This window comes from Paralichthys olivaceus, chromosome 19, assembly GCF_024713975.1.
Source record: "Paralichthys olivaceus isolate ysfri-2021 chromosome 19, ASM2471397v2, whole genome shotgun sequence".
In the NCBI taxonomy this organism is placed as follows: domain Eukaryota; kingdom Metazoa; phylum Chordata; class Actinopteri; order Pleuronectiformes; family Paralichthyidae; genus Paralichthys; species Paralichthys olivaceus.
In genome coordinates, this window is record NC_091111.1 from 19,645,100 (window position 1) to 19,929,710 (window position 284,611).

General features: G+C 45.4%; 10 protein-coding genes and 2 long non-coding RNA genes across 31 annotated transcripts in view; 4 read left to right on the top strand and 8 right to left on the bottom strand.

The window, feature by feature from the left end:
• Positions 1-3,449: 3,449 nt before the first annotated feature.
• col12a1b (collagen, type XII, alpha 1b) lies at positions 3,450-87,416 on the bottom strand. Of its 3 annotated transcripts, none has more exons than XM_069515390.1 (79): positions 87,093-87,416; positions 86,319-86,448; positions 83,187-83,303; positions 81,863-82,006; positions 80,455-80,508; positions 79,164-79,427; positions 78,551-78,715; positions 77,132-77,305; positions 76,750-77,040; positions 75,506-76,108; positions 72,953-73,231; positions 72,595-72,870; positions 65,579-65,848; positions 64,028-64,294; positions 63,120-63,312; positions 62,520-62,644; positions 60,521-60,670; positions 60,233-60,352; positions 59,957-60,121; positions 59,640-59,786; positions 58,606-58,748; positions 55,893-56,022; positions 54,588-54,733; positions 53,687-53,816; positions 52,259-52,395; positions 51,115-51,244; positions 50,831-50,970; positions 49,666-49,798; positions 49,519-49,536; positions 48,169-48,308; positions 45,197-45,326; positions 44,742-44,881; positions 44,462-44,591; positions 43,721-43,860; positions 43,441-43,570; positions 43,072-43,211; positions 42,845-42,974; positions 42,605-42,744; positions 41,282-41,411; positions 40,769-40,908; positions 39,465-39,594; positions 38,983-39,122; positions 38,766-38,895; positions 36,766-36,905; positions 36,523-36,652; positions 36,222-36,361; positions 35,929-36,058; positions 32,975-33,117; positions 30,141-30,270; positions 29,699-29,841; positions 28,041-28,170; positions 27,304-27,423; positions 26,932-27,078; positions 26,614-26,730; positions 24,335-24,487; positions 24,125-24,199; positions 23,092-23,231; positions 22,762-22,885; positions 22,532-22,675; positions 22,169-22,333; positions 22,051-22,089; positions 21,778-21,916; positions 20,624-20,766; positions 19,654-19,763; positions 14,739-14,897; positions 13,885-13,962; positions 12,137-12,223; positions 11,197-11,250; positions 10,750-10,845; positions 10,157-10,210; positions 8,938-8,991; positions 8,801-8,854; positions 8,565-8,636; positions 8,443-8,478; positions 8,198-8,264; positions 7,937-8,122; positions 7,611-7,679; positions 6,111-6,281; positions 3,450-4,321 (listed from the first exon to the last, which is right to left on the bottom strand). In XM_069515390.1, exons 2-79 carry the CDS (start codon positions 86,410-86,412, stop codon positions 4,200-4,202), a joined length of 10,956 nt encoding a protein of 3,651 aa, XP_069371491.1. In that variant the 5' UTR covers positions 86,413-86,448; positions 87,093-87,416; the 3' UTR covers positions 3,450-4,199. The 3 variants fall into 3 exon arrangements, with proteins under 3 accessions (XP_069371491.1, XP_069371493.1, XP_069371492.1); XM_069515392.1 differs by having other exon boundaries at positions 3,450-5,685; positions 87,093-87,415; XM_069515391.1 differs by lacking the exon at positions 49,519-49,536.
• Positions 87,417-90,857: 3,441 nt separating this feature from the next.
• cox7a2b (cytochrome c oxidase subunit 7A2b) lies at positions 90,858-92,873 on the bottom strand. Its single transcript, XM_069515414.1, has 4 exons — positions 92,720-92,873; positions 92,352-92,441; positions 91,381-91,465; positions 90,858-91,127 (listed from the first exon to the last, which is right to left on the bottom strand). Exons 1-4 carry the CDS (start codon positions 92,735-92,737, stop codon positions 91,072-91,074), a joined length of 249 nt encoding a protein of 82 aa, XP_069371515.1. The 5' UTR covers positions 92,738-92,873; the 3' UTR covers positions 90,858-91,071.
• A 401-nt stretch (positions 92,874-93,274) lies between these two features.
• LOC109647005 (cell cycle control protein 50A-like) lies at positions 93,275-98,255 on the bottom strand. The gene is made up of 7 exons (XM_020112778.2): positions 97,279-98,255; positions 96,582-96,701; positions 96,384-96,491; positions 96,174-96,261; positions 95,946-96,089; positions 95,154-95,360; positions 93,275-94,900 (listed from the first exon to the last, which is right to left on the bottom strand). Exons 1-7 carry the CDS (start codon positions 97,516-97,518, stop codon positions 94,707-94,709), a joined length of 1,101 nt encoding a protein of 366 aa, XP_019968337.2. The 5' UTR covers positions 97,519-98,255; the 3' UTR covers positions 93,275-94,706.
• An 814-nt stretch (positions 98,256-99,069) lies between these two features.
• filip1b (filamin A interacting protein 1b) lies at positions 99,070-108,652 on the bottom strand. Of its 2 annotated transcripts, XM_069515408.1 has the most exons (6): positions 108,386-108,652; positions 107,373-107,546; positions 106,390-106,568; positions 100,445-103,196; positions 99,936-100,000; positions 99,402-99,601 (listed from the first exon to the last, which is right to left on the bottom strand). In XM_069515408.1, exons 1-6 carry the CDS (start codon positions 108,650-108,652, stop codon positions 99,538-99,540), a joined length of 3,501 nt encoding a protein of 1,166 aa, XP_069371509.1. In that variant the 3' UTR covers positions 99,402-99,537. The 2 variants fall into 2 exon arrangements, with proteins under 2 accessions (XP_069371508.1, XP_069371509.1); XM_069515407.1 differs by lacking the exon at positions 99,936-100,000 and having other exon boundaries at positions 99,070-99,601.
• Positions 106,576-108,551, top strand: LOC138405626 (uncharacterized). The gene is made up of 5 exons (XR_011239424.1): positions 106,576-106,905; positions 107,378-107,616; positions 107,721-107,846; positions 108,024-108,301; positions 108,413-108,551. It is a non-coding gene; the product is annotated as an uncharacterized lncRNA (long non-coding RNA).
• A 9,464-nt stretch (positions 108,653-118,116) lies between the features above and the next one.
• On the top strand, positions 118,117-130,744 carry senp6a (SUMO specific peptidase 6a). 4 transcript variants are annotated; one of them, XR_011239422.1, is made up of 24 exons: positions 118,117-118,270; positions 121,110-121,203; positions 121,885-121,948; positions 122,415-122,521; positions 122,622-122,774; positions 122,971-122,991; positions 123,623-123,693; positions 124,202-124,296; positions 124,413-124,797; positions 125,041-125,279; positions 125,396-125,536; positions 125,852-125,885; positions 126,344-126,532; positions 126,627-126,820; positions 126,980-127,158; positions 127,582-127,698; positions 127,787-127,909; positions 128,002-128,094; positions 128,193-128,536; positions 128,649-128,895; positions 129,010-129,098; positions 129,419-129,487; positions 129,590-129,740; positions 130,309-130,744. XR_011239422.1 is itself a non-coding variant. In XM_069515409.1 (24 exons), the coding sequence occupies exons 1-24, from the start codon at positions 118,240-118,242 to the stop codon at positions 130,543-130,545; spliced, it is 3,309 nt and encodes a 1,102-aa protein (XP_069371510.1). In that variant the 5' UTR covers positions 118,118-118,239; the 3' UTR covers positions 130,546-130,744. The 4 variants fall into 4 exon arrangements, 2 of the variants coding, with proteins under 2 accessions (XP_069371510.1, XP_069371511.1); XM_069515409.1 differs by having other exon boundaries at positions 118,118-118,270; positions 128,807-128,895; XR_011239423.1 differs by lacking the exon at positions 122,971-122,991 and having other exon boundaries at positions 118,118-118,270.
• Positions 130,745-132,928: 2,184 nt separating this feature from the next.
• Positions 132,929-203,602, top strand: myo6a (myosin VIa). 9 transcript variants are annotated; one of them, XM_069515398.1, is made up of 36 exons: positions 132,936-133,114; positions 143,065-143,199; positions 146,618-146,687; positions 146,851-146,924; positions 147,574-147,703; positions 148,003-148,108; positions 148,392-148,447; positions 148,730-148,827; positions 149,135-149,299; positions 152,424-152,504; positions 157,322-157,502; positions 160,201-160,345; positions 171,548-171,705; positions 172,857-172,948; positions 173,899-173,971; positions 176,000-176,127; positions 176,756-176,851; positions 177,357-177,527; positions 179,249-179,287; positions 179,433-179,526; positions 181,876-182,006; positions 182,099-182,176; positions 183,204-183,333; positions 185,106-185,196; positions 186,049-186,199; positions 187,043-187,251; positions 189,078-189,156; positions 191,868-192,028; positions 193,119-193,157; positions 193,498-193,533; positions 194,423-194,461; positions 195,804-195,907; positions 197,382-197,513; positions 197,842-197,868; positions 200,619-200,837; positions 201,301-203,602. In XM_069515398.1, the coding sequence occupies exons 2-36, from the start codon at positions 143,083-143,085 to the stop codon at positions 201,498-201,500; spliced, it is 3,900 nt and encodes a 1,299-aa protein (XP_069371499.1). In that variant the 5' UTR covers positions 132,936-133,114; positions 143,065-143,082; the 3' UTR covers positions 201,501-203,602. The 9 variants fall into 9 exon arrangements, with proteins under 9 accessions (XP_069371500.1, XP_069371499.1, XP_069371501.1 ...); XM_069515399.1 differs by lacking the exon at positions 197,842-197,868 and having other exon boundaries at positions 132,929-133,114; XM_069515400.1 differs by lacking the exon at positions 194,423-194,461.
• LOC138405627 (uncharacterized) lies at positions 162,222-163,214 on the bottom strand. The gene is made up of 2 exons (XR_011239425.1): positions 162,610-163,214; positions 162,222-162,558 (listed from the first exon to the last, which is right to left on the bottom strand). It is a non-coding gene; the product is annotated as an uncharacterized lncRNA (long non-coding RNA).
• Positions 164,741-167,567, bottom strand: LOC138405625 (calponin homology domain-containing protein DDB_G0272472-like). 2 transcript variants are annotated; one of them, XM_069515413.1, is made up of 3 exons: positions 167,156-167,567; positions 165,937-166,820; positions 164,741-165,828 (listed from the first exon to the last, which is right to left on the bottom strand). In XM_069515413.1, the coding sequence occupies exons 1-3, from the start codon at positions 167,327-167,329 to the stop codon at positions 165,066-165,068; spliced, it is 1,821 nt and encodes a 606-aa protein (XP_069371514.1). In that variant the 5' UTR covers positions 167,330-167,567; the 3' UTR covers positions 164,741-165,065. The 2 variants fall into 2 exon arrangements, with proteins under 2 accessions (XP_069371514.1, XP_069371513.1); XM_069515412.1 differs by having other exon boundaries at positions 164,741-166,820.
• Positions 203,603-203,686: 84 nt separating the features above from the next.
• LOC138405624 (proteoglycan 4) lies at positions 203,687-225,017 on the bottom strand. Of its 4 annotated transcripts, none has more exons than XM_069515394.1 (18): positions 224,586-225,017; positions 222,975-223,190; positions 221,557-221,723; positions 220,968-221,005; positions 220,629-220,669; positions 220,417-220,538; positions 220,288-220,353; positions 218,917-219,066; positions 218,295-218,353; positions 217,115-217,135; positions 215,239-215,432; positions 215,063-215,118; positions 212,140-214,909; positions 211,235-211,866; positions 209,126-209,345; positions 207,968-208,178; positions 206,422-206,504; positions 203,687-205,356 (listed from the first exon to the last, which is right to left on the bottom strand). In XM_069515394.1, exons 1-17 carry the CDS (start codon positions 224,647-224,649, stop codon positions 206,465-206,467), a joined length of 5,067 nt encoding a protein of 1,688 aa, XP_069371495.1. In that variant the 5' UTR covers positions 224,650-225,017; the 3' UTR covers positions 203,687-205,356; positions 206,422-206,464. The 4 variants fall into 4 exon arrangements, with proteins under 4 accessions (XP_069371495.1, XP_069371494.1, XP_069371497.1 ...); XM_069515393.1 differs by lacking the exon at positions 220,288-220,353 and adding an exon at positions 220,105-220,212 and having other exon boundaries at positions 220,399-220,538; XM_069515396.1 differs by having other exon boundaries at positions 220,288-220,338; positions 224,586-225,016.
• A 20,809-nt stretch (positions 225,018-245,826) lies between these two features.
• On the bottom strand, positions 245,827-247,313 carry LOC109647543 (5-hydroxytryptamine receptor 1B-like). The gene has a single exon (XM_020113353.2). The coding sequence runs from the start codon at positions 247,173-247,175 to the stop codon at positions 245,967-245,969; it is 1,209 nt and encodes a 402-aa protein (XP_019968912.1). The 5' UTR covers positions 247,176-247,313; the 3' UTR covers positions 245,827-245,966.
• Positions 247,314-249,690: 2,377 nt separating this feature from the next.
• Positions 249,691-284,611, top strand: part of mei4 (meiosis-specific, MEI4 homolog (S. cerevisiae)) — a 42,075-nt gene continuing 7,154 nt past the window's right edge. The window contains exons 1-5 of one of the 2 annotated variants that reach the window (XM_069515586.1): positions 249,691-249,843; positions 250,914-251,159; positions 252,935-253,428; positions 258,651-258,782; positions 272,104-272,202. In XM_069515586.1, coding sequence (XP_069371687.1) covers positions 249,816-249,843; positions 250,914-251,159; positions 252,935-253,428; positions 258,651-258,782; positions 272,104-272,202 — 999 coding nt within the window. In that variant the 5' untranslated portion in view covers positions 249,691-249,815. Of the gene's footprint in view, positions 249,844-250,913; positions 251,160-252,934; positions 253,429-258,650; positions 258,783-272,103; positions 272,573-284,611 lie in introns of those variants that run through there. The other variant, XM_069515585.1, reaches the window with a different exon arrangement.

Here is a 284,611-nt window from a genome sequence, read left to right on the forward strand (position 1 = left end):
TTGTGTCTCAGTGGTTGATGGATCCTCTCGTCTGGATCTGTGCTGGTTCATTCTTCACCTGACGACAAATCTTCTCTTCAAAGACGGAGGAGAGGAGCGTCTCATGTGGGAATCGTTAGAGGATCTTTGGTTTTCTTCGTCTCTTCAGCTGCAGGAGACGTTGAAGTGAAGTGACCACGAGTTTGTTGCTCCAGGAAGTAGTCAGAGCCGTGATGAGATATAAATCCACGATCAATAAACCAGAAAACATGTTGTTTAAAATCTGAACTTCTGAAAATAAAGGATCTGGAAGAGTTCGTGTTTAAGTATAAATAGTTTTAAAGTAAATCCAGTTCTTCATGGTTTTTATTTCCTCTTTGGATCGTCTGACTTTTCTCTGGACGAGCAGCTGATGTGATAATTCACATGACACTCGGTGTGTTTGTGGTTTATATATGTTTCATATTCACTGACGAGCTTCAACTGATCAGAATTCCCCTGAAATCTCATTAAGTTATTTTTTTCCAGAAACAACTTTGACTTCAAACCAGATGACAAAGTGTGAATTGGATGTTTCCAGCTGTTCCATTGTTTTGCTGCAGCGTCACGTTGTTCACACTCGCTCACAGATGCAGACGATGAAGTCAGGACCGAGAGCTGAGATATTTCAAAACGAGTCGGAGCGGGACGTTCACAGAGACAGACGGACCCTGGTGAGGTCACCGAGGTGAGAACACGGATCTGATCTTCAAACCACGATTAGTTCAACCGGCTGCTTCTGAATGTGACTCACTGACGTGTGACATTTCCTCATGTTCGAAACGAGTAGAGGGAATTCAGTGCAGAGACGAAACACGGACGTGAAACATGGACGAGAGTGAAACATGGACGTGACACATGGACGTGAAACATGGACGAGGGTGAAACACGGACGAGGGTGAAACATGGACGTGAAACATGGTCGTGAAACATGGACGAGGGTGAAACATGGACGAGGGTGAAACATGGACGTGAAACATGGACGAGGGTGAAACATGGACGAGGGTGAAACATGGACGTGAAACATGGACGAGGGTGAAACATGGACGTGAAACATGGACGAGGGTGAAACATGGACGAGGGTGAAACATGGACGAGGGTGAAACATGGACGTGAAACATGGACGAGGGTGAAACATGGACGTGAAACATGGACGAGGGTGAAACATGGACGAGGGTGAAACACGGACGTGAAACACGGACGAGGGTGAAACATGGACGAAGGTGAAACATGGACGAGGGTGAAACATGGACGAGGGTGAAACATGGACGTGAAACATGGACGAGGGTGAAACACGGACGTGAAACACGGACGAGGGTGAAACATGGACGAAGGTGAAACATGGACGAGGGTGAAACATGGACGTGAAACACGGACGAGGGTGAAACATGGACGTGAAACACGGACGAGGTTGAAACATGGACGAGGGTGAAACATGGACGAGGGTGAAACACGGACGAGGGTGAAACACGGACGAGGGTGAAACACGGACGAGGGTGTCAGAGAACAAACTGAGTGGAAACCACAAACTGTATAAAGGTGGAAACGTGAGCAGATTAATCACAGGAACAATTGTTGAATTCTTAATGAGGATTATTATTATTATTTAAAGCTTCACGCTCCTGTTTGTCTTTTTGAAGATGTCACTCCAACATTACACTTTTCTCTGGGGACGAATGTTTCGTTCAAAGATTCATGATTCCCCCCCCCCCCCCCCCCCCCCCCCAGCTGCTGGGACACCTCGAGCTGCTGACGGAGTTTCCATGAGCTCATCTCCTCTGAGTTTATAGATCTTAGAAGTTTTACTGAATTTAACAGTGACGTATAAACATGGAGTCACCCCCCCCCCCCCCCCCCCCCCCCCCCGGATGAAGAGAATCCTCGTGTTTGTTCAGAGACGATTTAAAAATGATTTCATTTTTCAAATGTCGATGAAATCTGAAGAAGTTTCATGTTCAAACAAACAAACTGCAAAAGTTTCCAGTGAAGAAGCTTCAACCACGAACGTTTGAAACAATGAACAGATTTTTAGAATAGTTTTATAAAATCTGAATTAGTTTGTGGATTTGAATCCTCTGACTGGGTCTCTGTGTTTCGCTGTTTCCAGACGACCTCCTTCTCTGTGGAAAAACCCCGAGATGATGCAGAAGCCTACGACTCTTCAAGCCTTTTGATCATGGTCATAACTTTGGTCTCGTTTGAAAGGAAACTGTTTACGTTTTAAAAAACCAAAAGTCTGAATTAGTACGAGGAACAAACACTGAAGGAAATCTGAGCTTTCATGTGGAAAACACTGAATCTGAAGCCTGGAGTCAGAAGCGTTTCTGTGTCAGCAGCTGTTGAAGTGATTTCAGGACCTTTAGATCTAATTTGTCTCGATGGTTGAGGACGGAGTCGACTAACGAGGTCTGACTTGGTTAACGATGAAGAGCTGATATCTTTTATAAGCTTCAGCTGTGGACTCGAAGGTTTCTACAGTTTCACCTGATGAAGCAACAGCTCAGATCTGATGTCCTGCCCTCTTCATTTTTCCTCTGATAATCTGAAATGTGATAAAAGCGTCCGTGGCTTCAGATGAGTCACAGTCGAGTGCAGATGAACTCACGCCGATGATGAGGTGTTTCCATGGTCTGGTGTTTACAGCTTATTCCTGGTTGCTGCGCCTCGCTCATGTCCGCGGCTTATTAAGCTTTATGTTTGTGGCGATGATTCAGAGGGAAAGTATCTGAAGAGAAAATAGCCATGAGCGAATCAGCCCGAGGAAGTTCTCTAATCCTCGACAGCTCCTGGACTCAGGGTCATTTTTTAAAAAAATGTGAGCGCTCAGAGAAGTTTAGGAGAAAAGCACTTTGAGAAACTTTCCCCAGTTTCCTGACGGTTGTAGATAAGCCCAAGTTTCCACCAGGTCTTTAAGTCAGGGTTACGTTTTTGGAAAGAGTTGATGATCCAGGTCTGACGGATGAAAACCCGTAAACCTTTATTAAACCACGTCTGAGCCCTTTGACACTTCATCAGCTTTCAGAATATATATATATATATATATATATATATATATATATATATATATATATATATATATCACGAGGCTCAGGTCCAGTTAAAGTGCTGCTCTAGTTAGCTGGTGTACGTCTATGGTCCGTTCATGTGTCCCACTGATGCTTCAAGTGTCCAAGTGTCTGTCCAGTCGACCAAAGTGTCAGTGCTGCACCTGTAGTTACCCATATGTCCGTCTGTCCAATGGAGATACTCCAGTTGTGTGTGTGTGATCGGCTCAAATGTCCTACACGTCCTACACATCACGTCCTCATTGGAAACTTGTCCCCCTCAATCTGTCAAACATCAAACTCGTTCTAGTTAAAGTTCTGCTGGTCACTGAAGCAGCCCCCCCCCCCAAGTGTCTGATGAACAAAAGACCAAAAACCACGTGGATGTAAATTTTCAGTAGTTTTATTGAAAAATGCCTCTTCTGTTTTCAGAAATAAATAAGAAAATAAGGCTGTGGAATTCACAATCTGCAGTTTAAACATGAAGCAGCAACACCATGTCCATAGTCTTGCACGCAGGTTTGAACTGAATTCGATACTGAGAGAATGACAAGAATGAGAACAACTATATTCTGCTTAAAACAAAAAGAAATGTAAAAAAACAAAACATACTTAATACACACCACAGACATGCAATTCCACCTTTGGTAAAATTCGCTGTGAGGGAATAAAGGAAAACTGATAAATATCAAGTCTAGAGATACAAAATGAAAGCTGTGTTTAACTGACATCATGAAACCAAACCTCGGTGATGACGCTGAATGAAGGATTATATTTAACATACTATGAACCGTGACAGAAAACAAATCAACTGCTACGTGACGTCCCGACACTGAACAAACTTGTTTGTGAAGCGTTCGTCACTTCGGACAAACTCGATGCAAATATGTTACAAGCTAAAGACACAAGTGGAAAAAGACGGTCACAGGTTTTTCTTTTCTTTTGACTCAAACTTCGTTCAAACCTTCACCTGCCACAAAAATATTCACATACGTTTTTTAGGCACTTTGGTATTTTCCAATTAAGTTGAGGTGTAGTGTAGTGTAGTGTGTGTGTGTGTGTGTGTGTGTGTGTGTGTGTGTGTGTGAGTGTGTGATGTGCATGATTCCAGACACAAACAAAAGGACGTGACTTGTCTTATGATGTTAGGCTGTCGGAGGCTTTTCTTGATAGCGATCTCTTTCGACGGCGGTTAAACGACTCGTCTTCCTCCTCGGGTTCCGGGACTACTCGGGTTTCGGAGTCAGGAGGGTATTGGCCTGCTCGGAGATAGTGTTTGGGTCGATAATTGTTTCTGGTCAGTTTTTCTCAGCATGCACAAGAAGAAGTGTTTGAAATGTTTTACTGCCGCACTGATGACGCACTGGTGCAGATAGTTGGTCAGCAGAGGGGCGTGTCCACAGCGTCGCACAAATCTGCCCTCGTGATTCTTCTGCTACGAGCTACGTAAGAGGCTAGCTACCAAAGCTAACAGCGTTCTAACACGAGGAACTGGAACATGTGAGTCAATATTATATTATAATATAAAAAGTGAGTCAGTTACAAATGTGAGAATTCTGTGACTTGTTTAAATCGTTTTAACTTTCTCATATTAAACTATTAAAGTTTGGACTTCACGCTGCTCTCGCAGGAGGCTGCTGGTTCCGTTCACCTCAGGGTGGTTGACCCCTCCCCCCCCCCACTGTGGACACTCCCCTGGTGCTGGAATCGTTCTCATTGGCTGTGGATGTTGAAGTTCAGGTGTTTCTCCACATCTCGTTCATTTGACGATAGAAAACAACAAAACACGTCCACATTCAAATCTGGTTCCTCTGGAGAACAGAGGCAGCTTTGGGACCATTGTTAGTATTTCATGACACACACACACACACACACACACACACACACAGCTCGGCTGGTTCGGGGGGGACAGATCAAAACAAAAAGGAAAAGCTGGATTTGTTGTTGGTTTTGTTCGTGAAGTGGATTCTGAGCCTCCAGGGTCACATGTGCAGAAATGATTCAGTTTGACCCTGAGCAGTTTCAAACACATGGAGGAAAGAGTTGTTGGCATTCAGCAAGCAGCAGGTTGTTGTTTGCAAGGCACAAGCTTTAAAACTACAGATGTCAAAACTAAATGTCGTGGACTTGATTCAAACGTCATTTACAAAGCACACATTAGTTTATTTACACGGCACCTGGAGAGAAATGCTGTTAACAGGGTTGATGCTGCAGTTGTTGCCCGTGATGCTGCAGAGGATGCAGACGTTGCTCTGATACAAATCCACCTTTGTTAGTATTTGTGTGGGTTGTTTGTTGCTGCTGTTGTTTCATGCTCCTCCACTGAACACAAGGTTCCTTTGTTTGGTCTTCGAGATTCAAACAGGCCGTTAAGCAGCTCGGTGTCTTCACCGCCGCTGCTGCTGTTTGTCTAGTGGCTGTGAGTCGTTGTTAGTACTGGTTCCCTCTTTGTTGTTGTGATGTTTCTCAGCACAGTTTGTTAATGGTTTCCGTTGGCCGTTATCCCTTAAAACAGCTCTAGAGCGAGCAAGCGAGCGTTCAGTTACAGGACGTTTTGAGTTTTGGGTTTTTTCAGGAAGTCAGCGAAAGCAGCACAGGTGACAGAAAGTTTACTATGCTGAACCTGAAACAGGCCAGAGGATGGAAGGTGTCAGGTCAAAGCAGGAAACAGCAAATCAACAACTTCTACGTTTCTCTGGAATGATTAGTCGTCTAGTTTCCACACATGCATTTAGTCCTCGTGAAAAAGTACCAGGAAATTCTCCTGCTGAGCGTCGGACCCGAGTCGGACGATGATTAACGGATTTATTCACACAGAACAAAAACACTCGTCTCTATTTGAACTGTTGTTTTCACAAAGTTGTGTTTTTATCTCATCTGACTTCAGGTTGTGACGGAGAACAAGAGAATTTCCCAAAATGTTAAAGTTTGAATAGTTTCATCCCAGATTGAACTGTCCTCCAGCAGAATGAAAGAGTTCTCTACATCAACAGTGACTGTTTGACACATCACATCAGGACCTAAGTCCTCGTGGCTCCTGATACCTACCTACGTATCCTTGCCCGTTGTAAGGAATACCGACACACTGAGAGGAGTCGCAGTATCCAGGAGATCCAGGAGGACCGCGGACTCCAGCGTGCCCTGGACGTCCAGGGGGACCGCGGGGTCCAGTGGAGCCTGCGGGGCCTGGAGACCCTGTCCTGCCTTCTCCTGGTGGACCTGTGGGGGAGGGGAGGTTCATCATTTATTATCTGATCAACTGAGCCACGTTTTTTAATCTGTTTTCAAATCTTCTAACTTCAAGAATCGATCAGTGACTTAATATACAAGAAGTCAAATAAATTCAACTTTATATTATGAGATTTAACTTTTACAAAACCAGATCCAGTGAAACATTTCTCAGACTTTAACGTTTGTTCATTTAATGATTCGTTTATCGAACGTTCTCAACCTTCTGCTTTTTAATGACGACGCAGGATGTTATCGTAACATTTTTGTGTTTTTATAGAACAATAGAAAACCAAACTGTTCTATTCTTATATTTAACAGTCGACGTTTGTGTTAAGAAACTGGAACTTTTGTCCACGTTTGGTAAATTGTGGACAAAAGATTAATCAGAGATTTTATGAAAAACGTTTAATGTGGAAAATGTTGATTCTGAGAAACTCTTGAGTTTCGCAGCAACTTTTCTTCATGTATTTGTTTTTATGATCGAACTTCAGCTTTGAAAAGTTTTTAATGATTGATTTGTGATGATTCTGAGTTTATTGTTCTCTTGTTAAACTGCCTCAGCGTCCTGGCAGCGCGTCGCGATCTCTGAAGCAAACAGATAATTATGGCTCAGTGTCATCGCTGCGTTTTCCAGCTGGAAACAGAATCTGTTAAGAAAAGCTGCAGTAACTGCTGCTGACAGAAAAATAAGTGTGGGGGGGGGGGGGGGCAGGATTTGCTGACCCCCCCCTCTGCGTTATGTCTAGACGTGGACAAAGCCCACTTGGAAAGTTTCCCTGCTGGTCCGTCTCCTCCTCGACGCCGTTTGCATGTGTTGTGAATGAACCTCGTCTGCCGTGACTCACTGCCGTCCACTTCCTGACTCCTGTTTCCACAACTCGACCTGGTTTGCTTTAGAAAACAGATTTTTTTCCAGCTGACTGACTGGACGCTCTGGAGGTTGCGAGGCTGAAGTTTGGCCGCAGATCCGCGGACGCAGGACGGAGCGGACGGTGATCGGCGGAGGCGCTGGTCGGATGACATCATGATTCGGTGGTTGATGTTTGAGTTTTGCAGAAGAAGCTTCAGAGTCGTGTGATGAAGATTTTAAAGTTTCCCTGAACGACCGTGTGATTCACAAAAGATTCTTTATTGATCCCGACTGGTTTCATGTGTCCGACATGTTCTCTTGGACTCGTGGGCTTCACGTCAGCCACAGTGAAAAAAGGTCCGGTTGTCTTGAACTAATCGTTTCATCATCTGCATAGAGTTAAAGTTCTCCTGCGAGCTAACGTTAGCTGCTGCAGGCTAACAGACAGAGAATAACTGGGGGCGTACCTGCAGGTCCTCTCGATCCTTTCTGTCCGACTCCCGACAGTCCTCGTTCACCTTTCTCTCCTGCGGGACCTGAAGCAAACGCAGAGAATCAGTGTCACGTTGTTTTATCGTCAGAAAAAAAGCAGAAATTGAAATTTCCGATTTTGGAGCCGGAGGATGTGACTCAACAGTGGAAAATCAGAGGAGCTGATTCCTGTTAACATGTAATGTGATGGTTTTGTGATTTTTAAATAAACCTCTCGCTCTGTAAATAATCTCTGGTGTTCATTCGAAGCTGAGGTTTGTTTTTCTAACTCCTGCTGTGTGGTAGATTCACAGGCTCTTACCTCTCTCTCCCTGCTGTCCGGGCTGACCTGGACTTCCAGGGAAACCGTTCCTTCCTGCGGTGCCCGGCTCTCCGCGGGGTCCCTGCCTGCCGGGAGTTCCGGGAGGTCCTGGAGGTCCGGGGTTATTGCTGCGCTGTATGCCGTTGGGGATCTGGTTCAGTAACGTGTTGACTCGAGACATTTGCGCTGCAGAAAAGAAGGAGACTTAAACTCAGTCCAGAGACTTTGACAAACGGAATCAAGACGATTAAAACCACTTACAGTTCACAAGCTGCTCACAAACTTGTCTGGCGATGGATCGCATCATGTTCTGAGGAGCGAAATCACCCTGAGCACAGAGAGGAAGGGTTTTAATTTTTCTTCCTGATGGTTGTGTGATGTGTTGTCTTTATTCTGATTCCCTGTTTTTATTATAAATTGTATTTGTGGGAATCTCAGTCTGATGTGGATGATTGACTTCAGTCAAACATTTGTCCTGACAAAGGTTTAAAACTAGATCCACTCACTCTCTCTCCTCTGTCTCCTTTGGGGCCGATGGCGCCCTGAAAACACAGAACACATTAAAACATTGAAACTCTGATGACGCCGGGCGATCGCACAAAGTGTTCACGACAGCGAGGACACTCACAGGGGGACCAGAGTCTCCGTTCTTTCCTGGCTGTCCTGCGGCACCTGATGTTCCAGGAGCTCCTGGGGGTCCCTGCGAGGACACGGAGAGAAAAAGATGAAAACGACTCAAACATAAAGAAATCGCTTTCGTGGCAACTATCCTGCAGTGAATTAAAGAGAAGTGAACATCATCACAGGTTTAATCTTGACACCAGCTCGTCACTTAAACGCTCAGCTGGGTTTACTCTTCCTCACCATGGGCCCTGTGGGGCCTCTGGGTCCAGCCGGCCCTTCCTTTCCTTGAGGACCCTGGAATGAAAAGATCAGGACTTAAACCCCGAGCAGGATTCAGATCAGAGAGTCGTCATTAACAGCAGCTCGTCTGAACTCACCCTCACTCCTGCCGGTCCGATCGGGCCGGGAGCCCCCGAGGGACCAGGTGAACCCTGAAAACACACAAATCAGACCGTGAACAAAAAGCCACCTCTGCTCAAACTGTCTGTCTCAGAACCGGATCAGTGCGTGTCCAACTGCGCTCATTTACTCAGAAACCCTGCGCAGTATTTTTACTGTCGGTCCTCTCCGCTCTTTGATGCATAAGATTTACAGGGAACATAATATATTCCAGATCCATTTTATTGGCCATTATAAACCGGGGTCTGTAAGTCATTAAGTGCACGTTGCCATGGCAGCTGCTCCAACATGGTCACCTGCAGCATCAACACAGATTCACCCAGTGAGGCCGTTTTATTGACGAGCTGATTGGTCACGAGGGAAGAGGACGACTGCAGCTGTTGGAGCCGATCAGTGAAACAATGTGTTGCTATCAATGGAAAGTTGAATCATGGCAGTGAGGAGGGTGGACACAGAGCGGACCCAGCTCAAACCACGAACACAAAGAAGGAAGTGATTATTAGTTATCACGATAACTGTCGGACAGTTTTATGTTGTTATATGTCCCCCGGTTCTAAACAGCTGCTGTGTCACAGGTTTGATTTCCACTCGTATCAGAATCCCTGAATGTTCCGCGTCCGTCGTTCATCGAGGAAGAGACTCAGCGATCAGTATTATTTCTCGCGGTTTCACCGACTGCAGCTTTAAATCAGTTCAAACCTCGAATCAAACCGACTCTGAATTTAATTGTTCCAGTTCCATGAATCTCTTTGTGTTCGGGTCTAACGCCTCCTCCTCTGAACGATTCTGCACTTTTCATGAAAACAGTTGAAGAAAGAAGAATCAAACTTGAACTTCCATCTCGTACCACTTCATAAAACGTCGTGTAGAGGAATCGCAGCGTAAGTCGATGAATCAGAGCTTCGGCGCCGCCAACACTTTCTTTATGAGCGTAGGTGTGATTTTCTCTGCCAAATATCTCAGGTTGGACGGCAGCTCTTCGTAAATTCTCAGATAAATAACTTACATCAGGGGGAGGACGCAGCAGCTGTTGGCTCGTCCACCGCTGAAGTTTAATTTAAAAGTAATATTCAGAGAAACAAACTCCCTCTTTTCTCTCTGAATCCTCCACAGCTGGGAAAGCATTCGCCTGCAGCCACGTGGCTTCAACTCTTCAACATCCCTGAGCCCAAACGTTCTTATTTCAGCTGCACTTACCTTCTGTCCAGGTAAACCCGAGTCACCCTGCTCTCCCTTCGGTCCAGGGCGGCCCTGAGGAGACAGAACACTTCTGTCAGGAACAACTAGAAGAAAATGTTCTGTCTGACTTTCAACACATTGACATGAAGCTGCTGCTGTGATATATGTTTCACACGTGCTGGTGGAGAAGCAGCTGACTGAAGCTGTTCGCGACCTGGATGGAGATGAAGCTCCTTCAGGAGAAGAACACAGATCAACATCATGTGCTGGATGTTTAAAATCTCACAGTGTCTGTGAAGATTCTGGAAACACTTGAGATCCGTTCACATTCTTGAGGACAGGACCTGAACTAATGTTCTGAGTAATGTCACCGTCTCTGATCTTCTGGAAACGAAACCAGGGAACGTTTCTGTTTGATTTGGGAACATTTTCATTCCCGAGATCCAAACTCTGATTTATCAGCATTTTCTGGTTTCACTTCTTCTTCTGAGTCATGTCTCCGCCTCAGGTTTCCCCCCCCAGCTTATAAATAACTCTCTGAATAATCTGGCCGACCTGTGTGGCTCAAAGTGTGTGTGTGTGTGTGTGTGTGTGTGTGTGTGTGGACTCACAGCCTCTCCTGGAATCGACATCCCGCTGGGTCCTTGAGGGCCGGGGAGACCCATGGGCCCTGGTGGTCCGTTATCCCCCCGCGGGCCGACCGGTCCCTGTCAAACACAAGAAGATAAGAAACATCAAAGTGCTGCTGACGTCTCGTCATAGTTCAGGTATGCTACTGTTGTAATCTGTGGAAAAGGGCGACAGGAGATGAGGAATGCTGAGCGTGGATTGAACAGAGCCCCCCCCCCCTTCATATCAGAGGGAAAAACACTCATTGGATAAGTGGAATCAGATGTTCTCGCTCGCTTCAAAGCGCTCGTACTTTAAACAATCTTTTGTTTTCATGGAGGCAGATAACTCAGGAGTCTGATCCACAGTGTGGGTTTCTCCTCTGCAGGTTTTAAAGACGAGGACGAACGAGACACATGGAAAGAAGACGATGTTTTAAAGATACTTACAGCAGAACCTGCTTCTCCTCTTTCACCTCGGGGGCCTTTGCTTCCAGGGGCTCCCTGAGGAGGAGGAAGAGGAGGAGGAAGAGGAGGAGGAAGAGGAGCATTCGTCAAGTTATCACAACAGACACGAGAGCGGAGAACAAAATGAAAACCTTGAAAACTCTGCTTGATTTTATTGAATTACCTGAATGTGTTTTATTGAGCGTTTAAGGGAAAATGTCAGTAAATAAACTTCTCACCAACTTGTGAAATGACCAGAAGTGTTTAAAAATCCTGTTTGTGTTCTGTGTCCTATAATTTGGTGACATACACAGTGAAAGAAGTATTTGGTTCAGAGCCTGAATTATTGAACAGTAAAGTTTTGAATGATTTCTACTTGTTGAAATACTTGTACTGTTGAAATGGAGCTGAGTGCAGTGAGGGTGGAGGATCATCCCTCCACTGTCAGACGGGTCGACTCAACGCTCGCAGCAGCGTTTACCTTCTCCCCTCTTAAAACCTTTTATGAGGCGTCGCACAGAAGGTTCCCGAGGTTACTGCACCTCAGGGCTCAATATTCTGCCTCGTACAACACGCAGAATATAAATAACCATAAATAAGAGAGAAGCTGATGTCTGAGCTGTAACATCACCTCTGAGCTCTCACTTTCAAAATAAAAGCCCTGCATTTACATGCAAACAGGTTTGTTCGTTACATCACCCTGTTTAATGTTTAATGGATCTGATCCTGGGACTGAACATTACCCAGCAACCATCATGTTTCCAACAAATGAAGCTGGAAAAGTCCTTTCCTGCGAGACAGAGCTGAGCTGTCACATCAGTTTATAAAAGTGTCCGAAGTGGAAACACTCAAGTACAGAAGCAGGATTTCTCCCTCGACTCCAGGAAATGTTCATCTCACTTCTGTCAGTAACATGTTATAGAAACGGGCCGGAGGTTCTTACCACTGGACCCTGAGTCCCCGGGAGCCCGGAGCCCTCTGAGGTGCAGGTACAGGAGTTAGGAAGAGACGGACACTTCAGATCGTCTCTCTGAAAAACAAACAGAATGTACAGATGAAGAAGTCGGATCCAGGTTTAATGGATCTCTCCCTGTGATTGGCTGCATTATCGATCTTAGCTTTCCAAGTACTGACAATGAGCCCGACCCGGTTTCCCCGGTGATCGTCTCGTCAGGTTGGGGACAGACGAGGTTCACATATGGAGAGTTCCATTAACAGGATTAGTTTCTCAGGTCTGTGACGTCCAAAGTGGAAACACTCATGGTGTCGGAGGATCATTTTACTCATTGTATGTATAATATTTAAAAAACACCATATGGACACGTTAACCAGGTTAAAAATTAGATTTTCCTTGCAGGAGGTTTTTAAATCAAACACACACTGGATTTGTTTTGTGGACTTTTCCGTCCATGTGTGGACGTCAGCCTCCTGCTCTGTTTCCACCGGGTCCCTGCTGATCGCCTACATTTGGATCATTTAACAGAATGTTGTATAAAACAGTCCAATCAGGCAGCTGTCCCTGCTCTGCAGCAAATTGAGATAATAATCCAGAGTTGAATCCTTTTCAGGAGGTTTTGGATGTTTAAGTGCAGACGTGCTGCTCTGAGACAAAGCTCTGTTTGTTGCAGCGTCTCTGGAGATCTCTGCTGGGACTGAGGAGAGAAGCCTTCATGTTGAGAGAGTCCAGAGTCCAAACGCCGAGCAACAGGCTGAGCTGCTTTTACATCTTCATCCTGCTGCTGCTGCTGATCAACAAATGTTTAACAGCTTGTGTGTGTGTGTGTGTGTGTGTGGAGGATAAAGAAAGAACTTCTCTATAGACACGATTGTAAATATGAAGTTCATGTGTATGTGCTCCTCGCTGCCTTCAGATTTATTCCAGAATAATCAACCCTTCTCTTCCCATGCTGCAGAACATCAGCGCTCCACATCTGTTTCTGTTATCGTCATGCTATGCATTGCAGAGGGACTTTATCTGATTTCATTTGGACCTTGTGTTCTGCAGAGTCACTCTCACATGTGACCGTTGAAGTTATTAAAATGCAAAACAGGCAGAGTTGAGAAAATAAGTACAAGGCCGTGAGAAAATGAGACTCGGGATAAACTAAAAGAACACAATGCTGTTAAATGCATAAATCTGAAGCTGTGTGAGTGCTGAGCTTATATCTGAGTAAAAAACTCAAACTCCTGATAAATGTATTTCTCTCTGGAGGCCGTGTCTCCAAAAACAAATCCTGAGCCGTCCCTGTGTCTGGATACTTTCTTTGAAAATCTGTTTCAAGAAAAACCAGGTGGTTTTCTGTGAGAGGAAAATCAATCAGCGCTCGGCAAAGATGAACTGCAGACGTGACAACAAACAACAACACACAAAGACAACAAACAGACACACACACACAGGGAACGAGAACTAACAGTGTGTCATGTTGAAAAGTGTTTTTTCCATTTAGCCTCGACGAGTTCTCTCAAAATGAAAAAGGTGATTCAGAGAAGTTGCTCCAGTCGATGAGGGAGAGAATTTAAAACAAGAGGTGACTTTGATATTTCACAGTTTGATTATAAACTTCAGAATAAATGACGCAGCGTAACATTAAGAACTTGAGTTTCTGTGGGTGTGTGTGTGTGAGCGGGGGTGCTGCTGGAGCTCGTAGAGGCAGAGTGGTCAGTGTTAGATGGAGGCGGGGCTTCTCTCACCATAGACGGGAGGTCACAGCATCTGTCCCTGCTGGTCCAGCCCAACCTGCAGACGATGTCAAACATCTGGAGCTGGAACTGTGGAGCAGAGAAACAAAACATGGGAACCGATGTTGTGCTACATGTCTGCGGAACAACCCCTCACCTCCCTGAAGACAAACGGAAGACGAAGAAAGAACGAGGAGCAGTTACGTCCCATCAGCCCCGAAGTGAGAGAGGAAACGTCTCGTGTTGCAGCCGTGTTGACAGATTTACATGCAGATAAATGATCGTCTCATGTTATCGTCCATTTTAATAAAGATCAACCCCTGATTCTCACAACAGAGCATCTGAGACTTCAAGAGTAAAGTCTGAGTTTTAGTCAGAAGCTCGGTGTGATCACCAGAATCAGTAGAAAATATTTTTTATTGGAGAACCACACAGACTTGGATGAAAATGTCTCGTTAGTGGAGGAGGAAATGTTTGGTCGACTGTGACGCTATCGTTGGCGACTTTATTCTCTTAAAGTCTTTTGTCTTGTAAAATTACTACTTAATTATCATAATATTGTGACTTGACTCTCAGAATATTCCAACTTTAATATGACCCTAATGCTCCATCGTGGATTCTTCCAGTTGCTAATGTTAAGTTAAGTGAAGTCGGCTGTGCTTCATGTCTCAAATCACTACATATCGTCCCGACAGTCAAAGTTCATGTCTTACTGCTGTGATGAATTTGATTTAAAGTCTCTATGAATGAAGTTCGTCTCTACAGCTGATGTTAAAGCCTGAATTCATCACATCTCACTGTTCCAGTCAAACGTAAACATGGAGTAAGAGACATTTCAAATCCTTGTCTGTCCTCAGTCCACTCACAGTTGCAGATTCTCCCTTGGAGCCGATGGACTTGGACATCTTGCCAAGGACCTGGTAGCCGTCGCTGGACGTGTTTCCAGCAGCCTTGATCTCCTTCTCGGCCACTTCTTGGCAGTCCACGTTGAGCTTGACGCTGGTGGATGAAACCAGGACATGGAGCTTCAGAGAGAAAGAGAAAGGAAGAGGAAAAAAAAAAGAGAAGAGCAGATTTTATTGGCACATTCTTTGTTCCACGACCAAGTCTTGTGTCTGGTTTTTATCCCGATGGCCTGCAAATTATTAGGTTATGCAGAGTCTGGCGGTGGAGCCCGAGCGGAGGGAGGATGTGCTCCATCGTCTCCGCCGTAGTTCTGTTTATTGAAACACCTCTGGAATGTAAGAGAGCTCGCACAGAGGAAAACCAGCTCTCCTTTAATTTCCATTCATTCAGAAAGAAGAAACTCACTGCTGCACAAAGACGGAGGTTAGAGTTTCGTCTTATAGAAAACTCACACGAGCCACTTCCTCGTGTTGTTAAAGTTTAAAATAGCAATAATTTAAAAAAAGAAGCAGCTCAAGCTTTGGTTTTTCTCATAAAACCTCAAAACCGAGTTACGTACGGAACCATGAGCTCAAAACTAAGAGTCGAACCAAACTGTGACCTCGAAACTGAGGAACGAGCTATAGCAACCTGTTTGCCCGTTTTATCAGCTCGCTCTTGTCAGACTCTTTCGTTTTTACAGAAAGAAAGCGATGAAGTGTGAAATGGTCGATGCCCGAGCTGTGTAGTAAATGACGTCGACACGCGTCTCTAACATTCCAGCTGCTGGAACAATGTCTTTGTTCATTTCAGCCATGATTCAAAGATTTCCACCACAAAGATTCGTCTTTGATCCTGAATAAAGCAGAGGAATCGTCTCCTCGCTCAGATCTTCCTCATGATGTCATTCTGTGGTCGAGCTCGGGGGCCCCTCTGAAAACCAGCGGAGGGATTCCGGCTGTACGGAGGGAAAACATCGCTTTTGTAAAAGCCACGAGGCGGCTCGCTGCCTGCGGCCAGCCGGCGTCTGCGGAAATGCAGGGGCATGTTTAACAGACCACAGAGACGCAGAGACGTCCAAGAACGACTGAGTTTCCATTAACGCTTCTGATCTCAGACAGGCCGTCATCTGATGCTCCGCAGCTTTCATGAAGTCAGCAGGTTCTGTCAAAGCTTCAGAGCGTCGCTCTCAACACTTCGCTCGTCTGTGGACACTGTGTTCACAGGATATTGACTTTAAAAGCCAGAAATAACAGCGACATGATGAAAGTGAAGCTGCTGATGTAGATTATACATTTAAACATGATCCAAAGTGTTTCACTCCGACATTCAGAGGAACCCGATTCTCTGAGGATGAGATCAGCTGTGATCTGCCAAAGTTAATTCACTTACAGTTCTGGTTTTATCAAGTATCACTTATCAATTAAAACTTTACGACCACTGAGAATCAAAACATTGATACTGGTGACATTTAACAAGTCTGGTGATATTCAACATCTTATTATCATCAAATCCAGTTTAAAGACTAAAATCAAACTCTGTGTGTGTGTGTGTGTGTGTGTGTCTAAATCCTGACAGCATTAAACTTTACTCTTCCACTTGCTCGACCTGATTCTTCTCACACTTCTCACAGTCGCCAAAGTTACAACCTCTGTTTAATCAGGCAGCTGGTTAAAGTTTCCAAAGAGTGTTCAGACGCTCTGTCGCTGAGTGTGAACGTATCAGAATTGAAATATTTCAATATGTTTGGTCCAATGAGTTTTAATTTTCTTTCAGATTTAGTCAATGTGCAGACGAACGCATCGTATCAGTAAACGGCCAAAGACAAAGATCTCAGAGACTCTGTGTTTCTGATGGAGCTGATGACAACATGTGTTTTACAGACTCTTCAGGAACTTTGGGAAAGTACCTGTGACCATTCATACTGATGCTGGAAGCAGCGTGTCGGTTACTCACCGCAGAGGTTTCCTCTGACCTCGGCTCAGTTGGTTTCACGCTCTGCATGAATTTATTTGAGTCCAGTGACTCTAAAACTGAGCTGAGAGTTTATTTGTTCATGTGACAGAAGCAGGTCTGGAGGGAGATTTCACAAAGCAGCAATTAAACACCAAAGACTTTCACGTTCTGCCCCGAGGAACAAATTAACAGTATTAATAAGAATTCAGGGGACCAGCACTGTGGAGCGGTCAGTGGGGGCGGGGCAGTGTGCCGTCAGTCCTAGGACCGAGCCGAACACGTCTTCTTCTGTGTCCCCAGATAAACTGTCCCACCAGCAATAAGATCTGTCCTACCAGAAGTCAGATTCATTTATAGAATCATTTCCTCTTGTCCACAAAGTAAAAGCACAACATCTGCTTGATTGCTGCAGAATTACATGTGGGGCAGAATTACAGAGCTTTTATTTTGAAACGTTTGCGTAGCAGATGTTTCTGACGAGCAGAACCGACCCTGACTTAAATTTAGCATCACATTTGTTTTCTATCTGACAGAGATGTGACTGAAGTGTTTATGACAGCGATCAGAAGAGGGTGACGTTAACTAACTCGAGTGAAACTGACTCTAATTATCTCTTCGACCTCTGCGTGACACCGACGGTCTGGCCCGGAGTCGTTTTTTTCGAGTTCATCCGTCTGATTTTTTATCCATCTGACGTTACTGGCAGGTCTGTTAATGTGTTTCTCTGTGATGGCTGATGGGTAACGCAGAGCTCGCAGAGAGGATCTTCACTCCCTCACGTAATCCTTGTTTGGTCCCGTCGGGCCACAGAGACGCTCGGAAACCAACCAGGTATCCGCATCAGATGCAACCTTCCTGCGCTGAGCGAGCTGTGTGGTGAAGCGCCGCGAGGGGAAAGAGGATTAGTGAAGTCAGACGTGGTGATGTGGCAGATGCTGACTTCTCCTGAATCTGGCACTTAACAGAGACGTCAGCTGCACTCGGGCTCAAGCTGACTTTATAAATCAAGGCTGTTTCTGCGAAGCTCTGACGATTTCAAAATGTCCCAGTGAGCTGTGAGGTCTGGCAGCTCTTCACTCTGACATTAATTCAAATCTTTTCAGTTTATTTATCTTCATCATTTGGTGGTTGGAAAAAAACATCCAGAGTAAACACGTCAAAGGTTCGAACCCACTGATGTGCATGTGTCTGCAGCAGTGCCCTTCAGCAACACACTGAAACCCAGGCAGCAACTGGGGTTTACTGCCCAACTCCGATGGAGGGAGGAGGAAGAATTTCACCCGAGGGAACAGTTTTCCAATAACTTTCTCTTTCTCTCTGAAGCGACGAATCATTTTATCACATCTGGGACGTCTTTCAAAAACACCAGCGACAAGAATTTTTAACTTTTGGCCTGACTGAGCGGATCTTAATCCAGAACAATCCAGTGTCTTCTGTGAGAGAAAAACTAGAAGAATAACCTAAAATTAAAGTCTCCACGTTTCTGCCAGCGGGAAGAAAGAAGTAACATAATAAAAGACAAGCGAGAAGAGGAGAAACTATTATTATCAGAGGGCAGCTGTCAGCAGGTAATCTGCAGACGGGTCTCAATCACTGAGGGGCTCTGCTATTATTACAAATTGCTCACAGAGACGCCTCCCTGCAGACGCAGTGCACAGAGGCATGCTGGGAGGTAAAACCACAGTCCTGTGGTCGGCTACTAGAGGTCGAGTGACTGCGTCCCAAACCCGGAGCCGAGAGGAGAGAGGGATGGAGGTGAGGGAGGACCCCCCCCCCCCTCAGAGGAGCTCAAAGATCAATTACATGTTTGTGCACGTTTGTCCACACGACTTCCCCTCAGCGTTACGTCTGTTAAATAAATGGTGCAATCAGCATCGAACCTCTGACCAAGTTTCTCTCTCCCACATTAGGCCGAAGATATTTTGTTTTTGAGACCGGAGGGAGAGAAGCTTTGAGCTTCTGACATCAGTTTTCTTTTCCTGCTTCATTAAAACGGTTGAAATGAGCGATGATTGGTTCAGGCTGCAGGACACGAGTCACTGCTGCTCTTAAAAATACGTTTGCCGTTCAGCTGACGTTCGTTCATACAAACCAAGACATCGTCAACATATCGACGGAACAATAGGAACAACAAACCACATCCTCACTTTTACCTCATGAAGGAGGCATCACTGCACATGTTTCTAATTAATACAGAGAACTGAGTGTCATCATGAATTTGACCATTCACTTCTGGGACTCTGAAGATTTTGAGGGTTTTATTTTGGTAAAACAAAAGTTGATTTTGAAAGTTTGTCTAAGAGGTGACTGGTGTTTCAGATGACTTCAGAAGTCAGAGTTACTGCCAAACAACATTGTGGCTTTTCTGTTTCTGTTACTTGAATGAAATTGTTTACCGACTGAAAAACAGTGACTGAGGAGTCACTCATGCACACGATGTTTGATTTTCAAAGAGTTTTCTCGAACCTCACATTTCATCTTTCATCATTTCTCCAGTTCAAGTGGAAAAAACGCGACAGAATCAGCGGCGTCGACCTGCGGCCGAGCGTTTAAAGCGAGCGTCTATCGGTGGTTTTATAACATCCAGACGCCACAGATGGCCACCCCATCAATTAGAGGTTTGAACTGTACACAGTCAAAAACAAGAATAATAAAACGTAGCCGCGGCTTGTAGAGCTGCAGTATCATGTGTTTTACAACCTGCCGAGGACCATCTGTTTGCACGAGCTGACATAACTCTACTGAAACACGTCTGTAGTTGCATGTGAGGTGCTCTGCCTGTAATATACAACATATTAGGAATCTCAGGCATCTGTAAGATCCTTGGACGTCCAGCGAGAACAAAGCCTCCTGACTCTCTGTTTGATTCCGTTCACGTTAAACTGACTCTGTAATAATCCACGATGAGCGACATGGCCTCTGCTCTCCTGCTTCGTTTACCTTGTGGTAGCTTCCGTGGAAGATTTTCTTCACTTGACCGTTGTCGAACGTGACCCTCTGGATCTCGCCACGCTCGTCTTTGTTGTAGAAGGACACGGTCTGGCTGGAGGCTGAGAACAGAGAGAAGAGACATTTAAAGAAATGTTGCTTTGCTTAGTTCTTGTTTGTACGTCAGAGCTGCAGCTCTCAAAGTTCAACAACTTGTTTTTATTTCCATATTTTCCCCTCGCTGACATTAATAACACTTCAGTGAGTTTCCCTGCACTCTATCAAAGATGAAGCTGTGGCCATGAGGTGATTAGATTATCTCAGCTCCAGTGAGCAAAGCAACAAGTTGTCTTTTTCTTTCTTCACTGCTAAAGGCTCATTTCTTCTGCCTTGACCTTTCAGACGAAGAGAGATGTGAGAGTTTCCAACCATAGAGGTGGAGCAGTAATGATAATGTTCCTCCGAAGAAAGAGGCAAAAGTGGCCACTTAGAAAAGTCTATCTTCAAAAAGTTGTTGAACTTGAAGTGCTGGCGACACTGCCACTCTTTCAGAAGTCCTGTTCAAACGGGTCGAGCAGAAATGAGCCTTGACTCTTCTGAAAAATGTTAAAATATTCTTTTAATAACAGTTGAGGATCTGAACCTCGTGTCGTCCAAGGGTCAACGACCAGAACAACGATCCGCAGCGGAGCGTTTCGGTCGGAGCTCGGCAGAGGGTCCTGCTGACAGACTGAAATCGAGACTTTACTCGAGCCAGCTGAGCGCGGCCGATGACAAAGACTCGGCTCAGTTCTCGACTGAGAGCGAAGCAGCCGGAGGGCACAGCCGGCTCATTACACGCCACTCAGCTGGTTTCAAGATCAGACGCGACTCAATGAGACCCAGCTGCTCCACATCCCTTCATACACTTCCACACTGTGTTTTCATGCCAGTGCCCTCTTCTCACCTCACACACATCAGAGGAGCGGAGTCGGACACTTACGGTCGATGGTGACGCCGGTCTCTGGCTTGTGGTCCTTGTTTGACACCTGCCAGATGTCGAAGGCCTCGCTGGGCGAGTCGGGGAGCAGGCGGAACAGGAGGATGATGGTGTAGGCGTGGGGGAGTCCGTCAGGGTGGACCTCTCTGTTCAGGAGACAAAAACAGACGACGTGTTGGACCGATCAGGAAAGTGGAGGTGATAGAACATGAGGAAGCATAAAGAGAAGTTTTAGAGGACAAGAGGAAGAAAAGACAGGAGACAAACTGAGAATCATGTTCTAAAATTTAAACATCAGCATTCAGAACAGATTAATAACTGTTGTTAAATTATTGACTAATTAACTAACAAATGTTTGGAGCTTCAACCAGCTGCTCCTTCACTTTGACGTCATTCACTCACAAACTGTGTTTGGATCTGTAGCTTCACGTCTGAGTCATGTGAAGCAGGAGTTGAGCAAACCTCAGTTTTACAAGACTGACGCTGAAGCTCAGGAGGATGACTTGGACGTTCCACGGCGCCGTCATCCGGACTGACTGTACACGACGTCCACCCTTCGTATCCAGATCGTTACTTGCAGCCAGTAGTCACGTTCTTTTGCACTGAAGTGTTCTGAACTATCTATATTCAATCTGAAATCTAGTCTCTGAGGTTCAGCCACGTCTGTTTGAGTTCTGGAGTCCGAACATGTTCTCCATGTGTGGCTCTGATGTCACTACACACTCTGGAGAGTCAACGTCACAACTCAAGCTGTTTTCCACCCCTCTGGGATTCTGTGGTGTGGGCGGAGTCAGGCGTTAACAGGGGAGTTCGGAGCTGTTTTTGTTTTTTGGATGCTGCCGTAAACCCACTGACCCACTTCGTGAACGCAGCTGTGGACGACATGTTTCTCAAACTGACGACTCGGACGTGTTTAAAAGATTAACGACGACAGCAGATCTGCACCAAGCTCCAGGCAGGAAGTGCTGGTTGTGCTCAGCCGTGAAAGTTTCACGCTGCGATTTATATCACAAGTGTTTTGATGTTTAAGTTGTGAGAAGTTCATGCGATTGTATCACACAAAAGCAATTAAGACATAATTAATCGATTACTGGATCATTTAAAAGGGTTTTCTGAATGAATGACTGTAAATCACAGTGATTTCATGAGGAACTCACGTCGTGGGCTGACTCAGGAAGGCGTTCTTGTGGAGTCTGTACGCCGTGTGGCTGTTGAAGGAGCCCGGCTCCATGGAAACGCCTTTCACGGAACTGTAGGTCTTCTCCGTCAGGTTGAACGCCTCGAGCATCCTGAAGCCTGAAACACAACACGTCGGGAGATTAGTGTTTACATGAGACGACGTGGGAGTCATCGAACCTTTTACTGCACAGAGGGACATTTTAAAAGCGCAGCAGGTGATTTGAGTTCTTGATGAATGAATCATTTCTCACCCGGTGAAGTGAATCCATTCAGGAAAATCAGGGGACACGCTGAGGAACGAGAAACCAAGACATTTAGATTTTCTGAAACAGCTTCTGTTGTGGGTCAGTAAAGTTTGTGTGAACTCACAGGACGTTGCAGTTTCACAGATGAAGGTGATCAGGTTTTCTTTGATGGTGTCAAAAGCATCAAAGTCGTCTACGACAAAGACGTGCCTGTCGCTGGGTTTGCTGCCGATCTCCTGCAACTCCACAAAGTCCACGTCGGCGACGCCGATGGCGAAGACGCTGTAACCTGAGGAACGCACATTCACAGGCAGACTGATTACAAACCAGCAGAATGAAACTAGAGATACAAATATCATTTCAAACTTTTAGCGGAGCAGTTCCAGTAAAATGCATCCGTCAGGTTTAATCTGTTTCTGTTCTCACAGTGAAGGGAAACGGCTCTGATGTCGACTGAGGTCGTTCCAGCGACCTTGATGTGCAGTACCTGAATGCTGAAGCTTGGCGGCGCTCTTCTTCACCTCGTCCTGAGATCGTCCGTCTGTGATGGAGACGACAATCTTGGGGACGTTTCTCCTCATTCCGTTCTCCATTGAAAAGGCCTTCTCGTAGGTGTGTTTCAGGGCCATTCCTGCTCCACAGAGACGAGAGAAGCTACAGAACAATCCACCAGAGACACTGGAGCGGGTTAGACGTGTGTGAGGCGTGTGAGCGAACCTGTCTTTGTGTTTCCTCCTCTGTAGCGAATGTGATTAAGTGACGCCATGGCCACACCTTTGTCTTGGTAAGCTTTCAGCATGAACTCCGTCTTCGCGCTGTCGCTGTACTGGACAAACGACACCTGTTGGGAAAGTCACATCGACACGACATTAGTGAGACGTCACGTTCACAGAGCGAGATTCTGCACAAGGAGAAGTGCAACAGGTCCTGGCTCCTTCCTCCCCAGCACATTTCAGCTTCACTACTTTATTAACTTTCACATAAACGTGTGCAGCGTGATGCAGAGGTGCACATTTGATTGTTGGATCAACATTTTAAAATCCAAACCTGCATTCCGGAGGGTCCGATGACATCGAAGGCTCCGATCATGTCGGAGACGAAGTGTCGGACCTTGGTGAAGCTCTCCTCGCCGATGCTCCAGGAGCCGTCGATGAGGAACACCACATCTGCTTTGGCACCTTTGCAAACTGAGGCAAGAAAAACAAGTCGTTATGGTTGTTGAACGTCCAGCGGTCAGACCCTCGGCAGCATCACAAGGAACCAGCAGAGAAAACTGCATCATCCTGCTGCATAATTGTTGTTTGTGAGCCTGGAAGCATTAAAAATAAATCAGCTGAGAACGTGAAACAAAACAAAACCATCGGGAGAAGCGATGCTCCGGTTTCATCTGATAATAAAAAAAAACATTTGGTCACCAGAAGAGTGAAATCCAGCTCTCGTTAATGGATTCCTCTCAGACGAACACGAGTCGGATAAAAAGCTTTGAATAATCTTTCCCTTATGTGACGCAGCGTATTTTCCAATCTTCTCCATCTTTACTTTTCATAAATAATGATTTACACAACATGGAGGATAGAAAAATATCATTTGGACTGGAGCGTCTCCCAGTGGAACATGTGTTGGCTGTTAATTCAGTGTTAGCGTGACACAGACGCAGCAGGAGTCAAAACCAGTCTGAATGAAAAGTCTCGATGGGTTCGGTCCTGAAGGATCCATGTTTCCATCGGAGGGTTTTAATGAAACATGGTCTTTGTTGAACCGGCTGTTGTGTGTGGTTCTGTCGAGTTCATGCTTCTGTTAACTTTAGAAAACTCTCCGCTGTGTTGTGAAACCTGCACTGAGTGAAATACAGACAGATGTGAGAACTGATCTGAGTTCAATTGAACATTTTGTTCCATTCCGAGGAGAGAAAGTTTAAGAAAATATAAATCTTTGGTGATATTTCAGAAACGCTTCTTCTTTCCTCTCTGAGTCTGAAGCTTCGTGCGTTTGTTCATGTTTCATTTGACCTGTTTTAGTTTCACATTGTAATTTAGAGACTAAAGAATTCTGTCGGACAGACGTCCTGTCACATGCTTACCTGCCCATGCGGGGGGGATGGTGGGCGGAGGTGTTGGGGTTGGTGGGAGAGTTGGAGCTGGAGTTGGCTTCACCACTGCAGAACAACAGAGTCATCGTCATATCGGGAATAAATACAGAAGAGCAAACAAGTTGGATGAAGGATCAGGATCAGATCGGATGAGGTCACTTTTGTTTTGTGAATCTGAGGCGACAGGATGTGGACACTCACGTGTTCTCTCTTTGGCGCTGACGCCCGGTCCCTCCAGGTTTGGCGTCTGAACGAACACGGTGGCGGTGTACAGGGCGTCGGGTGAGAGTCCGTCGAAGCAGTACTGAGGCAGGCCGGCGGGGATGGTGATCTCATGCTGTCCTTTACTGGAGGCTGCAGAGGAAGTACACGTGTTTACTTCACCAGTCGTCAGCGTTAGATTTGAAATCTGAACAAAAACATGTTCGTTATTATCCTGAACAAAAAAAACTATTATTTGAAACCACATGATTGGATCGAAGACGGTAAATAAAGACGTGACTTCTTCAGTCTTTGAAGACGTTTCTGGTTCTTTGGGATATTTTTCAGTAACACTGGTGTTTAGGTGAAGAGTCGTGAAGCTAAATCGAAACCTCCTGATCAATTTATTGGTTTAATATCGATATGGAACGAGTCAGTTGGAGCGATCAGAGGGAAACACTGACGCGTCTTCTGTGACTGGAGCCACGGACTGACATCAGGACAACACTGACGTCTGGAAACTCTTGGCCCTGTCGACCACACCCTGAACATTTCTTTGTTTTAAAATCTGAATCACCATCAAAGATTAATGGAAGTGATGAAAACAGATATTTACTTGTTTCGTGTTTCTTCTGGAGTTTGATACGATTGTTGATCTCTAACAGTGACTCAGAGATTACTTCCCCAGGTGTTTACACATCTGGCCTGTGATCTGAGAAAACCTCTGCCTGCGCCTCAACGAGAAATACATCTCCAAAAAAACCAGAAGACAGAGAAACTTTTGTGAACGTCCCCGATACCGGACGACGGTTTGATGTGTCCGAAAAATAAAGTGCACGAGCTGCGGACGGAAGCATCGTGATTTCTTCAACGCAGGAGTAGTGGAAGATATTTACTTATATACTTCACAGACTTTTCTCTGAGATCGACATCGTTGCTGAATAACTGATAGAACTGTTGCGTGAATCTCAAAACTCTTTGTCAACATGTCTGCGATGGAGGAACCTAACATGTGACCCTTCCAGGGAAGTGTTTACGTCTCTGCGTGGCTGGGCAGTGATATATTCATAATAAGGTTTCCTATTTACACTGAGCGCTCCGGTCAGCACAAACAAACAAAGCCTGTTTATTGCAGAGACAGCTGCCACGCACGAGGAAGAGACGTATCAGCGCGGACGACTTTAAACAAGACGGGTGTCGTCATTTTCTTTCAAACGACAGAGTCCAGCAGCTCTGATGATCCAACACGTTCAGACTGAGCTCTGTAATATCAACACGTTACGCTGGAGGTGACTTCATGTGAACTGTTCCGAGAAACACACAGAGTCAGATGGACTCCAGAACAGTGGCCCTCATTCATCAACATATTAGATACACACAGATTTCAACAGTGAGTGATGTTGACAAGAAACAATCCCGGAGACGTGTCAGAGGGATATTAGATGGTTCTGCGTCTTAAAAACCTGGCAGCCTCACGTTCTCCTCTAACAGTGTTCTACAGTAAGATGGAAACATCAGTGTCCATGTTTTTCTGCTCTCCCTCTTTCTCTCTGTTTGCATTTCCACCTCGGAGCAAACAGTTCGGGGACCTGAGAGCATCGTGGAGTGTTTCTGCTCCTCTGCTCGTGGTTAAACCCGTCGTCTGTCTCACGCTAAAAGACCCACGTTCGTTCTGACATCTTGTCTTAATGACTTCCATACAGATGTTTAAACATCCATGCTTGTTTCCTGGGCTTTCCTGTTGTCTAACCGCTAATCCGTGTCCAGGTGTGAATCTGAACCAGATGGGAATCAAAGACCAGAGCAATCGAAAAAGAATGTTATCTTCTGGTGGTCGGCCGCTTTCAATCCAGGCCAAACCCTCGGCCCTGCCTTGAGTAACGATCACGAGGAGGAGGCCTGGACACAAACAGACTCTGAGAGGGGGAAAGAAAAACGCCCAGACGTGATCTGACGTCACCGACACGCTCTGCTCAACGCCTGAAATCACGAGAAGCGTCCACATCCGCAGAGATGAGCTCATCTGGAGATTCACACATGTGCTGGGAGTCTTATCGCAAACATCACGTCAGCTTCCGTCAGGAATCGACTGCGATGGAGGACCACAATCTGACGTGCTAGCAGGGAATCCTCCGATCGACTGCGACTGATGAGAGATCTACTCCAGGTTCAATCAATTAGTCGTTCCTTGCAGTTTTAACATCATCAGAGCTGAATCAACAACTTTTCTCATTCTGCATTGATTCATGTCAGATCATTAAAAGATGAAGGAGACTCACGGTCGGCTGGGTTGAGTTTGATGCGGTACGACGTGGCCGACCTGTGAGGAGTCCACTTGATGCAGAACTTGTCGTGATCGACGTTGTAGGTCTCGATGTTGGTGACGTTCAGGTAAACTGGAGAGGACAGAGACTCAAAGTTATTTTCTGGGGTTTACAGTGACGGTGAGCGAATGAATCTTCTCAGTCATCAACCAGAAAAAGTCCCACAGAGATGTCAGGTCTCAGACCATCATGGATTAATAACCTTCACTTAATTAGTTAATGTGGCTCATGTTTCTTGACAGACAGACTCGTTCACACAGGTGCTGTACGTACGTGTGGTTCCCAGTCCAACGAGCGGTGCGCTCAGACCGCCGGTGTACTGAGCGATGACTTTGACGTCGTAGGGGGTTCCAGGCTGCAGGTTGTGCAGCGTGTAAGAGGAGACGTCGCCCACAAACATATCCACCCACTGGTTCGTGCCTGTGAACACGACAGAGTTAAATCACTGCAGTTGTTCAACCAAAGACAAATCCAAAAAATTGTAACGAGCAAATAATGTTAATACACATTTTCGTAAACATGTAGGTTTTGTTGAGTTTGACTAAAACTACCATCCCTCAGGACTAACTTTTCATTTTGACCTTAATCAAGACATTGGTTTTCTTTGAGCTCAGACGTGAGCAGCACCAGCGTTCGTCCGCTCACCTTGAGGAGAGTAGATCAGCTTGTAACCCTGGACAGGCGCCGCCACCGGGTCCCAGGACACTCTGAAGCGGGTGTACCACTCATCCGAGACGCGAAGGTTCCTGGGGCTCAGGAGGCCGACTGAGAGAAGACACGTCCACACAAAGAGTTTGTCTCGGAAACAAAACACCACAACTCTCCTGATCCTGGGACTCTTTGTAACGTGTCTGAACGTTGTTAAATTAACTATATAAATAAAAAGTTTCATATCAGAGATGTAATCAGATTCCTCGTTTCCATGTGTGCGCAGCAGAACGACGAACCTGGTTTTTGTCTGTCTTGTATAAAATGACTCACTGATTCAGAACCAAACAGTAAAACTAAACTAAAACCACTTCTGAATGAACATCTCCTGCCTCGTCAGTAACGACTCATGTGTTTCCTTCACATCTGTTCATTAAATCCATTTTATTTATATATAATTCTCTAGAATGTGGCTCTTTTCCACGCCACACTTTCTTAGTGTCCATAATGTTTGTATAACTAAAGCTGCCTCTAACCAGCCGAGCTCCCGGGGCTCACACCTCGTCACACAAACACGCGTTGGCACGTTAATGTTCGTCTACTGGATTTATTTTCCCTCCTGAGCGGCTGACTCACGCTGCAGTGACTCAGATACTGATGAGAGTGAAGTGTGAGAGGCCTCTCTTCTTCTCTTCAGTCTGATAGGAACACTTCGACCGTGACCAGCTCCTCACCTGTGCGTCCGGGTCCGTTGAGCGACCCTCCGGGCCCCTCGGCGTAGATGGCCTCCACGGTGATGTTGTACGGGGTGTCTGGTTGCAGATTCTGCAGCATGGCGTTGTTTCTGTTTCCAGGAACCACAGTCTGAGGGTGAAAACACCGCAGCGTCAGACGTCTCCACACACTGGAGGATCATTTCATACCATAATGACCCTATTTACATTCAGAGGTTATCCACAGAAACACAAGCTCCAGATGTATGTTGTGACAGCACTTTGACTTCCTGCTCTGCTCTTACACATGCTAATAATCAGCTGGGGGGGGGGGGGGGCTTCCTCCATGTGTTGTCACGTATGTGCGTTCACACACGTCCGCTCACTGACACATCTGATGCTCCACACATCCACATCTCATCTCAGCTAAATTATGTTTCCGTGCATTAATCAGTTTCTTTCAACCTCCTGACATGTGACTGAATCAAACACGTCTGTGTTGATCTGATCTGGGACCTTCACGGGGCCACAGTGGTTTAGTGTTTAATGTCATCGTGTTCCACTTCTCAGATGATGTGAGTCAGATTTCTTTGGAAACACCAAGTCCTTTGATTCTTAAGCATCTACTTCCTCCTCTCAAAGTTCGATCAGTGCAGGAGGAGACGCACACAGAAACCAGTTGTGGACTGTTTGTGGTTGTTGGATTAGCTGTGTTTGTGTTGCGACCGGTTGTTGTTGGATCAGCTGGTTAGACGCAGCTAGTTTCAGGGTCTCCTCCATCTTGGCTCACGATGAAAAGTACAACCAACCAGAGCCAAGTGGGGTCAACTTGTTTTTGCTGTTGATTGAGGCTGCGATGTTGAAATCTGCAGATTTCCTTCGGGACGCCTCCTCGCTCGCACAGGCTGAAGGTGAACAGAAGGTGAAGGCTCTCTACTTGTACATTCACGTGTTTGTGTCTGCAAAATCAGGAAAGTAGTGAAATAGTTTCCCCTCAGAGAATCAGGACTTCATGGTTTCCATTCCTTCAGCAGAATAATCTCTAATAGACAGGAAGGAATTCTTTTCCACAAAATGTCACTTCATCTGGATTATCGACTCAAACCTTCTCCATTACTCACAGATGCTCTTTTTTTAATAATTATCTGTATTTAAAATGCTTATTGGTTCTCAAGTCATTTCCCACTTTGGAGAAATCCTTTCATCGCCTTCCCTCCGCTGCTGACAGCTGACTCATAGTGAACAGGTGCTTCGCTAACAAGCGGGGGGGAAGCGCAGCTGGGCCGTCTCCGCCCTCCACCTCGGCTCCAGCTTGTTATTTAGGACCATTAATAACGTTATTATGGCCCAAATTGCACTGTTTGTTTAACTGAGCCTGTAATTATTCTCACTAATCTGTGATTTGTAACCTGAACGAGCCAAAGGAATCCAGAGATGTGACTTCACTGCATAGTTTGAGGTGAACGCAGCCCGGAGAGAGTGTATCGAGAGTTTATCTGAAACGTTTATCCAAAACAAAAAAGAACAATTACCTGAAAACTACCTCTCACGACGAGAAAAAGGCTCGAGGTCCACATTTAGAGCTACTGAAGCCGGTAATTGTCGTTAAACAAGATTAGACAGAGTTTCTTTCAGAAGAATCTCAGCTGAATATAAATGTTCCGTCTTAGAAGACTTACAAACTCAGTGATGGGGTCTCCGGTCATGGGAGCGTAGGCGATCCTGTACTGCCTCACCGGGCCCTCGGCGTGGTCCCAGCCGATGGTGAGGGTGCTGGTGGTGGCATCAAACACACGCATGTTCCTGGGACCGGCACGTGGCACTAAAAAGAAAACATGCCAGATTAGGTTGTTTACTTTTTCAGTTAAAAAGACTTAAATGAATAAAAACCAGAGTTTATCTCAAATATTCAGCAGGAAACTTTTAAAACGTGAAGAATTCTAAACTTTTGTTACAGCAGCAGCTCCTCTGGTTCAGGAAGCAGAGGATCATGGGTAACATATTGGTTGCTGTTGCTCAGTAAAACATAGCGTTGCTTTATGATTGGCACTTCCACTTCTTGTAGAAAGCTGTTCAGGCATTCAAGTAAACCTCAACATATGAGCTCGTCGGTGAACTTACGTGTTTTGCCGTTGCCGTTCACCGGTGATCCCTCTCCGTCGGCGTACATGGCTGAGACGCTGACGGAGTAGGGAGTGTCTGGGATCAGGTTGTCCAGGAAGCCGTTGTTAATATTTCCTGGAACCAGAACCTTTCACAGAGAAACAAAAAAAAACCACAAAGGGTCAAAAAAATATATGGACCCCATCGTCATGGCAGCCGCAGTGTGGAGGCGTCTCCGATTCGAATGTGCCTCCTCATGCATCACACAGAGATCTGGCTTTGATAATGTACATAATGACCTCACTGCTCATCCCATATCCAGTTGTCTCCTGCTGCCAAAGTTTCCCTCAAACACTAACAAAGGCACGGGAGGTTGGATGCCAAACAAATCCTTCATTCAGTAAGTGGACTGACGGATAAACAGTTTCTGCTGAGACGCGGCTGGAGAGTGCGGAGCTCTGTCATCGGCTGAGACACGGAGATGACTGTGGAGCGTCTCCAGTCACTGGGATTATCACAGCGTTGCTCACCACGGTTTGTGGGCCATGGAAATCAGGGTTATGACATCATTGGGATGAAATCCACTGGTTTAACTCGGTGCTCATCAAGAGAATTTGATTCGGTTTGAAAGAAAACATCTGAGACCAGATCTCACAAATGACAGAGCACGCTCACCTGCTGGAGGTTAAAGCCCCCCACTGAACTCAGGTCTGACCACAGGACGGATGATTCACTCATTGGTTACGGTGAATTTAAGTGGGAGGAGCCAAATGATGCCAGCTCTTCAGAGTAATCAAATCAAAATACTTCGTGAATCTGACGACGATCTTTTCAGATCATTGCCCCAAAAAACACTTGAAACTAGAGATTGAGACATAAACTCAGGAAAATGTTTATGACGTTACAAAGTGAGAAGTAGATTTTCTATAGACTTATATAGGAACTACCATTGGAGTCGCCCCCTGCTGGTCAGAGAGAGAACGCAGGACACTGACGCAGTAGCTTCACTTTTCAGACCTGGAGTCTGCATCCTCGTAATTTGAAGGCGCCATGCTTCTTTAATAACTTCTTTAAAACATTATCTTCCCACGCTGACGAATGAAAGCAAGTCGAGGAACGTGTGGCAGCGGAAACACGTCTCCTTTGTCTTCTCTTGTTATGAACTATGACTGATGTTAAGGGTTGTGGTGGCTGTGAAACTTGTGCTGTTGTGACTGAATGGGTGTGAATCCCTGCAGCCAGGCTCCAAATTCATGTGGTCATAGCTGCAGACTCACGAGGGTGGTCTGGAGATGAGAGGCTTAACGATCACGATCAGTGAGGTTGAACCGAACCAATGGAAGCACTGCGTCTGAGGAACATCAGCTGAGTTCGTCTTGTTACGTCTCTGTTTATCTTTGTGTCTCTGCTCAACTTCCTCCAGACCAAAGCAAAATCAAAGAAAGTTGAAATGAATGAAAAGAGAAACTGACAAAGAACGACAGAAAGTGTGAGACACTGTTGGAAGCTCACAAGCGTCACGACAGCCTGAGCAGATTCAAGCGTCGTGACCCCAGACAACCTCAAACCTCAGGCTCTCCCTGATGTCAGTCACAGATGTGTATCAGTCAGAGTTGAAAATCTTTGTCGGGATAATAAAACCCTCTCTTCTCTCTCTGCATTCCAGACATTTGCACTGGAGCATGAAATCAGAGCTGATGGAGAGATACAAAAAAACTGACAAGTCATGATTTCCATATTACCACAATTACTGCTGCGCAAACATCTGTGCAGCATCAAAACCAACACTGAGGGAAACAAATAGTTCCAACCAACAGGGACCACCTGTTGTTTTCATGGAATAAACTGAGTGAAACCAGTCAAAGCTCCGACCCCCACTTTGATTTCATTTGATTTATGCCATATTGTATAATATGTTTAGTCTACAATCAGTTGATACAGATGTATTTCACAATTTCAAAGTGCCATCAAGAAAGTCTCAAAGTCCTGGTTATGGAATCAAGCACCAAGTGTAGGACAACAAGTTTAAAGTGTTAAGACTGGAACCAAGTCAAGAACCAGGTTAAGATCCAAAGTCAGGACCAACGAGGTCTAAGTCAGACACTGAGACTCCCAGGTCAGGATCTAGTCTAGAGTCTAGAACCAGGACACAAGGACTGAGATAAAGTCCCATCTCAAGAGTTAAGTCAAGACTTTAAAGACTTGAGTAAAGTCTTAATCAAACAGTTTCATGTCTTTAACGACCTTTCACCACTTCAATCATCGGTTGTCTGAAGTGAAGAGTTTATTTTAAATCGGGCGTCAGTGGAGTTGATGTCAAAGTCGAGTTACAAGTCTTTTCATGATCAGTCTTTTCAAGTCTGACTTAACTTTACTTTGAATTGAGTAGATTTCACAACTTGCTGTATTTCTTTCTGATGAGCTGACGTCTGCTGATTGACAGTCAATCGTAAACCTTGGATTCTGTGTTTTGGACATTTTAAAGACAAAACAAGCAGTAGATTACCAGGAGAAACAATCAGTGGATTACTCAGATATCTGCTCTGATATCGTCTTATCTTAAAACAAGCAGAACAAGCAGCTGGAGGGCTTAAAGTTTATTCCAACCTAATTTCACTTATCTCAAGAATTTCCTGGAGGCACGAAACATCCGACAAGTTGAATCACAACGAAAATATTCATTATAAGATCCCACAAGCAGATTGAAAAAAAAAACAACATGTCAGAGTTTGTTATTTTTGTCTCTACAGTCTTTGCTCTGATCCTTTCTCCTTGTGAGCACAGACGCCCCTGAGGCCGATTCCGCAGCTAATGACAGTTTGAGTTTTAAGAGCCTGGAGAGAGTTACTCACCGACCCCGTGGATCTGGTTCCGCTGAGGGAGGAATACACCACGCGGTACTGCTGAACCTGGCCTGTGGCGGGCTCCCAGCGCACGTTCAGGCTGTTGGGGGTGGGGTTGTACACCTGGATGTTCCTGGGTGGCGTGCGTGGAACTGCAAAGGTCACAGAGGTTAAGAGAAAGTGAGGAAGACTCTCATCGCTCGGCAGCAGTCGCCACATATATTTAAATTTTTAGACATTGTCAGCGATTTTCCAAAGAATTTCTGGATCTGGATGAAAACAAAAGAGAAGTCTGTGTGGATCCAAATAAGAATCTAAAATTCAAATTAAATCCAGATCTAGTGGATTTGAATGAGGACTGTTGATCCCTAAGTGCTTTTCTACTTGTGTCTGAGTCTAAAATAAATACGGGCTGATTTCTGTTGGAATATTTGTCAGAAAATGAACTAATATCTCTGGTTTTTATGTAGAAATAAAAACATTTGATAGAGAATTGAATCGTCATTTCTGTTTTACAGAATCTATCAAACCGGAGGTTGAGTTTAAACGCTGAGCGCAGCAGAAACCTCCTGCAGGGACGGGTCATTTTATTTGTGTCTATGTGCAGAGAGAAGTAGCAGAGTTTTGAGTTTATGCAAAAGCCCTTAACTTCCCTTTTAAACCAAACCAGATGTGCACGTCCCCCTGGAGCTCTACTCGATTAAAAAACACTCGATGCAATAAAAAGACGTAAAAGGTAGCCTCGTCCTCAGGAGGAAAAAAACCTCCAGAGCAGAAACCGTCCTCCAAATGTTGTGTAACCACTTAAAAACATCATCATTCAAACGCGTCAGAGCGCAGAGGACAGCGTCCGTCAGGATGTTTGATGTTTTCATCCAGGAACAGAATGAGCTGCTATCCTGCAGAGGGATGATGTCATCCTGCTCTAATTTTCTGTTATTAATCGTTTTACAGCAGCGACTGAAATTATTCCTCAGTTTGGACTGAAGTGTTGTTTTCGTCCAAACTAAATGTGACAAATTTCCCCAGGGAAGAGAACAGTAAAACTGGCCTGAGCTGGTGATAATAAAAGATGATTAACGTCGCACAGAGACTCATATTCACTGACAGACGGAGGCGCACAGAGCAGCAGATGGTTACATGTCCATGTCTCGCCGCAGCTCACACGTGTGACTCCGAACACACACACCCTTCTGCTACACAACCATTTCAAACCTATGTCTGTTTTGGTTTTCACTTTATAAAATCACATTTCTGCTGCTGAACAAAAAAGACTCTGAGACACTGAGTTGGAGAAAAGCTCAGTTTCCTCAGTAACTGTTGAGATGATGAAATATTTCCCCCCCCCCCCAAACCACAACCACCACCTCCGCAGCTCTAACCACTGGGCCGACGTCCTGGAAACACCAGTTTGACCAATTCAGCTGAGTTTTAAACTATGAAAGACCAAGGAAGAGCTCCGCAGCAGCAGGTTGTTATCTGACTGGATGACGCCAGGTCACGTTGAGCCAAGTTGAGCCAGATTCAACTTTTTCTTCCAAGACGACCTTGTGCTTTTCTTTTTTCGCTCTGCGTCAGCATTTTGCTGTTTTCTGGATGAGGAGGATTAGAGGGCTGTGTTTTTCCATGCAGTTGTAAAGTCAGTCTAAACATGGCCGCACATCGGTAACAGCGCCGACAGCGTCTGGTGTGTAAAGCTACAAACTCGGCTCGTGTTCGGTTGCTTTCAAATGATTCATCAGAATCTCTCTGACTCCAGTCACGTGCTCCGTGTTGTTGAGCCGATTGTGAGCAGAGAGGGAAAGTGTTGCAGTAACATGCACGAGCTAAAGACCAGGAGGGAAGAAAACTACCACCTTGAGTCGAGGATGTTGAAGAACCAGGCCTTTGCTGTGTCTATGAATAACCTCTGGTTCTCATGCATCTCTGAAAGATTCCTGGATCTGCCGCAAAATGCAATAACTTTCTTAACCCGTCGTTCCAACAAGTCTCGTGGAATCCTGCTGTCGACCAAACAAACCAGCAGACGGGTGAAAACACGACATCCTTGGCAAAGGTATTAACTTCTAGTTCGGGCATTAACTGTCCACAAACATCACGTCACATCTGGATCACAGCAGCCTCCGAACTGTCGTGACAAGAAGTCAAAATGTTCAGTGTGTGTTTGACCGCTGGAGGTTTTGTGCCTCACTCAGAGTTTTCCAATTAAAAAAAAACCAGCAGGAATCATTTCTGCTGACTGAGCGTGGCGGAGCGGGCAGAGACAAAACCAACACGCACACAGAAGCAACCAGAGACTGAACAGTTCTCCAGACGTAACTGATCCCGTCTCCTCATCCAAACTCTTCCTCGGCCAACAGTAGTTTTAAAGTTCGACATTATCTGTCTTTTTGTTCAGCGTCATCAATCACTTCTCCTTTGTTCCGTGGAGGGTTTCAGAGCTTTTTAAAGATTTAGGGGTTTTGGCTGATTACAGTAGTTTTTCCACTCGTTCACCTGGGAGCTGGTGTTAGTCTGCTGAGATGTTTCTGATTTCTGAGTGATTCAGGTTCACGTCAGGACGGCAGGGAACATTTGTCTTGGTTACATTAGTGCGGACAGATTAACACGCTGGTATTTCCCTCTGTTTATCTCAGCGGAGGAACGACGGCTCTGTTTCTCATCATCCTGAGCTGCTGGCCGCTGGCAGAAGCTCAGTGACCTTTGACCCTCTCCAGCTGTAGGAGGTGGTAAAAAGTCTTGGACGAGGCTCACAGAGGTCATCTCTTGTCCTCTCTCACCTTAAATATGTCTAATACCTGTCGAAGGCCTCTGCTGCAGCTGCATGTACACGAGTGTGGGTTTCATTTTAACTGTCACTGTTGTGTCAAAGAGGATTTCTGTGATTCGTCACTCTGATCAGAAACTAAACCCTGAGCCGGGGTCTTCAGCTGCTGTGTGCGGAATGCGAGCGTCAGACTCACGAGTCTTTCCGTTGTCGGACTGACGCAGACCTTCTCCCTCTGGGTAAACTGGAACCACGGTCACGGTGTAGGGAGTGTCTGACAGCAGGTTCCTCAGGACGGTGTTGGTGGTGCCGCCCGACACCTGCTCCTGCTCGCACACAAAAACACAACTTTAAAACACGTTCTGTGGAAACGGACGGAAACACAAGTCGAGAGTGTGCGTCCACACGTTAGTTACAGATACGTCTGATCCCCCCTTTCTTGTCTTCATGAGGGGGGGTGAAGCACAGGAAGTCAGTCTGACATCTCACCATGTCCTCGGCGCCGCCGGACGCAGGGACGTAGAAGATGCGGTACTGGCGGACGTTGCCCTCCGCCGGCTCCCAGCGCACCTTGAGGGAGCTGGTGGTGGGATCAGTGACCTGCAGATTCTTCACTCCGCCCAGAGGCTCTGTCAACACAACAGAGGGGCGTGAAACTGCTGTCACCTTCACACCTGAGGTATTATTATTATATATACATATATATACATATCTATGTATATATATACATCAAGTGCCAGGAGAGTTTTCATGAATGAGATGTGGTCACAGCTGCTCTGTCCAAACTCACTTGTCTTTCCGTTCTCCGTTGAGCGTTTCCCCTCCACGTCGGAGTAAATGGGCACCAGCGTCACTTTGTACTCGGTGTCCGGCTGCAGCTCTCTGAGAACAGTGTTGGTCGACATCCCGGACACCTGAGTCTGCAACAACGAGACAAACGCGACGGGAGGTCAACATGCAATTATAAAGAATATATGATTTACTTTACTTCCATTTGTTAAAGGCTGGAGGAACTGAACAATGTACATCATACCATGCTGTCGGTTCCTCCGGCCGCGGGGACGTAGATGATTTGGTACTGCCTGACGTCGCCCTCGGCTGCGTCCCAGCGAACCCTCAGCGAGTTGGTGGTGGGGTCAGTCACCTTCAGATTCTTCACTCCGCCCAGAGGCTCTGAAAGACACGTGACAAATCATCGTCTGGAACGAGGGCTCGCACACGATCCTGCACCTCGTCGGACCAGATGTCTCAGAGTCCTGGAGGATGTCAATCACACGCAAGCGTCTTTGTCGTTTCCTGTGACCGTCTAAACTTTGTGGTCTTCTATGAAACACAAACATCCTCATTAAAAAGTCTCTCAGACTTGAAAGAATTCCCCCAAGGTTGAAGTAACTGCTGCAAATAATTCGGAGCATTTGTTTCGTCCTGCAGGGTGCACCAGATGGGCGGGGGTACCACATGAGGAGTGTCCAGATGTATCCAGGAAGTTGACTAAACTTTCTGGCATTTATTCTTTTCTGTTGTGAGCCACAAATGTTCGTGTGCACACGCTCTGTGTTCGTGGTCTTAAAGGACCACTCAGTTTATTTGTTTTCATCTCAGCATGTCGTCGTGTTTTCATTTTCAAACCTGCGCTCAATGAACGACCAGACGAACAGTCTAATAGCGTGATTCTCGTTTTTCTATTTTTATCTTTTGATTCTTTCTAGATTCTGTTGTGTTCATTTTCATTGACTGGGCTTTATCGGAGGAGGAGGAGGAGCTTAAACTGAGTGTTTGAGACAGAGGCTGAAGAGAGGAGCTGCAGCGATGGACAGTCTGAGAACGGAGACGTTTTCTGAACTTTAGATCATGAAAACCAACTTTTAAAGCTGAGGCATCAGAGCTGGCTCGAGATTAGTGTGAGTGACATCTCTGGCTGAGCTCCATCCACATCTTGTACAAACAAGAGAAACTTGGTTAAATGAAAGCAGAATTAACTGTGATACACGAAGCGTGACGCCATTTACCAGTTTACCATCAACACAGTTTCTTGGTGGAACGTGGGAACCTCGTCCTTCCCTCTCACTTACATTTCTCTCTAATAAAGATTTAAAATACATTGTACTGGAGAACAGAAACATGTAAAGGAGGGACGGGCTCCACTCTCAAAGGCTTGGTTAGAGCTTTGTCCTGTCATTTCCATTGTTTGCTTCTTATTACTTTTTTATTGTTTTCATGCTCAGTAAAAAAAATGTCTCCTCTGCTCCCTCAGTTCTTCTGTTGTGCATCAAGTTCTAATAAAACCAACTTCCAGTAAAAATAAAGATCCACCACGTGAATAAATCAATGGGAGCTTTACAGCAGCATTGTTTTGGAGTAAAACGTTTGTTGTTCCGATGCGAGTGAGACGTTCCTGGATCACTTTAAAACCTGTGGATTAAACTGCTCGATGTCTCTGAGACAGAAATAACGTACAGGCTCGTGACGCTGCCTCTCGACTCTCCGCTGACTGATGATGCTACGGGTAAATCTTTACCCGTTCATCAAGTCGTTACCAGCTGCGACATCCATCTTCATGGTGCAGCCCAGCTTCTCTAAATCTTTAAAACCAGCTACAGACGAACAAACTGAAGGATTTACAAACTGCTGGAAAACGGTGAATCTCAAACTCATGATATCCAACAAATAAAGACATTTTAAAGTACTCCTGCCTTTTCTCTGCCAAATGTTGGATTTCAGTTTGGAATCATTTTCTCTGTTAGTTTCAAAACTAAATTTATATCATAATAGAAACAAAGATACTGTGTCATGGCGAAGATTTGTGCCAGAGGAACAAGACGTTAAATTAAATGAGTGAAGTCAGAAATAATCGACAGTGTCTGTTTAAGTCCTGCAGCTTAACAGCGAAATGGTAAAGTTCAGACGTGTCAGAGTAGAAAAGGTTGACAGGAAACAGCCGAGTGTGGAGGATGGTAGACAATATGTATATTATGTACACAACATACATATTGTCTCCAGTGTTTGTGTGTCTGTGTGGAAGGATTCACTCACTTGTCTTTCCCTTCTCCGCCTGTCGTATTCCCTCCACGTCCGGGTAAACAGGAACCACAGCCACGTTATAGAGCGTGTCGGTGTCCAGGTTCCTCAGGACGGTGGTGGTGGTGCCACCGGACACCTCCTCCTGTTCCACACGAAAACATCCGTCAGCAACGAGTCGATGATTGAGACTGACTGAGTCCAGCCCGTGAAGGAATCAAACTGTTTTTACCATTTGTTCTTCTCCTCCTGGTTCAGCAGCGTAGAAGACTTTGTAGGTCCGCACGTTGCCGACAGCTGGATCCCAGCGGACCGTCAGAGTGCTGATGGTCGGGTCGATCACCTGCAGGTTCTTCACGCCACCCAAAGGATCTGAGGAGGAGGAGGAGCATCAGTGACTGAGTGTGTGATTGACAGACTGAATTAGTTTTGTAGCTGTGAGACGAGGACGTCTCCTGTCTGAGAGTCTGGAGCCTCGTGTTTGTTTCATCTGATCTAAACACTTTAACGAGAGGCCAAAATAAATCTTTTGATACGTTATAATTTAACAAATGGACTTTAGACTCTGTGGATCCATCGTCTTTGTGTTTTCTTCGTTCTTTGAATGAGCTTTAGTTTTTTGAACACATTTAGTGAAAATGACTTTTGGCTCAGCTGTGTCGTTCCTCTCGGAGCTCGGGTCATGCCCATCAATCAAAAGACTCAAACACTCACTGGTCTTCCCGTTCTCAGACAGCGGTTTGCCCTCCATCTCGTGGTAGACGGGCACCAGCGTGACCGTGTACTCGGTGTTGGGCTCCAGGTTCTTCAGGACGGTGGAGGTGGTGGTTCCAGACACCTGGTCCTGGTCGGGGGAGAAGAGAAACGATTTTGAACGAAGGATTTGGAGAACGGTTCGAAACTCCATATCCAGGAAATGAGGGGTTTGGCGGACGCAGAGAGATTCTCTGCAGGATGACTAAACGATGTCACAGCTTAATGTCTCCTGAGATCCGATTTCTTGGACGCGGCTTCGGTCAGGAATTGTCTTTGTGAAACTCAGTTACGGCAGAAGCTCGGAGACTTTAACAAACCGTCCAGGGACAATCTGAACCTTCCAGCAGCAAACTGGCAGGAAGGAGAGAAAGTCTTCCTACATTTGTTCTTTGTCCTAAAATCTGCCTGTGGGCTTTTTCTATTGTTTCTCGATCAGATCCTCTTATTTCAGGACATGTCCTCAACCGAGTGACACAATCTGGTAGGTAATGAAATGGACCCTTCAAGACGTTGTCATCATTTTACAGAAAACACATCAAAAAGTCCTGGAGACGAGTCAAACTCTCCCACATCCCTGTCAAACGTTTCCAGTTGGTTGTGAGAAAATGTAGATTTTAAGGGAAACAACATGATCCAGCTGCTTTCATCTTTTAATAACTTCATATTCTGACACGAGAGAAGAGAGTTCCTGCATGAAACTGCTTTGGACACGAGAGCAGTGCTCTTATGCTGCTGCCATTTCTCCACAAGTGATGAGGGAACTTGAATTTGAGGCCAGAACTGAATCTGCTCACACAGTTTTATTTTACATAAAGGAATACAGAGAGACTGAGAACGTTTTTTTTTTTTAAAGTGACATTATAGAGAAAATTGTGAGAGATTAAAAAAAAAAAAAGACTCTCGCTTGATCATTCTGACGTCACTGTGGCTAAAGTGGTTTGAGTTAAAACAAACAAGTATCTCGTTTCAGTCGTGACCGGCCGAGACGCTAATGGAGCGTGGATGAAGGTTTCGGCCTCTGTTGAAAATCCAACATCTGGAACCGACTGTTACGTAAGACTGGACGGATTTCTGCCGCTCAGCTTCTCTCGGTTTTCACAAAAGATCAACTCAAGAAAAGTGTTGAATCAGTGGAGGGGGAGGGGCGATAGAAATGGAAGATTTTACTGTCGTTACTGAAAAAATAAGTTCAAACTCCAACAAAAGACACAAAACTAAATAATAATAAGAGTGTTTGTTATTTATGAATCGAGCGATCTTACCACTTCCTGATCTCCTCCGGCGACCGGCACCCAGATCACGATGTATTCCCGTACGTTGCCCTCGGCCGGCTCCCAGCGGACGTTCAGAGTGCTGGTGGTCGGATCAGTAACCTGCAGGTTCCTCACAAGACCCAGAGGCTCTGAGAGCAGAAACCAAACAGGAAGAGAAATTTAGAGTTTGCAGGGAAGACGGGGTTTGCCAGGAAACGTCACTTTAGGTTTATTCAGTTTTAATGTGCTTTTGAGTGCAACGACCTCAACTTAAGACGTTTTTAAAACCACCTGAAATCCAACTTATGAACAAACTTGCAATCCAAAATAACTCAAACGTGAAAATATCTACATTAAACTAGAAAATGGAGAATTTATAGTTTTTATATGAACGTTTACGTGTTTTGCTGCCGAACTTTATCACCAACAGATCAGTTTAACCACTGAGTCCATTCCTGGCAGAGCTCGTACGTCTCGGACAGAGGAAGTGTTTGATTGGGTTTTCAGGACACGCTCACTCACTTGTCCTGCCGCTGTCGGACAGACTGGGTCCGTCTCCCTCGGCGTAAACGGGCACCACGGTGACGGTGTAGCGGGTGTCGGGCAGAAGCTTCTCCAGGACGGTGGTGGTGGTGCTCTCCGACACTTGCTCCTGCAAGGAAACATGCGGTGAACTGTCAGATACTTTGTGGAGCTGCACCAAGAGGCTGAATTCCTCCCAGCTCAAAGAGCCGTGACCTCTGACCTCCAGCAGGTGAAAGTTCAAATGTTTCCCTGAGGAAACAGCTGGTTTCTCAGGCTGCTGCACATTGTACAGACATTAACACTTTACATGTTTGGGCTTAAGTTCCAATCATCTTTATCTGTTATATCAAAAACTTTTTTGTACCTTCTTAACATTTTCCACTGAAACCAGCTGAAAGAAACGACGATACATTAAAGTGAACTGACAATATACAGTAAATAAAACATTCCCCAACGTAAATAAAAGTTTATTTGTCATTAAAAGATATTTTTTAATGGTTAACTTGTTCTTCTCTAGTTTCATTTGCTCAGGAATTAACTTCTTAAGTTGCGTTAAACTGAGTCGACTCCAGGATGAGTAATGTTTACTGTTAAACCTTCGGAAGCTTTTAACTTCCTCCGGAGCAGGTGTTGAAAACTCCTCTGCACAGTTTACTCCAGACAAACACCAGGTAGAAGTTACGACATCGATGGAGACAAATGAGGCGTTTCAAACAAAGGTGGATCTGTTATTTCACAGCTCTTTACATTCTGAGTCTTATCGAGTGTGTGGACGGCAGGCGTGTGATTAGCAGGATTTCCATGTTGTAAGATTTGGGTCTACACGTGCACGCTGCGCCTCGTAAGCATGCCGCGCAGCGACGAGGGATCCAAGCTGCCAGAGAGGATTTAGGTCTTATTGTGAGGCAACTGCTCGACGGTATTAACACGTCAGAAAGACTGACACGACTAAATCCCTGCTGAGGGCTTTGATCGTTTGGACAACTCAAACTCAGACTGAAAGTCTTTTGATTAACTTCTCCTTTAATCCTGAGTGACTGTCTGACGAGCGTCTGTTGAATTTATGTTGTTTTTTTTTTACTGCAAACACAAAGAGCCAGAAACATTTCAACCAAGTAACACGGCAACAGTGACAACAACAGACGAGCCGAACAGTGTTCACTCATTTGATTGTTTTTATAAATTTAACTTCATTTGACTCAAGTTGAGCTAATTTGGTTCAACCCATTTTTACTCCGCTCAAGTTAACTGACTTAAGTTGAGTTAACTTGATTTAACTTAAGTTGATTTCAGGTTAAATCAGCCTGACTCGAATCTTACCACGATCTCCAGTCCTCCGTCTGCAGGAGTGTAGATGACTTTGTAGCCCTGAACGTTCCCGTCAGCAGGGTTCCACGTCACCGTCAGCGTGGTGATGGTTGGCTTGGTCACTTTCATGTTGTCCACTCCGCCCAAAGGCACTGGGAATATGGACATGACGTCAGAACACGGTGTGGTCACATGACGTCGTTCAAAGCATCCTGGAAGGTTTTTGAGATTTAAAGTTCTGAAGTGACTCACGTGTCTTTCCGTTCTCTGACTGGCGTTTCCCCTCCCTGGCCGGATAGACCGGTAACACCGACACCGTGTACGGCGTGTCGGGAAACAAGTTCCTGAGGATGATGGAGGTGGTGCCTGCGGGAACTTGCTCCTGTTCACAAAGACAAATGTAAATGTCTCTGTTGTTTCCTGACCTGATGATGAGTCTTTATTTGTCCTGAGAGGTGAGACAGGTGCAGCGGACTCACCATCTCCTCTTTGCCTCCGGCGACGGGCACGTAGAAGACCTTGTAGAGGCGAACAGCGCCATCTGCAGGCTCCCAGTCCACGGTCAGAGAGGTCATGGTGGGGTTGGTGACCCTCAGGTTCTTCACACCTCCCAGGGCCCCTGGACGACGGGACGAGTCGTAAACACTCGATTACTATTTATCTTTTTACTGGAGAAGTGTGGAAATCTTTTTCTCAAATATCTGATGAAACCAAACGTTTCTGGAGGAAACTGTGACGTTAATGAGACTGAGCTCAGAAACATGAAACTTCTCATTCACACTTTCAACTTTATTATCTGCAGTGACTTTTACTACATGTGTTTATAGAACACATATTAAAGGACTTACTTGTCTTTCCATTTTCAGACATGGTCTTTCCGTCTCCCTCGGCGTACACCGGCACCAGAGAGACGGTGTAGAGGGTGTCGGGCTGCAGGCTTCGCAGGGTCGTGGTGGTCGTACCTGCCGACACTGTTTCCTGAGATCAACAACGGACAACACACGTCATTAACAGACACAGAATCAAACCTTTAATCTGTGTTTCTTTAATAAACTGAGACGCTGCAGGAAATCTTCGAGCAGCATCAGTTTGAGGCAGGTGAACATTTCGACAGGAAGCAGTTCCCACCGTGCTCTCAGCTCCTCCGGCGGCAGGAACGTAGACCACTCTGTATTCCTTCACTCGGCCCTCGGCCGGCTCCCAGCGCACGTTCAGGGTGGTCATGGTCGGGTTCAGCACCTGCAGGCTCTTCACTCCGCCCAGAGGCTCTGAGGAGACACAGGTGAGACAGTTTCACACTTTACTACAGTTCCTGTACTTTACATATTTAACATCATTGATATGTAAGATGTTTAATTTATATTTAATTTGTGAAGTGAAAGTTTTTAAATCCCTTATTATCCACCTCTGTCTTTCTTTTCTTCCCTCAGATGTTTCTTTGCTGATTTTATTCTCTCTATCTCTCTCTATCATTTTCTCAAATATCTGATGAAACAAAACTTTGGATTTCTGGAGGAAACTGTGACGTTAAGGAGACTGAGCTCAGAAACATTAACGACCTTATGTTTGTTCAAATCATTCAAACTTTCAAAATACTTTCTGCTTCAGTTTGAAAAGTGTTTAATGGATGAAAAATACAACTTTATAATCTACAGTACCTTTTACTACATGTGTTTATAGAACACATATTAAAGGACTTATTAATGGACACAAGAATTGGCCTCATTACATTTGTTGAATATAATATTAACGTTCCCCTCTCAGTGAAATCTTAGTACATTTTAACCTTCACAAAGATTTAAAACTTCACCCACAGAATATGTTCTAACTTTTGTACGAGTCTAGATGTGATTCCCTCCTCGGTCTTACTTGTCTTTCCATTTTCAGACATGGTCTTTCCGTCTCCCTCGGCGTACACCGGCACCAGAGAGACGGTGTAGAGGGTGTCGGGCTGCAGGCTTCGCAGGATCGTGGTGGTCGTACCTGCCGACACTGTTTCCTGAGATCAACAACGGACAACACACGTCATTAACAGACACAGAATCAAACCTTTAATCTGTGTTTCTTTAATAAACTGAGACGCTGCAGGAAATCTTTGAGCAGCTTCAGTTTGAGGCAGGTGAACATTTCGACAGGAAGCAGTTCCCACCGTGCTCTCAGCTCCTCCGGCGGCAGGAACGTAGACCACTCTGTATTCCTTCACTCGGCCCTCGGCCGGCTCCCAGCGCACGTTCAGGGTGGTCATGGTCGGGTTCAGCACCTGCAGGTTCTTCACTCCGCCCAGAGGCTCTGAGGAGACACAGGTGAGACAGTTTCACACTTTACTACAGTTCCTGTACTTTACATATTTAACATCATTGATATGTAAGATGTTTAATTTATATTTAATTTGTGAAGTGAAAGTTTATTTTATTATCCACCTCTGTCCTTTTATTCTCTCTATCTGCCCCCCCCCCCCCCCCCACCCTCTTTCTTACAAGGTCTTTCTTTCTTTGATTGTGATTATGAGACAGTAATAGTAATTACTTTTCCACCCCTACTTAAAAATCTGAGTACTCCCCCCACTCTGAATGTTTTAAACTTCCTGTCCCGTCAGACTCTTACTGGTTCGTCCGTCTCCGGAGATGTCTTTGCTGACGCCAGTGGGATAAACCGCCGCCACAGAGATGGAGTAAGGAGTGTCCGGCCCCAGCTTCTGCAGGATGACGCTGGTCTTCTTCCCTCCGACCTGCGTCTGTTGACAGGAAACAGGTCAGCAGTTATTATTAAGTTAGACTTCAGTATTTATTCATCAACGTTGTCTAAATTAAATGTTTGTAGTCTTTTAAAAGGGCTGAAATTGAGCCTGGGGCCTAAAAATGTGTTTAAACATTCTAATGTTCCTGCTCTCGCCAAAAAACCAAACTGAAACTCAAATGCACCACAGTTGCTTCATGTTTTGGAGACTGATCCGTTCTTTCCGAGGACAATGTCCGCAAACTATTTACATTATTTAAACGCGAAGTGAAGTAAAGTATTTCTGTGAGAGAGGAATTCAAGCGGGCGCTGGGGAAATCCTGAGCAAACAAACTGAGCAGTATATCATGAAATGAATACGACAGCGTAAACACATTTGTGAAAAGGCATAAACAGTTTTCCTGGTAGCTAAGAGATGAATAACAGAGCATCGCTCCACGTTTACATCAGTATGTCTGGCATTCAGTTGTTTTTGTTGTGAGAACCATGAAAGAATCTGTGTGTTTGTTCCCAGCAGCTGTTAAACTCACTGCCCGTCCGTCAGCGGCTCCTGTCGAGATCAAGTCAGGAGATTTATAACGATGCGTTCATTTTCGTTTAAAGATTTAACGAAATACCCTTTGAATATTATTCAACTCAGATTGTTGTGAACCTGAAACAAATAGGAGGAAACTGTGGATTTGTTGGGGACTACGTTTGCAGTCCTGTCGGGACACAGTGGATCTCTGTGGCTCGGAGGAATTGAGACGTATCAGAGTTTGGATACAAACACGATAATCTGTCAAATAATAGTTGCTCAAATAGAAAGTATGATCGGATGAATCCCTCAGTTCAGCTGCAGATTCTTTTATTTTATTTTCCGTCTCTGTGGGTGATGAGTTTGATTTGTTCCACAGAGAGACACTATAATAACTCAGTGTGTTTAATGATATCTCATAAAGCATCAGCTCCGAGCACAGCCTGAAAAAACACTCCTCACTTTTATACTTAATTCCCAAATCAGACATCGCAGCTTCTCCACATTTTCCAGAGCGGTGACTGATGTTAACAACAACAAACGTGACAACGTGACACCGGCTGCTCTCACTCCTGATGTGCACACGTGTGACTCGGTGAACGAACCATGAGACGCATTTGTTCTGCTGACATCATGATCCGACCGTGACACTTTGTTTGGGGGAACGCTGTCATAACATCTCATACGCTCTCCTCTCAGGTCGTTTCCAATCACTGGAGTCATCCTGCAGGAACGACAGTTTAGCAGCCGAGCGCAGGAGCGAGAGGAGACGCTGTCACACACCAGACGTCAAATATGAAGAAGCAGCAGCTCAGAACGACGAGACGTTTCTCTGCCAGAGAGCCGAGCTCCTTCAGGACGTCTCTAAGGTTTGAGAGGAAAATCAGGTGGTACTCAGGTTGTTGTGTCCGTGTTGTTGTTTTATTAACACAGAACTCTATAAAACCTCCGAGACGTCACTTCCTGGTCAAACACGTGTGTCACGGTGCAGACGTGTCTTTAAAACTCCAGACACCCCCCCCTCTACATCTGTCCAGTTATTTCTATCTTCATCCACCATCATCCATCTGTTGAGCTCATTGTCTGTCCTCTAATGTCCTCAACAATCAGTGCTGTGAAGTAAAAGTACATTTTACTGCTGATGATGTATCAGTAGTACATGAGTAGTACATGAGTAACTGGCTGTACTTCCACAGCTGCTGGTGACCTGTGTGATGACTGTGCACAGGAAACATCCACATGTTGACGGATTTAGTTCGTCTTTGTTTTCAGACGCCTCATTCTAAAGATGTAACAGAAAGACAAACGTCTCTTAAGGGGATTCCCTGTGAGGGAGAGAAACCTTCCCATCATGTCCAGCAGCTGATAATGGACTTCTGTTTCTGGTTCTGTTTTGGGAATTGTGCTAAGTGAACACACTGACACATTTGACCCAGACTGGAGGAGTCCGCAGCGGTCAAAGAGCAGCACAGCTGGGAGACGCCGCACCCCGACAACAGCAGAACAAAACCTGCGTCTGTAGGAACACGGAGGGGAAATACACCCCGATAAGGAATTCGGTTCATTGTTCCTCTCGTTCACAGCCGGGCGGTGACAGCAGAGGGTTCATGGTTTTCTGGTAAAGCTCAACAATCCAAGAACTGAGGCCAGTTTGGGTGTAAAAGCTAAAATCAACATTTCCGAGATCTCTGAAGTCAGAACTCTATTGTTCAGTGTGACGCAGCTCGACGCACCGATGAGCCAAGTTATTCTCTGTGTGTCTCTTCAGAAAAGTATTTCATGCTGATTCAACCTCTTGAGACACATTTATCGTATTTACTTTAACAGCTGAGGAATTCATTACACTGAAAAATGTCCCATTGGGGCGGAATAAATATAAAGCAGTTTTATTTTCCAGGAGACTGAGCTGACGGAGAATAAATCTACTGAGGTCTAAAATTAGGAATGCACTAATCCGAAAAATGTCTTTTGACTCAAACACAAGATTGATTAGTTAACCTTACCTGTACTTTACCCTCTTTATTTATCGATTACTACAACCCAACTGAATCTTTTTTACTTTGTATTGTTTAATTAATTTATCTCCAAATGATTTAATCTCTATTTCTGTCATCTGTTATGTGTCTGCAGCGATTCCTTCATGGCTCGATATACAAACTGTGCTTTTTCTGACGTAGATTCAAACAAACTAACATTTTAACTACGTGTAGAATAGAAAATAATGATTCTATCTTTTTCACAAGCTGATGACACCTTTGTATTTGTATCTCAACATTTCTCCCGGTGTTCTTTTTTAAAACTGCGATGTCTGTAATAGACTCACCACGAGAGCCTCGCCTCCAGCGGTGGGTCTGTAGGTGATCTTGTAGTTCTGGACGTTGCCGGGGGCGTGGTCCCACTTCACCGTCAGCGAGGAGACGGTGGCGTTTAAAACCCTCATATTGCGAGGGGGCTCCGGAGGCACTGGCAGCACAGAGAGACATGCAGTGAGATGGACAGTAACAATCACCAGTGATGAGGATGAGGATGATGAGGATGATGATGAGGATGATGAGGATGATGATGATGCTCTCACAGTCTCAACGGGTCATGGAGCTGGAAGGATGAATTTTAGGATGAAACATGGGAGGTGATGAGGTTTGATCAATGAAGCTGTTCAGAGCAGAACTGCACTTTAATGACTTCTGATTCAAGTAATTCAGCTTCTCAGTCAGTTCACATCAGTAAACACTGAACGTGTGATCACTGGACAAACAAGAGAATAAAGCTGATAAAATACATTTTGAGGGAACAAATTCAAATGTGTCCCTTTGACGGAACGTATTGTTGATGACATCAGAGTCATTCGTATAGGAATATTTAATAAACTGCAGCTTCTCACAAATAACAGCCGCACTATGAAAAGTTAACTTGGGGGATTATTATACTTATTTGAAAGTTGAACGAGGGGAGTAAAGTTCTGCTCTGATAAACTCCTTTAATTTGAAGTAGAAGTGCAGAGAACTTCAACCGCTGCTCAGAGATGCAACACAACATGCAACACCATGGATTTGATGTTTGAGGTGATGAAGGGTGACGTTACGATGCGATGGATGAACTGCGCCGTGACACGACACAAATGTTATGATGACAACACGGTGCAAGATGGAACAAACACAAAACGGTTCACAGTGATAGTCACAACCCTGGAGGTCTGTGGAGGACGACGTGTTGGTCACTCTTCACTCTTTTCTGCATTTGAAGCTCCAGATCCACGTTCACACCACAATCTACTCTAATGTGAGCAGACATTTCAAAACGAAGTTACGTATCAACTCGTCCGTCCTCTCGGCTCTGATGTGTTGAACTTTGTGGGGTTGAGGTCAAATTAGACGAATCCCTTTTCTCGCCGATCTCTACTGGAGCAGATGTTGGGATAACTAGAAAAAAGGTTTGCTCCACAAAAGCTGAGCTTCAGTTAACTTGAAGCAGCAGAATGATCTCTGGTTGCTGAGGTTCACGCCTCACGATGGTTGTGGTGTGAACGCAGAGTGAGTCACTGAGATACACGCACATGCAGTTAAGAAAGAAAGTGAGCTCCCGTCAACACTGTCGTTATCGTCCACGTCACCGTTCCACACAAACTCATGAACATTGCAATGAAAAGGAAACTCCTCCCTCTCATATCACGTACCCTCCGCAGCCTTCAACACTAGAAAGAGATGTTGAGAAAACATCAGTGTGATTACTACAGTGTTCTGAACCAGACAAACATATGTAAAACACGCTGGTTGTTTTTTTGGGATCTCGGACAGCGAGAGATTTGCACGAGACGACTCACGTGTGCGTTCGCTTCCCATCAGGTCCTCGCTCTCTGACTCGTCTGGGTAGATGGCTGTGACGGTGACATCGTACTTGGTGTCGATGTCCAGGTCCTCCATGACGTGGGACGTCTCGTCGTTGTTCAGGATGGCCTGGAAACACACGGACACACGTGTTGGAGAACATGTCTTTTCCCTTTTTGGTTGAATCTGCTTCTTCAGGTGTTTCAGCTCAACCGAGCTTCACCATTACTGTCTAAATAAATAAATTAAAGAGGTGACACACACGCAGAGCGGTTCAGAAAATGAAGATAAGATGTCTTCATGCTCTAAAGAGATCATCTGGGTACTGTTGTCAAGTAATAATGTGATAAACTAAGACTGGAATGAATTTGTGTTTTAATGTATGTCGTGTGGGGAGAAGAGAATAAGATCCAAAACATCAGCCGGGTCAAAGCATCGCAGAAGTGAAAACAAAGAGCATTATTGTTGCCTCGGCTAAGATGGATGTTTGTACTTAAGTCTTGGCGAACACAATAACAACGTTTTGTGAGGCATGGCAGTTTTAAGGGATCTGTGAAACCACAGTGGATAATTCTTGAAATCTTCTTATTTTTTTGTTTTGGTAAGAAGAAGTATTTTTAATGACGGCCCCCGGAGTACGAGCGTCTTATTTCACATGCAAACAACATCTTCCGTTTCACGGTCGTGACTTAAGCGAGCCTCGTTCTCAGATTTTAGACGGTTACAGAAGGTTGATGGTTTAAATCTGAGAGTCGGTATCTGCAGGTGTGTTTCTTTCAATGATCTGAACCTGAACTCAGAGTTTTACTGAATATATTTGAGTTCTGGCTCCAGTTTTAATCACAGGAAGGAAACACCATCATGCTGGAGGCAACACTTCCACTGGTTTGATTCCGAGCAGATGAAACGAAACCAGATGTTCACGCTGCTTTCCAAACAACACTCATTTGCATATTTTTAGAGAAGCAACTTATCTGAATCAATGATCTGCTCAAGATCAACATCCAGATACAATCAACCATCACAACACCTTTGTATAATTATCATATTTGAAGAAGTCGTTAATCTTCCCTGATAAGTGAACAAGGCTGAAACAACACTCAAACTCCTGCCGCTCTGTCTCCATGTGGGAATCTTTGCGTTTGACTGTAGCTCACTCACAAACTGACGGTTGGTGTCCCCCGCCTTGTTCCAGCTGATGCGGTAGAGGGCCACATCCGGGGCCCCGTGCTCCCAGGTGGCTCTGAACGAGGTGTGGGTCACCTCAGAGAAGCGCAGGTTCTTGGGGGCGGGAACAACGTCTGTTTACGAGGAAAGAAACAAGAGGACGGACACGAAGCAACGTCATGTGAAGAGCTGAGTGTCACTGAGCAGTGTGTGTGTGTGTGTGTGTGTGTGTGTGTGTGTTCACCAGTGATGAATCCAAGTGCACAAAACATTCAGACCTGTGATAGCGGATCCGATCATCGTGGTTCCAGGTCCTTCGTCGTACATCGGGGTGACGGCCACGTCGTACTCGGTCTGGGAGATGAGGCTGGTCAGGTCCAGGGTGGTGATGTCACCGTTGACTTCAGCCTGGAGGGGATGGATTTAAGAATCAGTAATTACAAACCTACACGTCTGTGTGTTCTACCTTCGTCAAATCAAACAGTTGATGATTATTGCGTTGAATAATTTGGCCACAGATAAAGAAACTCTCAGTTCTGATTGGCTGGCGGATGTTACAGTAGTTTATAGAATAGCTAGCTGAGGAACTTGGTTGTTTAAAACTGCTGAAACGCGTCATCAGTGGATTTTTCCATTTCGGGGGAGAGCTGAATAGAGGAGAATAAACGTCGCTCTCAATTCAGGAGGCTCGAATCCAACGAGTTCCTCTGCAGAGATAAGACGTGCTCAGTATTAATCCTTAAGAGGAGCTGAGCTGCTGCACTGGAAGCGTCTCGCAGGCCGTCCACCTACGACACCTTCGGCTGCCGATACGTCGCGGACTGTTTGTCCTTCGCTGACATCCAAGTGAGAAATTATGAGGACGGGTTGGTGCCTCGATGATCCAGCGAGGCTGAGCCAGCGCTCGTCTGCCAACACGTTGCTTTTCTCATGAAGATCAGCCAACAGAGAGGAGCTGGGCGGCCAGAGAGCGGTAACTCTCCACTTTCCCAGAACGAAGACATCAGTGTGGAGTTAAACTTCACCCAGCGTACGAAGCCACCTCTGAATGACCTCACAGACGTTTTCTAACACGTCCCTCAGCCATGCAGTGTTTTCTTAAGACAGGGGAGTAAGAACTGATGCCTGCCAGTGGAAAAGGTCGAAGCTGTCCATCTTCTCTAAACACAAGACTGATTTAGACGTTACACTTTGTAGGTTGGAGAATTTGAGCAACACAAAGTTTTGCCAACGATGCTCTTAAGGTCTAATTCTTAAGAAAACTGACTCCTTTAAAAGCGGTGACTGCATCATGACCAACGTCAGCCTGAGAGATAAATATTTTAAATTGACGCCATCGGTTGGACCCACAGGTTGTAAAGCAACAGACCTTCAGATCAGATTCATTTGTCAACAGGTGAAACAGTCAAACCTCAGTCTCACCTCCTTCAGATCTCCTTCATCAGGTTTGTAGGTGATCAGGTATTTGCGGACGGCTCCAGGAGCAGCGTCCCAGTTGAGCCTCATGGTGCTGTGAGTCACGTCTGTGATCCTCAGGGCTCCAGCAGGAGGCATGGGCACTGGAGGGGGGGGGGGGGGGGGTCAGGAGGAGATCCGTTAAAAACCATGTGAACTCATCACTGTTAGTATTTCTGCTGGAGGCTTTTTAAATGTTCAGTGTGTTGGTTTAACCCTTGTGGTGTTCGGGTCAATTCTTTCAACCACAGACTCATTGGTCTTGGCTCATTCTCTGTGATGAAGATAAGAGAATGTGTGGAACGTGTGGAGGTGCTTTGTACTGTGATTCTCTCTCACTCTCCCAGCTGCCAGTTGGGGGCGGGGATATACAGTCTACGTGCCGGATACAACAAATACATAACTCTGACCATGTGGCTCCGTATCACAATCGAGGGTCTCGTTACCAATGTTTTAATGATGCAACCAGGGCCGACACGGATGGCGGTCACTCGTGTGCAGGACATCAAGTCTTCTCTTGAACTTTTTATCCCAGACTCCATCTAGAAAATCACTCTGGATTGCACTAATCTGGAGTGTTTTCGGAGAGAGGTGTAATGAGATGGACCAAACCCGTTTGTTTACATATTTTGGGGTTTGCTGGAGTTTTTCAAATCCTAAGGGGAATCCACAGAATCCCTGTGGGATGCAGAAACTGGCAGAGAACTTTTCCGTGCAACACTGTCTCTGGAAAACTTCCAGATTATTTTTCAGAATTATCTGCTTTGATCACAGAGATGACAGATCAGCTCGGCGGCCGGAAGACAAGCTAGCAGCCATCACCGCCTCCCCCCATTTTACAACCCTGGGCCTAACGTCCCTGGACTCAAGATCTGAGCTCTGTGACGCTGCTTCATCATATGCATGGAACTTGCAAGTGTTTACAGGAAAGCCAGATGGAGCGGCCCCTGAGAAGAACCGTCCTGGACGTGACACAAGGACTCAGTGGACTCAGTAAAACTGCCCCTCAGGTGTTGTACAGGCTGGCATGAATAGGCTACGTGTTCAATGGGGCTGATGTGTGTTCGATTTCTAAGTTCCAAGAAACAAACATCAATACTGATGAAAAACCTTGTTTTATATTTGTTTTTTCCACCGTATGTTGAGTGTAATTGATGTTTCTTTTTTTTAATTGCGTTTTATCACAAGAAATGAATAGCACTTTTATTCATAAATGTGATTTAACAGGGGTGAATGACAAGTATTAACCATTTATACTGTGTATATTTGTTATAATGAGGATAGAGTAAACATCTGTTAAGAATGTTTCTTATGTTGTTATAGCTGTAGTGGTTTAAAGACTGAATAATGCAGAGACCAAAACATGAACACCACACAAGGCTTAAAGAGACGTACAGGTGACTCCCGTCCCCTCCAGGGGGGCGCTGACAGCTTCACCGTGCAGAGCGAACACGTTGATGGAGTACGCAGTGTTGGGGATCAACTGCACCAGCTGCTGGCTCGACACATCTGCTCCAACACGGACCTGCAGGACGATGGAAAGACAAGAGGAGACACCTGATGGACACAGTCATAATAATAATAATGACTTCTAGTTCTCACACAAACATGTAATAGAACATACAATTATAATTAAGTTGAAATGTCATTAAAAGCTTCTCATTTGACCTGTGGCTGCACGTTGTGAGGTCTTATTCTTGCTCTAGTGTCCACACACTTTTGGCCATGTAGTATACACTGTACTGCACTGTCAAAGTCACTCCATTCATGATTCCATGTCGTGTGATGACTGTTGATGAAGTTCTGGTTCACACTTCAGGAGCAGACGCTCCAGCTCGACCACGTCACTGTGCGCTGGAACTGCACACGAAGGTTTAACACCACAGAGCGTTCAGCTCCGTCCATAAAGCATCTGCTCTGCTCATATCACCCGATGATGTCACACCATGAGCTCATCCTTCCCATTACCCAGCCAGTCTGAGGACTCCGCTTTTTGCAGGCCCGGCCTGAGCCGTGCGGCTGAACTTCCACTTCCTGCTCTGTGAGGCGCTCATCGTATCACCATGTGGAAGCAGTAAGACGGCGCTTTTAAAGTCAAGGTGAAAATGATGAGCGCACAAATGAGTGTGTGAGTCCCAGTGTGTGTTGAAGAGCGTTTGTGTCTGAGGTGCTGCAGCGAAGTACAACAGGGTATTCACATTCCATTTTCACACAGAGCGGCTCAAGGTAAACCATGACATAATAATATTATTCTTAATGTCGCTAACTGCTTCTAAAAAGGCTTCAACCACTTTACCTCTTTCTCCAGCTGGGGCTCGGTGGCGTTGAGGGATTTGTACATCAACATGTAGCCAGAGGCTCCGGCCGCCTGCTCCCATCTCACCCACATGGTGGTTACGGCCTCGTCGTACACGTTCATGTTCGTCGCAGCTGACAGCGGCACTGAGAGGACAGGAAGTAACGATCAGTTCGTTATCAAACCAAGTTCTCAGGGACAATAATAATAACAGAGAGCTGAAGTATCTGCAAAAAGAATAAAAGCAGCAGCTGGTTGCTCTCAGTCGCGTGTTCATGGAACTGAAATAATCTTTTTTGATACGCATCGAATGTCTGGAGGAGGATTTTTGGCTCAATGCAAAGATAATGACACAAACACACGAGCAACATCGAGGTTACAATCCCACAAAGATCATAAACTTGAGTTCTGAAATGTGCAGAATATTTGGTGTCGCGTGTCGTGTTGAGGCTTCTGTCTTTAAAGGGAAATCGTCAGGAATATGAACTGGGAGGATTCCAGACCCGATTCAAACCTTCAACAATCACATTTGTATATTTTACCCCTGAAACAGGATGTAAGAACCTGGACGTTTGATTAAAAACTGAAAATGTGTTAAATGTTAGAAGTGAGGATTTGGACAGCGAGTCCATCTCCTCACTGGTTCAGGACCGGATCAATCGAGGACACCCTCTTTACGAGCTCTGACACAGACACACTGCCGCCTGAGACGTTACGCAGACATTAGACCCGGTGTTAGTTTAGACGTGACAGTAAATAAATGCGGTGATCTGGTGCCAGCTCAGTGAACAGCAGCAGTGGGAAACTGTCACAGTCACATTTAAGAGGAAATAAATCAAACTGAAAGGACTAATGAGTCGTTACATCAGTTTGTTTGAGATATGAAAACTTCACAGTGCCAATAAAAAACCTTTTAACTGTCGTCTCTGTGGCTCAGTGTGATTCTCACTTCGCCCGCCGCAGACTGACGTCACCGCACCAGGAGACGTTGTGTGTGTGAGAAACGGTTCTGGGCCTCAGATGTAAGAACGTGTTGTGATAAACAGATGTTGGAGCCGACTGCTCGGTGGGGGGGTGAGGTGAGTAAACAACCCTGATGTTTGTGATGGAGAGCAGAGGGATCATTGTGTTTATCTCACAACTCATATGGAAGAAACAAAAAAACGCTTTCCCACAACTGTCATGAACTGAGCCAGGAGGCTGTCGCACTTCTTTCATTCGTCGGTATTTAGAACTGAACGCTTCTCCCATGAGGCAAACAGGAAATGACCTCAGAAGAGAGGAGGGTAAAGAGGAAACACTCACAGGTGGTTTCTGTGCCCTTCAGCGGCTCGCTGCTCCGCTCACTGAGCACGGAGTACACGTTGACCACGTACTCGGTCAGAGGAGTCAGGCCCTCCAGCACGGTGGTGGTCACCGTCCCGTCGACCGTCAGCTGAAACGACAGAGGATTCGTTATCATTCTGGGAACCATCATTTTAAACTCGGGCACAGACACGACAGCCTCGTTTCAGGTCTCCAACAAAAACACTTTTTTGTGACTTGAAATATTAGAACCCGAACAAAATTAATCATAATGCAAGATTTTCTCCTACGTCACTGACGTCCAGTGTCCTGCTGTCGTATCGGAGGACAAAGGACAAACTGCAGATTAATTCAGATAATTGTTAAAGCTGATGAAGTGTGTTGGTTAAAGTATTATGTCCTTTGGTCACATGGTTCCTTCATCAAATCCTAGAAATTCCCAACTCATTACGTTTGTCTTTTCTGAATGAAGTGGATGAAACACCAGTGTGCCTGTAATTCACTGATTTAAAATATGACATAGTTCATAATAAAATCTCTACAATTGAATCAATACTTAGTTTCTGTGAACGAGTGTGAGGCTGCTGCTCTCATTCAGAAACTGCAGAAGGAGCCAAGTTTGAGAGAATCTGCAGTGGTCCAGGAAGTGAAGGATCAAGGTAGAGCAGGTTGAGAATGAAACGTTCCAATCACTAATCAGACAAGTACAAACACGGGCGGAGCTGCGCCGGAGAGGATTTAAGTTTCAGGAGGCTTCTAATGAAAAGCGACTTGCAGCGAGATGTCGTCAGAGCTTTTGATCCGACTCGAGTCCACGTGAAACGACACTTTATGAAAGTAAAGATGATAGAAACTAACTTTAACTTTGATTTACCGTCACAGTGGCTCAGGGAAAAAAAATCTACTTTGGATTTAAACTGTTTTTGCTTTTAAACATAAAGCTTGACTCAACAGAGCACGAGCCAGCAGAGGACTGCCTCAGTTAAAGATTTGGCTGAAGCGCCGCTGGCTCGATCTCTTGGCGTTCAGGTCAGCCGGCGTTTGATGGAGCGCCAGGTCTCATATTTTCACCTTTAGATGATTACAGCCTGTTAAACCGAAGCTCTGCTGCGTTCGTGAGCTGGTGGGAAAAACCTCGCGTGGGACGTTCAACTTGGCGGCTGAACGGTGTCACATTCCCGATCTGTTGTGCTGCGAAATCAAACCCAGAGGAGAAGCAACAAACACTGGGAGGCTGCAGAGTCTCCAGCTGGTCGTGTTTCTGATCCGCAGGAACACGACGAGGGGGCGTCGTCTACCTGTCCTCGACTCTGATTGGTTTGTAGACGGCGTCTGACGTGGGCGTGTTGTCAGATGGGGGGGGGGGGGTAGAACCAGTTTATTTGGTTGCCATGGTGACGTGTAACATCATGATGGTGTTACTAGCAGCATCAGCATCTTCAGCTACAGTGCTACAGTACTCCACAGTACTAACAGTACTACAGTACTCCACAGTACTAACAGTACTACAGAACTCCACAGTACTAACAGTACTACAGAACTCCACAGTACTCAGTACCACACTAGTTGAAATGCACCACCTGAGCGTCCTCAAACATTGAACCAAATGAAAAGTCTGGACCAACAGATCTGGACCAAAGACGGCAGCTCTAAAAGAACCTTTCACTCCAAGTTATCCAGATAACTCAAACTCAACTTTGACTCAATGACACAACTGTTGTCGGTCGTTTCCTCGCCTGCATTTCTTTTTCTCCTCGATGTGTGAATGTTGCAGGACCACAGTGAAACAGTGGCTCCAGAAGCCTGAGACGTTTGTGCTTCATCTCGTCCCCGACGCTTCGTCTTACCGGCTGCTTGTAATTCAGGAATTCACTTTCTTGTTGCGCTGAGCGTAGATAAGAGCTGCACTAAACCCCAGCATGTAAATATCAAGTATCTCATGAGCCTTTCTTCATCACTCTTTACAGTCTGAGGTAACCAGATAAAAGACGAGCGGGCTGGTAGCTGAGGCGTCTCGGCCCGGTGTGAGGTCTGCAGCGGTAAACTAAGTGGATCCAGTGGAAACTCTGCTTGAGTTCAGAAGAGCTCCAGTGTAATTGCACAGGCTCCGTCTGACAAGAGCCAATAAAAGCACAAAGGATGGAAAAGACCCAGCGCTGGGTTTTTAAAGACGGAACAGACAGGAGGTTAAGTGCAAACTGAAAGCAGGTTCACTAAAGCGATTGAGATCCAGATTTCAGTCGGCGAAGGCCGAGTGCACGGGGCCTCTGAATAAAAGCCAGACGTGGGAATGTGGGAGAGTCGATCTTTTTTAAATCGTGACGATGACAAACAACAGAATATTCAGCAGTGAGGGTTTAAAGGTTCCAGAGTTCGTTTGTGACTATTATTTACTAAACTCACAGGAAGTCCAGATGTCACCTGATTCACAGAACAAACTAAAATCTAATGAATTAATAAACATTGTTTTTCTAACAGATGGTGAATGTTAACCAGGTTTGAACTCTTTACATCTGAACCAGGTTTAAACATCTGAACCAGGTTAAAACATCTGAACCAGGTTAAAACATCTGAACCAGGTTTAAACATCTGAATCAGGTTAAAACATCTGAACCAGGTTTAAACATCTGAATCAGGTTTAAACATCTGAACCAGGTTTAAACATCTGAACCAGGTTACAGAGGGACGGAACAGTGGAGTAGCGTTAGCTCACCTCCTGGGTGGGTCCTCCTGCTGCCATCACGTAAGTGACGCGATAGTTGTCCACAGGGATGTCGGGCGGCGTCCAGGTGGCACGGAAGGAGTGGTGGGTCACCTCCGAGGTCACCAGGTTGGTGGGCTCCATCAGTTCGCCTCCTGAAAGGGAAGAAGCAGGAGCTGGAATACGATCCCACATGTCAAGTATTTCACTCGGTGAACTCTGCCGCCACAAATCTGCCCTGGACGAGTTTGCTCCGCTGACAGAGAAGCTGGCGGCTCTGACAAAGGCTTTTTTTAAAGTTTCCTCTTAAAACTGATTTACAGACAAAAAGCACTTTCAGAGAAAGGAACGTCGATGATCTGAAATAGTTTAAATAGTTTCTGGTCGTCGGTGAAGTCGACTGATCTGTGATTATTCAGTTGTTTGTATTAATTTGAGAGTATAATCGATTTTATACTTGATCTCACTCTGTAATAACAATGAGTGCATGGTTCTTTTCTCTGATCCATTTCACTCAGTTTTAGTTTCCTCATCCAAACAGCTCAACCAAAGGAAGTGTAACTCTGCTGAAGTGTCTTTACTTGGACTAGAGTTTCAGGTTGTCTGTGTCGAGCCCTCGAGCGTCTGTTAAACTGCCTAAAAGCCTGTAATAAAATTTCAGAAAATTATGGCTGTCAGTCAAAACTGTGGTTTTGTAAATTCCGGAAAAATAAAACATCCTGAAGCTGTAAAGTTTCCATCTGACCTCAAACACCGGTAATTACTAGAAGGTGTAAATCTGACGCTGCAGCATTTAAAGAATCAACTGCAAGGTACAGCTGCAGCCGAGCATTTCAACTTTACAGTTCGTCTTTAAAAGGTAGAATCCGAAACGACTTGTCCTCGAGTCGGAGACTGTTGCTGTTAAAGTTCCAATATTAGATCCTTCCTTTGCTCAAACATATGTTTTTATGTGTTAAAATAAAATTTCAAAAAACACGACAACTTAAAGTTTAACTGGAAGAATTCAAAACTTGTTTTCTGACGCTCTCCCGCTCGTTTCCCACCTGGACCCTTGACGCTGTTACACAGGTTGGTGGTGAGGTCGTCCACGATGTCAACAAGGAATTTGAAGTCGTTGACGTTGTACATGTGGATCTCGTCGGGATCGGAGGCGATGGACCTCAGCTCGTTCTCATCGGCGTTCTTCACACCTGAGGGAGAAGAAATGTTTTCATAAATGTACTGAAACGACCTAAAGAGCTGAAACATGAAAACTTTCATTAGTAATTTTCACCAAACTTCTCTGAAGTCAACATCATCCCACCATCACTTCAGAGCTCATCCTCACGTCTCAGATTCCCAGCTGACAGATATCACTCACCGATGGCGTACAGCTCGATGCCGCTGTCCCTCAGGTTCTGTGAGTTGAAAACGATTTCGTCCTGGGACTTTCCGTCAGTGATCAGGACGCCGATTTTGCGGGACTCGGCTCTCATTCCCACGTTGGCTTTGAAGTTGTTCTGGAGGATGTAGTTCAGAGCCATTCCTGTGTGACGCAAATAAATGGGTTTGACGAAGAATCCAAACAAAGAGAGGAATTCTATTTCCTTGTTTAGGTTTGGTTTAGTCCTCTCTGGCTAACAACACATGAAATCACCTGTCATGGTGTTTCCTCCTTTGTACGGAAGGTTGGAGACAGCGTCCAGCAGCGACGCCTTGGTCAGGTGGGCGTTCAGGTGCCACTCAGTCTTTGGGTCTCCGCTGTACTGAGCCAGACCTGCAGGGAAAACAAACCTATAAATACAATCTACAGTACTACACTGGCTCTAAGAGTAGTATCAGTATTATTAAACAATGTCTGGCAGTAGTATTGAGGGTGTCTGAAGACGTACAGCAGTGTTGTGGTCGTCGTTGGTATGAGCAGTAACAGGAGTGGATACTTTACCTATCTGGACTCTGTCAGGGCCGATCTCGAAGACGCTGACCATGCGAGCGATGAAGTTGCGGATGGTTTTGAAGTTGATGCGACCGATGCTCCAGGAGCCGTCGACCAGCAGCACGATGTCCGCCATCGCTGCGGTGTTACACTGAGTGCCTGCGGAGAGACGGTGAGGGTGAGGACAGTCGAGACGGACACCACCCACGACACGGTCACCCGCCGCGAGTGTCCGCTCAGGTTTACGAGAGTCCGTCAGAGATGAACGTGTTCGTGTGAGGACGGTGTGGAAAAGAAGTGGGAGGAGATAGTGTGTGATGCATCAGAGAGAAGTGAGGAGCAGAAGTAAAGTCACAAAACTCTCACAATGGAACACGACAAAGATGTTTATACAGCAGAGTGTTTACACAACGCAACACAATCATTCATTCTCAGAACACTTTGTGTGGCAGCTTCCGTTTCTCTCCTCGGGCCTTTTCTCTCTCTCTCTCTTCCAGAGTCGTTTTGTTTTATATCCAGCGCTGAATCAGCCCTGTGGTGTTTCCTGGCCGACACCGGGCTCGTCCCCTCCGACTCCAGGGGTCGGCCTCTCTGACACTGTGATATACGAGGCCTGCTCCTGCTCCACAAAGTTACCGCACATTCCTGCCCGCGGCACCTGTAGGGATAAAAAAATGGCCGCTCGTCCACGTGTCGAGGACGACACGCTCTGCGGACGCTGAGCGATTAAAAACTGGGCCCCTGCGTGTGCAAGTGAAAACATGTTAGGAGACAATCGTTCTAAATCTTCAGCTCTTTGTCAGCAGGCTGCAGAAACAGATGCTTCGCGCTAAGAGGAACTGAGAATGTTTGAGTTTAACCGCCGCCGCTAAACAACTCGCTCATGAGCAACGCGAGGAACCGTGAAGTGAGGCTGCAGGTGTGACCTTACGAGCGTCAGATTTGTGTGTGTGACATTTTTAGTTTGTAATCTTAAGTCTAAATAAAATGTCGGAAAGCGGAGGGACAAAGTTCATTCTTGACGACCAGACTTTTTAAGTCATGTTGTCGTTTTCTATCGACGTGAACAGTTTGATGCAGTCGAAAGTTTTTTGGGGAAAAAGAAAAAGTTTGATAAAAGAGAAAAACTGCAGACCATAAAAATTGATTGTAACGTTTCAGAAAAAGGCGCCTCCCTGTTAAATTAGCTGGAACTCGCTGTTGCATGAGTCTAATGTTTGTCATGGTCTTATCTCTGCTCATGTTGACTTTTACTGGAACCTCGACACATCCTGTGATTTGTCCTCAAAACGTAGAGGTGATGGTCGACAAGCCTCACGTCAGACTTACTGTTTGACGTCAGTGTCGAGTATTTAACACGTTGCTAAAAGATGAAAGTTTAAATACAAAATAAAACTTTTAACGACCTGCTCCACGTTACAGCAGGAATCTGTGCCCAGGGTCAGCACTTCCTCTGGAACCTTCATATATTCATGCGACGGCCAAAATCCAAGACCATAAAAAAATGATTGGAAGCCGAGACACATCAGAAAACTAAAAAATGGGGAAAAACTTATTTTCCATGAGAAAAAACAATTTGCCAAAAAATACCGATGTGATGTTTGTGGCAGCGCTGTTGAAGGTCAAACTCTGGCAAAGCTGCAACGTGTGAGGTGGTCGAGGACGACGTCCAATCAGGCAATTTATAAATGTTAGTGTCAACGCCTCAGCGCGTGTCTGTCAAATAACATGTGAGAGATCACACCGAGGGAGGAGAGGCAACACGAGCCAGGCAGATCGAAATCATTTGCACTGATTAAAATCACCTGCGTCAAACTTCACTCTGCAATCCCAACGCGCCGGTGACATTGATTCCCTTCGACAACAAATACTTCAGCCCTCTGGCTCTATTCTGATCACTGCTCTGAAGCGACTTGGCTCAGAGAGCATCTGGTCTGCAGGCCTGCTCTCCGTAGAGCTGCTGACAACAGGGTGTGAGATGCAGTGTGGTCGAGCTATCAGCTTTTACCAGAGGGGTCGAGAAGAGGAGGCTCAGGAGCGTCAGAGAGGGTCGTATTCTCTTCTCCGGCCAGAGGCGAACTCTCGCCTCCCTTAAACATCCCGGACACGGTAACAGAGTATTTTGTTCCTGCCCTGAGGGAAAAACAAAATCACCTCAAACTGTTTCTGTCTGTCACAACAAGACTTTGATGATAAAACAAGATGTTGGATGAAGAAATAAGTGCTGGTCTTTAACTTCATGTCTCATAACAGTTGATTGACTTTAAATCCACAGTTTGTTAAAAGTCCATAAAATCAAAATAAATCCGCAATTATTACTCATTTTTGAGTTTTTTAAGTGAAAATGCCAAAGTTTCTCTGTGGGGAAATAAATTTCTTCTTTTAGTCTCAAGTGAAAATGAATTCAATCATGGGTGTTTGTTTTCGTTAAATTATTTTAGGCTCAAGGAAACAACACCTGAATTAGTTTGGGTAAGTTCAGAGATTTTCATAGTGAGAATAAGAACGTGGTGTAAAAGATTTAAATTTGTACTTGTTCCCTTTTCTGACGAGTTCTACAATCACACCTTTAAATTCCTCTGAATATCTCAATCAAAGGAAAACTTACCTGAGCTCCTCCAGAACCACGGTGTTGTCATAGGGGCCGACGAGCAGCTCCCCCAGGTCAATGTCGTCCCCACTGGGGTGAAAGGTCACCTTGTAGCCCTGAACGTCTCCGGGAGCTGGATCCCAGGAGACTCTGAAACTGTTCTTGGTGGGTTCTGAGGTCTGGAGGTTCTGCGGACTCTTGTAGGGCGACACTGAAATAGAAGAACCCCGGGGCAGGACTTCAGGACCAACTTGCACAAAAGGTAAAAAAAATCAACAAACCTTCAAACTGTTGGCAAAGGTTTGAAAGATCAGCCTCACCACATTCAAGCCAGTTTCTCATTAGTCCATAAAACAATTCCTTGGACCCGGTGTCGTTTGTTAGAGAAGCCCAGTGTCATGCGGTGTGTTAGTAACGCTGGCGTGTGATCGAGCGAGTGTTTGACTGTGATTTTAGTGTCGTGGTGAAAAGACGCTGCCTGCCAGCACCTGTAGTGTAGAAATATTCATCTTAACAACTTGCTCCTAAAATCAGAATCTCGGTGGAACAATGAAACAAATCTGCAACTTGAAGGACATCGTCCCTTTGGTTTCCAGGTCAGCATCGATTGTGTTAATGCTTCCTGTGAGAGAAGTGGTTTCAATTTCTCTCTTTGACATTAGAGGGAACATCCAGACCACATCCTGGTCCGAAACCAGAGTCATGTGACCTCAGACAGACGAGACCCTGGATGTCAGCGGAGTTAAAGATTAGCTCCTTCGAGAAATGCACTCGATCGTTTGTACTTAACAAATAATAACCGTAAAAAAGCAGCAGATTCTTTGTTTCATTTCACCAAAGATAAAGTTTGAGAGCGAGCTGAGGTTTGAACGTCTTGGTTAAGAAGTGTGGACTCTCTCAGAGGGTTGAATTATGGACCAACGTACGTGTCGTTCCTACTCCTTGCCTTGCTTTTCCTTCCCCGCGTTTGTAGATGGGGTGAACGGTGATGTCGTACGTGGTCTTCGGCTGCAGGCGCCTCATGACGGTGGAAGTGGCCGACCCAGAGATTTTCATCGCCACTTCCTTGCCCCCATCTCTTGGGACGTACTTCAGACGGTAGTTGACCACCTTGCCCGGCGCAGGCGTCCACGCGACTTTCATGGATCGCTCGGTCTCGTCCGACACGGTCAGAGTTTTACCAGCAGCAGAGGCTGAAAACAAAGAGTGAGACAGGGTCCAGATCATAAGTTAAACTTCGGGTGTCAGACGTTTGACTGGTTCTCAGAATGATGGATTTTAGTTTGAAGTATCTTGAGAGCTGAGTGGCACCAAACTGAAATATCTGAGTTTAAAATATTCCATCTCTTGGGTCGAGAAGTTGCACAGTTGCTTCATTCATTCATCATTGACTTATTTTTAAATTTAAACCATGATGTCCATTGACGAGCCCAGTCCTGCGAGCACTCGTCATATTTAATCATAATCACGTTAGGAGAACCGTCAGCTTCCTGCCAAAACTAACTGGTTATGAATTAGGCTTTGAACCAGAAATCATCAATTGGCGGCGGAGGAAACTTTCACCACATTTTCCTTTTACCCTCCGAAAATGCCAATAAAATGAAATCAACTTATTCCGATGATGCTGCAAGTGAAAAAACTTTGCAACGGGAATAATATGTTTATTTAATGATCCAGAGGAGAGTTTCTCAAAGTGCTTGATTTCACTCTGGAGGATTTTTATCGGTTGAAAGAAACGTCCAAGTTTTCTGAACTGAGGAGATGGTCGTGTTGCATCGAGGGACAGTCTGTACTCTGACAGTGATTTGTTTTGTGTGGCCTGTTTGTGAGTTTGATTTCCCATGTGGAGAAACTTAGAGGAATGTGTTGACATATTTAGAGCGTGTCTCATCTCTTGTGAAGAATGTCAACGTGCTTTTCATCATTCTCAGGACACACACGTCGTAACATGTCATATTCCCCTCAGCTGTTTCTTATGTTACTTCTGCAAAAAACGCAAAAAACTGTCGTCGCAGTGATGCTTCACCCGACAAACACGCTTCCAATCAGTTTGAGAATGATGTAGAATGAAAAGTTAAATTTGGATCATTTCCATGGCAGGGAAAAGCAGAGAAGTATAATTTGGAGAAACTGTTCGATTCTTCACGCTCTCAAACATGTTTTGAATGAACTTTTGATTATATTCATGTGGCAATTTTCCTCAAAATCACAAAAACATTTTGTTTTCTGCCAAATGTCTAAAGCTGAAGATAAAGCGAAAGCTTCCAAAATGTTCCTCTGACCCTGACCGAGCTGCAGAGGTGACGAGAAGGTGAGAAGGTAAAAAGTCGTCGCTGCTCAAAGAAGAGTAACGTCGTGTGGTTCAGTGGAGACGATGCTTCCTACCTGTGCAGTATATCGTGTGAACAGAAATGAATAAACAGGAGACCACTTCTGATGGTGGACAGTGGGCGTCAGGGGGACACTGTGTTTCTTACCATCAGTGGTTTCCTGTCCGTTGAGCGGGTCGCTGTCCTTGTGACCATAGGCTGCGACCACTGACACCTGGTACAGTGTCTCCGGAGTCAGACCGTCCAGCTCGGTGCTGGTCACGTGTCCCGGGACAGTTTTCTCTCCGGCTTCCCTGGAAAACAGCGACTTCCAGTTCACGCGGTACATCGGCACGTTCCCAGGCGCTGCCGTCCAGGACGCCACGAAGCTGGTGTCGGTCACGTCGCTGGTGACCAGGTTTTTAGGAGGCCCCACGTCTGAAAACGAGAAGGACAGGAAGGAGTTAAACAAAGACGCATGCAACATTATTTTATTTCAGACTGGTGAAAAGGAAGACGTGGTCACGTTCCTACACTAACACAGCAGATGATTGAGACTGTGAACGATGGAAGAGGAGGAATCGTGATCCCTCTTCAGTGAAAATGTGACAACATGAAGAGAGGAGGTGCTGCAGAGAACGAGGAGCCAAGTTTCCACAACGTGATAATTATCCCACTCAATCACGTCCAGCTCCACAATCAACAGAGGCAGCATGAAATAAATCATTTTTATCATGTAGCCAGTAGATGCAGATCTTTGGAGGAACAGCTCCCGAAATGTTTATGGTCGGAAAAATTGTTTCTGGTTCGGATTCAAGGAAACAAGGATCAGGATATTTCATAAAAAAAATCTGAAGTGTGTTCACTGACGAGGGCCAGACCGAGTGTTTCTGCACTGAAAGAAAAAAAAAACTAAATCATTCAGATGAAATAAGCCTGAATGTGACGAGAGCAGATTTATCTCTCCAGAAATGTCCTCTTTTAAATTATCATCTTTTTAAATGAGCAAAATGTGGTGAGACAGAAAGATGAGCTGCGGAAAAAACCATTAATGAGATACAGACTTCACATATGACAAAGATATCAGATCCACAGAAATCTGCACAGGCTGCAAAAATGACTCAAGGCTTTTAATCTGAAAGGTTCCATCTGATAAATAAAATCAGAACTGAACAGAACTCAATACATGTTCCTGACGTGTTCCTCACATGTTCCTGACGTGTTCCTCACATGTTCCTGACGTGTTCTGTATGTGAAGACAAATGTCTATGTTCTGGATCTTCTCCTGCAGCCTCTAGTAAAACATCTGGAATCTTCTCAGTGAGCGAGTGGGCGTGTCTCTGAGGTTTCTAACACGTGACGGGCGTGAAACTGGAAGAACACAAATGTCTCAGGATGAAGAAGAGGAGCCGTGCACGTAGAAGACGAAGACGTCCACTTGGACAGACGAGGAAGCTCCAGATGTTTTGGTGATGAGCTGTGGATGTGCCCGTTAACGCTGTTTTACGAAGGAGCTGCTGGAAAAGTTCCAAAAAATATCTGGAGCAACTGACTCAGACGTCTTTGTCCTCACATGCAGAACATTTCAGGAAAATGTCTGGACTAAAGTGCAGGTCTGAAAACAGCTTTAACGATTCCAACAGATTGATGTAACTATTATTCTCGTCTGATATTTTCCCATGTGCCGCTCGGTCGTCGTCACTCGGACGCTGCCGCAGCCTCCATTAGCAGCTCTCCACAGCTGCTGCCATTTTTTATCTGCTTCAAGGAAGACGAGCGTGGACGCTCTCGGAAACGACCACAGACAGTGGTCAGATGGAGAATGGAATATCTGCCACTCTGCAGATGTAGCTCTGAAAAAATGTTCCATGAATGGAGCTGATGTGAACTGTTCTCTCTCTCTTTCTCTCCATCTGTCAATCTGACCAAATATATAAACTTTAAATAAACCTGGACGACATGACAGCAATATAGGTCATTAAACTCCTCCATGTTAGCAGCTGGGACGTGGATCAAACTAAGAATTGATGTTTGTCAAAGATGATTCTGTCGTTTCAGCTCCTTCTTCTCTCACTGATGTTTGTTCAAGTGTTTCTGATCAGTTCGGTTTGAATGACTTGTGATTGGTCGAGAGCGTGTAACTTCGATCACTTCTGCAAAGACTCGGACGCCAAATGACGTCAAAAGCAAGGGACAGGAATGAGCTGACCTTGTGACTCATGTTTCTCCATTTAAATGTGGAAATATTTACAATCAAGTTAATATTTCGTGAGTGGAGATGAAACGATCCGATTAGTAAAAATTGATCTAAAGAGCCAGAAGAGAGACGGACTCCTCTGTGGTTTAAATTACATCTAAAGCTCGAGGCTCTTGTTCTCTGACTCCGAGCTGGAGGAGGAGTCTGAGTCTGGGTCTCGTTGGAACAGTCGCAGTGGAAAGAGTCTCGGCCAATAACTTTGTGTAAACTTGGCCACTTGACATGTTCCATCTATCGTCAGACATTTGAAGCACCTTGAATCTCAGAGGGTGACGGCTGTTTTCTTACGGGTGGCCCAGATGGCAGGAAAGTAAAAAACTCTCTCTGGCAGTGTAGTTGGTGCTCTGCCACATCAGAAGACGAATTCTCTAAGCAAGGCAGCGGAGTCGAGGGTTCTAATTTCCTGTGTGGCTCAAAGGCTATAGCAGGAAACTTTCAGTCAAACCTTTATTTAAACAGCGAGCAAGTTCTCCTCTTTAAAAGACAATCAAAAAAACAACAGTCTGCCAATGTCATACCAAAATATAAGAGATCAGGAGATAAACAATATGAAATATCATTAACATCTAGAAAATCACACACACTCGTAAGAATCAGTCGTTTAAATGTGCCCGATTTCTTTTTTTATCAAGACTCATGAATTATTCTCAGAGAAATCAAAAAATATTGAAAAACGTCCAAACAAATGTTACAGGAACTGAAAATCAATTCGACGCCCTGATCCAAATCCACATCAAAGTGTTTCCTGACCCACATCCTTCCACCAAGTTTAGTGGAAATCAGTTCCGTAGATTTTGTTTAATCCTGTTAACAAACTAAACAACCAGCAAACAGAGAAGGTTTACAAGTAGTCTAGGACACATTAAGTCTATAAAAGCAAAGTTAATATGTATAAACATGTTTGCTAAGTTTGATTCAAACACATATTCACTCTGCTCTGGGTCATTTGGAAGAGATCTGAAAAGATTAAGAGGGATTATTTTGTCTAATTTGAGTCTTTTCAACATGTGGTTCTACTGAACACTTTAAATCCAATTTCCCAGTTTCAGAACCGACATACTGATTCTCAAGGACCTGGTGCAGTGTAAAGCTTGTTTGTGCTAAAAAAAACATTATGGTTTAACAAATTGATTCAAATCTTTCTAGAGTTTGATGGAAACTATGACGGAAACATGTTTAAAGTGTTCAGCACATTTTCCAGCCAATCAATGTTTTTTAAACTTCAGTTCATCCCGATCCTAAACTCAAGCGTGATGTGCTGTCGGCCGGGAGCACAGAGCGACGTCTGCTCGTAGCTCGACTCTGAATGCCCTATTTCTGGCTGAGCTGGAAAGTAAAGCCTCATCCTCATATGTTCAGACAACGAGTCCAAACTCCAGCCTCAACCTCAACCTCGCCTCCCGAGGAGCGTCTGGAAACGCTGCTGAGGGCTGAAGACACTGACAGATGAGGACAGGTTGGAGGTCTGGGACTGATTTACACGAAAAGCATCAAAGCTTTCGATTTCCAAAGCGTCACGATTTCAGGACTGACGACCATCTACGGTATTTTCAGCTTCGCCTGATGATATAAATTTGGGTTTAATGGACACAAGCTCAAACAGGAAGCAAAAATGCAACCACATCAATCAAATCTCTTTTATCTGACACTCGTTAGCAGAGTTTGGTTTCAGAGTTCTGTGGAAGTCATTCAGAATTAATTATCAGTAATCAATCTGACGATGTTCCCTTCTCTCCACTGTGTTGTAAGGTTTTCCATCCCACGGCAGCGCCACGCTACGCTGGACCTACGATCAGGAAGTCCTGGTTCATGTCAATTTTTTGGGGTTCTTCCAAACGAGCGTTCAAAGTGAAGGACTAGAAAAAAGCCACAAGCAGCTGCAGCTTCTTTAAACATCGACTGTGGACAAGTTTACACCCAAACAACTGAGAGAGACGAACCACACTCGAGCGTATCCATGGATCTGTGGTCCCATTGTTGTCCCAAAAACGTCAGACAGAATGAAAACAAAGCAGCGTTTATACAGTAGTTTAGGAAACAAGCTGGTATTTCACAGAAAACACTGTAACCTGCTGATCGGGCATGAAGGAGTATTTTCCGGTTCGGCTCCCATGCATTTGGTGGTAAACAGAAATTGTCTTGTGCACAAAGGAGATCCTGGTGAAGCTTAACGTGAGTGTGTACAGTAAAATAAGTTTTTACAATAAGAAAGCGTGAGATCACTGGATTTAACGTGGGAACGGCAGCGCAGCAGAGTCTGCAGATCTGAACAGGTTCAACTGAGACAAAGGGAATGAGGATCCTCCTTCCAGCTGCCTCTGGAGCGGGCCAACACCAGGGATGTCTGGAGGCCTCGCACTTCAAGTCTCCTCACACTGAACCATACCGTGAACGCAACACGACTCCTGCTGTGCCAGTGCGGGCCCCTGAAGCGTCGGAAAGAAAGGAGTGTGTTGGTTCCACGGCCCTGCTACCACAGAGGCTGCTGCAGGCCGAAACACAGAGGCTGCAGACAACACTATTAAATTCCAGGCAAGCCCTCACAAGGTGGAAAGAAACTAACACGAGGAAACAAAGAAAGACGGAACGAGGGAGACGTAAAGGGGAAAATGGAAACGAGAGACACAGCGAGAAGCTAATATGAAGAGACATAGCAAAACATAATTGAAGAGAAATGGGAGGTGACAGCGGAAAGACCGAAGGTGAGACAGGGATGCAGAGCAAAACAAAGACACATGGAGACAGAGACATAAACAGAGAGGACAGAAACAGAGACAGGAATGAGTCAGTCTTCCCTGCTCCTCCTAACCTTCCAGCTCTGCTCTTAGCTCGGAGACATTCCTGTCCGGTCTTGCTGTTTCTCATCTTCCCCTCTCAGCCTGCGAGCTGCCGTGTCCACTGTCTCTGTTGCTGCACACGGCTTAAACAACGATGACACAAACTCCACAGGCAGAAATCAGGACCACTGTAAGAGGACATTTCCAAAGCTGTGGTCTTTTGACAAGTTTTTGTCCAGAAACAGAGTAAGTATGGGGACAGAGAGAAGGTTAAAGGAGACATATCCAGGCTCAGCTGGTAGAGGACAGAGACAGACAACTTGTCCTTGAAACAACACAGAGGAAGTGACTCCTTGAGTCTGGGGGCGTGGGGGCAGAGGAGAACCCACAACCTTCAATGTGATAGTGTAAGTATTTGTGGCCTTGAGGTTTCCTCCACTTGGCTTGTGGCCTAAAAACCATCCAACCGTCTTTGACCCGAGACACGAAGCTCCCAGTGTGCTCCTGCAGAGCGATGTGGATGTGAAGAAGTGTAAGAGAGTGTGAAAGCAAAGTGGGGCAAGTTCGCACAATTCCCGCTTTGAAAAATAATTGGTAAAATAAAGCAATGAGTCATCGGTGTTAACGCCTCTGTGTAAATGAAAACGAGAAATGTGCCTGCATGGTGTGTTTTTCCTACAGTAGGTTTGATCTGGTGACAGCCGCCTGGATCCAAACCTGAGTGATGAAACTGTCGTGGTCTTTAATCAAATGCACATTTTCTTTTCCTAAGAGTGGTCAGCAAAAAATGGAATAAAGAGTAAAGTGATTCTTGTGTAACCATGCATTATGTGCTTTTATCCCAACTTTGTGGAAAAGACAGCAAAAGGGTAATTCATGAAAAACCTCAAGGCGCTGCATCGATTCATATTTGAGCGATAAAGTCATGGCACAGTAAACATTGTAATGGGAAAAATGCTGTAAGCCACACAGGGGGGAGAAAATCCAACTGGGTGTTTTATGACAGAGAGGCACAAGGCTGGGACTCATTCCGCTCCATTTTATAAACTGTCATAAATACAAGAAATGAGATTTAAAGAATAGTATCGGACGATGAACAGCTGCTCGGTCTGAGGGGGTTGCAAGCGCCAGGGTCCGACACGGAGAGACAGAGTGTTGCCATGGTAGAGAGGAATATATTTCTTCATTTCCAGCTGCGTCCGCCGCATTTAGTGTCTACAGATGATACGTAATCTCCCCCTGAAGTGCTAAAGCTGGAAAAGTCTCCATGAGATAACTCCTCTTCAAAAATTTACCAACGATAACGTCACTGGGTCGACATAGGATTGTTGACTGAGGAATAAAAAAATCTCCTCAGCTTTTCTTCTTCATCGTTTATCACCTTTGACTTCATCTTGGCCTAATTCCACTTCCCAACGTTCTGAGCTTCAATCTGTTTCTTCATTCCTTCCCCTGTAAGGCAGGGCGGATCAGACGAGGAGCTCGATGGGTGGCAGGTTGTACGAACACTGCAGGGTTAGGAGTTTGCTTTCCACTGGGGTCGAACATGTGTGGACTCCTAGCACCCGCTGGCAAAGTTTGGGAATACAAGCAAATGTCAAAAGACAGATGAAGGCTGAGAATCCCCGAGGACATCAAAATAAAGTCTGAACTCATTTCCATTGTGGGTTTTTGAATGACGCAAAAAGACGCAAACACAGCTCGGACCAAGAATGTTTGAATCACCACATCATCTTGATTTAAAAAAACGAATTTGATTAGTTTTTTTGTTGGAACACCTCGTCAGTAGTTAGGACCACACATCCGCACCATCTGGAACGTCCCCTCAAGCAGAAGTGGAGGCAGACATTTAACAATAACACTAATTAAAATGATCAACCTGCTTGTGAACGTGTCTCCTTTAACTTGCTAATCATCTTCTGGACTTCAGAAATCAACTTCTGATCCAAAGTCCGACTCGAAACAACAATTCTCACACTTTATTTATTAGAGCATCTGTTGATCATTATCTTTTAACCCTTTAACTCTTGTGGCACTACATCTATATCTGCCATAGTGATTCAAGGCTTAACTTCAATATTTAGTGAAGCGTCCTGGAACATTCCGCACAACCATAACCCAATTAGAAATAGATGGAAAGCCACACTCACCTTCTTTGGTGGTGCCGTCGGTTTGCAGGGGCACTCCGGGGCTGGACTGGTATTCAGGGGTGACGGTGACGCGGTAAGTTGTTTGGGACTGAAGCTGCTGGAGGACAGTCGTTGTCTCTGGGCCGTCGGTTATCACCTCAAGCCTTGAGCGCTCGTCCCCAACGGGTTCGTAGGTCACGCGGTAACGAGTGACGGCTCCTGGAGCTGGAAGCCATGACACTCTGAAGCTGTTTGTTGTCTCCTCAGAAACTCTCAGGTCGCGCACGGGGCCTTTTTCTGCAACAGGTGAAAGAGTTAAGTTTGTTCTGCTTCTACTTAAGAGCTTTAAAAGATAAATGTCGAGGGTGTGGATAAATACCTTCTAAAGTGGTTTCATAACCTTTCACAGGTAAGCTCTCCCCTTTGGTGTAATGAGCGTTAACGTTGACTTCGTAGCGGGTGAGCGGGTTAAGGTGGGGGAGGAGGGTGGTGAGTGTGTCCCCGGGCACAGACATGGAGACATAATGCCCGTTGGCAACATCTGCCGGTTTGAACTGAACCAAATAAGACTCAACGTCGTTGGCGTCGATCTCCCACGAGGCCCTGAAGCTCCTGGGGCCGACCTCAGAGAAGGACAGGGCCCTTGGTTGAACCAGTTCTGAAGAAAGTGGCAGGAAACAAAGTTAAGATTCATTTTCAAACGTATACGATCCTGAGTTCTTCTTATCCGTCACTTTCAGTTTGTTTCTAATCTCGCACAGACACAGAAGGAAACCGTTGACTACAGTTGGCTCTTTTAATTTAATTGAGTTTATTTGACTCTGAAAAACCTCAGCTTAATTTCTGGAGATGCTTAATTAACGTCTGTAACTTAGCTCTTGATGTTGAAGCATCAAAGATCCCTGTGTGACTTTCAGCACCAGGGATGTTTCACAAGCTCAAGCAGGAATCAAAGCTAACGTCACTTCAGAGCGAATATTCAACAGCAAGAATCTTTCTCTTTGGTCCAAAAGCAAATTCACACATCTAGTTCAAACCCACTAAAAAGCCTCCACACTTTGATTTTAACTCTGGTCCCTCAGTGTTCTTCAGGCCCCGGACCAACATGATCACTTCATTCTCTGAAGACTGCAACTTATCTTTCAGTTTAGTTTTCATGTGATGAACTAACTATTGCAAAGAGTCCTGAATGTTGTTCTCCTCAGTCTCTCTCTGGTCAGACAGTGAAGAGTAACGGCAGGTGAATGCAGATCAGAAGGTGAAGTTAAACTCCGAACTGTCATATAATGATGAATTGGACTCAGTCTTTTAGAAATGGACAGTAACAAGTGAGTAAACCGGTTGTGGTGCCCCCTCCGGCACCTGGTGCCCTAACGCAGCGTGTGATGAGCGTGGTGGGAGCGACGGCCCTGGCTCTATCATTTAAAACCCATCAGGAGGGCAGCTGCTGAGAAACGCCCTCTGCGGCAGCTCGAGTTGTGACTGAGCAGCTCGTTCAGGCTCCTGTACACTTCTCTGTGTTGACATAAGTCATTATTATATAAGGATTATATAATCAGCAATCAAAGCCGGTGTGAGTCACATTCCACGCTGGCAGAGCTGGAGGTTCCATTTGGCAAAGTAAGAGACAGAGATTGAACTTAAGCTTTTGTGAGTAACTTTTCTTGCTTGTTCTAACTTGACTTGCAGATGTTCTGGGGTGGCTAATAATTAAGACACAAAGAATGCTTTTCAGTGTCGAGATTCGTCCACAGAAAGGTGACGGACGACACTCCCGACAGCCCCTGATTGTCCTGGTGTGGTAATAACTGAGTCATCTGGTGCTCAGACCAGGTTTAAACAAATGCAAACTGCACCCCTCCATCTGACCCAGTTCCGATGTTTCCACTTGCAGGAACTCTCCCTGCCCTTGAAGTATCAAAAGGTGGACATGTGTTGAACACATTGAGGTAGAGGAGGGTTCGGCCGAGAAGACATCTTGTGTGACATGTTTGTACTCGTCTGCATTGTGCTCCTCAGTGAAGGGAGGTAGAGTTACATCTGAGCGCTGCTGTAATTAATTGATAAAATGTTGTTTTGAACACAACAAATGTTCCTCATCATAAACTAGACAGGTAGTTTTACAAGCTCACATTAAAACACGTATGTTTTCCATTTAATCTGCTGAACCCGTGGAGCCTCTTGATTGTTTGATGACATCATGTTGAGCAGACTGGAGACAAATGAAACAACTAAGAACGTATTTCTAAGTTTTTTGAAATGAATAAAGAATTAACAATCAACAACCTAAAAGAAATCCGCTGATTGTCCATTGCTCCACTGTTGGTACATTTCAAAAACAATGAAGAAATGAAGAAACAAGCGAAAGCAATGGTTGTAAATGCAGCATTCTTTATGTCTCCAGGCTGTCATCATTCTCCAGATTCATCCAAAGTACGTAAGTGAATCTTCTGCACTTCACTGACTCTTGAAACATGAAGTACGTGATGTACAGTGAGCCACTTCTAGATGAAACTAAGATCCACATCTTCAATACAAGCCAAAGCACACTGTGTGTGAGTCAAACCAGCAACGGATCCTGAAAATCCAAGAGTCAACTTTTGAGAATCAGAAGCGACTTCATAACACACATCTATATCCATGGGTTGAACCAACAACCTGATGATCACCAGCCCACCTCTCTCAGCCAAATACAACAGCAGAGGTGGCAGCAGAGGAACGACAGCTTCTACACATCTAGAAACAGACCTGACTGAAAGTGACGGATAAATCCCACCTCTGCTGCTGAAGCTAAGATCCAACTTCAGAAAGAGGAAAAAGAACCACAACTCATATTTTAGTTACCATCAGAATAAATGTTGAAATGAACAGAACTTTGTTCAACCAACAGTTCGCTGTCATCAGCATAGAGGAGTAAAGCCATCTTACTTACGTCTCTGTAAGATAGTGCGGAGTTCTTGCTCGATCCTCAGGCAGATGGACTGCGTCAGCTCTTTGGAAATTCTCTGGAAGGCATCAAAGTCCTCCACAGTGTACACGTGGGTCTCCGCAGGCGTATTGGCGATGGCCTCCAGCTCACTTCGTACCGCATCCTTAACGCCCACTGCGAAGATCTCCACGTCAGAATTCCTCAGGTTCGTGGCCGGCTCCCGGAAGGCGTCGGACGACTTCCCGTCAGTGATGAGGATGGTAACGCGAGGAACGTTGGAACGCGCCCCCCTGTTGGTCAGGAAGATCTTCTCCCTCACGTAGGTCATGGCCCTGCCGGTGTTGGTGGAGCCGCCTCTGTAAGGGAAGGTCCTCACTGCCTTGACCACAGCAGCCAGGTCGTGGTGAGTGTTCAGGTGGAACTCGGTGTGAGGGTCCCTGCTATACTGGACCAAGCTGATCTGAACCTTATTGGGCCCGATGTCGAAGGTGTTCACCAGCACCTCGAGGAAAGCTCTCACTTTAGCAAAGTTGGCCAGACCGATGCTGTAGGAGCCGTCAACCAGGAGGACGACGTCGGCTTGGACATCCATACCCAGAGAACATTCTACCAAGGAAAAGTAAAAAGTACTTTATGCTTCAGTGAAAATACTTTGATCACTCGTTCTTTTCATTCTGTGCGGGACTTGTTTATTGGCGAATTACAGACGTGTGGGAAAGATCTCCATGTTTACAAAGAGTCTTTGGACAGTTGCCTTTTCACACATGCAGCACACAAGCAGACATTGTCCACGTGAGACGCTTTCACACCCACTTGAAATACTCAGCTTAGATAAGACGAGCGGTGGCGCCCGGGTAGAACATGAGGGAGGAATTATAGAGACATCAACAACACGCCCACTCGCTGTGAATTCTCTGGACAACAATCGGCTCTTTTCACACATGGATGCAACTGGACATTACGCAGCTGTTATACTGGGGAGCTGGCAAGAGATGTCGCTTCAATTAATTTGGACATTTGAATGTACTTATAGCTCCTCTGGGTAAAGTTTGGAAAAGTTCAGGTTTTCATGGAACTAAGCTCAATGACTTTTCAACAAAGAAAAGTAAAAGTTGCTTTGTACAAAGACTTTAGTTCAGGGCTCCCTGACCTCTTGTGCTTTTGCCCAGTTGACCAGTAGTTAATCTATGTATTCGTGAGTCTTCATGTTGGGAGTTGACCTGATGGAAAATTGTAAAACCACTCACCCACTGACAGTTTAATTGGCTCTGTCTTCTGCATGAGGACGACAGGTTCACTGGGCGTCAGTCCCTTCAGAGCGAACAGGCTGATCTGGTACTCTGTTTCTGGAGAAAGGTCTCTGACCACCACCGACGCCTGGGATGGGCCCACGTACAGCTCCTGCCTCTTTCTGCCAGTCATCATGGGGATCATCTGCACCTTGTATCCTGAAACATCCCCGATGGAGGCATCCCAGGTCACACGTACGGACTTCGAGGCCACCTCCAGGACTTGGAGGTTAGAGGCCGGCTCAACCACTGCAAAATAACATCAGAATTATAGGATGTCCACTCTGTCTGTTTTTAAGACAGAGACATGGTACAGAAGTATTTGACCACCACATCTCACCTTCTTCTCCGCTGACCAGTGAGCTGAGTTGCTCGTCGACCGCGGCGCAGATCTGCATAATGAGCTTTTTCTGCACATTCTTGATCACATCGAAGTTGGCGACATTGTAGACGTGACTTCTGTGAGGCGTGGAGGCCATCAGCTTCATCTCAGCTTCATCGGCCTGCCCAATGCCTAACGCAGACCGAGAGGAACACAACATCACACTTTATGATAGCTCGTGAAAATGGGGGAAATGTTCTTTATGTGCTGTTGTGATTGTCATTGTTTTCACATTTTGAGCTCTGAGGCGACAACACTGAATTCATCGCCATGCTTGTAAAGTCAGTGAGGATTACTTTGTAATCAGTATTTGCTCCAGCTCCGTAAATACTGGAAGAAATAATTGGTCTATAAAAAACGTGAAGTGCAACATTGGTTTTCCACATTAGCGGATTCAGAGTTCTGGAGCTGGATTCATCCCCAATCAACAAAATCACCTCGACTCAGGGTGGAAAGTGTGACAACGTGAGCAGTAAATACTCAAGTGGAGAAACTCTGTTTCAGGACTGGGGGTGACACACAAAATAAAGTTTATTCAAAGTTCAGCTGTGAACTCTCTAACTTGGTACTTTACTCGAGTGGTTCCATTTTTTAAGCTTTCTTCTTTTCCGCTCCTGCATCCGAGAGGCAAATCCAGCACTTTAGTCTCATTTATCTGACACATAAAGGTTTGACATCAGATCATATTGTTCATGACGTATTATCTCAAGGAACTTTACATGGCGAGGTCGAGACCTCAGAAATGAGCGTGCCATATAAATAAATCTGAGTGGAAATTGAATGTAAGATTTTACATATAAGTGAAACGTTTTCCAGTGTGATGTGGATACTTTTACTGAAACAGAGGATCTGAATATTTCCTTCAGGACTTTAAGGATTTAAGTTTTCTTTGACAGTGTGTTTTGTGTAAACACCATCACACTCGTCCCATTAAAAACCTTTTAAAGTCTGGATCAGCTCCAGGAAATGATCGGAGGTTGTGTTTGGTTTTTTTTTTCTTTAAGTGGAAATTACCAGTGCTTCTTCGGCTTCTCCTGCAAAACCTAGGAACATATTTAATGTCTCGAAAAGCTATTTTCAATCAGTGACCCATTTTCAGCGACTGTACAGATGAGCTGTTATTAGTTTAACACCATAGCAACAGCCCACTCCTGCTTCTCCATCCTCAGTTCATGGAAAGTCTGACACTGAACCTTGAGCATAAACATACATAAAACCTGCTATCACTCGCTTGTAACGTTAATGATGCAGGAATTTAACCTTGTTCCATTATTATGTCATCACAGGTTGTTTTTGTTACTAACAACAGTTAAAAGCATTAAATAAAGATGGAAAATATAAGATGTGGAATGCAATAAACTCGTTCTGGCTCCATACCGAGGACAAAGATCTCCACCCCACTGCTCCTGAGCTGCTTGGCGTAACTCTCCACTGCATCCTCAGATTTGCCATCTGTGATGATGACCAGCACTTTGGGAAAATTCAGCCTGGCGCCGGCCGCCTCCGAGAAAGTGTTTGTCAGGATGAAGTTGAGGGCATCGCCTGATTCAACAAGACAGAGAGGTTTTAATACACGGGAACAATGCAGAGCCAGAGGGTGTTATCACCTCTTTATTATAATCACCACGCAGTGAGAAGATTTATGAGAGAGGTCATTATGTTTGCTACCAATAAAAATGAAGTGTATTATTTTTGTATTGATTTAAAACGTTCATGGGGTGAGTTTGAACATGCTTCAATAAAGTACAAGAAGTTTCAAGTTTTTTATTAACGTAGGAAGTAGTAATCAAAATAATGATTATCATTTAAGATAATTTCAATCTTATTATTTCGTATTGAGAAAAATGTATGATTCATTAGCACACACACACAATTATATATATATATTTAATTTAAGATTACTTTTAATAATCCATTCTAAAAAATAAATCATTTGATACTTAACTAGAGTGAATAGATAATAGTGTTAAGAACATGAATGACAGTGTACCCGTCATGGTGTCTCCTCCCTTGTACGGCAGCGAGCTGACGGCCTGCAGCAGCGCCGCCCGTGTCAGGTATCTGTTCAGGTTGAACTCAGTTCTGGCGTCGCTGCCAAACTGCACCACACCAACACGGGACTTGTCCTGTCCGATCTGAAAGGCTCCGGCCGCCGCCGAGATGAAGTTGCGGATGTATTTGAAGTTCGGTCGGCCCACGCTCCAGGAGCCGTCCACCAAAAACACAAGATCAGCGATGGCACTCACAGAGCATTCTGGGAAAAAGTATAAAATAAAAGTCAAAGATAAAAGAACAGACAGGAAAAGTAAAGACATGTCGGTCACTGGTTAACCATCATTGGTCTGGACCATCAGATCCATTCCCAAAAACTTTGGCATAGAAGGAAACAACTGGTGATTCAAAGTTGGGAGTTGTGTTTTGTATTTCGTAGAAGAAATTCACTAGATTCTATCTGAGAATTTATGGCACTTTTATTTGCCAAATATTAAATATCAAATATTAATGAAAATGTAAACACCAAACACAAATATTGTTGAAATAATTATTTAACTAAGACAATTACTAGAAGCATAGTAGCGGAGTGGAAAAGTTGTTCTGGACAAGTTGTTGGAAAAGACGGAACATGTTCAGAGTTGATTGTTTAATTTCATGGAAGCTCTGTTTTACTCAAGATGAACGTCTGAACAGTTTTCCAAATGATCCCGTTGAGTGTAAAACTCTTTAATCATCAATTCAGAATCTTTAAACAAGTAGAAGTAGATGGCGCTCTGCTCTGCACTGCTTTCTGGGAGTTTCTTCTGACTTTTCTCCCATGAAAAGAAGGAAAATTCAGCACAAGCTCGTCATCCTGTGCAGAACGGAGCCAGGGCGGCAGCAGCAGCGCTCTTGTAAATCAGCATCTGTAATGGTTTCCACTTCCCTCAGCACTTCAGGGCTGGGCTTCTCTCCGCTCGCTCCCCCAGCTACAGCAGCAGCTCCCGCCCCACCCACGACCTCCCCCAGTGAGCGTGAGCAGCTTCCTTCACACTGGCATAATTGGCCGGCAGGGGACCAAAGCGATGACCGAATACTAAGATTTATGGGGCCTAATTTTGATTATTGCTGTACAATGGGTGTTGTGTGGTTGGAGCCTCCCTTTGCTGCTGAGCTCAGGCTAATGGACGCCGCCCAGCAGCGAAGGAGAAAGAACAAGAAGTGGAAAAGTGGAGGAGGTACCAGGGAGTGAAAACCTTTGTCATATTAAGGTTTAAGATAAATGAAGGGATGGATCAATGACTTACTGACTGATTCTGAAGGGTCTGGCATCCTGGACGGACCTCTGCCACCGGACTGAACTGAAAGACAATAAAACATGTAAAAATTAGAGACAAGCAGAAACCCCTTAATGCTCATGTAACGTCACATTATGAACCATTTTCTGTCAGGAACTGTCTCGGTTTCTCTTCAACACTTCTCAACTTGGACCAAACCTCGTCTTTTGTTTGTTTGTTTCCAATGCTTGACATTTTTTCTCCGCAGCGTCTCCTCCTCACAGAGCGACCCATCAGTTTCACCGAGCAGAACGAGTTCCCACACGGTGAAAGTGATGGGTTGACGTCTGCAACGTTTGACAGATTTCCAGGGAATCTCAGAGGGTTTGTCAGATCGTCAGCGCCCAGGCCAGAAAGACGTCCCCATCAAAGTGCTGCCATAGTATTACTGAAGATTAGACTCACTGCTGGAAATCTGGATCACAGCTCATCAAGTGCTAGACCTCAAATTGAAGCACACAGGTGTCTTAACCTGCTGCAACTGTTCGTGACTTTCTTTGTTTCATCTGTCTTCTGTCTTAACCTGTCTTCTGTGTAATAACAAAACATATTTCTGTCATGTTGTCTTGTTATTATTTGAATTTCATGCCCTCGGTGATGAAGCTAAGAATATCTCCACCAGGAGCATTTCATAACTTTTCTGGAGACGTTACAGTCGTCATAGTTTAAAGACTTCTCATCTGTGTTGGCATAAAATCATAATTTTTCCTTAAAAAATCTAAAATAAGTCTTACGGTTACTTTAGATTAGATTAAATTTTACTGCTCGAGTCTAAAACAATGGGGTTTTTTTGTCCACACACAGTTTCAGACCACAGGAAACACTTCACAGCTGGATTTTGTTTTTCATGACTGGCTCCCTGCCGCAGAATTACTGAAATCTGTCTCGTCAGGCTTCCAGTCGACAGCTTGCAAACTCTGGCATTGTTAAAAAACTGGCTTAAGCTATTTTCACAGGGGCTTTGGTAAAACTGTTGTTTACAGCTGTTTCTAAGTGACACAACAATCCTAAATCTTACAACCAACCCCAAAAAATCTGCTTTCAAAAGTGGGATTTTGAACATCCACAGTTCAAAAGTTGCAGAACAGTCACTCGTGACTTCTTAATGTGAACCCTGTGGTGATCTGCTTTCTCAGCCTAATGATTATTTGAATAAATACAATAATTTCTCATCCTGAAGTTCAATATAAAACCAAAATAAAGAAGCGTCCAGAGGTTGGACTCAGCGACAGAGGAAACATCTCTATGTTCAGACTTTTATTCGATCTATAGATGTTCCTCTTATTTCCTCACTGGAGGTTTCAGGTGTCTGGGTTTCGGACTGAAGTAGATGTTTGGTGCCGAACACAAACACAGACCGACGCTCACGGTGACTCACGTGTGATCTGGCCGGAGATGGGCAGACTCTCCTCCGATCCGGCGTACGATGATATCGTTACAACATACCCCACATCTGGACTCAGGTTTGAGATGGACGTCTTAGTCGCAGATGCAGGCAGCGTAAATTCTTTTGTTGGTTCTTCTGCAAGAATGCACAAAGTCAGAGGGAAGCCATTAGGAAAATATTGCATTACTTCATTTCTCCAAGAGTCAGAACAGGGCATCAGACGAACCTCATTCAGACTGTTGACCCGAGGACTGGAAGATCCGCGTAAACACACGACGGTTTGATTTAATCTAATGAAAACTTTCCGCATTACTATGAATTACTACAAAACACATGGTTTTAACCCTTAAATACCTTCAAACCTTCCATGAAGTCAAATTATTATTTACCTCAAATGACACAACTTGAAATGCTCAGCGTTGTTGAATGGATTCATAGATGTGTGGATTAAAAGATTCATATTCACAAAGTCTCTATAATATATATCAATAAATCTGAATTATGTTGTGGTTTGAAAGTAAAGTAGATTCACAAATAGTGAAAAATTAAGGGTTTTGAGACTGAGTCAGTAACTAGTACAATTATCTAACTCAAGCTAACGTCAGTACTAGTTAGTGAACTAGTTAGGTTTACTAACCCTACACTTGGTAGTTGTTGAATTATCCACAAGCTAACAATGATACTGTTGGTTAGCTAGTTAGGTTAACTCACTGCACGAAGCAGATACAGCTGCTCGCTATCGGATAAGTGTCAGTTCTGTCAGTTAGCTAGCATGATAAATTAACAATTTATAGGTACTGACTTAAAAATGAGAGCTAAGTGCTGCTAGTGAGCTAGTTTGGTTAAATAACTGTACACAGCAGTTACAACTAGTCACTGAATCAAAGCATGCACGCTAACGTCAGGTCTATGAGTCAGCTAGCCAGGTTAGCTAACTTTACTCAGTTACACGTGGTGGTTATCGAATCAGAACTTGAACGCTGAAACCTGATGTTTATGAACTAATCATGGAAACAAACTTTATGAAGTTAAAGTAAAATATTTAAGCTAGCAGAAAACGTTGGTATTTAGGCCGAGCGTGAAAGAGTTCTGCGATACAGATAATTATTAAAGCTCAGTCACTCCTCCATGTTGGTGGACGGCAGCACATCTGACGATTACTTGAATCGAAGCATAACGTTTTTCAGCAGCGAGCCCAGACACAGGCGAGTGTGCAGGAGTCTGCAGGTAATTGCAGGGAGTGTTGATGAGCTGCACGACAGCTGAGCTGTTCCGGCTCTGCAGGACGCAACTCGCAGGTTTAACGAGCACCCACCTGTTTCTGAGGTCACTTGTATTCTGTAGCCCTGTATCCTGGACCTGGGTCTGCTCCAGATCATCTGCACCGTGTTCTCGTTTAAAATCTTAAACCTCAAATCTGAGGGAGGGTCGACTGTGAAGAGAAGACATCCCCACAGTTACTCCTGCAGCTTCACACTCTGCATGTACGCAAATGAAAGAAGGATTTTTCCCAACAGTCAACACTTCAGGGTGAAGTTCGACAAGTTCACTGTTGGAGGAAACCACACGACATTCTACAGATGTTAGGGAAGCCATTTTGGACACGTGAAAAATGACTTCCGTTTGAGTTTGCGCGGTCAGAGTCGACCACAGTGAACAACTCAAGACAACAAACACAACAACGTTAGATCCTACAACAGGACACAATCACAAACAGGGCGGGAAGATACAAACTTTGAGCTGTAAATACTGGTGAATACCACTGGATTCTAAACACTATTCAGATGTGCAGTAGTTTTAAAAACTCAAATGAATCCGCTTTGGGAGTAAAAAGTCAAAGTACACTTTTTATTTTCAGATTCAAAAGTGACCAGTTGTATAAACACTGGATGAATGATTAAATTTTTTAATGACTTCATGGGAGTTTCTCAAAAATGGGATTGAAACCAGACTCGTTCAGACGGATGGTTTTAAAATAACAAAGTGAACTTGAAGTATTTGTCTAGAAAACGTGGCTCTCTGACTGTCGCAGTGGTAGATTTTTTTTTTTTTTACATTTTGAGAATCGGCCTCTTGTTGAGAATGTCAAAGTTTCCCACCCTGTCGACAAAGTGAAACATGGACTGGTCGGCGTCCAGCGGACCGTCCATGACCTCAATCCAACTCATTACGTTGAATTGACGAACAAACACAAACCACACAAATCTGCTAAAGTCTCCAGTATATTGATTATACAATGGATGAAGAGCCGAGTGACCGCCGTCATCGTCTCCATTGCAAACCTCATAAAAGAATACACGTGTCGGTTAAAACACGTGTACATCTTTTCCTGTTTACCAATAAGTTGCACCAGAGGTTCCTAAACTGATTTAGCTCCAGATCCACGATTGAATCATCACTGAAACAACCCAGCTGAAACAGTGAAGCTTCAGATTCCAGGATCTGGGCCGTAGTTTACAGAACCTCTGGTTCTTGTGATGGAAACCAACAAACAGGTCAAAGTTGAATCGTGATCCCTGACGTGGAAGATCATGCACGTGTACATTAAAAGTTGTTTTTAACAACTTGGAGTAACGGACAAAAAGTTTCCATGTACACAAGGGACCAGACATGATTTCTGTATAAATATTTTAAAATGATATTCTTCAGGTTGGGGTGGAACTAAATATTAAAGACTAATAAAAATAACACAGAGCATGAACATGGAAATCTAGCTTGCTGCAACGCAACGGTTATTTTTAATGCTCCTTTATTGGCTACACGGGATAAAATAACTTTTAATATAATATACTAATAAAAACACTTCCATTCCCACAAACTGGCTTGCTCTACATGTATATGATGGTTGTTATCAGAGTCAGAGCGCCCTCCTCTGGTCTCGATGTGCTAGACTTTTCTTTAAACCACATACATTTTTTAACATGGCGAAACTGAATCATTAAACTTGAGCAAACACGTTAATCTTTTCATGCTGGAGGAACGTTATCGTTATCATCGATTCATACTGACGACGCACAGAACGGAGCTAAACTTACTAAATCAAACAGAACGTAAATCACATCACAGTCGATTCTAGCTGGAGTTTGAAGATTGGGACTCTAGATCACCACCAACCAGAGTGAGTGAAGAATATCACTGTAAAATATTGTCGTGAAGCCCAGACTCTGGGTCAAGGCTTGACTGAGAAGGGTGACAGGACGTCAAAAGTGTAGGAACCACCAACCTGGTGAATCATATCAAGGCCGCGGCTGCTGCTTCAGTTTCCGAGCCAAAACTACCTCAAAGAAAAAACCTCCAGATCTTAATCCAGAGGAAAACGCCCACGCACACTATTCAGACTTTGTTTGAACTTCTCGTCTTCGGCTCTAAAGTTTTTATTCGTCATTGTTCGCCTCACACCGTTTAGAGTCGAGCTCTTCCTGCTCCGAGGGTTTTCCTCTTCGAGGTGTTCGAGGCTTCAGCTCCGGCCCCGACATGTTTAACTACACACGGTATAGAATATATACGACACCGTTACAATGCTGATGTGGCCCCTGGAGAGGAGGAGGGGGCCCCTGCTGGGACATTAAAGTGTGTGTGGAGGGGGGGGGGTCACAGGAGGTTAGAAACTCTCCTGGAGGGACGAGGAGTTTTTACTACACTGACACTTTTTAAAACTTTATTCTGAGAGAAAATCCAGAGGCACCGTGGAGCAGATCCTCTCCCGTCGTAACCTCTGGAAAATAATGTGAAACTCATATTTTATCTTTCCATCAGGAGAAAAGAAGGAGGGAGGAAACTTGGCCTGGTGCCATCTGGGTTTCTGTCTCTCTTTTGAAACTTGGAGTTTCTACAGTGAGACAGGCGGGCTTCTGAACAAGGGCGCCTCCTGGTGTCAGAAAGCTCGAACTACATGTCTGAGGATCAGGGACATTTACAGTATGTCTGGCTCTACAGGGTCACATGGTACACAGCAGCAGCTCGATGACTTGAGACATGTTGTGAACTGAAGAATCATTTTCAACATGTTATGACTCAGAGATTCTTAAAGCAGCATTTAACTTTACATCTGTTTTTTCATCGTCGTGGTGTCTGACTTGCTTTCGTGCTGTTTGTAAAACAAATGTCAGTGGTTTGGACAAAAAGCTCAAATCCATCAATTCAAACCAGACACGTGCAGCCGAGACGAAGAGATCCTGAGAACTGCTGCTGGAAACTGGAAGGAATCAAACGTTAGAGGCTGAAAAGACAAATACCTGTTAAGACAAATCAATTCACCAACACACACGTTTGCTTTTGCATTTGTGATTTCTTTATTCAGACTAGATGTGCAGCTGCACTTTGCAGACAGAGAGAAGAGGAGAGAGGAGCTGAGGAGAGAGGAGCTGAGGAGAGAGGAGCTGAGGAGAGAGGAGCTGAGGTGAGATGTGTTGGATCGTATGGTGAGGAAGAGGAGGATGAGCTTTACCTGTGTCCTGGGCCTGGGAGGAGGAGGAGGAGGACAGCAGCAGCAGCAGCAGCGCCGGGAGGGCAGCCACCGCCAGAGACAACCTGCTCTTCATCTTCAGCTCCTCTGGCTCAGCAGCGCATGAATGAGGCTGCGAGAGGAACGAAGGAGGCGGTTAGAGCTTCAGTGTGAGCACCGGCACGAGCACCGGCACGAGCACCGGGGATTCACGGTGACTTCACGCAGAGCCGGAGGGGAACCCCGGGGCTCCTTCACTAATCTACCGTCACACGGAACCAGAACACGAAGCTTTCAATGCGGGATTTAAAAAAAAGACATAGTTCCACAATACTGGAAAAGGTACAACATTATAGATTTCACATGTATGAAACAAATCCACAACTTCACAACCAACAACCAATAATCTGTGTCAACTTAATGGAAACGGGACAAAGCAGCTGCTTCTCTCTGCTTTATCAAAGCATGAATGACACTGACAGTGGTCCGATCCAGAATCTACTGCTTCAGCTGAAGACATTCACCCGCTTCAGCTGAGACAAAGTCTTTCCACAGCTCAGGATGAACCAGCATCAACCTCTGGCCCCGTGCGCAATTACGCAGCGCAAAGCAAGAAATAGTCCACACGTTTCTGGGAATATTCCGAATAAAATGGGCTTGAAACCGAGATAATTGAGATAATTAACACAAGAGAAACTATTCCTCTAATTAATTAAATTCACTTTATGCGCCTGGAGCTCAAATGATTAAAACTGCAGAAAACCATGCATCACTGACCTAGAGAGGAGACTGGAGGAATTCTTTGGTTTGGTTTTAAAAAACGAGGATGAGAAAGGATTAAATCTCTGTTGCAGACCCCAGGCCAGAGGACAGGAGCGGGAGGTGGTCTGGTGCTGAAGTCAGGCAGCTCTGTGGGGTGTTGGTGCCCAGACGCGTCGGTGAGCCTCTTTCCAAGTGGGAAGCTCCGTCCACACAATCTGCTTCTTAACAGGGGGGCTGCTCCCAGCTCGGGCCCCGCCGCCAGCTCTTACGACACACAGCTAAAAAAAATGATGTGTAACCACCTCTGGAGGAGCAGGGAGACACACACACACACACACACACACACAGGGAGCAGCACGGACACACAACACTCGGAAACTTTTAGGCTACATAGTTTTCTACATTCCTTTCCGGTGATGGAGGAACTTCTGTGCGTCTCGGCCACAAAGACCCAGCAGCGCAGGTCTGCTTTTCGGGAAGAGGGGATGAGAGGGGGGGAACCGTCAGAGCTTTTTACCCCTTTTTCATTTCGTGAATCAACGGGAAAATATTACACAGTCAAGTGAAGTCAACCTCAACTCAGTCTTTCCCCTTTTCATGCATCCTTCCAGTTTCCAGGGACGGAGCTGAGGTTTCTGGGGTCCTCAGCAGGATGTCATGAAAGTAGACCGGTTAATTATAATCACATGTAATCACAACCTCCACATTCATTTAACATATTCCACTTTTTACAGGCTTCTAATTCTCTAATGTTTAAAACCAACAGTCCACATCCATCAAACATTACTTCATCCAAACTCCTGCAGCCCCCCCACATCCCCACATCCCCAGAGCAAACCTGTGGGTGGGTTCAATCTTTTATCTTTGAACATTTACGTGTTTCTGGAGCTTTCAAACCCAAAGATCTGTTGTATGAAGAAACAAGTGCATGAATATTTCTGAATCCACCTGATCTCATAATGACCAGATGCCTTCTCACCACAGACTCTCCATCTGTGTTAGTCACAAGTTGATTTTCTGGTAACTGCTGGTAACTTCACCCAGAGTCATCATCTTAACTCTCTTCAAGTCCATCAAAACAACTTTTTACAGCTCAGCGGAGCACAACATGTCCCAGACATTTCATTTTTAGAATCCCACAATTTGTGGCATTTGTTCAACGTCTGCAAATCCAGTAAACCAACACACACAACCTGAGACGATGAATATTTAGCGGAGCACCATCAAAAATCAGCTCGTTGATAAATCCAACATTGGGATACATTTTTCAAAAACCCACAAAATTCCGAGTCGTCCACCAAACATCCAAACTTGTTGCCATAGCTACTTACAAAAATTCAACATTTCGCAAACTTCCAACCAGCATTTTTAGAAAAGCATGAATGTGAACATTGTCAGAGCACTTGGCGCCCCCTGGTGTTATTAAATACATTTTACATAACTTCACAAAATCCTCCATTTAATATTTGCTGTTCTGGTTGTCAGGTAACGGGACCGTCCTCCTCAGAACTGGATCAGTGTTGGTTTTCGAGCGTGAACGAGAAGCCGAGGATCATCTCATTACTTGTGATAAATGATCTGTGGTGGGCGTGAACCCATCGGAGAACAGGCCCGAGGGTTTCTCCTTCCACACCCTGAGTTAAATTAGAGGAGAGAGAAGAACCCCCCCCCCCGACAGACCATTGAGAAGATTAACGAGAGGAATCTGACTGAATTCAAATCTGTTTGGTTCTGAGCACAGCAGCAGAACTAATGACAGGATGTAATTTCATTACTAACGTCCGGACGTGTTTCAGATGCTTGGACACTCTGGAGAGTTCAGTGCTGGTTTCTTTGTAAACGTCGCCCTCCAGTGACTAAGACTTGAACGTTCACACAGGAAAACACAGGAGGAGAAAAACCTGCTGATGTTTGAGTTAAATATCAGTTCTCATGTCTGAGATCATTGAACGTCTTTGCATCAGGGTGAAGACAGAAGCTGCACCAACACGTTCAGCTCAGGTTCGTGGAGGTTTCATTACATTGAAAGTGCAGCTGGAGTTTCCACCAGTTGATGAAGACGGAGAAAACCTGACTGTGCTTCAGTCTGGAGTCACACAAGTGGGTGACCCTTTAAATTCTGTAGAACTGAGCAGCTCTGAGTTCGTTAACATTTCAGTTTTCACTGGCTCCACTTCCTGTTGGAGGAACGGGCCCAGTGAAAAATCCTGCTTTGATTTCCTGACTTCCTGGTTGCTGGGAGACTCCGCCTACTCATGATGGCTGACTCGCTGCACCTGCAACGCCGAGTATAAAAGCCAGAGTGCATGAACCTGTTCTCCTCTTCTCCCTGGTTGCCTGAGCTCCTGCTCCTTGTGTGTACTTTTTGCTTCACACAACACAAGCTACACTCACACACACTGACTGACCCTCACACTCACACATAACAAATGTGGGCTCGTCTGTTTGTGTAACATCCTGGAAGTTGTGGTCGGTGTTTTTGCTGAAGCTCAGTAACGAGTGTTGGGAGGACTCATGGCAGCTTGTTGCTCTGGTTTCTGGGTAATTGGTTTCCTGGTATCTCGGAGGGGTTGATTAGGGGTGAGAGTGACTACACCCTGGTGTCTGTGATGTCTGTGAGCATTGAGGTAACTGAAGTGTTTTCTTCAACACGGTGCTCGTTCAGTGTTTGGCTGCAGGAGGGCGGTGGCTGTAGCAGGAGTTGTTTATAAGGAGGGATTGTTGAGTTTGTTCTTTTCAGGGCTTCTTTGTTATTTGTGTGTTTCGTCCGTGTGGTTAGCAGCAGTTGTCTCGGCGGAACCATCTGTAGCATCGGCCGGAGCAGTTAGCCTTCCCGGTGCGAGCGGGTTTAAAGGGCCCATGTTGTTCACCTTTAATTTGAGGTATTGGTTCCACCAGGAACACCTGCCTCATTATTTATTTATGAGCCCCTCCTCTAATTGGCTGACTGCACCCTGAGTGACACGTGACCAGGCCAATCACCTGAAGCCTGTTGGAGACCTACGGTACTGCTCGCTGATTGGCTGCAGAAGAAGAATGGTGACGACCACAGCTGAGGGTCACGTTGTGATGTTGTGATGCAGCTGTGGACCAGCCACTCATTCAGCGTGTAACAGGATTTCTCTGACGGTGAGTTACACCGTCTCATGTTTGTTCAAGTTGTAGAAGGACAGTCAGCCGATGTAGAGTGAGTCCAGAGTTACAGTCTCGAGTTAGAGGACGTGGTAACGTACGAGTAACGTTTCAGTAGAAATATGTTGAGTGAGTGTCGTCACTAAACCAGATTGTTACCCAGTACCACGGGTTGAAGATCGTGTTGGTGAGGGCAAGATTTGTTGAAGCTGGATCTTTTGAAGGGTTATTGACAAGTACCACTGAGATCTGTGCTTTAATTCCACTGGGGGCTGTTTTCAGTGTCACGACGTTCGTGTTGTGGAACGCTCCGGCCACATTCCAGCACCTGATGAAGAATGTTCGTTAGTGCTTTCTGGCTGTAATGCATGTTTAGATGATGTGTTCAGTGTCTCAAGGCTGCTAGAGGCCGATCTGACAATGAAGTGAATGTGAGCTTCCTGAGGCCACAGTGACTTATCTGGGTTCGGTTGTGTACGCCCCCCGTCAGGGTCAAAGCTGAGGCTGTGGATAAAAACCCAGTGTCAACGACAACGAGAGCTGGGGAGGTTTGGTGTTGGTATGAGAGACTCCGCCTACTCATGATTGCTGACTCACTGCTCCACATTTAAAACAGTTTGTTAAAGTATTAAAACACAGACAATCCAGTTCTGGTCATGAGATTGTTTTTATTGATCCACAAGTCATCAGAGAGAGTAAAAGAAATAAATATTGATCCCATTAACATGAAACAATATCCCACCACGACTGGAAATGCACGGCTCGACACGTGAGGAGGAGCATCTTGGTTTTTGTGTTTTTACATTTTTAAATATAATATAGAGCGGCAGGCCGGAAACAAACAGCTGGAACAGTGGAGTCACTATTTCTTCTGAGGGACCGCTGCCTTCCACAGTTCATACAGAACAAATCCAGTTCCTGGAAGACAACACGGCGGGTTAGAAAGACGCGAGATGCAACGCAAGATAACGAGGTTGAGTCTGATGATCGTGAAACAGAACTCTGCTCTAACACAGCAACAGTGAAATGAAAACTGTGATTCAGGGAAACGGCACAAAAACAACTTTTCTGTTGATGAAGTTCATTTTAATCTTCACTTCATTTTAGCTGCTGTAGTTTAGTTGCTTCTTGCTCATGTGGTGAAATATCTAGAAAGAAGTCAGAGTCTCACCCAACACACTGAGTGTCATGGTTGCTCTGTACAGCAGAGCGTCACTCATGCCTCCTTTTAAATGAACCGGCAGCCCGTCGTCCTCCTGCAGGAGAGAAACAGGACGGAAACATTAGAGGAGCAACAACCGACATTTCAGCAACGTGAAGGAAACCAGGAGGTAACACAACCCCAGATATCAGATGTGATGACGCTGTGTGCTGCTGGTTCATCTGTCACTACACACACCGTGATACAACCAGAGACTGAAACACAACATGAACTCAGGTCATCAGTATCATCTCCACCATAATTCATTTCAATCAAACTACAGCTCCACCAGAGTTCAGAGAGACGACCAGTAAAACACGTCTGCACCTGGAACCTGGATGAGAGGAGTTCTTCTTCTTCTTCTTCTTCTTCACTGTGACCTCTGGACTGAACCACTGACTCACATCATCTGACCTGTTGACCTGAGATCAAATCTGAAAGTCTTTGTTGTGTTGTCTTCGTGTCAGTGTCTCTACTGTGTCTCTGCTGTGTCTCTACAGTGTCTCTGCAGTGTCTCTGCAGTGTCTCTACCGTGTCTCTACAGTGTCTCTACAGTGTCTCCACCGTGTCTCTACAGTCATTCTACAGTGTCTCTGCTGTGTCTCTACAGTCTCTACTGTGTCTCTACAGTCTTTCCACTGTGTCTCCACAGTGTCTCTACAGTCTCTACTGTGTCTCTACAGTCTTTCCACTGTGTCTCCACAGTGTCTCCACCGTGTCTCTACAGTCATTCTACAGTGTCTCTGCTGTGTCTCTACAGTGTCTCTACAGTGTCTCCACAGTCTTTCTACAGTGTCTCTACTGTGTCTCTGCTGTGTCTCTACAGTGTCTCTACTGTGTCTCTACAGTGTCTCCACAGTCTTTCTACAGTGTCTCTGCTGTGTCTCTACAGTGTCTCACGGGACAGGAGCGTGTATCGATGCGGTTCACGGAGCTCTGACCTGAAAAATCTTCTGTTTTTCGGGGACCGAGTTCTTCATCTCCCGGCGGGACGAGCTGGAGAAACTCCGCCGGGCCACCTGTCGCAAAGCCTGGGGACAAACCGGAGACACGGGGTGAGAACAGTTAGCTCGTTGAGCTCCGTTAGCAGGACGAGGACAAGACACTTGAATGAAACTAACAGAGTTGGAGTCTGTGTAACGGAGGCTAAGCTAATGCTAACAGCGTCCCAACGCCTCCACTTTGACCTCTAGTAACCCGTCAGACGGCGGACGTCTCGATTTCACCACCGCTCGTTAGTGAGACAGACAAAAGAGTCAAGAGACAGAGACACACACAAACACAACCTGGAGACACAAAACAGACTCACTAGAACGTGTCTGAACATCTTCTGTCGCACAAGGACACCGGAAATCTGCACTTCCGGCTTCTGCCGCCTTTTCTTCTTCTTCCACGACGAGGACTTCCGGGCTGTGCTGCCCCCTGCAGTCTGAAACAGCAACTCCACTGACTCCGTCACCAGACAATGAAATGAAATTAACTTAATTAAATATAAAGAAAGAAAAGATCATTAAAACTAACTTTATACGAGTAAAATAAGATTAAAAATAACTTTATACAAGTAAAATAAGATTAAAAATTTATACATTTATAATTTATACAAGGAAAGAAAGTTTACTTTATACTATCATTTTATGATCTATTTGGGTCTCTGGTGTTAATAAAAAAAATGTGTGTATATATATATATTCTCCATTTTTGATTTTAGTAATCATCAGTCTCCTCTGTTGCTGTGTTCAGTAAATAAAGTGGGACAGTCTCCTCTTTGTGTCTGGATGTAAAAAGAACTTTACCGATTTAATTGAATTCATTCAAACACTTGAGTGAAGAAACATCTGAGATAAACAAAGTGAAGAGCAAACAGTTTTTATCCATATGACAAATTTATTCCTTTTAAGCAACAACACAACAGATGAAGTATCAAAAGAAAATCTAGTGCGTCTCAGAATCACAGGCGTCAGTTGGACAAAATAAACAACACATCTTCACTCAGCACATTTTTCCATGCAGCTTCTATTTGACAAGTTCTATCAGCTGTTAAACTACTCGACTGTCGTGTCAACGTTGAGTGACAAACACTTAAACACTTAATCACATGTATTTCCTCATGCTGCACTACTGTGACATGTTAACGACATGAATGAAGCGACGACAGCGTGTTCATGTGCATTTTTCTCTTCCTCGGATCAAGGCAGCAAACTTTAAAATCACTTTCGACTCAAAACCTGAGGTCTGACGTGCAAATACTGGCAAAGCAAACATTTCTTAACATTCTTAAAATAAATACAAATAAACAAGAAAACATTTTTAGTACAGATCCCAGATTCCCAACAGTTCCCTCTGATATGAGACTGAAGATAAAGGCTCAATGTTTAAAAGCAGGACGACGAATGAAACGAGGCACAAAGACGAGCGGCTCCGGCCGCTCGATGGTCACATCCCAGCATGCAGCTCAGGAGTTAGGAAACAACAACTTTAGCTCATGGATCTGACAGGGTCTGGAAAGTTACCTGAAACTTTCACGCTCAAAGTTCATGGGCAGAATTTATTTTTACTGAGATTCGAGAAGACGTTTTGGGCTTAAAATTAATTTACGTTATGATCAACCGGTCAATGAGACGCCCACTCTGATGCCAGGAGATAATTCTCGAGGGACAATATCACATTTGATTTATCATTTGGCTGAAAAGAAGTAAAACTGGTATCAACTTTTAAAATGTCTCAATTAACGCAAAAGAGACGAATCAAGTTTATTTCTTTGCAGAGTTTCACCAGTTTTCCTTTTGAATTCTCACGTTTGGTTCAGGTCAGTGTTTCCTGTCGAGGGAGAGCGACACAGTAAAGTAAAATAGAACATTGATCTGAGTATACGAGTGTCCGTCTTCTCATCCTAAACTAAACAAGTGCATTTCCCCCCAAAAAGTTGAACTCTTGTAACTGTAGAAACTGAACTCTTCAGCTGGTTAAAGCTCCACGATAAGAAAAACACGAAACACAAAGTACTGCAGTGATTTTCTACCGTTTAGTGTGAATCCCTAAATATTCCAGAATGAAGTTTTTTTACTTAATCTTTTAATCATTCAAGTATTTACAGACCTCACGTAAAGTCTGAGTTGATGTATTCGACTCTAAAAGCAGCAGATTGTGTGACTCATCGAAGTCATTTCATTTTTTCTGATGGAAAATTGTGAAAGTTACTAGATTGCAGCTGCTGATACACTGGTCACCACATGAACGTTTACCAGGACGGACGTGCCACACGATCACATGAGCTGAGCAGGAGGGGGGGCGGGGCCTCAGTTGGAGATGTCAGCGCTGTTGTTGCGATTCCCGTATTTGTGGTGAATGATGAGCAGAACGACGCCCAGGAAAAAGCAGACGGAGCCCACGGTGATGTAGGCGATGCCCAGGAACGGGTTCTTTCCTCCCATCCAGGAGATGGTGCTCAGGATCATTCGCTTCCTGCCTTCGAAGCTGCGGACAGGATAATCTGGGTTTATGGTTAAAGATAGAAACGCTGCTCACAGTTTAAAACCACCGCCACACTTTACTGACTCCAAACAGACCATAACTCACTAAGTGGACTTCAGCCGCACTGAAGCAGACGTGAGACTAGAGGTGAGAGGAAGATGTTCACTGACGTTATAGCTCAAACTAAAGCTCGTCGTGGATCCATCTTCCTCTCCATCTGTCTCAACCTGCTGAGTCATGGAACGGTTTGTGCTCCGTCACGTGAAGGATACTGTAGACGACCTCCAGAGTGTAGTTTCCTCGGAGCAGAGTGGGAACCATGTTGTCCTTCCTGTTGATGATGCGGTAGAGCTTGCGGAAGGTCGGCAGAGCGGCGGTCCGCATCCACACGATGAAGTCCTCGTTGATGAAGCCGTTGTTCAGCTGGTCGGTGTCCAGCTCATAGACGGGCCTGCGCCAGTTTATCGGCTTTGTTGTTCCTGAGTGAGAAGGAAACAGGTTAGATAGAATAACTGATTATTGCTCAGAGATTAGATCCGGGTGGTATTTTGTCTCCTCACTTTACAGAGCTGTGTTTTTAAACACTGCAGGTTTACAGACCGACCTCCTCGTACTTCTGGAGAACTCGTGCTCAGGGAAAAATAAACAAGTTGTGGCGTCTCCGTTTTTTTTTTATTGGCACTGAGGGCGACATGGCGTGAAAGGTTTCAGTGAATCCAGACGACTGACATCTCTGTGGGTGGGTTTGAGAACTGGCAGGATTCTACAGTTTTGTTTTTGTCAACAAATTCCATTAAAAAGACCAAAACCCAGAATGTGGTGGATTCTTTCTCAACACTGTGTGTAGACCTCACTGACTCCCACTGAGGACAAACAGACCCACATCTTGTCTCAGACACTGAGGACGGAGACACCGACGACTTAATCTGCTTCCAGACATGAACTTCACAACATGTTGGACAGAAACGGGGAGTTTTGTGTTTGTCCTGTGCAGCAGCAGCAGGAGACATCGTCCCGACTTCAGTGCACGTCTGAAAGCAGCAGGTTTCACAAAGAGCTCATACCTTGGAAAACTGCCGTCAGGTTGAGGTTGTCTCCGGGGTTCCCGAACTTCACATGTTTGTCCGTCCACCAAGCGATTCCTGTCGCTCTCAGAGGAATCTGAATCTTTGTGCCGTTGGGGTCGTTGTAAAACAGCTCCAACGTGTCTGCGAGAGACGTAAAGACGACCATGAGAAATAAGTCTTCAGAGAAAGACTGGTCTTAGTGGACAGAAAAGGGGAGGGGCTCACCGTTGAACATGCTGTTGGCGATGGCGCCACACGGAGCGATGGGCTTGTTCTCATGAAACGCGTACGGCTCACACTCCTTACTGGGTTCCTGAGAAAGAGACGGACACTTGTAGTTGAGTCGTGCAGCTTCTCAGGATCACTGGACCCTGAGGTTGAACTCTCGTGTGGATCTTGTCCCTCACGCTCCGTCACCGCGGAAACATTTCATACCTTGAGGGACCCCAGGTGTCCGTTCAGCTGGCTGTCGTCTCGTGACTTGACGTAGCGACGGTGGTTCTGGTAGAAGTTGGAGAGGCCATAATACATGAAGACGTTGTTCTGTCGAGGAAGAGAGAAGCATCAGAGTTGAATCAATCTCCCCGAGCGTGGGAATACTCCGAGAGACGCTCCCTGTGTCTGCTGTCTCACCTCGTACGGCTGGTCCAGGTAGAAGGGAATGGTGCAGGTGCACGGCTGAGTGCGGTTCCAGCTGAAGTTCTGGGAGCAGTTGAAACAGGGACTGGACATGTCCACTCCGGTGTAATCGATCTGTGACGGCAGAGAGCAAAGCTGCTAAACCTCTGTACAGACATCATGTGAGGGACACAGCAGGGACACTGCAGGGACACTGCAGGGACACAGCAGGGACACCTTCAAGATCTACTGCTCAAAGACTAGAGTCAAGGGAAGAGACAGACAGAGGAGCTACTGGGAGGGACAGTTAGTTAGTTAGTATGAGTTTATTATTATGAGTTATAGTTAGTGAGTGAGTCAGTTAGTTACTTAGTTATTGTGGTTGACAGTTGGTTAGATACCACGAGTTAGTGAGTAAGTTACTTAGTTATTATGAGTTATTGTCAGTTAGTCAGTTGATTAGTTAGTCTGTCAGTTAGTTGACATTTCACCTGACGTTACCTCAAACTCCCTGATGTTGTGTTGATGGTGGAGTTGGTTAGTTAGTCAGTCTGTCAGTCAGTTGATTCGTTAGTTAGTTGATTAGTTAGTTAGTCAGTCTGTCAGTCAGTTGATTCGTTAGTTAGTTGATTAGTTAGTTAGTTGGTTAGTCAGTCAGTCTGTCAGTCAGTTAATTAGTCAGTTAGTTAGTTGACATGTCACCTGACGTTACCTCAAACTCCCTGATGTTGTTGGACGTGACGAACAGGCCGATGCCGATGGGGATGAAGATGAGTCCGATGATGAAGAAGGCCGGGAGGACGGTGCCCGCGGTGAGGATGGGCTGCCACGCCGGGAGTCGCTGCTGTTTGAACGCGGTGTTTTCGGGCTTCTTGCTCCGCAGGGCTCCGCCGCCGGGCCCGGTCATCGTGATGTGTCCGTCTTCGTTAGCGCTGTAGCTGGACGCCATCATGACGGACGTTAGCCGCTGAGCTCCTGGCTGAGTCTGACCGACGTGACGGGGAAGAGAAGCGGCTTTAATTCACTCGAACACGTTGTTGGTTAAACGTGTCTGCGGACTGAATCCATGTCGGAGGACCGAGGGGCTAGCTACAGAGCTAGCTGCAGAGCTAGCTAGACAGTTAGCTAGACAGTTAGCCACAGAGCTAGCAGCTGCTGCTCCTCCAGGAAGTTTACATCCCGTGAACGCAACGCGTGGTGACGTCACGGAGTTGGGGGCCGCTGCCTTCAGGGGACGCAGGAAATATTGGAACTTACTTGTGATCCACTAACGTGGTGTGTGGGGCGTTTGAGGACAGAGGAGCACGTGGGTGGGTTGTTGTGCGGGCCTAAATCCTACAGGGTCAAGGGCCCAAAGGGTCAGAGGGGCCCCTGGGATTCTGCTATGATGTTTTTATCTTACACAATCTGAACTATGTACATTTCACTTTCCCAGTCGCTGCTTCGATCGTCAAGACGTGAAGATCTTAGAAATATTAAAGAACAAGAGACGCCCTGTCACTGACTTGTTGTGAGTGCTGCTGCTGCTGTTGGTAGTTTACTGTGTCTTTGTGGACATTGTTGTGTGTCTCTTTGTGGACATTATGTGTGTCTAGTACCGGTTGCTTCATACGGATCATTCATACTTGTACTCGGGCCCTGACATCTCTGGTATGTTGTGTTGATATTGAACTTAATTTCAGTGTTTGCCTCCAGCTTCTTATTATTTAAAGTTTCTTTTCTTTTTTTTGAAATTTCTTTATCAAGGAAACAAACGGAGAATTTAAACTGCAGCTTGTTCCTGCTGCAGTTTCCTCAGAGGACGCAGCACGACCAGGCTCAGATGGGATTTTAATAATCCTGTTCAGCCTCTGACATTGTTCCCATGAAGAACATCCAAATTGTTTGATCCACCAAAATGTCCGCCTCGGGGGAATCAACATGCCAATTGGCCGCAGCTCCAACCAAAACACTCACTTGTTATGCATCAGCTCCTGATTCTCTCCTCATGTTCACCCTCCTCTTTAACCAAATCACCTCTCAGTCCTCGTCCTCCTTCTCGTTCATGACATCAGCAGAATTTCTCTCTCTCTGGTTATTAGAAGCAAATTAGTCATTTATTTTAGTCTCGTTGCAGAAAACACAATCTGCGTGGTTTATTGATTAGTGTAAACTCAGAGGTTGTATGAGACAAGACTTAAAATTAAGTGTGAGGTTGTTTATGATTTATACGTTTAGAAGCATCAGATTTCTAAATTCATTCTGTACGCATCGAAATATTTTTGCAGGAAATTTGATCATCATGTTCAACAGAACCCACTGACAACACTTCTTTATTTGAAATACTTCCTGAGTTAACACCCAAAGTTTCATTTACAGTTGTTTTGTCAAAGACCCTGAAAACATCTGGCGAAGCGTTCACCAACACGTCAGCTCTGAGCTTTAGTTTTCATGACTTTAATATGAGGGAGATTTCCCCGCTCCTCCTCTCAAACCTCACGCGTAGAATAAAAGCTGCGATGCATAAAGATAAATAGATTTTATTTTAGTGTGGCACAAACTCCACAGACTATTCACAGTGCTGCAGTGAGTGGAAACCTCCGTAAGCTGTGGTAAACACATGCTGTGAAAAATGTGGATGATGAGATTACAAGTCAAGGATCAGAACATGAAACCGAGTGTTCACATGCAAAGAGACAGAGAAGCTTCAAAACTAAAATCTTTCCTGAAAACATGTATTTCAGATCACAAAGGATGAAAATCTGTTGTTAAAGGCAGCGTCACACACAAAGTCCCGGTTCTGTTTTGCAAACTGAGACGTTCACGATGAGTCGTTGCCATGGCAGCGTCTTCAGGCCTCAGCTCTTGCCTCCCGAGGCCGAGCCTCCGCACACGGTCGACTTCCTCAGCTCGATTTTCATCGACTGGCCCTCGGCCCGCGCCTCCAACCTGGTCATCGTCGACACTCCCAGAACCGCCTTGCTGGTTGGTTTCACACCTTTTGACACAGGGATGCGCGTGGCCGCGCTCCGAGCTGACTGCACCTCCGAGCCGGGCTGGAAAACACACAGCAGAAGAACATGAGACACGGTTTGAAAGACAGTTGCTGCAGCTGTGTTGAGGTTCTCACTGTTATTTCACTGGGTTCAGTCACACCATTGTGAGTGCTAACTATGGCTGCATGGCTCTCTGGGACGTTTCTTTGTCTATCTGTCATTTCACAAGTGCAAAAGTCAAACTGGTCATTTTGAGCCTGTGTTTGGTTAAAAGGAGGAAACTTGTCAGTTGGGGAAATTGTCTGTTTGTCTATGTGAGACCTGTGGAGGGGAATCATTCCAGTGTTAGTTCATACCAGTGACATCATACTTCTATAAATCAGCTGGTTGGTACCTGGAGAGAGGACTATCTATGGAGCGCACGCCACCTGAACGCATTTTGAAACATTTCAGAAGAAACTGAAACGTAAAAAAAAAAGTATGATTCAGTTATTTCTGCTTGTACATTAAAAGAGTAAATATGGCGTCTGTGCTGGTTTTCTACGCAGCATCAAAACATTAATAAAGCTGCTTTCAGACCTGCACTGAACTCAAGACGTGTTCCTGACGTGTTCCTGACGTGTTCTGGAGGTTCTATGTGAGAACAAATGTCTGAGTCAGTGCCTCTGGACATTTTCTGGAACTTTATATCTGTATCTGTAAAATCTCAGAGAAAACAGCAGGAGAATGTGTGGAAGCTTCAGAGTGAGCGAGTGGACGTGTTGATGAAGTTTCTTGTGAATGAGTCTGACGCGACAATCTGCTGCTTCACAGGACAAACTAACTCTAAAAATGTCCACACTCTAATTTCTGGACACTTTCCGAAGTGTGAAGAGACAGACGGGTACACGAGGAAGTTCTCACCACTGATTGCGTCGGTCTGGAAGCTGCTGAGGTGACGGGTGTGATTGTTATGCTGCTCGTCATTTTGCTCGTCTTTCCCGTGGAGGTCTGGCGTGGGGAGCGGAGAACTGTTCCCGTTGATGATTCTTTGCCGTCGGAGCTCAAACCCTGATGCCTGAGCGTCAGCACAGGACTGCTGCTCCCCTCTGACGGTCTTTTAAACTGCCCCCCCAGGTGGATGTGGATCTTATTGTCCTCTGTTGTGATGATGCTGCTGTTGGCGTTGTATTTCCTGACATGTGGAGGCCCAGGTTGCTTCTCGGGGGTCATCTTGATCACGGTGCGGCCTGCGGTCATTTCGTGAGGCTCAGGTGAAGCACATGCTTCTGCCACAGGTGTGGTGCTGACGGTGATGATGGACACCGGAGACTGAAGGCTGCCTGAGCTGCTGCCGTTGGTCTTCTCTGGACTCTTGGCCCTGGAGATGGTGGTTATTGAGACTGGAGACTTGGCTCCATCAAGACGTCCCATCACGTCACAGGCTTTGCTCCTTGAGGTCACAGTTGTGGGTTTGGGGACGATTGTGATTCTAGGTTTCTGAAGGCCGAGTGTCGGGATGATGGTGGTGCTGGAGAAGAAATCCTCAGCTCTCGGGCTGGTGATCTCCAAGGTGGCCGTGCTGTTCTCGTGATTTGGGGTCACTCGGATATGCAGAGGCTGACCGGGCTTGGTCATTTCCTGTGAGAGCAGAGACGACGTCCCGTTGGTCTTCGCAGTAACGGCCTCTTTCTTTTTCATCCAAGGGACCCAGGATTTTCTTGCCCCAAGTTCTGCAGAAGCTGGAGGGTATCGTTCGAGAACCGTCGGCTTCTTTAGACCTCGTTGTCTGAGGTTGCTCATCAAGTGGTTTTCCTCAAGGACTGACTTTCTGATAAAGCCTGCCGTCGTCTCGTCCTCAGCAGGATCGCTGGCCACCAGGTCTGTCTGCACTGCTGTGGAGGTCACCGGGACATCAACCATCCTCCTGCCGTTCATACTTGGCCTCAGTGCCCGGCTGTAGCACTTGGTGGACTCCAGCTCCTTGGTGAGACAGTCCACTTCTTGAAACATGCTCTTCTTCTTCTCTTCCTCCTCCATGAATCTCCGCTGCAGGACAGAATAGTCCACCTGCAGCTGTGAGAGCTGGTCCTCCTTGTTCATCAGTTCGTGGATTTTTTCCTTCAGGGCCAGGACGTCCGCCTGCAGCTCCCTGGTTCTCGCCTCCTCCATCTTACAGCGAGTTCTCAGCTCAGCCTCGGGACTCACGACCTCACCTTTCTCTATCGCCTTGTTTCTGGCAATCTGACTTTTCATTTCTTCCAGCAGCTTTGAGAGGGTGTTTGCTTTGTCCTGCTCTGTTCTGAATTTCTTCTCCAGTAAATCATACTCGTCCTCTGTTTTCATTAAATCTCCCTCCACCACCTCGAGTTGTTTGAGCCGGCTCTTAAGTCTTTCAATTTCTAGCGTGAGCTCTTTGACTTTGTTGTCTTCATCTGGACGCTTGTTATTGTCTTTGTTGGCCCACTGTCTCTGCATCTCTCTCTCCGTCTCCTCCAGTCTGTCCATCCTTAATTTCATGCCACTAAGCTTGTTATTTAGCTCCCTACACTTTTCCTCTTCACTTGCAAGTTTGGTTTTCAACTCATCTTTCTCTTTGGCGAGATTTGTCACTTTAGCTTCCATCTCTGTCTTGAATTTGAGAAGTTTTTTGCTCTCGTCGATCAGCTTCTCTGTGACCTCTGTGACCTTTCCTTGCTCGGCTTTAAACATCTTACTCAAATCCTCACTTTTCCGTTCTTCCTGTTTTAGTCTCTCCGCCATGTTTTTTCTTTCATCCACCAGAATGACCGTGAATGATTTCAACTTTACTAGATCGTCTTTGAGGAGCATTTCTGTCTTTTCAAACTTTGTCTCTGATGATTCCAGTTCTTTCAGTCGGGTTTTCACTGTCTCCAGCTCAGCAGCCAGATCCCTCACGACACGTTTCTCTTTCTCCAGGTTTGTATGAAGCTGGGAACACTCCGTTTTGCTCTTGTTGAAAGCTCCCTCCAGTTTCTCCAGTTCAGCCATTCTCTTCTGCAGTTTATCCACCTCCAGCCTCAGCTCCGCACTGTGGTTCTCCTCCTCCTGCAGCCTCTTCCTCAGCTCCCTGCACTGAGTCTCTGTTTTAGTGATCTCCTCGTCTTTACCCTCCATCTCCAGCACTCTCTTACGCAGATTCTCCAGCTCGGCCATCAGAGAGGAGTTGCCACACTCCCCTTTGCTGATCTTCTCCCTCAGCTCCTGCAGGTCCTCCTCAGACTTCTGCAGCTCTTTGTTTCTTTCCTCCAGCTCCTCGATCTTCTGAGCCAGTCCAGCCAGCTTCAGCCTCAGCTGTCTGCTTTGTGTCTCTTGGTTTCCTAACTTTGTGGTCATCTCTTCGTGCTCCTGTGCAAACGTGGCTGTTTTGTGCTCCAGCTCGGCCTCCAGTTTGAGGACCTTCTGTCCGTCCTCCTTGGCGCCGTCGGTCACGGTGGCCAATCGCTGCTCTTTTTCCTGCAGCTTCTGAGTGAGGTCCTGGACCTTCTGGCTCTGCTGGTCGATCTGCTCGATGTGCAGCTGCCGTTCGTCCACCAACATCAGGGCAAAGGACTTGAGCTTCACCAGCTCCGCTCTGACCTTTTCCAGCCTCCTGCTGTGGTCCTTGTCCTTACGAGCCTGATAGGCCTTTTCCTGCTCCAGCAGCCGTTTGAGTCTAAGAAACAAACGGAAGAAAACACAAGATGCGAAAGTTAACGTCAAACATGTTTCAATGCTCTCAACCCTGAATCCATTTCACATCAAAATGTGATCGTATGCTCACGATCATTAATGATTAGATGCAGAAAAGGAATCGTCAGTTATTATCAAGCTCTCCCATTTCCTCATGGAAGAAAGCTCATCACCGACGAGCGGAGGAAATTAAACGGGGACGAGGGATCGACAGAAATAAAACGAGCAGCACATCGGGGCCTGAACCTTTGTGACTGAGCTGAACTTGTCCAGAGTCGAAAGGAAGAATTCCAGCTGCAGGTCAGTGAGTGTGGAGCTGGAGGGATTCAGTCAGTTCTGCTGTGACCAGATGATCGAGGTGAGAGACGAGAATTAGATTCATGTGGTTATAACAGATGAGAGTTGATTCTGAAGAGTACAACAAATAACAGACAATAACCATGCACACTGACACACTGGAGCACACATGTGCACTGCAGCCAAGTTTAAACACTCACGTCTTTCCTCTTGGACTTTGTTTGCAAATGAGCCGCATCTAAATTTCACCTCGTGTTCCGTCTGGAAGGGATTTTGTCCGCTTATCCCCAGATGTTTGTTTTTTTAATAATATTGTAGTATCTGGTTCACACAGGGAGCAAATGATTTTATTCAGATGATGAAATTGGACTTTTTCTACAGGAGACACATGTGAAGTCTCGTGTGTTTGAGTAAATGTCCCCTCGTGGTTTTTCGTTGTCTGTCATCTTTGTTCTGATGTTGCTCCAGCTAACCGGCTTTGAGAAGACAGATAAAGTGCACTTGTCTTGACACAGGATAAATGACCTGAACCGGCTGAATCCTCACGACGTGTTGATCTTTGCACTTTCACACATTTTAACTTCAACACAACAAACCAACCGGATGAAACAATAACACGAGGCGCCGCCGAGCTGCCAGCCAACCTCTGAGACTTTAACCTGTTGGTGGATGTTTAGCTAATCTCTGCAGGAGTCTGCTGCAGTTTCTCTTCCTCGTGTCACAGCAGACTCTCAAACACGTCTCAGCTCTGCACAGAGAGAGAACTGAAACTTTTTACTAAACCCAACGCAGCCTGCTCCTCCTGTGTCGAAGAAACTCCGCTCAACTTACCAACACGTTGTGATGCAGGGAGGGTGGATCCATGTCTGAGTGTTTTTAAAGCGGAGCAGGAGCCACATGCTGCTGCTGCTGCTGCTGCTGCTGCTGCTGCTGGAGCCTCACAGGATCCCAGAGCCAGGGAAGGAGGGGCCCCCACTCCACAGGGAATTAGCCATCACATTCCAAACATGTCATCAGTGGACAATGAAAAAGGTGGAAGTTGCTAAACAGCACCACTCCACCGGCTGGTGATGTCATCCCGGCCTCCATATATGGTGCACGGAGGCGCTGACCCTGTGTGGACACTGAGGAGGAGGAGGAGGAGGTGGTGGAGGAGGAGGGTTCAAGGCTTTCAAGCTCTTCCTCTTCTTTCGAACTGCTTCTGATTTTCTCCTCTCGAGGAACAAGGTGAAAAGTGAAGTTCAAGCTTTTCTGTCTTTCTGTTCTGTGTCTTCGTCTTCATCTGCTCCACTTTGACCCGGGTTGTCTCCCGACCGTCTTGCAGCCCCGGCAGCGTTTCCACAGCAACGCGGCAACAATGCAAGACAAGACGTTTTGTTTTGTAGAGGACAATGCTCTCTCATTATAATCCCCCCGTCTCGTGCAAAGGGAGAGGACGTGGATATAAACCCAGCGGCTGGTTGTATGTGAGCTCATGGCTTCAGAGGAGGCCTGTGGTTCTCTAAATGAGCCAAATATGAGCAGAGCAAAGAGTTTACAGATGCAGAGGCTTTCTGTCGCTGCTCCGCATTATTACAAATACATCCAGAAACATCACTACATGGTTTTGTGGCTCCGATAGTTTCACTTAACTTGGCTGCTTTGGGATTTTGGACATTGTTGCTCACAGTTTAAGTCTCACTGGATAAAATCCTCCTCTGTCTTCTAGCAAAGAAGATGCATTGCACTCTTTCTGTTATTCTGCTTTCTGAAATCTAATTTGAACACTAATTGATGGTTTGATGTTTCTACATATTAAAAGTAGAGAGAGAGAGAGAGAGAGAGCTGATCTGTAGCTAATTATAGCCCCAATGATTTCTTACATCCTTATTAACATTCAGAACAGAATGAGAACGAGGAGGCGCGGCTCTCCTCGAGTGTTCGGGGGTGAAAGCAGGATTTTTTAGGTTGCATTTTTTAACATGAATCGGATTTGTCCACCACTGTAAAATTATAGAGGAGAAAAACCTAATTTCTCTGTAGACAGACGTAACTTCCTGGTTTGAATCCTAAAGTCACAGACCACACAAACCCGACTGGGATTAGGAGTCTCAGGACGCCCTGGAGGTCAGAAACCACCGGTCCATCAGATCACACTGAAAAATTCTGCTGCTTGAACTTTGACGACTTCTTCTTCTAATAGTTTGGAAAGAAAAGTTTCTGAACTTTTACGTCAGCATCATCGTCACTGCAGCGTGGTGTTTAACCTGCAGAGACTTTTTTTTGGCCACTTGGGGCAGAAAAAACTTTCCAGCAACATCGACATTTCATCACGTTTTCTGTTGGTGACGTTCCACGTCCAGTTTGAGAGTCCGATCGTTCACCGGGAGCGTCTGTGTTGGATGTTCTGAGGAGTTGGTGTTTGGTCTCCACCACCTCCTGCTGCACGTTCATAGATCTAAAGGTCTTTACTTTATTAATTCAGTTTGGTTTATTCTATTGAAGTTAAAACCTCTGACTTTGTTCGTTCGTCTTCACTGGGCAGATTTAGTAACAGATCAGTAAAATACTGATGGTTTTTCGCAGCAGGTTTCTAACGGCTGAAGAGAAGAAAAGCTCTTGTGCAGTCGTATTAGTCGGTGACAGTTGTTATGCAAACACGGCCTCTAATCATCCAGCAGGACCTCTGCGGGGAATGACATCACCCGCTCTGAGTTCAGGGCCGACACATTCCTGATTTCACCTGCAGTGAATGTGAACGCTGACTGCAGCCGACAGGAATGTGTTTCGTCTCAGAGCCGAGAGCGAGCAGACGTACGAAGCTCAAACTGTAAAGGCAGAAATAATGAAAGAGCTGAGAGATGAAGAAACACACACACACACACACACTGAGGCCTCACCTCTCTCTCTCCTGCTCCAGCAGGTTGGTGAAGTCGTCGCTCTTGTTCATGAAGTCGACGTGTTTGCGTTTCTCGTTGTCGAGATCAGCCACAGTGCGGCGGTGACATTTCTCAGCCAACAGCAGCTGCTCCAGCATCCGTCTGTACGTCTCCTTCTGTTTGTCCTCCAGACGGTCCAACTGACGAGGACACAGCCACGTTACCCTCAGTGTGTGTGTGTGTGTGTGTGTGTGTGAGACAATAATGAGCATGAGATTTATTCTGAATATTTTCACGCTCAGTCTTTTCACTGCAGAACAAATTCGATTCTATGAAATGTCTGTTTTCTTCTATTTGTCATGTTTGTTTCTGGAGCTGAAACGATGCAGGTTCAACACGTTAGAGGTGATTTCACACTTTACGTGAGTGAAGCTCAACATCAAAATAAACTCGGAGGCTCTGAAGTTCAAACAAGAACAGATGAAAACAGGAAACTGTCGTCCAATCAGAGACGATGCTTCTTCTGGTTTTCATCTGGTGAGTTTCTCTTTTGTTGGGATTTGAACTTCAAGGCCACCGTACATTTTTCATTTGAAAACCGTTTGAACAAGTTTTTGATAGAAATTCCAAACTGACATGAAATAGTTGTCGAAGTATAATTTCTCGACAGTGGACTCGTCAGAACTGTTCCTCTACACAAACACAGAGAATCGAATCATCTGTGATACAACGTTTACGCAGCGTCTCGTATTTCTCCTTCAGGATTAAAAACTTCTGCACCGGAAACTTTTTCCTTTTTCTTTAAAACAACATTTACACTTGAGAAATAAAACGTTTAATTTCATGGGTCAATATAAAGTCATCGTAACTTCCTTGAAGGTTTTTAGTAGATTTAATTATAGAAGAAACGTTTCTGAGTCAGTTATTAAGTAAAAATCTGAGCGACATGAGCAGCAGCTGTCACTATCTCTCCTCTGTTCCTAACCACGTGCTCCCTCCATCACCTCAGCCATGGGTTTCTCGTAGACGTCCTCTGTGCCGCGGTGGCCGTGGCCGAGCAGTCCGTCTCTCTGCAGCGCCTGCAGGGGTTTGCTGGGGTTGGCCGAACCGTAGTGAGCCTCCAGAGTCTCCGGCCTGGTCCTGTCCGACTTCAGGAGGCCGATCATGTCCTCTCTGGCCTGAGGGGACACAACAGGTCTTAATCTACACTCGTCACTCACGAGACAAGGGAACAGCAACGTGAAACAGGTTTGTGTTGAAACTGAAAACTGTGAGAAGCAGCTGATGAACAGTTTGAACGTCATGTGAATGTGAAGCTGCTTCACGTTGACCTCTAGTCCTGCTTGTCCCAGCAGAGGGAGCTGTTCCCCTCAGTCTTTGAAGGCCTCAAACACAAAGTCTCTGCACCAGCGTGACGAAACCTGGAGCACGACATCGCCTGCTTCAAACATTCAGGCTGAAGAAACAGGATGTTTGGTGTAAATACAGTTTCCTCCATTTCATTATCATGTGAAGAAGCAGCAGGAGTCTGTCCAGGAACGTTTCAATGAACATTTCTTCATCCTGCAGCAAAACCCTCTTTATTTCAATATCATGCATTTAACATGTGTATATTTAGTGTTTTCGTGTGTCGCTCTATTTGACGTCCCTCTCAGAATAATGTCTCCCTGGGTGCGTTGCTAATGGAAAATATTCAACACGCCCAAACAGACGAGCGGCAGCAGCTTCCTGTCTCTCCGCAGAGCAGATTATAAATGTGGCTCCATTAGAAAATCATTATCAGAGAGGAGCCGGCGTCTGTTTCCACTCGAGTTACAACCGATAAGAACCAATCAGGAGGAGAATCTCAGCTCTACTTCATCCAGAGGTTTTAAAGGTTAAATCTGTCGTCAGAAGAACTGAACCCCTTTATTTTGGCGACTTCACTTTTTGAGTTGAGTATAAAAACATTTAGTTTCAGGAGTTAAAAGAATCAGAGGTTGACAGAAATCACAGATGAATGAATCTTTGTTCTCACCTGAACTTCTCCCTCCATGATTCCCAGCAGGTGGAGCAGGTCCTTCTTGGACAGATCCAGAGTTGTCTTCTTGCTGCTCTCTGCAGATCTCTGAGGTTTCCTGGACACCCCCGTCCTCCCGTCCTTCATCTTCCTCTTCATCAGCTCCGGTGTGTTTTCCTCCTCCTCCTCCTCCACCTGCTCCTCCTGCTGCTGCTGCTTGATGAACCCTTTCGTGGGTTGGATGTGTTCGTCTTCTGGACCCATGGTGCAGTTCCTGGATCTCATCTTTATTCTTCAGCCTGCGAGAAGAACAGATGAGGCAGTGATGTCATTATTACATCAGGTTTGGAGTCAGAGCACAAACTTTAAGATTTGTAAATGTTCCCTGTTGTTGTGTTTATTCTGGGAACATTTAAAACAGAGAAGGAGTTCGTCATATTTCATCATCATCCCTCGTCTTCTCTCATTTTTAAAGCAGCACATGAACCTGCTGCGATGACGTCATCGCTCAGGAGTGAGAGGAATCAAACGTCCACATGGTCTATTTGACAGTTTGATCATGATTCAGGTGAATCAAGTCAAGTGTGGGTTCTCCTGCGACGCTGCATCATCAGTGAGCTCCTGAACAAACAGTGATGAGAGCAGCAGCTGTGAAGCTCGACGCCGTCACACAGAAAACAACCAGTCACAGGCCATCGGATCTGAAAGAGGCCAAAGTTCCCAGAGGCTGCAGCTCTGGATGAAAGCAGCCTGTGACTCAGCCAGAGAAAATCCTGGCAGCCGAGCGGCAGCGACCACATTAGCCCTGCCTGTTATTAATAGTTGTTTCAGAGCTGCCCCCTTTCCTCTGTTTGTGACGGTCAGTGAGCTGGACGAGGAGCCGGAGGAGCAGGAGGAGCCGGAGGAGCAGGAGGGGGAAACGTGAAGCTGAGATGATCCTGATGCTGCAGCAGGAGGTTTGAGAGCCGCCCAGCATCATCTCTATTTACTGTAAATACACACGTGAAATAACAGGATGTCACAAAACGTCCTACAACGTTGTGGCCAAAAGTATGTGGACATGTTATACTTTAGAGGGTGGAAGACACATTGAAATCAGAGATTTATATATATATGAATATTATTTTATATAAATGTATTGATGCTCATGCTTCATCAAATCTGATATTAATAATAATAATTCTCCTGGTGAAGACTGTGCTGTTGTTTTAATGTATGTTTGATTAAATCATTGTTTCACAGCAAATTAAACTTGAATCTCTTCCGTGTTTTTAAATCATCTCTATAAATTCATCTCTTTTTCTTTGTCATTCATTTTAAGTTAAATTCTATTCGTTAGCTTCTTGTCTATGAGGTTTTGTGTTCTTGTTTTTATTCGTCCTGTTTATAAAAGTGTCTGTTTCTATAAAGTTATAATTATTGTTGTTATAACCATATATTTATTATTCTGAGGCAGAAACCTACAGTATTAAACTGATGCCTACTCATTCATGCATCATTATTAATAATCCAGTATTGAGTTGTTAATCGTATTCTGAGGGTTTGACCAGTTTAATGATGAAGTGACCTCTGCAGTCATGTTAATGAAACATCGGTGGTTTGTGTCAACACGTCTTTCCTCTGCAGCAAATGTGAATTAACCCAAAACACAAGAGGACCAATACATGTCAGATTGTGTCTCTCTCGTCCTGGAGATATTTCTGGAGACGTGATGAGGCTAAACGTGTCTCTGTGATTCACGCCCCAGACAGCTGTGCTCCACGCTCGACACACGAGAGGGGACGAGGCGTGGAGGAGGCGTGTTGGCAGCAGTGGTTAGACGGATCATCCAATAACGAGAGGGTCACAGGTCTGAAACCAGGATCAACGTGACGAGTCGTGACCAAATGAGATATATTGTCTCTGTGCAGAAAAGTCTTTTTAAAACCTGAATCGTAGAATTGTGTTATTTTTCTTTCCAGATAAAATGTTTTCAAATCTGTTTATTCCAGAAGAAAGTTCACGTTGTTGAACACGCTTCCACACTAACGTCACAATCCCAACGTGCTCTGATCACAACACATTGTTAAACTTCCAGCACCAGTTCAATATAAACATATCTCACACTGCAGGATGAAAATAAAAGAATCCTCGGGCAGATGGACTTTGATGGGAATTTGATGATGAGTTCAAATATTTATTTCTGTGGCGTTCGGAGTCTGAAGAGTTTTTATTCTGCTGCACAGCCTCGGTGGAAACGCGACAAACAGCTGATCTGTGTGTGTGAGATGGATCCCTGCAGCTGTTTGTTTGGTGAAATCTTAACTGGGTATTTTTAGGGTCTCCCCTCGCTGGTGTCTACAGAGTCCAACAAAAGTTTCAAGGCTATCACTTTATAAGTCATCAGCAGCCCCTCGGATTCCTGAGCCACACATTCACTTCTCAGCTGCAGCGCTCGTCCCCCCCCACAACAACACATGTTGTAAATAAACAGCCGCTGACGGTTTCTGGGAAGAAACAACACGTCGGTAACTAAACAGAGGTCACATCCCCGATGGACGACAAGAGGAGATCCGTCCCTGACGTCCACGAACAAGAGATATTCTCCAGAGGCCGATTCTAAAAAGACTTGACTGTAAATGTTTCTGTTGGGTACAGATGACTTTCATAGATACAAACTGCTTTGGAAGTGACAGCAGCTGATTCTTCAACCTGTTTTTCATGATTTCGACATGTCAGGTTTAAATGTGACCATACAAGGCAGCGGTCAGGAGGTCTGGTCTAACTCCCCGTGACGAGGAAAGTAGAGTCGGTCATCTGTGCCACAGGAGGCCGTCAGATACACAGAGGAATGACTGCTCCAGGAGAAAACTGGATCAAGCCCATTTTCCATTTCCTGATACCTCATCACCTGTTGATGAAGTGATATCAAGCAAATGTGTTCACAGATACTTGGCGATACGTCTCCTGCAGTTCCAGAGCAGCATTAGCTTCTCCACCAACCTCTCAGCACAGTGCGTTGAGTTCACTGACATCTTTTAAAAACCTTCCCTGTGGTCAAACTGAACTTTGACGAGTTTCATCCACCTGCATGACGAACGTTAGGATGAAAACACAGAAGCGTGTTCTGCTCCACGTGTGTCACAGTGTGAACTGCTGAGCGAGGTTCAGTGTCATCAGTGTCTGGTTCCATGACTCCATGGAAACCACTCGACGTCGCCGGCTGGAATAAACTGAGCAGTGCTTGACTAATATCAGGATTTCAAGCACCGCTGCTTGAAATAGTGACACTTCCAGTTGCGGCTTGAGCGTCGCTACGGGCTCACATCACCATCTTTAGTGTTACTGCAACGTCAGAAACAAAAGGAACTCAAGTGTTGTTTTAACTGAGATTTAAGAACCTTGTTCCTCCTGCCTCGCTGAAGTTCACCTTTAAGAGATGAAGGGATCTGCTGTGACCTTTGACCTCCCAGAGATTCTCTGGACTTAAAACTCTCAGGTACTTTATGGATTCAGATTTGAACGTGATACTACATCCAACCCTGAACGTCTCTGATCGTAGAGAGAACCGCTCTGAACAGGCTACACAGTTCATTTCCTACGAGACGCAGGACTAATCCCAGTGTCCTGCTGCAGAAACCACCTGCCTCCGTACGTGGAGCTCTGACAGCTCCAAATATAGAAACATGAAAATGTTTTAATTCAGCCGAAAGTGGGTCAGAGGTTTGGACTTGATGCAGACAGGTGGTGTTAGAGAGCTGGAGACATGAAGCTCCTCAGGAGTTTCATCGAGGTCGAGCAGTTCAACCTCTCACATCCGCTGCAGATCCACAGATTCACCAGAATCACAATTTATCTCAACCCAGCTGTTATCGAGGCTCGGTGGGAGAATGACTGGTGTCTGTGCTGTTTGCATGAAAACAATAAAACAATAAAACAGAGAAATACAATTTAAATATTCGAAATATGAAGGAATATTTGTCGGTTGAGACAAAGCAGGTATTTCAACTCCCGCTGGTTTTGCTCAAGAGCTCTAATCAGCAGTGACCAGTCCAGAGAAACTGACATCACCGGGCAGCAGCCAAGTCTCACATGCCTCCTGAATGGAATGAGCATGAAGTCACTTCCCTCATAAAGTGATAGAGGGAGGAGGCGTGGGGGACGAGGGGGGGGGGATGAGTCCACTTCTCATTCTACGTCAGTTTTTACATTTACGAGCCGGTTAGCTCCCGAACACAGTTCATCTGAAGTGGTCGCTGGTCAAACCCAGCAGCTGTTTAACGTGAGAGTCATGAGATCAACTCAGAACGTCCAATCAGAGGCCTCACAGAGGACGCCCATTCATCCTGCAGGACTTTAACAAGCAATAAAATCAGAGACGCTGGTGAGGGGAGCGTGAAACGTCTCAACATCACAGCAGGAGGAGCTCGAATTAAAGCTGAGCATTCATCCAACACACCTCAGACCACAATCGACTCAGTCTCTTACGCCGAGACGTGTCCTAATACGTTTTTGATTTGTGCTGCAGTCGAATCGTCCGTCCACAGTAGCTAACCTCTGACCTCAAACCTCAAACACGTCTGAATGAATGTGGTTGTTGCTGTTAATGGTCGTCATGGCAACAAAAAGTCCTCAAGTCAAGGTGATAAAAGTTCAGCTGAAGATTAATGAGGCTTCAAAAATCAGTTTGATCATTTTATTTCTGTGTTTAGCCGCAGCGGAGGGTTCCATCTCTTGTTCTGGACTTTTATTATTTGACTGTGGAGACATTTTATTTCACACATTATTTTTTTATTTAACGACAGCATGAATCCATGGACGTGGTGACAGTCCAGGCCGCTGCTGCTGCTGCTGTGTGTTAAACACCACCTGTGGTTTGAGCGGCTCAAAATCCATCGGAACGTGGGGCAACCAGCGTTAATAAGCCGGTGCCTGGGCCCCCGAGCTGAGAGGGGCCCCCCGGGAACGCCTGATCAACCGGCGACAATGGAGAGTTTCGATTACGACATCACGTCGTTCCCATCGTTATCCATCACGATGTCATCGGTGTTTTTTTATGTGTCCCTCCTCGCAGCAGAAAACGCCCCCTAAACAAACGCAGGGCTCCTCAGGTCCCTGTTATGTTGTCATGGGAACTGCAGCTGCTGTTATGAAACCAAACTCGAGGGCAGACGCTGTTGAACGTCCCCGTCCGCCTCAGATCACTGGGCTGAATTAGAAGAGTGATCTCATGGCTGTTATCATTTGGCCTTGAGCTGCCGCTGGGAGACACAGGAACAATATCACAAACTGACAGAATCAACCCAAACAAAGAGTTTCTGAGGCGACACAGAGCGAAACACTAACGAGGGAATGTTTTCTGGAAGAAACGAGGAGGTCTGACCGATCACAGGAAGCAGAGACTGCATTAAACAATAGAAGAAGAAGAGGAAGCAGCTGCAGTCTTCGCCGTCCTTGAACCACAAGGACGTTCCTGTGGTGCATTTGAACTAGTGAAGGTACTGTAGTACTGTGGAGTACTGTAGTACTGTGGAGTACTCATGTCCTCCAATCAAGCAGAAAGACTACAACCCCCCCCACTGACAACACGGCCACGTCAGACGCTGTCTACAAACCAATCAGAGTCAAGTACAGGTAGACGACGCCCAAATTCAATCCTGATTAACGACTTTGATCCTCGTAAATCAAGTTTCTTATTCAAGCGAAAATGTCTCGAGGATTTGAAACCGTGTCGATGAATTCTGTCCCGAGACATTCTGCCGACAGACGAGTCCGACAAACAAACTTTTAACATTGAAGAGAATTCAAAACATCTTTGTGATGAACGAATGTTCAGTTCAATCGTTGGCAGGTGCTTCTGGTCCGAGTTCCTGCTGCTCACAGAAAAGGTTGGAAATAACTGGTGCAGTGAAAACAGTGGAGGGGAAAAGTGAAGCTATTAATGGAGCGCTGGTCTCAGGAGACGTGGGCAGAGCAGTGCATGCTGGGTATGATAACACAGACGAGGTCGAGCCAGAGCGCTCCTCTGTTTATTGTTTGGCTTTTACACGGATCAGACCGGGAACATTTTCCAAATTTAACCCGAGGGACGGGCTGTCCTGGCACTGTGATTGATTTAGTGCCCTTGAGCAAATCACTGCCCCCCTCACTGAGTCACTGTTTAAATTAGATCCACCGAGTCAAAGTTTTCTTCTTCACGTGGTTTGGATCTGAAAGACGACGTCTCTGAGCCCATAGACACCAAAAAGTAAAGCCAGCGTGTCTCTATCGACCCCTGCTGGCCGGCTGCAGTACAGGTCATAAACCTCCTCCATGTTAGCAGATGGGACATGAACCAAACAGGGAAAGTGTTAAAATAAAAGTTTGTAAAGATGTTTCTGTCTTTTCAGCTCGTTCTTCTCTCACTGATGTTCGTTCGAGTGTTTCTGATCAGTTTGGTTTGAATTCGTTATTTGAGACGTCATGATTGACAGCTGACTCCTGATTGGCTGAGCACATGTCGGTGGGACCTTGATACCACGCCTCCACCGATCGCTGCAAGATGGAGGCTCCTGTGTCCTCGTGACCTCCTCCGTGTTCAGACTGACTCAAAGGCTGATGATTGTTGTGAAGTTTTATATCATAAGTTTAATGAATCAAATATTAATAATAAAATCTCACAAACTGCTGCTTTAGTTTCTGCTGCGTCATGATAACTCTGCCTTCACATGACTCAGCGTCACACAGTGACAGCAGCTCGTCCGAGAAGCATTTGTTAAATTCACGTGTTTTCTAAAAGCAGCTCGGAGCTCAGGGACCGTTTTCATTCATGAGTCAGTCGCTCAGCGAAGCTTCGCCCCAGTGACACACAACACAACAGTGACACACACTTTACTACACAAACAACATCTCATCACAACACACACTTTACTCATTATTATCATTCTGCTTCTGTAAGTGTGATGTTATGAGAATTATATCGTTTTATCTTTATTTTATTTTTTTATCTTTATTTATATTATCGTTCTAATTTCTTTTAGAATATAATTATTTTATATTTTTCTTATCTCATCATTAAATTCTTTGTTTGATTCTTTGTTTCACTGCACAATGAATCTTGATTAAAAGCAATTATTAAAAAATGTGCAGTAAAGAATCACTGAGTAAATGTCCTGATCCGTTAGTCATACAAAGTTTATTCACAAAGTATTCTTTATAAAATATGACTCATATATAGTGAATCACTGAGCAAAACAAGGAAAATAAAAGACTGTGTAGGTTTATTTTATAACTGTATATATCTGGTTGTTTAGTTCAAGTACTTTTGTACAATCCTAAGCTTCATGTACTTTATTATATTTTCCTGAACAATAACTAAAATAAATAAAAAATTACCTGTTACTTCACAGATTCATATTTTTAAAACCTGTAAATACTTTCAGGGTCGCCTGAACACATCAGTGACACTGACTCTATATTACATCAGAATATAATAATAACTGTGTGAACCAGCATCTACAGTTTATGATTTATCTTTAAGGTTAAATGGACAAAACCACCAAAATGTTTAAGAAATAAAATGTTCTCCACTGCAGCACATTGTCCTGAATATTAAAGACAAGATGACATTTAACCTTTAAATGTTGTGACCAGCGTGATGATGTGTTAAATGAATACGTCTCTTGATTTTATAAACCTCAATTGTGTCTTTGATTGTCACAGTTTGAGCGTCGGCCTTTAACAGACGCTGATGACGTCACTCTCTCTCTTACCTGGTCGCTCCCCTGAGGCGTCACAGCTTCTCAGTCCAGAAAATAAAATCAGTCCAGGTCTGTGTTGCGTTCACTGACACAACATCATCAGGTTTACTTCTTCTCCTCCGTCAGAGCCGGAGTCTCTGTGAACTCACGGGGCGAGAGAGCAGCAGATAAAAGTGAGTGTGGAGAGAGAGAGAGAGAAACTTTCTTTCTTTCAGCTGAAATAAAATCCCTTGTTCTTTTCTCTCTGGAGTCTCTATATTTAACCTCAGTCTGTGGTTCAGCTCCTCTCACTGACGCTTTCCAAAACCCAACAGCTGAACTACCAGAGGCAGACCCCTCCTCTTCATCTAAACCCCTCCTCTTTCTCCTCCTCTTCGCCCTCCTCTTTCTCCTCCTCCTCTTCGTCCTCTTCCTCTAAACCCCTCCTCTTTCTTCTCCTCCTCCTCTTCCTCCTCCTCCTCCTCCTCTTCCTCCTCCTCTTCCTCCTCCTCCTCCTCACTGGGCTCAGTTGTTGTCTGATGACGTTTAGCAGCTTGTTTTGTTTTCTGTCACTTTAATGTTCACTGGCTTTGATGTTTTGGAAACAAATATAAAGTTGATGAAACTGAGCCATGACTGAACACGTGAAGAGGCGTGTTCTTCACCTGTGAAGAGGCGTGTTCTTCACATGTTCAGGTGGATCATTCTAATGACAGTAGAATGTCTTCATGCTCTAAAGTTCAGGAAACATCACGTCCCTCAGACTGTCCATCGCTGCAGCTCCTCTCTTCAGCCTCTGTCTCAAACACTTATGCTCCTGTCTCTTTAAGACCCCCCCCCCTCCCGATGAAGCCCAGTCCGCTCTGATTGGCCAGCTGCCTCTCTCAGCTGTGATTGGTTCTTATCTCTGTATTAACCATTGAACATATATATTCTTTAGTATTTGTTGTCCTCGATGAATACTTCTGTTTCCTCCTGTCTCGTGATAATAATACTCGGTCCTCGGAGTAACATTAAATGAGTTGTATTCTAACTTCCTGTGGTTTCATGTCTGACTGTGTATTTGTACTTGTGTCTAATAAAACATGTGTAACTGTGGTAACAATAAAAACTTGAAGCCTGAACAACTAACTCAGGGTTTTGTCTTTGTGATCAGAGCTTCTACAAAGTTTAACATTAAAACATTACACATCCGGGTAGAAACCTTCAAAATAAAACCATTATTTTGTATTTGATCGAGTGTGATCTGTCTGTTTTTGTGTGTGTACATTTGATTTCCCTGTTTTTAAATTGTATTTATCTTCAAATTTATCCATAAAATTCAAGTTGTTGAAGCTGAAACTAATAAGTGCCCAACAACACTTCAGCACTGAACCAACAACCTTCTGGGTAAAACCACGATGTATTGGAGAATTTGGTTTTCAAAGAAATCAGAAGAATCTGAGGTTTTACATCTTGTGCATTAAACATCATTTAAATTTTAAGACGTGAGACTGAGCTGAGTCAGGTTCATTGTCAGTTTAAAAACTGTATTAACAGGATCCACCTGCAGCCTCAGTGGTTCTTATCAACACAGGAACTTCCTTGGGAGCGTCATCTTTCCAACATCAGAGGGTGAGGTAGAGGGTCTGAACGGGACGGGTTCAGGGATTCAAAGTCCTACGTATATTTCTCAATGCCGCTCCCCTCTTTTATTTCTGTGGCAGGGAATTGGCCTGCACAACATCCCATCATTATGAACGCTGTATCTGACATCGCTGAGTGTGCTATATGCTCTGGTTCGGTATTGTCCTGTGTATTTACTTGTCTTCTTTGTTGGTGTCTTCCTCTTGCTGGTTTGTATTTCCTCAAACACGGTTGATGTTTTTATATTTTCCATATGCAAGTTTCTACATTTATATTGCTGGTGGTTCTATGACCAGATATTTGTCATATGTATGATTGTAAAATGTGCGATATTTGAAAATGCCAATACAATGTTAATCATAAGAAACACCACAGGACCTTCCTCACAGATGTTGCAGATGTTCACATCTTCTCACACATCATGTGCAGCTGGTTCCCTCCCGTGCTTTTATCGTGAAGGCCGGTGGCTGTGTTTCCGGCAGTGGGGCTCTTTGCGCGGCAGCTTGACAACAGGAGCCGCTGTCATCTGAGCTCCATCATGGAATAAACATGGCGCACAACAGGAGCATCCTCTTCGAAGGTAAGACCCGAGCCTCGGCCGCTCTTCGTCCCCTTCCCCCGGCTCTCCCCCGAGCTCCTGCCCCGCGGAGGAGACTCGTGTAGCCGCTGGTGTCCGCTCGTCATCGGTCCGGAATACGTGCGGGTCCCCCGAGCTAGGCTAGGCGGCTAACGTTAGCACCGCACCGCTCATCCTCCGGCAGCCGGGGTGAAAGCGAGCTGCCAGGCCGGTGACAGCGGCGCGTCTGCGGCGTGGCACGGGGGGACAGTGGCGGCGAGAGCGGCTGCTGAGGGATGGAGGTCCGGCTCGGTTCGGTTCAGCTCGGCTCGGCGGATCTCTGAAGCCTGACCAGCTAGCAGCGTTAGCTCTGAAGTTAGCTGGCTCTGCAGTGTGGAAGCTGGATGTGGTCACAGGCCTTCCTGCCTGAGAGGCTGTTCACCTCCACACACAGTGGGAACAGTTACAGAACATTTCCATCAAGAATTTAAAACCATTCACACGCTGTTCTCCTCCTACAGCTGATGAACTAGCCTGCTAACCTGCTAGCTTCTAACGTTAGCCGGCTAATAACAGTGAAACCTAGCAAACATTCCTCTCCGGATGTTTCCGCTTGTTGTTAATATCATTAATAATTTCCCACTTTGCCTGTTTAACAGTTCTTCTGCCTGTTGAATGTGTGGAGGACCTGAACATGAAGGAATACAAACATCTGTGAGATCCAGGCTGAGAGAAAAGAGACAGATAAACTTAAAGGTCCAGTGTGCAGAATGTAGCGACATCTAGTGGTGAAGTGTCATGTTGCAGCTGAACACCTTCACCCCCCCTCCCTCCCCCCAAACACGAAAAAGAGAAGGTTTAGTTGGTTCAGTCTGAGCGACTGTAAAAAAACATGGCTGCCTCCGTAGCGACGACCCGCTCCTGATGTAAATATAAAGTATTTAAATATAATACACGATACAACTTGTGTAATTTAGATGAAACAAACTAGTGAAAACATAACAAGGATTATTTTATATTCAATTTCTGCCAATAAATCCTTCCACAATAATCCTGCACACTGAAGGTTTTTGTGATTTCAGGTCGTGAATGAAATATTCTGATATCTGTGGTCGTGATTCCAGGAGTTGTAGGAGTGAGAAACAATAACTGGATGTTTAAGACATGAATTACGTTTCCTCCGAGGATGAGGTGCTGCTATGAGAACAGGATTTTAAAGTCCCGTTCAGGTCGAGACTCTTTCTGGCGAAGTCTTATTCTGTCGCTTCAGCGTGTTCGGATAAACCGTGTCCGTGTAGCTGTCGTCGTTGACTTCGTCGTCGTCCTGCAGGAAGTCCTCTAACGTCTGAAGGACAAAATGCAAAACCTCAGGAGGAATCTAAACCTCGACATCATGTGATTTATGAATCTGAAAAAATGGAATAACACATGAAGTGTGCGGAGCTTTGGGGTCGAAGTAAGAACAGGCTCATTGAACCGAGCGAGGCAGACGAGCTGTGAGATTGTAGAGAAATAGAATCTTGTTCGATTTGCCGAGTCGTCCAGAGGAACGCAAAGAACGCAGCTTTTAAGGCTCGTATTTTAGCCACCGTGTTTGAGATGATGCTGCTGGATCTGAACGTAACATGATGTTTGTAGCCAGACGGACAACACGATGACAGAGGTGACCATTGTGGCTGAGGAGGGAACGTTTCACCTAAGATACAATATTTAAAACAGATGGGGTTATGTTTCGTGGGTGGAATGAGGCAAATGCTTCCATGTTTGAATCCATTGTTTCTGTGTAGCTGTCTGTTGTTTTTCAGTCCTCATGGTTCAGTTGATTTAGGGAGGAAAGAGGAAGCCACAGTAACTGACATCCAGCCGACAGTTAAAGATCTGTGCAGCGACAACAACAGCTTTTTGAAATATGCATCACCAAAAAGAAAAGTGAACCAATGTCAGCATCATCTCGACCCGCATCAGATATCCTACAGTTAATATCCTGCAGTTAATATCGTACAGTTAATCCACTTGTAGAAGTTTTCTATAACGTGGAGTTGGGGATCGTTGGAGTTTTCTCTGATCCCAGTGCTAAAACACAGTTCAGGTGCGTAAACGGTGCAAGGGAGGAAACGTTTCAGACTTTCGTTGCACGTCCCTGGTGTCAGACTTTCAGGCATGGCATCCAGCCACACCTTGTTTTCGTTCCAACTGGCGATTTAGGAAGCTACCAGCTAACTGCGGGCTAACGTTATGTGTTGTCAGAGCCGTATAGAGGGCGTGTTGACACCAGAGTGTCATGTTAACAACACACGTGTGGCGATGTTTATGTTGCCTGAAAGCAGGAACACTACTTCAGCACAGAGGTCAGAAACTGAGATGAGGCGCAGAAATCTCTGTTGTGATCGGCTCCAGTAGGTTCTGGATGTTTAGGAACAATTAAAGTACCAAACGTTATTTATAACCAGAGCCCGACCAACAATATCGACTGATACCAGCCTTTCACAGACACATTAGCATCCGGGAAAAACTTTTATTTTAGTGAATAAGCAGCAGAAGAAAATGTGCATCAATTGTCTGTTTTTGTCAAGTTCTTTATATTTAATTGTATAAGTGTTTTCTTTTTATTTATAGTTCTTCACGGTTACAGTTTCCAGATGCAGTTAAATTAAGAAGCTTGTTGAAAATGAACAGAATAGTTTTTGTGCACAGAGCGTTTGTACTGCGCTATTATAATATTAGTGATTTCATTTTGAAATGATCAGGCCTGTATGTGGCTTCATTTAAAAGATTGTGTGTGTGTGCGTGCGTCTGTGCGTGTGTGTGTGTGCGTGTGTGTGTGTGTGTGGTATTGTGTCTCTGGTTTCTGGTTGGACTGAAGCTCTGGATCGATCAGAGACCAGGCGGGATGGAGGGTACAAGCACAGCTGGAGCTTCTCTCTCTCTGGTGACAGTGAGGAGGAGCGGAGACATGAGTAAGCACTTCTCCCCGGCCTCTCGTTTTCAGCAACACCAGCGCTGCACTGCATCACTCTGCCACCACACAGCTCTCTCCCTTCGCTCCACATACAGGAAACGACCCCGTTGACACGGCGCCTGATGAGCGAAGTATTCCCGTCTCTCGATAGATTCTCTGCTTTACTGCAGCAGTGCAGATCTATATTTATTAAACCTACGGTGAAATCTGGCTAATTCTAGGATTAATCAATTAAAAGGTAGTAAAGATTATTTTCTTCTATAAATCTGTTTAAATTGTTCATAATATATATTGAGAGAATAGTTCCAACTTTAATAACCATTGATAACCAGAGCTTGAGTTCATGTTTTGTACATTTCTTTCTTATTCCGTATCTTAGACAGTTAATGCTCTTTTCCTCTGACACAGTGTTCTTTACAATCTTTGCTTGACATAGATTAAATAAATTAAAACACGATAAATAGATGAACATTATGAACAAATAAAATGTTAAGGTAAATATCTGCTGTTCATTACGGAATAATCTGCAGACTGTTTTCTCCATCAGTGCAATAATTCATCATCACAGTTTCCCCGAGAACAAAATAACATCGACGCAGCAGTAAAATGTGTTCACTCCACGTTCAGGACATGAACACATGATTCTTATCATTCTGGTGTTTTTGTCTTGTTCCGTCAGTGCGAGTGTGGTGAGCATGGAGGAGATGGACAGGCCGCAGCCGATCTCCCCCGAGGAGAAAAAGGTAAACTTCTCTCCACTCTCTTCCTTCCACACACCGGGGATCGGTGACTCCCAGCAGGCCGTGGGGCTCCGCGGTTCGGCTCAGCACGCTCTGCCTGGCGCCTGCCTGACACACCCGGGACCCCAGGAGTCCAAGAGCTAACGCTGCTGATGGGCTTTGGGAGTCATTTTCTGGAGCTGCTGTTGTTTTCCTGTGTGGGTGCAGGGTGTCACACAAACAGGGTGTTTACACTTCATCCATGTTACGTTTAAAGACATCAACCAGAGTTTTAGAGTCTGGACGAGCAGAAACGTTTGGAAACGATGAGCAGCCTCAGCTTCTAGTGTAGAACACAACATGGAGAATCACGTGTTGCTGACCCTGATGTCTTGTTAAAAGAAAACACAGTGGTACAGTGATCGTGATGTTGAAGCCTTTCAGTGCAGCCATTGCGTTTTATTTCCTCTGGTTTGTGTTGTCCCTGCAGTCTCCCACCCTGAGGCACTTCACTTCCTCTGACCCCTTGAGGACGTATGAAAACCGGCCAAATCATCACATGAGGCCTCTGAACAAGCTGGCACCCAAAAAGCTCAGGTACCTTGTTCCTGCTGTTTCTACAGACTCTGCTGGGGGCGGGTTTGTTTTACACACCATTTGATGTGTGTTTGATTTCCGTTCCCTTCCTCTCCTGCAGCGAGGACCCTCTCACCGTAGCAACGCCCCCTCCCATACCCAACAGAACCAACTATTTCATCATCAGGCCCTCGCCTTCACAAGGAATCCTTCTGCAAGGACGGCACTTTCAGCACACGCAGATGCCCTCTGCAATAAGGAAACCAGTCCAAAGGTAAGAGTCCGAGCCGGATAACATGTCCCTGCTTCTGCTCAGAGAGGAACCTGCTCTAATTCTTACAACCGCACATTTACAACAGAGGTGATTTGCATTTCATACAAGGGACACGTACACAGAAAGACAAAAAAGAAATTATGGCAGGAGTTAATTAAAGTATGAGACGAATCTCTTTTTGATTTTCATCTTCCAGCAGCCTTGATTTGAAGGAAAGGTGAGTTTGTGACCGAGCTGCTGTCAGTGGACGTCATGTGATGCTTTGTTAGTGTTTGTTTTTCCATCACCCTCTTCTCCTCTCGATCCATCTAATGCATGGCTTTGCCAAAATTACCTTTGAACTCTGGAAAATGTCCAGAAATTAGTGTCTGTATATTTTGTGTAGTCAGTGTGAAGCAGCAGATCGTCGACTCGTTCACAACAACAGGAACATGTGGGGGACATTCAGGCGAGGGGTGGAGCCTGTAGAGCAGCAGGAGGCGGGACATGACGTCTGAACTCCGCTGTGGAAAGATCAGTGTTGTTGTTTACAGCTCGTCCACACCGGCGTCGGCCCTCATCACCGAAACATCTGGAACCTCCTCGTCTTTTTTAAGTGGACGTCGTATATGTCAACTTAAGACACCAGACGCCTTAACAATCCTTGAAAGTTTGATTCTGTTAAATCAGACACTGAGGAGATTTTTACTTTACATTTGGCCCATAAATCATTTAAAAGACCTTTTTCTTCATCTCTTATACGAATTTAAACAAACTTTTTACCCTGATTCTACATTTTTCTCCCTGGCTGAGCTTTATGATAAAACCTGTGATGTCACTGATCGACGTGTTTCTTTCTCCTCCTGCAGAAATGACTTCTCCACCACACAACAAGCTGTAGAAGTGGACAGCATCGTCCTCACCTGTCCAGAGATCCCAGGTACCGTCCACCGCTCACACCACGAGGCATTATTTCTTTAAACTTAATCTGAGGGTGGAAGTGCTGCAGTTCTGAACCTCCTCCCTGCTCCTGCCGGAGGAGGAGAAGATCTCAAGCCTCCCACATTTAATCCTCAAAGCTCCTGGCTGAGGGAGAAGAGCTTATGAAACACTTGTTAACAGAGCCTGTGTAACTGAAACATCAGACCATGAGAATAATAAAAACGGTTTCACAAAACCAAAACTGAAAATTGTGCTCGTAGGGTTAAGTTCTCAACAGTTCTCAGAGCAGGTTTTTTTTATTCTTTTCTTTGCAAGCGAGTCGGCAAATAAAACATGTACTTTGACCTGGAGTTCCACTGTGGTGAACTTTGACCTGCAGCGTCGTAGCCTCAACCAACATTGGCCATCGTTGGGTGCAGCTGCAGTACTGATGAAGGCCAGTGGTTATTTAAAGGATAAATATTTCTCAGCGAGTCACGTTGTCTGGATTTGTTTTCACTTTTCAGACGAGGAGAGTCTGAACATCAAACGTCGCCTCCAGCACAAGAGGAAACCGTTGGACGGCTGCTGTAGTGTTCCTGAGCAGGTCAAAGCAGCGGAGGTGAGAGAAGCAGCACGACTCTGTTAGCCTCTTTCAGAACTGAGTGAGAGACAGAATCACATAGATGAGTTTTCTTTGTGTCTCACACACACAAACAAAGTGTTTTTCTTTGGCAGCCTCTCCGGCCCACCATCTATCAGGCCGTGTGCCTGAAGTGCAACAAGCCGTGCGAGGACAATAAGTGTCCGTGCTGTGGGAACATGGCGCCGGTGCTTCCCTGCCAGCAGGCCACGCTGTCGTCCCCGACCCCCAGACCCCCCATCAGATCCCAGCCCTCCCCCGGACCAAACAGCCTGCAGCAAAACTTCTACAAACCGGCCACGACCATGAGGGCGCCGCATGGCGAGACCATGCCGATACGAATCTCGAGCAGCAGAGGAACCCTGCTGCCTCTGAACAACGGCAGGTCGCCTCTGATACCTGGGACGTCCAGCTGCTGTGGCACCCGGAACCCCCCCAAAGGGAAGAGGACGGCCCAGCAGCACAAGCTCAACGATCCCAGTAAGTCCGTCCGTCTCGTTCTGAACTCACTGATAAGATTTGGGTTGTCAAAGGTCAAAGGTCACGGTGGCCTCACAAAGCATGTTTTTGGCTCTTCGATATCTCAAATCGATCTTTAGGGAATTTATCAATATTTATTTCATTTTTCACTTGAAATTTGTTACAAACAGAATCAAATCACAGTGTCCTCAGTCGAGCTAAAAACAAAAGACAGCACAAACCTTGAATTCACTTCGTCCTCAGTCGTCCTGTCCAGCGATGACGAGGAGGACGCCGACAACGCCAGCACAGGAAGTGTCAACAGACTGGACAGCGTTTCCCCGCGGCCGGCAGACTCGGCACATTCCTCGCCGGCACCCTCTGGAGGCAGAGTGGAGGCGGCCGTGAAGAGCGCCGGAGATCAGGAGGAGATAAACACAGAATTCTTTGAAGACGTCAACATGAAGGTCACAATACCACGGAGGGCTCGGATGAAAGACCAGGTGAGAGTCAGCAGATCAAAACTGGAAACTTTAACTCTGAGGTTTTATTGAGCTCAGTGGAAACAGTCACCTCCCACTGTCCCCAACGTCTCACACTCTACTTCTGTCATTTTCAGTTTGGAAATCAACCTCCTGAGCAGTTTTCACCAAAGACGAAGAAGCCCAAGTGCACCCCCAATAAGTGCGACAGCATCATTCTGGAGTGTCGGAGCGTAAGAGTAGGAACTCTACGCAGGATGGTGACCAAACCTGTCATTGTGAGTCTTTTATTTATCTCACTTCCTGTCACTGTGAAACAAATAATTAAAAGCTTCATAAAACCAGGTGTGTTTCAAAGCGTTGCAGGGACCAGGAAGGATTATTTCCTCTGGAGTGTCGGTAAATGGCTCATAAACCTGACAAGCAAAAATGTTGTTTAATATAAAAGGATCAAATCTAAAACTCATAATACAAAGATATTAAAATCTTCAAGCTCTGGATTCTGAATTAAAGCCTCGTCCAGAGAATCCAGTCCACATGAAGAAGAGTGTGGAAATAAATAATAAATATCTTGGGTTCTTTCTCTTTTTCAGTTTTCCATCGAACACATCCAGCTGGAAACCGAAGGTAAGAACCAGCAGCAATGAATTCAGTCAATAAGACCCAGTGAGCGGAGCAGCTGGAATCAAACCCCGGCTGAGTGAGATGGCACCACAGTGACTTCACCGTCCTGTTTCTGAAACACAAACTAAATACTTGAGTCCCTAAATTACAATGTGAAACCGAAACTAACCAGATCAAATGAAACTATGGAACAAAGACATGAAGCTTCAGACTCAGTGAGAAAACGTCCTAAATCTAAAACGACTCGATCTTCAGTCAGAAGAAAACATCCGACGACACGACTGTCAAACATTTATTCATTTGTTAAATGTGTTTAGTTTCTAGATTGATCAAGATTCATTAGTGTCTGTGTTGAGTCAAAGGGTTTTTAATCTCGTCATCTTTCTTAACACAAATCTTTTCCTACATTTAAAAACCTTCTCTCTGAAAAGTGTTTGACCCGTCGGGTGTTTTGTCGTCAGGTGCCGAGCGCAACAGCGTCGAGAAGGTTTGTTTTCAGGCGTCGGAGCTGATCAGCTGCGAGTGGTGCAGCGTGCGAAAGCTTCCCGTCCTGTTCTTCCAGACGACACCGGAGGAGTGCGACCGCCTGCGAACACAGCTCAACATGACCAAGGAGAGGGGGGGGCACTGGTACGACTGCGCCGGGGACCGTGAGTGCACTCGTGTACAAATACACAGATGTAGTGTTTATCTTTCTTGAGACCGAGTGAGTTAATTCGACGGATGCGTCTCGTCTCTGGTCAGAGTCGGACGAGAAGTACATCGTCTTGATCTTCGAGAACGGCCTGGTGATGAAGGAGCAGATGATCCTGGAGGACATCCTGGGAGAGATCGGCCGGAACAACAACCTCATGAACTTCCCGACCAAGATGCCCTTCGAAGAGGCCAACATCCGACTGGTCAACTACAACAAGGCCACGAGGCAGAAGGAGGATAAGGTGGGTTTGTGGTCAATGTGGTCAAGGTGATGAACCTCAGCTAAGTTTGTTTGTCAGGGAAGAACCTTTTTTTTTTTTAAGACGACATGAGTTCTCGTCCCTGTGGATGTTTGTCATCACTGACACCCCCCCTCTGTCCCCCTCTGTCCCCCTCTGCAGACGAAGCCGATACAAACTCCTCCCAAAATCACCCAGGTCACGCCAGTCAGCAAAGTCTCGCAGGTCACGATGCCCGTACGTACGCGGATGGCCACCCGCCAGCACAGCAGCACCTACTTCGAAGACGAGGACGAGGACATGACCGACCTCCAGCCCACGTTCTCCGGACCAATCATCAAGTGAGCGACTCGTTTGCTATGACGCTCTGTATCGTGAGGAAATGAATCCCTGTGGTGCAGAGGTTTGTGACAGTCTCTGCAGGAAACAGCTTGAGTTGAAGACTGTCTCTAGCACTAAGGTTTCTAAAAATATTAATAATCTGAATGTTCTTAAAAAGCCTTGAACATGTTAAAGTATTGTGTCAGGTCTCTGGACCTCACTGTCCACAACCACTGACGCTCAAATTCATTTGACTCTGGGCCTGGTAAGAAAATGTCCTGAGCCTCCTCGGACATTTGTCTTCTCACAAACAGAACCTCCGATAAATGTCCAGAGTTCAGTTCAGTCTGAACAAACATACGTTTCACACATTTCCAACGTCGTGTCTCTCTCCTGTCGTGAAAACCACGTTTGACACTTGTTGTTTTCTTCTTCTTCTTCAGATTAATGGTGTATCCTCCTCCTCCAGCCAAAGGTGGCATATCAGTCACGAATGAAGACCTCCACTGCCTTAACGATGGAGAATTCCTAAATGACGTTATCATAGACTTTTATTTAAAGTGAGCAGCTGACTTCCTCACGTGACAGTAAATTCAAAGTGTCTGTGTGAGTTTTCCAACTGAAACGTGTCGTTTGATTGTTTTTCAGCTATTTAGTTTTAGAGAAATTGAAAAAAGAAGATGCACAAAGAAGCCACGTGTTTAGCTCCTTCTTTTACAAGAGACTGAACCAGAGGGAGCGGAGGAACGTTCCGGACACGACCAACATGCCGTGAGTGTCCCGCGGCAGCCGTGATGTTTTCAGAGCCAAGCTGCGCTCAGACCTTTCTCTGCTCAACACATTGCTGTTCTTGATTTTCCCAGAATCCAGAAAAGGAAGCACAACAGGGTAAAGACGTGGACTCGGCACGTGGATCTGTTCCAGAAAGATTTCATCTTTGTTCCCATCAACGAGTCGTGAGTCTCAAGTTTGACCATTTGACTGGAAATCAAATATTCTACACAACATTGTCTGTAAAGTGAGATGGAATAATTTTCCTCACCTGTTTCGTCAGAGCTCACTGGTACCTGGCCGTCATCTGCTTCCCGGGCCTCGAGGGTCCAGTGTACGAGCAGAACTCGCTGTACCACGGCACGGTGCCGGCCTCCATATCGCCGGCCGATCCCGCATCAGACGAGAACATCCCGGACCACTGTCGTCCCCTGTCTCCAGACGGAGACGGGCTGGACAGCTCCTCGGAGCAGCTGTCCCCCGGCGTCCCCGAGGCGTCTGGAGACACTCTGCCTGATAGAGACCTCGCCAAGGAGAACTCCTCCTTCACAGACAGGAGGCAAGAGACTCCCTGTGCTCCTGCAGCGTCCAGCAGTTTCCAAGCCAACGGCGAACAACAATATACGAGTGAGTCTCCACCTGATGTCTGGGTTAGATTGAGAACAACTGAACCAGGATCAGTTTCTGCTTCACCTCTGGTACCTCCTCCAGGTTATCATCAGAGTTTGTCTGTTTACAGAACCAGTAAACTTGGTGGTAGGATGTGGTTTGGATCAGGACGAACTCGTGCAGTTAGAAGTGACGACGATCCTGAGACTCAGAGCAACAAAGGAAACGTTCATGTTTGATTTCTTCTGCTGCAGATCAATGATTTCTGTCTGTGGTTGATTCTTTTAGACGAGTTGCACAGAATCAGTGTTTGCTACGGTTCAAACAAAGGAGAGGACGACACGTTCACCTTCTCTGACGACCAGAGCTCCTGTCAGGTACTCGCCTCTGACTCACGTCTGTAATTCATCCTCTCACATCGTCAGGAAATTCATCGTCTGTCCGAATGAAACTTTAAATGAATTAAAGCTGAGTTTGAATCCTGTCTTCAGGACGAGTGCAGTGAGGACGGGACTCTGGCTGAGGACACACTGGGACCGGACGTCTCTGGTTTGGCCTCCAAACAGAACGTCTGCAGACAGTGAGTGGGTGCACGTCTGGGGTTTCACCTGCAGGAGGCGCTGTTGCTCTGTTTATGTTAATCACTGGAGTTGTTCATTCAGGAGAAGCTGAACAACATGTTCTCCTGCAGCCTCCTGGTCAAACGTCAGTAAAATATCTGAGTGGCTGTAAACAACAACACTGGTCTTTCCACAGAAGAATTCATACGTCATGTCCCGCCTCCTGCTGCTCTACAGGCTCCACCCCTCGCCACATGTGACCTGTTGAATCGTCAGTTTTACAGTTTCCTCATTTGGAAACATTAGAACTGACTCTTGTCCTCTTGTTGTTGTTCTTCAGGCCGTGTATCCTCATCATGGACTCGCTGCGTGGTCCGGCGAGGTCGACTGTGGTGAAAACTCTGAGAGAGTGAGTGTAACAACAACAACAACAACCTTCACAATGAGAGGAACGGTCGGTGGGAGTGTGAGCGACGCTGCAGGGGACTGAAACTGTGTGCGTTTGTTTTAGGTACCTGGAGGTGGAGTGGGAGGTGCGTAAAGGGACCCAGCGGAGCTTCGGGAAGGACGTGATGAGAGGATCCAGCCCACGTGTGCCTCAGCAGGACAACTTCAGCGACTGTGGAGTTTACGTCCTGCAGTATGTGGAGAGCTTCTTTGAGGTGAGAGCAGGACGAAGATTTTTATTTTATTTGAGTTCAAACAAATGAGTCTCGTCCACACTGGAGGTAAACTCCCATGATCCCACACTGCTTCACGTCATCAAACACAGATGAACTCAACAAACAAAACTTCATCAACTCGTCAAAAGCTTTTCTTCAATGAAAAAAGTTTTTTCAGTTTCTTCATATTTCTGCTGAGAATAAAAACTGAAGCAAATAATCAAGAAACACAAGTAACGGAGAAAATAGATTCAGACGACGACACAATTCAATGAGTAATTAAAACCAAGTCCTTCTGACTGAAGTATGTTTCATTTTGAAATGACAAATATCACAGATTTTTAATTTGAAGGACAAAGTTGAGCAGCTTTTTATCATCAAACTATAATTCACTGAAATAAATAGTTCAATGTTTTAAATAAAAGAGAGACTTCAGTGTCCAACAGGAGCCACAGCATTTGTTGGGCAAGAAAAATGTAAAAATGATTTTTAGTGTTTGTCCCAGTTTCTCACCTTCCAGTTTACATGAAGTAATAATTCATCTTCCTCTTTCTCTGTGTCTGCTCAGAATCCCCTCCCCAGTTTCCATCTGCCGGTGAATCTGTCCGAGTGGTTTCAGCAGCAGCGAATGAAGACGAAGCGCAAAGAAATCAAGGATCTGATCCTGAAGATTCAGGCTCAACAGGAACTGAACAGGGACGTGTCCGACCAGGTCCGGGCTCCAGCCGGCTCCTGTGAGGAGCCCGAGATCGAAGAGACTTCTGGGTCGACGGGCCGACCGCCGAACCCGCCCATGGGCCCCTGAAACAGCCCCGCCCACTTACTCACTCAACTCCACCTCGTCCCGTTGCTCCCGGGCCGAGCGGCGGCGAGGGGCGTGACCCCGAACCTGATTGTACGCTGCTGGTTTCACGAGGAAACGTCTGAAACGGTCCTGAACTCCCTCCATTGCCCACAGACATCCTCTGAATTTGTATTGAATAAAAACATGAAGTGTAAATATGCTGGAGTTTCTCCGCTGCCTTTGTAATTTACTGTTTTCTGACTCACACATGAAAGTGGCTCTTTAAGTTATGTTTTCATAGATGTTGGAGAATCTGTGCAGAAAATACTGTTTGGCTCTGGCGTCGTTATTTTTTATGCTCATGCTGTTTAGAGGAACGAAGAGAAAACACTTGGAGGAGGTCGTTGTTATTTGTTGGTTAAAACTGCTCTGGAGGGAAATGAGAAGAAGCAGTGTTCAGAGTAGTTCAGTGCTCGTTGAACATTTTCACAATTAAAAGCAGATTTAGATGCAAGAGCGTTTCTGTGTGTGTGTGTGTGTGTGTGTTGTTACCACAGACTGTGAATAAAGATGGACGACACGACGGCTCCTGAAAGTGAAGCCGGAACGTCTTGATCGCCCCCTGGTGTCTGGCTGCAGTAGAGCTCATAAACCCGTTAAATAAATGTCAAAGTTGTTTCTGTCACTTCAGGTCGTTCTGATGTCACTGATGTTTGTTCAAGTGTTTCTGATCCGTTTGGTTTGAAACAGTTTGATGATATATAAACAGGCTGATTGACAGCTGACACTGACTCATGATTGGTTGAGCATGTGTGTGGGCGGGACCTTGTTACCACGGCGCTGACTCCAAATGACGGCATCAAAATGTTTTTTTTTTTGTTTCTGGAAGAAGCAGAGATGCGTCGTTTAACTTTATCAAGTTTTTAAGTAAAGTGCTTTACATTACATCTTACATCAGAAGGATGAAACTCACTGAAACTTTTACACGAAGCACCATTGAAAAAGTACAAATATTTAAGTTCTTCACATAAACTGAGCGACTCATGTCAAAGAGAAACTTTCATACTGAGCGAGATTTTATTTTCAAATGTACAAAATATAAAACTTTTAAAACAAAAGATTTTCAAGAGGGAAACTTTGAATCTAGAATCAAACAGGTGCTTTGAGTTTCTCAGTTTTCACTTTCTCGGACTCAAACATTCATGAAGCGTTTTGTCGTCTCACAATATTAAATCATTAAATAATAATCAGCTGATCCCGCTCATTGCTGCTGCGCTCACTGCTGCCCCCTGTGGCTGCAACCACGACAGTGAGTCACTGATAATGTAATGAACTCAAGGTCTAGTTCTTCTGGAGCCTTTCGCTCACGTCCCGTGGTCTTCGTCATGTGTCCTTCAGTGGTTCGTGTTGAGAAGAAGTTAACTCTGAGTTTGACCTTTGACCCGACTGAACCCGACAACTGGGGAAAGTCAATCTGCTGATGAAGGTCATGTGATGAGACCAAAAGCTCCAGAGCAGCTGCTCAATGGACCAAAAATGATGATTGTGTTTAAAAACTAAATTCATACAGAAATGTTTTTTCTCCTTAATATCAGTATCAGCCTCCAAAAATCAGTCAGGCTCCATTTATGATTATTATTATGATTATGATTATTAGTGATTGGTCCCACACGTGTCTACAGTGATCAGCAGGGGGCGCAGCAGCAGACGGAGATTAGCACCATTGTTGTCGCCTTAGAAATAATCCCAGTTAATCCTCAACCTTCCCCACAAGGTCCAGTGTCACATATGTCAACACAGTCGCTTCAGATAATAATACTTTAACATTGTGTAATAATACTTCTTCTTATTCTTCTTATAATTATGATTATCTGAGGAATTCCAAACAGCGTTGTCCTTTAAAGTCATTCAGGTATTAATAGAAAACACATTGTGAATATATATATTTAGTGTTTGTCTGTTTTCATCTGATATGAGAAGTTTATTAATTCAACTCTGTCTCGTTTCATCATCAGGACAAAGTGACTGTACGTAAAGTACAAATAATGAAAGACAAGGACAGCGCCCCCTGCAGGGACACACACACACACACACACACACACACACACACACACACACACACACACACACACACACACACACACACACACACAAGATGGCAGTGTTTGTATATTTTGGCTTCATTTCTGGAAACGTGGAGACGCGTCGGCCATCTTTATTTACAATTAATTACTTGAACTGTTCTTTTTTTCACATTATTATCATTAGTATAAATTATCATTATTATCATATAATTAACATTATTATTGTTATTGTTGTTATTAATATAATTATTATAGTATTAGCCTCCTCTGCTCCGGACAGCGCCCCCTGCAGGACACTCGCTCCTCCGGGCCCCGGGATGGAGCCACCTCGTGACGTCACGGGGCCGGTTTCCCAGGACTGCTGCGGGAGTCGGAGGCTGCGGGGCGGGGAGAGAGAGGAGACGGCAGCCGGAGCGGACGCCTCTCATCCGGAGACTCCCGGAATAACACGACTCACCCACGGGACGGTCCCTCGCGGAGTCCCGGGAGTTTACACCCAGAACGAGGTAGGTAGCGCCGGGGAGAGTGTGTCGCTCTGTGCCCGGGGTGTGAGCTAGCTGACCGGCTACAAGGCGCAGCTGCGCCCCGGTGCTAACAGCCAGCAGCACCGGGGCGCTGTCAGAGGAGAACCCGTCCACACGGAGCTGAGAGCCGGGGGACGATTCCCACCAACACCCGGCTTTAGCTCTGGAACACTAACCTAGCTTTTAGAGGACAGAACACCAGACTTCATTTAAACACTCGACAATTTAAAATCTTCTGAAGATAATTAGCATCACGCGTTGAACTTTACGCTGTAAAACACATAATTAGATGGATTAGCTGAAAAGCAAATATTCGGCTTATTACACCTGTTTTTATTTTTAATAGAACTTCTACTTTTTGACACAAAGCATCGCTGCTACCACCACGGAGGAGGTGGATGTTAGCGAAGCAGCACAGTGGAAATTACAAGCAAACATGATTCCAAAGTTGGATAATGAAGCTCTTGTGGTTCTTTGTGGATTTTATCACAAGCCGAATCGAACAGAGGCCTCTCGCGAAAGGGACAAAGTGATGATTCATTGTTTACAGCGCGTGTGCGTGTCTGGGAGGCGAGGGGATCCCAGATTCTCACCTTTTGTAAACGAGGTTCGGGATTTGCGTCCATACGGTGAGACCCGAGGCTCGGTTCTTGAGCAACATTTAGCTCCAGAGCTCGTCCAGAGCTCCGCAGCAGCAGCGAGGAGGAGAAGTGCATGTGTTGTCGTGCAGCAGCAGCTCCAACATGTCAGATATCACAGTGTGAGCCCGGCTGCGGCCTGCACACATGCACACACACACATTAACACACACATGCACACACACTAACCCACACATGCATTCACACATTAACACACACATGCACACACTCATGCACACACACATCCACACACTCATGCATTCACTCCTGCCTCTGCTGAGCCTGGGAAGAGATGGACATGATTTGCATGAGAAAGGACTCGGGGGTGGTGGGTCTGTCCACTGTGACATTCTGATCCCTGTGATGTCTGTGATGTCTGTGATGTCTGCGGCCTGTGATGGAGGAAGATGATGGTCCTCAGGACTGTGGGACAGCCGGTGCTCTGCTTGTATGATTATATAAGAGCTCTCAGAGCCTCTTTGTGTTGGTTCTCAGCTTGTTTTTTATGCTGAAGCTGCTTTGTAATCACTGTTAATGCTCCTTTCATTCCCACAGTCTCTCTCAGTCACTCCCATTATGTTCTATTTTATTATCATCGTCATAATAATACTTTAATACCTGTGCTTTTGATTTATTTTCCCATGATGCTCTCAGTGCAAGGCTTTTGTTCTTCGAGGCCCCTCCTGCAGCCGTCTCCTGATTTCTGAGTGGACTTTGACTTTTGACCCCTTCCTCGCTGTGTTCCTGTGTTTTTATGGCACAGTCGCCATATCGCTGCATTATGTCACAACAGGAAGTGGTGCTCATTGTAATCCTTCCTGACTTCAGGGAGGTTCGGGAACTTCAGGGATCAGAGTCCTCTTCAGGGATCCTGAACGATGGTTGTTGGATTAGTTGGATATTGAGCTTCATTAGGAGGCGGCAGTCATGAGGACGTAGAAGTTAAAGAGTGATTGATATTAAATAGAAAGTGTGACTCAGCAGTTTGTAGTTTGGTGTCCGAGCGCAGCTTCATCTGAAACACGGTTTTTTTTAGACATGAGAAAAGAAATAAATATAAAGTGTCCTGACATGTCGTGTGGACACGTTGTGTGGACATGTTGTGTAGACATGTTGTGGGGGAACATGTGGGGGACATTCAGACGAGGGGTGGAGCCTGTAGAGCAGCAGGAGGCGGGACATGACGTCTAAACTCTGCTGTGTAAAGATCAGTTGTTTACAGGCGTCGGCCCTCATCACCAAAACATCTGGAACCTCCTCGTCTTTTCAAGTTGACGTCTTCGTCTTCTATGTGTACGACTCCTCTTCTTCATCCTGAGACATCCTTAGAAACTTCAGAGACACGCCCACTCGCTCACTGAGAAGGTTCCAGATGTTTTACTAGAGGCTGCAGGAGAAGATCCAGAACACGTCCAGAGACACTGACTCAGACATGTGTCCTCACACACAGAACACGTCAGCAACACGTCAGGAACATGTCAGGAGTTCAGTTCATGTCTGAAAGCAGCTTTAAGGTTGTGTCTCTTTATACAATCTGTCTTCTGTGGCGTCCAACATGGCTGCAGAGTTGAGGGTCTTGCGTTGAATGTGTGGGCTCATGTCTTGACTGATTCAGGATCAGCTAAAGTTCTTGTATACATAAGGAAGCTGACAACTACTAGTGGGAACCTGAAAGCCTCCGTGTGTTTGTATATATCCAGATTAAGAACATCACGTTGGGTGAATGTTTTCTCCTGCGTCGTACGTTTTTATCACCGAGGACGAAGCAGATGGAGAAACGTCGTGAAGGAATTCCTGGAATATCCTGGAAGTGTCTTCTGCAGGGATGTGATGAGCTCTTTGAGAAAAGTACACCACGGTACAACAGTAAATGCGATAACACACGACATGAAGCTGCAGCTTTTAAATGAAAACCTCACCAAAGATTGTATTCTATAATCCAGGATTACGTCTTGCTATGCAGGCGTTCAGCATCATCCCCTTTTATCGTCTGACCACATCACGACCCAGGAAGTGACGCAGACAAACTGAGTTCAAGTCTTTTAGTGTCATTATTTCTGCTGATGTCCCACTTTGGACTAAACCAAGTCAAACATGATTCCAGGAGTGTGGATGTTTGTGTCTTTTCTGGAGCTGTCAGATGCATCATCATCGTGGTCGTCCTCCGCGGTCACGTTAACCAGGGCCTGTACACACGAGTCACGAGGCGTCACAAGTTTATCAGCTATTGTCATGGACAAAGTTTGAAGTAGGTCACATGATCGTTTCAGTCACAAAGTTCCGCTCTGAGTTCTGTCGACCTGTGATGACCTTTACATAAACCTGGTCGCTGGTTTGCAGCTCAGCGTCGGTGTGAACGGAAACATTCGAGGATCTGGATGCTTCACGCTAGATGATCGCAAAGCTGATTGTGAAACTTCTCACCCTCGGTGATCGGCTTCAGCTTCAAGTTGAAATCTGTGGTCTGAGGCCAACTCCAGGATCATCGGGGGGGATTTCAGGTCTGATTCAGCTGCTAATTGGAAGCTGAACAGATTATCTGGACAAATGATCCTATAGATTCAGAGGTTTACAGACTTAACGTCAAAGACTGGACCAGAGGCTCCTTGATTTCATGTCATAGTTATAAACATGTTGAATATAATGTCGGAGAGCAAAAACCCCCAATGAGAGCGAGCTGACAGGGAAACTGTCTGATTCGCTCTGACAGCCGTTAATGAGACAGGTGAATCTGTGGTCATCCGTTCAGAGGTCTTCAACCAGGTGACAGTTCCTCGTGGTGACGGAGCGAGAGGTTCAACCTCGCCGTATCTGGTTTCTGCTGATGCATTAACGGAGGTCGAGGACAGAGTGGGGACCTCCCCTCGTCAGTCTTTGTAATTAGGGGAATGTGAGCTGAATTAGTCACGGCACACTGAGCCGCAGACCGCAGGCTCTTGTTGAGAGTGTCCACTTACAGCCCGTCTAAGAGCCGGGCCGCCGCGCTGCTCGCTGGGTTTTCTGCTCCCGAGGATCCCGGAGGAGTTGACTCTGTTGTTGTGTTTTTAGTTTTTACTCACTCCATCAGTTTTCAGTCATTTCAAACTGGATGTCGTAGATTCTGGTGATTTGTGAAACTGAAAACAAACCAGACTCTCGTCTTTGAAACTTGATCTTGACCCATCGTCACCTCAGCATCGTTTTAGGATCCTGGAGAAGCCGTCTTCAAATCATCTTCACTCCTCACTTTCCCTCCGTCTGCTCTGTGACGCTCCTGAGGAGCCGCTGGCTATCGGATGTCCACATCTGTGTCTTTATGTCCAGAAACCCTGGTGTGTTAGGGTCGTCTCCTGCAGACGGGTCAGATTACCTCAGAATGAATGAATGAATGAAACCCCCCCCAAACTATGTTGCTCCTTGTTGTTTATGTTTTGAGTGGATTGACATTAGATGGTAGATGAGATTTTCTTGGCTGCTCGTAAACATTCGTCTCTGCTGTTATAATATAATAATTTGATTAAAAAGTGATTTAACCAAAGATGAGTAAATGAACCTGAACTCTTCTCTCACACCTTGTTTGGACTGAATTTACTATCAGGTGTGAGAGTTGTTCTGTTTTACGATTGTTCATCTATACTCAGCTCAGGTTCTGAGGTGTAATGTGTATTTTTAGCGTCCGCCTCCTCCGGTTTCATTCACTCTCTCCTTCAGCTGCAGGTGAAGCACTCACCTGCAAATAAACCCAACCCATCGTCGTATCAGTATGGCGACGAGACCGTAACCATAGCAACTGATGTTCAGATTAAAAACCGGTGACAGTTCCTGACTTTGCGTCCAGCGGTTTGTCCGCAGACGTCACTGCTGTTCATGTTTCTCAGGCTCGTCACTCTGCTCGTTAGGTTTCTTTCGCTCTGACGGACTTTGACCCGAGTTGATGCTTCTCTCTTTAGCTCTTTGTTAAATATTCAAATGACAGCGGAATTCTTGTCTCTGCTGTTGCCAGGGTTTTACAGCTCTGAACCTTGGACTTCTAACTACTGCTTTCTTCTGTGTCTGTGTCCGTCTGTGTAGTCTTAAGTCTTCAGGACCTCTTCCAGCATAAACTCTGACCTTGTCAGGACTGGTGGACCTCATGGGGACCCAAGCTCGGTCCTGATGAGACAAACCTCATAATAATAGTTCTTAATGTTCTTTAATAAATAGAAAGCAAAGTTAAAATGAGAACCGTCCTGATCCTGTACCTGAACTGAGTGATTCCACTGTAGCAATGAGAACTTGTGTTTGACCCTCACGTCCTAAACTTGACCTTTGTTTGTCAACTGGACGTCCACGCTGCCCGTCTGCTAATGATCCCGCTTACACATCGATTCAGTTTTCAAAGACGGACTCATTTGTGTAATGTGAAACCTTTAATTGGTGTTAGACTTTGACACGAGGAGGATGACTCCTGTCAATCTTTAAACTGTGCTACAAGCAGTTTTCAGAGATCAGCACTTTTCCACGTCTTTGCTGAAATCATCAGAAGATTGAGGCCAAATCACACACGAGACGTTTGTGAAGAAAAAAGAATGAGCGGAAAGACGAGTGAGAAGTATTTGACCTGAGGAGAGAGGTTGTGTCACAGGACGGTTACGTTGACAGTCATAACTCAAACAGTTCATTATTTATGACTCTAATGACTGAATCTGACACAGTGACCATGTGAAGACACAAAAACATCTACAAGAGACGAATCTGGTCCCTGTGGACAGTGTCCCTGTTTTGGGGCGAAACATTTTTTTTGTGTGCAAGAGTTGTGTTTATGGTTTGAAGGAAATTTCACAGTAGGTCAATAAACTTTATAGTCTTAGTTTACTCGACAGCAGTAAAAGTTAATAAGGGGTGTATCTCTCTCTCTTGTGTAGTGCGTCATTATGAAGGACAACTGACGCCACATCTGAGAGGACTCACAACGTCCTGACAGAGACACAAGCGTTCTTATTTTTAACTTTCAGATGAGGTTCAGTTGATGAACTGATTAGATAAGTGAGATGTATGGACTATGTTAGAGGACAGGTTGTGTGTCAGAGGACAGATTGTGTTTTAGAGGACAGGTTGTGTGTTAGAGGACAGGTTGTGTATCAGAGGACAGGTTGTGGGTTAGAGGACAGGACAGGTTGTGTGTTAGAGGACAGTTTGTGTGTTAGAGGACAGGTTGTGTGTTAGAGGACAGGTTGTGGGTTGTTAGAGGACAGGTTGTTTGTCAGAGGACAGGTTGTGTGTCAGAGGACAGGTTGTGGGTTAGAGGACAGGTTCTGTGTTAGAGGACAGGTTGTGTGTCAGAGGACAGGTTGTGTGTCAGAGGACAGGTTGTGTGTTAGAGGACAGGTTGTGTGTTAGAGGACAGGTTGTGTGTCAGAGGACAGGTTGTTTGTCAGAGGACAGGTTGTGTGTCAGAGGACAGGTTGTGTGTCAGAGGACAGGTTGTGGGTTAGAGGACAGGTTCTGTGTTAGAGGACAGGTTGTGTGTCAGAGGACAGGTTGTGGGTTAGAGGACAGGTTGTGTGTCAGAGGACAGGTTGTGGGTTAGCAGGTTAGTTGTCACGTTCAGGGTTGGGGCCTGGGACTGTGTGATGTGAGTAGAAAGACAAACACATGTTGGGAGGGACAGAGTTCTTTCTGCCTCAGTGAAAAGAATCACCTGCAGATCTTCTGATCGTCGGACACGCCCTGCACGTGAGTCTGTGGGTGCGGCTGCAGCAATGAATGCTGGGTGGCATTCATGAGAAAATAAAAAACATGAAGGCAGACCACAGATTTCCTGTGGCGCTGCTCGGTCTAATCCTTCCTCTGTGGATCCTGAAGCTTTCAGAAGAGGATCACTGATATGTCAGGAATGACTGCGGAGCACAGACAGGAGGCTGCGTCCACTTCCTCTGGCGTCCATTAGGGACAGTTAATGTTTAACCAGGTTAACCAGGGAATTACTCACCGGCAGGTATCGAGTTTCTGAGTCATTTATCAAACGAATCATCGGTGAAGATTCAGCCCTCATTTATATCAGTGTTCAAATGAAAGATTATGGATATTAAAAAGATAAATGCTATTAAAAGACAGTTCTCCACTAATATTTTAACTGATACGTTTAGAAAAAGTGAAAAATCAAGTTCTGATTAGAGTTGCACAATAAAATAAACATTCAACTCAGTGATTGATTCTAATCCTCTGTATAAAACCTCACTCCAGTTGTGAAACGTAAGAATGTGTGAGATCTCCAGTAGAAACTTGCTCGACACTAAATTTAGCATCAGATTAGCTCCGCAGCTAAATTTATCTCCAGAAGTTTCACTGGATGATTTCACGTTTCAGCAGCGGACTCTTAAAAACCTGCAGGTCCGTCAGGGCTGGAGAAGCGACAGCTGTCGGTGAAGGTCTGAGTCTGGATGCTGCGCTCACCATCACATTAGTGCTTTCTTTTAAAAACTAAAAGGGTTCAGAAATAATCTATTTCCAGCCTCTGCCCTGAATATTAAAATCCTCTGAGTAACGCTGCTTCCATTAACATCCTCAGTCAGGTGAAAAGTTAAAGATGCAAACTGAGCTGGGAAGAAAAAAAAATCGGCCGTCAGAGCGAGATGGGACATTTTCACCGGGTCCAGCAGAGACATTGTGCCGATCAACGCTTCAGTCTGAATCGCTGTGAGGGTTTGAGGGAGAAGAAGAGAAGATAACTGAAGGAAAGTCAGAGAAACAGAAACTGAATGAAGCTCATTGAAACAACAACCTGTGGGAACAAGTTCTTCACTCCAGCAGAAAGTCATTTCTGTCACTGCTGCTTCTCACTCAGTGTCTCCACCTGGACTCAGACAACAAAGATCCTTTTACACAACAATGCATCAGTTCAGCTCTGTCACGTCTGTCAGGGAACTTCACATGAACAATCAGCTGCACTGACGAACAACAATAAAACTACTACTACTAATATTTATAATACTAATAGTGAATGAAATAAAACCAGAGTAAGTTATTTCTTCTCAGATCCACTACTGGTTTCGTTCACAGATGCAGCTCTAATAAGAAGAGATGGACTCAAGCAGAAGAGACGTCCGTTCTCTGTGTATCTGAATCATTGGTGCACGAGGAAAAGTTATAAAAACTCGTGTGCAGCTGCTTCGATGAACTGAAGCCGACGTGAAATGAGTTCATGTACATTTTCCCACGATATGAGCGTTTGATTGGTCCAGTCTGCAGAGTCTGTTCAAACACAGACACTCGGAGTTCTGCTCCTCGGCAGTCCAGGCACCGGGTTGGACAGCGGCAGCAGGAGTTGTTTTCTTTGCTCTGTGGAGACTTGATCTTTGGTATTTATGCTGCTGATTCATTTCACCTCACTTCACCACATTAAAAGCAAATCAGGACTTGTTTAACATCCATTACTGAACATCAGGGCTCTGGTGGAGATCACCCAGAGGCAACGGGGGGAAACATGTTGAGGTTCTTAGGTAAGAGTGAGACTGAAAGGTGGAGACAGAAGCACTGTGGAGGACGGGATTATAAACTTTATTATCGAGGAAGTCTTTTATTTACAAGATTGACAAACTTGTTCAGTTGTTCGTCTCTGTTTCTCGTTATTACAGATTTAATATCTTCAAATATCAAACTAAAGGTTTACAGTCTTGAAACAAACAGGCCCAGCAGCTTCATCTGCAGAGAGCACAGGATTAAAAATGAGACGCTGTGGTCGGGACAGAGAGGACAGAGAGGACAGCAGTGAAAACAAACCGTCTTTAATTTGGACGCTCGAGCTGCAGCATCTGTCACTTTGTGTGTTGGAGAGGACGGCTGTGAATTGGCCTGAAGTTATCTGTGTCGACCCACTCCCTGCTGACAAACCGCCGATTGTTGCCCCCGTGTCGAGGGCACGCTCTGATGACCGCTCATCGGGTCACGTGGCGAAACAGAGAGAGTCTGTGATGTGTTCAGGCACGAGAGGAAGAAAAAGACCCAGAGGGAAAGATTGACAGTCACAGAGCAACAGGAAGTCAAATCAAACAGGTTCACATTTATTTCCTCCTGTGATTTGACAGAACGGTGTAGAAACGATGGAGAACCATCGGAAGACGTTTTTCCGTCTCACAGTGAAGCTGCAGGTTCAGTCTGAGGTTTCATCCTGAAACACGATGAACTCAGCGTTTGTCGCTGCTGCATTTCAACCTTTGACCTTTTAGCTCCAGAGCCTCGTATCTGCCGACAGCACAAATGTTCACTTGGAGATCGAACCTGTGATGCTCCAGTGTCAGGCTGCTGTAATAAACAGGTTGTGCTGCAGTGGTTCGATTCCCCCGACTGACTGTGATGTCCTCTGGTGCTCTGCTCACTGCCTCAGGGTCACAGCTGTGTGGATGGAAACTGAACCACACAACTGTGCTCAGCGTCTCACGTGTTGGTGAACTTCATGTTGGATCAGTGCGTTCAGCTCACGGAGCAACACGACAGCTGCTGTCAGGCCGGAGCTGAGGTCCAGATTCTGAGCCTGACGTTTTCTGGAACTCCTCCAGCGCCCTGGGAAAATATCTGGGAACCAACCTGACGTGATTTCTGAAATCATATTCGGGTTTGGTCACTGAGCAACACTGTGAATATGTTTTCACCACATGTGGAGCTCTGCTGGCCTCACACACTTGATGTGACTCCACATGTAAACACAGTGTCTCTGGATCTGGGAGCACACGGCTGGTTTTTCCTGTTTCTCACACATGGAGCTGGTTTGTTGTTTGTGGTCTGTGCTCTGGTTTCCCTGCGGCCGCTCGATGGAAACATCGGACTGGATGCAATAAACTTCTGCTCCACTTCATCGGCACCTCTCAGATACGAAAATATCTCGACAGCCGCTGAATGAAATGTTATGAATGAATCATAGTTCTTTACCATTATTCTGACTCTGACTGTAGATCACTTCTCCTTGGGAGGCGTCTGATGTCAGATGGTAGTGATGGTGATTCTACTTGGTGGATTTAGTCAGATCCACCGACATCGTGGTTCTATGACGTGGTTCAAAATGCAAATCTCAGTGATGCATATTTAGATTTCAAGCAATTAAACTACATCCAGGAAACAAACCTTTTTATAAATGTTGGTGTTTTACTAACTTTATTCTCAGTTTTTATAATAAAGCACGTTGTGACTGTTTTGTAATGTTTTTAAAGACACTATATAAATAAAGTAATGTTTCTTATGACATTAACAGAAACTAGTGGAAAATTAAATGTCATTTTGTTGTAAGAGCGACAGAAAAGCTTCTTTCTTCTCTCAGACGGTTTTCCTCGTGTTTTCCAGAACCCTCAGAGCGGTGCGATGGAGGACGGGAAGCCGGTGTGGGCGCCACACCCCACGGACGGGTTCCAGCTGGGGACCATCGTGGACATTGGATCCGACAGCCTCACCATCGAACCTCTGAAACAGAAGGGAAAGGTGAGCGAGCTCCTGAGTCACGGATCCGACAGCTGGACGACTTTATCCATCTTTTATTTCCAGATGTTGGAATCTTTGAAGGTTTTGGTTTCAGACGAGATTCTGTGTCAGGACCTGAAAACACCCAGAATGTCCCCAGAGACAATCGATCGTCCTGGTTCCCTCGGAGCTTTAATTTCCTGCCGGAGCGTTCTGTGATCCGCCGTCACCTGCAGCGTGTTAATGATTTAATGTGTCGCTTACCGTCGTGAGGAGGGGGAGGGGGAGGAGGCCACAGGTCTGGAAGCAGTAAAGCATCATTCACCCAATGATTCACCTCCAGCCGCTTCAGTTCACAGGCTGCAGCTCTAATGTGCTCGAGTACAGAATTAATCAGCACCATCTGAAGTCGAGTGGCTCTCAGCAGGAAGATGAACAGGCTTCAGATATCTCACCGTTCATTCACTTCGCTGGATGAGGTGCCGCGTCGCCCTCTGCAATGCTTTTAATGTCACTGAGAGGCCGTCGCCACGGTTACCCCTAATGCTCCTCGTCCGTCTTGCTGATCTTTCCCCGGTGTTTGCTTTTTAAAGAGCCTCCTGCCGACTCACGCTGTTTGACAGAAACAAGGTTTCCATCGTGCGTGGAACATCGCGAGTGGAAAAATGTGTTTTTGTGTCATTTTATAAAATCCGTGAAAGTTTGTCGTCCTACACTTCGGCCACATTTCTTCTGAAATCGTTCACGTGATATTGACCGGAAATGATCCAACATGTTTCCGGTTCATCGTGAAGCATCATGAGACGGTAGCAGGACAAGAAATAACTTTCTCCTCAGGACATCAGACGCCTGAATAAATAAAACATTAGAAGTGTGTAGAAACCACACAACACTGTATTTTTATTGAGCACAGTTTGTATCAGTGACTGTTGATCACCAGGTAGACTGATGTGTTGTGAGTCTGGTGAAGAACTAAGAAAAAGGGTGTATCCAGGAATGTAGTTTCACTTTCAGTTGGACGCGGTGAGATGAGGTGTTGGTGGAGGTTTCCACACCCTTCTAATTATTTTTATCATTAGTGTCCGTTCACATTGTTTCTTTCATTTATTTATTTTTTCTTTTCCGCTGGAGCGTCCCTGATGAATACCATGAAGCTGAAGCAGCCAACTCGGGCCACGCCACAATAAAAATGTTGTCTGTCTAGAAACTGGTTTAAAGCTACTGGAGAAGTTTGTAAACGCTGCAGGTCCCGTTTTAGCTTTAGTTGGATCTTCTGGACGAGGAGAAGCGGAGATGTTTGGAAACTGAGGTAGACGCCCACAAGTGTTTCTGACCCTGTCGTCTTTGCTCACAGCTGTTCTTAAGTTTAATTCTGAATTTTACAATAAAGCAGCTGTTTTTGTTTGTGGGAGACGAGCTGTGATTCAGAGACTTCCTGTTTACACGTGGTGCAGATCCAAAACGCTTGTGTGGACAGAAAACTTTTTAGCTTTGAAAGAAAAGTAATTAATTAAGATTTAGGATTTTAAAGCTGCCTCCTAAATATCACAATTTTAAATAACGGACAGCCCCAGACAAACACCAGATTCTCCGTCACTTTGACTTTGTGCTGATGATACTGTGAGTATCATGCTCTCGGCCTCTTTACTGACGTCCGTCCCCGGAGGTCTGCCAGCGAGTGAGCACATCGTCAGACACTGGCACAAACTGGCTGCAGCAGGACAGGCCGGACATTGTTCTGCTGCAGCCCGGAAACTACACGGAGACCAGATCTGAAGAGAGCTCGTCTCTGTCAAAATGTTTTTCTTTTGCCTTCAGATGTGAGAGATCTGATCAGAAGTGAGCGTACGAGGAAACGCTGAAACACGGGCTGGTGGTTTCTTTGTGTCCTTCACCTCTTGGAGACAAGTTTCAGGACAAAGACTCATCAAGTGGTCATAAAGATGTTGAGTCCTGATCCAAGCTGCAAAGAAGGTGCAAGATTCAATCTTAGGGCGTAAAAAGATTCATGTGACGACAACTTTATAATCCAAGGTGACCATTAACTTTTTATATGAAGTGCAAAGACCAGTCAGTTCAGCAGTGAACAGGTGGAGCAGTGATTCCTGGAGGAGGAGGAGGAGGAGGAGGAGGAGAAGGAGGAGGAGAATCACGTCCTCTTGACCACAAATAGACGTAAAAGTGAGGGACTGACACTTCAGGTGTCGGAGCAGCAGAGTGAATCTCAGACGACGTGATGAAAGCGTTTCAAGTCTCTGCAGGTTGATTGTCTCTCGTCTGGTTTGATGAGGAGGAAGTGAATCCAGACTCAGGAACACGTGATGTTTAATTATCAGGCAGAAACTGACACAACCACATTTTTACACATGAACTTTGTGGTTCATTCGTCTCTGGAGCTTCTGTCTGCAGCAGCGACGACAGAGCGAACAGAGTTTAGCTTCTCTTCCTCTCAGATTATGGGCCTGGCATCACCTCCACCTCCTCCACCTCCTCCTCCTCCTCCTCCCCCTCCTCCCCCCCTTCTCCTCACGTGGCGCAGCGTTGTGGATTCCGTCCAGTTTGGGCTGAGAATGTGGAACATGCCACCACTGGAAAGAATGAATCGCCCGTACGTCACCATGGCACCGTGGCCCTGACGTAGCGGAGGCCCAGCGGCAGCGCCTCTTAGATTGGGCCCTTTTAAACGGCTCGGCCTCGCTGGAGCCGACAGGAGCTGATCACAGAAATACAACAGACCCTCGGGGTTCCAACACCAGGTCATGTGTCCTCATAAACCCCCTCGTGTATTAGTTCAACGTGGTTTTAACTGGAGGAATGTGAAACGTGTGGCGAGCTAATACCTCCGAGCTTTTAGAGGAAATGTTAGAGTCAGATCTTCACAATAATAACAGTAAAATAAACTTTATTTATATAGAAGCAAAGTTACAAAGTGCTTCACAAGACAAAATGTTGACTTTCAACAGCCTGGTTCTTCTGGATCTCTGACCTGATGAACTCGTTTCTAATGAAACATCAGAATAAAATTCTATAACTGTCCCGGGTGGTAAATAATGCAGAGCGGCGGCTGCCTGCTGTGGATGTGTTGACCGTCCTCTCCGTGTCTCCGTCCCTGTGTCGTCTCTGTCCAGTCTGATCCTGTTTCCTCCAAATAATTCATCAGGTCTTCACGTGTCGAGCAGCAGCTGCTTCATTCGGCCTCTGGACACCAGACTCTAATCTGAAATAATGAGAGATCAGCGAGAAAGAATGAAAAGGATGTGGCTGAAGTCACGTTTCAATAATTTCAAGACGTGTTAAATGATCAGTTTCATATTAAAAACAGCATCGGTTCATGTTTCATTCCCAAGAACAAACCCTGACGCTTTAAAGTTTCTGTGTTGATTTCATGTCGCCTGACGTTCAGCTTTATTCTCCATCTTCATTTCTTTTCCTCTCGCAGACGTTTCTGGCTCAGATCAACCAGGTCTTTCCTGCAGAAGATGACGTCAACAAACACGTGGAGGACAACTGTGAGTCTCGCTGTGTCTTTACACCAACAAACTGTTTCTCTCATGTCTGAGATTGATGAAAGTAAATTCAGCAGAAAGATGCATGATGTGTGTTCTTGTGCGTTCCAGCTCCACGTTGCATGTTTGTCTCTGTAACCTTGTTCCTGTCGTCTTTGCGCCGCAGGTTCTCTGATGTACCTGAACGAAGCAACTCTGCTCAACAATGTTCGAGTGAGATACAGCAAAGACAAAATCTACGTAAGTGAACTCGTCCACAGTGTGAAGTTACTGAACAGAGTGAACTTTACATTTTCTCTCAGAGAAAAGTTACAGACACAGTTTGATGAAGTCTCACGTCACATGTTTCTCTGAGCAGATAGAATGTCCTCATGTTTCTAAAGAAATGTCTTTGTTTCCAGAATGTCCTCACTCAAAGGACGCGTGTCCTCCAGACTAACAGAGTCACTTTTCATGATAATAATAGTTTCACTGACCTTTTGTCTCATTCTATAGAAACAGATTTATTTGAGATTAGCAGCTGATGAAAAGAGTCAGACTCTAGCCACATCTAGTGGCTGAAGAAGGAGCTGACTCTGGGTCTGTAGCACTACATCAGATAACACATGTGATATAAACCACTGACCAAAAATCTTTGAATTACGATGCTGCCAACGCTTCACTTCTGAAGTAATGAGGCCGGATTTCACTCTCACAGCTAGTTAGTGCTGGAATTTAACGCCTTGCTGCTTTGGGATTCTGGGAAATGTAGTTTATGACCAGGGGAAATTCACTCGGCAGGTCGAGGGGAAGATTAAACAACTGCTGGACTAAAATGAATGTGATTCGTTTGAGAAGATGCCGTTATCACCTGAAGGTTGTTGGTTTTAAATAAATCTCCTCCCTCCAGACGTTCGTAGCCAACATCCTGATCGCGGTGAACCCGTACTATGACATCCCAAAGCTTTACTCGCCGGAGACCATCAAGCAGTACCGGGGCCGGTCTCTGGGCACGCTGCCGCCGCACGTGTACGCCATCGGTGAGTGAATGCAAATTGAGATCAAAACAGTTTCACTTTTTATTCCTGCAGGTTCAGATTATTACATTTTGCTTGAGGCTGAATTGCTTCATTTTGCCAAACAGTCTATTATAGATGAGTTATCACCTGACATCACTTATTTTCTACTTTCTGTTCTTGACTGATTCACCTGCTTTCCGACTTTTCACCTTCATATTCTGGTGAAAAGCGAAAGCTCAGTGTTGGAGCTTGATATTTGCTGGATCCCCGGGGTCAGGCGTGCGTCCTCGTCTAATCTAATCTGTCTGTGTGTGTCTCAGCTGATAAGGCGTACAGGGACATGAAGGTGCTGAAGATGAGCCAGTCCATCGTTGTCTCAGGGGAGTCCGGAGCCGGAAAGACAGAAAACACCAAGTTTGTGCTCAGGTGAGGACGATGCTGCAACATGAGACTCACGAGGTTCAGAGGAATGACTTTGACTTAGTTCCGTCAAACACTATAAATTGTGTGAGTTTGATTTGTAGTAAAATGGTCACGTGAAGAGGAGTAATAATATTTTGAACGTGTCTGTTTCCACAGCAGTGTTGGTTTTATATTCAATTTAATCCAAAAATGTCTCAAACTAGTTCCTTGAAAACTGAAATCCTGAAATGTATTTTGGGTTAAAATCACATCCCCCTTCACATGTAACTGTTGTTTGTCCTCTCAGATACTTGACGACCTCGTATGGAACAGGTCAGGACATAGACGAGAGAATAGTGGAAGGTAAGATTCACTTCTATGTCACTTTCTGCCTCCAGAGGTCTGACGACTAAAATCCTCCATCTGCTTCAGATGTAGAGTTAAAAACGTTGACTGTAGAAATGAGACATGCGTCCACATGAAACAGTTACCTCGATGAAAACTACATATTTTTACAGGTTTGAAAATATAATGTAGGAACACAAGTCAACTGCAGATTTAAAGCAGGTTTGGTTGTTTTTATTTTAATGTGGAAAAGTTTCATTTTATAACTTTTAAATTTGTTGTCCCTCTCTCGTCCCACAGCGAACCCCCTGCTGGAGGCTTTCGGAAACGCAAAAACCGTGCGGAACAACAACAGCAGCCGCTTCGGAAAGTTTGTGGAAATCCACTTTAATGAGAAGGTACTTTTCTTCTGTGTGTGAGTTTGTAAAAGTCTCATCTGGAGACAAACAATGAAAACGTCCTGAACTAAACTTGATGCGTGACAGCGACGGTGAATAAACACAAAAGTCTCTGAGCTGCTCAAACAGCAGAAACAGTAATGAGGCCTCACTCGTCCCGGTTGTTTCTGGGACCTGAAACCTGAGACTCTATGAATCTAAACGCATTTCAAATGTAATGAATCATGACATAAGTAACAGGATATGAGGTCATCGTGTGTAAGTGTGTGATTGTGTATTCAGGACATGCTGTTGTTTATCCCGTCAGAACACTGTGGTGGGCGGCTTCGTTTCTCACTACCTGCTGGAGAAGTCCAGGATCTGCCGACAAAGCCACGAGGAGAGAAACTACCACATCTTCTACCGACTGTGCGCCGGAGCGTCCGAGGACATCAGGCAGAAGTTTCACCTCAGCTCCCCCGACACGTTCAGGGTATGAGGTTTGATCGTTATGTTTGTGTCATGAACCCACGTGAATGAATGAAAGGAGGAGGGGATGTTGTCCCGTGTGTTTAAGTCCCGGCAGCAGAGGAACCTGGAGCGGGACAGACTCCTGCTCCGTCGAGTCTCAGCTCGTTAACCTCCTGCTCTGTCCTCTTGCTCTCTGTTGTCCTGACTGCTACCTGTTAATGAGGAGGACGGTGACTCCTCCACCGCTGCACCCAGGCATCAATCAAGTCTTTATTTTACGAGCGGCAGGTCGTCTGACACTGGCTGTGCTGCCTGATCGCTCACATCGATGTTTTAAATGAGTGGCTGCTGAAGAAGATTGGAGGAGACAGACATTTCAGACTGACAGTGAAACATGCAGCCGGTGTATCGTCCCTGCAGAGCACCTCGTTAAAGCTGCGGCAGATAAACCTGGACGCTCCCGTGACGTAGAAACCAATCGATCACAGTCCTCATGTGATGCTGAAGATCCGTGTTTGTTAATTAAAAAAGTTTTTCTGACCAAGAGCTTCGTGATTCAGATCTGAGCTGAGGGTCATTAAAACCTGTGGCTGCTGCTCTGAAGCCTCAGTTTCACATTGTGTTCAGCGCCATCTTGGTTTGGTGAAACCAGAAGTAACCATATTTGGAGGAGTGGGGGGGGGTGGAGCCGGACTCCTGGAGGACACGCCCATCGCTTCACTTTCCAGAGTCTGTGGATGTAGAACAGATTCAAGATCAGTCAGAGTCGCTGTGAAATGAAAAACAACTCTGGTCCTGTGATGAGACTCAAACCAACAACACGTCTAATCAAGTTCCTGTTTACACATAAACATATCGAGAAAAATAAAATGCACACACACACACACACACACACACACACACACACAGTCTTCGGTTTGCATTGTGGACACCAGATGGCAGCACGGAGCCATAACTGAGTCCACAGAGCTTCATTGGAGCTCAGTGTTCGTCAGTAGACGAGGGGGGTGGGGGGGGTGGAGCGGCTGTGTTTACCCTCATGTTAGCTCTGCTCAATATGAATCGTTAACCTCCAGTTACAGTAATGGCTGCAGCAGAAGAGGTGATGCACAGATAATGGCTGTTTCATTCCTGCTGCGGCTCAAATGAAAGTGAGGACGGACTCATCGACCTGTCAAAGTCAGATACAGCAGCAAAGAGCTGCCGGAATATAAACCTGAAACTCAGTCCTGTGCAAACACGTCCACACAGTTAGTTTCAACTACAAAACATTGATCTAAACCTTCATTACCCCCCCAAGAGAAATAATCAACATTGATTCCACACTTTTCACCTCTTCACGCCAAAGCAAGTTCGACGCTCGTCTAAGACGCGATGCACGTCACACAGGACACGGTGCGTTACCCTGGTTCCCCGTCGACTGCAGAATTGATTTTTAAATTCTCTTAATCATTTACAAAGCCCTGCATGGGCTGGCTCCACCTCACGGTGCAGAGTAATTGAGCCTCCTGGCCACATCGAGTACCCCGAGTCTACAAACGGGAATTTTCAGATTTTCCCTTCATGAAAAGAGCTGAGTCACCATTTCCGTTGGAGCAGAAAGAAAGATAATGTCCCTCTAGTGGCAGCATCAAAATTCAGTCCTCTGTTCTCACCTGCGTCGTTTCCAGACCTCCGTCAGTGTCCCAACTTATTACACCTCCTCCTGCTGTCGCTTCAGCAGCTTCTCACGGCTTCATACATCCACAGTTTCCCTGCTGGTGGAGAGAGAACGGAGAGATTCAGTGATCTCTCTCCGAAGAGCCGTCCAGGATCCAGCTACACACTGACGGAGGGTTTGTTGGTGCCAGGAGCAGAGATGAGAGGCTTTAAAACAAGGGACTCACAAAATGTAGATGAGACCTGAAGGAGTGAAGCAACAGATAGTTGAAGTATCATGTAGTTTGTGAATATGCAGAGGTGCAGTGAAAGTATTAAAAAACACAATGGAGAAGTAAAAACAGTAAACGTCCTCACTATTGAAAATCACTTGGCTCCTGGTGGTCGATCGGTGTCGACCACAGTACTGTTCAAACTCTGATGCTGTCGTTGGACGTGATGGGACATATCCAACCGGAGGAGACGACAGACAGATAAAACATTGTTGTACCTGAAGCTCATTTTCAGTCTTCACTCGTCTGTTTCATGCTGTCGGACGTCGTCGGGCCGATGTTGTGTCGTCTGAACCAGACATTTTCAGAGGAGCCGGAAAAATACACAAAAGAGCAAATGTTTCCCATCGGCAGGGGACGGAGGAGACGCAGGACGGAACAAGCACCGAGTCCCTCCTGCAGCTTCTCCTTTAATGAGAAATTTAGTTTATGTCCATCTGCTGGGCCAAATGGACTCGGCTCGCCAAACAAGATAAGCAGCGGCTCGAATCAGTCGTTTGCCTTCCCTCCCTGAGACACCTGGGAAATTTGTGAGTCGTCATTAGCTTGTGTCCGTGCATCGAACAGAGGAGGGCAGCTGGTGAGAAGCATTAACACAGGTACAGAATCAATTCTGGGGGGGGGGGGGTCTCTGACTCTCAAACTGCAGTTCTACCTTCACGGGTCATTTTGTGGTCGTTGACTTGACGTCTCTTCTCATCAGGCGCTCGATGGATCGTCTCGATTCTCCCTTTCGACCGTTTGAAGCTCCTCCCATCTCAGATTAGTTTACTTGATTTGGTCATCTTTAAAAAGACAGATGAGTGTTTAGCTTTTTGCTCGATGACACTCGTTGACTGTCAGGATTGTTTTCGTGAAGAGCAACTCGTGCACTGAGGGACTCCTCTCAGGAAACTGAACCTGGGAACTCTCTGTCTCTTCGAAGACCTTTTATTGAAGCTTCACGTGTTTGTTTCTAAATGATCTCAGCTGTTATTGAATTGTAATCACTCGTTAATTAAATCCTTATCATTAGCTGAACAGTCCATAAACCACTTCACGCTCTCCACTGATCTCTGTTATGTCTCTCTGACGTTCTCCATTTTCTTTGCAGCCATGTTAGCCCTCCCTTCAGAGAACGTTCTCTGTTTTTAGTCCTGTAAGTAAAGTTGAAGTTCTCTCTGTTCTCTGCAGCCGTGCTGATGTTCCTCTCTCCGTCTCTGTGTGTTCTTGCAGTACCTGAACAGAGGATGTACTCGCTTCTTCGCTTCCAAAGACACAGACAAGCAGATCCTGCAGAATCGCAAGAGCCCCGAGGTACAGTACAGCCGACCTCCGACCCCCACTCAACACAACAAACGAGTTAAAGATGAAATAAAGTGCGCAGGAGAGAAAGATGAAGGTGATCTGTGAGGACGGTCGAGGTCGTAGACAGATGGTTTTACTCAGTGAAGTTTTATTTAGACTTGAAACACCAGGTCTGGAGTGAGAGACTCCGACTGAACGCTCTCTTGATCCACTCAGTGAAGTAAAGAGAAACATTTCTGGCACAAACTTAAAACCTGTAGATCCAAGTTAGTGTTTTTAATTCAAGGAACATGTGACGACACACAGAAGAAAACACAAACACTGAGTGGAAGGAGCAGAAAACTGCAGTAAAACATTGTGAGATACTTTAAAACATTTAGTCTTCAGCTTCTGGTTCATGCTTCAGTGATAACGAAGTAATAAAGAGAAAAGATGGAGTTACCTGCTTGTGTTCTCAGCAGCAATAAATCATTTCACTGTCAGTTTAAGACTGAATCCCTCTTTAACGTTCAATGTTGATCAAGCGTGATTCTTTTTGATTAAACATCTCAAAAATATTAAATTCAATCGGTAAAAATGTCAAACTTTTCCAGAGCTGAAAGTCTTTCAGTGAATCAGACGTCACATTTACAAAGAGGCAAAAATTCCTCTGATGTTTTTTATCGTTCATTACGTTTTTGATTTGCTTGATAAAAGCTTGAAAAGATTAAATTAAAAATATTAATGAACTATTGTTGAAGCTTTGAAACTCGTTCAGAGCAGTTTTCTATTTATTTTTCCTCAGTTCTTGAAGTTGAAGTATTTTGTTCGTCTCTGCGTTTGTGTCTCTCGTGTTTTATTCTCATGCAAACTGAAACACAGAGTGTGACCCTGTGGCTGCGAGGAACCCGTCAGTGCCTCGGTGAAGCTGACTCAGCAGATTTATTCAGATTTACAGCCTCTAGCTCAGTTTTCTTCCCACAGGTTTTTCTGCTCATCACCTCCTCCATTCTCCGTCTGCTCGTCCCTCTCGTCTTCCTGCTTATCCCTCTTGTCTTCCTGCTGCTCGTCCCTCTCGTCTTCCTGCTCGTCCCTCTTGTCTTCCTGCTGCTCGTCCCTCTCGTCTTCCTGCTTCTCGTCCCTCTCGTCTTCCTGCTTCTCGTCCCTCACGTCTTCCTGCTTCTCGTCCCTCTCGTCTTCCTGCTCGTCCCTCTCGTCTTCCTGCTGCTCGTCCCTCTCGTCTTCCTGCTGCTCGTCCTCTCGTCCCATTTTCACCATCAGGAGCTATTTCATCTCTTAGCCCCGCCTCCACAAAAGACCCAGTCTGCTCTGATTGGTCACTGGCTCTGAAATCTCTTTCCCAGAGGCTCTCTGACCAACTGCAAACATCGCTGTAGCCATGGAAACCGTGACATTGATTTTGTCGAGGACTTTTTTAACTTGGAACTAAACTGAAAAGTAAAATATCGTAACTTTAAGACGAGACATAAAATCATTTCAGGTATCGAGTGAATGAACAACAGGTCGGATCACTGAGGCCGGATCCTTCAAACCTCGGTTGTTTCTCTGTTTTCGTGCAGTTGCATCACAGCGACTTGATTTGTTTTGTTGTAAGATTCAAAACTTTTCCTTCAGAAACTCAGAGCGTGTTGACAAACAGCTTCAGATTCTGTGAGATTATTAAGATCCTGCTTCAATCACCTCAAAGAAACGACCCTCTCACATATTTTCATTTCATTAGTGATGTTATTTTACGTCATCTCAGAATCCGAAGGAGTTCCAAACATTTTAATTAGCCGTCTGACTGAGAGTCTCCACACGGCACACAGACGTCAAACACATTAATAACAAAATCTCATCGTGTGAAATGAGCTCCTTCATTTGCCTTCGGCCTGCGATTAATTATGCACAAGTATTCCATTACTGAGCCTGTGTACGTTCTTCCCCACGGTGCAGCACTGTTAATTATTACAGCCATTAAGAGGAACATGGACAAGAGATCGCTGCTCTGCTGAAGAGTCTCTGCGGAGTCTCACACTTCCTGTTTTATAGATTTATAATTAAGTTTATTTCTTTCTCTGAAAACAAATCCTGAGTTTGAGCTTCCATCAAAGAATGATAAAAAATATATCTTCGCTCTTAATATACAATTCAATATTTATTAGAAAATAAAATGGTCCTGGTTGTAACTGCTGGAGCAAAGCTCGACTTTTGTCTTTTATAATTATTTGTCTTTTATTATTTATTTTTCATCCTCAGAAGAAACAGAGTGAAAGCATTAGAGAATCCGAACATGAAATCAATAAGCTCCCAAATCTAAAGACCAATTAAATGAGTCCAGCAGCAGCTCAGAGAGCCTGCAGCCTCTCACTGGATTTAAACTCGGAGTTATGGCTCTGAGATGAAACAGTGAACACTTGAACTTCCATGAGCTTTTAATTGAGGTTATAACTATAAACAGAGCAGATTTCCCTCTGAGGGTTCAGGAGACGTCTCCACAGAGCAGTTACACTCAGTGAGGTGATGGAGACCAGATATGATTTAATGACTTCTTCCTTGTCTCATGTTCCATCCGGTCTCCAACTTGAGTTGTTCTGTAGTTTTTTGTGTAATTCTGCTGAAAAACAAATGAACACACAAACAAACGGGCGACAACACGACGTAACAAGAGTTGGAGGTGCTTCAGTGAAACAAATGCACCGAGTGCTGTCTGCACATTGTTACTCTGTGATAAGTCATGTGCTGTGTGTCTCCTCACTGCTCCATCTCATTTCACACAGGACGACCAGGTGATTTGGTTTTGCTCTTTTCCATCTGCTCCTCCGCCGCCGCTGTGTCCACATCTTCTCTGAGCGTGTTGGGGGGGTCAATGCTGTGCATGATTTCTATCTCTCCTTCGCTCCTGCAGTGCTTCTCCACGGTTTCCTACTTTCCTCTGCTGTGTAGAAAATACAGAGCGTGTCAATCGAAGCGACACCTTCCTGGAGATTGCTTTTTGTGGATCTCAGAATGTCACAGTGCAGCGTGGCGTTAACTCCCTACACCTCCCGGATGTTGGCCGTGTGTGTCCGCAGGCAATCAGAGAAAAATGATGATTTCAAACTCCAGAGTCTCCTCGTGTTCTCCTGTTCGCATGTCAGATAGTAAGAAATGGCCTCATCACAACGTGTGATGTTTATCTGCAGTGTTCTCCACACGACTCACAGCCTCATCAGATCAATGTGCTTGCAACACCACAGCCAGTAGGAGACACGTATTACTCTTATTTCACACTGATTGCTTTTGAGTTTTTTTCTGTTGCAAGACAGGAACATTAGAAACCGTTGTGTTGAGGGGAATTGCATCGTTTTTCCTTGTAAAACCTGCCAACGTGAAGGGAATCAATGATATTATATATTTGACGAATCGGTCGGTGCAAATATCAAATATCACCCTCGAAATCTGAGCAATGACCACGTGTAGAAATTCTGCTGTGGATCAGAATCAAACACACGTCATGATTGAGAAAAGTGTTAAAACACAGAGCCGTCCTCAGACTGTCCATCGCTGCAGCTCCTCTTTTCAGCCTCTGTCTCAAACACTTGGTTTCAGCTCCTGTCTCTTTAAGACCACCCCCCCCCCCCTCAGATCTTTGGCCACTAGGAGGCAGGACATGTCAGGGAACTTCACAGGGAGCGAGTGGACGTCAAAGTGGAGAATCAGTTGTCACCATTTTCTTGATCGATGATGTCACTTACGTTATGAGTTCATGAAATTTGAATCACGTGTGTGAAGTTAGGAGGAGATGAATGATAACCTTGATTTGTCCAAACGAGAGAAGACAGATTATAAAGACTCGTCGGTCGTCCTCTTTGATTCATTCACATTTCCCCCCCGGGTCTCGACCAGCTGATGAACCTTCACACACGGTTTGGTTCAGAGGAACGTCTTCTGGCTCTCAGCTGAGTTTGAATGGCATTTTTCTGACGGAAGCAGAAAAGCCTCCAAAGTGAGTTAAACTGCTTCTAATGTTGGAATAATAAGTGGCTGTTAACTCGGCAGCCGCGGCACAAAGACTTATCAGGACTTTGGTTTGCAGCCAGCGTCGCCTCCTGATTTACGTGATTCGACTCTGTGAGCCTCGGTGAAAAAAGCCAAATGAAAATCCAATGAGAACCTGATTAAATGGTGGAAGCAACTAAGCAGAAGAATTCATTTTCTACTTAATTCCATCACAGGGGACACAGAGTGGCTGGTATCTGGTTTAGCCTGCGGATATCATCAGACTGTGACATTCTTGAGAAGGTTATTCAGGTGTGTGTGTGTGTGTGTCTTTTTTTGTAATGTGCTGCTTCTTCTGCTTTCCACACGTCTCCTGTGTGACCTGTCGGGTGATTGTAGAATTCAGACGAGTCTCAGAAAGGTTCATTTTGCAGCGTGGAAATGAAATGGAAGTAAATCTGAGGGCTGAGTGGAGGGCGAGGGTCAGCCTGGTTCCTTTTTATGAGTGACGATGCTCAAAATGCTGCCGAGGCGAAGCCACCCACTTACTCCAAGTGGTGACATAAATTATTCTTTAGAGACTCGGCTGCCATAGATTGAGAAGCACATGCAGGAGATAACAGGCGGGTGAACTGGTGAGACGGAGCGGAGGTAAATATTAGAGGAGGAGCAGGAAAGAAAAAGCGGTAGAAAAAAGCTAAAAGGCTAAAAGTGAAGTTGGGACGACAGGATGAGAGTAAAGCAGCTGAAAGGATGTTTGATGAAAAGGTTGAATAATTATTACCTGTGTGTTTGAAAGAAGTAAAAGATGTCAGGTAGACGTAGTAAAGGAAGTAACCCGCTCTCTCTCCATCCTCGTCCCTCAGCACATGAAGTCGGGCCCTCTGAAGGACCCGCTGCTGGACGACCACGGCGACTTCAACAGGATGTGCGTGGCCATGAAGAAGATCGGCCTGGACGACACGGAGAAGCTGGACCTGTTCAGGGTGGTGGCCGGCGTGCTGCACCTGGGAAACATCGACTTCGAGGAGGCGGGGAGCACGTCAGGTGAGCTGCGGCCAAAACGTGATGACATGTTCATCAACACGGTGACGACATGTTCATCAACACGGTGACGACGTGTTCATCAACACGGTGACGACGTGTTCATCAACAAGGTGACGACATGTTCATCAACACGGTGACGACATGTTATCACGGTGACGACATGTTCATCAACACGGTGACGACATGTTCATCAACACGGTGACGACATGTTCATCAACACAGTGACGACATGTTTATAAACACGGTGACGACATGTTATCACGGTGACGACATGTTCATCAACACGGTGACGACATGTTCATCAACACGGTGACGACATGTTCATCAACACGGTGACGACATGTTCATCAACACGGTGACGACATGTTGATCACCTCTCAGTAAACGTGTCCAGCTGTGGACGTCCGGTCGTTGGGACTTTGAGTGACGAGCTTCATTTCGTTTACTAACCTCTGCTGTAAATAACCTGCAGTTCATCACTTGATGAAAACTGCTGCTGACGTCCTGCCTCCGATATTCAGCAGGAAACTGAAACCACGTCATCGCTCACACACACAGCCCCACAGAATGAATCAGCACGTGTGGCTGCAGGGGGCGCTGCTGCTCAGTTACAGTCACATCGTGTCGCTTTAAAAGAACCTGAGTTGAGAAGTTCAACGATAAAACTAAATATAATAGAAGTAAAAAGCTAGAAAGTGAATAAAAATAAAAGTATTTCTATGTGCACTGCCCCCTGTCAATAGGATACATGTTAAATACACACACGTTACATACAAGTCGTATGAAGTCAGAGAGCACAGAGAGGATCTGATTGGTCGTTTATCATCAGCTCTCACTGACGCCACAGGCCTCTCCGCTCAGACACACCACCAGCTTGCGAGCTCCTAAGTGGCGGCTGCCATTTGGATCTCACGCTCGAGACTGTGCAGCTGATTGATGTTGGTAATATTCCACCTTCATCTCCCCCCTCCTCCTCCTCCTCCTCCGTCTCCTCCGTTCAGACTCATCAGGGTGGATGATGAACGATTCATTTGTACGATGTTGAAAAGTTTGTTTTTCACATGAAATTAAAAACCCACAAAACGTGACAGGCAACTTATGACTTACATCTCCTGTAATTATTACTTCTTCTCAGGGGAAATGGGTTAATTACAGAGACACATTCAAGTTTTCTGTTCTTCACACTTCAAGAGGCGTCGTCTCGGATGCTCCACCCCATCTCACGCACCATTTTCCGCAGCGGTTTCAGACTAAACATCCCCCAGGGAGGCTCAGTTTCCATGAAAATCAACTGCTTTGAACTTGGGCAGCGAAGTTCCTCAGCTCTCTTTTCCTCTCTGTCGTCTTCTCCCTCCGTAGGGAGGAGGAGGAGGAGGCGGAGGAGGCGCAGCGGGGTGCCTGTTAAGTACACTGCTTCTCACAGCAGGAAGCTATCATGGCGCGTGTTTTACAGAAAATGAGGAGAATGTGTTCAGAGGAGGTAATCATCCAGCCAGGCTCAGTTTGGGAGTTGGTCCCTGGAGGACTTTAGAGAGATTTTAAACAATTTGTTGAAGCCAGAAGAGCTTTTATTTATTATTTATCTGGTTTGGAAACACATCCACCAGTCTCATAAGTTCAGAGGACAAACAAGGAAGTGTGTGTTTGACTGAGACGTCCAGAACGATTCCACGGAGCTGAGACGTGGGGACTGACAGACGACCACCCAGAAGATTCAGATAAATAATGAACGGCTGCTGTCAGAGCCCATCACAGATGTGACGGCCAGACGGCATCAGAAATGCTGACTTGTGGCAGCGAATCAATCAGCGGAAGACGTGATCAGAAAGATGGAGGTGAAGGTGGAGGAACGAGCTGGAGAAGAGAAATGAGAAATTGCATCTGGACGGTTTCTGTGAGAGATGAGAGCTGATTCCAGTTCTGTTTAGTTTCTTCAGGCTTTACTTTCCCTTCATCTCCTTTTTTCGGAGAGTGTTTGGAAGGACTGTGGCAGAGAGATTGAACGGGTCGGCCACTTAAAGAAAAGTTGATTCCCAGCTCCTCGTCTGTCAGGCGTAACCCCAAACATCCACATTTTTACATTTACGTTTTAAAACTGTCCCCAAATTCAGACATTACCGGAACAGCACACATTAATCCACTGACAGTCCCCAACAATCTGATGATGAATAAAACAGATAATGTAATAATAGAATTCTCACTGTGTCAGTTCACCCATTTCCATCTGGGCTTTGTTCACGTCTCCCTCGGCTCGCTCGGTTCACAGCACGTGGGTGTTTAGAGCTCACTGGCTAACCTTGAATCCGCTGCTTGGATGCCTTCGAGGGACCGATCGTGAGGTGCACGCTGGCCCGCTGCTTGTCGATATGTCATCACAGAGGTGCACGTTGTTGCAGAGATGCGGGGGATTTAAAAAAGAAAACACTTAATCCTTTGGCACGTTGTAAGAGGCTGGGTTGTGCTCCAGCGGGTCGGGTCAGCGCCTCATCACAAACACTTCAGACTCGACAGCAGCCGAGTTTCTGAGACCCGCTCGACTGACGTGTTCTCGGAACGTGGAAGGAAATGTTTATGATTAAATATTACAGCGGTCAAGTTTGTGTAATATATGAATACACATGTAAATTATACAGAAGTACTGGCTTGATGAGAATCGACAGAAGCCTTACTGATGTTTGCCCTTCTCCTCGTCTTGCAGGCGGCTGCACCATCAAGAAACAGTCGAGTCAGACTGTGGAGCATTGTGCCGAGCTGCTGGGCCTGGAGCAGGGCGACCTGAGAGTCAGCCTCACTACCAGGGTGATGCTCACGACTGCAGGGGGCGCCAAAGGAACAGTCATCAAGTAAGGGGACTGCCCAGTACACACACACACACACACACACACACACACACACACACACACACACACACACACACACACTGAGCGACACAGATGCACACAAACAGCTGGACCACATGTACACTGACATTCCCTCCGTCTCACAGCTGGAATCACAGATTTCTGTCCTCAGAACGCTGCTCGGTCCCGGAGGTTCTGTTTCTCGTGGATTTACAGAAGTTACGTTTGTACTTAAAAAGGATCTAAGTCTTTTCATATGCAGGTGAAGCTACAGCTGCATCTGTGGGAAACTCGTTACTGAATGGACCTTGTGGTGAGACAGTTTTCTCAACTAAACCTCAGAGATTACTGTTGTGTCCCGTTTGTAGTCCCCGAGCCTCGGGTTGGAAACCGCTGCAGAACAGACACATGAACTGTAACTGCACACGAACCAACAACACATTGATTTACAGCGTCAGCACTCAGAAGCTTAGTGGGTCAGATCCACAGGGACATTTGGACACATGAGTAATCTCACTCGTGTGTTTCCCGTCCCGTTATCGCCGTCCAGAGAGACGGAGGAGCACCAACTCATTTCAGCTGACATCAGGATGTACGATAAAGTCAAACGAGGCTCGGAGGAGGAGGAGGAGCGGCAGCAGAGCCGGTTAACGGGCGCACGTGAACTCGCCTCCTCGTCTCTCGGCTGCAGATAAACACTGGATCAGACCTGAGCGTTGCTGCCAACAGTTGTTATGAATAAAGTGAGGAGCCATCTGGATGCTGAAATGAGTTTCATTAGAAAAGGTGAAACAGGCGACTGAATGCTGCTGTCAGACACTCAGCCACCTCCACTTCACTTAGTGCTGTCCTACATTTCCCAGAAGGCCTTGTGACAACTTCAGTGAAGGCAGGCTGTCACCGTTGTGTGGCTTTCAGGAACTCAGAGCCTGAACGCATTTTTCCAGAAATTGCAGAGAACATAGAAGTAAATTTTTCACTGCAATTTTTGTTGCAAATTGCATGTTTAGCCAGGTTTCCCTTTTTTTTTTGCATCCTGGGATTGATTGGTGTTTCGTGGCGAGTTAGCTGCTGTTGTAGAGCTTTTGTGTCGTGCTGCCCCATCAGTCGACCGTCCTCATCTTGTGGAGGCTCTGAAGACCTCTGTGCACATCTGCTGCATCAGACTAAAACGTTTTTATACAGGTTCGAATCTCTGATCCTCCAAACTGCCAGAAACATCTGGAAATGATGCCGAGTCATCGTCACTTGGTCGCTCATCCAGGCAGATAAAGAAAAAGATCTCCACTCACGTCCACACGTCACGTAGATGATTTAGTTCACGTCAGTGCCTCTGGAAACGAGTGGACGCTTGTTTACTGGCTCTGTGGTTGAAGGTGACCTTTACTGTTTTTCTTATTAATTGTCTTTTATTGTGCAAGTCGAGAGCGATCATCAGTTACCCTGGAATTCATCCTGGTCTAATATTAATAATGCTTCATATTTAGAAAGGAACGGTGAATAAAAGCAGAATTCTGTGCAGACAATAAGAAGCTTCGAGCTCTAAACATGAACGTGACCATTTTCATGCCGTCTCTTGTTTTTCTGCTTCCTCTGTATGGATTTAAAATGATTGTACATGTGATATAAACAATATTAAAACGTGAGCCAGTCACTGTGAATCTAACTTTAAACTCCTTCACTTTCCATCAGGTTTTAAACCAAGGACCACAGCTTGTGTTCATACATTGAAATTCTGTCCACATGCTGAAGTGTGACGGGCGTCATTTACATGTTCTGTGTTAAATGAAATGTGACAGTGGGCATGTCGGAGCACATATGGCGTTCTCCTCCTGCTGCAGGGAAACACACTGAAGATCCCTGAAGTATGATTATCGTCATTTTTATTGCACTTTTATTGGGAGAAGTTGTGCGTGCTGAGAATACAACTGAAATGAAACGTTGTGGATGGGTACAGCATGACGCAATGATCTGGTGAAGGATGTCATGAGAATGTTCGGTGGATAAACTTCAGCTCAGAAATGAGCTCAGGAGAATGTCGTCCTTGATGATGGGAGTTCTCCAGCAGTCTAGACCTATAGCAGCATAACTAAGGGATGGTTCAGGACCTGATCCAGAACTACAGGCTTTATCAAAGAGGAACGTTTTAACTTCAAATGCCGAAGTGTCTTTTCATTGGTTTCTTCATTGTCCAGAAAACTGTTGGAATAAAAAAACTACGATCGCAGTCAGACAAAATACAAATAAACTCGTGATTTAAATGTTACCTCTCGTCAGTGGCTCTTTAAAGGATCAGATGACGTGTATGAAGGGATGAACTTCAAGAGCAGGTGGACGTCAGTGTGACTCTGCGACAGATAAAGGCCAGAGGGGGAGAAATGAAGCGTCTCTCTTACTCGACCATTCACAGCTTCACCGGTCTGCTCCAGCTCAACAAGATAAATGTGAAGCTGTGAAGCGTTACTGAGGAGGAGGAGCTGAGTATTATACCACTTAGACGGATCAGTGCGGACCACCATAGGAGAGCTGCAGGTATTTGAATCCACCTCGAGCTCAGAGCTGGAGTGAACAGATGCTTCACAGAATAAAAACTTGTCAGACCGTGCAGATTCTTTTTCAGTTCAAGGCAGCGAATAGATTGTTCCTCTGAGTAATAGGGACAATGAGACACAACAACCAGGCAGCAGTGATGAAAACACTAAATAAAACAACACAAACAAGTGGTTTCATCCCTGGTGGAGACGATGATTAAAGATATATTCAACATGTTTTGTTGACAGCTCAGCTCCGACACACTCTTCATCTTAACGCCAAACCACTCGCCTCAGTTTCAAACCTCCTACACTAATGTTTTTTTCTCCTCTTTGATTCGAGGAACCAAAGCAGATGAATTAGAAGCTGCTTCCAGCCTCTGAGTGTCCGGCCTGTCACTTACTCTCTCGTTGAAGTGACGTGTGTCTGACAGGTCCCGGTAACCATTTCTTCCTCCAGATTAAATGTGCATCACTTACCGCCTGTTGCAGCCTTTGCAGTGGAAAAAACAGAAAACCTCAAATAAGTTATAAAGATTCTTTTTCACAGAAATCAGCTTAAGTACTATTTAGTGTCAAGTCCACAGAGGGCGCTGTTCTTCCTGAGCAAGAAGCTTTCTGAGTTTCTGTTGGCAGCAGATGGCAGAAAAAATCTCTTGCAACATGTTTACTCTCCCCGTTAAAGCCAGAAAGAAAAACCCTTTGACTGAGAAAGCAAAGGATCCCGTTTGCAGATCGAGGCAGCAGACTCTCCGCTGATGGCAGGTGGTTGGAGGTCTGAAAAAAAAAAAGGTTCCAACATGTTCATCCCCTTTAGAGAGGAGGACGTCAACTGACTTCGCAACAGTCGTTATATTAGTAAATACTTCCTGTACCATGACCAGCGTCTGTCTTCTACAAGTGCTGATAGAAAAGAACATGTAATTGGTGCAACAAAAACCTTTTGAAGGGAGATCAAAGTGCAGCCTTTGATTTTGGCAACATGCTATGTTCAAACCAACCTGCTTCCCCTGAACGGGATGAAGGTCAACATATGACTCTTTCAAACCATAGGTTCAGACCTTCAGACTTTACCGTTCAGTCTGAATCTAAATATCAGGGGTGAAAGGTTCCTCAGACCACGGTCCACCAAAGTTAATCCAATGGGGTCTGCATCTATCTGAACCATGGTTCTGTTCATTTGGTGCATTTGACCTAGGGAGGAGTTCTGTTGTACTGTGGAGTACTGTGTCTCAAGGTGGATTGTTTGTTTGCCTCCTGTTTAGCTTGTGGACAGTGCATTGTGTCACAGGTTTAGATTTGTGAATGAAGATTCAGTCAGATGTTGGAGAGGGTGTCCCGGGGATTCCCTCTAGTGCTGTCCCACGTGTGCAATTTCTTTTGTGATTGATTTAAAGGTACAGTGTGTAGAATTTAGTGACATCTAGTGGGGAAATTGCATGTTGCAGGTGAATACTCCTCACATCACCCTCCCCTTCCAAACATGTTAGAGAACCTGTGGTAACTTCAGTTGTCGTAAAAACTCAAAAGGTTTAGGTTGTCCAGTCTGGACTAATGTAAAACAACATGGCGGCCTCCGTAGAGAGGACCCCCTCGATGTAAGCCTGGTCTAGTGTAAAGAAAACAGCAATTGGTACAATTTTGATGAAACATTATTTTATATTCAATTAGTGCTAATAGATCCCTCTCTTCTAAATGATACACACTGAACCTTTAAAACACACTTGAGTAAGTATGAGCCTAGAATAATTGTATGTTTCTCCCTCAGAGGAGTTTTTGGATCTCTGCACCAAAGATTAACTGCTGAAAATAGCAGAACATTATGAGATTGAAATTGGTGATAAACATTTAAAAGAAAGAGTGAAGGCTATTTTGAAACAAATTTATTTGAAGAAAAAGTTCAGAACAGTTTTTCCACTTGTCACAACAACAGCTCTGACATTTGACCAGCAAAAATGCGTGAGCAGACCGAACAGGCGAAGCTTGACACAGAGCGGTCCAGACTGAATTCGATTAAGGACGGCAAACTTTCAGCTGGTGAGTTTATGGGTAAGACAACGGTAACACTGAATATTCCTCGGACATGTGAGTTGGTTCCAGAGGTTTACCGCCAACAGTTTAGAACCTGGAGAAGGGGGGGGGGGGGGGCATAGTCATCTTGAGTTTGCTCGTGACTTGGCCTCTCAGTTTACTCAATAATGTACATTTGTTGCCTCATTTAAAACATTCTGCTTGAGCTCCATGTCATCAGCGTATCTGAGCTGAAAGTGTACCTGCTGTTGCACCTGACAGAGGTTATTCGGATCTTCCTGGAAGGCTAAAGTCAAACACTGCTGATCTTTCAATGTCTTTTCTTGCTTGATCATAGCTTCTTTGAGCTCAGCACTGTACTTCTTACTTGTGGCCCTTTCTTTCTTTAGAGCGGAGGCAAATTTAATGGATCTCTTCCTTTCTTTTTCAAGTGCAGAGGCAGTGTGACTGACTCTCTCCTCCAAGACAGCCCTTTGTGTCTTCTCCTGATGAAGGGCATCTTCAAGTTGAGCCTGTCTTGTCTTGCTCTCAGACTGCTGTACCATATAGTCATCTTCCTTAAATTGGAGATTAGCAATGAAAGGCAGAATTTTAGAGTTGATATCATCCTTCATTGATACGATCTCGTCGTGTTGCTGAGAGCAAGCTCTGTTGTTAAACTTTAGGTCATACTTTGCCTCAATAGCCTCAATTCTGGCAGTGATATCTTTGTTCTGCACCTCTAGTGGTTGCTCATTGTACATCATGCTCTGTGTTTTTGCTGAGGCCTCCTTCAGAATCCCAATTTTTTTGCATGCTGTCAAGAACCTGACTTTCTCCTTCTTTAATTCATCCTCAAGTCTGTGGCAAGTTTCACTATCTTCCTGGTGCTGCCTTCGAGCAAGCTGTCTCTCATGTAAGGCATCGTCAAGTTCGCGTTGTAGCCTCTTGTTTTCAGAATCAAGTTTTTGCATTTTCAGTTGGTTGATTTTATCTGTTTCCTTCTCGTGGGAGATGGCAGCCTCATGACCAGCCTCAAGTTCACCTAGTAGCCTCTTGTTCTCAGCTGCCAGATGGTTATTGTCCTGAGTCACTTGGTCCAGCCTCTTGTTCTCAAAAGCTAGTCTGTTAATTTCTTGAGTCATTTGATCCAGTTTATCTGCATCCTCCTTCTGCTGGGAGATGAGAGCCAGAAGTTTACCATGTAGCCTCTTGTTCTCAGAAGTCAGATGGTGATTGTCCGAAGTGAGATGGACCAGATTATCTTTCACTTTCTGCTCCTGGAAGATTGCAGTCTTTTGAGTTTCCTCAAGTTTACCTTGAATCCTCTTGTTCTGAGAAAGTAATTTTTTGTTTTCATTTGTGAGATATTCCAGTCCAGTTTCTTTGTCCCTCGTCTCGGATAATGCAGTCTCATAAATCATCTGGAGTTTGAAGAGATTCTTCTGTATCATTTTGAGTTCTGAAGCCCACTGGTTCTCCTCCTTTTTCTCTGTAGGTTGGCCCTTGGCTTCAATATCACTTTCAAGATGTTTAGTAAAGTCTTTTTCAAAATGTTCCTGCTTCAGCTCATGGAGTTTATCACAAGTCTGCGGCTCAGTTTTGAGTTCAACAATCTCCTCTTTGTTCTCTTTGAGATCAGCTAGAATTTTATTCAATCGATTTCTATGCTCTTGGTCTTTGTCTGACCTCTTGTTGTCACCTATATGTGCAGTCATGTGCTCAGTTTCAGCCTGAAGATTGTCTGTTTCCACTGTCTCTTGCTTCAAAGTTTTTGAAAGAGCTTCTTTTTCTTCTTGCTCCTGCTTCTGGGATTCTTCCGTTTTAGATTGATTTGTTTCTAAATCCTCCAAGTAAAAAGTAACTTTGCTCTCTCTTTTCACTTGGAGGGGTTTTGGTTGATCAGCACCTTCATCCGACATTTCAGATTCACTAAGCTGTGAAAAATATGACAATTGTTAGTTTGTTGTTCATTCATGTTCAATGTTGAACAATGTTTGTAATTAGGCACATTTATAAATCCATTAACAATAGCACGGAATTTTTGAAATATAGTCAATCATTGAAATGGAGTCAATAATGCTGCAAACTTATTAGATGCAAAATGAGCTAATTACAAATGAATGAATTATTCAATCAAGTATGCAATTATTTTCAAGTCTACTCATAAATACACCATAATACTATGTTGGTGGGCCAAAGTCTGCAGCTATATGGTGTATTTATATATATATATATATATACAGATGTATATATGCACACACACACTTACCTCTTCAATATCTTCAGTTTCATCCTCAATCTCCTCCATCTCCTGCATTTCCTCCATCTCCTCCATCTCCTCCATCCCCTCCATCTCCTCAATCTCCTCCATCTCCTTAATCTCTTCCATCTCCTCACCGTTTCCCTCAGTTTCCTCTTGAATAGTATGAAGTATAGTTTTCATTAAAGCAACTTTGATTGTGACACACAGAGTTCAGCAATTCCGTTGCAGCCAAGAGTCTATTTGTTTTGTCTGGAATTTAGCTTGGACAAAACCTTGCTTCATACACCGACAGGAGCGTTTGTAGATTAATGTCAGAAGTTTGGAGTCCGGGGAAATAGACTGTGGATAGAAGACACAATTTAGGACAACTGATCAAAGGACATTTTGTATAATCCTTTGATTCTTTGAAGCTGACATTCTGTCTTTCATCTCTCTCTCCCTCTCCCTCTCTCTCTCTCTCTCTCTCTCTCTCTCTCTCTCTCTCTCCCCCTCTCTCTCCCCCTCTCTCCCAATACATTTTTCACAATATTTGTTTGAATCCCACAAAACTTAATGCAGAATCAAGATTATAAATTAACCTTTAAAATATTTTAATAACTTCTAATTCAAGTTGGACCTCAACGTTACGTGCTCGGCCTGAATGTGGCAATTAAAGAGAGAGAGAGCAGTTTTTTTCTGCTCGTGTTAGCATGTTGAATTGACATAAGAAAAAATCATCTTCACTGATGGCCATCCTAATTGCAAGTCAACAGGTAATTCACCGCGCCGCCAGCGCTGTCAGGAATCTTCGAAGTTTTTGACTCGGTGTGTTTCTGCTGTGAAGAAGTCCAGACACTTTACTCTTGTTAACAAGGTGATTTATGTTCCTCTGCAGCAGCCAAACATATCAGGTTGCATAATTTGTATTCAGGCTGTTATTAATGGCTGACTTACGCTCACTTGTGCAGTCGGGTCACGGCAGCATCCGAAAAGAAAAGTTTAATCACAGCAAACACTGATTCTGAGAAATGACACAGACGCATATTGGATGTGTTCAGTCAAATATAATATAAGCTTTCAGTTTCTCAAGTCACGACCGATCAGAGTGATCTGGTCTGGGTGTCATGGGTTTACGTGGCATTTAAATATGATTCGTATCCTGATTGTATCTACGTTTGATTTTAACCATGGACTCAAACACAACACGACACAAGAAACACCATATTGCTTTGTAACTAAAGCAGTAAGTTAAAATAAAAAACCAGTTATTGCAGTGTCTAGTGTACAGCAGTGTCCAATCATAACTATTTTTGTTTTGTAACAACCAGCAAAAACAATGTTTTAGAAAACTCTGAGTGTGTCGGATCAGAAAACAGTCAAATTCAGAGACAGAAGACTGAAGTTAAATGAAAGTGAAGAGGGACGGAGAGTGATGGTGGACTGAGCATCAGAGGAGGTGAAAGGTAAAAGGAGTGGGATGGAGTGAGGGGTCATTTGAAATCCAGACTGACGTGGGTGTAATTTTGTCCAAAATTGGGGAACGTTAATCCCGGTGACTTCGGCAGATGGTCACCAGTTAAGAGCCTGTTAGAGAATAGAGGAGCAAGGCTAGTGGGGGTCAGTCCGTCAACAGCCCCCTCTCCTCCACCACATCATCTTAGTTTCCGTCCTGCTCAGTTAAACTTGTTTCAACTTTAAATCTCCTGCATCTGAGGACGTGTGGCAGATGAAAGCGGCCTCAGTCGCACTCACACTGTTCGTACTGACACAGAGCAGAGGTTCCTCCGACAACAGGAGAAATCTTCCTGAGAAGAAAAACAGAATAGGGAATGTGAGTATTTTGAGATTGTTTTATCCGACAGCAGCCCTCTGCCTCCAAATGACATCGTGGGTGCAAGATGGCAGAGTTCATATCCAAGATATTTAGGTTCCATTTCTGGATAGTGGAAGGAAGTGAAGACGCGTCGTCCATCTTGATTTACAATCTGATTTTTCCCAGCACATGTTAAAGTTGTTGTCAACTACGTTGTAGTTTAGAGATGTGGAGACACTTTGTGTGTCACCAACTCAGAGAGTGTGTAAAACTGAACAGAAACCTGTGGACGAGCAGTAAATAAGAATGAGAGGAGGCTTCATGTCGTGTGACGTCGTGCAGCAGATCCGAGTCAGAAGGTTTCAATATAAAGTGTCTCATGTATAAGAACAATTCACTTTCAGTGGAAAAATCCAATTTAGATCCATCGTTTTTTTTCCTCATGTGGCTTCTTTGAGGATGGAGCCGGAGCTGCAGACGTCTCCGCTGGGTTTCCACAAACACTGAGAGACAGAGCGCGAGACAGAGCGTGTGAGAGAGCGGCTCATAGGGAATACATATTAGGCTACTTGTATGATTAGTGTTCTGACATTATGCTGCCCTGGCATTTAGGCCTCTTGGTTTTAAATGAAAGGGCTGTGGCGCTGTGTGAAAACTCTCCATGAATTAAACATGTCTGGAGGCTGAGCGAGGGCAGGGGTGAAGGTGATGGGCTGAGGGACTGTGGACGGGCAAGAGGCTTCACAATGTGGTTGTTGGTTTGTTCGGATGCTGAAACGTGTTTGCTTATTTTCCTTCAGTGAAACGCTCCGAGACAAAACTCTGTGGCGGTGGTGTATTTTATTTATTTTTTTTACTCGCGTGTATTTATTGAACTGAAGTTTGAAGTACGTAGCTCAGATATGCGGCGGGCCTGTTTCCACCTGAATTCAAAATGTTAAATATATGTAACCACACGTTTTACATGACAGAGATTCAGAGGAAAAAGGAGGCGTTTTGTTTTAGTTTCATTTCAAACAGGAGCATCGTGTTCCTGGAAACATGACAGAGTGTGTAATCGATGGGAAGCATAAAATACAAACATCAGAAACATGGGACACAGAGGACACAGAGGACACAGAGGACACACATGATGATGATCTATCATTTATTTACACATATTTATTGGACTGAAGCCGTTTTTATTCACGTGGCTCAGATATGCAGGAGACCTTGTTTACGTGTGCACTCGAATAAAAATGTAAAGTACATGTAAATATATGTGTATGTATACATGAGTACGAAGTGAATTCTGATGGCAATGCATACAAAGTGCAGATGTAGAGGTAAATTGCAGATTGCAGCTTTCGGGGGGGTGCGCCCTTTGCTCAGTCACAGTAAAACGTGTTTGAAAATCACGACGACTCGAGGCACCTGCGAGGATCAGGCGTCGCCGTTTCCTGTGATGTCGCATGTGGCTCACAAACATATGTGCAGGGGAGATTATTTGTCACCGGGTGCGAGGGGCGGGGGGGGTTTAGGAAGTCGTTATTCGGAGCTGCATGGGAGGCTCTGAGTTCCGCTCGCGTGGATTTATTTCCCAGCGTGTCCTTGAATGCTCTGCAGAAGTAAAGTCCTGAGGTGAAGCCTGAGCAGGAGCTTGAGCCTCGCAGCAGATTAATGTCCAACATTTTATCAGGCCTCTGTGATCGGGTCACTTTTCCCTCTCTCTCTCTTTATTTTTAAGTCGGCAGTTTTTGAGCTGCACGCTCGCACACCATCAGAAGTAATTACAATAGCTCCACAGAGCTCGCTTATGATTTCTGTCAAAGCTTTATGGTCGCTGCCTCAGCCAATCCCCCCCCGTCCGTCAATAACACAATTATCTGCTTGAAAAGCCAGGAAGCCATGTTTGTGTTAAACTGATTGTTGGTGTGCAGGTGGAGAAGTGGACTCATTCTAATAAATATAGACTGAAACTGCACCGGGCCGCAGATACAAACAACCACAGGCCGCTCCAACTGTTGCTCTTTACAACATCTGCTTCGTCTGTGAGTCAGAAACAAAGTTTGACCTTTGAGTCAGGACCATTGAGTTACAGGCACTTTGAGTCAGTGCCTCTGCTTTGTGCTTCACCTCCACCCTTTCAACTCCGTTCAGCTCTTCATGCTCAAGTGACACTTGAACTACAACTCGTGCTCCAACTTTAATTGACACTTCAGCTTCTTTAAGTGGTTCAACGTAAACTGGTGCGACCATAAAATATTCAAGATAAGACGATGGGGAAATCTGTGCTGTTACAGCAGCAAGAGCAAATAAACATGCAATACTTGCACTTAAAATTATATGAAAGATATGGAGTAAGGTCTCGTGTATACAGTGTAGACACAGAATGTATGCAGGATATACACAGTGGAATGGATTGCACAGACAGAATGAATATTGCACGTAGTTCTACTGGAGCAGAGTTGGTTGTTCAGTCTTTCTGCTGCAGGACGGAACGACCTGCGATACAAACCCTCTAGGAATAAATAACAGTTTCCACCTCTCAACAAACAAACAAACGCTGTTAATTCATGAAAAACCCAACATTTAACTTTGTTTTCATCTTTATCTGTGTTTTCCAGAGTGCCACTCAAAGTGGAGCAGGCCAACAACGCTCGTGACGCCCTGGCGAAGGCCGTGTACAGCCGGCTGTTCGACCATGTGGTGACCAGGGTCAATCAGTGCTTCCCATTCGACTCCTCCTCCAACTTCATCGGCGTCCTGGACATCGCTGGCTTCGGTCAGTATCCATCGAAACCACTGTTACGCTCACGTTTGTCCCATGTGAAGTGTTTTGTTAAAGAAAAAAGAAAAGTCCCAGCTGCTCGAGACGACCAGAGAGTAAAAAGCTGAGAGGACGATGATTTGACAGAAACCCAGAGAGGCCAGGGATTTCTGTTCTTTGTGTTTTTTTGGCCCATGTGGGGACCGGGGTCACAGCATGAATAGTTTTGCACCTTTAATCGGGACTCACACGTGTGTGCTGCGTCTTGTGCCGACGAGTCACGACAACAATCTCAGTTTCCTGCTCCAGACACTCAACACAGTGTTGGTTCTAACGGGTCGGGTCAGCTGTTCATGGGGAAGAAAACCCACAGCAGGTCCAGCAGCTGCGTTCACAGTAACATGATGTGATTGGCCGGCGCCTGCACTCCAGTATTTGTTGAACATGATTTGATTTTAATTTCTGAACAAACAACACAGGCAAGTGTTCACTCATACAACTGCTTTAACAGGATGTATGAGAATCTTCGTCTCGCAAACCAACGACGCAACAGAACCACAATGCAGTTCAGCGACGGGTGTGTGAGTCCTGCATTAGATGTTTGATCTGACCTCCCCTGTCTGAGGGGGACCGGACACCTGAAGGATTCTAATTGTCTTTGTGCTGCAGATACTTTGTGTTATGTAACATCACTATCAAGTCTTTAGTGATGAAAAAAGTTTCATAAAACTCTTTAAACACAAGTTCCAGTGGAATTCTTCAATGTGTGAAGAGTTCTCTGATTCATGACTTCACGTCTGATTCATGACAGCTGAGGATATTGGATTATTCCTCTTTTATTAGATCTCTTCTGAGTTTGGAGGAATAAAGTCACAGTAATATAATATTTCCTTCTCCTGTCAGAGATGAGGAACAGAAAGGAGTAGGAAGCTCCGGTGAAAATGTCTCTGACTGACTTCCGTTCTTCAAGTTCCTCGTATGAACAAATGACGTTTGAGGGTTTTTTCCGTCTGAGCTGATTTGACAGCTGAAAGTCTCAATCCTGCGCTGGCACAGAGCGTGTCGCCGCTGCATGCCGTGATTTCCTAAAATAGTGCGACCTGTCAGGTTTCCTTTGACTGTGACGCAGCATCTTTAACTGACTGTCTGTTTTCCTTCCTTCCCAGAGTACTTTGAACACAACAGCTTCGAGCAGTTCTGCATCAACTACTGTAACGAGAAACTGCAGCAGTTCTTCAACGAGCGAATCCTGAAAGAGGTGAGAGCGGAGGGGGAGAGCAGGTGGGAGGGGGGGGTGTTAAACGTCTTGGATCCATCAAGCAGATCATATAAGGTGTTTGGAAGCAAACAGCTCGGCACCACTCAGGACTTTGATAAAAGAGCTGTTCTTGTTGTAAACACTTATTTTCCAAGAACCTGTGTCCATTTATAAATTGTGGGTTTCTCATTTTTGAATTCAAAGGGTTTATTTTGCCGAACTCAGACGCCTCAACAACATAAAACCTGAGATTTCCTCATTTAAAGGAGCGGGTTTCTCCATGATTACTGTTTATGTATAAAAAGAGTCACGGACATGAGCTGTAAAGTCCAAACTTCTTTCATAACAACACTCGTCTGTGTTTTGTCTCCAAATCGGTGTCATCTTGTTTTTCGAATCAGGTCATTTTCAGAACCCAAACAACCATTAGCCACAGTCGGCATGACAACCTGTTTCAAAACACCACAGTCTTATTTCGGAAGGTAATGATGCTCGGTTTATAATCGAGCTGAAGCTGAAGGTCTCACAAAGAACTAAAAAGCACTCACACCCGCGGCGTCAGGTGTCGGAGAGCCGGAGCCTCCACTCACGCTTTTCATTTTGTGTTCACGTGTCTGAACTTTGAGAAGTAGCGTCATTATAGAATACCTCAGAAAAGGTCAAAGCAGAGGATCCTTTGGACTGTTTGACTTTCATTTGACAGAATCGTTGGCCTTCATGTTACACGTCTCACTTCACCTTAAAACTCCTCATTTACAGACGAGGCGCCTAAACGTCTGGTAGCAACACGCAGCTGAAAGTCTTGACTTTTAGATGCTCGGTTCTGGTGAAAGGTGTAATATCAGAAATGAGCGAGCTCGAACGCCCTCCAGCAGGAAGCACGCAGTCGTCCCCGTCCTCATTAGAGGCCGTTATGACTTCTCATTAGAAATGTCTCGTTTGCATTCCAGGAGCAAGAACTGTACCAGAGGGAGGGGCTCGGCGTCAACGAGGTTCACTATGTCGACAATCAGGACTGCATAGGTAAGAGGGTTCATTTGTTCATTCTTTAACTCACACGCTGTTCGACACCGCTCGCTCGCTCCGAGCTGCTTAACGTGTACGGTCACGTCTCTCTGTTACTACAGTTCCAATATCCTGTAAATATCCAGATGGCTCCTGAACGTCCTGAAACGTTCAGTGAAGCTCAGACTGTAACAAGGTCTGGTTCACAGCTGCTGATGTTCTCACACAGTAAAGACACAGAGGATGAGAATACCAGCTGTGAGACTGAGGCAGGAACTGACACTGGTCAACACCTGAGATGTAACGTGGGACTGGTTGATCTAGATTTGGGCGTTGAGACATTTGACTTCCTTGTCCTGGTCTTGACTTGGGATTTGAACTTGTGTCTCGATTTGCATCTGGACTTGAGACTGGGTTTGGGTTGGGGCTCGGCTCTGAGAGGTGTCGGCTGCTGGTTGCCTCCTCCTCAACATCCTGCCTTTAAATCCTCCGGGTTGAGTTTGTTGTAGTTAGTTGAACAGGATTCTTCGCTGGAGTAGAGTAGAACTCCTCTCAGGCTTCTGTCTGAGGCCGGGAGAGTTTCTGCTGCGGCTGGTTCAACTTTGTAGAACTTGTTGTTGTAATTTTCTCTCTCAGTGGTTTTGTGTTTATAGTGTTGGAGGAGGCAGCATTAAAATTGGTTTTATGAGCCATTTGCGGCACCATGCTGTTCATTTTTTGATTTTAATATGCTGCCTGCTCGGGGTCTGATGTTTTACGGAGGCTGTCGCTCCCTGGTTTGACCCCGGGAGCCGTTTGGTGGACAGAAGTAAACAGTGATGAAGCTCCAGAGCAGGTCTGTCCTGACTCAGATCACCTCTTCATCAGCCCATAAACAGGGAGGGAGAGGGATGAGAGCTGGCTCCAGGTGAGGGAGGTTAATTATGCTTTTCCCTGATGTCCAGCTCTGAATCAGTACTAGATGCTTCACCACAGCAGGTTCAGCTGGAGGGAGGCGGCGGTCGGGCCAGCGCAGACCAGAGCTGTGAGCATCGTCTCCAAACTGTAAATCACTGACGTGTTTGTGTTGTAAAACCTCAGCGGCTCTTTGTTCGCACAAAAACCAAAGGAACATTAAAATCACACGAGATGAAGCAGAAAGTCGAGTCTGGGAATTAAAACACAGATTCTACATAAAACATACAAATCTCCGGCCAGTGCTCTGACGCTCTCACTGTTTCCTCCTGGCGGCGATGTGGAGACGCTGGGTGAGAGAATCAGCTGATACGAAACGATGAGATGAAATGTTACAGTTTTGCTGAGGAGACATCACAGAGAATACATGATGTAATGACTCCAGAGAAATATCAAGCGATGTAATTATAGCCTCTTAAAAGCTTTGCTGTGCATTTTCCTAATTTCTGGCTCGTGGAATCATTTTTTTTATTAATTTCGATGGTTGATTAAAAGAGAAATTTAATATCTCTCACTCTCGGGGGAGCGGACTTCAGATTAGGGATGGGTTTTTGATAAGTGGTTGGTAAAAACCTCAGATTTTTCATTAAGCTCGGTGGGTGATGGATTCTTTATCAAAGCACGAGTTCGAGAACCGTCTTCGTTCCAAAGAGTCTGAGGTTGAACAACGAGAGGGAACGACAGACCTCACCTCAACATCAGGATGCGCTCAGTGTCGACCTCGGTTACAAAATGTTCCTTACTCATTAAATCTAAACACAAAATCACAGAGTTGGAGTTTTGGTGAAACCCCTGAGAGAGTGAACTAAATGATGCAGCTGTAATATTCACAGATATCCGGTGTCATCCTCACTCCGCCATCACCTGTCGAGTCACAGCAGGTGAAGCAGAACCTGCAACGATCTGCGCTCCTCTTCCCCTCCGATTACACTCTCATTTAGATTTTTAATTGTCTACATGTCACCCCTCCTGGATTTAATTTGTCTCGTCAGCTCGAGGCCTCGGGGCAATCTGCAGCAGCTTCATTAGCGGTGGCGGCGGCGGCGTCAGCTTGTCTCACTCATACTTCTCTCGCCCCCCCCCCCCTCACAGATCTGGTGGAGGCCAAGCTGGTCGGAGTCCTGGACATCCTGGACGAAGAGAACCGATTACCTCAACCCAGCGACCAGCACTTTACCGACACCGTTCACAACAAACACAAGGACCACTTCCGCCTCACGGTGAGTCACTGAAGCTGCAACGATCACAACAGGGAGTGAAATAAATAATGACCACGAATGTAATGATTTTACAGACAGCGATGAGGTAACATGTACAAAATGATGTTTTATCAACATGGACATGCTGAACCTCGTTAGCTGTACCTCGTGAGCTGAACCTCGTGAGCTGAACCTCGTGAGCTGAACCTCGTTAGATTGGGCAGAAGCTAAACGCCCATTTCCACCTAAACCAAACTCGATTCAAACACAAACGTGTCCACAGAGACGGCACCGACGCCATGAAGCAGCCGTACAGTCGTGCTCCTCTGATGAACAGCTGTAATTAGATTTTAATAAGTGAAAATAAAAGTGTTCTATGAGCTCTAACGTGTCCGACACGGTTTTATTCTGAGGTGTGTTTCTCATCGTCAGGCAGCTGCAGAGTCTGAGTGAAGAATAGTGTTGAACGTTCAGAGTGATGTGGTGTAGCTGACGGTTAAATTACTCAACACCGACTCTTAATCTTCATTTCCAGCCGACGATGATTGACAGGCCCGGGAATTAGCATGTCATTGTAAATGGAAGATATGCAAGAACTGTGCTGAGTCTCAAATGCTTTATTGTGTGTGTGTGTGTGTGTGTCCCTCAGGTACCCAGGAAATCTAAGCTGGCCGTCCACAGGAACGTGAGGGACGATGAAGGATTTATTATCAGACACTTTGCAGGAGCCGTGTGCTACGAGACGGTGTGTTCACAAACTGCCGCCTGCTCGCTCTCCTGGAGCCATCTTTGAAATTAATGTCACATGAAATTATTTACGTCTCTTTTCTTGCATCACCGGACTGTGGACTGTCCCGACCCCTGAGGAAGTGACCACTCACATTAGATTAGTTCTGAGGAATGGACCAGAAGCATCACCTGCTTGGTTTATGTCTTTTTCTTATTATACTATAATCATAGTTATTGTACTTTCTCCTCTTCCAGACAGTGATCACTGTGTTTCTGGATAAATGAGGTTTCTTTTTTTATTCAAAGTGATTCTGAAGAGCGATATTTCACCAGCTCATCTACACAAGACATTTGTTTAGGAAGTCATGTGATTAAAAAGTTTGACTTTAATCTTGAAGTTTAAAGAGATTTTTACTTTTTACTCCAAAAACAAAATGGGACAATAATCTTCCTCTTCTCATTACTGTCTCGTGTCCGTCCCTCGCTGAAAAACATGTTCTTCTTCTTCTTCTGCTCTTCAGACCAAGTTTGTGGAGAAGAACAACGACGCGCTGCACATGTCTCTGGAGTGTCTGGTCAGCGAGTCCAAGGATCGCTTCGTCCGCGAGTTGTTTGAAAACTCCAACAACAGCAAAGACATGAAGCAGAAGGCGGGAAAACTCAGCTTCATCAGCGTCGGCAACAAGTTCAAGGTGAGAGGAGACGGTGAAGTGGACAAAAGGCCAGTGGCTGTCCCTCTTTAATACTTTTACTGCAGCCTCTCTCTGCGGTCCAGACGGTGAAGAGCTGCCGGAGTTAGTGTCGCAGGTGACGAGCCTCCGTCACCTCTGTGACGCACGTCGTAACAAACACCTGTCCACCCATGCGTCAGGTTTCCATCATCGCAGCCGATAGAAAAAAAGAAACGCCTGCAGATGAAAACTGATTTTCAGATGTTTGTGAGTGTTTTGTGATTGTAGTGTGAGAGGTGCTGAGCTGCGTCAGAACCAAGCTGTCAGCGCTCACGTCTCATTAGTACGTCTCAGGGACACGAGTCTGAAAATCTAACCAACAACGAGGAACATTTCCAATTATCAGAAAACTGAAAGCTCTGTGGCCGTGACGTCGTCTCATGAGAACATGAAGTAAGAGTGTTTTCAGCAGCTTCAGTGAGAGAGCGTCTTCGCTCTGACTCACCCGGCTCGCTCTCTCACCTCGGGCTGCTCTGATGTGTCACCTCACCAGAGGCGAGGTTGAGCCAGGAACCACGATGATGGCTCCACTCAATCATGTCTCCTGAAAAATAAAAAAAGGAACAACACAGAAGCGTAACCCGGGGGAGCGATGGCCGGGTCTGTTGTCAGAGCCAGCGAGCAGCGGAGGAGAGGGAGAATATTTTATGGAATTCACAGGAACGTCAGAGTCTTTGAAGTACAAATATTTGATCCTTCGTGAGCACGGAGACGTGATTTATATTCCTGATACGCTGTGCGTCCTCGCTGAGGCTGTGCGGACGCTGTCCATCACGCAGCTGTTGGATCCTTTATCCCGTTCGGATCAAAAGTTTGAATCCTTCGTTCAGTGATCTGAGGTCCTCTGTTCCCAAGACTTTTCTAGAGGGTATTTTATTTTGGGGAAGTTTTTAACCTTTTCTTTTTTTTGATTGAGAGAAAAGAGGGAAAGTTGGCTGCTGAATACAAACCAGGGGTCGGACCAGGGGTCGGACCAGGGGTCGGACCAGGGGGCGGACCAGGGGTCGGACCAGGGGGCGGACCAGGGGTCGGACCAGGGGGCGGACCAGGGGTCGGACCAGGGGTCGGACCAGGGGTCGTCATCATATCTACTACAAGTTTTCTTAATATAACTTGTAGTAGTAGTAGTAGTAGTAGTAGTAGAAGTAAAGGTAGATGTTAAATAAATGTTTTTCAAAGATCGTGCTAATAACCTTTAGCCTCCTGCGTCCTATGGACAGTCTGTCCCTGCGAGCTCACGTGTCCTGTTATTGGTCCTAATTAGAATCCATCAGTTCACATTTCCATTCACAAGATGCCGACGATCGTCGTCAGTAAAGAAACGTGAATAATTCATCAGCAACAAACAGGAAGGAGCAGTTCAGGGGTGAAGAGTGATGAGAGTTTACTGCTGCTGGATTATTGATGACTCATCAATAATTCAAGAGTTTGATTAATTAGAAACATGAAACACTTTGTGTCACTTTTAATTCTGCCTGTAGTTTAACATCATTTATAATATATAGAAGGTTTCTAACTCTATGACCAGAACACGTCGTCTTTCACTTATTTAGAAGAACATATATAATATATATATAAATATGTATATGTATGTAAATATATATGATCAGCACCATGAGTAAACATGGCTGCCTCGCTCCGTCTGCATTTCTTAATGTTCTGGTTTTTTGTTTTTTCTGCAGACGCAGCTGAATATTCTTCTGGAGAAGCTCCGCAGCACGGTGAGAGTTTCTTCTTCTTCTTCTTCTTCTTCTATTTCTTCTTCTTCTTCTCGTACGTGGTGATGGTTTCGTGCTTCAGGCAGACGCCGCTCTCACTGTCACGTCTGTGTTTGTCTCTTCATGTGTGGATGCTTGTGTCCCGCAGGGCTCCAGCTTCATCCGCTGCATTAAACCGAACCTGAAGATGATCAGCCACCAGTTTGAAGGAGCTCAGATCCTGTCCCAGCTGCAGTGCTCCGGTCAGTAACATTTCTTCTGTGCGGTCGCTGCAGAGCGGAGACGTGTCGCTCTAGAACTCTGCTGCAGAACCTGAATAAAGAGGAACCAGGATTAATGTGTTGGCTTTTCAACAACACTGCAGCTCTCATGAAGAACGTTCAGCTGTGTGCTCACCTCCGCTCTTATCCTTGATTTCCACCCACACCGAGTTGCGTCACTTTTTTAGCTGAAATATCTGGTGCCAAAAAAATCCCTGTGTAGTCCTGCAGAATTTCGACTTCCTGTCCGATCTCATCGCTGCTTCACTCGACTCCATCCAGTTGGTTTGGTTTATTTAAGGTGGCGCCAGCTCCAGGTAGTGATCTGACAATGGAGATAAAAGTCAACCAGCACAAAGCGTGTGTGTTGTTCTCCTGACAGACGTTATATTCTGAATCATTTAGAATTTAAAAAAGAACAAAAAGCTGCAGCCACTTAATTTACTCTTTTTATTACTTTGCTGTAAATGAAATGAAAATGCAGCAAACACCATCACTGCTGTCTCTACAGGAGCTGAAGGAAGTTCCCTGAATCCTCAGTCCTTAAATAAATTATTTCTTAAAATGGTTTCATTTAGCGATGTTATGGCTTTATTTCATCCCAGGCCGTGTCAATTTAATCAGGGATTATTATTTACTGCTGGAAAATACTGATAGAAATAATTTGAGGCCACATCATCTCATCATATGTTCATTGTTCGGACATTAAAGTGTGATTACGTGTGAGTATTGAAAAGATCTCGAGTCCCTGCAGACGCTCAGACATGTTTGCTGCTGTCGCTCCCTCGGCTCTGGGCTGTAGAACTAGATTTCTGTTCTGTGACTTTGACCTCGATGTCCTCAACTTGTTCAATTCCCCAAAAAATAAAAGAAGTGGTACGCCCCCTCCTCGCTCAGGTTCAGAGGAGAACAAATTACGAGGTGCAGTTTAATATCCTCAGAGACTCTGATTTTTGCCTTCATCCACACAAACCCAACGATGCCCCGCTCTGATACCGCACCCCCGTCTTTTATCAGCTTTATTGGACTGGGAATCGAAGCTGTGATAGTTTGGAGGAGACGGGGGAGGCCCCGCGTGCACAGACACGATGTGGTTAGGTCCAAAGATGGGATGCTCAGCGACCAAACGGAACTTTTCCATTATGGTTTGCACTCCTGAAGACAAGATTTCGATTTAATCTGGATTCTTGAGCCGGTTCTCTTTGAGCACGGAGAGGCTCAGAGGGCTGAAGTAAAACAGTGACACTTTTAATCTGTGCGATACCTCGTACGTTTGAAGCAGGACTCAATAAAGCAGTGAGTGATTTTACAAGGAGCCAGCGGAGCGAGACTAAGACCTGGACAAATGTTCACAAACTCTGGTCCACTTGAAAATCTCCGGCAGTGAAGCTTCTGGGTTTTTTAAGGCTTAAGTCTGGTTTCGGTGCCTGTTCTCCAAAAAGAGCTGCAGGGTGAAAATACCCAATTTAAAAGATTGCCTCTGTGTAATTGCTGAGATCTCAGTTCAGGGTTTTTGCACCATTTTCTTTGCAGGGAATTACAACTGGAGGTTGGATATGAATAACTGAATATGCAGGCTCGCAATTAGAGTTCCAGCTTTATCTGAATACACAAGAGGAAAGTTGTATTATGGCTCTGACGACGTTTTCTGAATCCTCCGACAGAATTAGCATCTCTCACAGTGAGTTTAGCCGAGCTAGCGTCTGTCTCACTCAACACAAAACTGTGAAACACTGAAACATCACGAAATATAAGAGGTTGGGTCGTGATGTCGTTTTGCTTGACGTCATATTTTCAGTTTAATAGTTGTCGTTTGCTGAAAGTGCTTCATGTCGTGGAGCAGATTGTGAAACTCTTGTGAGAACACTCGATGGAGAAGGAGCCTCTGTTGTGAAGTAACTTAATGTCAGAAACTCTGCTGCCAGGATTTACACTGAATGACAATTAGCAGCATCTGTCTGAAAACGAGCTCTTTGATACGAGGTTTGAAAGTTGAACCGTGCAGACTGACGATGCTTCAAAGAGGCCGACCGCCTCGTTTACCGCTCGGAACAAACAAATGAATTCAACGTGCGGAGGGAAACCGTCTGGAAAAGTCCCGCCAACACAAACACGACAGACTGCGGCGACAAACAGAGGGAAAGGTCATGAAGTTGAACGTACAAGTGAAGTACACAGGGTGGAAACTTAATATTGTGTCTGTGATTTGTCTTTTGTACGAAGTGTGTGATGTTATATTATAGTTTTCATCGTTAACTTACTGTTAAGTGTCTGTATTTGTCCCCCGTCCGTTGTAACCCTGCCTCTATGTCCCCCTCCCTGTTTCCGTAGGTATGGTGTCGGTGCTGGACCTGATGCAGGGCGGCTTCCCCTCCAGAGCTCCGTTCCACGAGCTCTACAACATGTACCAGAAGTACATGCCTCCCAAGCTCACCCGCCTCGACCCACGCCTCTTCTGCAAGGTCAGTGCGTTGAGCAGGCGCCTCTGATCCAGTCCTTCTATTCTCATGTCTCATTGTCCGTCTTATGGACGTCCTGTGTGTTTGTGTTGCAGGCTTTGTTCAAAGCTCTGGGACTGAATGAGAACGACTACAAGTTCGGCCTGACCAGAGTGTTTTTCCGGCCCGGGAAGGTGAGACCTTTTGAAAAGCTGCTTTACTCCCTGAGTGACCTGCTCTCACACATTATGAATTGTTCTCCTAGAGAAAGAGGAGGAAGCATATTAGTCATTTTGGCTGCTGAGGTGAGTTGAGGTTTATTTTAACGAACTAACTGCAACAGATGGAGTTTTATTTCTCCACCAGATGAATAATTCATCACATTTGGGTTCGACACAGTTTCCAGGACGAGTCTGCGTAGAACAAACTGTACATCAGATCCTGTAGATTTATCTCTGAGGGATGAATACATATTTGCATCTGTGGTTAAACTCTGAGTCTTTAATTCACTGATCTGAAGTCTGCCGTCTAAAGGCATCACATGGTACAAGGTAGATCATCTGTCCGACAGGAAAGCACGTTTTAGACAGACGGATCTGTCTCCCGCTGGTCGACACCAACAGGCGGCACGACAGCTCTGCTGCTCACAGAACACGTTTGTCAGATATCAAACCTGAAAAACTGACAATCATGAGCTGGGAAAATAAAAACGTGAAGTCCTCAGTGTCATTAATAAGGCAGCAGCAGCAGACGGGAGGTTCAGGAGTCAGAGGTTTCAGGAGGACGTGATCACAACACGTCACAGTGCAACTTTAAATCAAGTTTACTTGGTGTTAGAGAGAAGTCGGCAGCGCTGACACGATCCTGGACTCATAAAAGATGCACGAATGAAGAAGTGAATTCACTGTAGCTGAAATAAAGATGTACCCTCATGCTCCTGGACACGTTCAGTGAAAATATGAAAATGAGGATTTAAAAGACTCATTTAACCCAGAAACCAAGGATCAAGTGTTTTATTCAAATGTTCATTCATTCTCTTTATTTTGAAGTTCCGAAGATTTTAAAACATATTGGAAGTAATTAGTTTTCAAGGCAAATCGTTTTCACTTGATAATTATTAATGATAAATTATGACTTTCGAAAATGAATCTCAAGTCTGCTTCATAAAGCTACTCACTGTATTTCTTAACAAACTAAACAAGCGTTTTTATCTTGGTCCAGTTTGCAGAGTTCGACCAGATCATGAAGTCGGACCCGGACCACCTGGCCGAGCTGGTGAAGAAGGTCAACACGTGGCTCATCCACAGCCGGTGGAAGAAGGTCCAGTGGTGCGCTCTGTCCGTCATCAAACGTAAGCAGCATCTGTTCGGTCCTCACAGAAACAACCGTAGACGTAAACCCTGCGGAGTGAATTCAGAATCACTTTCAGGAGCTGCTGCGTCTCAACCAGCAGGTTGGTGGATGCTCTGCCGCAGGATCCACTTTTGTCTGGAAAGGGGAAAAGTTGCTGGAGTTCAACGAGCTCATGGGAAACAGTGGAAAGTTTTCAGGGCTGCTGCTGTGTGTTGCCTCAGCTTTGTTTATTCCTGCTTCTACTTTCAACACAGGACACTTACAACCAGAGCCAGCCCAGCGATAACCGCCTGTCAGACAGGAAGACGTTGGTGTTTAATAGTTAAATAGACGTCGTAACAGAAATCGTAAACCTGGCTGCAGTCATTCTCCTCACACTGAAACAGTTGTTTGCTTTTCCTCCGTCTATCGCAGCCGTTTACTTCCTCTACATTTTCTGCTCATCGCTCTGGGTTTTGTCCAGGCAGACATTTTCCTGGGAGTCCGACCGTGCAAACAAACACACAGATCAGTATGCACGGTTGGCCTCGCGAAAAATACCCAGGAGTCCTTGTGGACGGAGCAGAGAGCAACAGCAAAACAAACCATGGGCGGTGCATGTGCAGCAGAGACGGACTGATGTTAATAATGTGAGGGCGAGCTCCTGGAGGGGAGGAGGTGCTGTCTGTCTGAGGTTTATCACTGACCACGCCAGTCGCTGCAGCCTCACATCAGACCTCCTCTCTCCGTCTGACGCCGTCTGCTTCAATAAGTTCTGCCTCTGGTGCAGGTGAGAGGAAGTTCCCATGCACCTGAGAGTCGTGGTGTTTTACTGTATTGACTCTCAGACGCTGGGAAACAGAGTGTTGACTGTAAACAAAGACGGACGACACGTCTCCACGTCCTCCGGCTGCACAGAGACGAAGCTTAAATATCCATCTTGTGCTTTTGAGCTCACTGGACCGAGTGTTGGTCTCATCTCATCTCAGACGTCGTCTCTGCTCAGCCTCTGTGTGGTCGTCCACACACTCTGTGAATAAAGTGAATTGTTCTCAGGGTTTAAATCCTGTCGCGTCGGCAGACTTTCTTTTTTTCCTTTGTGAAGAAAACGCTTCGGTTGTGATTGGATTTCGTCTCTCGGGCCTCGATGCCGCTTCTGTCCTGCACATGAAGCGAGTCTGAAGTGGAGTGAGAGAGCTGGAGAGGGAGGGAGCAGCCGAGCTGGAGAGATGAAGGGTGAAAGATAAATAGAGACACAGATCGATAACATCGCTGCTCGCTGCCAAATTCATTTCATCTTGTTGTGACCTCAGAATATTTCACGTCTGCACAGATTCGGCTCCGAGACTTGAACGTGTTGCACTGATCGGTTCGACCGAGCAGGATGATACAGAAACTCTTCACGCCCTGGTGGTTGGAAACGATAATGCGCTTTGGCAGCTCTGCGCTTGTGTCCGCTTCCTGCCAAAAACCGCTCATTGATCAATGACCAGAACAAACAGAGGGAGAGAAGTGAGGAGACGCAGGAAAATGATCAAACTGACTCAATATTATTGAAATATACTCGATTGGATTTGAGAATCAGTTGCTGACGACACGCAGACGCTGACACGTCTCGTTTTTCAATATGTATTAAACTCAGTCCTCAAGTCAAACAAGTTCACCGCTGAACCTCCTCAGGAACGAGATTCTCCTGTTTCTCTGTCGTCTCGTCTCATGAATGAATTCTTCTCTTCTCCGTCATGAACCAACGTTATTGAGTCGTCTTCTTTTCTTTTCTGTCGTTCACAGTGAAAAACAAGATCTTGTATCGGACCGGCGCCTGTATCCAGATGCAGAAGACCGTCCGGATGTGGCTCTGCAGGAAGAAGCACAAGCCAAGGTGTGTTCCTCCTCCCTTCTTTCCTCCCTTCTTTCCTCCCTCCCTCCCTCCGTACCTCCCTTCTTTCCTCCTATCCATCCATTTTTCATCCTCCCTCCCATCCTTCTCATCTCCACTTCGTCCTCTCCGCCTCTTCTTTCTCATGTCTCATCTCTGTCCTCCATTCGTGTGTCTCCCTTGCTTCCGCAGCTCCTCCTCTCTTCTTCTTTCTTCCACTTACCCACTCTTCTTCTCCACTCGTGTCCTTCTTCACTCTCAGATTTTTCACACTCAACTCCCATGACTTGTCATCATCCATCCTTTCTCCCTCCATCGCTTCCTTTCCTCTCTCCTCTGCTGTCATTATCACTTCTCCTCACCTTCTCTCTCTTTTATTCTTCCTCGTCCTCATCTGTCCCCTCTTCGTCTTCTTCTTCATTATCTGCCACTTTCACAGCTCACCGGCGTCAGTCTGCCTGGTGCGCACACACACACGCACACACACACACACACCTCCAATATGTGATGACAAACAGCAGAGGCCTTGGGGGGGGGGGGCAGGTGTGAGAGACGATGCAGGTGGAGAAGAGGAGTCTCTCTCTCTCTCTCTCTCTCTGTCGGGGGCTTCAGTCGGATCTGTCTCCCGCTGGTCGACACCAACAGGCTGCGTGATGTGTGTGTGTGAGCTGCTGATGAGGGGGGGAGGGTAAACAGAACATGAAGTGATGCTGAGGTCGTTACAGAACAGATGTCTCCTGTTTAAATAAACATTCACAAGATTTACAGACGAGGACAGAGACACAGACAGAGAGACAGATGGAGAGACAGACAAACCTGTGCTGTTTCATGATGTGTTGTGCGTCTGTGTTTCAGGATCGACGGGTTAGTGAAGGTGCGTAACCTGAAGAAGAGGATGGGGCGCTTCAACGAGGTGGTGGCCGGGCTGAAGGAGGGCAAACAGGAGATGAGCAAACAGATCCAGGACCTGGATTCCGCCATCGACACCCTGATGGTCAAAATCAAGGTGGGTGAGACGGATGGTTCGATTGACGAGACGTTGAATCTCTGAATTCAGCCTGAAAGTGTTTGTGACGTCTGAGCTCTTCCTCGTCGTTCAGTGAAATCCTTTGGTTCTGCTGGAAATAGGAAATCGGGATATCCAGGGTTTCGTCTGAAGTACCACCCGCTCTCAGGAAGTGATTGAAAGCATGAAATCACATTCTGCTGCGATTTGAGGGGGCACCTCAAGTCTCCGGTTCATAAACCTAAAATAAACCTGATATAAACCTGGATAAACAAAGATCATCAGAGATATTTCCCCAGAATGACGAGTTCAAAAAGTTTCCCTGCCGTTAATTCTGCCCCGCTGTCCTCCGTGTTATCGTCCTCGTGAATGTCAAGAAGCTTCTTTTTGTTTAATTTTCCCTCGGAGAGTCGGTCTGAGTCTGACGGGTGCTCGCCGAACAAAAGGTCAGGGTAAGAAAGACAGACGCTGATGGAGGGAACCCGAGTGTGTTGTGCTCACATCAGTCAGAGGAAGAAGTTACTGTGACGGCAGACGAGACGTTAACACGCGTCCGTCTTCAGGTTTTACACCAAGTCAGCTGTCAAACGGTGGAACACAGGGTGACGGTGAACTGAGAGAATTCTGATCCTCTCTGAGGAGTTCATCTCAGTGCAGTCTGGATTTAAAGAGCAAACACAGAAAGTCAAGAAGAAGAATCTAAGATTTTGTCACTCAGGTGTTCCCATGCAGAGGAACCAGCCAGATGTTCTACTGGACCAAGACAGAACCTCGTTACTGTGACAGTTGAGTCTGTTTCCTGTTGAAACATCGTTATTCTGATTCTGACTTTGTTTCCGTCAGTGCACCATCATGTCCCGAATCGACATCGACCACGAGTTCCAGGCCCTGGTGACCCGGTCGGAGCAGCTGCTGACGGCCATGCAGAACAAGAAGAAGGAGGAGGAGGAGAGGGAGCGGCTGCAACGCATCCAGGAGGAGATGGAGAGAGAGAAGAAGAGGAGGGATGAGGACGAGCAGCGCCGCAAGCAGGAGGAGGAGGACAGGCGACTGTAAGTGGGAAAATGCATTTGTTCGTTTTCAGGGTTTTTTTTCGCCGTCACGTATAAAACTAAAAATTAAGAGGCACTTGTCAAAGTTGGCGTTTTTTGACCTGGTAAAATCCTCTGAGTGAAAACTGCTGCGGTCGACAAACACTCAGCGTCCACACTGGTTTAAAGGGTCCGACAGGGATTTACATAATGACACAGCTGCTTCAAAAGGATTTCTTTTTATAGAAGCTGCAGAGTGTCATCAGGAGGTTCTTCTCTTTCCGTGCTGCGCCGTGATTTACAACGAGTACAGATTCATCGCAGCTTGTTTATCGTCGTCGACCCAGAGTCACGAGAAGTTTAAAGCAGCACTGTGTAACTTTACCCGGGAAAAAACAATTAAAGGCTGGATTTTACCCATGATCCTCTGCTCCCTGAACCAGAGGAGCCGCTTCTGTAACAAATCCACCAAAGTGTTCAGAGTTCTTCATGTTTTAAAGTTTCCTGCTGAACATTGGAGATAAACTCTGGTTGTTAATAACTGTGTGAGTGTGGATTCACTCTCGGCTGTGAAGAGAAGTGCATCAAGGACAGAGCTTTGAGGAACACCTCTCCTACACTTCAGGACGTCTTTAAACCATTACAAGCTGCTGTATGTTTGAAAACCTTGGTACTGAGGACAGATTTGGTTGTAAATAAGTCTGCTGCCTTGACTCTTGTCATAATTTCTTCAGTAAAAATTGAAATTTAAACGGGAACATTGAAGAATTTGAGGCAGCTACGTTTCCACATGCAGAGAAATCATGTGTCTGTCTCATTCTTTGTGTGTCGTCCTCCGTTTCACTCAGAAAAACTCATTTTCATGTTCTTCCCACGGGTTCGACCTCCGCAGTCCTCCCCTCCTTCGGCGTGAGGAGGAGGACTGATGGGGGCCGTTGTGTTCGTCACAAACCACTACCCGCTGATATAAGACGTTAGAGACAGCGGCCCAAATGTAATGGCCCAGGCTCACTTCACTGTCATGTTATAAACTCCCACGATTCACCTGAAGGTCGCAGGCTGAAGGTCGAGGAAGCATCAGAAAGACTTCACGAAGTCACTGACCCTGTAATATCCCCATTTATAGGATTTCCCCATTTCCTCACAGACGCAGCTTTAATCCGAACATTATTTAAGGATGAGTTCTGTCCTCCCCGTCCGTGGAACGTCTCCCTGCAGACGCTTTAGATTCTGCAGAGAACTCAGTGTTCTTCTGTCTTCTGGACGATGGGCTGATGCTTCTGTTCAGAGCAGTGTGCAGCAGCAGAACCTCCTCAGTGAGCCGAGACGCACAGACACGAATAAAAACAAATACAAATAAAAACATGAGAAATAAAACAGATATATGCTCTACTTTTAGTTTGTTGCCTCATAATTTAAATGCAACTTAAAGAAAACTGAAGTGTACGAAACGAATGAAAAGCATTTTTAAATTTAAGTTGATAAAAGTATTTGGTGCATTAATGTTCCTCCGGGTTTCTTGAAATAGAGTCCAGTGAAATGAATGTGAATAATGATGCAGAACTGCTGAGTCGTGCAGTTGAGGACAGACATCAGTATCAGTATATTCAGCTCACTCACTGTATTTCTCTCTCTGCCTCTTTCTCTCTGATCTTTGTCTTTTTTATTTATTCTCCTCCACTGCTCCTTTATACGTCTCCATTTCCTCTGTCTTTGTCCCCATCTATTCCATTCACCCATTCTCTTCTTCCTCTCATTCATCACCTTGTCTTTTTTTTTTTTTTATCTCTGTCGTGCTGCCCTCCTCTCTGACTCCTCCTCTCTCTCTCTCCTCTTCCTCCCATCAGGAAAGCAGAGATGGAGCTGAAGAGGAAGCAGGAAGAGGAGGAGAGGAAGAGGAGGGAGGAGGAGGAGAGGAAGATGCAGGTGGGTGTCGGCTCTGTGGCTCCTCTGTTGTTTGAATCCATTAAGATTTCGGCACAGAGATGTCAAGAAACACAACAAACTGGAAACTAACAATAAGTGAGAATTCTGTGTTCGTCTAAATCGTCTTGTGACAGAGGTCAGGGGCGAAGAATGGATCTTTATTGACACAGTTTCTAACTAAAACATTTCTTTTAATCATGAACTTGATCCGTCGTCTCCATGTATCCGAGCTCGGGTCGCCTAGGTAACCGAACCAGATGTGGTCCCCCGGCTCTTCCTGGGGGACCTGAGGCGTTCTGTAGTCTCTCCAGCGAGGTCCAATCAAGTGGGAGAATAAAAATCTTTTCTATCTTCTGATCCCTCAACCCAGAGATGGAAAAACCGGGTCGGACAGAGATGCAGTAGACAGAAGATGCAGTAGACAGAAGATGCAGTAGTGAGAAAAGTACTTTGAATTAACGGCAGAAGATATAATATTAAACAAAGGGTGATGAAGAGTTTCAGTCGGGTTGTAAAAGTGTTCGGAGCAGGTTTGATAAAACGCTGTAACACGTCATTTAGTTTTTTTGTCCGTCTGCGTTATGAACTCTGCTGAAATCATCATCTTCTGACTCGACACATTTAGAAACAGCGAAGCTCAAACAGCTCGCCGCACGGATCCATTACCGCCTCAATTTCTCATGACGGGACGGAGATCAGTAATTTAATCTAAATGAATAATAACGTTACACAAAACAAAGTGCAGAGGGTTTGATTCATCACTGCATTAAAGACTCTGGGGCTTCAGCACAATCCGATCATTTGTCTGCACAGGAAAGATTCTCAGATTCTTATTGAAACAGAAGATCAGTGGACGTCAGAGCAGGTTCAAGACGTCAAAGAGCTCAAATCAACCCGTGAATGTTTCTGGTGATGACAGACAAACAGTCTCCTGTCAGAAGAAGAAGCTCCGTGCGTTTGTTTTCAGATAAACTCACACTCGTCCTCAGAAAACAAATAAATCAAGTCGAAGAAGCCGGGAGGCCGACACGCAGGAAGATTTGAGGCGAGCGGCATCGAGTTTTATTTAGATCCTCTGAAGCTTCTGAGACGAACATGGTCTGCAGATGGTGATGAGACGTTTGTCTCTGGAACTAATTCAGTTCTCCTGTGAGTCAATGACGTATTTGTGAAGACAAAAGACGCACAGATGAACTCAGACTCTCTGGACTGAACATATATCACTTAGAACTTTTTTCATTCTTTAACTAGCGACGCTCAGAAATCTCTGTGAAACCGCAGAACACTGCCGGGAAGAAGCTCTGCCCCTTTAAGAACATGTGCATTAATGTAATAAGACGTAAAACTTCTGTAAACTAAAGGCTGTTGCATCAGTGTGTGTGGGAGGGAGAGAGAGACAGAGAGACAAACAGAGAGAGAGAGAGAGCAGGTTTTACAGTTTTACAGGTCAGGAGGTTTTATCATCCAGTGTCTCTTCGTCCATCTGTCGCTGCTGCGGCTGCTTCCCCCGGTTCCTCCGGTTCGCCGGGCGTCGACCCGGACCCGAATCAAGTGCAGATTTTAGCAGCGAGCAGCGAGTGCACAGATCAAAGCTGCTGGCTCGGGGCCCGGAGCCCCAGGCCGGGTTACCCACAAATAAATCTCCCGCACTCCCCTCAGCTCAGCGTTGTTGGGCTTCTCGTCACGTCCGCCTCCTCTAAATATTCATGCCTCCCCTGCAGACTCACGCTCAGGAGTCCAGGAGCTGACGACGGTCGCTCTGTGTATTTATCTCTTCATCCATAAATTCACTGCCACAAAATATGTGTCTGTGACTTTTACTGCCGTTCAATTAGTGTCAGTGTAAAACCCGAGCTGACGTTCAGCTGTAACTTCACACGGAACGTCTTTGTCAGATGTTAGTGCTGCAAACATGATTCTGCAGATCCATCATGATGATTGGTGACGAGCTCGGATCGTAGAACTGATCTCAGTCTGACCTCAGATCAGTTTCTGCTGCACGTTCTTCATTTTAATGAGTCAGTGACAGTTTGACGGCTCGTTCTGCCATCAAGACTCCTCCCCTTCCTCTTCTTGAGTGTCATCAAAATCTTCCTCGCTTTAAAGGTTCTGTGGCAACTTCGGTCGTCATAGAAACTCAAAAGGTTTAGTTTGTTTAGTTTGAGCGACTGTAAAAAACATGGCCGCCTCTGTAGAGATGATTTAAATATAAAGTATTTCAATATAAAGTATTTCAATATAAAGTATTTCAATATAAAGGGTCCATTGTAGAATAAAGAAAACTACAATTAGTGCAATTTAGATGAAACACTCAAGTGAAGAAACTAGGATTACTTGATGTTCACTTTCTACACTGGATCTTTAAAACACAGAGAGAATTGTCAGTTGATGAGTTTAAACTCTTGCAGCTGTCGCATCACATTAAAGCTCACACGTCTGAACCTCATGAGAAATAGTTGCTGGACATTAACGTTGAACACGAGGAGACACAAACGTTTCACAGACTGTGCTCTTCATCATCATCCTCATCGTCAGCTCCGCTTGTTTCCTTCGACATCTGGTGAAGGTTGAAATAACGACTCGTCGTTTTCAGTCGACTTCAGTTTGAAATGTTCTCATGTGTCGAACCTGAGGCTCAAATGTTGCAGGAGCTGCTGCAGACACAAATACAAAGTGTGTGTGTGTGTGTGTGTGTGTGTGTGCGCGTGCAGGTGGAGATGGAGCTGCAGCTGTTGGCGGAGCGGGAGGAGGAGGCGTCTCGTCAGGCCGTCCTGGAGCAGGAGAGGAGGGACAGGGAGCTGGCGCTGAGGATCGCCCAGAGCGAGTCGGAGCTCATCCCAGAGGAGGCGGCCATCGACTCGGGCCTGCGCAGGTAAAAAACAACCAGCGTCCACGTCTCTGCTCCTCTGGAACGTTCTCAAAGATCTTTGTTCGCTCTCAGTCTCTGGGACCTTGTGATTCAGAGGCTGAGTGAGTGGGAGGATCATTCTGTCGACAAACCTTTGTGTCTTTGTCTCTCGGTGCTGACGGAGGTCTGCGGCTCAAAATGTGCTTCAAAAGAAGAAACACTTAGATCCACCAGTGAGAAGCTCAAACAAACACTCAGATGTTTTTCATTAGACTCCTCCAGTTTATTATCTGATGGATAAATGATTCAGACGAAATGTTTAAAGAGTAAATGTTTGATTTAATTCACCTGAGCCATCGTTTCTTCTTCATCTGATTTAATTCTAATAATCATTCGTTAATTCTTCTGACGCCCAGAGCCAGAAGAATTTTCAGATTGTTCGTCCGTCAGTTTCTCAAAAAGACTTTGAGGGAATTTCTTAAAATCTGGATGAAACGTTCTTAGATGAAGTGCTTAGGTTCTGCAGGTCAAAGGTCACAGTGACGCTTTCAGCCTCTGACCTCAGGGAACCTGCTGTGAGTCTGTACAACCACACGGATGAGTCTCGTCTGTTGTAACCATGTTTTCTTTCGACAGTTCATCCTCTGACCTCCGTGAGCCGGACGAGATGAAACCAACTTTTAAAAATGAATCATGTGCAGCTCAGCCTGACCTCAGAAATTAAATTAGACATCAAGCAGTGATTGAAACCGATCTGCTGCTTTGAGAACCGCAAAGAAAACTAAACTTCCCACATGAACTTCGCTTCACTCGCACAGTTTCTGTCACGTCTCGGTCCGACAGGAAGCGTGACGGGTCGGCAGGCGAGCGTAGAGGATTCAAAGGCAGCTGAGGATGTGACACGTTGCTCACAGTGTTTACGATCTGTCAACAGCCAGAGAGATGGAGGAACGTCCAGGTTTCCTGTTTCACAGTTTGAAAGATTCGTTTGAACTCTTTGCTCCTGTCGTCTTCTGCAGATCAGCTTCCTGCTGACGGAATAAAACTCCATCTCCATGTCTGTGTTTAACCATCTTCTTCTTCTTTGTTTTCTTTTGTTTTTTCTTCCTCCCAGCAACGGCTCTTCACTTCCATCGTCCCCAGAGAGAGCAGCGTAAGACCCGGAGCTTTAACCCTTTAATTGAATCCCTGATCCCACCTGCCTCTGACCTTTAAACTGAAACCTCCGTCCCCTGCATGCTGTAACAATCTGCCAGCCCAGCACAGAGCTCCAGCTAACAAGTCACTGCTTTAACAGAAGATTCTCTTTATTATCTTCTGACACACAAACAGATCCTTTGAAATTTCTATTTGATGAACATGAATCTCGTCCTCTGATCCGAGTTCTGAAGCTGAATCGCTCCTGATGAGCTGCGGGGGAAAGGAATCACCTCTCCCCTTGATTGGTTTCTTGTATTGTGCAGACTCATAATCCCATAATCCTCTGTTCACAGCTCTGCCGGAACCCCAAAGCTGACGAGCATGAGCATGTAGGTTTCCACTCGACGCACAAACACCTTCCGGACACCGTGCGGCGTCACGCGTCGATGTTGTTATTCAGAGAAGCTTCCCGACACGTTGCCGCGGTGTGAGCGGCTCGTGGGCCTCAGAACGCCCTCGCTCTCCTCTGGGCTCTCGGCCCGGAGCGAGCCACATACAAAGTCACTCTGAAAGCTGAGCACGATGCTTCACGTCGTGACTCAGCCGTAGTAGAGGCTGCATCGCGCTGTTCGAGGACGCTGAAGTGGTTCATCGTAGCTGCTCGTGCACCGGGAGCGCTCGGTCCTCCGTCCTCTTCTTCTCTCAAGTGTTTGTTTTATTCCTCCTCTTGTAGTGAACTTTGTATCACTTCAGTATTTTCAGTTTCCTCTGTGAACTTCCTGAAGCTGTTTTAAAGCTGCAGGCAGAAAACTTGATTTATTCAAAGACACTTTTCTCAGCTTCAGCGTCAACAAGAAGCGTTAGCAGGTTATTTTAAGAACAGGCCACACCCTCACTTCTTTATCTTCATCCGTTCGTCTTCTTCGTCTCCTCAGATCTTTTTTCTTTCTCTCACTTTTATTCTTGACTTTAATCTTGTTTACTGGCAGTAGAATAAAAGAACTGTGTCTCTGCCGTCTGCTGAGAAAAACCTGTTTGATGAATTTCACAACAACATGGAAATTTGTGGGCGGTACACTAACAGTATAAATCAGCCTTTATTCTACACTAAATATATATTCAATTCATTTTAAAGCATACAGATAATTTCAAGACGAGTTTCTCATCTTTTCTATCATGTTTTCTGTCGACTGAATATTTTTGGGTTTATAGAAAAACTCCACAGATCACGTAATAACTTCTTTTTTTTCTCCACGTCGGCACCTTCGTGCTTTTCAGGGAAGAAATGGCCAAAGAAATGTCTGAACTTCTGGCTCGGTGGGTAGAACTCCAACAAGCTGCAGAAAATCTCTCCACACAATCAAATCCGAATCTTTAGATCGACTCAACGCTTGATTGAAACAACGTGCGGTGCAGAAATCCTCCGTTGATTTGATTGTTGTCGATCAAAATGTAATTGAAGAATGTTGATTGAAATCAAACTGGTAAATTGAATTCGTGCAGCATCAGGTTGTTGATTGATGTTTGTCTCGTTTGTCCGTCGACGATTAAACAAATCTGAGGTGAATCTACGAATGTAAGAGTTTAATGAGATATTTAAAATTTGATCTGAATTTGAATTGAAATGTTTTCTGAAGTGAACAAACATTTAAAGTGTTTTTAATCAGGCGTCAGTGTCGAGTATTCAAAGACCAGTTGATCGTGGCGTGCAGAGTTAAGTTAACCGCTCATCGACCCCGGCAGGTGAAATTAAATGGATCTTGACCGAGCACTTGCTCCTCGATCACTGCGTTCCCCTGGATGTGAGTGAGTGACGTCTGTCGGCTAATTGGCTCAGGCCGCCCGTCACAATGCAACAAACACAGGAAGCGATCAGCCGCTAAGCACGCTGCCAGAGCCCGCCACGCGCTCCTGGGAAAGCGGTGTGGCTCCGAGGGCCAGCTCCCGCTAATCGTGGGTCTCAGAGCCGTCCAATAGACTTCAGGAGGCGGCAGGGTCCCACCTCCAACTTCCCGTTGTTGTACAAAGGGTGAATCCCGGTCACGGATTAATCGGACCTGTCAGCGGCGAGCACGGCTCACAGCTGGAGAGGAGCCGCACACCTGACAAACACTCGTTTATTATTGAACAGAGCGAGACGCCTCTGACTTCCTGGCGACTGGGACAGCATGCGTTCCGTGGACGGCGTCCTCGCACCTGTAGAGTTCTTCTGTAGAAACCTGACTCTCTCCCTCTTAACAGTGATGAACACCCCCCCCTCCCCCACTGTCACCCTAACATCTGTAGCTGTTTCTCACATCTGTGATTCTTCTTCCTGTTTCTCTGACGACCTGCAGGTGGGCGGAGTTCACTGAGATGATTGTGGAGAAGATTCTTTGACTCTTAGTTTTCTGAGTCTCTCAAACACGTCCTCGCCACCGTCAAATAGAAACGAGAGACCTTGATCCGTTTCCAGGTGTCAAATTCAAAGCAACAATATTCTGGAGTCACTCCTGAGACGCATCAGTAAACTCCGCCCACTTTACGAATTAATATATTTCTTGAAAACCTTTTTGACCCACGCTCCAAACCAAGCGAATAGCCCCGCCCCCTGACGCCCACTCGCCGCCCTGACTCTTTGTTGCTGACTTCCTGCGTTCCTTCTCGTTTCCCGTGTCAGAGGTCCACAGGTCCAGGCGTCCAAGGCGGCTGCCTGCACCAAGAAGTACGAACTGAGCAAGTGGAAGTACGCTGAGCTGCGGGACTCCATCAATACCTCGTGTGGTGAGTGTCCGAGCTTATATCATCGACACGCAGGACAGTGTGATCCGGGTGTCCCGGTCTGTTTGAGCTCCGGAGTCATGTCACATAGGTCATGGTCCCCAGGGGGAGGATCATTTTGTCTCAAGTGCAGGTTTTCCACTAAACAACCACTTAAGTCTAAATCCTAATGAAGTTTATTATCGATGTTCGTGGTTTCCAGAGGTTGAACTCTAATCATTTGTCCCTGAGCTCCAGCCTCATGTCAGAGTCTGTCTCATTTGTCATGATCACGTTCTTGCTCCCAGAGGATGAACTACTTTGATTTGAATCATCAGGAAGAACAAAATAAATTGAAAAACTAATTTGCAGATATTCATTAATTTATTCTTAATTGTTAATCCTCAGAGGATGAACCTAAATGTCTTTGTTGCACAGACACGATTTCCTGGACATTCTGCAGAGCTCATGTCTGAGAACAACATAATCAACGTGCTGCTTTTGTCTTCTCACAGTTTGTTCTTATGTAAAACCACTAAAAGCTTCTTCCTCCGAACCACAACACGATGATGGTTCAAACCTCTCTGGACTGATTATGACTCAGTGACGCAGTCGATGCTGCAGAGAAGAAGACACTTTCCTCTTTATTCTGCTCATAATATTGAGTTTAACCTGCGAGCCGGCGCGTCCTCGCAGCAGGAAGCGTGGAGCAGGAGGGTCGACACCCGCCAGCGCCGCGCAGAGATTAATGTGTGGAGAGGCAGCAGAGCCCGCGGGCGGCCGCATATAAACACAGAGAAATGATTCAGTTAGCTGTTAACACGCCGCTCACCTCGCCTCCCAGACAGAGGAGGAAATCGAATACTGATGTGATCACGTCCGCCGCTCATGATGATGTGCAGCAGAATAACAGTCCAGCATCAGGAGGTTGTTGACATCTGACATATTCCAGATTATTCTGCCGTGATTTCAGCCCCTCAGTAAATTCAGGTGTTTGTTTTTTTTTCCTCTCAGCGTTTTTCTGCCTCCAAAGTATTTTTTGTTCAGTTGACATCACCTGAGCACTAAGTTTATCTGTGTGTGTGTGTGTGTGTGTGTGTGTGTGTGTGTGTTGACCTTTGTTTAAATATTAATGACAGTCTGCTGTAGGTTGAATAAATTAACAGGTTCGTCAATAACAATCGTTTAAACTTCAACAGTTCATTAACGTGAATACACCATGTGGCCAGAAGTGTGTGGACACAGACTCTAGTTCAGTCTGGATTGTGTAACAGTCGCTCCAGTGATGACGAATCGTGATGTCACTGAATAATAACGATCTGTTAGAGTTGATTCTGCTTCTGGTCGTGTTTGAAAAACCAAAACTCACCAGTGAGTCGTTCCAGTGGGTTTAACCTCGTTTACCGATCAATTAACCAACCAGTCACATGATGGTTTCATGACGTTCACCTGTCGTACCTGTGATATTATGTTCAAACTGATTTTCCGTCTCTTCCAGACATCGAGCTTCTGGCCGCCTGCAGGGAGGAGTTTCACCGCCGCCTCAAAGTTTATCACGCCTGGAAATCAAAGAACAAGAAGAGAAACACGGAGACGCAGCAGAGAGCGCCCAAATCTGTCACCGACTACGGTACGACGCCACATCTCATGTAGTCAGTGTTTTACCTGGACGCTGAGGACACAGAGCTGTAGAGTCTTACTCAGAACGTTCACAAATCATTCTGCTGTAGAAGAACTGAGGTCAAATTATTCTGGACATGAAGAACACATCCTGACTTGAATCAGACTGAAGGATGTTGTCGTCTGATCCGGACTAGAATCCGCTCGTACTTCATCCTGTGTGTGGACACTTGTTATTTTTCCACCGTCTCGTCATCACGTGTCCATCAAAGAAAAGAAAACACATGTTGCATCACTTCCTTCAGTGTGTGTTTGTAACCTGGCATGTTTACTTTCAGATCATTCACCTCCTGTGAAAACAGCATGTAAGTCGTCCTTCAGTGTGAAACGCAACTAACCCAGAGCTGCTGCCCCCCCCTTCCCTTTATTAACCCCCCCCCCTCCTGGACGTAGATCTGGTGTCGGCCTCGGGTTTGTGTTTCTCTGTTTGATGGAAAAGTTCATCTCTTCAGAGGAGGAGGAGGATGGTTGGGTTTCCATGGCAACCTCCATAGAGACGTGTGTGAGCAGGAGATTATTCGAGTGATTTCGAGGCTCAGCGCTGCCGCTGCGTCTCTATGGTGCTGCGGTGCAGCTCTCAGCCGCTTGTGAGACGCCTCCCAGACAGACCTCGTTTGATAAAGAGGTGATTCCTCCGAGCGCCTAATGCTGCGGTTATTGATACACCCACACAGAGGACTTCTCAAGGAGAGAGGAAACGAGGGAGGGAGGGAGGGGAGGGGAGGAGGACACAAGGCCTCTCAGGGCAGTTTGCCCGGCTTGTGTCTGGAGGAGACGATAGCATCACGTTCACAGGAGCGTGACGCGAGGAAAAGGCCGCCGCCCCCGCTGATCGGTGGAAGTGTCGGTGGCGACACTTCAGCCACGTTCAGTCCGACCCCACGGACATTTGAGATCGCTCAGTCGTGTTCGAGGAGCAGAGCGGCGTGACCGTGTGAAACTGCAGGTTCACCGAGTCGATGGTCTGAAACCTTAAAAACCAAACATTCAGGATCTGAGCGTCGGACGAAATCACATCGACTCAAGACAAAGATTTATTTTCTATCACAGACAAAACAAAAACACTCGGAGACGTTTCATTAAACGAAAAGATGAATCAGTAAATGAGTTGTTTTGACTTAAATCATCTGTCGACGCCACGTCAGCTCCCGGGACTGAAGCTAAGTCCTCTAGATCGCCCCCTGGTGTCCGGCTGCAGTGCAGCTGATCAACCTCCTCCATGTTAAACAAATATTTTGGAGCTGTGGTTGTTTGAGTGCGGTGACGGTACACTGACCCGAACCAGAGCACGAGTAGTGACGGAGTCTGAGTCTTGTTACCGTGGTTACAGTGTTTCAAAACTAAAATGTCTGCTGTGATTGTTTGGCCGATGAGACTGAACCTGAGCCCAGCAGATGGTGACCGGGCCACACAGGTGTTTGGATTTTCTGTTTGGATCGGTCGTCACGTTCTAACCTCGACGCAGCTTTTGTGTTCAAGATATTTTCATTTTCGTTTTGAGTCATTTCACAGAAAGTACGACGGAGTGAAGACGACTGAGGAACGTTTCTCTGTTCTGATGCTTTTTCTGAGGGAGAAGAGATTTTTCATTTTCTAAAACTTGTTGCTATGGGAAGGTGAAGGTCGTTGCTGTTTCATTTTCTCGTGTGTGTGTCTGTTGTGTGTGTGTGAGTGTGTGTGTGTGTGTGGGCTCATTTTGTTGGTGACGGGGGAACAGTGTGTTGCTCTGAGACAGATTTTCATGTTTTCAGAAGCTGCAACTATTGATTTTAACAAGGTTTGAATCCTGGAATCACTTTACAAACACTGACGGCTGACGGCATTATAGATAAAAAATATAAATATTTATTAAATTATTATTTACAGAGATAGAATTCACAGATTTACTAGAAAACCAGCCGACGAGGTGATCGGACTTTCTAATCGATAGAAGCTGAACACAGAAAAGTGACGAGTGGAGATTTATTGCGGAGAAGAGGTTGTGACAGACGAAGGCCGAGGATGGAGCAGATGAGGGCGGAGCTCAGTGACTGATGAATGGCGAGGGGAGGGGGGAGAGAAAGTAGTGGGAGGAGTCGAGCAGACAAAAGGAAATAAAGGTCATTCAGGAAACTACTAATCCCACGTGAATTATTCCTGCAGACGTGTTTTAGTCTCGTGAATTTATTATCATCAGCTCTTTTTTTTCTCATTAATGAATCAGTATTAATGTCTTGTGGAAAAAGATGGAGCTCAATACTCTGAACTCGTACTAATATGATGTTTAAAATGAAGCTCGTCTCTAATCAATTAAGAAAAAGAAAATCTTTATTTGCATTAGAAACAGTTTATTATTTATTGATTTCAAAGTGAAACCAAGATGAAATGATTTTGTTAAAATGAATATTCTCTTGCTGAGCGTCTCTTTGTCTCTTGGTCTCTTTGTCTCTTGGTCTCTTTGTCTCGTAGAGAATCGTCCTCTGTCTCTGTAGATCCCTGGTTTAGTCTCCGCTCAGTAGAAAGATGCAGATTGTGCTCATTTCCTCAAACGTGTGTGTCGGTGGCGGCGCTTCACGTCCTGCTGGTTTCCTCCCTGTGTCATCAGCTGTGATCTCCGCTGACCCTCCCCCCAGCTCCAACAGCAGGACTCACCACAACAGCCTCATTAGTTACCAGCTGATCTGAGAACAGCAGCGACGGCCTCAGTGTTCACATGCAGCGAGAAGATTTGACCTCCTGAGAACCTTCACCTGTGTATTAACTGAAGGAGAAATACTTGAATGAATCTCCAACTTTCTCACATGACACCTGAAAGCAGCTTTTATATTAAAATCCTTGATTGTCCCGTTCAGATTCTTTCTGGGTCAAAGTCGCGGCCCGGAGAGAAAATGTTGCTCAGGGTCAGATCCGTCTTCATCCTCAGTTAAAACACAGGCTGAGAAACAGGAACCATTTTGAAAACTAAATTCTGGCGTCTCTCCCCGGTTGCATGGCAACGTGAACACTGACTCCTGATTGGTCGCTGTCATCACTGAAAAGACGCCTGACTTTTTTTTTCCCATCCAAACAACAACAGCCCAGCAGAACCCGGCCCCGCCCATCCCGGCCCGGCAGTACGAGGTGGCGATGAACCGGCAGCAGCGCTACTTCCGCATCCCGTTCATCCGGCCGAGCGACCAGTACAAGGACCCTCAGAACAAGAAGAAGGGCTGGTGGTACGCTCACTTCGACGGGCCCTGGATCGCCAGGCAGATGGAGCTGCATCCCGATAAACACCCCATCCTGCTGGTGGCAGGTCAGTACTACACGCACATGTGACGATGCTACGATTGGACAATCGCTCGTCTGAAACAGGAAGTTGTGAGAAACTGCAGGGTCTGAGCGACAGAATAAAGTAATCACGAAAAGACTGTAGAAGAAGATGCAATATGCATATGAAAGGTAGGGGGCGGTAATCGTCCTGCAATTAACTGAAGTTTTATTTTGTACTAAAGACTTTTACTTTGAAAGATCAGCCCATTAGTTATGTGACAAACTTTTGATCGTTGTTTTCTTGATCCTGTTTAAATTGATCTCAAATAAAAAGTGTAACATGTTTTTACTCGGAGCAGACGAACAGGAGCTTGTGCAGATTTTAGAGATTTTAACATAAACACTGAAGGAAAATGAGGTTTTAGTCCTCATTAACAGAAACAGGACGAACCGTGACTCCGGCTGTTCCCGTCAAACTAACCCTGAACTATATTCTCGTCCTCCAGGAAAGGACGACATGGAGATGTGCGAGCTGAGTCTGGAGGAGACGGGCCTGTCCAGGAAGAGGGGGGCGGAGATCCTGCCCCGTCAGTTCGAGGAGATCTGGGAGCGCTGCGGCGGCATCCAGTATCTCCGCAGCGCCATCGAGAGCCGACAAGCCAGACCCACCTACGCCACGGCCATGCTGCAGAGCATGTTCAAGTGACGAGGAGGGGGAGGGGCTTCTCGCTGCAAACAAAGGGACGGATTCAGCTAGCTAACACAGATGGCGTCGGAGCGCTCGCCCGGGAGGTTCGCTCGAACAACTGTCCTTTTGTTTTTCTCTCGTCGTTAAGTTTCTCGCTCGCTTCACTCCGTCGAGTCGCGGCGAGGGCCGGGACGTTTCGCATCGAACCCTATGCAGAAAAAAAATCATAAAATGATCACATCCGGTTGTTTTCCAAGGAATTCTCCTCTCGTCTCTGCAAGTTTAACTACGAGGCCTTAACACAACGTTAACAGGGTTTAATTACCACAAGTACGACCTCCTCTCCTCCTTTCTTTTCTCCTTTGGTTCAGAGCTGCCTCCCCAAACAACAAACTTTAAATTCCCGTGTAATTATACATTCCCGATCGTGACTCTCACGTCGCTTCCATGGTAACAGACCTGCTGTTTACATCGTCCTCGTGTGGTTCTGACACATGGAGCTGAGAGGCAGCGTCAGATAACTCCTCCTCACTGCACTCGTCCCTAAATCTGCTAAAACTTTATTTCACCTTCGTCTTTCCGGCCGAATGTGACCTGAGACCTCCATGATTTCTTCCTGTCGTGATTCCTTCTTTCCTCATCGTGTGATTTCGTGTCGACTTAATGAGAAAAGGTTCAGAAACTTTGTGACTTTGAGACCAAACGTTGCTTGAAACATTTTATTTTATTTTGTTTTTGGGACCGAGCAGTGATTCAGCTCCGTGATTAGTTTCTGCAGAAAATGTGAATTAATTATGCAACTGCTGAGCTGCGACTGTGTGTTGCTGCTGTTCGAGAGCAGATCAGTGCCGCAAAAAAGTCATTAAAACATCGTTAGTCTTTCAATTAAATCTTTGTACACGAGGAAACTTAATTTGCAAACTTAGTGATTCCAACATGTTTTTCTTTGACTTTATCTTTAAAATATTAAATCTACATTTGGCTGTTTGTTGAATAAATTCACCTGATTCTAGAAAATGTTTGAAATGTCAGTTTGGACATGTTTCTGTGGTGAACTGTGGACAAAGCGCTGGTCGTCAGACTGGAACTGGAACCTTCTTCTAACACTGAGATATTTTCTATGAAATCACGTGAGTTCGGTTTGTGCAGCGACATCGACGCTTCCACTGGAATGTAAACGTTTATTTTTAAAAGAACGATTTCTACTTGAGTCTGTGAGGTTGATCAGAGAAGCAATGAACCAGGTAAAATGAGCCGAGTCGTCCGTTTGTCGTCAACAATGTAAAGACAATCCCACACCTGAGGCTGCTAACCTTTCCTTCTGATGCACAAGAGTCAGGTGATTGTCTGAACACGAGGCGTCAACACGCAGGAAGAGGGGAAACTGTTTTTTGTCTACGTTTCGTACCAACTGTGATTCACAATGAAGCAGGTCGACCTCCGTGTTCAAACCTTTTTAATCCAGGGTCGTCCAGTTCGTGTCGCTGGATCGAAAATACCAAAAAACTATGTGACAAGTTTCACAAAGTCCAAACGTTTGGATCAGACAAGTTTAAATTTCCTAAATTACATCAAATGAAGATGGACGACACGTCTCCGCTAACGGAGCCAAAAACATCCCGATACGAACGCTGCCATCTTGTGGTCATGACGTCATTTGCAGCCGAGTGGAGCTGGGGTATCGAAGTCCCGCCCACACACTCGCTGTCTTGTCGTCCATCTTTGTTTACATTCTGTGGCTGATTGGAACAGAACTGAACCTTTACGAAGAAACGTCAATAAAATCTTTTCCGATCAAGTTTAAATTTAAATCAAGTTTTATTCCAATTAAAAAAAAATTCACCTTGAATCAAACGATGTTATCGGTCAAACTTCGTTAAAAAACATTGATTTAGTTTGTAACAAATCAGATCTGTGCATTCTGTCTGAAACGCGTGTTGACGTCGAGTGTAAACGTCCTTTGAGACGTCAGAGTGACGACCTCCTGAGACGTCAAGGAAAATGTCCTGCGATCCGTTTCTCTCTCACTTTACAATCATTCCTCGGGAAGCGCTGCCTTCGTCCGCTGTCACTTTTCTAACACTGATCTCTAACAGATGAATAAAAACATGTTTCACTCACCTTGGCTGCTTCTTTGACTCTATGTGATGGAAACTGAGTATCTGCAAAAGATTCTTAAAGTGAAATGAGCAGAAAGTGACGTCTCTTATTCAGCAGTTTGTATTTTGAACTATTATTTGTAAAACAACACGTAAGTGAACATTTACAGCAACGAGACGAGTCCAGACACACGTGATATTTACAGGATGTGTACAGACAAACAGGCGACGGAGAGCTAACAACTCGCAAAATCATTTTTTTTACAGTGCAACTTCAGAAATGAGTCATGAGACAAAAATATGAAAAAGTGACGGACAGATCAAAGCTTGGATCATCGGACACAGTCTTCATCAAAGGGTTAATGATTTCTGTCGTAGCTTTCCCACGACGTCACTTCAAGCCTCTGATGAAAACCATGTGATGCAGATCAAAGCTTTCAAACTATTTACAAAGTTTTACGAAAATAACATCGATATGGTTCAAGTTTGTATTTTAGTTAATGATGAAATGAAACAACATTGCACTGGTTCCCAACCTTTTGGATTGTGGCGCCACCATCAGACCAAATATCAAACTAAGGAGATAATTAAAGATCAAAGACATCAAAAGAACCAATTTTAGCTTTTTTTCGTTGATAAAACTTTTTACCTCGAAGAAAACATTTAAATCAAACAACCGACGGGGAAACAAACTTTTTTTCTATGATGGTCACATGTCACGTTATCGCTAACCTCAAAGGTGCTCTATGTAAGTTTTACTAATGCTACATCGCTAACATTAGCATCAATAGCTTCATTTACCAATGTTGCAGAAATGTTCAGCGTCAAACTCATTAACTTTATCAACGAGTTTCTGTCTCACTTGACGTTCAGATGCTAACCAGCTGCTCGAAGGACGAATTATAAATACTTTATATAAACTTTGTTTGTATATTACAACCTCTGTTCACAACGATGACTCACTCAGTCTAACGTCTATCTTAAAGTTTTAAATAAAGTTCAACAGATTCTACATTTGAATGAGTTTGATCGATCAGCAGCTTTGGGTTTTTCCGCAGGTAAACAATCGATGTGGACGAAAAGAGTCGGAAACAATTTGACTGAAGCTAAAAAACCTTCTGGGAAGATGGATATTTACTACCCCCCCCCCCCCCAGAGGCAGATTCATGGTCAGCTACAAATTCCTGGACACACCCCCTCAATTGAATCCTCCCCCAAATTGAATCAGTCCTCCCTCGGCCTGCCCCCCCATCGTTCCACCATTTTTAAGAAAATCAGTTTGGTAGTTTTTGTGAATTCCTGGAAACAAACAAACGGAAATGAAAACAGAATCTTCTGTAGCGCAGCAAACAAACGTCACAGAGAAAACTTACGTAAAGCACCTTTCAGTTGTAACGAGCTAAACGATTTGTGACCTACGTCATGAAACTCATCAACTCATTCGTCCTCCTGAGACGAGCTGAAAAACATTCGAATTGATTATCGGGATTATCGGAAAATTCAGAAAAGTCTGAACAGACCTAAACAACAACAACTGATCCGGAGAATCTCAAGATAAAGCGTTGGTCTACAGCGTCAGTAAACAAAGAGTCAGTGTCCATCGATGCAGCAGAGACGTCCGAGCTCCTCTTCGGTCGACCGCTGTGCCACAGTTCCTTTCTTAAGTGTCTGTTAATCCCTGAAGGAAAATCGTCTCTGACTCGAAGCTCTGATGACTTTTGTTCTGAAAACTCTTTGTCGTCTTCGAGGCTTTGACGAGTTCCCACCTGATTCGTCTGCAGAGACAAAGGTGACGTTAACGTGATTGAGTCAACGTTTGCTTTTCATGAGGACTTTTACAGATTTATCAGAAAGCTGCTTCACAGCGTCTGTTAACCGGAACAACGAGCCTCTGGATCCACGTCGATCTTCTCAGATCACGACTCGTATCTCAACTCTTTTCTCTCCAGAACAAAACGTTTCATCCACATTTTAAACTCGACTGTTTCAATGTTCAGGATGATTCCAGTTCATCACAAGGTTTCACAGAAACAGTAGAATTACCTTTTATAGACTTTCATTCCTATTTTCATGCTGAACTCTGAACGAGTTCTATGTTAATATTCATTTTTCTGTGAAGACACAAAATTTTCAATCTGTTGAACTATTCCACAAACCGTGACCTTAAGGAGATTTAAGAAGATTCACACAATAATAATTGTGTTTGTCGTTAGATTCTGATTCTACATGTTTCCTGTTCAGATAATCTTCTTAACGTTGACGAGTGTTAATTGTTCTTTGTGAAAATGGATGAACTCTGATTTGAACTCTAACTTCTGTGAACGAGAAGATGAGAGAAACAAAGATCTTAGTTTAGTTTGAGGAGCTGAAGCTGCGGAGGAGCGTCATCGTTTGTTATCTTCACCAAAAGCCTCTTAAATGTAAAGTATTGATGTTTGTGTGGGGACACGATGAGAGTCCTGAAGCTCCCGCTCAGCTCAGACCCCAAAAGAGGATCAGGACCAGACTAATCACCCGAGGTGAGACGAGGAGTCGGGACAAATCCCGGTGTGTTTACTCATGAAGACAGTTTCTCGCTCCAGAAGACGCCCAGCCGTCCTCTGTCCTCTGGGAGGTTTGATTACTCTGCGTCTGTATTAACGCTGCAGCTCTAAACCAATTTAGCTTGAGACAGCGGAGGCAGATTACAGCTCCTCGGTTTGTCCTAATAAAACACTCGGAGGACCGTGAAGACGAGTTTGCTCCTGGTTCGGTCGGGAGGTTTTCTCGCTGACTGAGCACAAGCTTCTTGCAGCAACACACGATTGCACTCGAGGGAGGAACGACCTGGCTCCTCTTACCTTCAGTCGTTTTCTCAGGTGCCGTCCAGGGCCGTATATTTTCTTAACTGGCCCGGCCCGGGAGGGAGTACCTGTCGTCGTATCTGTGAAAAGGAGAAAAATGAAGCAGGTGAGAGAGAAACTGCAGCAGCAGCAACTCGGAACCAGAGTCCTCGCTGCGTCCACAGATTCAGGAGCAGTTCAGAGGAGGAACTATTACCACAGGGAGAGAAGGACAAGGAGACGAGGACAGGACGACTGAATCATGGACAACGAGTGTCTGTTGTGACAAAGACACAACGTGACGTCCTCTGGCCTCTGCAGCAGAAATGTTCCAATTCTTCTTGTTTCTAAAATCTCAGTCACAATAAACCAGATGTTGTAAATCCAGAAGAATTGATTGATCTGATCTGTGAACAGTGTTCAGATGTGACTGTGGCTCCTCCTCCTCCTCTGACACGTTCAAACACCTTGTTGTGAAAGAATAAAAGGTTTTTCTCACTTTCCATAAATTCATTTTTCTCTCTCCTGTGAATTATTGATCAACTCGACCTTTTTAGGATTTAATCACATGATTTATATGTAAATAAAAGTAAACCAACACTAACAGACGTTTGGTTCGTCGGCTGTTGATCTTTGAGTCACTGATCGTCGTCTCTGTAGCTTCACCAACATCAGGAGAATTCACAGAAAGACATTTCAGTCTGAGGTCAACAGAGTCGCTGATGCTGATAAAACCCAAAACAATCTTTGCAGAGGTTCGACTGATGGGAAACGAAAAGTCTCGGAGGAGCCGGTGTCGGAGGCCGAGCTGCTGAGCTCTGACGGGGTCGGACTGTGTGAGCCGGTAGTTAATTTAATAAACGCCCTCTCTCCATTAAAAATCCACTTAGCATCGATTTACGCTGCCGACGGCTGAAGATGTGAGAGACATCAGCAATCAGAGAGCGAGAGAGCGAGAGAGCAAACACAGAGACAATATTTAAAACCACATTGAACCTCAGGCTACGTTCAGTTTGTCTGTTTAATGTGTTTCTGATATTTACCGTCACTTTATTATTCTTAAACAACGACCGGGGGAGGGGTGTCCACGTGTCACAGATTAAATCTTCCCCCTCTGCAGAGACTCAGTGTTTTTTATCAGACTGAAGAATAAAATGTGAGAAGCATCGAACCATCGAGAGGTAAGAGTTATTTACAAAAGATATTAATAAAGTTATAATAATAAAGTTATAATAATAAAGTTATAATAATAGAGTTATAATAATAAAGTTATAATAATAAAGTTATTATAAAGATCAGCTGGAAAAACATACAGAGAAAACCAGACTGACACAATCAGTGTAGAACAGTGACATCATAGTGTTTGATGACACCATCATTAAAATGTTTTTTAATCTTATGTAATGTTCCAGTTTTATATTTTTCAGTTGTTGTATCCGTCACCTTCTCATTGATTCGTCTAAAAAAGTCTCATCCATTTTCTCTGCAGCTCATCTTAAAGGAGCACTCCTGAGCCGATCACCCTCTCAAACTCAATATCCCAGCAGCCCTTGCGTGTCTTTACCTGCACACGGCACCGTGTCCTGGGAGGATGTGACACGCCCCCCGTCCTCTGCAGTATTCAGGCTGGAGGACGCAGACGCTCTGACACGGCCGCTCGTCCACAGACAGGAAGCCGGGCTCGCACACGCACTGGGCCTCCTTCGTCCGGCCGCTCACTTCACAGCGAGAGAACCCGTCACAGGCCAGAAACTTACAGGGGTCCGCCTGGTCCGCTGCGAGGAGGGAATCAGACATGAGTGTGTTACAACAGGCCGAGGACGCTAGCCTGGACGATCGCAGCGCCCCCTAGTGTCTGGCAGGTCATTTTGTTTTCCACATGTTTCTGAATTTAGTCAGGCGTATGTTCCGAGCTCGTATCTGTGAACACGTGAACTTTAAGAATCTGAATTAAAACTTTTTACTACAGTAACAAATATTCAGAGAATGTGAAAAGTGTTAAAGAAGAAGAACCGGTTCTCCAGATACCTTCATGTCACATCATGATGAAGTGGCCGATCTTGTTCTTATTATTGCTCCATTATTACTCACAGTGCTGCTGCTGATGCATGAATGAGCTCTAACACTGTTCAGATCTCTTATCACAACCAGCCGGATTGTTTCAGCGACATCACGATGCTGCTGAAACACAATTTGCCGCCTCGGAGGCAGAAGATGTTGCGGCAGCGCTTCTCGTCTCCGTGACTCGCTTCTCATCTCCGTCACCGTTATTCCAGCCTGTGAAGTTCGGTGCAGTCCCACAGTGCATTGGGTGGATTTGACACATAGACCTAATTACTGAGTCTATTTGAATGCGTTTGTGATCTGTGCAGAATATTACAAGACAAAGCTCATCGAGTGCGAGCGGCACACAAAGAGCAGCCGCCCGGCTTATTATAAGAAGCTGAGTTTTATCACGCACATTAAAAGATGTCATCGGACGAAGCTGCACAACCGATGAGGAACACGTTCAAAGCTTTTTCCCCAAAGTTATAAAAAATTCTGTTTTAAAAATGAAGATTCTAATTAACAATAAAATAAAGAGATTCAATGGAAACATCCACTGATTCAGAAACAGATTCAAATGATCCGACACCAAACGATGATCCGTGTGAGCAAACGTCTTAAACAAGTGTTGATCACTGAATGATTCTGAATCCAACACGTTGAAAACTCGTCTCACCTGGTTCGATGTCCAGAGAGCGAGTGTCGATCTGGATGTGCAGGTTCTTGGCGGCGGCCGAGCAGAACTCCTCCAGGACGCAGTGGACGGCCTCGGTGATGTTGTACGGCACCGACTTGGCGAACTTCATCTTGCTGTTGATGACCACGCTGCCTTTCCTGAAGTTGAGAATCTCCAGGTTCTTGAAGCCCGTCAGGTTGGCCTGCAGGAACGGCATCAGCTGCAAACACCAGCAGAGTTTCATCAGCTCTGATCCTGAACGTCACACGAGAGGCCGACGGGCCGTGAGAGGACAGACGCTGACAAACTGTTCATCTGTCAAACATGAGAAGCTGCAGGAAGACGTCCGAGCAGAAAAACTTCTTCTGTCCGTTTATTACAAAACATTAACGAAACCCTTCTGACAAAGACTTTTTCTATTTTCTTGATTTTTATATGAATTAGTTTACGATTGCAGATGATTTACTGAGACACAAACGTGATGTGATCGTGATCTGGAGTTTTTAAATGTTTATAACTCAGAGATGATTCTACTGTGGCAGGAGAGAACGGAGGAAATTCAAAAGCATTGAGTCGAATTCAGATTTCTATCTGATCTGATTTTATCTGCATGAAAAGTGAATCATTATCATTAGTGTGTGTGTGTGTGTGTGTGTGTGTGTGTGTGTGTGTGTGTGTGTGTGTGATGCCTCTCGTGTGAATGTGTGGTAACTGTCGGGAGATGCAGTTAAAACACTTGAGTTTATTAAAGTTTCTTCGCTCATTTGTTTTGTGATCAAGGTCGAACAGTCGTCACTGCAAAGTTGAAACCACACGAACAAATTAACATCTTTATAAATCCACTTAAACACACAGACACAGACACACACACACACAAACACACAGACACACACACACACACACACACACACTCACACACAGACACACACACACACACACACTCTGAAAGGCCTCTCAGGAGGTGATTCTCTGATTCACCCACAGATGATGATTGTATTGATGAAGTGTTGAGCAGATGAATTTTAAGATCTATCCAGAGAACGTGGAGCTCTTCACTAACGAGCTCCATTCATGTGATAATTACTAACAACAGCAGATCACGGAGAGCGCGACACTCAGAGGAGGCTGGTTCACTTCTGCCTCTTGAGAAGGAGCCGGTGAGCATCCGTCCTTCAGATGCAGAGATTTGTTTCTCACTGAAATTAAAAATGTAAAAGTGTGACCTCCCTGTGGCTGCCATCCTGCAGTCTACAGACGTTTACATTTCACTGTGACCTTTGACCCCTGACCACTGGAATCTGACCAGTTCATCCACGAGTCAAAGTTTGAGTCCAAATCTCTGTTTCAGTTTGTTTTAATGAACGTCTGCGTCAGTGGACAGAGTCTGAGACACGAGACGTTTCATTCACTGAAACACGACGTCAAACATCTTCACTTCCTCAGTTTGAATCCTCTTGTGTTGATCACGTTTGTTCACACACGTGTTCTGATCGATTCCTCTTCAGATTTATTTCTGATTTTGAATCTGTGTTGAATTGATCAGGTGATCAACTGGTGACCGCTGACGTCCCAGTGCGACTCGTTTACTCATGAATTATTACTATGAGAGACAAATCCTGAACACACAGATTCTCCGTCCTGTAACTGAATATTAATATTAATATAATATATTATATAAATACCATAACACCAAATATATAACAAGTCATATCACATCACGTGTGTTTTACTGCATCTCCAACACAAGAAAGTAAAAACACACAGTTAAAGTCTGTAATAAAATAATAATAATAATGACGATAATAATAATAACAGATGTATTTATTCCGTCTGTATTGATTCTGACCTTCGTTGACTTTATTTCACTCGCTCTCTGTTTACTCTCGTCTGGAGGCAGCGCTCGTTAACTCTCCTCCCTGCCTGTTTGTAAATCCTCTCAATTAGCAGCTGCTGATCTCGTGTCGAGAAGCTTTCTGTTAAATTCCTTCAGAAACTTGTTGCTGCTAAAATCAGATTTACTTCAAGACTCGAGGGACTCACAGTTCAATTCACTTTTAATGATCAGGCTCCTTTAAATCTCTCATTAACGACGTTTCGTTTCCTACTCACCACGTCTAAAAAGGTGTTCTCCAGGGAGATGTACTCGGAGGACGTCTTGTTGAAGAGGTCCTCGGAGAAGTCCATGTTGGTGACCCGGAGGCTGAAGAACACCACCAGCTCCCTCCCGTGGCTGGCCGTGGTCATGGAGGGCGTGGTCAGGTATCTCACTGCAGGCTGTGCCGTAGCGCTGACGGTGGTGCGGTCCTCGCCCGCCCATGCAAAGCCACTCCCCTCATCCGGCAGCTCGCTTGTCTCCGTGGTTGCCACATCCGTTTGGTCCAGCTCCACGGCCAAGTCCTGCACGGCCTCGTCAATGACGTCTTCAGCAGCGCCCGGTGAGCCGGTGGTGCTCTCACTTCCTGTCTGCGCCGTCTCCTCCAAGTCTTCGTCGATAATGACGACGGCCGGTTGTTTCTGCTCCGGCGCCGTGATATCGTCCTCTGAGGACACGGGAGCTGAGGGGATCACTGGGTGCTCCACTGTCTCAAAGAGTCCAGAGTCGACAGTCGGGCCCGGTGACCACGCTTCAGACACGTCCACGGGAGTCGCCGGAGGTGTGGGGACGGCGTCTGAAACCGGTGCTGCCGTCACACTGGAGGAATCTGTCTCCTGTGCGTCCTCTGACTCTGGAGCTGCCACCTCTTTGAAATGTCAGAGACAGAATCAAGTCATGAGTTCTGCAAATCACAACAATGCGTCTGAATTAAATAGAAAAACCTTCAAATGGTTTCAAGATGAATTTAGTTCAAATATTCACGTTCTGGTTTCAAACAATTCGTTCAGATCTGAAGTTTCCCACAAATCCAGCTTGAGTTTGTTTGTTTTTAAAAACCAGATGTAATGTGAGAGCGTCTTTGATGATCTGCTGTCAATCACAACTCACTGGCTTTGATCACATCACCTGTTCTGCTCACCTGCATCGACTGAGGTCGAGTCAAACTCCGGATCATCTCCGGTGGTGTCGAGGTCGCTCTCCACCTCAGAGTCGGAGTTGTCCACGTCCTCCTCAACATAGAAAGGATCCAGGATGGGTTTTCCTGACGGGGGGGGATCTTCCACAGCCTCGAAGATGTTTTCTTCAACTGGTGCTAAAATATTCACCGTGCCGTCCTCTGATTCCTCTTCTACAACTTCTTCAGGAACTTGTGGCTCTGAAGCTGTTTCTGTTTCAGAAGTTTCCTCTGGAACTTCAGGTACTAGTACCTCAGAAATCTCTAGTACTGTTTCCTCTGGAACTTCAGGTAAAGTTTCCTCTGGAACTTCAGGTACTATTGGCTCGGAAACTTCTAGAACAGTTTCCTCTGGTACTTCAGGTACTTTTACCTCAGAAGCTTCTAGTACTGTTTCCTCTGAAACTTCAGGTACTATTACCTCGGAAACTTCTAGTACAGTTTCTTCTGGAACTTCAGATACTATTTCCTCAGAAACTTCAGGTACTGTTTCCTCTGGAACTTCAGGTACTGTTTCCTCTGGAACGTCAGGTACAGTTTCCTCAGAAACTTCAGGTACTGTTTCCTCTGGAACGTCAAGTACTGTTTCCTCAGAAACTTCAGGTACTATTTCCTCTGAAACGTCAGGTACTGTTTCCTCTGGAACTTCAGGTACTGTTTCCTCTGGAACTTCAGGTACTGTTTCCTCTGGTTCTGTTTCCTCTGGAACTTCAGGTACAGTTTCCTCTGAAACGTCAGGTACTGTTTCCTCTGGAACTTCAGGTACAGTTTCCTCTGGAACGTCAAGTACTGTTTCCTCAGAAACTTCAGGTACTATTTCCTCTGGAACTTCAGGTACAGTTTCCTCTGGAACGTCAGGTACAGTTTCCTCTGGAACGTAAGGTACTGTTTCCTCTGAAACGTCAGGTACTGTTTCCTCTGGAACGTAAGGTACTGTTTCCTCTGAAACGTCAGGTACTGTTTCCTCTGGAACGTCAGGTACAGTTTCCTCTGGAACGCCAGGTACTGTTTCCTCTGGAACGTAAGGTACTGTTTCCTCTGAAACGTCAGGTACTGTTTCCTCTGAAACGTCAGGTACTGTTTCCTCTGGAACGTCAGGTACTGTTTCCTCTGGAACGTCAGGTACTGTTTCCTCTGGTTCTGTTTCCTCTGGAACGTCAGGTACTGTTTCCTCTGGAACGTCAGGTACTGTTTCCTCTGGAACATCAGGTACTGTTTCCTCTGGTTCTGTTTCCTCTGGTTCTGTTTCCTCTGGTTCTGTTTCCTCTGGAACGTCAGGTACTGTTTCCTCTGAAACGTCAGGTACCGTTTCCTCTGGTACTGTTTCCTCTGGAACTTCAGGTACTATTTCCTCTGGAACTTCAGGTACTGTTTCCTCTGGAACGTCAGGTACTGTTTCCTCTGGAACGTCAGGTACTGTTTCCTCTGAAACGTCAGGTACTGTTCCCTCTGGAACGTCAGGTACTGTTTCCTCTGGAACGTCAGGTACTGTTTCCTCTGGAACGTCAGGTACTGTTTCCTCTGGAACGTCAGGTACTGTTTCCTCTGAAACGTCAGGTACTGTTTCCTCTGGAACGTCAGGTACTGTTTCCTCTGAAACGTCAGGTACTGTTTCCTCTGGAACTTCAGGTACTGTTTCCTCTGGTTCTGTTTCCTCTAGAACTTCAGGTACTGTTTCCTCTGGAACTTCAGGTACTGTTTCCTCTGGAACTTCAGGTACTGTTTCCTCTGAAACGTCAGGTACTGTTTCCTCTGGAACGTCAGGTACTGTTTCCTCTGAAACGTCAGGTACCGTTTCTGGAACTGTAACCTCTTCTGGTTCTGAAATCGTTCCATCTACATCCCTTCCTGGCTCTGTCTCTTCGTCTGGTTCTGGATGATCTTCCTCGGGCTTGGACACCTCAACTTTAACTTCTGAAACTTCAGCTACGTCCTCATTTGGTTGTAAAACGTCTTCTGGCTCCTCTTGAGTTTCCACCACAGACTCTCCCTCGGACTCAGCAGCTTCTACGTTTGGTTCTAATTTCTCTTCGTCTGGTTCAGAGACCTCAGCTTGTTCAGGATTCGGCTGCAGAACCTCGAGCCCTTCTTCGTAAACTTCACCTCCCAAGGCTTCCTCTGGTTCTTCCACAGTTTCATGGACACTCAAATCCACTTCCTCTTCATCTGGAAGAGCGTTTATTTCTTCAACCTCTCCGAGAGTCCCTGTGGTTTCAGTGGGCGGCTGTCCTGTGATAGCTGAGAGTGTGGTGACGGGCTGACCTGGGTCGGACGGCTCCTCTCCAGCAGAAGCTGTGGTCAATAGAAACTGTGTAGTCGGGATAAACTGAGGATTCTCGCTGTCGACAGGAATCAGGTCTTCCTCTGATATCAGGTTGGGGAGCAGACTGACATAAGCAGCTTCCGTAGGGGTCACGATGAAGTCTCTCACCAGTTTACCGGTTTCGTCGTGATGAATGGTTTTAATCTCATGCGTAATTATCAGCAAATCTTCTTCCCTCCCGTCTTCGCTCGATGGCTCAGACTCCCTCACATTAATCGTCTCTGACTCAGGGGTAACATCCTCTGAGGCGGGGGGAGGATCGCTGCTCTCTGGGACAGCCGTGGGGTCCAGCAGGGTCACGAGGGCGTTCTCCTTCTCCATGGGACTGAGGGGAACCTCCAGGCGAGGTTTATCCACCTCCGGCTCGTCGGTGATCACTTCAAACTCGTTGTGTGAGTCCGGCTCGCTGGACTGTGGAGAGAGGTGAAGAACGACAGAACGATCTGATGACTGAGGTCGAATAAGTTGGAATCAGTAACATTTTCATCTGTTTATACATCTGTTTGTCTGTTTGTCCATCCATCCATGGAAATATCCTATTTTCAACATTAACCAGAGTCTTACCTCGTCCACTACTTCTACTGAAGAGGTCGAGGTCAGAGCCGGTAGGTGGATCGCCTCTGTCGAAAAAAACAAAAAGTATCACAACGCCTGTTTATCTCATTTCATATATTTTACATTTCACATTCAATTCTAAAACATGAGACGATGATAAAACATGTGACAGCTCTGGACGTCACCTGGTTCAAAGTCGAGTGAGTCCAGGTCGATGGGCAGCGACGCCTCCTCTCGTAACGCCTTGGTCACCATTTCCCTGAGGCCGGAGTCGGGGGTGTTCTCTGGCTCGCCGGTCGCCGCCTCTGAATTCTCTGAGTTGCTTTTGGGAGAATTGATCTCAAAGATGAGAGAGTAGTGCACGGAGATTCCTCCAGGCCTGAAAAACAAGACATGACTCTCAGCTCGTATCGATCGGCTCATGTATCAAGCCCCAAAAGCTCTGGTTCCTCAAACTCTGGGATTTAAAAAAAGTCCAAATTGAAAATGCTGGTGTGACTCTGGATTTACTGAGAGTTTCACAGACAAAGACGATGAAGTGGATATGTGAAGCTGTATTTGAAAAGAACGTTCTACACACACAGAGACGCTGATTGTCTGGATGCGACTGATCGGAACAGAGAGGAGGTGAATCTTCTTTTTCTGTGAGGTGACGTCAGAAACACTAAACCTCTTCTTCATCAGGTTTCAGTCGTTTGTCTTCTCTCCATAGGCAGATTTTTAAAGTCGGTTTCACGCTGTTGTAAACTGGTGGACTGCGTCTGCACAGCCGTGTCCTCACCTGGTGTCTAATCCAGCTTCTGAGTTGAGCTTTGCTCTGTTTCTATTTGTGTTCTGATGAAGTCAGCGGGGACACGTGGGTGCAGCCCACACATTAAAGGCTTTGAACTTCCCGAGCAGAGAAATGTGCCTTGAACTTTTCTTCAGGGAGGTCAGCCACGAGCAAAACCGCTTGATTCCTCTGCTGCTGTCTTCTCATGTGGAGTCAACAGAGACCTCCTGTCTCTTATCTGAAAGCAGCGTCATATGTTTCCCCTTCCTCTCTGTCAGGTTAAACAACACCCCCCCACTGCGTCCTCCTCCTGCGTTCACTCAACCTAAAGGTCCCGTATCGTAGAGAAGACATTTCCACGTCTCTTTTGATAATAAACTTTATAAATGTGATCAATTATCAGAGAAATGCAAACAGCCTTGATTCAGAAACCAGTCGTGAGGTGTCCTGGGAGGTTGTGATGTCACAAGTATACAGTCCCCGCCCCCAGCCCCGCCCACCATGATCCACCATCCATCACAATCCGTCCCTCTGTCTCTGAGCCAAGTCAGGAATACAACTACCACCCTGCAGTTTCCATCCAGATAGATTTCCTCCAGACTCAACGTAAACTTGATGTATCTCAAAAAATACAATTCTGATGATTTCACCACATTCATGATGTCGTGAGATATCGTGTTCGGAAAAATATGACGGACTGATGGAAAACCTGAAAACAAAACTGGGTGTCGCCAGCCGTCAAAAATGTGGAGACAATGGTCTCTATAGTTATTATTATTGGTCTGTTAATATAAAATATTGTTGTTAAAATAACAACTGAACAGCTTCATCGCTGTAACAAACTTCTTCAGTATTCACAGAATCACTCGGAGGGACTTTTTGTTTGAGTCGAGCAGACAGAAGCAGGGGGGGTCGAGAATCCTTCATCAGATTAGAGGTCGAGCCCCTGCTGAGGAATCTCCTCCACGTCATTGGCCGTGACAGCACCAGACACAGCAGGGGGAGGCACATGAACGGGGGAGGGGAGCGGCTATCCACAAGTCTTCCTGTTTCCCTGCTAACGAGAGGAACGAGCAGTAAAATGAACGACAGTCTCGTTCTGACCTTAAACTAAGAGTCACAGACATGTTGCTGTCTCAGCAGTGTCCTCGTCCTCGTGTCCATTTCAACATTTCTATTTCCAGTTTTGGGTGAAATAAAATCCTCTGTTGTCCATCTGACTTGAATCCAGATTAAAAAAAACACACAAGGTGACGGAAACTACAGGAGAGTGTTTCTGTGTCACTTACCCGTCAGTGTCCTGGGTCTCGCTGCCGCAGAGAAGAAGAAATGAAAGAACAAGAGGTGGAAATGAAAGTGTGTCAGGAGGAGTGACATCAGCAGAGTGAGTTTAAATTCTACACAAAACAACAGACATGATGAAAATCACTTCTCTCCCCCTGTTGTTATTACTTTGTTTTTGTGCTGTTGTAAATTTAGATTTTTCACAGAGCATCAACCAACTGCAGATGGAAATGAGTCAGTTTGAATAAACCATGTTCTCGTGTTCGTCCACTCTGTTTCTCAAAACAAAACAGTGAATGTAAATTCATTTAAATCCTAAAAAGAGTTCATCAGGACACATCTGACGTCAAAGAGAAATGTAATTTAACAAGTCACGTTGAATCTAATGAATAAAAATGAGAACATTTCATTTCAACAGTGTTAAAAACCAAGTCAGACTCAAAACGAGCAAAACTAAACTAAACAATAAAAGCTTTAAAAGACACAGTCACAGCAGAACAAACAACCCGACAGAGAAACTCGTTAAAGTTTGTGTCCCGTTAAAATGATTTGAAGCAGGTTTCAAATGATGAGTTTCACTGGAGTAAACTTTGACCCCAGATTCACACGACCTGACCTGAACGGTTTTCTTTTTCTTTTCATCATCTCCAAAGAATCCAAACCAATCATCAGCCCGTCACGTAACTTCTTCACGACTTTTTATTTCACGTATTTGATTTTCAACAGAGTCACTTGTGAGCACGTTGAAGAGTGGAAGATAATGTTTCCTACAGATTCTGTAACCAGGGAAACAGTGAGCACACGACAGCTGTGTGTGTGTGTGTGTGTGTGTGTGACTCATGTGCAGCGATTCAGTGAACCAGCTCCGTTCAACAGTCTAGAAATAATCAGGACCTTGAAGTTTCACCTGTAAAGTCAAACAACTGTTTCCTGTCTGCGTCTAAAGAGGATAAAGTTCATTTATGATGCTGATCTGTGAGCAGTGAGCAAACAGCTGCGACGTCTCCTCTGCAGATGACTTCTGTCCGTTTTAAATCACACGTCCGTCACAGTTTACTGCAGTTAGACCTGAAACCTGAAGGTGGCGCAGAGTGGACTGTCCACAAGGACGAGGACAAATTATTATTCCGCCAACCTGCAGCCAAACAATCTGCTTCTTATGAATGTAGCGGCATCATATCTCACCTGATTCCCAGGACATGGATTCCTTTAAATCCTGGAAGTTTGTCGAAAACATGCTGCATCTGGAAGAGAAGCAGAAGGTCAGGCTGACGTCCACCGAGGACGAACACGTGAGCTGGTTAACGAGCGGGCAGGAGGCCAGAGCATCACTATCAAAGACGGATTGCATGAATGTAAACTCATTGACACGTATCTCTGGGCCGGTGAAGCACCTGCTCGCTCTTATGACATAATCGTCTTTAGAGGCTCCATCAGGTCCTGCAGTGATTCGCGTGCAGCTGCTAAATGAGAATGAAGCTTTTCACAGAGTCGCACAACGAGCGGTGAACATGTGGAGCTCCTCCGCTCCACTCTGGACCAACTGAAGAGCTGGCAGGGAGGGCGGAGAGCAGTAATCTCTTTATTTCTCTGCCCCGTGGCTCCGACCTCACGGCCTCGTGCTGGGAACTTTTTTTACGTTGTTCACGTCTACAACTGAACACAGACTGAAAGACAAGTGTTTGACGAGGAGTCAGCTAACGTGTAGCTAACATGTAGCTACAAACGTCTGACATGATAACTGTCTATGTGTTAACCCTGAAGGGTTTGAGATGAAACACGACACAGATTTGAGAACCCGTCCCACCTGGTCCTGCAGGTGATGAGCCAGGTCGATGTACTGAGGGGAGTCCGGGTCGTCCAGCAGTTCTCTGTAACCTGGATCCACCAGGTCGATGCTGAACTCCACGATCTGCTCCACCGGACTCTCTGGTACCACGTTAGGAAGCTCCGAGTCCTTCAGGAAACAAACAGGAGTCAGGATCAAGGCAACACGAGAGACACCAGCAGGGACAGACTTTTGTCTATTTGGACACTTTGTCCAAACAGCTGCTTATTTCCACATCCAGCTGATCGACATGATGTTTCAACAAAGTTCACCTCTGATGAGACGAAGAAAAGAAGAACGTCAAACACAAACCAACGATAAATCACAAGTCAAAGCTCGATCTGATGTCAATCACTTCTTTTTTTAACTCAAGTGAAACCGAGCCTCGTGTTCGACATTCGATGGTTTCACTTTGACCTGGAGCCGAACGTCTCGTGAAGGAAACAGAGTTCAGAAAGCAAAGAAGGAATAAAACCAGGGAGAAGAAACGTGAAAAAGAAAGAAGAGTAAAACATCATTTCATGTTCACACACAGCAAAGAATGAAGATGTGTCTGTGTCCATCCCACAGTTAAAGAACAATGGAGGTGTCTCCACAGTGACTCCTGACTCCTCCTCTGCATATTCAACTTTCAGTTTGGGGCCAGAAGAAGAAGAAAAAAGACGTTCGGGATGAAAAGAGAAATAACCTGCTCTTAGGAAATGAAAGAAAAACGGACGGCAATTTGTGTCCTGTTGGACAAAAAGACAGTTTTCACCAAACCTCAGGAGGAGACACAGTGAGAGCTGAGGACAAACGTCTTCATCTACAGTCTCTGGTTCAAACACACTGAACCATGTGTCCCTCTGGGTCCAACTAACATCAGACACACAAAGACAGAAACTCTGATGATTCAACAAACGTCTCCACAGAGTTTCATCACATTGTCACATCATCACATGGATCTATAGATCGACCTTCAGCTCTTTACTTCACTTCACTTCACTTCACTTTACTTTACTTTACTTTACTTTACTTTACTTTACTTTACTTTACTTCACTTCACTTTACTTTACTTTAATTTACTTTACTTTACTTTACTTCAAGGTTGTTTACAGTAACAGAACTTCCTGTCTGACCTTCAAAATAAATCTCCAACAAATACCTCAAAATGTAAATTTCTCCTACCTCCTCCAGCTCCTCCTCCTTCACCTCCAGCTCCTCCTCCTTCACCTCCTCCTCCTCCACATCCTCCTCCTTCACCTCCTCCTCCACCTCCAGCTCCTCCTCCTTCACCTCCTCCTCCTCCACATCCTCCTCCACCTCCTCCTCCTTCCTCACCTCCTCCTCCTCCACATCCTCCTCCTTCACCTCCTCCTTCACCTCCTCCTCCACCTCCAGCTCCTCCTCCTTCACCTCCTCCTCCTCCACCTCCTCCTCCTTCCTCACCTCCTCCTCCTCCTCCAGCTCTTCCTCCTTCACCTCCTCCTCCTCCTTCACCTCCTCCTCGGGCGGCGTGTGATCCAGGCCGGGGCTCGGGGAGGCGCTCACAGGGCTGAGAGGGGAGATGGTGCCGGTGACGACCAGCGGAGCTGAGGAGGCGAGCGTCTGAACCTCTGCTCCTGAAGCGACGGGAGAAAACCCAGAGTTACTGAGATCTTCAGATACTAGAACCTGAACATGTTCTCCAACCATCAGGACACATGTGCTACCTTGGATCTCTGGGAGCTTGTGAGCAGGAGTCTCTGATCCTCTGAGGAGACAACAACAGAAGAACCAGAAGAACCAGAAGAACCAGCAGCTTCAGTCATTTATCAAACTTCATATTTTAAACGTTTTAATTTGATGTTTGTATTTGTGTTTTATTTTGTTTATAGTAACTGTAATATATATACACACACACATACACACATATATATATATGTGTGTGTGTAAAGACTCAGTCACCACATGTGTTCTTCTGTTAACGGCCTCCGTCTTATGTGAAAGTGAGAACATGATGTCGTGTCTGTCACTGTTAAATTACATATCAGTGACATGTCACTTCTTACCTTGATGACGGCCTCCGGTCCCTCAGCCGACTCATCCTCTGCAAACAAGCACAGAGCAAAACACCTGTTTACTGTGTGTGTGTGTGTGTGTGTGTGTGTGTGTGTGTGTGTGTGTCACTCCATGCTCAGGCAGTAATTAGCCAAACGATTATCTTGTTTGTGATAATGAAGCTGATCTCGATGGAGGTCGTTTGTTTTAGATCGATTCACTGATTGTTCACATGTTGTTTAAACCTGGTTTTTCTCTTTGAATCTAATTATGTGAAGTAGCTGCAGTGATTTCTGAGAGGGGCCCAGAGCACAGAGGGGCCCAGAGCACAGAGGGGCCCAGAGCAGAGAGGAGCCCGAGCAGAGAGGGGCCCAGAGCAGAGAGGGGCCCCGAGCACAGAGGGGCCCAGAGCAGAGAGGAGCCCGAGCAGAGAGGGGCCCAGAGCAGAGAGGAGCCCGAGCACAGAGGGGCCCAGAGCAGAGAGGGGCCCAGAGCAGAGAGGGGCCCAGAGCAGAGAGGGCCAGAGCAGAGAGGGGCCCGAGCACAGAGGGGCCCCGAGCACAGAGGAGCCCAGAGAATGTTCTCTTTGTGGGGACTCACCGTGCGAACCATGCTAATGTGCTCCTCGGTGCTGCTGAAGTTTCTGGCGAGGTCGGAGATGCAGAGCGACTCTTGCTGACACGTGTGAACCCATCGCTGATACTCCGACGTCCCGGGGATCCTGTCGAAGAAGATCCTGAACGCCTCCCACACAGACTCCTGACACACTGAGCAACACAAACACACAAACACAGACACACAAACTCAGACACACAAACTCAGACACACAAACTCAGGCTGGTGAGACTTTCAGGTATAAATGAAAACCCACAGAAACTACAGAGGAAATCTGTTCTACCTGCTGTTCTGAGGATTTATAAACTATCACCTCATTTCTGTCAAATCTGTGAAGATTCTATGCTTTTAAAAAGTAAACGTGTTTCCTCAGAGGAAAACTTGACAAACGAAATAAAATGAAACTTAAATGGACGTTGTTCAAACTCTACAAGATTCCAAACACGTTGAGTGTGAGGAGAAGAGCTGAACGTCTCAGGAACGGTTTAAAGCTCAAGTTTCCAACATTCTCTCCATTCGTTTGAACAGAAGAAAAAAAAGGAGAAAAAGACGAATGTTCTGGATTTTAAAAGTTTTAAAAGTTCAGTGAACATGATGAAATCCACGTGTCTCATTTAGTTCCAGTGCTGGAAGACGTTTAACTAATGACCACAGATTTGTGATTTCAGAAACAGTTTCCAGTGAAAAATGAAATCTACTCTGCTCAGTTTGTGTCTGTCTCTGCTGCAGAGTCATAACGAGGAGGAGGAGGTGAATGAGTCACGTCCATGACTCACTGGCTCCTGATTGGTCAGAGCGATGGGTCGGTACGGATCGTGAACCTGCAGCGTTCTGAATCGAGTCGTGGAGCGACACCTCTGTCACACCTCGTCTCCCACGAACATATAAAAACACTTGAGTGTCTGAGTCCTTCGTCAAAACCTTGAGAAAGATCAATTAAAAATAAAACTAATTTCCTTTTTCACAGAAACCATGTTTTTTCAACTTGGTTTAAAATTCTTATTTATTTATTACTGCAACACGTTTCCGAAAACAATTATATCCTTAAACACAACATTAAGAAACTTTTACCAGAAGTTTGAGTCTAATGAGGGAAAGTTAATGACCAATGATCATCTGAGGCTACGTTCAAAAATACACATGATGTCGTGTGTAAAACAAGTTCAACTACAGTTCAACATCTCTGCAGCTGTTTGTCTATGAACTGAACTCCTGACGTGTTCCTGACATGAACTCAACCACAGAGATGTTCCTGACATGTTCCTCACATGTTCCTGACATGTTCTGTATGTGAGAACACATGCCTGAGTCAGTGTCTCTGGACATGTTCTGGATCTTCTCCTGCAGCCTCTAGTAAAACCTCTGTAGAAGGTGAGTGACTGATGAATACAGGTGTTGTGTACCTCGGAGCTGGTAGTACGCCTGGTGGCTGGCGAGCACGTCACTGATGGTCTCTTGTGGACAGATTCTCACTCCAGAGTGTAAAAACACCGACCTCTTGAGTCGACGTCGGCCGACTTCAGAACCTTTGCTGTGCGTCGATGTCTTCAGCAGCTCCACCAAGCGCACGGAGCCATCGGCCTCCGTCCTCCCCCCCGGGTGCAGCCTGACGCCGCGCTCTGAAACAACAACACGTCAGCGTCAGTGGAACTGCGGCTCAGATCCAAATCCCTGGCGTGTGCACAGAGCAGCAGATGTGTTTACTCCACAGGACGTTACCACTCTAATGATTCAGGAGACATTTAAAACTTCTTTTGTAAAGGTTTCGTTTCCTGTCACAGAAAGAGAAATGGAAACTTTCAACTTCTCTGGTTCCACAAGTGACAGAAAACCAACAAGTTCATTTCTGCAGTTTTCTGTTAAAGTTGCATTTGTTAAAAGTTTGACGATGAAACAGAAGTTTAATGATTCGTGATTTATTCTGGACAAAATAGACATTTGAATCCACACAAACCTTTACATGCAACATGAAGAGAATAAGTTTGAACCAAATGAAACTGAAACCACCAGAGCATCGGTCTCCATGGTAACTGCTTTAACCTTAATTCAAACCCATTTTACAGCAGAATGAAAACACGTGGCTGAAGATAATGAGATCCACCTGGTTCCTCCGCATGTTGTCTGTGATGCAGCGTGTGTGTGATGTGTCGTTCACACGCAGGAGTGTAACGTTACATCTGACTGCCCGGGGTCGGGGTTCACTCTCCCTCCTTATGCCCACTCGGGCTAAAAATAAAAGCACTCTCAGGACTTGAAGTGTTCCTGGACTAAAAGCATCCACCAAACAACGGTGCACTGTACTCTATATGTTTTTCATAATTTCTAGCAGACGGCATGAGGGCGAGTGGGATGCTGTAATTCAGCGGGCGGCCCCCTCAGTGCTTTTAGAATAAATATACATCACATGAGATGTTCTGAAGTGACGGTGGAGCTCGGCTGTTGGGTATCGAACAGCACAGGCGAGATTTGTTGTTTTTATTTGGAACGTTCGTCTGAGACAACGCAGACGCTCCTCTGGAGAAAACTCAAACTTTTCAGAATCACTGATTTCACTGCAGCGAGAAGCTTCACTCAACTCGCTCCGTTTTATCTTTCAGCATTTAAAGGACCAGTGTGGAGGATTTATTGGCCTCTAGTGGTGAGGATGCAGATTGCAACCTGTTGTTGTCTGTCGTGGGCTCCTGTAGAAACATGGCAGCCTCCGAGGAAGGAATCTCTTGTCTGACATGAAGACATAAAGTTTCCTTCTGCTGATAGATTTGTGTAAATCCTGCTCACCGGACCAAAGCCTGGTGCTTATGCAATCGTAATAGGCTTTGCTTCCCATTCCGCCCAAGTTGAGTCCGTGTTTGCAAAGTCTCACTCTTTCACATCCTCACATCCTCGCTCTGATCTGGTCCCTGCCAACTTTACTCTTTCTGCAAAGAACAAAAGCGTGAAATCTTTTTCTGTGAGGGGACTTGAAGTGTCAGGGCTCAGAGGACTGTGGCTTTGGGCACAAAACGGGGGCTTACCTTTAATTCCAGCTGCCTGCGGAGCGAGGACGAACAGCAGCACGAGTCTGAAGTCCCAGAGCATTGTGGGGGAAGGTCTCCCGAAATATGACAGTCAAAGTAAGTCCAGCGGGGTGAGGGGAGGGGAGGGTGCAGGTGGACGTCCTCTGGCTCAGCTGGAGTTCATGGCTGCGGTTGCAGGGAGTCACGGGGGGACGGTGGATCCTTCAAGGCCTCGAGCCGCTGCTGAAACGCTCCTGGTGAAAGTCCGACTCCGCTGCCTCCTCCGAGAGAACTGTGGCCGAGGAAGGAGCGGTGAAGTGTGGCAAGAGTGACGAGGTTAAAAAAGTAGGCACCGTTTCGGGAATAATCTGTTTATCTACTGCTCAGACATAATCCGTCTTTACCCCGCGGCCCTCGCAGCGCTGGCGTCATCCTGTTAGTGGCTTTCTGGGCATCTGTCAACAGCAGCGAGCGCTCGGTTCAGCACGCCCCCCCCCCCCCCCGGGCCGACGCTTACACTCTGCTCCGGTGTTTCCTCAGGTTTTGTTCTAGTTCTGTTCTCTCAGCGGCCTGTGCAGAGCAGCTTAGAGAGGATGTGACCTTTGACCCCTCAGAACCAATCACCGCTCTCGTCATGCGGTCGGTTGACGACTCGCTCCCGTCCAGGAAAGTGAAACGTTCTCCGTCCTCACGGGTCTGAGTGGTCGCTGATCCTCCATGAGAACATCGACCTCGGAGAGGAGAGCGGTTAAATCCTCCGCTTTCACTTATTTTCATCCATGTTGTCTTCGCTGCTTCTTATTTTTTCATTTTTGTTTCCTATGATGACGTCAGTTGTTTTTGCTGCAGAAACTGTCTCAACACAAAAGTGTCACATGTTCTAAATGTCTAAGAAACATATTCATCAAATGAATTAAACATTAAAACCTTTAAAGCTTCAGTATCATAAAAAATGAACCAAAACAACTGAGTTTATCATCAACGTAAAAGGAAAACAGTGAATCTCATATTTTTTTATTTTAGCTGTAAAGTCAATTCTAAAAGTGTTGATGTATTATTAGTATTAGTATTATTATTATTATTATTATTATTATTATTATTATTAGGACATTGACTGATGAGCTCAGCGGTTGTTTTTCTGGAGGGAGGCTCTCGTTTGGTTTTAACCCACAGATCATAACACGCCTGAGGATGGAGGCGGGTCGAGAGGCCAGTGTGTCACAGGGAACTGTGTCTCTGAGGATTCCAAGGATTTAGTTTCCTCACAGGAGGACAAACCAGAGCGGGCGTCCCCCGTCGTCGTGTCCCAGATAAAAACAGAACCATTAGATTTCCTGAGTTGTTGATTTTCACTCTTGTGAAGAGACGATGAACACGTGAGCTGTTTCTGGTGCAAGTGGAGGAAAGTTGACGGTGCTGACTTGTTGTGTCGTTGTAGGTCAACCGAAGCTCAGACTTTACAGAGTTTGCACATAACTGCAGAGCCGAGGAAAAGAAGATTAGAAATGTCTTTTAATCTCTAATCCGGTGACTGTTAAAGTGTCCGGCTCCGTTCTGTTTGTTTTAGTCAGAGCAGCACAGGGACCTCAGCTGGAGTACTATGGGATAAATAGTACTACTAGTAGTAGTGGTAGTAGTAGTAGTAATAGGACAGGTATTAGCTGTAGAGGTGGTCATATTAATAATGTCAGAACTAAACTGAAACAGAAAGTGAAGCTCCAGTAGTATTTATTGCTGTGCTTGTACTATTACTTCTACTTCTACTACTACTACAAGTTATATTAAGAAAACTTTATAGTTTGGTCCATGTCCCATCTGCTAACATGGAGGAGGTGGGGTTTATGCTTATACTACAGCCAGACACCAGGAGGCGATGGAGACACTTTCTTTACAGTTTCAACACATTGGACTTCTTCTTCTCTCCTTCGGCTGTTTTATCTCAGTTTAGTTTCACTTCACGAACTCGAGTCCAGCTTCACTTCCTGACACGTTCACTTTCTGAACAAGTGTCCGACTACGACTCTCTGACATCTGACTCAACGGTTCACAGCTGATATTCAACGCGGCCGTCACAAAGGAATCTGGGGAGGCGGAAATGAAAGCGAGGTGATAAGAGGGAATCTGTGTGAGGCTGCGGGCGAGTTAATGAAATGGTTGAAATCCTTTGGGATTGTCTCGTCTCCTGAGGGTCAGTGTCCTGCTCACACTCACTTCACTCACTTCAGTCTCATGTGGAAGCTTCAAACTGTAAAAGAAGAATTCACCGGTTTAATGAGGTGAAGCTGTTTACAGGTGAAGTGACTCATGGCTTAACCCCGCCCCCCCGCGGTGAATTATCCTCCGATGAAATCCAGACAATGACACGTAATCCAGTTAATTTCGTCTGTCGAGCTCCGTTTAACCTCTCACCACTAAAAATAATCCTCCTGACGCCCCTGCAGCCGGCGGCAGCACGTCACGAGACCGAGTCCAGTTCGTGACACTGTGAACTTCATCATCCGCAGAATCAATCAGCGGTTTATAAGTGACGTTAATCTGCTGCGTCTCCATCGGATCAGAACGACACAAACAACTCATTATAAAACCAGGAGGTTTGTGTCCAGACGTCCTCACAGGTCACCTCAACACACGGTCCAGGACACTCGGTCTCACTCGCTCTGTCGCTGCACACACCGATCGCTCATCGTGACACAACTACAGACTTTTCTATTGTTCTCGAAAACGACTTCGCTCAGGACAAATGTCTGAGAACACGATGACCGAGCTGAGGAGACAGTCACACACACAAACTAATCTCAGACACACACACCACAACACACGACAACACACGACAACACACGACAACACACACAACAACACACACAACAACACACACAACAACACACAACAACACACCACAACACACACAACACACAACAACACACACAACAACACACACAACAACACACAACAACACACCACAACACACACAACACACAACAACACACACAACAACACACAACAACACACCACAACACACACAACAACACACAACAACACACACAACACACAACAACACACACAACAACACACACAACACACAACAAACCACAACAACACACAACAGCATACAACAACACACGACAACACACCACAACACACACAACACACAACAACACACACAACAACACACACAACAACACACCACAACACACACAACACACAACAACACACACAACAACACACAACAACACACCACAACACACACAACAACACACAACAACACACCACAACACACACAACACACAACAACACACACAACAACACACACAACACACAACAAACCACAACAACACACAACAGCATACAACAACACACGACAACACTTGGACGTGCAGCAGTTTGAATTCTGAATTTTCAAATTTCATTTTGTGATTTCTTGACAGGAAGAAGTTTTTAACAGTCAAACAAACGTTTATTAAAATAATAAACATGAATGATTTGATGACATCATCTACACTCAACGACTTTGTAAACAAAACTGTGTGAACACAAACATCTGTTCAACAAAACCAGACACATGCACAGAGCGAATCCTTCTCTTCTCCTTTTCTCTTCTCTTCTCCTTCTTTTCTCTTCTCTTCTCTTCTCTTCTCCTTTTCTTTTCTCTTCTCTCCTCCTTCTCTTTTCTTCTCCTTTTCTTTTCTCTTCTCTTCTCCTTCTCTTCTCTTTTCTTTTCTTTTCTTTTCTCTTCTCTTCTCCTTCTCTTTTCTTCTCCTTTTCTTTTCTCTTCTCTTCTCCTTCTCTTTTCTTTTCTTTTCTTTTCTCTTCTCTTCTCCTTCTCTCTGTTCTTGTTTTCAGCCTCTCGGACCTTGGAGGAGAATTCCATCTCCGGCTCTTTATAAGTCGATCTCTTGTTAGCTGCTCCGACGCCTCAGGTTTTCTCCTCCGTGCTCAGCTGTTACAGCCGCCGGCTGCGTTCACTGTGGACATGAGCGATCTCCCATGATACAATGCAGCTCTGTTGTGAGCGTCTCAGCAGCTGAATGAGGTGAAAAGGAAGAGTGACGCTGTAAACAGAGACCAGAGGATACAGGTTGAATCACATCGTGACACACGAGGCGGCGAATCCTTCATTAATTAATTAATATGTGAGTTGTTACAAACGGAACGACTGAAACGACTTCTCTTTGTCTGCTTTGGTTTGATGGAGGGGCCCTGGTCCCCTTTACCCGGGGCCCCCAACGTCCCTCTGACGCTCCGGAGTGAGAATATATGAAAATTAAAACCAGCAACACATGAAGAACTTTTATATCCTCATTAGGAACATACAGTCAACATACAGTCAACATACAGTGAACATACAGTCAACATACAGTGAACATACAGTCAACATACAGTCAACATACAGTGAACATACAGTCAACATACAGTCAACATACAGTCAACATACAGTAAACATACAGTCAACATACAGTCAACATACAGTAAACATACAGTGAACATACAGCGAACATACAGTCAACATACAGTCAACATACAGTCAACATACAGTCAACATACAGTCAACATACAGTGAACATACAGTAAACATACAGTCAACATACAGTCAACATACAGTCAACATACAGTGAACATACAGTGAACATACAGTGAAGATGAATGTTCATAATAACTGACTGTGGTAAACTGAAGTGTCACACTGACCCAATTAAGACTTAATTGAGAGCGAGCGCTGCCTCATTAACACATCATCAGCATTTACACAACATATTTACTGCTGCACGTAATTAACTCGACAACTAATTATCCCCAAGTCTCGTCTGCACATTCGGAGAGAAGTCAGAGGAAGATGGATTCTGCAGGGAGGAGACACACACCATCAGAGGAGACACCACCAGAGGAGACACCACCAGAGGAGACGCACACCAGAGGAGACACACACCACCAGAGGAGACACCACCAGAGGAGACACCACCAGAGGAGACGCACACCAGAGGAGACACACACCACCAGAGGAGACACCACCAGAGGAGACACCACCAGAGGAGACACCACCAGAGGAGACACACCAGAGGAGACACCACCAGAGGAGACACACACCACCAGAGGAGACACCACCAGAGGAGACACCACCAGAGGAGACACACCACCAGAGGAGACACCACCAGAGGAGACACACCAGAGGAGACACACCATCAGAGGAGACACAACCAGAGGAGACACCACCAGAGGAGACACAACCAGAGGAGACACACCACCAGAGGAGACGCACACCACCAGAGGAGACACCACCAGAGGAGACACAACCAGAGGAGACACACAACCAGAGGAGACACACACCACCAGAGGAGACACCACCAGAGGAGACACACACCACCAGAGGAGACGCACACCACCAGAGGAGACACAACCAGAGGAGACACCACCAGAGGAGACACAACCAGAGGAGACACCACCAGAGGAGACACCACCAGAGGAGACGCAACCAGAGGAGACACCACCAGAGGAGACACAACCAGAGGAGACACAACCAGAGGAGACACAACCAGAGGAGACACAACCAGAGGAGACACACCATCAGAGGAGACACCACCAGAGGAGACACCACCAGAGTTCTGTTACTGAACACGTGACGTGTGTTGTTCCTGCTCCTCTGGGACGATTCTGAGTCCAGCTCATCTTTCTTACTTTTCAAACTTGGTCCCAAACGTCTCAGACACTTTTTCAACAAGCGCAATTAAACCAAAAAAAAGAAATCACCCGACGGACCTGCTAACGAGTCCGGTTTCCATTAGCACCAAATTAGGGTCATTTCAGTGGTTTGGTAATTGTGATGAATGGACACAGACCATTAGTGATTACTGGTGTAATGAGGTAATGGACGTCCTGGGAGACGATACTCACACGAAGGACGAGGACGTCGAGCAGCTTCACACTTTGTTCTGGGTGATTTTCTGTGTGAGACTCAACTCGTCACTACATCATCGCAACGACACTCGGACACGACGTGTTCCTGACGTGTTCCTGCCATGTTCCTGACGTGCTCCTGACGTGTTCCTGATGCTATTTTCTGGACATTCTCCAAAGCTGTCTGAAACAGATTTTGTATTTTCGTGATGTTTTAGATTGAAGCTAATAAAGATCTTTGGGTTTGAAGTGAACTGGAACATTTCAGGAGTCAAACTGTTTCGTCGGACACATTAATATTCAGAGTCACATTCATTGTCACCGTTTCACATGAATTTATGCAGCGTCACTTCACAAAATCACTGAAGTACAAAAACACACTTCTCTTCTTTGTGATTCTTTATATTTCAGAGAACGGACGTTATCATGCAGATGTTCACACACATCAGGAATCAGGTGCATCACATCTGGAACATCTGGAACATCTGTCTATGTGAGGCTGTGGGTTCAGCATCAGCTCTGATTGTTACACTTCTCGTTCTGCAGCCGACACTGTGCACGTGTGGGTAATTACACAAGATGAATGTGTTGTGTGTGTCTGCCGCTGTGAGGTCGATGCACTGCAACAGCGGCATAATTGAAATTTAAACAATCCTAATCAGGAGCATGGACGTCAGCTCGAGCCTCTCGTCACCTCAAGGGACTCGACTTAATTAGATTCCTGCAGATTTTCACGTCAGGGAACAAGAGAGAAGCTTCACATCTGTATCTTCTGTCCATTATCACACAACGATCGTTGGAATGAAAACCTCCACGGATCCACACGTGCACGTCGTCTGCTGACACGTGCACGTGTGGATCCGTGGAGGTTTCGTTGCAGAATCTGCTGAACCAGGTTTGGACCTGATGTTTGTATTTGCTGCACAGATAAAATGCACAGAGCACATTAAGTACTTTACATTTAGCAACACAATGCTAATTAGCTGCGTGATAAACGAGCAGCTCTGCGTTAACAAAAGAAAAACCTGCACAGCAGCTTCAAACTAATGGATTTTATTTATCTTCAACATGAAGCAGAGCTGCTGCAAGAACTTCTCTCACAGCTGAAAGAAATATATGAATATCAGGTCGTGACTGGAGAGTGTGTCGTCCGTCTTTATGTTATGGTCCATCCTCTGCATCCTGTGTGTCTGAGGAAGTCTGTGGTGAGCAGCTCTTCACAGAACTGACTCTGACCGACTGACCTAGAGTCAGAGGATGTTGATTCATCCTCTGGTGGACGAACACTAACCCACATCATACAAACACACTTGTTACTGAGCTGAACTACTCCAGGTTCTCCTCTGAGGAGCATCAGTCAGGATCAGTAAGACCAACAGGTCAGAGTCTCCAAACCCACGATGAACACATTCAATGACTCATTCAAAGACGCTCCGACCGGCGGTGCCTTTCAGCGCCATCAGGCAAAACCAGGTTTTAATTAAAAAGAAATCCAGAGCCTGGAGTCAACGTGAGAATTAAACCAGTTTTTCCGATGAGAGGCGACACCCGGGTGAAGCTGTCTGACCTGCGCAGCACAGATTACATCCAGCTCTGCTCCGAGCTGCAGCCGCTCAACCTCGGCCCTGGAGTCAGCGACAGGAGCCATCATGTTCTCATGTGAACAGTTCGTTTCATTTCACACAGTTTCCCATGAACCTCTCTGGTCCTTCACCCTCCGACAGGTAATGTGTCCCTGCCTGTTATATGAGGGAACAAGTTGATATCAAGACTTTCTCCGGCCCAGTGATTTGATATCAAAAGTTCTCTGGTGCAGATGCTATCGATGCTGCTTCAGCACAGAAGCTGAAGCTCGCCTGCTGATGCTGAAGCTCGCCTCCTGAAGCTGAAGCTCGCCTGCTGATGCTGAAGCTCGCCTCCTGAAGCTGAAGCTCGCCTGCTGAAGCTGAAGCTCGCCTGCTGAAGCTGAAGCTCGCCTGCTGATGCTGAAGCTCGCCTCCTGAAGCTGAAGCTCGCCTGCTGAAGCTGAAGCTCGCCTGCTGCCACAGCTGTGGCTTTATTCTCTCCAGCGTCTCCAGCTGTTTAAACTTGCAAAAGAACAATGCTGCATAATTGAGCGGGTGTGTACATAAAGAGCAGTATGAGACATGATGCTGAAAGTGCTGCCTGATGCACACAGATCCGTTGTGTTCTGTCTGGGATGCAGCTCGAGAGGCGTTCGCTCGCAGCCTCATGTCATTTGTATTCAGGTGCAGGCGTGTAGTTACATCACAGATCAGATCTTATGTATGAAGCTCAGAGGAGTCAGTTCAATACCATGGGGGGGGGGGGGGGGGGGGGGGGGGGGCAGCTGTTCTTTGTAGATGCAGCAGAAACTCTGAATTGTAATAAAAACAACAGCTCATCTCTGCTCAGGACCAAGTGTCTCCTCATGATCTCACACCATCGTACATCCACGTGTTTTACTGTCCACGTAGACTCACTCGTAGAGACGCACAGGGATTCAAACGTGTGATGGAGGGTCTGAGCTAAAGAGGTGTGTGTGTGTGTGTGTGTGTGGTAGATATTTGAGCTTCGTTTCTGTACATGTTATAGAAGAAGATGTGCTGTCCGTCTTCATGAAGCCACGAATCATCATGAATCTCTGAACTCGCTGAAGCACTGAGGGAAACTTTAGACACGTTATTTCATTCTGCAGATACTTTCCAATGAAATGAGAGACGGCTGACAGGAGACGTCTCTCCTCACATTATGTGGCCGACCTGCAGAAGCCCAGGACCCCCACGGGGCCCCGGACTCTGGGAGCCACTCCTCCTCCATCTTCTTCTGTGAGATGGTGCCTCAGTAAAAAGATAAAAGAAACGTGTGAAGCAGCTTGTGTCTTTGAAAGAAAGTCTGTTTTTAAGTCAGTGCAGTTTTGAACTGGGTCATTCTGTCGCTGCTCTGTGGGTCTGCTCCTCTGTGGGTCTGCTCCTCTGTGGGTCTGCTCCTCTGAGGGTCTGCTCCTCTGTGGGTCTGCTCCTCTGTGGGTCTGCTCCTCTGAGGGTCTGCTCCTCCGTGGGTCTGCTCCTCAGAGGGTCTGCTACTCCGTGGGTCTGCTCCTCTGTGGGTCTGCTCCTCTGTGGGTCTGCTCCTCCGTGGGTCTGCTCCTCCGTGGGTCTGCTCCTCCGTGGGTCTGCTCCTCCGTGGGTCTGCTCCTCTGTGGGTCTGCTCCTCCGTGGGTCTGCTCCTCTGTGGGTCTCACAGTCCTCCTCCGTCCACTGACGCAAACTGGGTTAACTCACTCAAACACACTCTCTCTACACCTTCAGATAGAGAGAGACACTTTCTGAGCTGTGGTACTTTAAAGTTTATTTACGTGTTTCACCTCATTAAAACTGTTGAGCTACTTTCTTCTACTTTTAGACTTTACTCACCGTGTTCCTTCTTTAAACTGATCTAACAGCGGATCATAAACCCACGGGGGAAATGAAACCTCATGCAGCAGCTTCACAACTGAAGCATTTTAAGGAACAATGGATTTTTGTCGACAGAGAAACAATAACCTCTCCATCATCAACATATTTGTACTTGTACTGATGCACAACCAGCGTCTTAAAGTAATACTTCATATGTAGAGCACGTTTTAAAACATTTACAAAGTGCTTCACATAAAACATACAAACATGTATACGGACATAAAATAGTTCCACCTCTCAGGCCACAGCATGTTTTCAGATTTCATAGTTTTAATTACGAGACAGTCGCTGCAGCTCCTCTTTTCAGCCTCTGTCTCTTGGTTTTAGCTCCTGTCTCTTTAAGACGCTAACCCATCTTTTCCCGTTTTTGTACTTTTTGTTCTGTAAGTTTTAAAAAGTGGGCGTCACTGAGTCCCCGGCTGCTGATCTGTGGGATCCAGCCGAGCGCTCCGAGTCTGTCACGGAGACAAATGGCTCCTCCTGCAACCTCTGGCCCGGTTTCCACCCACTTTCCACATCGCCGCTTTCACCACAGTTCGACTTCCTGCTGCTGCGTCAGGGAAGCGTGTGAACACCTGGAGAAGAGTCTCATGAGCAGTTTTCACCCGATCGTTATCAGGAGAACTTAAAGTGGCTGATTTAGCTTTTTTCTGTGTGTCTCCTGAAATGGAGACGATAATGACCAGAGCGTTTTTACTGTGCGTCCCCAGTCGGCTGAGAAAAGTGAGAGGGACATTCTCCTCCTGTCAACAAATTAAACTTAATGGCTCTTTTGTGCTGCAGGACTGCAGGACTCCAAGAGTGGGTAATAAAAGACAGTTTAACTTGTATTATATATATATATATATATATATACTCACAGCAGAGCAGAGGCAGGCCCGAGTCCATCAGGCCGTCTCTGAACTGGAGCTGATTTCTTTAAATGATAAAAAGCTTCTTCTCTTGACCTTTAGATGTTTCCCACCGGGGTCAAGGAGCAGTGATGAGGAGAGGAGATTATTTTGACCGACTCCATCAGAGGTCTCCAACAGCAGACAGGACATCAGAGTCAAAGTCTCAGACAGGAGGACAGCTTCACTCTTAATGTCACGCCTTTATATTCTGACCTTTAGTTGTCCGTCCTCTCCTGTGATGTCCTGTCTCTCTGTCTCAGACCATCTCTAATGAAACGGCCTCTCTCTGCCCTCCAGTCTGATTTTTAATTGAATTATCAAATTTAATATTGTTAAAGAAATTTAAAAAATGCATCTCAGAAAATTCCCCCCGAGCAGTTTCCTTTGTTAAGTAGAATTTGAATAAATCGTATTATGAGATAACTGAGGAGTCTTCACACACACAGACACACACACACACACACACACACACAGACAAACACACACACACACACACACACACACAGACACACACACAGACACACACACACACACAGACACAGACACACACACCCAGCTGCAGCCAGTGACTCACAATCTCAGACAAAGCCATAAGGTGGTATATTCCACCAGGGGGCGAAGCAGATGGCGTCACTTTATTTGAACACGCCCCCTGGTTTATTTGAACACGCCCCCTGGTTCAGTCACCATCAAACCACCACTGACGAGACGAGATACTTCCTGAGTCCGTCAGGAGAATAAAACAATCAAAGTTCAGCTTCCTGTTGTGAAGCAGATGGTTTCCGTGTCATTATCTTTTCCAGATTCCTTCAAATGTTCTCAACGTCTCTGGATTCGAGCGTCAGCGGCGTCTGTATCTGCTGAAACAGGCTGCGGCTCAGACGAGTGTGGATGATGTCAGAGGAAATATAAGTCAAAGACGTTGTGAGGAGCTGCAGGGAAACAGTTATGTTCATGTGAAAGGACGTCTGAACAAGTCGATTCTGATTCTCCTGGATGTGAAGGTGGAGATGGAAGTCGGGCGGCAGGCGTGTGGAAAAAATGAGCTTTTTCTCCGACAGTATGTCCCCTTGGCAACGGCTGGTCAGGAGAGCAACGTGTTGCATGACAATGACGCTTTGGAAATTCAAGGAGGCGAATCGGTGCATTTAGTTTTAATCTGCACTCATCAGCAGGAGGCCGCTCACATCAAACATCTCATGTTGTGTCAAAGAGAAAAATGTCCGATTTGATTTCAGAGTTTTCTCTTTCATTACTTGTTTGGACTTTTCTCAGCAGAGACGTGAATAAGACGTGAAGTCATGAGCAGGACGTGGATCAGAAGGGTTTCAGACGGGCCCTCAGGGACCTGAACCCACCTCAGGAACTTGAACCCACCTCAAGGACACAGAAGCTCCAGTATTAAACTCATTAACTGGATTTGATGCATGTAAATGTCTTAATGACTGAGAAGTGAGGAGAAGAGAGGAGGAGCTGAGGAGAAGAGAGGAGGAGCTGAGGAGGAGCTGAGGAGAAGAGAGGAGGAGCTGAGGAGGAGCGAAACTGAAAAACAACAAAAGTCACTTTAAAGCACAAAGTCTCTTTATTTGAAACTTTGTGAAATGAGTCCAGGAAGTGTTCGTCTCCGCTCAGTCTCACAGCTTCAGTTTCAGACTGGATCAGATTGATGTGGATGAACTCGGAGTCGACACGGTGTAAACCGCTCGGGCAGCAGCTTCCCGCCTCTCTGCGGAGAAGCCAAACAATTAGCACGCGCTCATCATCGACTGACACATTCATTATTCCTTCTGACGTTCCACAGTCCATCTTCTCTCAGACAGAACATCAGGCTCTGATGTGAAGTTACCGGAGCGAGTGCTAATGAAGCCGGAAGATTCGGTTTCAGGCGGTGACTGTTTATTTATCGGCCCGCGGCGGATTCACATTTACATACACGTCACAAAACCTGGACCTGAAGGAAGAGACGTTTTCTGTTGTTGCTGTTTTTCCCAAATGCTTCGAACATGAATCATCCGGTGGATAAAATAATTTTCATTTCTCTCAGGACAAATTGTTCGTCTGGACTCAAACTCAGATTCTTTTTGTTGATCCTGTTCTGAAAGTCTCACTAAGCACTAATCACTAAGCTGAAGCTTTAGTGCAGACGATGACCTCACATCACCTCCGGTCTCAAACCTCCTCCGCTCCATCACCTCTGTGTGTTGGATGGAAAACAGGATGTGACTATTTCCTGGAACACAGAAACGTTATCTCTGCGTAGCGAGGTTTACTGAGGACACTCGACAGAGACGCAATTTACATGAATCAATGAACGACAGTTACACAACTTAAAGTGAGCGATGAGGATCTCACACACACACACACACACAGACGAGTGGACGCTCTTTATTAATAGCAAAGCTCTCCGGTGTTATTTGGAGGAAACTGCTCGGAACAGTAAATCCCTGCAGAGCGCGGCGACACGCAGACAAGCAGGAAACGTAATGAGGTGCCAAACTGGCAAACACCAAAAAAAACGGGCCAATTAAAAAGTGATTTGAAAAAGAGTGTGAGTGCAGCAGGGGCCTGTAAACAGCATCAGTCTGGAGCCTCGTCACTGCTGCTGCTGCCGTGACGTCTGTTAGTACAGAGGGGAAACTCCAGAGGAGGGTTTTAACTTCTCACTGTAACTCAACCTTTGTTTCCTCCTGGATCTCATGATTAGATATGTCTGATAATAACTGATCCAGAGTCTGTTAGATAAATAACTGCAGCAGGAGAGAACGAGTGTTCAGCACGTCCTGCTGAGCTGCGATGCTAAAATCTGAGCTAGAACCCAACAACTCCGTCGCTCAGGGTGAAATTAGTGCCAAAGAAATAATTCAACCGTCTTCTTTTCTGCTTTTGTCGCAGATAAATTCAGAATAATTGTCTCCGATGGCGACGTGTTGACTTAACGACGCCATAAACTGCAGCGAGTTTATTTATGGATTATTACAGTTTGGTTTCAAATAAAAAATGTATTTTATTTGTGATTGATTCGTCTCGATAGAAACTCGAGACTGAAAATAAACCACGAGTCTCCACAAATCGAAGTGATCGTGGACAGGAGCCGCGGGGTTGATGTCCCCGAGACACCAGCCATGTCCCATCTGCTAACATGGAGGAGGAGGGTTTATGACCTGTACTGCAGTCAGCCACCAGGGGGCGATCCAGGTGATTCATCTTTATTTACAGTCTGTGGTAGAAACAGGAATAAACGGAGGATTTCATGCGTCACCTTGAAGAACAGTTTTTTTTTCTTTATCTTTTTCAGCCTCGACTCAGCGTTCGAGCTCTTTGAGCATCAAACAGCGGCGGATGAAAGTTAGTGGATCGAGACGGAGGCTCCTGCAGGATCTTGACATTTACCGTCCACAATCTCCGGAGAGCTGCACTCACACGCTCCTGAGTGGACAGATAAGTCGGGCGAGACGCGTCAGCTGAGCGAATCTTTACCCACGGACCGGGCCGCCGCCACAGTGGAGCCGGGCCGATGAGAGATCTGAACCTCGGGCTCCAGAGGAAAGGACTCCAGATTCCTCCCTCCTGCTCGTCTCAGCTGTGGTGACGCTCAAACATCCTCGTGGATCTGCTGCCAATCCTCGGCAAATGTTTCCTCGTCTCAGGAAGAGCGGCGAGTAAACAGGGAACATCACGGCGAGCCGGCGGCGGCGCTCAGATCAGGCGCTGAGATCAGAGCTTCGACCTCAGGAGGTTGAAACGCTCTGTGATGACGTTTGAAAGCATTTTCATCAGGACGAGGAAACTGATTTACAATCACGTGATTCTGTGAAATCTGTTCAAGCTTCAACTCAGCAGCTGAAGGTTAAAACACTTCAGATCTTTAACTCTTCGTGTTCTTCAGACCAGCGTCTCGGATCAGAGACTCAGGGGACCGATGATGAGACGTCTCTTTGTCAAAGCGTCCAACACATCCCAGGAGTTACTGCACGTCAGTGACGAAGCTAACGAGCTACGAGCTAGCAGCAAGTGCAGCCACTGAAAGTAGCTAACGATGCGACGGATGCAAAACATCTGCACCGCCCCCTAGTGGCTGGATGCAGCATAGCTCCCTGACCTGGATAGTTCAGCCTTTCCCAGAATTCACTGGGAGAACAGTGAGTGCACGTCGTGTGTCCGTGTCAGGCCTGGAAAATAAAACACTTGAACAGGATCAATAACGAGGACACACAAAGACGAGACAGGAAGTCAATAAGTCGACGGAGCGAGAACGTTCGTCTCATCAGTTTCAATCCACAAACATCTTGTTCTGTTGTGAGAGGAAATTAAAAAGAGTCCGTGTGAGTTCACGAGTTAATTGGTTCAGGTTCAGTTCTCCACTCGTTCTTTCTCTAAATAATAATAATAATAATAATATTAATCGTGAGGCTGAAACAAACTGAATAAAACTCATCGTTTGATTCCTCGTCAGTTTTATGTTAAATTTTTTATTTGGATTTTTTTATTTTCTTAATTCAAGTTCAATACATTTTGTTGTATTTATGTAATTTATTAAAAATAAAGTAAAACTGTCATCACTTTTCTTTGTCATGAGCTTTTTTTTTATCATAGGAATCATCCACACACACACACACACACACCCACACACACACACACACAGACACACACACACACACACACACACACACACACACACACACACACACACACAGACACAGTGTGTTCACTGGTCACAATATTGTGTTTAAAGTCAAGATTTACTTTTTTAATTATCTCTGAAATATATTTTTATCCTGTGAACAAAAACAAAGTGAGTGAAAATGAGCAGTTAAAACTTATTGTCTGTGTTTGTATGTTTTTTATTTCCTTCCTGTCTCCGGCTCAGACTCAAGCGACTTGATTAAGACTTTAAACTCTGGGAAAGTGTCATTGACGTCTCCGCTGCCTCAGAACTCCGCGTCAATACCACGCTTTCAAACCAGTCGTGTGATTGCGAGGAGCGAGTGTGGATCAGAGCAGCAGGTGACGGCGGCGGCGAGGGGAGGAAGGGGGAGGGTGGGGGAGTCTGCGTCCATTAGATCCGACAGCTCTGGAGATTTGCTGTCAGACGGCAGCCGGCGAAGTGACGAGCTCGCACATTTCCACAAACTCTCCACGGAGCCATTAGAGAAGGTTCATGAAGTCCTGACGCAGAAGTCGATCAAACTCACAGAGGACGAGGGACGGCGTTTGTGGTTTGACTTTACATTGAAAGTTTTTAGGGGACGTCATTAAAAGGTTGATGAGGTTTTATATTTTTGTGGCCGTGACCTTTGACCTTGACATCTCGTCACTCCATTTTCCAGTTTCAATGATTGACACCTCTGTTTAACTGAGAGACCGAGGCGTCCCCCTGGTGGCTGACTGCAGTATCGGTCATTAACTCTGTAAACACTGTGACCTTCAGGTTAATTAAAAAGACACACTCTTCTCCACTGATACTGTGTTGGACTGATGGAGGACGACGTCTCACACACACCAGCAGGAAGCTTCAGCTTCAACAACTGTGAAGGACAGCTGAGGGACAGGTGAGGGACAGGTGAAGGACAGGTGAGGGACAGGTGAGGGACAGGTGAGGGACAGGTGAAGGACAGGTGAAGTACAGGTGAGGGACAGGTGAGGGACAGGTGAGAGACAGGTGAAGGACAGGTGAAGTACAGGTGAAGGACAGGTGAAGTACAGGTGAAGGACAGGTGAGGGACAGGTGAGGGACAGCTGAAGGACAGGTGAAGGACAGGTGAGGGACAGGTGAAGGACAGGTGAAGTACAGGTGAAGTACAGGTGAGGGACAGGTGAGGGACAGGTGAAGGACAGGTGAAGGACAGGTGAAGTACAGGTGAAGGACAGGTGAAGTACAGGTGAAGTACAGGTGAGGGACAGGTGAAGGACAGGTGAAGGACAGGTGAAGTACAGGTGAAGTACAGGTGAGGGACAGGTGAAGGACAGGTGAAGGACAGGTGAAGGACAGGTGAAGTACAGGTGAAGTACAGGTGAAGTACAGGTGAGGGACAGGTGAGGGACAGGTGAGGGACAGGTGAGGGACAGGTGAAGGACAGGTGAAGTACAGATGAGGGACAGGTGAGGGACAGGTGAGGGACAGGTGAGGGACAGGTGAGGGACAGGTGAGGTTTAATAAAATACTCTTCATGTTACAGTCTTTGTCGGTATAATCAGTATAATGAGTTTCAGACGGTGGTTCTCCACTTCCTGTACGTCAGTGTGCGTCATGTTAAAGACTCTGGTTCAAACGAGCCTCGTGGTGAAGACGTCTGTTCCTGAGTGATGGAGTGAAATGACAAGAAGAAGAAGAAGATGTGATGATGTGTGTGGGCGAGTTAGAGCTCAGAGAAACATCCCACTGCCACACAGGAAACACACACAGACGCTGAACACAGGTGTGTGTGTGTGTGTGTGTGTGTGTGTGTGTGGGCGGATGTGTGTGTTCAGCTCCCCCACACTGCATCAGTCAGCGCTGCCTCATCAAACATGTTCGTGTTCTGTCCTCTGGTCAAATATCACAACAAAGAATTCAAGACAAACAGAATCTCCTGAAATCAGATCAGGCCACCGTGACCTTTGACCTTTGACCTTTGACCACCGAAATCTAACCAGTTCATCTGTGAGTCCAACTGAGTGTTTGAACCAAATTTGAAGAAATTCCCTCGAAGCGTTCCTGAGGTTAATGACATTGAGACTAATGAAGTCGGGGCTGTTGAAGTGAACTCGGGTTTCTGGGGTCACAGTTTCTGTACGTTAGCATCGACCTCCCGGTTCCTGCGCCGCAAAAAGATCCTGCTGAACAGAATCCAGTCAAAGATGAAATGTTGTTCTGAGACAAATCAAAACTTCATCTGTGTGTGATCAGGAAATCATTTCACGGCAGAATCTATTCCTTCATCAATCTCGTGTCCACCTCTCGTCCACGAGCTTCGAGCAGACGAGGTCCCAGCGCGTCAATCTGATTAACGTCCGCGGCGTCTTCCCAGAGAACCGCTGACGTCCTGGAGGATTTAAGACGCTGTCCCAGTAAATTCCCGACATGAGATCAATGCTCTCCTGAATCCTTCTCACTCACTTCTTCTTCTTTTTGAATCGTCGTTCTGAGGCCTCTGTCGTGGCGCCGCCCTCTGGAGCCGCAGGAGTTTCAACCTCCCGCTGAAGCTGGTGAACACAAACACCGAGCGAAGCTGGAGCCCAGTTAGTTTTGTCACAAAAATACTTTCAGAGTCGAGTAAGTGACGGAAAAATGACTCGATGAAATGTGTTTGTAGTCTCGGCTGCTTTCAAAGCCGAAGCTCCAGAGAGAGAGAGAGAGAGAGAGAGAGAGAGAGAGAGAGAGAGCCTGAAGTGTGTGATTCTGTCGAGGGGGAGACGTCTGCAGAGAACGAGCTGTCAGGGACGAAACAAAAACCACCTACGTGAGGAAACTCAAACATTTAATAATCACAGACTGTCTGTGTCTCCGTCTCCTCTGGACGACGTTAACACAACCTGATCGATGAGGAGCAGGAACGTCCCCTCGCTGCCTTCAGACGTTTTTCCATTCTGATTGTTTATTTGGCTTCTGCTGCGTCACGCGCGTCCAGCCGAGCCTGCGTTGCCATGGTTTACGGCCAAGCATCGAACCATGGCGACGGTGATCAGGGGGCCACGGCGGCCCGTCCATTTCAAAGGGAGCCAACAATATTAATTTCTGACAAAAGGACAGAATGACATTGGCTCGGGGTTTGTGAATAGCGGCTGAGAGCAGGCTCCGTTCTAATGAACCAAACGTGCCGACGTGTAACAATGAGGATGACGGAGGACGGCGCAGAGCTGTCAGCATTTCGAGAGGAGGCAGATGAAGCAGGAGCAGAAGGTTCTGGTGTCACAGAACGACCGAACGACATCTCACCTGCAAACCGGCTTCAATCCCAGTGAAGGTTCTTCAGTCTCAGATTATAGAACCAGTTCTGTCCGTCTCACTTTCTATAGAAAGAGATGACACATTCATGGATCCGCTCCACGTTGGAATGACTTCCTTTCTGCTCTGCCCCGTTCCTCCAGGCCTCATGGAAACGATGTCAGGTAGTTTGTGTGTAATCTTGTTCACAGTCGAACATCGTGGCCGAACGTGACGCGGACTCACTCACACAGGAAGCCGGCCTCGTTCGGCGCTAACGCTCTCCTCGTGCTTGTTCAGCTGATTCATTCACAATGAACGAACAATCAATCAATTCAAAATCAGTCGATATGAATCTTTCACAGACGTGTTGAAAACTTTTACTTTACAGAATAAACCACGTAAAATACATTTAAATTTAGACTCTACGTTAAAAATATCAATTTTCCTCATTCAAGGTTTTTATATTTGTGTTTTTTTGTGTTTTCCTTTTCATCGATAGTTATTTATCTTGAAGCTGTAAAATGTCAAACCTTGATTACATTTCTTTATGTCCGTTTTTAAAACTGTTCATCTTTCAGGAACGTTTAAACTCCTGAAAAATGTTTCATCATCACCAACATCTCAAGGTTTCTCTGTCACAGTGTTTCACAGCGTCTGAGCCTCGACTCAGGCAGAAGATAAATCTGAAGAACGAGAACATGCGGTCGAGCGATCATCACCTCGTGATGCCAGAGACCTTTTTATTGATCATTTTTTCACAACAGCAGCAGCAGTGCATTTTTGTGCTCGCAGGTGGGCGGGACTTCCTCCTCCAGAGCCGAGCGGTTACAGTGCGTCGTCGAGTGTGTGCAGAAGCGTTTTACAGCAGAAGCCAACCTGGATGAAATGCAACTTCCATTGGATTTACAGAGCCACCAGATGAGTTTCACACTGAGCGGATCAATACTGTACAGAGCGGGGGGGGGGGGGGGGCTCAGACACCCAACATGGCTGCAGGAATGATAAATTAAAGGGGCGACGTGGTGGCAGCCATCTTCTTCTTTCTGCAAACAGTTTTTCTTTCTTTAATTCAAAGACATGTTTCATTATTTTTACATTTCACTTTTATTGAAGTCACTTTCAGTTTGTTCTGCTGAGAGTCGGAGGCTCTCGTGGACGACCCGGCTGCGTCTGGAGGTCACGACTTAACACACAACCCATTTGTTTGATCTGTCGTCTCTCCAGGAAATCTTAAAGAGCGAGCTGGGAGACGGCTCTGGAATTAGAGTCGTTGCTTCGTAACGATCCCTCGTTCAGTCCTCGGCTCCTCTGACTTTGTTTTGATGAATTAAGACAAAATGTCCCCAAAAGAAAAGAATAAAACACAAACCATCAGCTCGTCAAGGTGCCGACACTGAACCACTGAATGCTAAATGCTCTGGAACTCATACGGAGCTCCTCCAGTCCTGTCGACCACTCTTCACGTCGTGTTCACCCATTCACACACATTCATACATCACACACTGTTGATGCAGCCGTCAGGGGCTTCAGAACCTGAGGACGCTTCAGAGCACAGACGGGAGGAGCCCGGGATCGAACCACCACCTCTCTACCTCCTGACTCACTGCACCTCCACTGTGTGAGAAATGAGAAGCGCTCCGAGTGGTCGAACGAGGAAAACATCACATGAATACATTTCTCATCAATGTGGATCCGACCTCGCTCACTCCACATTCAACAACTTCAAACCACTTCAAACCACTTCAAACCACTTCAAACCACTCTGCAGTAAAATCTCTTGATACGTTTTAAATCTCGGACACTTCCGATGTTAGCGCAGATTTTAAGTTCTGATTAATTGTGTCGGAGGAGTTTGTCAACGGAAAAATTACCATTAAATTCAAAATGGCCGACTTCCTGTTTTGTACATTTCCACCAATTTTCCTGCAAACGTGCGGTTTTGTCTAATGTTTTAAGGGGCGTGACCATGTCATTTAGCCACGCCCACACACACAACCCAATACAGATGTAAATTTTCAACAGTTTCTGGAAAAATTCTGCCTCAAAAGTCGGATCGATTTAAAATAAAAATAATCTGCATGTAAACATTGCTCTGGTCACTGCTCGTTAAATTTGCTTAATCACACATTTCCATTTTATCTCTTTAAACTAGGTTCTTTGTCGAAGTTCTCTCTACGCTGATTCACAGTGATGATGCCGTAAATCACCTTTAATTTAACTGAGGGTGTAATTTGGGTGTAAATGTAGAACCTGAACTAAAATCCCTGAAGATTCCCAGAAACAGTGTCGTGGACAGAAGCTCTGTTCTTCCTCTTATCTTTTCTCAGCAGCTGCAGCTCCAGTTTGACATTTCTCATGTGATGGTTTGATGGAGGGAGGACGTCTGAACACGGTGACATTTTGCAGCGTTTTAAAACTTATCGTGGACTCTTCCGGAGTCTCATCAGATCTGGATCGCCTCACGTGTTCTGCTAAATCAAAGCTCAAATCAATAACCTATCAAGTGTCTTCGGCTCCTTCTCCTTTCGGATCACTGGTCATTATTTTGACACCACCTGCTCCACAGAGTGAGATCCAGACTGTTTCAGCAGATGAAGGTAAAAATCACACTAATGCAAACAGTACAGCTTCGTACATTTACACTGAGTTTGGAGCCACAGCAAGAAGAGAAAAGAACACACACACACACACACACACACACACACACTGGCCACAGGCGTAAACCACAACGTCATCTTTTTTGCCCGTTGAACTGACACCATGCTTTTCTCTGCGTCTGGGCCAGGCACGTCTGAGGAACTCAACTAAAACTTGTAGGCACCAGTATTTCCCCTTATTGAGTCAGGAAAATGAAACACAAATCGTATATTTTTTGCCCTTGGGGCTCGTTAGTAGCTTAGTTCTAAGCTGTTTGTGCTTAAAAGTCAACAGATGTTGACCATCAAACTCATATGGCAAAGTGAGTCTGTAGGCTCCAGTAGGAGGAGGAGGAGGAGGAGGAGGAGGCCCCTGACTCCGGGGCTATGAGCTTTCTCCAAGTCAGTGACACCAGGAGCAGTCGGAGCATCTTTACATCCACTGATGCTTTCTGTCTCCGCAGAGCTCAGCCTGGTGACCAGCAACAATCCAGATGTTGCTGATGTTGTCCTCAGTGAAAACCAGGCGACGCATCTGATTCTGACATTGTACACATGATTGGAGTGTGTGTGTGTGTGTGTGTGTGTGTGTGTGTGTGGTGGCTGGTGATGGCCCTTCATGCCCTGCAGCACCTGAACCGGATGAGTTTGTGGAAGGCCTGCTTGAAGTCCTCGTTGGACATGGTGTAGATGATGGGGTTGATGAGGGAGTTGAGGTAACCCAGCCAGGTGAAGATGTCGAACAGCTCCGGGTGGAAGCAGGACTCGCACACAGGCACTAGGAGCGTGTAGATGAAGAAGGGGAGCCAGCAGATGATGTAGGCTCCGAGGATGATGCCCAGAGTCTTGGTGGCCTTCCTCTCCCTGGCGGCGGAGATGCGCTTCTTCTCCAGCAGCGCGTCGGACACAGTGACTTTGACTTGGCTCACGTTCGCGGAGGAGGAGGTAGTGTCACAGGAGGAGGCGTCGTTGGTGCCGTAGTTCAGGGACGTGGTGGACGCCACCGAGCCGGGGGAGTTGGTGATGAGGTGCGCGGAGGTGAGCCTCTTCCCCGGCTTGTTGTGCGACTGCTTCAGGATGCGCTTTCGGGCTTCCACGTAGATCCTCCCGTACAGGGCGATGAGCAGCAGCGTGGGGATGTAGAAGGCGCCGAAGGTGGAGTAGATGGTGTAGAAGATGTGGTCCGTGTTCACGTTGCAGCTCGTCACCTCCTCCGCCTTCACCTGGCGCCAGAAGAAGGGCGGCAGGGAGATGGAGATGGCGATCACCCAGGCGGTAGCGATCATCCCGGCTGCGCGCCCCGGCGTGCGCTTCTTGGAGTACTCCACCGCGTCCGTGATGGCCCAGTAGCGGTCCAGCGCAATTACGCACAGGTGGAGGATGGAGGCGGTGCAGCACGTTATGTCCGAGGAGAGCCAGATGTCGCACACCACCTGCCCCAGAGTCCAGGTCTGGCTCACCGTGTACAGCGCGCTGATGGGCATCACCAGGATGGACACCAGCAGGTCGGTGAGCGCCAGGGAGGCGATGAGAAAGTTCGCCGGGGTGTGTAATTTTCGGGACTGGTAAATGGTGGCGATGACGAACGCGTTGGAGAGCGTCGTGGCGAAAGTGATGAGCGCTAAGGTGACCGCCACACCCGCCTGGAACGCCAGGTTCGAGTCCTTCTCCTCCGCCTTGGCCGTGAAATTCCCCTGGGTGTCGTTGGTGGAGATGTTGAGCAGCTCTCTGAGCGGACCGGCATCATCCATCCCTCCAGCTCTGCGCGTCACACCCGCCTGACATGGAGCTGGAAGGACACGGCGCTGAAACCCGTCATCACGCATCCATCCACCGCTTCTGCTCCGCGAACACCCGCCATCCCCCGACACTCAGACCACAGGTGTTTCCCTACTGACGCCTTTCAGCCTCCTCTTCTTCATCTTCCTCACTCATCCACCCGCAGCATCTTCCTCACTCTGTCATCAACTTAAACATCCAGGGGAGGAAGAGGAGCTGATGAAGCGCAGAGCAGCTTCTCCATCATCATCACCACCACCATCATCATCATCATCCACAGTCCGTGAGTCCGATTCCCCTCAAAACCAAACCTCAGAAGAAGAAGAATGATTCTTAGAATAAAATGTTTTAATCCTCAGTGTCTCCACACAAGTTCAGAGCTGCTCAAGTCTGACTCCAGCTTTTATACTGCTCCCTCCCTCTCTCTCTCTCTCTCTCTGCCCCCTCCTCTCTGTCTCTCCCTCTGCCCCCCCATCCCTCACTCCCTCCTCCCCCCTAAGTCTCACCCTGAAGGAACTCTTCATTTTATCATTTTATCAGTACAACATTGTTCATGATATAATTTATTGAAGACTGATCATTCATTACTGATTATTGATTGTTCCCGAAAACAGTTTTATAATTTATTCAGTTTAAAGAACAGAATCTTTTCGTGTAAATGAGCTTGTCGCTGCTCTCTGGTGGACAAACTGTGTAACTGATTATTACTGTTATTTTGTTATTTTCAGGAAACAAAGAAGTATTTTTTAAACTCACGTGTTTCACGTACTCACTAGTTTTAAAGTTATAAATTGTTCCGACTGAGATCGAGGCCTCAGCGTCCGCCTCACTTTATAGCCGAGCGTAAACATGGAGCTGTCACTGCTCTCTGGTGGACAAACTGTGTCATTGTTTATTATTGATCTTTATTATTTAGTAGACAAACAAAGAAACGTCATATTAAAAGTCGGAAAAAATGTTTTAAATAAAAAAATTGAATTATCTCTAATTTCAGATTTTGATGTACGACATAATAACTCCTACAAGTGAAGCCACCTAGTGGTGGGCTGCAGCATGGGTCATAAGTCACACCAAAAATAATCCAGTACATTAGATAAACATTTGTCAAAGCTGGTACTTTTACTGTAGTAAAGTATAAACAGACTTTGTACCTGTTTGGATCTGTGTATATGTATGTGTCCAGTTTGTATTGGTCATTTCCTTGGTTCTCTCAGATCACTTCATCTCCTGCTCGTCACTTGTTTCTATGCTCCATCACTTTGAGCTTGTGTTTTAAATCTTCTGTTTTGTCCTTTTGAATCTGATTTAAATCTTTGTCTGCTGTTTCTTTTGTCTCGATGTCGTCTGTGTTATTATAAACTCTCCTCTTCTCACCGTTTGATTGCTACTTAACCTGAGAACCTCCTGCAAATCTCAGCGTCCAGCTTCACCCTCACAGTCAGGATGTTGCCTCTCAGGACGAAGGCCAGAGAACATTCAGGGTCAAGTGGTCGCTGATGTGAGACGGAGCGAGACAATGACTGAGGTCTGTAGGTCAACAGGCTCTGATAAGCACTTCTCAAAGAAACTGGGGGTCGATGGAGGACGGGTGAAGAAGCAGTGATGATGTTTTCCTGTTTTATCTGCACAACTTAGATTTTACTTGTAGATTTATTTTCCTTTCAGCAAAACATGTTCATTCTCCAGTTCAACAAAAGTGAGGTTTTATTCATAAATCATTCATGATGCTTTATTTCGCCCTCGCCGTGTCCTCGCTGCACGTTACGTGCACATAGCTCCGGTGGAAGTTGTATTGATCTTATTGGTCGAGCAGAGAGCTGAGTCACAAAGCAAAGCTCCTCGCTCTCTTCTGACCTCCACCTGCTCCGTCCTGGAGGATCCCTGGGAAGGAGGCCGGCCTCGTCTGCGTGAGAGAATCCATCAGGGCCTCTGCCTCCAGCTGCCGTGTTGTTTCAGTAAATACAAACAGAGAGTTTCTCCTGTCGTCTTCCGTGAGAAGTCACTGGAAGGTTGTAGAACTGGACAGAAGAAGAATCCTGAGACTAAAACCAGCTTCAGGACGAGGTTATGTTTTCAGCGTCTGTGTATTTATCTCAACATCTGTACATGGATTTATCAGTAACAATTCAACTGTGTTAAAATATTATTTCCCTGTAGTCTGTGTATATGTATATTAAAACATATAAAGAATAAATTATATATTTAAAAAGATACATAAAGTGCTATTTCTGCCAATATTCTTTTAACATAATTAAAATAGTTTTATTACGATGCAAAGCTGTTTGTCAAGATATTTTAAAGATAGACCCATTATAAATCAATATTTGCTGTTTATGTACTAATGAAAATATAACTTTTAAAAAGAAAGTTTGAATCTTTCATATGTAGTTTGATTTTTATTCTGTGTTTGAAATAAGAAATAACTTTTTAATTAAAACAACATGTGAATTCATTAATTGAAGAGGTTCTTAATATACAACATGTTTTATTTTCCTCATCACGTGAAACACATCACCATGGTGACGGGGCGGGCCGGTGTCATGGCGGACTGTTCCGGGTCACACAACCTCTCGGGTCAAAGGTTCCGGTGTCACACCTGAGTTAATGTAGCATCGCTGCCGGTTAGCTGGAAGCTAACGTGTGGAGGAGGCTAGCAGGAGGAAGGAGGAGGAGGAGGAGGAGGAGGAATGAAGAGAGGAGACTTTGATCTAACAGGTAAATCACAAACTTCACAGTCAAACCACGTTAATGTGAACTTTTATTTCTGTTCCTTCCTCCCGTTGTTTAGCTAGCTGTGCTAAGTTAGCCGTTAGCTCTGCTAATTGTGGACAGGTGTGACGTCAAACTGGCAGATTAGATCAATTAATACGTTCATTCATGAAATTCATTGATTAGAATCATTAGTTAGATTCATTAGTTAGATTAATTCATTAGATTAATTCATTAGATTAATTCATTAGATTCGTTAAATAAATTCATTAATTAGATGAATTCATTAGATTCATTAAATAAATTCATTCATTAGATTCATTCATTAGATTCATTAGTTAGATTCATTCATTAGATTAATTCTTTAGATTAATTAGATTCATTAGTTAGATTCATTCATTAGATTCATTAGATTAATTCATTAGATTCATTAGATTAATTCATTAGATTCATTAGTCATCTTCATTGTTACTCAAACACAACAACAGATCATTCGATGCTAACAGTGTGAGTGACCTCTACAAATCATCAACATGAAATGAATCTGCTTCCATTAAAAGATAAATTAATTCATAAAGTGAAATCTAAAGCAACATGTTTACTGGTTTGGTTTAACTGAATCTCTGTTTGACTGATCTGGAGTCAGATTAATAGTGAGTTGTTATGAGAGAGCACTTTCTATAAAAGCTTCTTCACCTTTGCCACAAACTGAAAATAAATCAATCTTACACAAACTCCAGATCCAGTTTTCCTGCAGAAAATCTTCTTGATTCACTGACAGTTTGGTTCGTTAGCTGTCAGAAACGTCTGTCACAGCTTCTGTCTTCAGAACAAAATCACATTTGTATTTATTTCAAACAGGACAATGAAAAACAGCATGAAGTCCTAAAGTGAGTGGATTTCAAACTAGAGTTCGTTTGCAAAACCCCAAAGCATGATGGGCTCAGAGGTGGAGGTTACATGATGTCGTGACTTAGCTGCAGTGAACCTGAGCGTCCCCCACCTGAAATCATGTCCCCTCACAATGTCCTATTTCTTGTTATTGATTGCCTTCTCCAAATCTGTCCTCTTCACAGGTGTGAGCCAAGTGTCGCAGTTTTGCACGAAAGCCAAAGTCGCTGCGGCGGTGGCAATAATAAAGAGCAAGCCTGCGGGTATGAGCGGCCGCGAGCACGCTGAGGCTTTGGGCTGCCGGCTTAAGAGCCAGGATGAAAGCTGGAGGGAAAAAGCCCTGGAGCTGCAGCAGGAGGTGCTGAGGCTTCGACAGGAGCTGCTGATCACCAAGGTGACGTCAGTAACAACGAACGCCACGGAGACGGCAGGTAAGCCTTCCTGCACGTACACAGCTGGTTACTGGAAACTAGAATATCTGACCCCTCCACTGAGACTTGTCGGGACGTAGATTTAGGGGGAGTTCTGGAAAATGTCCGGAGCAACTGACTCATACATTTGTGTCCTCGCGTACTAAAGCTCCAGAACATTTCAGGAGGATTTCCAGAGTTCAGTTCAGGTCTGAAAGCAGCTGCACAGTGAAACATCTTCGCTCAAGTCTTCAGTGAGACAAGAAGACATCTCAAGGACGAACACAGTCTGACAGGAGTCCTCAGGGGAGAGTGTAGATTCTGTCCTGAACGCTGAATCGCTCAATGCTGCTAATGATCACGCACATAAAGCTCATGAATGTTGATTAGTCAGGTTTGTAGCTGAACGTGCTCCTCGCTGCTCCTCTGACAGGGAAGTCAGGAATCATCTGAATTTAAATATGCTGAAATATATACAACAGGTCTTTTGTTGTGTTATATATTTTGTGGTGTTAACGCACATTTGACGCTACTTCCTCAATGAGATGGAATGAGTTCATTTTGTTCTTTAAGAGGAAGGAATAAACAAATGACTGTGATGTCCTGACGATACAGAAGTTAATAAAGTCATGGATTGATTTCAGTTTGCGTGAGTGTGACCTTGAAAACTTGTTCTGTTTGTAAGACAACTTGGTGAACTCTGCAGAAACCCTGTTTACTTTCTCGACTGATTCACTCTCCTTTATTGTTCATGTTTTAGGAGACTCTCAGTCGAGGATGAGTCATTTTGAATCCACGCTTCGTATAATAACAGTCACACTGGTGTAAATATTGTCTTCTTTATGTCGGCATTTGTTCCAAGGAAAACACTCGTCCTTCTGAGTCTATGAGCTCAAGGCTGACGGGAGACGTTTCAGTACAACCTGTGAAAACGATAACCAAGGTCCATCTGCTCTCAGATTTATGTGGTGATGCACCAATAATTTTACTGATGTGATGCGTCAAAGTTAAAATACCACAAAGAAAGTGTTTTTCTTTCGAAAATACATCTTTAACTTCCTGTCGGGATTTCTGAGAAACAGCGGAACTGATGAAGTTGTTCTTTTCCTCCGCATCGATGTGTCACAGCAGCACAAACATTTCACTTTCAGGAGAAATCACTCGTAGACTAAATGTAAAAGTACAAACACTTTCCTTTTTAAATGAAGAGGTGCGGTTCTATGTTTGGATGTTTGTGGTGTGAAAAGAAAAACCCTGTGGTTCTTGAGACTGTAACTTCCCAGGTTAAAATCAGCTCCTCTGTGATCACAGGGATGAAACTGAAAATGACTGTAATTATGTTCTTGAATAGTTCTGATACAATTATGGATTTTAATTGGTATGATAATCTAATTGTCTCTTCTGTTAAATATTGACTGTATTCTGAGTCGCACCATGTCTTCATGAACATTGTCTTCTCATAGACTTTGCTTAAAAATGGACATAGACTGGAACCCACTATATTCTGCCTGTGTCAGTAACACTTGTACTCATCCAAGTGTAGTTGTTGGGTATTTGATCTTTTGTGAAATAAAAACCATAAATGAAGATGATGTAGTCGTGTGGATGAAGCCTTGATCGGAGCATCCACAGATTCTAGTATCCTCTGCGCCCAGGACGATCCAGTCTGCCTCCAAACATGAAGACTAACTAGTCACAGTAGTTAACCTGCATTGTTTTAAGTGCAGTGGATGTTGAGCAGGAACTCGGTTGAGTTAAATCCAGAACTGAACGTGTGTTTGTGTAAACTCCTCCAGACGCTGCAGAGGAAGACACTTCACAGGATCTGTTTGGTCCTGCAGAGCCTCAACCTGACTGCGACTCAGCGACTCCTGAGCTCTTTCAGGAAGACCCCCAGCCCGCCGCCTCCGCCCCTGAGCCGCCAACTCCCTCCAGTCACCATGAAAGAGCCATGCACCCCCACGTGCACTTCCTCCAGTCGCTGTGCGCCCTGCACCGAGTAGAAGGAAACCAGAGCGGCCTGGAGGCTCTGTGGTTCAGCCCTGATGGAGGTGCGGGATCAGTGTTGGCGGACTCTGTGTGCCAGCTCCTTCGCTCGGTGGTGGCGGCGTGCAGGGATCCCCCTCCGCTGGGTCCGCGCGACCTGGTCCTGCAGGCCTGCCAGGTGGCGGCCCGGGCGATGGACCTCTTCTGCTCTCAGCGGCTGCCGTCAGCGGAGTTCATGAGACATGTGGAAGATTCGCTGAGGGAGATGACTGCGATGCTGCTGCACCGTCGTCAGCCCTGCAGGGTGAGTCACAGGACGTTTGCATGTGCATAATATTTCCTGATGAACGAGACGACGGAGGCCGCACACAATCAGCTGGGTAGTTAACCACAGTCAAATAAATGTGTCAATACTTCGTCACACATCAGTGTAGATTCTGAAGTTAGTTGTAATAACCTGGACTCATGAGATGATTTTACGTTTTATTGTCTGTTTGTTTATGTGACGTAGTTTTTCTCAGTACATTTACTTCTCTGGCCTCTGCCCAGGAGTCAGACAGATGTAGAGGACGGGTCTGAATGTGTGATGTGATAGAATTAAAGGGACGGTGTGGACTCGCGGAGGAATGAGCTCAGCTGAGTGACGCTCTAGTTTATACAGAAACAGCTGCTTGTCTTGATTTTGGTTTGAGACTCCACAGTCGTGAGCCACTTTCAGCTTCTATAGTGGATCATCTTAATCCTTCCCAACCCTCAGAGTGACACTGGGAATATTGTTATAACGATAAAGTATAGTATCCTCGATTATTGGCTTTAACCTTCACTGAAGCTCCAGTCGATCATCAAAGTCCCTCGCCGCCCCACATGTTGTTGTCATGACAGGCTCTGGCAGCTGGGACTGTGAGATGAAAGTGAGTCTGAGCTGAAGAGGATGAACTTCTCCCATCTGGCTCTCGCTCCACACACAGAAGGGCTCACCCAGCTGAGATGGCTGCTGGAACAACGTTCCCTTCCTGTTTCTCTTCCTGGTGATCGCAGTGAGGAGGGTGGAATGTGATTTAAATTGAATGACGTCTTCCATTTACACTACATTTGTCTCTGAGAAACTTTAATGCCCACAGAGGCAAATTGTCTCAGAGCCGGAGGACGGGTTCCTCCAGAGCCAGACAAGCAATCCATGTGGAGTGAATAAAAAACACAGGGACACATTAGTGGACAGAACCTCATGATGATGATGGAGTCTGTTTTATATTATTTACAGGAAGTAATATCCATAGATTCTGAAGTGATGAATTATTCTTGTGTATTTTTTAAAACAAGATAACCTCTATGCTAAAAATCAATATGGAAATAAAGAGACAATTCATTCTCCTCACATCAAACAGGTTATTAACAATATATATATGTCAAGTCTTTCTTGGCATTCAGCCTTTTGATTGACAGGACAGAGTTTCTAGAGTGAAAAGGGGGAGACACAGAAATGGGACTTCAGTCTGCATCAGTGTGGATCTAGTTGTTTTTAACTTCAGCTGGCGGCGGCAGGTAGATATTTACGCTGCGTGTTAACGCTGAAGGAGACCGAGCAGCTTCGTCCTCCCAGTTAGTCCTGAGACACTAAGTGACATAATGAATGAACTGTGTTCAGGTGCTGAACAAGAGCAAACGCACTGAGAGAGAATCCACTTTAAAGACGGAGATGTCAGCACCTACACGCCTTTTTTTTTTTTTTCATTGCATTCATGGATGACAGCTTTGGAACAAATCAGGACTCCCATGAGATTTTCCACTGAATTTATGCCGACGCTCTTAAAGAGGATTTGTGTTTGCGGGGAGATTACACCGCCTAAAAGTAAAAATCCCCTCTTTGATTCTATTACTGTTTGCTATCATCGCTCCGTGACGCTCATTGCATGTGTAATTAATGTTTTTGATGTTCTCTCCTAAGTCTCGCCTCATCCTTTTTATTTAATTTTCTCCCAGAATGAACATTGACGGGCGTCAGTGAAGGGGTGTGGACTTGTTCAAATGTGGACTCATGCAGCTGGAGAAAGCTTTTAAAATGTGATCACTCAGCTGGGGGGGGGGTGCACAGCTCGCCAGCTCAGACTGCAGCACCTTGTGACCACATCGCTCTCTGGTGTATAGAGGCCGCCGTGCCTGGAGAAATTGGTTTCTCTGCCTCTTCTGTTATGGATGACCCGTCGTATGACTGGTGAACTGCAATTCTTAAAGGCAGTTGTGGAAAGAAGCTTTTACACATTGATTCTGTGGAGCTGGCTGATGATAGCACTTTACTTTACCATTCTCTACAAACAGAAGTACACATGTGCATCGTACAACAGAAAGAGCCAAAGAGCTTGAGGTGCTGCACACGTCGGCTCCTCTTCTTCGTCCTGAGATGTTTGTCTTCTTCCAGTTTCACGTCCGTCACGTGTAAGAAACCTCAGAGACACGTCCACTCGCTCTAGGATGCTGCAGGAGAAGATCCAGAAAATGTCCAGAGACACTGACAGAGTGGACTTGACATCTTCACCGACACTTGAGCTGCTCTCAGGGTTTGATCGTGAAATCAAAACTTTACAGGTTTTCAGTGGTTGAGCTTCAACTATCACAAGCAAATATATACGTGATGTTCGCACCTGTGATCAAACCACCGTATGAGTGACATCTACATACTCGTCCACACATATCAAAGCCGGGACTTTGACCCCAGAGCTCTAAGCTAAGCATTTTCTACGTGTAGTTAATAACCTCCTCGTAATGTAATGTGAAAATTAGCATTCTCTGTAGCTTCCTCTGAGGACGGGCAGAGGACTCTGAGGATGGCCGTTAATGAACTCTTTATATGTCTGACGCCCGGTGAACACTCCATCACTGCCAGTCAAACTGAGTGTTTAAGACCATTCAGACATTGACAGGGAGGTCAGAGAGGAAGGGCAGGGGGATTAGAATACTGAGAAGACTCCTGACAAGATGAAGAGCCAGCAACGAGAGAACCCCACCACAGGGACACGATTCCAAAAGATCCTGACACCAGACTAATCTATTAAACTCCTGTTCAGAAACAATTTCATATTGGCGCTAGGATAAGATTGTCCAGGTGTCTTCAGGAATTGCTGAAAGGAGACGTGTATAATTTCTTCTGTGAAACCGTCGCAGTGAAAAAACATGGAGGACATCACGGCTCCATCCTGGCTTGTTTTACCTCAACGCAAAACTCCTCAGAACTTGTATTGTTTAATCATTCCGTCCTTTCCTGATGATTCAGCTCATTGACAACATTTCAACGTGCTAACGGCCTGAACATCACTTACAGAAGAGCATGATGGGAAACAGCAGTTCTGCCCTGTTTCAAAGCCGCATCCCTTTAGACAAACAATGACAACAGCAGAATAAGAGTCTTGTGGAAATGTCAGCAAAGTGCAATCGTTCTGCGTGTCATCCATTTTGAGGAAAAATGGCGAGCGGCTGCAATTTACCCAGCGGCAGGTCCCGCCTTGAGAGCTGCTCTTATTTCTGCCTCATTTTCTCACACACACCTGGAGTTGTCACAGTGCGGGAGGAAGCAGACAGGACGAGGAGCTCAGGCGGTGAAATTGCGGATCCTGAATCCCAAGTGGCGTCTTTCAAATGTCACTCTCCCACTGTGTTCAGCCTCAAGACGTATTCCGTGCAATAACCTCTCGGAGGGAAGAACACTTAGTGGCCTCATAAAGCCTCACGCCCTCCTCGTTCTAACCGTGTCACCCTCTCGTCCACTGGAGGAACTTTTATTACCTTCTCTTGTTTTGGATCCAGCTCGGCTCATGGGCAAACAGAACGCTCCATCACTGCCTTTATCGCTCCATCAATTTTTCAGACCGTGTCGGCTGGAGGTGTACAGTGTCTGCCTGTAAACATGAAGGCGTCATCAGATTCATTTTCAGAATAAACCAGACTGTCTGGACTTGAACCCACAGTGAGGAGCGGACACGCGTCTTCTGATATGTTGGAAGTTATCGTCTTTTCTCTCCATGACCCACGAATTCATGCAACACGTCCTGCACAGAAGAAGTTAAGAAATAAAGTTTGAGGACAAAAACCTAAGACTGTGATGAATGTGAGAGATTCATCAACAACAGTCTAGGTCAGAAGTTTTTTGGTTGGAGAGACTCTGAGCTTCAACACATTGAATTCATAAAAATAATGGATACGACATCTACGTCTCAGCTTTGAGAGGTTTTACATTAAAAACAACTGTGTGGGAGATAAAGCACTTTAAACAAAAGCGGACAAATTGTTCACAAGTAGCTGGACGAGTGCACATGAAGTGAAAAATCATTTTACATCAAACTCTTCCAAAGTGTTATTCTATGTAGTCACAATAAAAAATGTCCAGACTTCACTGCAGCTCTGAAAACAGCATTAACCAAGTAACAGAGCTCAGTTCAGAGACGGCATCAGTTCACGTGTTGTCTTTTTCTTTCTGTTTCCAAGCAAACAACCAAACAGGTGAAACAGGTTAAATGGAGTGAGAGAGAAATCATCATCCATCAGAACCTGGTCCATGAAGCTCAATAACAATCTCCTCCCTTCAATTGTTTCAAATTATGAGCTAATATCTTGATGGGATAATCGTTTCAGACAATTTCACACCGTGTCCTCGTGTCATCCAGCTCTCAGGGGTAATCAGCGGTGGCGGCGACACAAAGCAAATTGAATTTCAGGCGGGTTTTATATTTTTTCGTTTTTCTCTCTTCTCTCCGTTTGAAGAACGCGGCCAAAACACGCCTGTTTGATCAGCAGCGAGATGAGACAGTTTAAACTCTGCTTCTCACAGCACGTGCAAGGTTACTGGTTCAACTGCCCCACGCCGGACTGAAAGGCGACAGTGGTTGTTATGATGCCCTTGAGCCAAACATTTATCCATCCCCAGCTGCTGCTGTGGAGCTGCCCACTGGCACAGCAGCAGAGGACACGAGGTGTTGGGCTGCTCCCAGTTAAACATATGAGAAGCGGAGTGAATGAGAATTAGGCGCTGGATGTGAGCGTGCACGCCGAGCACACCCCCCTCAGGGAGCAGGGAAATGAAAACCTGTAGCTCTCTGAGCCTTCTGGGTTCGGCAGTTATGAAGTTGTGGTGACCTTCTGCTGTTGTTCTTGTTAAAAATCGGTTGTGTTAAATTCATAAAGCAGAAAAATATGTCCGAGACAAACCTGTAAAGTCTGAGAACACAACATTCATGCCCTCGCTCTCATCATCTATTGATACTTTGGTCAATAATGAACAAACATTATTTTTCTTTATACGTTGAATTAAAACGTCTTTACAGACAAACTTGTTTTGCACGTTGTTGACATCAGAGGGGTCGTGTGAGTTTTCTCCTACACTTTGTGGACTCACAACTAACAATCGTGTTTGTGAGAGAGTTCTTTTGATGCGTGTCACTCTTAACAGTCCTGCCGATGCAATTTTCAGTTGAAACTGTGGTTGTGATTTTCTGTTCTCAAGAGTAAAGTGCATCAATCTCGTTTCTCTAACCTCAGCTCCAGACTGCAGAGAAGCTGATGGAGTACCTGGTCACACTGGGGAGCAGCAACATGTCAAAGTCCTTCGTCATTCGTCACGTCCTCTCTCAGATCAGCGCGGTGGCCGATCAGCTCTGGCACGTCATCCAGGTAATCACCACGCCTCCTATGCACAACATTGCTCCCTCTCTGTTCCTCTTTCCCTCCACCGCCTCCTGATGAGCCTCAGTGCCTTTAATTAATGGGCACTTCAGTGTGCACGTCATGTAAACATCAAACACACTGAGCTCTTGACTCTTTCTCTCAGCAGCTCTGTCTCTGTTTATTCCCCCCCACAGACTCTCATTCTCTGTCTCGCACACTCATTTGTTTCACATCTTTGCTCTCGGAGGTTTCAGCTGCAAACTGTTCTATCGACTCGTTGCCACAGTCACTTCTGAACCACCACAATCAATACCGCGTCCCACCAGCTTCCTGTCTGCCATCTATTGAAACGTCTCTCTGTGGACCCCACTCGCCGCCTGAGTCACAGGCCAGGCGAGAGCTGCAGTCGGCCGGCCTGCGTCTCGTGAAAGGCAGAGCTGAGTGTCGAGCCACTGGGGGTCCTTCGAAATGGAAATGTGAAAGAAGGAAAAGGATACAGATGACCCCCCCACCCCTCCTGCGGAGCTCCCCTCCCACTCAGCAGGGTCGGTCATGGTCACTTGTTCCAGTTTTTCTCCTTGAGAGAGGAAGCCTCTCGTCTCAGTTGCTGCCAGAAAGAGAATTTTATCAACACTGCTCAACAGCGCTGTGCTGCTGCGGAGCCGTTGTCTCCAGCAAACCTGCAGTAATGGCTGTTTGAAGTGCCAGTCCCCCTGAATCTGTCACCTACAAGTGGAGCTCTGTCGTTTTCCTCTGCTTTCAGGAAACCTGCAGTTGCAGAATGAAACTAGAAATATCACTGAGTGGAGCTCCTTCCTCCACAAAGACAAACAGTCTCCTGAACCTCAATCAGGCCGCACCATAAACTAACAGACAATCGTCCTCTGCATGTGTCGGATTATCTTCATGATTTATCCTCTGAGAATATTATACACAGGATTCTTTTATGTTTTAAATTCCACCAAAAAGACAGTTGACTTCTTTCCAATAGCCAGAAGAGGAGTTTGCCTTTCGTTTTTTTTTCCCCCGTGCGTCATGTTGGACATCAACGAGTGGACTGGAAACTGAGGCGCTCTCTCATCTCGCTGTCACCAAATCAGAGCGTTCACCCGAGTGTGTTGTTTCCTTCACCGCCGATCACCGCCAGAGCTGATTAAACCTGTGTTCACTGTTTTGATGAGGAGCGAATCGTGATTGTTGTACTTTCACAAGTTTCTGAACAGAAAGAGACAAAAAAAAATACTTGATCCGCCGCTTCGTCCAGATTCAGGCAACAGGTTTGTTCATTAGCCGCTCAGTGTGGTTGTTTTATATTATCTTAAATCTGACTATGAACTGAACTAAGTGATAATAATGTTAGAACAGAGAATCCTGTTTCAAAAAGATAAGATGTGTCTGGACATGTGTCGTTAGTGTTTCTGCTGTCACAGATAAGATCAGTGTTTTTGCGTTGGAACATTTCATGACTGTTCGTTAGTTTTTGGTTCCTCAGTCGTGGCAGCAACATATAAAAGGTGTCAGGTCACCCGTCACTGTAGTGAACAGCAGACAGGCCGTCCCCCGTCTACAGCTGCTGCTTAGGACACAGATCGTTCCCATCTGTCCGATGACGCTTCGCTGACTCAGGCCTTTATGTTCCAGAGGTTGAAAGGACGAGCGGTGATGGCTGAAGGGCTCAGCCTCATGATCATCATCTTAATGTCCTCGTTATCATTCACATCATAGTGGCAGCGGAGACCTCAACAGCTCCGCTGGGTGTTTGTCTGGAAACACGCAGCAAGACAACCAGCTATCAGAGAAATGAGTGAGCAGGAGTCCCCTCACTGCAGGACGTAGGACATGGAGTCACACAAATAGATGAATTAATACATGTTTTCATCTCCACCCAGAAGAATAGTGGAATATTTCTTATTTCATTAAATGCTTGTTTTCTGCTGAAGGGGACATGACAGTAAAACTTTGGGTTGATGACCTTTACCGCAGCCAGCCACCAGGGGACGAGCAGGATGATTCTGCCTCACTGTTCACTTGACCAGTGACGACTCAGTCGAACATTCTGGTGTGTTATGCTAGCAGTGGCTAATGTTGCCCGGAGCCTCTGACAGCCGAGATGTTTTGCCTTCACTGTTTGGAGCCGTGATGTGCTCCATGTTTATTTTCAGTCCTTACCAGGGAATAAAAGCTGAGACTCTGAATGTCTTCAGCGAACGACAGACTCAGAGGAGCTGGCCTCGACGTTCCAGCCGCTCTCAAGGGCACTGTACATCCTGAGCGATGCTGCAGCCTGGTGCCGCTGTCCTTGGGGCAGCGCAGCATACAGATAAGCTGTGCCATCTGGGCTCTGTGTTGCTCTGTGTTGCTCTGTGTTGTTCTGTCAGAGGGCGTGACAGACAGTGGCACACACCAAACCACCACAGCCCCTCAGGACAAAGCCACCATGAAATCCAGCAACAGCACTAAACCACTGGGCGACGTAAATGCCACTCTGATGCTATTACTATGCAGCCTCGGTTGTTACTTACCCAGCGTCCGCATTTTATGCAAACTGTGGGAGGTCTGTGTCTGGCTGTGTCTTTTTTTACCTTTTTACTGGAAGGTGAGAGAAGGGAAAAGAAAACAGATGAATCGTTTCTTTAATTTGCCTTTTTACAACGTAAACCTGCCGCAAACAACAATACAGCTTCTTTTTTATTTTTACGATGCATTAAATTGAAAGGAACATTCTCGAGCAGTTAAAGCTAATTCACAGGTTTGTTCTTACTTAAGTTTCTGTCTTGCTGAGGTCTATTTTTGCTTTTACAGACCGGGAACAAATCATGGAATAGTTTTTTTCCATTTGGTGAATAATTGTGCTTCTAGGAAACTCATTGCTGTTGATCTGGAGTCAAAACAGATGTTTAAACTTTTCACTTCTTCAATAGAGATGATCCTCATCTGTCATTTCCTGGAGAATCTTCAAATGCTTCATATTTCTCAAATCTGGACGACCTCAGTTTAAAGGTTCTGTCAACAAACCACTTCTGAAATTGTGTTATAATTGTGTTTATTTCTCTTAATAAACAAAACAAATCGATCCAAAAGAGTTTTAAATATCAAAACATGATCTAAATATTTCTTTTACTTTTCAAATAAGATTTCTCTCTGCTTCTCTCCTGCCGCTCTGTAGCAGCATCACAGGTTCACGTGCTTTTCATCTGGCGTATCGAAGAAGTAGTTGATGTCACTATGAGCGTGCAACGTGATAAAGTGGAACAAAGAGGCTTTAGCTTCCTGGTACAAAAAGAATGAATGTTTAACCAAATATGGTTTTTATCTTGAATACATTTAAACAGGATTATGCAAACAACAGTCTCCTGTGAGCAGTTAATAGAAATTCTCTGGCTCCGTCTGCTGTTGTTACCACATTTCACACCACATGTAAAATACATGTTAACTCTCCACTTAAGCTTGAGTTGGTCTGAGAGTCCACGAAGCTTCTCGTGTTATTGTCTCATTAGGAAAAGCTGATGGGTTTCGGAGCCAGCCAGGGTCTGGGATGATTGCCCTTAATGATATTAAGTTTGGCTTGGGGATATTAAATTTGGCTGCGGAGGCGATGAATTAGTTTTGCGGCATGCGGGGTTCAGCGGTGGTGGCAAAGCCAGAGGAAATGAGCATCACAGCCGATGCCTCTTGAGGCCAGTGCCAGCTCAATTTGCATTCTTAGGCTCCGCAGCCCTCAGTGAACACTTGGGGAATATTTTTTTTTTGCCGCAGGACTGCTCAGTACGTCCCATGTCCTTTCAAACCCTTGTCCTTAATGTCTCTGAGAATATTTTCTGAATACAGTGAGTTGAATGGAACTGCTTCACCGGTGTGAGTGGCAGTGGTATTTGAAGGCAGGAAGTCTCCAGGCGAGACGAGCTGCTGTGCCCGTGAATGACATTTCAGTCAACGGCTTCATGTAAAGCTCATTTGTTCATGTTCTCACGTGTCACCATGACAGCGTCAAAGGTCCAGCGTCAGTCGGCACGTAAACGGCTGTTTCCAAGGAGCCGAGTCACTGTGAAACATCAGCGGTGGCAGCGACTGAACAATGTGACCATCATCTCGAACAGTTGAGGGTAATGAGGTGTGATGGACGGTGCAGTGAAATATCAGGCGACGTCATCCACAGAACGTCGGTGCTGCAGGACAGTCTGTAGTCAGTGGACGTCGCACTGAGACAGTTTTGGATGAGGGAGTCGGATCAGAAGTAAAGAACCTGAACTTTGGTTCCAGGTTCTTCAATGTAAAGACTTTCTCATCGACTTCTGTATATTCAGGACGATGTTTGGGCGTTGACTGTCTCTACCCCCTCACCCGCTTGTTTTCTGCACCTGAACCTGGTAGATTGATAAATTATTTAAAGACTCAGGCTGATTTTTACCCTGAGACTCATTATCAGCACCTGGATGTTTCACGGATTGTTTGCAGACAATGGTTTTGTTCTCTCTGCTCCTCCTGTATCACGAGCGACAATCTCCACGTCTCCGTTAACAGCTGACTCAGCTCGACACGCTCAGCGGCACCACCTGCCCGCCCTGCGCTTCATAGGAAGCTCTGCGGCAGGAAGAAACCTATATTATCCTCATCAATTGTTTCCCCTGTGAAGGAGTGTTATTGGTTTTTCGTTCCCGCTGAGGGACACAGCAGAGGTGGTGAGTGAGGACGAAATGAAGCAGACAAACTGACAGCGAGGCCGTTTGTGATTTGTGAACATTGTAGTGAACTACTGTCTGGACAGGAGCAACAAGTCATGGTTGAAAAAGCTCCATTCTGCCTAATGTAGGAACATGAAATATTTATTTTTCAATGTTCTGCCCTGTTCTACAGATTTATTCCCAGAAGGTTTTAAACGTCTGTGTCTGTGAAACCTTCACGCTCCTAAATAATCACTGGTGTTGAACACATTTCTGCACTGATTGTTGAGAAATGTAAGACGGGTTGTAGTTGTGTTGTAGTTGTGTTGTAGTTGTGTTGTGTTTAGTCGTTGTCTTATTTGATAAACTTCAGTCAACAAACGTATCTTGCAGACGTGAAGATTTCCTGAATCTGTTGTAGGGAGATGAACTTGTTTTGGAGGCTGTTGTGTTGTTGTGATGTTTTAATTCACCACAACTTGCTCTTGTCTTTTCTTTTGGCAAATTTAATATCACTGGGGACACATGGCCAAGGACTACAGATTGTAAATCAAGCTCTATCTATATCTGCTCCAATAAATCTATGGTGCATAGTCTCTCGCTATGAACTATCTCTATCTCTCTCCTTATCAGCTCACACTCGGTATGCACATTGTTGTGTTCGGCTAAAACAACAGAAACAATCTCGGAGAAGCATTTATTCAAAATGTACTTTTAGGAGGTGGCCTGCAATTGTTATGACCCATACTGCAGTCAGCCACCAGGGGGCAATCAAGGTGCTTTGGCTTCACTTTTGGGAGCCGTCATGATGTCCATCTTTATTGTCAATCTAAACCTGCCAGCATAGTTAATGTGAGTACGACTGAGCGGACCAATATTTAACTATAGTTTATATCTCATTGTTTATCTTGGTGGTGGCATTTCACTTGACATGACGACCTGTGCTCACTGATATGGAAGATGAACTGAGCTCATACGCCCTTTAAAGTTATGACTGTAGATCTATGTGGTAGAAAATGTCCTCTGTTATTATCTCTGCACTTTCACGCATGTTTTTTTTTTTTCATACATCTTTTGTGTAGCAGCTCCGGTGGCATCTGCGGTGATGGCTTCATTAATTAGCATTCCTTGGCTCTCTGGTCGCCTGTTGTCTCCGTCTCTATCTGTCATCGTCCTCCCACGGAGCTCGTCTGTCTCACTCAAATAATCCACTGCAGCCACCACTCCGCTGCTCCTCTTAATGTTTGGAGTCACATGCTTCCTGTGGATTTGCATAGATAAATTGAACAGGGCTGAATTGCAGAGCGGACATGGCAGGAATGTTTGTTCTCATGATCATCGTGGAGTTCGTGTCACGTTTGTTTCTTCAGGCTGTGGTTTTTCCTCCTGCTCTTCACTGTGGCATTTTCAGTGGACAGAGGCGTTATTTAATGTCACCTGCTATCACTTCAATCGTGCACCGCATAAATGCAAGCTATAACATTCTCAGGCGACTTGAGTTATGGCTACCAGCACCTCACAGGCATAACCGAAAATGCCAGAGCCATTATGAGGAGTAAGGATCTGATCGACCGACACTTCTGTTCAGAAGTTAGATCATTCTGAGCGCTGTGTCGACACACGTACACACTGTGGTTAGTCCGAGGTATTAATTCTGCAAAGTGGCTAAAATCTAAATTTAATGAAGCCAATATTTAGACCAATCTGCATCATCGCCAAGTGCGTTTGAAGAGCAGGAATTTGGCTCAGATGAAAACTAATTTAGGCAGAACTGCCAGAACCCTCCCACATTTGCATCCAAACTATGACTGAGCTGCAGAGCTGGGAAACGTCTGCCAGTTTATTCCCCAAGTCCACCGACGTGTCTGACTTTCCTAACTTTAAATACACCACGGTGTCGGCAAAGGAGAATTAAAATCTACAATGTGTTTGCTTTTCTTTTTCTGACTCGTTCTTCATCTGGCAACAAGATCAATACAGAACCAGAGCCAATTAACTACCCACTTTACTCCCTCAAAGTGTTCCAGGCCTTTATTTACCTCAGCGATAGCAACTTAGCTCCCTCACTTAAGAATAATGAGACATATTTATGTAGAAAAGCTCTTTTTATTTGAATCTGGCTGTAAAACATTAAGCACTCAGCACCTGACCAACAACCCTTTAGATTAATAATCCAGAACAACAAAGTGCTGGAATTAGTCTGGAATTTATCCGTATTTTTTTCCACCGTCCTGTCGACGGAGCCAACCTGTATTTATTCGCTTCAACCACGTCCCTGTGTATAATCAGAGGCCTGGCTTTTAACTGACAACACTTTCTTATTTGAGGAAAAGTGGCTTTGAATATATTGGAGAAAAACTTGATCAAACATGATCAAAAGCAGCATTACTTTGAAAAAACCCATGCCAACATTTAATGAGAACTTTCTCAAGTTTATGGAAATCTACAAAATGTAATATACAAACATAAAAAACATAACGTAGGTGGAGGTACATATATTATATTAGTATCATTCTTTGAACAAATCGCTGGATGACAGACGTCCTCTCTGTGAGGTGACCTGTTCTCGTCCCATGCTGCATGTGGGACAGATTTGAAGAGCGATCAGATCAAGGGGAGAAAAAAAAAATAGACAGTCAATTAGCTGAGGATCAAAGCCGTCCTCCAGCTTCAAATCGCACCAATCTCATCAGCGCTCTAACCAGGAAGGGAAACGAGGCCAGGTCGATCAAAGTGAGTTGATAAAGCGAAACCTGGAAACCTCTGTGGAATCCCTGTCAAGATGACGTGATTCAAGTCATCCATAAAAGCATTAACACGCCACAGACACACGAGGTACTGTAGGTATTTAACATGCTCTATAATTTAATATGTGAAAAATCTGAATTTGTCCGTGAAGAGGTTTAAGTTCTGTTCATCAAGGACTTTATGTTCTCAGAGAAGCTTCATGTAGGCACAGAGTTAATGGAGCTTTTCGATCTGATTTCATCTGAGGTTCTGTTGCGTCTTGTGCCATTAAATATTTTTATATTTCATTTTATAGAGATTAAAAAGGTGGAACAAAATGTTTCCTACATGTTCTAACTGTTTTTTATTAATAAACTTTTCTTTTCGATAGAAACGTGAACAAAATATTTCTTATCTTTCCATAATTTCTTAAAACAATGTTCTTTTTTAATATATCAATGTAATAATGTAAATTCTGATTCAATAAGAATGAAGCAGTTTTCATTGAACATCATTGATAGGCTGATCTCTTTTCACTCTGGTAACACTCCAACTTCCTGTTTCCATTTACTTATATGTAAATATATAAGTTGAGAAAAATACAGGGGTTGTGTGAGGATGTCAAGTGATCCACGCACCTTCAGTGACGGGGAGCTGATCGTAGGTGGACACTAAGTCCTCGGTCGCCTCTGGTCTTTCTCCTCTATTGAGTCGCTCCAATTGGCTGAACACAGTAAATATTGGCATTTTTGTCTTTGGGGAAACTCTGCTGTCATATCAGCCGTCTCCAGCCGACAGAAGTGACAGAGCTGACCTCCTTTCTGCAGCTGTCGCTGCCTCATGAGACCATCTATCAAAAAATAAAGGAGGAAAACAATCATCCAACCTGGTGGACTTTTCCTGAGCTGCTGATTGTGAGATAAACCAAAGACAACAGGGTGGATACGGGACTATTTTTCTTTGTGTGCGTGGAACAGACAAACCTGTGTTCCTACGCCTCCCGGGGCAGTCGAGATGTGCAGATGTGAGCTCAGAGAACGCCGATGAGTCCGGATCGATTTTCTGTCAGTTGTCAGTGAACCTCCTTGAAAGATATGGTCAGGGAGGAAAAAAAAGAACTGCACCAGGACACGTCTCCTGGACAAAAAAATCAATTCCTGGGAGTGGGGCGGGCTGTGTGTGGTCGGATGATGAAACGAATCGCTCGAACGCTGCTCTATAGATACGACTCTGTCCATCACCGTCATGAGGCTGCTGGGTACAGAGACACAACCTGTTTGTCATCAATAGTTAAAATAAGATATTTAACCTAAAACAACATGTGAACCTCATGTCTGCGCTGGAGGACAAGTCATTTTTACACAACATCTGGGAAGCACATTTTTTAGGCTTTATTATGAAGAGAAATAGTCCCTGTTTTCTTCAGTGAAAGAACCGGAGAGGTCAGACGAGGCTCTCCAGAGATAATTCAAAGAAATTCAAGTGCACTCAGAGCATTCGAGCTGGATGGAGCCACATTGTTGTGGTTTTAAATGAAACCTCAGAAACCGTTGTTGACTGAAAGACTGCTGTTACCATCAAACTGTTGTTGTGGGCCGGCCGTGGTGAGGTCGGGGTGCCGGTCGACCCTCAGATGCAAATGCGGTCGTCTAACTTGGCGGTTTGGTGGCGAGCAGGCTGAAGACTGTCACTCACTCAGTGGGTTTTCTTTTCCTCTGCGGCGACAAATCAGTGTCTGTCCTTGATCAGTAAATTACTGCCCTTCACACTCCCAGCCGAGCGCGGCTTCATTATTACTCTTTGTCAGATTCTCTCTCTTTCAACTTCCACTGCCTCTCACTCTCTGTATCGCTCTGCCTCTGATGCTCCTCTCTTTTCTATCACTCTTTTCTATCACTCTCCATCTTCTCTGATTCTATTCATTTTCCATCCAGCTCTTTTTATATAGTTTTTTATTTACCTTGATGTCTTTCCTTTCCTCTACGTTTTCATCTAACTTATCCTCCTTTCATCGTCCACACTATTTTCCTCTTTTATATATCCGTTTTATAGCCATGCAGCTAAATGGCGTGAACACACAAAGTAAAGCAACACCTCACTACGATCGATAACCACTTAACTCTGAAGTGACTTCATCCCAAATACAAGCTGCAGAAAAACTGTGGACTGATGGAACGTTGAAAGATAATTAGCAGCATTTATTAACTATTAAACAAAACAAATTAAAGATGAAGAAACGAATCTGCAGAATAACTTTCTCATCTTCTCTTCCACTTGAGAAACTTTGTTCTCAGAGTGAAGGTTGTGATGTCAGAGCTTTAACGAGCTCCAGGTCTAATCAAATGGACAATTAAATCCCGTTGAGGGCGCAGCTTTATAATCTGAGGGCAGTCGATGTTATCTGGGTCACGGTGCTTCCGGCTCCCTCGCTGCATACAGATCCAAGAGCTTCCATTTTTCCACCATTGAGTTTCTCGCCCCACTTGGTGAAAAATGCCTTTTTCATTTCCAAATCCCACCAGTGTTAATTAACAGGGTTCATCATGGACTCACAACGTGTGGAAGATCCTCCAAACTATGAAATGTTCAGCTGCTGATTATTTCTTGATTGTCTGATCTGATTCTCGCTCGACGGTGGTGCTTCCTTTCTTAATTCTGCCTTCAACCCAGAGTGATGCAGTTTAACTGACAATGTCTTGATTGTGTCACATGTTCGATCTCCGTCACTTTATTTCAACCGTATTTACCTTGATGTTAGTTTATTGTCTTTATTGAGTCATAAATGTTAAACCAGTTTTCTGACTTGTTATTCACTCAAATGATTTTTGACTATTTTACAAAATAATTGTTACTCAAGCTCAATTCTCCATTTCTTCATTGTTCTTGTTGGACATCGTTTTCCCTGAAACAACTTTCAGTCGTCAATAATCAATTTAAAGTTGGTCGTCCAATAACAAACTGGGGACCTGACAAAATGTGAAACCCGTTTTCTCCTGTTCTTGTTGTGGTGTGTAATTATCAGGGTTTGAAGGCACCGTTACAGTCGAGCTACAGTTCAACCTCCTGCAGATATTCAAAGACGCTCCACAGTCTCCTGTTGCCAAGCTTCAAAGCAGCAACTCATCATGTTTACCCGGAAAGTCGATTATGAAATGACCTTCTGCTCAACCTCAGCCTCCTCTGAGCTCTCACGTCCCACCTTCAGCTGAGGTCGCGCTGCGGGATTATTGCTGTGAAAGATCAAATTGAGGACGGAGTCATTTTCACTTTGTGTTGTGTCCTGTAACTGGCGTGCAGGGAGAGCGACGTTGGTTTGGACTGTTAAAACGCAGAGAATCCTGTCAGCGTCCCTGAGGTGCTCCAACAAGTCAACAAACAGACTTAGATAAACTTTTTTCTACAAATCACTTGGACAAAGAGCCCAACAGAATAAATCACCATGATCGGCTGCAGGGGGCGCTGGTCTTCTTTAAAGAAGTGGTTCGTGCTGCAAGAAATGGAAGCATCTCATCTTTGTCTTTTTTGTTGAATCTGTCCCCGAGCTGTTGTTGGTGGAATTGTCTTCAGGTGTTGCTGTCGTTGGACGTCATGTCTTCATTCTGGATTTAAAGCAGTGAGACGCAGCAGTTTCTTTAAGATTTTATCTCAGACGGACATTTCCGTCTCCTCCCCATGTGAACTAGTAGATGCACTTTCTGTGCATGTTCTTCACAGACGCTCCATCAGGTTTTCATTCCCGCTATCGATTTTTGTCGCCCATTGAATCACGACTCATGGCTTCATAAATTCTTTGGCCATGTTAGCACCTGACAGCTTGAGATTAAAGCAGAATATCTGGGGCTTCGTGTTACCAGCCGACCTGACACGAAGCACCTCTACCTCCGCAGTGTTGTCGTCCAGTAAAAGTGATGCAGCTTTGATTCTGGAGGTGAGGACCGGAGGCCAGATAGATCTGTAGAACATCCAGGAATCATCCTGCAGGTTTCTGCATCACGGCACCATGTGGCCTGAAGAAGCCACATTTAAAATATGATGGCTGATTTATTTCAGAGTCCCTCGGACCAGAGGATGGATCTTTATTTCTTCTGCTGGGGTTAAACACTTTGTGATGGTTTGAGAAGGTGAAGCTGTGGAAGGTGTGATGGACATTCTTCAACATGTCTTTACATGTATGAAGTAAACATTTAGTTGAATTGTCAAAAGAACATTTCATGAACACATTAAGAATCAACAGTGGTAAATTTAGCCTCAACATCACTGAGCTGGTTGGTGTTAGCAGCAAAGACACAGGAGCAGATGTGTTTTTCATTGGTTCAACCAAAGAATGTTTGTTTCCTGCTTCAGTGTTTTTCTGGTGTAAACACAAGAGGATCTGCACGTTAATTAATTAATGCCCACGCCTGGAAATAGGATGCATGTTTATTCAGTGAGGATGAGGCCACGTTTTAAATAAATCACACACCAACTCCCTCATTAAATAATTCTCATTTCCACTGCTGCTTGTTTCATGTTTTCATCAGTTTGGGGGTTTTAATGGATTCACCAAACAATCGATGGAGTTTGGAGGATGCCAAGAAATCATCCAGACTCCGTCTCCGTCCATGATGTGTGTGTGGACGGAGCTCAGGTGGTAACGATTCAAATGAAATGTGTTCTTTCCACCTCATCCACAGTTGACGCAGCAGAATGTGTGTGAACCCGACAGCGTCTCTTCAATGGCAGCGTTTCACTAAACGTACAAGCACCATATGTGGCTGCTGAACTCTCAGCTGAAGAACTTGTGATCACACCGCGGCTGACTGACGGGTCTTTTAATAAATGTGATAGACTGCCAGAGAAGTCTGAGCGTATTTGAAAACTCAGAAGCAAAATACGTCTGAGATTTGAATCACGATCAGCTGAGGAATTTAAAATGACGCGTGTCACGGCTTCTTAAGGTTTTAGCCTGGAGGAATATTCGACAGCCATATGGTGGCACAGACACACGCACATGATATTTTGTAGCCGGAAGAAATCCAGTAGCTTTTATGTGAATAATTAAAATGTGGTTTTAATTATTGTGTTGTACGCTTTGAACCTGACTCAGTGTGTGATCAGAAAACAATCACACTTCACACTATGTCTGTGTTGTCACCTGTAGTTAAGAAGCTGGTGCAGGTTTACTTACATCATGTATCAGTCCGTCATCTCTGAGCGGTGACTTCAAATATAACTTCAAATATGACTTCAAATATAACTTTAACTTCAAATATAACTTTAACTATAACTTTAAATATGACTTCAAATATAACTTCAAATATAACTTTAAATATGACTTCAAATAACTTTAACTATAACTTTAAATATGACTTCAAATATAACTTTAAATATAACTTTAAATATGACTTCAAATATAACTTTAAATATGACTTCAAATATAACTTTAAATATGACTTCAAATATAACTTTAAATATAACTTTAAATAACTTCAAATATAACTTTAAATATGACTTCAAATATAACTTTAAATATGACTTCAAATATAACTTTAAATATAACTTTAAATAACTTCAAATATAACTTTAAATATGACTTCAAATATAACTTTAACTATAACTTTAAATATGACTTCAAATATAACTTTAACTTCAAATATAACTTTAAATATGACTTCAAATATAACTTTAACTATAACTTTAAATATGACTTCAAATATAACTTCAAATATAACTTTAACTTCAAATATAACTTTAAATAAAACTTTATTTTAGTTTGCAGTGTGAAAACAATTTTTGGATAGTTTGGACTTTTGGACTTTTGGATGTTACCATGGCAACGAGATGAAGCGCTCCATTCATTTCCTCCGTTCAAACAGAAAGAACACTTTACTCGAGTGTCCAGTTTCCAAAATGGAGCTGATGATTATCCGTGTGTCATGTCGCCTCTTTTCTCTCCACAGGGGGAGGAGCGCTCCGGGCTGGACCAGTTCCCTGTGGACCAGTATCACAACTCCTGCCACCTGTTCTGGATCCTGGAGCAGCTCCTGCGGGAATCAAAGGTACCGTTCAGGGTGGAGATGGGGTCGGAGCAGACGGGCTTCCTGAGTCACCTGGAGCAGCATCTCTTTCTGTTGTCAGATGAGTTTCCCTTATTTTCCATCTACATGTGGAGGATAGGAAGTCTCATCACTTCTTCACACAGTTAAGACCCCCCCCTCTCACACGAGCCACATTCAAAGGCTCGGTTTCAAAGCTCACCTCTAAGAAATGAGTGGTTTGAAACGAGACGAATCCTCGAATCGGAATTCAGGGAACACTGATGTGACGAGATGGACTAGGGAGGAATATTGTCAAGGAAATGTAACCTTCAAATCTTATCAAAGGATGAATGTGTTGATATAAATCCCATAAAGAGAGTTTATCCTTCTAGTCACTGTTTCATCAATTCAACATTTCCAATCTTTTGCTTCAGAAAGTACAAACAGCGGTGAAGTGATAATCTGTTCAGGACGTTTCAGGCTGGGACGAGTGACGCATGTGAAGTCGTCTCCTTGAAGAAGCAGAAGTTGGTCTTCAACAACATATTCTAGAACTATTTCAATATTTTTGCAGTAAAATACTAACGAGTGACGTGTCATCGACAACTGCACAGAAGAAGACACAACAATAAACCTTTCACTGTTTCTGTATTTTCATACCAGCTTTGAGTTTTGACAAATTTTCACTGAGATGAGAATTTAAACATTTTCTGCGATCCTGGTTATAGGACAGAGAAGTTAGGGTGGGGGGGCATGATTTTAAAGAGAGGAGACAAACACCTGCGGTGGAAATCATTGCCTGGCTCGTGCAATGATGGGATTTGGAAATGGAAACACCTGTCCCCGGCTTTAATGGATTCTCTCTGCATCTGGTTTCTGAAGATCTGAGCTTGTCAGTCTTTCATCATTCCCAGTGAGTCTGTTTATTACTCACTCCTGAAGAGGCTGTCACCCTCAGCAGCAATGTTCTTTTCCCTGCTGCTTATTTAGAGTCTGAAATAATGGCCCAGGCATGAGGGCAGCGAAATAAGTTTCCTGGTACGTCATGAATTACCACCGGCTCACGAGTCCCGGCTGAGCTGATAGCCATCGCTCCTTTGTGTCTGCTTTGGGTCTGTGCCCCTCACTGTCTGTGATCTCCTCATCTTTCATATCCTGTTGAGAGCAAAGTAAGGATAGGCGGTGCTTTAAAAAATAAAAATGGACTGCTCGTACGTGCGCTGACGGTTAATGTGCCTCAGTGGAGAAGTGCATCTGTCTCGTCATGCGTGGGATTGACGGGGACGGGCGGCGTCATCAGCAGAGAACCCCACCAGGCGTCTCACTTCGTGTCGATGAGCTGTTTAACCAGTGGGGGGGGTTCACTTGAGATTAATTTCTGGATGATGAAAAATAATTAACGATAACAAGAAAAGGTTGGTAGATGCTTAATAACCCCAAATCGTTTCTGCTAAAAAACCTAAATAGATTAACGTCTTCTTCTGTCTTCCGCAGACGACAGAGTCAGACAGGATAGGTACATGAGAGCAATTAAGATGTTCTCAGACATGAGCTGAACTCCAAACGTGTTCCTGACGTGTTCCTGACGTGTTCCTCACATGTTCTGTAGGTTCTGTATGTGAGAACAAATGTCTGATTCAGTGTCTCTGGACATTTTCTGGATCTTCACCTGCAGCCACATCTGTGAAATGTCAGAGTGAGAAAACATCTGGAACCTTCCCAGTGAGCGAGTGGACGTGTCTCTCAGGTTTCTAACACGTGACGGACGTGAAACTGGAAGAACACAAATATCTCAGGAAAAATAAATGACCACGAGTATTTGACATTCAACAGCGGAAGGCTAAACTTTGAGAAAACTCAAACTAAACTATTCAAAATGTATTTTCCTGCAAATAGATTTAGAGGAGACAAAATGAGTGTCCAGGATTGCATTGGACCACTTGACCATGAAATACTGTAGCCGTAATGAAAAGCTTGAAATAAGCAGGGAGAACATAAATCAGCGAGGCTGTGGAGGAGCTTAGTGTGCAAAGCCTGCAGACACCGTGAGCAGATTGTGTAAATAATGCTTCACCAAGGCATATCCACGCTTTCCCCTCAGAAGAGGATGATTTACGAGCCCTGTGACTCCTTAAATCTTCACAACCTTGATTGATATGAGAATTAATTTTCCATTTGTTCGGTGGCTGCTGTTGTAGATCAGAGAGATTTTATGTGGACGGTCCTGAAGGAGTCCATTGTTGTTAAGGTCAGCGTGATCCATGAAGGTGTGTTTTCATCATTCCGAGGTCAGACTGGTCTTTGTGAACAGGAATAACGAAGCACTGCCGAATAAAGTCAACGTGCTCTTCATCCCCCTCTTTATTTTGAAATGGTGGAAAGAAGGAGCGGAGCAGTCAAACAAACTGGAAAAAGATTTCACTGGAGCAAATGCAGCTCTGTGCCTCAGCTCTGTGCCTCAGCTCTGTGCCTCAGCTCTGTGCCTCAGCTCTGTGCCTCAGCTCTGTGTGCCTCAGCTCTGTGTGCCTCAGCTCTGTGCCTCAGCTCTGTGTGCCTCAGCTCTGTGCCTCAGCTCTATGTGCCTCAGCTCTGTGTGCCTCAGCTCTGTGCCTCAGCTCTGTGTGCCTCAGCTCTGTGTGCCTCAGCTCTGTGCCTCAGCTCTGTGCCTCAGCTCTCTGTGCCTCAGCTCTCTGTGCCTCAGCTCTGTGTGCCTCAGCTCTGTGCCTCAGCTCTGTGCCTCAGCTCTGTGCCTCAGCTCTGTGTGCCTCAGCTCTGTGCCTCAGCTCTGTGCCTCAGCTCTCTGTGCCTCAGCTCTGTGTGCCTCAGCTCTGTGTGCCTCAGCTCTATGTGCCTCAGCTCTATGTGCCTCAGCTCTGTGTGCCTCAGCTCTGTGTGCCTCAGCTCTGTGCCTCAGCTCTGTGCCTCAGCTCTGTGTGCCTCAGCTCTGTGCCTCAGCTCTGTGCCTCAGCTCTGTGTGCCTCAGCTCTGTGTGCCTCAGCTCTGTGTGCCTCAGCTCTGTGCCTCAGCTCTGTGCCTCAGCTCTGTGCCTCAGCTCTGTGCCTCAGCTCTGTGTGCCTCAGCTCTGTGTGCCTCAGCTCTGTGTGCCTCAGCTCTGTGCCTCAGCTCTGTGCCTCAGCTCTGTGCCTCAGCTCTGTGTGCCTCAGCTCTGTGTGCCTCAGCTCTGTGTGTCTCAGCTCTGTGCCTCAGCTCTGTGTGCCTCAGCTCTGTGTGCCTCAGCTCTGTGCCTCAGCTCTCTGTGCCTCAGCTCTCTGTGCCTCAGCTCTGTGCCTCAGCTCTGTGTGCCTCAGCTCTCTGTGCCTCAGCTCTCTGTGCCTCAGCTCTCTGTGCCTCAGCTCTGTGCCTCAGCTCTGTGCCTCAGCTCTGTGTGCCTCAGCTCTGTGTGCCTCAGCTCTGTGCCTCAGCTCTATGTGCCTCAGCTCTGTGCCTCAGCTCTGTGTGCCTCAGCTCTGTGTGCCTCAGCTCTGTGTGCCTCAGCTCTGTGCCTCAGCTCTGTGTGCCTCAGCTCTGTGCCTCAGCTCTGTGTGCCTCAGCTCTGTGCCTCAGCTCTGTGTGCCTCAGAGCAAGAGAAGAGGATTAAACTTCAGCGTGTCTTTGTACGTGGGATTTAAAGGTTTTAAAGAGAGTTGAAAGATTCTGTGAAGAGTTTTCCTTTTCATCTGTAAAGACCCGGAGATTTTCTAGATGTTTGAGCTGATAAAGATGATGAAGATGATGAAGATGGCGTCTGGAGGCTTTTAGACCTTGATTGAAAAGGAGATGCTGATCCAGATGCTCAGTCTGTGAAACTGCATCGCCGGCCTCGTTCAACAGATGTTTTGGAAATAAACTGAAACAGCTGCTCATGATTTTATTAGTGGAGAGCAATTAGCACCAGATCAGAACCTCAGAACGTCCGTTTTCAGACATGAACTGTGGTCTGAGATGTGTGTGGTGCTGATGGGTGTAGTGTGTTCTCACAAACAGCCACTCCGGATCATGTCAGGAGATATTCTAGAGTTCGGTGTAGTGTCATTCCTGTAGTTTAATGGTTCTGAGTTGAAAAGCTTCTAGTATCTATCTTCTATCTGTGCATGAAATACAAACAGCACACAGGCCGGTCTCTGCTCTGTCTCATCCCGGTGGTTTCCCTGTGAGCCTGCGGTCAGGCTGATTAATGTAATCTGGTTTAGAAAGCTGTAAATCAAGAACCGCTTTTGTTCATTCGTCTTAATTTTCCCAGGTTTTTGCGTCACAGGGAGGCGACAGCATTATTTTCACTTCAGCCACGTTAGGCCACAGAGGAGGAAAAGATGGTGTCCATCAATCTTAATGAAGAGAACAAGAGCTGTTCTCAGTATCACTCAACTGAGCAGCACCAGGCTGCAGGACGGATTTCTGCTCAGTGACACAGTTTTATTATTGTGTGAACTGCAACATCTTCATCATCGTAATATTTGTATGAATATAAACCAGAGAGGCTGCAGGTCCTTGAAAAGCCTTGAAAGGTCTTAAATTCAGATCAGATGGAATTAACAAGAAAACGTCTCTTCTCCACTCGTCCAAAGAAGAATTGTTAGTTCCGGTAGGTGCTGGTTGTATATGTAAGTCTGCCGTCTGACTGTCTGTGTGGATGGTAAAAACATTATGGACGATAGCGGTAGCTCTCTGTAGCTGCACGCTGTAAGTTCGAGATCTCGAGAGTTAATATGAGAAGAGTAGAAACTGGTTTTGTTGATGAATCATGGACAAATTAGATCAAAACTTCATATCTCGGACTGACTTCAAATTATTTTCATCAATGCAAACAATAAAAACAGGACCGTTTTTTCCAAGTTAATCTAAAAGGATGTGAATCATCCAGGGCGGTGGGACAGGCCGGTAAATGGATGGTTTTATCTCTAACTCGGACTAATTCAACAGCCGGCGTCTGTCCTCCGGCGGTTCGAGCCCTCCAGTGGCTGATTGTAACCATCAGTAGCAGGTGCTCTCCGCTGCTCATTAATGACGCTCATTTGTCTCAAACACGAGCAGCAGCGCTGGACCTTGTGAATAACGATGCCAGCAGGGAGCAGTAACTGCACTGTGTTGACTCTGCATCCGAACCTCATTTAGACTCCGACAAAGACTCCTGAGCTTGAGGAAAGGTAACGGTGGTTTTTCAGATAAGGACGATATCACTGTGTGTGTGTGTGTGTGTGCATATAAACAGTTGATCACTATATCCAGGTTCCACTGTACTTTGTTATTAACGTGCTCAAGAGAACTGAGGCCGCTCTGTTTTCTACTTTCCTTCAGATGACGTTCAGCAGTTTCATACCTCCATACATTTCCTCCAACCCTCCGACCATTATTAGATTTTTTTCCTCATTAGCAAACTGCGTCATGTTCAGATTCAATCCTCAGTATTTTTGGCCTTTGCTCTGCATGTCGACCCCTCTGGGGATTGCTTAATAATCCGTGGGAGCAGAGTGAACAGTGAGGACTCGTTCTCTCGTGTTACTGGGCTGTTTGATCTAACTTCTGTGAGACTCTACTTAATTCACTCGAGAGTGAAATTTTCATTACTCCCCTCCTGCCACGCAGCCCTTCAACACATTCAGCAAATTGTAAGTCACACTCCAGCAGGAACAGAAGCCGTTGTCTCTTCAGATTTTCTCTGATAGACTTTGTCCAGAGTGCGTCTGACACTCCCCCCCCCCCCGTCTTATGCATGTGATGTTTATTGATCACGATTCACCTGAGGGGGCAGGGCAGTCGAACAGATGAGGAAACGAGCTGAGGAAATCGAACCTCGTGACCACCAGTGAACAGGGTGTCGGTCAATATCTGTCAAACATCTAACGCAGTCTTTAGGTTGACGTCTTGCTTCTTTATATTTCTCACTGAGAATTAAAGGCACAAAGGTTTAATCATGACCTGATTCAACATCTGTTATGGCTTCGATTTTGTCTGTTGTTTGATTAACGACATTTATATTCTGAAATCATCCAGGTTAACCCAACCGCCACCGTGCAGATAATTAGTGGGAATCACTGGTGAACCACCCACTGCTGCACTGGCACAGTAAACAGTCGATAAAACATATGAGTAATTCAACACAAATATAAAACTGATACTTGTTGATGAGCTGCCGTTGTGTTGAAATGTCTAATTCCCTCTAAACATAGTCGTCTGCCTCCAGCCTCAGACACCTGACCACACACGGCTTATTACTACAGAGCAGAATATAAACCACTCGTTTGTGAAAACTGAAAAGAGAATAAATGTGAATCAGGGACTAAAGCCCAGTTAATCGCTTTATAATCACTCTACCAGGAAGCGGCTGCCTCACTGAATCACTTATTTTCAGGTTTAAATTTCCTTGTAAACATTTTGAGCTTGTCAGGGTTTGTCTGCTCCACGTGAAGCAGGCGGAGAGTAAAGAGCAGTGACAAGTAAAACTGTGAATAATGTATTTATTGATGCTCTGCTCAGGAAACAGGAAGTGTTTCCCATTGAAGCTGGTGGAGAGTTACCTTCAGATCTCTGTCATCGTGTCTCAGATTCTTTAGATTTTCCACAGCTGAAGATTTTCACGCACTAAACATCCGACTCTCTTGAGATGATGATTGTTGGCAGAGGTTATGATATTTGCTGAGCAGTTTAAATGTCGGGGGGTTTATGTTCATGCATCTTTACTCTAAAACTCAAACTCACTCTAAATGAGCACTGACCACCAGGACTGAGTGGGAGTGGCCTCGTCTGAGGGCGTCACTGCAGCTCTGAGGCTGCTCCTCAGCCGACTAACACAGGACACGGCTTTGCAATCAAACTGTGGCCTGAGGGAATACAATAAATAATGTATAATTAAACTGATTTGCATGCTATTAGTATTCCCTGACATTGTCTGCAGTGACCCTGGAGGCTCGCGGAGCAACAACAATGTTTGCAGACACATAAATTAAACATTGAGAATAAAAACAGCTGCTTGAGCGAGCGGCAGAGGAGCCGAGGTGTTAAGTGGGACTGCTCCTCGTGCGGGAGGAGTCAGAGAACAGGAAATCATTAGATGATGTAAAAGCACCAAAACACATTTGTTTAGTTTAGAAATAATGAAGCGCTGACAACACCATATGTTGATTCTGTTGTTTCCGTTCATTGTTGGTTTTGTTTGTCAGACTCTGGGAAAAGAGAATTACAGCAGGAAGTGTCTTAATGATTTTATAGTCGCAGCAGATTTATTTGTTGTAAATGTAGAATGAAGGGAAACGTTCAGTGCTGTTGTTATTACATTTTATATTTCCACCAGTGTTTGTCTGTTGATAGCAGATCCAGGAGCTTCTCGTTCCCTTTCTTTAGCAGGGAGCTGGTCAGCCTCGACCTCGGCTGAGTACGTTCTTGTTAATGTTATTTTTGATTAACTGGTAAATTGATTATTCCATCAAATGTCAGGAAATAATGAAACATGCCAATCATCAGTTCCCTGAGCCCAATTTGAAATCTACAAATGTATTAAAATTATCTGACAACAGCCAGAAGATATTAATCTCTCGGTGGTTGTGATGGATTTTTATTTTACAATCGAGGACACACGGACATCATGAAGGCAGATAACATTAGTTATAATAATAATATCAGTAAAATGACTCATCATCAGTGCACGGACATGCAACGACTTTGAAAGTATTTTAGTCTAAACTTGTTTTACCAGTGTTATTTTCTTTTGAAGAAATTCTTCAGGACAAACTGTGCAGCTCAGTTCATCTGCAAAAAAACATGTTGTGTCTTTACAAGAATTGTCCAAAATTATGAGAAAATAAAACCACGGAAAAAAATCTCCTCCTCCAGCCTCGGACGTTTCAGGCGAATCAGTAAATTCCCACGAGAAGAGAAGGTTGTTGTGTTCTTATCTGTTGCACTTTGTTGTTGGGATGATGTAGTCGGTGTATCTCTCTTCTTTTAAAGTGTAAAAAAATCCTGATCAGCATAAGAAATAAGTTGTGTTGGTTTTTAAAGTGCAGCCTGAGGCCGATCCTTCTTTCTCCAGTCGTCTTCTTTCAGCTGCTCTGTTGACTTGGTTCTTCCAGCAGCATGTACTTACCTATTAGAACAAGCACCACCCTGGAGCTCTGACGCAGAATAAACAGTCCTGCACTAACCCTCACGCTCCATATCGAACATTCTGGAAATCAACTCCTCGATTATGATGAATGTGTCTTTAGGTCTCTGAGCTTTTTCTCAAGCTCATTACAGAATCCATCAGACTGTGACATTTCCCTCCCTACAAGCTGTCGGCTAATTGAGTCGCTTTTCTCCGAGAGTCCGTCGGTGCGTCCGGCGTGTGAAACCCCATTAGCACACAAATGTTTGTCTGAACCACACAATCGTCTCAGGTTTGTTTTCTAAACCCATTTTTAACCTGTCGGCGTTCAGGGGAACCGAGAATTCATTCATCTGATGTTTTACTCATCTTCACCGTGGAGGTTTTGTTCTCGCACCTTATTGTGCTCAGAAAGAGACAAGTTCAGTTCGGTGGATGCAGGAAGTTTCATGATTGACATTTTCACAGATTCCCCAGAGAATGATTCATGGATCTTTATAACGACGGGGTGAGAGGACTGATCTCCATGAGTGTGTGTCATTTGGTGCAGCCTGAAGTTAAAGGGCCTCTTGGGTCTTGGTGGAGGTTTGAACTCTTACTCAGTGACATTCTGGAGTTTTTAAAGTGTTCTTTCATTTTGTAGCTTCACAGGAAGAAGAGCTCCGGCAGGGTTTAGTCAAAGACCGTTGGGGACTGAGATGGTTCCAGCGGTGCCTCGGTTATATCTGGAATCAGGAAGTGATTCCCTTCAAAGCCCAACCCGTGGTGACAGGACGTCTTTGTAGTGTGTGTGTGTGTGTGTGTGTGTCTGTGCAGCCGGTGCCTCTGAAAACACTACAGCTGTATTTATTAGAGAGGTTAAAAACTCTGTGTCAATGCTTTCCAGTCTGAGCCCTGGCTTCAAACTGCTCAATGGCCTCGGTCTCAGTAAATAATCCCGTCATGGATCGGTTGTGATTAATCTCAAACCTTTATGATCAATCGTGTGTTTCGAGATGCTGCTAATCTGACTTTCTGCACTTGTACATGAATCTCTCACTGAGAGCTCGATGAAGCATCTGACGTGTTCGTCACTCACCAGAAAAAACAATTAACCGTGAGATTGCCGATCGTCTTTGACAGCACATATCTCCTCAGCTCCAGAAGAACCATGACTGAACGTTTGCATTAGTTCCATGTCGGCTCCAGCTCGGGGTCCGCTCTTTGAGTCAGCGTGTGCTCTGCTGCCTGCTGCTCCGCCTGTGGTCCTCGTGCATGCTGTACCTCATTATGGCAGAGCTGCTTCATGTGTGTAGCATGACTAATGAGGGATGGAATAGTAGCAGTATCGCTGCGTCCAAAGGCCAGAGCTTCCTTAGCAGGAGAGGAGAGGGGGAGGGGAAATGTTTATTTCCTCTGCGACGTGGACGTTTGGTTCAGAACTTGACTTTTAACGCGTTTGAAGAGCCCAGTGCTCGAGTCCTGTGCTCCAGGTGGAGACTCTTTAAATGCAGCGAGCTGAGAGAAAAGCTGCTGTCGTCCTCGACGACGTCCTCCAGTTATGTTGTTACTATGAAGAGCTGCGTTTCCACCACAGGAAGGAGGACGCTCAGTGTGTTTCCACAGCACGGACCAGCTCAAGCATCAACAGACAGAACGTTGCTGCTGGTGCTCTGACGTTCAGGGTTTTTATTTCAGCTCAGTCTTGCATCCAGTGTCTCCCTCACACCTCGTCTGTGGCCCGGAGCCCCGTGAACACAGCTGCACATGTCTACTGTCCTCTGCTGGCCGAACTTGGCGTAGCCTCGGTAGATATCGCTTTCATGCATTGAGTGCGTTTCCAGGGAAATCATCCCTGACCCGACAGCTACTGAATTCTGTGGGAAACAGTGATACCTTGTTGTTGTATAGTCTTTTTTGCATTACTGCCACCTAGAGGACTGGAATGGAAATGCTTGTTGAAGGCTTTGGTTGTTAATTCTTCATCGTGCTCATTTGCCTGATTTCACAAAGCGAACAAAACGTGAGGGTGAACAGACGAGTCCAACCAGCTCGACCAAACTTAATGTACTGGTTCGAGTTTATGCTCCATTATGTTCATGTGATTAAACTTTTTCTCATCATCCGGGATTTTACGATTAACTGGTGTTTGCAAATAGTCCCTCGTGCATATATAAATACAAATGACCTGTTTAATTTAAAGTCGGTTTCTGGAGCCAATCTGAGAAGCTATAAATCCTGATGTGGACACGACGATGCGACAGACAAATATATGATAACTTCAAATTTAATATTGAACTCTATCGTCCAGTTGTGAAATGAGGTCCCAGGTCCTACTGAAGAGCTGCAGCACGTTCGTGACATGTAAAAAAACCAAGAGTCCATGATGACTTGGATTTCCTCACCCTGAATAACTTTGCATGTTGTGTCCTTTTCAATCCAAACTGCAGAGGCGAGAGACGGAACATGAGTCTCTCTGTCTCCAAGGCAACAGGCAGTTTGAGAGGGTTCTTGTTTCAGTGTGAGTTTGTGTGAGGTCCAATAAAACAGGGCTGCTGTAATATTTCTCTTTGGAACCCCCCCCCCCCCAACAGTTTTTCACTTGTGGAGGAACACATCATTCATATGTCATTTGCGATTAACTGGTAGGAAACTCGTTAGATGACGTAAATTAAACTGAAGTAGTTCTGCTTGTCCCCCACATTTCTAATCCATCTGGTTTGTTATGATATCTCAAGGGGAGGAGTTCATGGACTCAAAGGTGACCTGATGAGAATGTGGAGGTCAAAGGTTGAGGTCACAGTGACCCGTCTGTGAGAGGCTCACATCAGTTGTTGGGCTCTAACACACATCAAGTTCAGAGTCAACGCACCTGATTATGTCAGCAGTCGTGCCGTTATTACATCGATGCCCTGGCCAGCATCGTGTTTACCTGCGGGGCAGCCATGTGCTGCGGACCGTCATCGAGCCCATCGCAGCCTGTCGGCGGCGGGCAGGCCGCGATCTCAGCTGGGACTGATTGGCACAAATACCCACTGAGCTGCTGCACAGGGAGAAGACCTGCGTTCAGTCAGCAGCCAGGAAATTGCCGTCAATCAGAGCGTGTAGCTTCGGTGTCGATCCTAATGAGCGTCGGACTGTCACGTTGGCGGCGAGTCGCCGGCTTCTCCTGGAGGATTTCCACCGTCAGCACCCAGAGAAAGAGACAGGAGGTCTCCGAGGGCGAGTCAGGAGACGCCAACTCCTCAGTGTTTCATTACAAAGTGTTGTTCCTGAAGTCTAATGGATATAAAGGTTTATTTACTGTATTTATCACTTTGTGATACAGAAACAGCTAAATACTAATTATTGATTTCAACCATATTCAAACATTCAAATCTTAATAATCATCTTTTGTAGATTGGATGAATCTGATTCCCTCATACGTGTCTCATGAGGCACACGCAGCCTCAGCCTCTCCCCTCGGTGAAGCAGCCTCTTAGTATTCTGTCAGTGTCTGCGGCCGGGCGTCAGGGCAGCTTCTTCTGACGAGCACCTGAACTATGAACTCCGAGCTCAATCTCTTGCCTCCTCTGCAGCTCGTCCCCCGGCCCGATGCTCAGTGAGAGACAGAGAAAAGAGAAATCCTTCTGAAGTTCACACTGGGCTTTGAAAAGTGGAGGGAATCATTAGCATGTGGGGTTTCATGTGGCAGAGCAGGCGGCTGTGGCTTTGTGTCCCCCTTAACCTTCATCAGGACGTGTGAGCCGAGGGTTCATCCTCAGGGGACCACGCACTCCGCTGGTTTCAGGGAGATTTAACTCCCATATGGATTTATGATAAAGTCTGTTTAGAGGATTTATGACACTGCTGTTGACCTCGGCTGACGAGGGTTTGTGTTTTGTCTGCATTTGTTTGGATTTTAGAAAAACTACTCAACAAGTCATTTGGAAACATTTCATAGATGAACCACCAGGGAGCGCTGAAGAGTTTAAATGTCAGTGCATGAAAGCTGTCTCTCTCTCTGACCAGCAGGGGACGACTTTGTCCTCAGGAGTTTTTGTCTCAGTCTCTAGTTTCAAGTCTTCTTCAAACAGCTGATGTTCGTTTATCAATTAAGATCATTTTAGTGTGTGTGTGTGTGTGTGTGTGTGTGTCTAATGGACTCTTGTGTGAGTGTCGCACTGCATGTTAATGTTCACATGAATATTTATGAGGTTGACATTTGTGTGTGTGTGAGTGTGTGTGTGAGACATTCATTGACATGGAACATGTGTTTAGACGACTGTGTTCTTCAGAGTTCGAGCTTCAGAATAAACTCTACAAGAAAATATTATAATTCTCCTCAACAATCGAAGTACAGCAAAGTACAGCTCAGTGAGTGGAGCTCAC

Bases quoted from the DNA above. Each gene is read 5' to 3' on its own strand.
- col12a1b (XM_069515390.1), bottom strand. From the start codon at position 86,412: ATGAAGAGCAGGTTGTCTCTGGCGGTGGCTGCCCTCCCGGCGCTGCTG. The intron at 77,041-77,131 runs GTGAGATGTGGT...GTTATTTTGCAG, and splicing joins ACTGGTCAGCGGAGAAGAAG to TGGTTGAGCCGGCCTCTAAC. The intron at 36,653-36,765 runs GTATGATGTACA...TCGTTGTTGCAG, and splicing joins CCGGAGGAACCGACAGCATG to ACTCAGGTGTCCGGGATGTC.
- cox7a2b (XM_069515414.1), bottom strand. The intron at 91,466-92,351 runs GTCAGAGCTCCG...TCTCTCCTGCAG, and splicing joins AAAAACAGAAGATTTTTCAG to GAGGACGACGGGCTGCCGGT. The intron at 91,128-91,380 runs GTGAGACTCTGA...GTTGTCTTCCAG, and splicing joins CATGACACTCAGTGTGTTGG to GAACTGGATTTGTTCTGTAT.
- LOC109647005 (XM_020112778.2), bottom strand. From the start codon at position 97,518: ATGATGGCGTCCAGCTACAGCGCTAACGAAGACGGACACATCACGATG. The intron at 96,262-96,383 runs GTATGAAATGTT...TCTCTTTCTCAG, and splicing joins GACACCTGGGGTCCCTCAAG to GAACCCAGTAAGGAGTGTGA. The intron at 94,901-95,153 runs GTATCCTTCACG...CCATAAACCCAG, and splicing joins CACTCTGGAGGTCGTCTACA to ATTATCCTGTCCGCAGCTTC.
- filip1b (XM_069515407.1), bottom strand. From the start codon at position 108,652: ATGAGATCCAGGAACTGCACCATGGGTCCAGAAGACGAACACATCCAA. The intron at 106,569-107,372 runs GTGATGGAGGGA...TGTCCTCGTCAG, and splicing joins ACGAGAAACCCATGGCTGAG to TTGGACCGTCTGGAGGACAA. The intron at 103,197-106,389 runs GTGAGGCCTCAG...TTTGTTTCTTAG, and splicing joins CTGGAGCAGGAGAGAGAGAG to ACTCAAACGGCTGCTGGAGC.
- senp6a (XM_069515409.1), top strand. From the start codon at position 118,240: ATGGCGCACAACAGGAGCATCCTCTTCGAAG. The intron at 125,537-125,851 runs GTGAGTCTTTTA...TCTCTTTTTCAG, and splicing joins TGGTGACCAAACCTGTCATT to TTTTCCATCGAACACATCCA. The intron at 127,910-128,001 runs GTGAGTGTCCCG...TGATTTTCCCAG, and splicing joins CCGGACACGACCAACATGCC to AATCCAGAAAAGGAAGCACA.
- myo6a (XM_069515398.1), top strand. From the start codon at position 143,083: ATGGAGGACGGGAAGCCGGTGTGGGCGCCACACCCCACGGACGGGTTC. The intron at 143,200-146,617 runs GTGAGCGAGCTC...TTCCTCTCGCAG, and splicing joins CTCTGAAACAGAAGGGAAAG to ACGTTTCTGGCTCAGATCAA. The intron at 160,346-171,547 runs GTAAGGGGACTG...TGTGTTTTCCAG, and splicing joins GCCAAAGGAACAGTCATCAA to AGTGCCACTCAAAGTGGAGC.
- LOC138405625 (XM_069515412.1), bottom strand. From the start codon at position 167,329: ATGAAAACTATACTTCATACTATTCAAGAGGAAACTGAGGGAAACGGT. The intron at 166,821-167,155 runs GTAAGTGTGTGT...TATTTTTCACAG, and splicing joins AAACTGAAGATATTGAAGAG to CTTAGTGAATCTGAAATGTC.
- LOC138405624 (XM_069515393.1), bottom strand. From the start codon at position 224,649: ATGCTCTGGGACTTCAGACTCGTGCTGCTGTTCGTCCTCGCTCCGCAG. The intron at 221,724-222,974 runs GTACACAACACC...TGTGTTGCTCAG, and splicing joins GGCGTACTACCAGCTCCGAG to TGTGTCAGGAGTCTGTGTGG. The intron at 218,354-218,916 runs GTGGGACGGGTT...CTTCTCTTCCAG, and splicing joins CTCATCACCTGCAGGACCAG to ATGCAGCATGTTTTCGACAA.
- LOC109647543 (XM_020113353.2), bottom strand. From the start codon at position 247,175: ATGCGTGATGACGGGTTTCAGCGCCGTGTCCTTCCAGCTCCATGTCAG.